Source organism: Pieris rapae, chromosome 23 (genome assembly GCF_905147795.1).
Source record: "Pieris rapae chromosome 23, ilPieRapa1.1, whole genome shotgun sequence".
Taxonomy (NCBI): Eukaryota; Metazoa; Arthropoda; class Insecta; order Lepidoptera; family Pieridae; genus Pieris; species Pieris rapae.
Window position 1 is genome coordinate 737834 of NC_059531.1, and position 225652 is coordinate 963485.

The 225652-nt window shown below is 33.4% G+C and overlaps 11 protein-coding genes and 4 long non-coding RNA genes across 20 annotated transcripts; 5 read left to right on the top strand and 10 right to left on the bottom strand.

Annotated features, from left to right (window-relative positions):
• Positions 1-2041: 2041 nt before the first annotated feature.
• Positions 2042-4060, top strand: LOC111001323 (gamma-gliadin-like). The gene is made up of 2 exons (XM_022271189.2): positions 2042-2119; positions 2854-4060. Exons 1-2 carry the CDS (start codon positions 2111-2113, stop codon positions 4018-4020), a joined length of 1176 nt encoding a protein of 391 aa, XP_022126881.2. The 5' UTR covers positions 2042-2110; the 3' UTR covers positions 4021-4060.
• Position 4061: 1 nt separating this feature from the next.
• LOC111001324 lies at positions 4062-13448 on the bottom strand. The gene is made up of 9 exons (XM_045633305.1): positions 13346-13448; positions 12107-12187; positions 11264-11427; positions 10511-10558; positions 9724-9774; positions 6491-6665; positions 5977-6162; positions 5605-5730; positions 4062-4126 (listed from the first exon to the last, which is right to left on the bottom strand). The coding sequence occupies exons 1-9, from the start codon at positions 13439-13441 to the stop codon at positions 4073-4075; spliced, it is 981 nt and encodes a 326-aa protein (XP_045489261.1). The 5' UTR covers positions 13442-13448; the 3' UTR covers positions 4062-4072.
• Positions 13449-13588: 140 nt separating this feature from the next.
• LOC111001322 lies at positions 13589-30262 on the top strand. Its single transcript, XM_045633306.1, has 11 exons — positions 13589-13610; positions 13701-13752; positions 16014-16032; positions 18882-18943; positions 21405-21588; positions 22555-22776; positions 23037-23186; positions 24038-24109; positions 24682-24807; positions 25916-26053; positions 30254-30262. Exons 1-11 carry the CDS (start codon positions 13589-13591, stop codon positions 30260-30262), a joined length of 1056 nt encoding a protein of 351 aa, XP_045489262.1.
• Positions 30263-39573: 9311 nt separating this feature from the next.
• Positions 39574-136657, top strand: LOC110993447 (serine/threonine-protein phosphatase 2A regulatory subunit B'' subunit beta). Of its 3 annotated transcripts, XM_045633531.1 has the most exons (12): positions 39574-40535; positions 110205-110402; positions 121678-121814; positions 123656-123833; positions 126290-126432; positions 127148-127248; positions 128183-128351; positions 129790-129916; positions 130588-130752; positions 131464-131546; positions 132105-132132; positions 132656-132809. In XM_045633531.1, the coding sequence occupies exons 1-12, from the start codon at positions 39669-39671 to the stop codon at positions 132665-132667; spliced, it is 2208 nt and encodes a 735-aa protein (XP_045489487.1). In that variant the 5' UTR covers positions 39574-39668; the 3' UTR covers positions 132668-132809. The 3 variants fall into 3 exon arrangements, with proteins under 3 accessions (XP_045489487.1, XP_022115414.2, XP_022115415.2); XM_022259722.2 differs by lacking the exon at positions 132105-132132 and having other exon boundaries at positions 132656-136657; XM_022259723.2 differs by lacking the exons at positions 39574-40535; positions 132105-132132 and adding an exon at positions 101296-101443 and having other exon boundaries at positions 132656-136657.
• LOC123690294 lies at positions 63756-65919 on the bottom strand. The gene is made up of 2 exons (XM_045633541.1): positions 65714-65919; positions 63756-65212 (listed from the first exon to the last, which is right to left on the bottom strand). The coding sequence occupies exons 1-2, from the start codon at positions 65765-65767 to the stop codon at positions 63875-63877; spliced, it is 1392 nt and encodes a 463-aa protein (XP_045489497.1). The 5' UTR covers positions 65768-65919; the 3' UTR covers positions 63756-63874.
• On the bottom strand, positions 66128-67833 carry LOC110993449. Its single transcript, XR_006750991.1, has 2 exons — positions 67611-67833; positions 66128-66930 (listed from the first exon to the last, which is right to left on the bottom strand). It is a non-coding gene; the product is annotated as an uncharacterized LOC110993449 (long non-coding RNA).
• On the bottom strand, positions 70051-70562 carry LOC123690299. Its single transcript, XR_006750990.1, has 2 exons — positions 70515-70562; positions 70051-70275 (listed from the first exon to the last, which is right to left on the bottom strand). It is a non-coding gene; the product is annotated as an uncharacterized LOC123690299 (long non-coding RNA).
• On the bottom strand, positions 72615-74019 carry LOC123690297. The gene is made up of 2 exons (XM_045633546.1): positions 73977-74019; positions 72615-73077 (listed from the first exon to the last, which is right to left on the bottom strand). Exons 1-2 carry the CDS (start codon positions 74010-74012, stop codon positions 72640-72642), a joined length of 474 nt encoding a protein of 157 aa, XP_045489502.1. The 5' UTR covers positions 74013-74019; the 3' UTR covers positions 72615-72639.
• Positions 83820-84577, bottom strand: LOC110993450. Its single transcript, XR_002600186.2, has 2 exons — positions 84388-84577; positions 83820-84112 (listed from the first exon to the last, which is right to left on the bottom strand). It is a non-coding gene; the product is annotated as an uncharacterized LOC110993450 (long non-coding RNA).
• On the bottom strand, positions 88912-90541 carry LOC110993448. Its single transcript, XM_022259725.2, has 2 exons — positions 90462-90541; positions 88912-89834 (listed from the first exon to the last, which is right to left on the bottom strand). The coding sequence occupies exons 1-2, from the start codon at positions 90534-90536 to the stop codon at positions 88977-88979; spliced, it is 933 nt and encodes a 310-aa protein (XP_022115417.2). The 5' UTR covers positions 90537-90541; the 3' UTR covers positions 88912-88976.
• On the bottom strand, positions 92282-92972 carry LOC111002489. Its single transcript, XR_006750989.1, has 2 exons — positions 92882-92972; positions 92282-92631 (listed from the first exon to the last, which is right to left on the bottom strand). It is a non-coding gene; the product is annotated as an uncharacterized LOC111002489 (long non-coding RNA).
• LOC123690296 (vegetative cell wall protein gp1-like) lies at positions 95003-96329 on the bottom strand. The gene is made up of 2 exons (XM_045633545.1): positions 96257-96329; positions 95003-95938 (listed from the first exon to the last, which is right to left on the bottom strand). The coding sequence occupies exons 1-2, from the start codon at positions 96305-96307 to the stop codon at positions 95036-95038; spliced, it is 954 nt and encodes a 317-aa protein (XP_045489501.1). The 5' UTR covers positions 96308-96329; the 3' UTR covers positions 95003-95035.
• A 1504-nt stretch (positions 136658-138161) lies between the features above and the next one.
• Positions 138162-140293, top strand: LOC110993453 (ribonuclease H1). The gene is made up of 2 exons (XM_022259729.2): positions 138162-139161; positions 139611-140293. The coding sequence occupies exons 1-2, from the start codon at positions 138318-138320 to the stop codon at positions 139799-139801; spliced, it is 1035 nt and encodes a 344-aa protein (XP_022115421.2). The 5' UTR covers positions 138162-138317; the 3' UTR covers positions 139802-140293.
• A 365-nt stretch (positions 140294-140658) lies between these two features.
• LOC110993451 (protein kinase C-binding protein 1) lies at positions 140659-165493 on the bottom strand. Of its 4 annotated transcripts, none has more exons than XM_045633529.1 (21): positions 165192-165493; positions 163438-164640; positions 162911-163137; positions 162659-162743; positions 160838-161018; positions 158466-158636; positions 157257-157429; positions 155536-155646; positions 154773-154885; positions 153895-153978; positions 152587-153824; positions 151938-152143; positions 150536-150655; positions 149017-149136; positions 148207-148351; positions 147102-147225; positions 145552-145669; positions 144502-144567; positions 143947-144025; positions 143015-143112; positions 140659-142249 (listed from the first exon to the last, which is right to left on the bottom strand). In XM_045633529.1, exons 2-21 carry the CDS (start codon positions 164635-164637, stop codon positions 142130-142132), a joined length of 4779 nt encoding a protein of 1592 aa, XP_045489485.1. In that variant the 5' UTR covers positions 164638-164640; positions 165192-165493; the 3' UTR covers positions 140659-142129. The 4 variants fall into 4 exon arrangements, with proteins under 4 accessions (XP_045489485.1, XP_045489486.1, XP_045489483.1 ...); XM_045633530.1 differs by lacking the exon at positions 165192-165493 and adding an exon at positions 164977-165178 and having other exon boundaries at positions 143956-144025; XM_045633527.1 differs by lacking the exon at positions 165192-165493 and adding an exon at positions 164977-165178.
• A 71-nt stretch (positions 165494-165564) lies between these two features.
• Positions 165565-174206, top strand: LOC110993454 (myotubularin-related protein 9). The gene is made up of 10 exons (XM_045633538.1): positions 165565-165897; positions 166065-166318; positions 166680-166878; positions 167195-167351; positions 168640-168753; positions 169888-170009; positions 170149-170255; positions 170796-171013; positions 171625-171807; positions 172292-174206. Exons 1-10 carry the CDS (start codon positions 165751-165753, stop codon positions 172447-172449), a joined length of 1659 nt encoding a protein of 552 aa, XP_045489494.1. The 5' UTR covers positions 165565-165750; the 3' UTR covers positions 172450-174206.
• The last annotated feature ends 51446 nt before the right edge of the window (positions 174207-225652 follow it).

Consider the following 225652-nt stretch of genomic DNA (forward strand, 5'->3'; position numbering starts at 1 on the left):
TGACCCTTGGACTGCTGATTCAACTCCATCGTTTTGACATTGAGTTACTATTTACAAAATATACAATTTACCGTATATTAATTGACCGACTGGTCATTGTTGTGTCAGTCTCTATCGCCGAAACCTATGTCAATCCGGTTTTAATTATCTGAAATATACATCTTAATCCAAATATTGATAAAAGTATCCCAATAACTAATCGACGTATTGTAATAGCCATCTGTCGATACAAGCTATCCATGGTAGATCGGATTTGTGTATGTGGATAGACCTTTTTATGAATGTGACAGTTCAAATGTGCCAATATCCTATCTTAAGATTTTAACTTACACCAGCTTTTAAAATAATTAAAAAGCTTATTGATATGTTTTAAACATAGATATGTATATTTTAATATTATTTGTACGGTTTTCTTTATTTTATTTGGTTTATATTGATTATCAAATAGTAGTGTAAAGAGCGAAGAGATCGCATTCTATCGATCGATCAACTGTCCCGGTCTGATCTCAGAATATTTACAATATGAGATTGTGGATTAATTATTGGATTCGGGCGTAATACTATAAAGATGAAAGATGTATGTTTGTAAATGGCTCAGAAAGTACTGGACGAATTTTAAACTTCTTTCACCTTTTGAATGCTTTATTATATCACTGATTAATATAGACTACTTTAATTGCAACAAAAACAATAAGGAAACTACAGTAATAGAACCAAGGTGAACAAAATCCCTTAATCTTTCATCGCATGCGCTGCGAAAACTATTGATTACTATAGAATAAAAAAATGTTCCACAATATTAAAGAACATAATATCAATATCTAAACATTTGCACTTGCACTTCATGCGCTCAAATTATCTATTTTTTTCTTCGTTAAAAGTCTAATGTTAAAGACAATTGCCTATCTAAAAGGCAATGTACGCCTAATTAGATTCTCCGCATTCCGTAACAACACGAACGTATTACAATCAGGCGCAAGAGGCTTTACTTAAATTAAGCTCCACTTAGGAAAGGTCAAGATTCTTACTCAAACCATCTTTTGACATTATCAATTGATATTTTTTTAATAATAGACAAGACAGAGAGATGTGGCCTATTTCTTGTGTATTGTTGTAAATGGTATATGGGAAATATAACTTATTATTATAGAAGGGCACGCCATTCCAGAAACCTATCCAATTAAAAAAAAGTACTAGTACTGGTTCTTACAAAGTATGTATATAAGTATTAGAATCGAGAATTATTACATAATTAATTTCTGAATCAGTTTAGTTTATTTTTTGTTCCTGTTTAGTTTTTTCTTCTTAAAAACGATAATGTTATATGTATTTTTGCACTTCTTGCCTATCTTAGGTTATAAATATTTTTCTTATCTCACCTTGTTTGCCTGGAAGAGATCGCTCGAAGGCGATAAGGCCGCTAGTTTCCCTGCTTTTCTTTTAATTATGCTCAATTTATATTGTAATGTAACAAAGTGTTAAAAAATAAATAATTAGATCCTAGAACATTCTAGTAAAATCTAAAGACGTCGCAATTTTTTTTATAAAAGTAACACATTTATTATACATATATATATATAAGAGCCCCCTAAACTAGAAATTATATACGAAGAAGCTTAATTATTTATTGTTATTACTTATCTACTATTATTTCATTAATTTATTGTTCAGAAATCTCATCTTCCATAGACTACAAAAAGTATTAAAAAAATCGATTTAAAAAAGTTTAACATTAATTTTGTTTTATTTATTTATAAATATGTAATACAACTCTGTCCTAACAGGCCTAATTCAACAAGAATAAAATGATAAAAAATACACACGAAAATCTAATAATAGAATAAATATATAATTATAGTAGTATGTCCTGCGAATATGTAATCCTATTAATATACCTAACGTTCATAAGTTGAAACATAAATCACATACAGTGCTTGCTAAAAACGCAACATTGACTCATAAAGCCTACTAAAGCAATTCTAAATGAAAAGATCAACAAAGCACACAAAACGCCCATCGTTTTTGCAATCACAGAATCTCAAAGAGATGTGGTGGTAAGTATATAATACGCCAGTTTTAGATATCTGTGCACACTGACCCAGCATCAACCATGAGAGTGGTAAGTTATGTTAACAAATATTTGATCAGAGATAAAACTTTCCAACTTGTATTTGAACAATTTTTAAGATTTAGTCAGATGAACGAACTATAAGTAGAAATTTGTTTTTTAAACACTGGTTTCTTATTCATAAAATTAAACTACTCTATTTAAAAGTAAATTTTCTGTCAAATTGTGTGAACAGATAAATAATTTAATTAAAATACTAATACGTAATCAACGTATTAGATTTTGACATGTCATAGTTCGCGCTAATACTCAACTGTCAAACATTAAGGGTCTGTTTCACAATGTCCGGATTAGTTCCAAATAAGCTATTTATTACTTATTGGTAGGATAAACAGTATTTTGCGTTTCACGACTGTCAGATAGCGCAATGCGTCATGAAACGCGAAGTATCTTATACGGAACTTTTATCTTTCGCATAATTTATGTGTTGCACAGCTATTTGGAACTTTATCCATACATTGTGAAACAGGCCCTTATTGTCTTAACCATGAAACAACAGATAATATTTTGAAATGAAACTTCTTTAGGCGCATGAAACAGTGAAACAGGCCCTTAATCTTTTAATTGATACTCACAGTTATATATTAATAGCTAACTTAAGCTATAATAATTGAAATAAGTTCATTGTTTTTTTTTATATTTCATAACAAAAAATACTTATTAATATACAATTAGAGATATTTTTTGTATATTTGTCGTGTTAAAAAACAATAATATTTTTTCAGGTAATATTATTGTCAGTGGTCGCGGCCATAGTGGCTGAAGCACCATACCAGCTTCCGCAGCCAGGGCCTCAGGCTCCAGTCTTTAATTATCCAGTACAGCAATCACAAAGGCCGAATATAATACAAAATTCACAGCAGTCAAGCGGTGGTTATCATTACCAACAACCACAACCGAGGCCAAACTATGTGCCACAACCAAGACCTCAACCTCAACCTCAACGTCTACCTCAACCTGTGTATCCTCAACCTCAACCCAATTACCCCCAACCCATAGCTCCGTTACCCCAACCTCTTCCCCAACCATCCTACGGAGTTCCCCAGCCGCAACCTACTTACCCACAACCACAGCCCAGCTATCCACAACCACAGCCCGGCTATCCTCAACCACAGCCCAGCTATCCTCAACCACAGCCGAGCTATCCTCAACCACAGCCCAGCTATCCTCAACCACAGCCTAGCTATCCTCAACCTCAACTTAGCTATCCCCAGCCACAGCCCCAACCAACTTACCCTCAGCCACAACCACAACCATCCTACAACTACCCACAACCAGCACAACCTCTCCCCCAACCTCAACAAATCCAACCACTCCCACAACCAATCCAACCACTCCCACAACCAATCCAACCACTCCCACAACCAATTCAACCACTCCCACAACCAATCCAACCTCTCCCACAGCCCATCCAACCGCTCCCCCAACCAAATTTCCCTCAACCTCAACAATCAGGATACTCCTACCAGCAACCTGCCGCTCCTTTCATCCAACAATCCAGCCAATCACTATCCAGCTACCAAGCAGATTCTAACCAATACAACAACGCCCAACTTTCCCTCGGTCAGTACAACTCTCCTCAGCAGCAGCAAACCCACAGAGATGCATTGGATGACCATGTCGTCAGTCGCGTACAGAGTATAATTAAAGACAACGAGCACTCTTCAGCGAAGGAACGTGGATATTTGTCTTTGGTGTCTGGTGTGAGTCTCGAGAATGCTCAGCCAAGTATAGAAATATCTTCCTTCGTCCAGAACTCGCAGCAAGCTGTAAGCCAGAGCTCTGGTTCGCAATCTGTGTCCACAGATTATGGATTACCGAACCAAGTCGACAATAGCATTGCATTCATACCACAAAACAAACCAGCGATTTCCTACGGAGTGCCAAATTAGTTTAAAATGAAAGACTTAATAAAAGTATTATTTTTTTTAATTGTCATTTTTATTATTGTAGTCTGTCTGGGCATGTTATCTTCATGAACAATGGGTACTGGGCGGGCTGCAATCAAATGATAATTAGTAGTTTTGTAAGAGGTTCTATTTGAATACTGACCATATATGAGTATATACAACGCATTACCCAACAGAAGTAACGACCTTTTATGTAATATTTGAGGTTATTTTCCGTTGGCATAGAAACGTGAATATAACCTTACACAGTTATTCAATAATAATTAAAATCCCCAAGACTTGTATGAGGCACATTAGAGCAGTGTTTTACATCGTGGGGCCCACGCTCCAAAGGGGGCATGTTGATTGTTAAAAGGGGGCATGTTGATTGTTAAAAGGGGGCTTTGTTATGTTTTAAAGAAAAACCGAAATTACAAATAATTATTTTAATATCTACTTACTATTTTAACAATTTCTAAGATACTTTCTAAAAAAAATCATTTAAGTTTTATAAGAATTTTAGGAAGACTAAAATGGGGCACAAAAGAGGTTGGTTTTAATGTGTACAATTGTACACATTAAAACATATATATATTATTGTAGTTTTAATTGTTGACGAAATCTTGAAATTGATATTAAATATATAATTTTAAAAATCAATCTCATACAAGCAAATCATTCATATTTTTTCGGATATAATATAAATTTGGTACTAAACTCCCGTTGCGGATCAAATGAAAACTTATAACACTTTTTTATCACTTATTTCCAATTTATATCTATATTTGAAGAACATTTCATTTTATCAAAAGAATGTAGTTAAAGTTTATATATGCTTTTTATTACTACGGACCTTAGTTTAGCACGGCTTTTATTTAAATATGTTGGAAATAAAAATATATTATTATAGGATAATCTAGCATATAAATATATGAAAATTTGTCATTTCTTTAATTTATCTCATTAAATTAGAACATTATTAGTTCCAGGTCAAACTACCATTATGGCATTATTCATATGGGCAACCAAGTACACTTATGAAGGATTAGGATCATTTAAATTTATAAACTTCAGACTAAATTACTGCGTTTGGGTGACAACTGAAACGTACTAGGAACAACAAAACGCAGAAATAGGTTCGAACGTCTAAACATTAACGCCTAGTCAAATATCGGTAATTTAAATTGAATTATTTATCGTGTTTGGCCTTTCCTGCTTCTGAACCATTACTAAGTTATAGCTATATATTTGTTGATTTTAACTGATCGAATAGAAAATCAACAACACACTGATTATAAATGTGTTTTATAAAATCGTGCGTGGTTGAATAATTTCACAATAACAATTTCAATTTTAAAATTTACTTAATTCAATAAATAATTTCACTTGTTTGTTATATATATATATATATTTGTAAAGCGCCCATTTAATCCGTTATTTGAATTAAATAAATTTTAAAATTGAAATTGTTATTTATTTATTAATTTTCGAAAAGCTCATACAATTTGTAAAGCGCGCCGCTACGAACAAGTTACTTGGCAGTACCAAGAAATCGACTATTGTTAATAAATTAAAATGGGATCATACCAATTGTATAGGATTATCACACGTCTGAGTTCCATATGTGAATGCAGAAACATTTCCCGACGTCATCAGCTGTATTGGTTTTGGCGACGCATTGCCAACTTCACTCTGACCATCATTTTTCAGTTTCTATAATGTTATGTTAATAAACAGATATATGTATACATTATTTTAGAGAGCTCTCTTGTTGAGATATTTTTTTATGTAATAGGAAGCAAACGGGCAGAAGGTGATGTTAAGTGATACTGCCCATGGACACTCACATTACCAGAAGACTCGCAAGTTTCGTTGCCGGCCTTTCAAGAAATCTCCGGCTTACATATAGTTGACAGCATACAGGAAACTCCAACTAGATTTTAATATATCTATGGATACCTCTGGATCCGGCTTTTCAAATTTGGACAATTTGCTTTGACTCGTGACTTTAGTTTTGATTGTCGGACATTGACAGCTGGCGTCAATTGTGACACTTTCGTTTACGCATTGGCAGGAAATGTTCTTCTTTGGATCGCCGCTTCTTGCTTTTAAACTTTTAGGTGTATTTTGTAATTCCTTGCCGTGCTGGCAACAAAAATGAAATTACCTTAATTTGATTATATTTTATATCTTATTGCACTGAAGTATGTCTGCAAAAAATATGTGTCTGAAAAAAAATAGGTAGAGGGTTCGAATGTTAGTCGTTCACGTCATTGTCAAGTCATAGTCGTGGTAGCGTTTAAAGATGTGGCCCTGTAGAATGCAACCCTGGAGCTTCTAGAATGCGGTCTTGTAGGAACTACCCGCAGTGTCCTTACGCCTATCACTTAACATCAGGTGAGCCTCCTGCCCGTTTGCCCTCTGTTCTATTAAAAAAAAAAACAAACAAGTCAGTATTAATAAATATTCTCACACTGGGATCAACAATGGTAGCAATGATTTTCTTCACCTCATCTCTATCATCTCTATCATCAATTGCATCGTAAGGTATTTGATACACTTCCCTTTCAAGCACAACGCTTGTGAGACTTTGCGATTTACGTTTTGCTTTCTGTGTTAGTGGGCAGTATGTACAACACGAATAACCTCTGAAATATAAAAAAAGCTTTAAATAAATGTTTATTTTTACAACTTCAATAATTTTACTCTAATCTGTAAATATCCAAATAAATTTCTACTAAGCAGCCAGCAACTCTCATTTCTGAGATCATAGTTCGATTCCCGGTCGTGCACCGAATAGACTTTCTTTCTATGTGCGTATTTAAGTAAATTAGCTTATCTTAGACCCAAAAGTCGACAACGCGTGTCAGGCGCAGGAGCCTGACTCCTACCTATTAGATTGACAAATGATCATGAAACGGATACAGAAATCTGAGGGCCAGTCCTATTCATATCCTGTTAACTTTCGACAATGGACCCACATATATATAAACTTTTAGCAGCTTTTATCTTAAATAATGATATAAAAATTTAGATCCTATGAATGTGTATATATTATGTAAATATCTTTTCTTACACTCCTTTTATATCTATCTATATAAGAATTGATCTTTAATTATATATATTATTTTCCATTTCTAACTTCCGTTCCATCCGATTTATTATTTTACCCGTTTCCCTGTTTTGACCCTGGGCCACAATACACAAACCATGCGGGCTATGAATTAAGAAAAAAAAGACTAAATGTGAAAAAGTAGCACCTTTGGCAGGACTCCGAAGCGGTTCGGGACACCGTATGTTTTGGATGCAGCAAGATTTCAAAGCTTTTATTGGATCTGAAATGAAAAAAATGTGAGCTGTCACGGGACGCCTGGCAGATGTGAAACATCGACATTATTTTGTAAAAGTAATATGCAGAAAATAGTAGATTGTGATAGGAACTAAATATGTCATAATGATAAAACAAAATATTACGATTTTTTTTCCAGATAACGATGACTATTTGTTGGATAAACATTATTTTCATTAAATATTTTTAACGTGAAATTTACTACTGCATTTAGACTGTATATCATATAGCGTGGCGATGCGTCGCCACGGCATGCGTTGCCACGCCAGAAATCGGTTTTACGTGCGGCTATAGATGTTTCACATCAAAAGTCGTCTAAATATATCGCCGCCCTTTTCCTTACTCCTGTAACCTGAAGCTTAAAATTCAATTATGAGTGACAGAACGTGGTTTAACCCGTTGGAAATTATACCACGCGACTACGGCACATGCTGACCCTCCAGAGAATCCAGAGGGATCAGTATGGTCTTTGGGACCTTTACTGCCGTGCCACAATCCTGACACTTTGGTCTTTCACGCACCAGTACCACCCGTGGCGCTTCTGACGAATACTAACTCTGGCGATAGATACCATTTTGTTTATAAGCTTCCATCAGGGCTCTCAAAAGAATCAAGTTCTGTAAACTATTTCAATTAACATAACTTATATTTAATCTTATATTTAACCGTGGGACAAGAGACCAATACCCCCTAGGATTGCCCCCTCCCAAAAAACACAATATACAGAAACAAGACAATACACACGAAAACAACGGAAAAGAAATAAATGTCAAGAAATATAAGAGAAATAGTATTTACATAGCAACGCTTAACACCAGGACTCTAAGAACAGACGAATCTTTACAAGAACTGGAATATGCCTTAGGTTTTATAAAGTGGGACATTATTGGCCTAAGCGAAGTGAGGAGACTGGGAGAAAAGATTGAACAACATGAAAACTACATATTATACCATATAGGAACCACACCAGGCCTACACGGTGTCGGTTTCCTTATTAAAAATGCTACAGTCAATACATACAGTCCTTCATTGGAATATCAGAACGAATTGCACAACTAAATATCAACTTGCCTGGGTATGCAACTGTGTCAATAATTCAAGTATATGCACCGGCAGAGCTGACACCAAAAGACATAAAGGATAATTTCTACGAAGACCTGGACAGGACTCTGGCAGATGCACACAAGGCAATCATACTGATGGGAGATTTCAATGGCCAGATTGGTAAAAGATTAACAAACGAAAATAACATACTAGGCCAATTCAGCACAGGAAAAAGAAATGATAACGGACAAAGACTAATACACCTGGCACAGGCACATAACCTTAGGATATTAAATAGTTTATATAAGAAAAACAAAAATAAAAAATGGACCTGGATTTCTCCAGACGGGAACGTGAAAAATGAGATTGATTTCATATTGTCAAATAAACCTAAATTCTTCAAGGATGGGAAAGCCTAGGGGAGGCCTATGCCAAAAGGCAAACTGCTACCGAAAATTGAAATAAATCTAATGTATATTTGTATCAGGTTAATCAGTAATAAAGGCTTTTTTTTTTTTTTTTTTTTTTTATTTATATTTAATAACGAGCACATCGTTGCTGGCCCGATTTGCTTTTCTACAAATTTGAATTTTATCTAAATTCTATGAAACTTATACTAAAGTGTCCTAGGGTGGAACGGCTGGTACATAGTTTTAGTTAGTGCAAAATCTGTCCTGTTCCATGCGTGGAAGGACATTAACGACATCACACACCGGCTCCAAGCCTTCGTCCTCGTCGTACGTACAATACATTTTACATTTCATGTGATTAAAATTGTATTGTAATAGAACACAAGAACAGAGTGTCTTCTTCCCTTTAATAGAGACTGTAAGTAGTTTTATTGGGCACTTACTTATATAATAATCCTTTTTAGTAAATTAGGTTAGACTTAAATTACTTATTAGTCTTAAGTTAGGCTAGATCGTAATGTTCCATGATGTCTTAGTGAAGACACATGTATATAGAAAAAAAAATGTGATTAAAAATTTTTCAACTAAAACTAATTGTATTTCTTAAGTGATACTACGACTGAATAAAGCTAATAATTACTTAAGAATATATGTTTTTTATCCTGATTTTTTTTATTCGGCCGGAAGTACCGCCACCGGATTGGTCGGATACTGGATAGTTACCGGATATCCGTTTCATCTCTCGTCCAAATACACACCCTTAATGTTAAAATCTGAATTTGTGTTCATGTTGACGAATTTATGGTAAAATTATTACCAATAGTCCAATCGCTACTTGAGTATAGGTTCATTTCTCTTAAGATCATTTATTATTGGGATTCTACTAAACAAAATCAAATATACCTTAAAGCATTTCCTTTGCTATTCGTCAGCTTTCTATGCCTTTTCCTAGGACTGTAAAAATATTAAATTTGATTATATAATAAAGTGTAAAATATATAGTATTTTTTCAATCAGATTAATTTGTTTTAACACTTTTATACGAGTTTAATGTGAGGGCCCGTTAATCTTGAACTGTGGTAAGTGGAAATTTCAGAAGAACAGAGTGTCTTCTTCTAAATAGAGAATGTTGTATATTCTTAGTAAACTAGGTTAGTATTAAATTATTTTCATTTATTCATCAACACTTCGTTGCAGAAATATACAATTGACAATTTAATAAAAAAAAGAAAACATAGTAAACAAAAATTTGAACGTCTCACTAGAATCAGCATTTTTTACCCCCTCAGCGTGACAATAAGGGGGGAGCCCTTATTGTCACGCTGTGTCACACGTTAGGTGACTCCCCCTAGAAATCTAGAAATATTTCGCCAGAAAAACTAAGACCCTGCTGAATATGACAAATTCTAAATAATAGTACACAAATTCTGATAATTAAAAATATTTATTTCGTTATAATAACTTTTAAATAAATTAATAAACGCCGCTACAATCGTGCCACAGAGCTAGCGCCCATGTAAAAAAATAAGGATAGGCTAACGTCACTGGCTGAATGTGGCAAGACGTGACAAGAGGGTACAACCCTCTTGTCACATCTTGCCACACTCATTCAGAACCCTCCACTCCCCTTGTATGCGAACGTATTTTATAAACGGCCCCAAATTAAACAAGCATTTAAAATATTATATACCTTTTGGATCCCCTGAATTTTTTCGCTCCGCAAGAGTCGCAGGGAAAGCTGAAATTAATACATATTATTTAAAACATTAATACATCACTACATATTATAAAACAAAGTCGCTTTCTCTGTCCCTATGTCCCTTTGTATGCTTAAATCATTGAAACTACGCAACGGATTTCGATGCGGTTTCTTTTAATATATATAGTGATTCAAGAGGAAGGTTTATATGTATAATAACATCCATTAAATAGTGGAGAAGTACTGTTATTTTTGAGGTTTCTAATGTGATGTCGTAAATAATTACATTTTTTCCGCTTACATTGCAAACGCAGGCTGAACCCTACGAGTTTTATCAAAATAATGTACTAAGTATTGTACACATTGAAAAGGTCTACAGAAAAGTCCGTGATGTCTATCTGTTATGGATAACCCACATTTTTATATACAACGTTCACAGATTTTCTGTAGTGTATTTAGTATCAGTATTGGACCCATGCGAAGCCGGGGCGGGTCGCTAGTATAATATATTAGTTAAAACAAGCGACACTGAGGCCTTTTTAGGTCTTAGGCCTCCGATTTCTGAACCTATTTCATGATCATTTGTCAATCTAATAGGCAAGTAGGTGATCAGCTTCCAAACACACATCGGCTATCTGGGTTCAAGGCAAGCCGGTTTCCAAACGATATTTTCTTTTACCGTTCGGGCGAATGTTAAAATAGATAGAAAATTTTCGAATAGATGGAAAGAGAATGTAAAAATACTTGTTAGGTTTAGTTTCAATTTCCAGGGTCGATGTCTGCTTCAACGTGTATTTTGTACCTCCATCATGGATAAATTCGTGATATTTCTGATCTAGCCACATCGCAAAACCCTTTATTTCTGGTGCATTTGTGCTCATCGAGTCTGTCCTTTTCGGGCAACGTTCCTGTAATTTGTTTATTACATTGCTCTTTTCTCGGATCCGAGTGGAGCCGGGTCATAGTAGCGGTGCCACCGACTCGGATCCGTGCGAGCGTTCCGTAAATTTTGAACCATCCCTTAGTATTCGACACCCAAAGTGCTGTATGCCAACCACTCGGATCCGATTTTTTGTATGTACAATGTACATTCATACATATTTTCAAACATACATTTTTACTCAATCAAAATTCGCCATAAAACGTTTTGGCGTAGGAATCATAATTCATATATTTTAGTTAATCTGGTATAGGCATCAGGCTTTCTAGATAAGTGATCCAGTGGGTGGGTAAAGAGGGCGCTTCGGCCCTGTGATCTTTCAGGGCTGTGAACCAAAGGAATACTCTTTCTATGAGCACAATTACATTCTCGACAAATCTCAGATAGACGGTTGATCACCAACTTGACTGATAAAATACCATCACGATTTGGGATCTGACTCCAAGACCAATAGACTAGTAGAAGCGCCATTCGGTTTTGTTTGCTTAAGATTTATTTACCAGAATATGTTATGACATTTGAGGCCTATGCGTAAGGGAGCCTGATTAGCTAGTTAGATAATTCAAATGCTAAATAATATGTACAACTTCTTCAGACGCAGAAGAACATAAAAGCTTCAAGGAGCTTTTGGGTTAACATCCATTTACCTGTGTATACCACCGGAAAGCTTTCACAAAACAATTTGGGTTACGCTTTTTCTCTCCACTTTTAGGTCTCTCACGGTACGGCTGAAATATAATTGTATTGTAAACTCAAAACGTTTTTTCATACATATGTCGCAGCCAACTAGCTAAATTAACTGCGCCGTTTAATTAGCATCTTGAATTATATATTTTTTTCCAAGAGCGTATCGTGAAATCAGTTCTGACTATGAGCAGATAAGTTGTAGGAGGAACTGAATTATATTTAGCCGTAGTTTTTGTTTCAACATTTAAACTGGCTGGCTAAGCTGCTAGTAGCTAAGGCTAAGCATTAAAAAGAGTGGCGGAGAGTTTATTGCCAGTTCTTCTCTTTCGTTCAACACCCTCGATTTGAAAATTGGCAGTAAATGTAAAATTAGAATCATTTAACATTTACTGCCAAATGTTAATTCCTTTTTAAATTATTTCCTTTTTTTGACGTTCATAAGTGCACATTATGTTATCTACATGAATAAATGATTTTTGATTTGATTTGAATTTAATTTCATCGATTCCAGTCATTTGCTTAGCTGTTTGATCTGCTGTTTGATGTGATCTTCTAAAGATGTCGAATTGTACTAAGAGGACTTTACAGAATAATGGACTAAAATGATCTAAATGTTACACATACAAATGAATATTAGTGTAATCACTGATGCCAATAAAAATCAACACACAAAATATAAAATGTTTTATTTCAATTTTTTCTGTTGGCTGTATTTTATTCAATTATATAAGAGATTAATTATAATAAGCATAATTGATCTTTCCATAAATTAATTAACATAGAAAATAATTCAATTCTATTAGTAATATGTAAAAGTCCCGACCACAATAGGAGATAACAAAGACACGAAGAAAGTGGCCAACAAACGAAGCAAGAGACAGATTAAATATTTTTTTAGACAGTCTTAAATCTTGCAGTGTTAGCTTAGTGGGTTTGACTCCCAGCTGTGCACCAATTAAAATTATTTCTATGTACGCATTTAACATAGCTGATAATATGAGGCCTGGACCTAAAAATTACCCTATTGTATCGCCACTGATGTTTTTTTTTATTCCTACAGAATGCGACCAATACATAGACAACAGTTATAAATTTTAATTGGGGACGTGAGTGTCTTATATCTTCCTTTGCTATCTTCTCCAACTGTACGCTGTGCAGACTTTAGTCAAATTTACAAAAAATTAAAGAAATATTCTCACCACATTTGTACAATATACCAATGGTTGCATCGGCCATGGAGTTATATTATTGTAGTCAAAACATTCTGAATTCTCATCACTTGACGATGAAGACATAATGTACGAAATTAAAACTATATAAATTAAAAATGTTTATTTTCACGATAGATTTATAGATGTCAAAAATAAATGATTACAAATGAGAACGTCTATGATTTATTGTCTTTGAAGAAGTTTGTTATAAAAATTTCTGTAATTCAGAATATGGTTTTTATTAATTACGCTAGTAGGTGATCAGTCTTCTGTGCCTGACACACACCGTCAACTTTTCGTGTCTGTAAAGTCAGCTGAGGACAAAAAATTACACTTCTTATAGTTTTAGATTTTCTTTTCTTAATTTATTCTTGTATAATAAAAATAAGTTCTCAATAAAAATAAAAATAATAATGTCATCTTAGATAATGTATATAAAAATTAAGAAATTATGTGCATTTTCCTTACATTTTACTTAATGAATTAATATGTTACCTATATAGGCTTGATGATTTGCTTTTTTTTAAAAAGAGTACCGAGAGTTTTTTACGCCGGCTTTTTCTCTCGGCCAACACCCTCTGTCTTTGCCGATGAGTAGGGATGCCTACAAGTTCGAATTGAATGACGTGGAATAAGTGTTACCTAGATGATCTTATGTTCCAAAATAAACGTATTTTATTTTATTTTCTTGGTAAAGACTGGACCAGAACATTCTTTTCGCGCGGCAGAACATACCAACCAAAAAAGCAATAATTTCACTTATTTTCAAAAATAAGAAAAAACATTTGGTCTAGATATGAAAGTCCACACATTTATAACAAGATAGACCATCACATAAACTATTAACTTTTTCTGATCTGTATTAATATGTATTTTTAAAAATCTGTATCTTTTATAGTTATCATATAAACAAAACAAATCTAAATAAAAATTTGACGGAAAGCCGTAATGGCCGATATGGCAGAAATTTTAAAATATTTTACCATTAAATCAGCATTTAAATAGCGTGACCTTAATCAAAACATCACAACATTTAAATTTATGAATGGGAAATAGATTATAAATTATCGATTTTCATAACTTCAAAAGTTTTAATTACGCAAACTTACAAAGTAAATCATGTTGAAACGAAATAATACTACTGATATCGGAACTGCCAGCCAAAAGTCGAAACTAGTTACGAGGCAGAAGAAAAATTATCAAAAAGAAGAAGATGGAACATGACACCCGGTGTAGATGCTGGTGATGTTACCCCGTCGAAAGAAAAAAGCAATAATAAAAAAAAATCATTTATTCATGTAGGCAACATAATGTACACTTATGCACGTCAAAAAATATTTAAATGATACGAATTTTTCATTAACTACCACTTCTCAAATCAAGGGCGTAAAAACAAACTAATTTACAATTAGTCGTACTTCTCTAATATAACGTTGTGATTACAATTATAGGAAGTTTGCCATCTAAATCTCATTCAATTCAATTCAATTTTAATTTGCTATTATAATGAACAATTTTATACAAACAAAGAAATATAAACATTTTGTTATATATATATAAGATTTATTTAATACAATTAGTTGGAATCGTCTTTATAAGAATCTTCCACATCTTTCTAAAACAAGCGACTTGAAGACTAGGCTAGCAGTTTTGGAAATCCTCCCATCACATCTAGGGCCTTTCTTCTTGCTCTTTGTCTATTCCATGATGTCACTCTTTTTGTCCATATTGAGTCCACGGTATCAAATAAATTTAAAATTAAAATTATCAAATAAATATTTATTTTATTTATAGCCTTATACCAGAAATAATATGTACATTATAGCTTTTGTTCTTTGTTGTCTATGAACTGATTCTGTGTGCCTGGCAAAGGCCTCCCCCATTCTTACATTTGGGGGGTTGTGGTCTAATTCCCCAGTGGGCCCAGCCGGGTTGGGGAATGCACAATAATTATTATTAATTAAAAAAAAATATCAAGTAAATATTAGTAATTAAAAACTTATCAAATAAATATTATTAATTTAAAAAATTATCAAATAAATAATGTCACAGGAAGTAAAGAGCACGCTACGATTTTATTGCTTTTTACATCAATCGTGGCCGCATAGATTTTTGACGAATATAATGAACATACATTATGTAATATTCTGGTATATGATTGCACATATATCTGCATATATGAATCACCGTTATACTATTGCGACATCCGGCGAAGGCGATCTGAAACGTGAGCATTCTTTTAATTTTAATTTTTTTGCCTAAAAGCTGTTGGAATAAAGTCAAAAGATAAAAATCATTTATCACTACATAGTATAAAACAAAGTCGCTTTCTCTGTCCCTATGTCCCTTTGTATGCTTAAATCTTTGAAACTACCCAACGGATTTTGATGCGCTTTTTAATAGATAGAGTGATTCAAGAGGAAGGTTTATATGTATAATAACTTATAACATCCATTTAATAGTGGAGAAGTACTGTTATTTTTGAGGTTTCTAATGTGATGTCGTAAAAAAATACATATTTTTCGCTTACATTGCAAACGCAGGCTGAACCGTACGAGTTTTATCAAAATAATGTACTAAGTATTGTACACATTGAAAAGGTCTACAGAAAAATCCGTGATAGTATATGTCTCTCTTATGGATAACCCACAATAACTTTTTTGTCATTTACTTTTTTACGACAAATAATGGCTAATTTTCGAAGTGATTTTAACCAATACAGCATTAATCCTGAACCAATTAAATACCTTGAATACATTGTTCATTTAATATAGATCTATACAGCCCATTACAGCTTATTTAGCAGCGATCGAACGCGTATATTATCGGAGCTTTCCAGCGACGGAAATAACAATACATAATAAAAACCTGCTTTTCATCGGCATTGCACCCGTGCGAAGCTGGGGACGGGTCGCTGGTTCATAATAAAGTGTTGAACCTCTCCCAGCCAGTAATGCAGGATAACGTTTTAAAGAAGAGAACAGTTCCATTGATAAATACTTTATATTTCAAATCAAATCAAAAATCATTTTTTTCATATCGGTAACATAATGTACACTTATCAACGTCAAAAAAATTAAATTAATTGTGTATTTACATTTACTGCCAGTTATCAAATCAAGGGCGTAGAACGGAAGAGAAGAACTGGCAATAAACTCTCCGCCACTCTTTTTAATCGCCAAGTTTTTTTTTACACAATGTTTGTAAGGAGCTCCAACCATTACACCATGTTCCATATGACTTCTTGAGTAATAAAGAATAATAAAATAAATTAAAAACAAAGATGTGTCCTCTATCAGCAGGAGGCATGGTGAAATAGGAGCACGCACTTACATTTGCACATTAGTGTATAACAAGTTTTATGACAATCTCTAATAGCTTCCGAAACAAAGAATGCTCGCCGAATTTTTAAAACTCTCCTCTTTCTCGCCTCGTTTGGTTGTTTTTTCTCTTAACCAATCAACGCCCGATATTTTCCCGCCTCACTTCATGAGAAAAATCCACCAAAACCTTGTCAATAGAACTATTATTTACAAAATCACATTAAATACATACATAATTTTATCTATTTTAACTTTAATTTAAGATATTAATAAAACAAATCATCTATTTATAAAATAACCTGAATTATAACTTGTGTTCATTGCAAAAACCACCGGATATTGTTGTACAAAGCATAATGAAACGGCTTGGTGTGTGATATAAATAAATAAATAAAATGTTATGCTATTTATATGTGGCGGATTTTTGTAACTTATGTAACTAATTGTAAGACTATTCTAGCAAATAAACGATTTGATTTGATAAAAAGGAGCCGACGCTTAGCTCCCTGATGTGAAGTTATTAGATATTATTATTAGATAGACACTGACAATTGCAAACAGCGCGTTGCCGGCTTTTTAAGAATTACTACGATCTTTTAACTGTTATTGGTTTTTGATGTGTCTGCTGCTCTCAATTCTGATATAATTCTTGCTTTCAGAATTTACGTGTAAACATTACGAAGGCGTCAACAAGCTGGCATTAAAAGGTTTCTTGAAAACTAAATACACAACACCTGTACAGCCTTCACGAACAACTATAACAGCGAAAAGTACCCATGAAATAGGTAGACTGCTATTGATAATATTTTATTATAAACTGTTATTTAACGCCAAAACCCAATAACCTATCTCAATCCATTTATGACCATCTGAGATAGAAATTATTGATAAAAGTCTTGAGTCTTAATGCAATTGGATTAAGACTCAAGGACTTTATATAATTTAAAAGCTATTTCATATGTTTTAAATATAGACATGTATATTTTCATATTATTTGTACGGTTTTATTTACTTTATATTGATTATCAAATATGAGTGCGAAGAGATTGCATTCAATCCGTCGCAAAAAATGGTTTAATTATTGGGATGCAGATAGGAGAACGATCAACTGTCACGGTCTGATTTCAGATTGTTTTCAATCTGAGATTGTGGCTTAATTATTGGGTTCGGGCGTAAACCAATGTGAAAAAGCTTTTATAATTTTGTTATATTAACTGTTATGATACGAGAGATTACGTTGCGTAAAATCGCCAAGGTCTCTGATTAATTGCCCAATTCTAGTGACATGTAGTAATGATGGCATGTTATTTATATTGCACAATATATTTTTAAGCTATTGCATAGATTTTATCGCGGGCTAAAAGCGCGGCGACCTAATCGAGAAATTCCGTAACGAAAATAAAAACCTAACACACGTTGTAGTGCGGCCAATACGCGTTATAGCGGGAACGCATACTGCGTCTCACATCTGTCTGGCGTAATCGGTGACGTAGCGTTAGAGTGGGACAGAACGAATATTGCGTATTCACTTCTTACACACTTATCTCTCTGACGAGATCGGTGACGTAGCGTAAGCGCGGCTGTTTCAGCCGGTACGCTTTAGAGCGAGACAGACTATATAGGCATGTTAGTCTGATTAGAGTGACAGTGGTAGATTAATATCAAAGAAATTAATATAAAAAAATAAATAAATAATTATAATTGCATAAGTTGATAAAAATGCTATGCAATATCGCGGCAGTCACCGAGTGCCACACGTTTTTATTATTACTTTTTTTTATGTACGCGTCGTTTTCGTGTATTTTGGCTATACAAAGGAGAATTTCTGTTACTTGGAGTCTCGGTCTGGGGTCGATTAAATACAGTCAAATTTTACTCCAAGAAGACGCAAGTTTGCGCGTTTTTCGCTAACAACTCTGTATGTCGGTACTGCTCTTTTTAGAAGATTCTTCTTATTAAGAAGAATCTTCGAAAAAGAGCTTCAAAAGCCTCAGCCAGCAACGGACTACTGGGTTGGCATATCGAACGACGTTCAGTTTTGCAGTTATTTTGAGAGAAAGGCTAAACGCCTTCATGAAGCTAGGTGTGCTCAGTAAGACTAGACGGTCTTAAACGAGTCTACGGGACGCCCATAAAAGGCATCATAGCCCATGGACACCCAGTATAGTTATGAGGAAGTAGTAAACTCTAACTTTGATTAGATGGGGGTTGAAACTCTCAGAGATGACCCTCTCCAGGAGGCGATTCCAAGGTGGTTCAATTGGTCTGTGGAAGATTTCCTGTCATCATAGAGATAAAATTTTGAAAAATTTATGTTTTCCATCTCTGGCTATAAATTGTTTTATTTTATGTACAATTAAATCTGTATGATTATGAAATAAATAAATAAACCTTTAAAAGTAAGAATTTAACAAACAAACGTAAGTAACATTTGTGTATGTAAATGCGATTTAGGCAAAAGAAAGTGCGAAATATGACGGTGTTATCTAATATGATAAATATGAAACCAGTTAGGCCTTTGATTTCTATTATCTGTTACTCGTGTGACGCGTGGAACTAGGACCAGTATACTGTATAGTGTTAATAAGACAAAATCCCACATGGGGTTCACAACCGCCAAATGAATTTGTTTAGTCATGTTTTTTTTATAGAACAGGGGCAAACGGGCAGGAGGCTCAACTGATGTTAAGTGTTACCGCGGCCCATGGAAACTCTCAATGCCCGAGGGCTCGCGAGTGCGTTGCCGGCCTCTTAAGAATTGGTATGCTCTTTTCTTGAAGGACCCTAAGTCGGCAGCTGGTTCCACAAAGTGGTGGTGCGCGGCAAAAACTGCCTAGAAAAACGCGCAGTTGTGGAACGGTGGACGTCGAGGTGATACGGGTGGAATTTCGTATTCTGCCTCGACGTCCGATGATGAAACTCAGCTGCAGGTATTAATCCGAACAACTCCTCTGAACACACTCCTTGGTAAATGCGGTATAAGATGCAGAGAGACCCCACATCTCTACGCAACGCCAGAGGATCAAGCTTATGTCGTTTATATACAATTTTTGAAGTGAAACCTCTTTAGGCGCATCATTTGTTTCATACAAAGATGTGAAGCGTTTTTGTCGAAGTAAAGGGAGAGAGCGATTGAGAGAGAATGAGACAGGGAGAGCGAGAAAAAATATACGCTAAGAAATAGGCAGCCCGGGTAACTGGCTGCCTATTTCTCCTCCTTTTCATTTAGTTAGATCAATTGTATTACATTTCGGTATGCAACGAAGTGTTAATAAATAAATAAAAAATATTATTGAATCTAGTGTACATTGAAATTAGCGCCCTCTATATTCCTTAAGTTTGAACATGAACATTTCAGATCCTTACCTGAAGTTTGAAGAGGATATCAATGCAGCGCTGTTTGGAAACGCTTCATTGGAAGGTAATTCAATAATATCATACTAGATGGCGCCACTGACATTTGCAGTGATGTTTTGTTTAACCTCATGAGTTTCCAGATGTATATAATGTTTTTAGAGATAACTGAGATGGAAAAGGTAGTTATTATCTTAAGTATAAACCTAAAATTAAAACTATTAAAATGTAAAAACATACACCAATATTGTAGAAACATTTTTAAAAATCTTTTTATATTTTAATTAGAAAGAAGAGTACATAATATGTTAGTGCCCAATTATGACCTTTAAAATATTGTGCTATTGAGTGATTGACGATAACAATGTTAAAAATGATAATATTTAATTGACGAGATAAGTTATTGTAATGAATGTAAAATAATGTACACCGGTTATTCACAAAAACAGCCGATTTGCACCATTTTAACTAAAGTATTTAACGTCTCTTTCCATCACATAATAAACACAATTTGCCAGAAGAGCGTGGAAGTCTTAAAGTAGCTATTAAAATTCAATTAATTTTTTAATGTTTTTAATTTTGCTTTGTTTTATCTTAATTTAATTATTTTTCAGTGTATAAGCTTCATATAATCATAGAATGTTGTATGCGCCTATAATTGGGGTAGCACTAAGCATGTGTTTGTGTGACATATATGTATCAGTGACTACTTTATTGGTGCAGCGTAGTGTACTTTAAAAATAAATAAATAAACACAACAAAATTGTACAGGGAGACTGGAAGAAAAGACGAAAATGGATCTGACAGATAAGAATGCAACAGCACAGTACATACATTTTCCGTGCGGAAAATTGTTTCGGTATGATTTTCCATTTGTAAAATATATAAGTTGACCTATCCTGTGGAAAGTCAAATTCAATATCATTTATTCCAATAAGACCAGCTAAATTGGCACTTTTGAACGATAAATAAAATATAAAGGTGATTCTAGTTGCCCCTTCCAAAAGGTAGTTTCGTGTGAAGAAGACTTATTTTTTTTTATAGAACAGGGGGCAAACGGGCAGGAGGCTCACCTGATGTTAAGTGATACCGCCGCCCACGGACACTCTAAATGCCAGAGGGCTCGCGAGTGCGTTGCCGGTCTTTTAAGAATTGGTACGCTCTTTTCTTGAAGGACCCTAAGTCGAATTGGTTCGGAAATACTTTAGTCGGCAGCTGGTTCCACAAAGTGGTGGTTGAATGGGCAAGAAACTCCACACTTAAATATCGAAACCGTAAAATAATTAATGAGTAATAAAAAAAATTGGTCCATCATTTATTTTATTTATTAAGTCCACAAATGATAATCTAAATATATATTATATTTTAAGGGCCGAGTTGGTATATAATGTGAGCGGTGTTCACCTACCAATGTCGGAATATCTGCATCGTGGTTACTGCAAGCTAGACGAAACAAAAGATTATATGCAGACAGCGGTGAATGCTTTCGCTATTATACTGAATGGAGATCTAGTTGACATTGAACGATTATCATCTGAATACGTTCTTCGTTCAGTGAGTGTTTTTTATCTATGATGATATAGAGAACGTTTTACATAGACTAAGAAACAAATTAAGTATATATATAGTAAATATCGTTGAAATGACAGCTTTATAAGTATGTGTAGTTTAATATTGCGAGTGTGGGTTAAAAAACTTAGGTTCCAACTCTACAAGAAAAGAGCGTACCAACTCCTGAAAGGCCGGCAACCTACTTCCGAGCGAGGAAATGTGAGTGTGGGCGGCGGTATGACTTAACATCAGAGCCTTCTGCGCGTTTATAATAATAATAATAATTTATTGCAAGAATATGGCACAAAATGTTAAGGCAAATTTATTTTAATTTACAAGTTTGCCTCCTCCACGACATGGAATGCTTAAGTGGTTTGGTCATAGAGAATGAGAAGCCGTGAAGAAGTACAGAAGAACATGTTCATAACCAACGAGCATTAGATGAAAGTGAATTAAATGAGAGAGGTTAAAAAGGCCTTCGCGAAAAAGGCATAGATGTATAAAAAAATATATTTATACATTCACATATACAGCTACGGCTTAAAAGAGAGAGAGAGAGCAGAGAGCTAGATTTCTTATTTAACATACTTACGGGTCATAATCTGAATAAATAGAAAGATTGGGTCTACGGGTACTAAATAGAAAACTGAGGCTTCCATCTAAACTCCTGATGTATTGCATTTGTTTCCTTGACATTTTTATTATAGAATCCGTACCATATTGTCATGACATATTTGTATGTTCGCAGAGTGAATTCACAGTAGCGATATTGTGTATATTATGTGTTTTATATTATAATAATAATAAAATTTTATTGTTTCTCAAATTTTCATATTATATATGCACTTTATTATATTTTATTAATTGATACTCGACATTATCATATTGGCATAGTCTGTAAGGATAATTTATGTATTTTTGTAATAAATAAATAAATCTTGTTTGGATTGATCACACGATGTCTTCCAGGCAAGAACAATATCCATGATGAAATTACCAAAAGAAAAATTAACGGCCATGTGGAATGTTGTCAAAGGGAGAACACAAACAGTTGATATAAGTTACGAAACGTTAGAAAGATATAGACCCCTCTTTAAATACATTAGTGGGAAGGAGATAGCACGATTGAATCTCAGTGATCCGAAAATATTGTCGTTTATTGGTACGCACGCGGAATTGGACAGGCATCAGGTAATGATAGATAAATTAAATCAATTTTCAGAAAAAGCATATCACAGAAATCAATTATTATTATTAAATGAAAAGGGGCGAAGGTGCTATTACTAAAGTGACCATATATTCTTCGACTCAAAACGGGACATTGGTTTAATTTAAGTCAAATAATTAGTCCATGAAAAAAAACACTTTTTAAATTTATTTATTTTGGAAAAGTTACACACACAAGTCACAAAAATGTATATACAATAAATTTAGACTAATTTTGTCTTCAGGTCGGTGTGATTGCCAGTAAATATATTAGCTTAAATCCGAAATGGTCTGAGCCGAGAAATTTAAATATAATGAATAATATACTATGTGGTATCCCTATGACGTTTATGAGGCAACTACCCGAGAACACGTTTCTGCAATTATCACATCAGGTATATCATTATTTTATTGACCGCTAGATAATCCTAGAAACCTGGAAAAACTAAGGAAATTCGTAACTTTTTATCAAAAAATATACTACGGTTTTGATGGTAGGTATGGGAATTCTTATATTTTTGGGTATATCATATTGAAAAAAGATTATAAAGACCCCATCTTTTTTGTATTTAAGCGGTTTTCCAGATATATAAAAATACCCAAAAATACGCGAAATCATCGGAGATCCTACAGGTTTTTAAATGTTATAAATAATATAATTTAAAAGTAAATGTAAAATTAGAAGCAATTAATGTTTATTTCTTTTTTTGACGTTCATAAGTGTACATTATGTTACCTATATGAATAAATGATTTTTGATTTGATTTGATTTGAAAGATATTATGGGATGTTCTTTATTTTTATAAATCACAACCCATTTTTATCTTTGTTAAATTGATATATTTCTTCACAAACAACGGTAATTAATTTATATTCTTATAGAAAGGCTCATAGGAAAAATACATGCTCACTCATCTTTAAAGTCTGTTCTGAGTGACGTCTGTTTTCTTCTTTTCTTAGTGTCCTGTATTTATATTGCCACATACATCAAAATCGTATAGAAAATACTACACCATATAGTATGTGCATTTTAGTGCGTATCTACGATACGCTACAATATAAAACATAAAGTGGTTGCCTGGAAGAGGTCGCTCGAAAACCGGGAGTTGCCCAGCTTTTCATTTAATTATGTTCAATTTTTTTATTGTAAACTAACGAAGTGTCAATAAATAAAGTATATTGAATTGTACAAGACCTCTACAATTTTTTTTACTCCTGATAAAATATAATAGCAATGTCGTTTTAGGTGTTTTATCATATACACGCCTGTGACCCTTTACAGCGCCGCTTCTATCTTGCTTTTATGAGTGGAACTCAGGTAAGTATGAACTTATCTATCTACTATATCTACTTAGCTATTATGATGTTATAAAAGGAACTGTTCGTTCTATATCAAAATATTTTGATATAGAATGAACAGTTCCTTTTATTACCTACTACCTATTTTGCAAGCCAAGACAGCATGGAGAGATCAGTTCCTACGTTTATTTTTTTTTTCGTATGCCCAATTAATAGTTGATACAATGAAAACATCACAAAGAAAAGTACAAGGTGTCTCAAAAGAAAGTTCATAGTGGGTGTATTTTGTTAATAAAATTACTAATTACTACTGGTATATACAATATACATAATACAAATTACATGACCTAATAATTTATCGTACTATACCAAATTTGTGTGGTAAAAGTACTTGTTATAATACAATATTATATATATTTGAACAAATTGTACATATAGTAATTCTAATATACCTACCTAATAACTAACCTTAAAATTTAATAATTAAAATATATTATTAAAAGGAGTCCCTTTAGGCAAGGTTCCGAAGATACTGGCAGCGTTCCCCCTTTGTATAGCTAAGACATTAAGATTTAAGTTTATACTTTCCAGGTGTTAGGCAAGTCATACAGCTGGAGCGCGAGTGACGTAGCTCGGCTTGGTCTTCTAATGGCAGAAGTGACTGGACCAGATTTAAGTTCTATCAATCCTAAATCTATGGCTGGACTTACTTCTAAAGTAAATAAATCAATGTAACAACCTTTTTAGGTCTAGGCCTCATTTGTGTATCTGTTTTAAGATCATTTGACAATCTCAGAACAAGGCCTCCTGGTAGTTGTGCGAACGGATGACGTAGTTTTGCTCTTTCGCGAATTTTTTTTTTTTTTTTTTTTTTTTTTTTTTTAATTATTTTAATTTAATTTGTAAACGTTTTTGACATTTATAAGCATGCCCTAAGACGCATCTAAATTGAATAAATGAATTTTGATTTGATTTGAATCTGATAGGCAAGAGGTGATCAGTCTCCTGTGCCTGACAAACACCTTGTTTGTTCACATCAACGTACTCAAGCGAACGTCGAATGCGCACTAGAAAGTACATTGGTTCGAACTTACGACCTCAGAGATTAGTCGCACGCAGAAGCCACTAGTTCAACAATTAAAATTTAATGATTTAATTTTACAATTTTTAACACCTTTTACAACTCTCAAATTGTTTTTAAAAAGCATAACACGACGTATAACATGTATCCAACTCTGCGTAAGGTGTGATCAGAAGCCATTAGCATTAACCATTGATGCAATAATTTTATATATAAATTAAATATCATATCAAATTTTGTGAAAATAGAGTTATGTTACAAGTGTAACTCAGTCCAGTCAACTGTCACCAACCTATTGATTTCAAACTTTTGCCTGTGACAATGTAACATTTATTTAGGAACTTTAACATTACTAGAGTAATTTAGTAATTATGTTTATAGTCATTATAATATTTTCTAAACATTGTAACAATTTCAAAGGAATCCATGAATATATTAATACTCTTACAATAACTATAGTAGAAAAGTTGTCCCTCATACACAAGAAAAGAAGTTCAAAGGAGCTTTTCAATTTCAGAAGTGAATAATGTGTTACATTTGTTTGTGTAAATTCATAAAGGATCTATAACAATTTCAGTATGAAATGTTTATTTAGTTATCAGTTAGGTAAGAGCTTTTGACATTGATTTTAAAGAAATTCCTTATTGCTCAACCTTAATGTGACATTTGTTATACTATTTTATTCTGTAAAATATGTTGAATATTCCCACTTTGAATTATAATTATATATGTATATGTTTAAAGGTGATGCTGACAATGTCGCCACATAATTTACAATACTTAACAGAGGCACAACTCAAGTACTTAGGGCAGAAACCTCTAAACATTTTGGCGAGAAAACTGAAAAAATATCAAGATCAAATGCAAATATACGAAAATCGTGTATCGAAATTTATATCGACGAAGTTATTTCTATTAGTATATTTAATTTTAATAAATTTTGTTTAAATGTATACGAGTTTAAGACGAGTTGACCCTATTATAGTCATATGACTACATACATATGTATAACATATTAATATACGGGATTTTTTTATGGGGACAAACGGGCAGGAGGCTCACCTGATGTTAAGTGATACCGCCGCCCATGGACACTGTACTCTGTAGCTTATCGTAGATACGCACTAAAAATGTACATACTATAATATGGTGTAGTATTTTCTATACGATTTTGATGTATGTGGCAACATAAATACAAGACACTAAGAAAAAGAAGAAAACAGACGTCACTCAGAACAGACTTTTAAGATTAAAAAAAAAAGACATTTAAGATCCTTTGCCTTCCCCATTAGGGATAAATTGAAAAAAAAGACTTTTAAGACAGGTGATGACATGTATCTTCTTCCTTGAGCATTTGTATAAGAATATAATTTGTGTAGTTTGTGAAGTTATATACCAATTTAACAAAGATAAAAATATGTTGTGATTTATAACAAGATAGAACATCCCATAACACTGTCAATGCAAAGGGCTCGCGAGAGCGATCTTTTCTCGAAGGACCCTAAGTCGACTGGGGTTAAAAATTTGGAATACTTCAGTGGGCAGCTGGTTCCATATAGCGGCCGAAACTGCCTAAAAAACGCTCAATAGAAAGATGGAAGTCCAGGTGATAAGGATGCTATTTTTTTCTGTTTTGATGTCGGATGATGAAGTCTGCAGTTATTAAATGTTGAGTAATAAATTGATCTTTTCCACCTCAAAAAGACTCTGATTTTGTTTAAGTATAGTTTTAAACTCTAAGGGCCTGTTTCACAATGTCCGGATAAGTTCCAAATAAGGTATTTGTTACTTATTGGTATGATAAATAGTATTTTTGCGTTTCACGACTGTCAGATAGCGCTATACGTCAAGAAATTCGAAGTATCTTATTTGAAACTTTTATCTTTCGAATAATTTGTGTTGCATAGCTATTTGGCACTTTATCCATACATTGTGAAACAGGCCTTTAGTATTATTTGCTGTTTTTAAATGTTAAATTTCAGTTTACTTTAGTTTTTTTTAATGTATCTTTATCTATTAATGCACTTGCATGTTTTCTGTTTTTTATACATAAATTGTTTATCTATGTAATCTGTTTTGGCTTTCTGTATTGTCTTAGTGTTTTGTATTATAATATGTATAAGCTGTTAGAATACTTATTATTAAATAAAATAAAATAAATTCGTAAATTAAACAATTGTTTATAACTTATATTCCTTTAATTTTTTTATCGATGGCAAATGGAGTGTGTAGCCTCCCAGACTATACCGTGCTTCCAGCTGAAAGAAAACAGTTCTATTATTCAGAAATAAGTCAGATTAGAATCATCATAAATCTGTTTTAAATAAAACAGTTTTAAGATTACATTCTCTGATTTATATAGATCCCTTAATAGCATAGTAAGTTTTTTTTTATAGAACAGGGGGCAAACGGCAGGAGGCTCACCTGATGTTAAGTGATACCGCCGCCCATGGACACTCTATGCTAGAGGGCTCGCGAGTGCGTTGCCGGCCTTGTTGTTATATGTACGTAAAATTCAATTATCAGGATGTAAACGAAAGTGTCTATAGCGCGTTGTCGGCCTTTTAAAAATTTGTACGCTCTTTTTTTGAAGGACCCTAAGTCGAATTGGTAACTTTTTTGTGTTATACATGGCTTTTTTTCGTGGGGAAAAACGTTCGCCTCGCGCAGTTCGGTTGAAGGGTGAAAGATTATGTGGGGTTTTAGTGGTGCGGGCCCACTAAAACCCCACAGCGCCACCAGCAATCGCCAGAGGCGGGACACAACAAACCAGTACTCAACGTTACAGTTTGCTACTACTAAATAATACCATGCAATCTCGCTGACCAGCTACCACCATTAGAAACGCTGAGCTAATTCCAGTTTACATCCGTAAAAAGAATGTTATCTACTGTTATTTCCAGTTACTTTCGGGTTTCTAATTAAATATAAAAATTAGTAGGTGATTAGAATCTGAGAGGAGAGCGGAAGTGTGACTGTTCTAGCAAATCTGATGCACAGTTGAAGATGAGGCATAGAGAGCCGAAAAGACTTGGAGCAAGTGAAACGAGACTCACTGTGAACGACCCCTGTCCTATCTAGGTTTATAGGAAAAGTCAAGTATATTAAGATGAAAATCTATGTCTGCCTTCATCACTACATAGTATAAAACAAAGTCCCTTTCTCTGTCCCTATGTCCCTTTGTATGCTTAAATCTTTGAAACTACGCAACGGATTTTAATACGGTTTTTTTAATAGATAGAGTGATTCAAGAGAAAGCTTTATATGTATAATAACATCCATTAAATAGTGGAGAAGTACTATAGTAATATCTTTGAGGTTTCTAATGTGATGTCGTAAACAATTACATTTTTTCCGCTTACATTGCAAACGCAGGCTGAACCCTACGAGTTTTATCAAAATAATGCACTAAGTCTGAACACACTGAAAAGGTATACAGAAAAGTCCGTGATGGTATATGCCTATTTCTTATGGATAACCCACATTTTTATATACAACGTTCACAGATTTTCTGTAGTGTATTTAGTATCAGCATTGCACCCGTGCGAAGCCGGGGCGGGTCGCTAGTTGCTCTATAATCCTGCAATTACCAAAACGACGAGCTACTGTGGATAAATCGTCTGAAAAAGCACTTACCAAAAGATCGCACCAATCTGTTTGAGTGTTTTTAGTTTGTGGTCCGTCAAACAATTTACTTTTATCAAACACACTTGGATTTGTTGTAATATCTTGATTTGGTAAAGGTGTAGTTGCAAGAGGTATAGAAGCTTTACGATCTTTTACAATATCCGTTTTCCTATTATTTTCTTCTGCCGTATCAGACTCCTTTATGACATTGTCATTAACTCTTTCGTTTCTGTTTTCATCAACTCTTTCGTTTCTGTTTTCATCAACCCTTTCGTTTCTGTTTTCATCAACTCTTTCGTTTCTGTTCTCATCAACTCTTTCGTTTCTTTGTTCATCAACTCTTTTGTTTCTTTGTTCATCAACTCTTTCGTTTGTTTTTTCATCTACATTTTCGTCTTCAGTTTTTGATGCAGTACGTCTGCAACTATAGCAAGTAAGTTTTATAAGTTAACTTTGCAGAGTATTTGGCTCGCTGTAGGTATCATAACAAATGTTTACAAAAATTTAATTCTAAAGGGAAATAGTTTTTTTTCTGATAGTATAGGGGGACAAACTAGCCTACGGGTCGTCCAAAAATACAAGTCATCGCAGCCCATGGATACCCATTTTAGTAGGTGTTTTGCTGGTCTGTGAGAACAGTATGCTCTTTAAACAGTTGTGGGTTGAATCTCCCAAGAATGACACCGTAAAAAAAACTAGTAAAGCAGACTATAGCAAACTTCCAGCCATCAATGTTTTATTATATCACCTTAAAACAAATAAAAATTTAGAACATAAGGATGTTAGTAAATTTTAATTACCTATCCGTCTTAATTAGTCCTTGTGTCGGTACCAAAATAAAATAATCTTTATCTTTCTCATTCGCCAAGGCAAATATTTTATCCGTTCGGTGACTGCTGCATGAACAGCGAACAACCACAACTTTTGTATAATCAGGTTCTGTTCTGGACATAACTGGATCGATGTTCTCATGAACCTTCTCTGCTTGAACATCTAACACGTCTTGTTCATTAGATTTAATGCTAAAACATTTCCTCAATTCCATATTATTAATAGAATTTGCTCGATTATTTACTTCAATATTTAGATTCAAGTTAAACGTACACTCCTTTGTTTGCTGTAGTTTTTCATTTACGGAAATCCAACTTTTCTGAGTGCCTATATCTTTCGTTTTCATAACATTATCAACACTCTCATTTTGACCTAGATTCATCAAAGTATTATTAATTGTATTGCTTTCAATTTTCATAGTTATATTATCTTTAGCATCTTTGTCGACGTCTACTATCATAGATTCCGTTTCGCTTACAGGATTCTTGTATACGTTATTATTTGTTTTAACTTTATTAACACTTTCGTTTTTCTCCATTATAACATCAAGTCCATTGTCACCAAAAACATTTGTATCCTTTGTAAGTTTTTTTGCTGATGCTGACGACTCCGTTTCTAATATAGCGTCAATGATAGGGGTTTCACTTGGTGTTAGACCCTGTTTAATAACAGATTTGTCAACAACACCCAAATTCTTCATAAAAGAACTATCTCTCTTTGTTGACGCGTCCGATAGTTTTCCTGAATTGTTTCCTCGTCTTAGAATTGCTTTTGTTGTTAGAAGCTTTCGTCTTTCAATTAGATCTTTTGATAGAGATGAACTTCTAGTTGGTGGTTGGTTTGTTGCTGTTGACGGCTTATGTTTTGTGGTTGAACTGATCTTGCTGCATTTACCTGCTTCAGTCTGAAAAAAATTTATTAAAGAGTTGGTTGAACTTCTATTAAATAACGTTTATGTATTGTTATGTACGTAAAATTCAACAGTTTACAGAATCTCGATTAGGTACAAGAAACAGGACTGAAAGGATGAGTTTATTTCAAAAAAATAGTTTTATAAGTCTTTAAAATAAAGCATGATTTCATCATATCGCAATTTGTACTGTCTATTTAAGAATATTTTACTCATAGTTGAAACCTAGTTACTCCATACATTTTAATAATTATATTAATGACTAGCGGACCCGAAAGACGTTATACTGCATGATATTTCAAGAATCTAAACCATCCAGGCCGCCACCTAAATACATACAAAAAATCATTTAAATCGGTCCAGCCGTTTAAGAGAAGTAAACGAAAGTGTCTATAGCGCGTTATCGGTCTTATTAGAATTTTCACTTTTCTTTAAGGTCTCTTTGTATAAAACACTCTGTTTCCCATAGTATTGTCTTTTATTAACATAACTTTTACACATTTAAAGAAAAACACTTTTTAACGGATTATAGTTATATAAATAATATATGTAAATAATTAATATAAATAATTATAAGTTTAAATACAATAATACATAACTATACTCCGTTAAAAAGTGTTTTTCTTTTAACTCTGTTTCCCGTCAAGACATAACAATAATTCTCATCATTTTGATATTTTTAATAAATTAAACTTACTGTTGATACAGAATCATCCCTCACTGGTTTGTTAGTTGATGTTGTAATCTCTAAGTTTCCACTAACGTGGATTTTTTCTGAAATTCGTATCATAATAAATATTATTGCCTGGCATATTGTTTGCACCCTGATTATAAACATTAATGTAACATTTGCCGCCATTAATCTATTAAAATGAGAAATTGGCTGTGCCAAGAATCAATCTAGAACTCTTTCGGAAAAATACCTTTTGTATGGCAATTAAAGTTTACAAAACATAACCAAAAGAATTAAAAGATCTACCGACTAGAGTCTTTAAAAAGCGACTTAGTGCATTACTTTTTGGAAAAAATTTACTATTCAATAAATGATTATTTTTGTGAGACATTGTTATTTATATGTAATAAAGTATGATATAAACGATACAGATAATATAAGAATTGACTTTGACTAATAATGTAAAATCTAAATTAAGATAAATTTGCGCGCCACTATGTGTGGCAGAATTAAATATGCTAACGACTTACGATTGTACCACATTAACATTTTGTACCATATTCTTGCAATAAATAAATTATTATTATTAAAAAATTGTATGTGACAAGAAAATTGTTCCAAGTGCCTCGTGCGAACACGAATTCGCCAATGTTTCCAGGTTTTAGTTAACTACAACTTATCGTTGGTGTGAGGAAATATTTAAGGAAGTAGGAGGATTTTGACTTTAGCAGTAATGACGATTTATTTTTGAAGTGAAAGGAAAGTGTCGTTCGAATTATTGTTATTTTTAACTTTTCATTTTATTTACATTTTTAAAAATTACTATACACGTTTACAAGACTGCATTACGTACACTGGCAACTTTTATTATTTTTATATTCTATTTGGTATTTATTAAATTCCTTTCTTTTCTTTTCTTTGCGACCGAGGCGCAAACTAGCATCTGTAGTCTCTGGCAGAATTACCAGCACTATGGAACAGTCTGCTCCTCAGCATAATGCTGAGCCAAGGCCAATTACAGTCACAGCACACACGCATTACACATTTGAAACTAGCCGAATGAGAAAAGAATTTTTTTTCCTTTGATTATTGTTATTTTGTGTGGTTATGTGTGTGTCACAAAGAAACATCTGTTAACATATAATAGATAATCGATAATATAAAGTATTCAATCTCAGAAATGTAATTGTTTCTTTACATCTATAATAGGGATAACTTATAAATAAATAAAATAAGACGTACCATGCATTGGATTCCTGATGCCACTGAATACCTTCCCTTGTCTTTTTTCCCAAGATCTAAAACATGATTAATATATTGATAACATCAAGTTCGAGATTGAAACTAACGGTCGAACAGACATTGAAAACAATCTGAAATCAGACCGTGACAGTCGATCGATTACCGTTCTGCATCCCAATAACCAAACCCTACGAAGACAATCCATTTTTGACGGATATAATGCAATCAGTATAAACCAAATAAAGTAAATAAAACCATACAAATAAAATTAAAATATACATGTCTATGTTTAAAACATATCAAATAGCTTTTTAATTATTTTAATAACTGGTGTAAGTTTTAATCTTAAAATATTGGCACAGTTGAACAGTCATTTTCAAAGATCTATCCACATGCACCGATCCCACCTACCATGGATAGCTTGTATCGACAGATGGCTATTACAATCCGTCGCTTAGTTATTGGTACACTTTTATCAATATTTGGATTAAGACGTCTATCTCATGGTCAAAAATAGATTGAGATAGGTTATTGGGTCTGGGCGTAACAACGACTCTTTCACATATTAAATTAGATTTAGGATTCATACCTCGAAGCCTTCAGCAGATACTTATCATATCCAGACTGTATGAAAGGGTCTGGTGGCGTGACAGCAACGTACGCGGCATCATTATGTAGTTCCAATGGTCCCTCCACTCTTCTTCCTTCTATTGTATATAGCTCTATCTTTGAATGTCTATGGAAATACATGGCAATTAAAGATATCAGTCGAGAGTTATATTCCAGCTAATAGAAGAGGTGAGCAGTGTTGGGCTAGTGGCTTCAGCGTGCGACTCTCATACCTGAGGTCGTAGGTTCGATCCCCGGCTGTGCACCACTAGACATTCTTTCTATGTGTTCATTTAATATTTGCTCGAACGGTGAAGGAATACATCGTGAGGAAACCGACATGTCTTAAATCTAAAAAGTCAACGATGTGTGTCAGGCACTGGAGGCTGATCACCTACTTGCTTATTAGATTTATTTGGTTATTTATTTAAAAATGATCATGAAACAGATTCAGAAATCTGAGGCCATGACCTAAAGAGGTTGTAGCGCCACTGGTTTTTTTTTAAATTTTTTTTAATAGGAGAGGTGATCGCCGAAACTGAAGCCTATTTTGAGGCTATAAGTTATTTTGACAAAATTCAAAGTCTAAATTCTATTGTATTACGTAGGTACTTAATGACGTCATCGGCTTTTACGAAATTAGAATTATTGTCCCTTCGATGTCGTTATAAGATTTTGAGTGTAGTAGAAAGAAAGGCATGGACAGAGTCAGTTGGATGAAGCTGGAGGCCTTTACCCGCGAAGGGGTTCCAATCAACCGTACTGGAGGCTCACCTGATGTGAAGTGATTCCGCTGCCCATAGACACTCAATGCCAGAGGGCTCACGAGTGAGTTGCCGGCCTCTTAAAAGTCGTTCGTTCGACAAATAATCTTGTGATAGATAAGGTAAGGTATCACCGCGGAACATGTAGTTCCCCGGAGTCTAGCCCTGTCGTGGTTGGTGGGTTTAGAGGTGTTGCTGGAAAGCAAATGGCACTACGACGTTATTAGCCGCTCTCGACTGGTTCTCATTAGGAGAACCATGCGAGCTGCGGGTATAGGGCACTTTCGGCCCATGTGCCCCCAGCTCCTCAACAGGTTGGTGTTTGGAGCGTTGTGATCGTGCTGACTATTTGTATTTTCCACTTCCCTTTAGCCGAGTTCCATGTGGGCTGGGTGGAGAGTCATGTTTCACATCCGTGTGTATCTCTTGTGTTGACAGAAACCAAACTGAGTTATTATACGCATTAAACCAATAAGCCACTGGATTTGATTTATCTGCGTACACACTTTCTCATACACTAAGCAAGAACAAACGTCTAACACTCAAACTGATATAACAACGATTATACTCTAACAATTATTATTATCAATGAATCGTATATTTAGTAGTATTTATTTAAATACTCACAATGAACCATACTGTGAATGTGCAAGGAAGCTTACTGTCGAATCCCAGAACTTTAAATCATCTGAACACAAGTGATACTTTCTCGGCGGTGAATATTGTTGTCCATTCGAAAAGATAAATATATCCATTGCATTCCAATCTCTAAGCTCGTCTGGCACTCTCGCTTCAACCATATTTAGAACTGTAAACGAGAATTTGTACTCCAATCCAAATTATTCGAATAAATGCGGTAAATTGAAGTTGGTATATTGTCAAAGTATCTATGGTTAAAGTCAGCTGTCACTGAATAGGAAAGACAATTGAATACAGAACATACTCCAAACATTTTTATTCTTTATTTTAAGACGTACGTTTTGGGATGATGCATTTTTTCACAAAAGAGATTTAAATTTATGTAATATCGTGCTTTCCTCAACACTGCGAGGAAATGCTGCCAGCGTTAAAGGTCACAAGGCCACAGGGGTCAATCTTTTTACATTTATTTATTTTCCATTTATTAATTTTTTTTATAACTGTAAATAAATTGAAAAAATGATTCAAATGTTTAACGAAAGGTATATATATAAGGTATAAATATTTATGAATTGAACTGTCATATTTGAACTTCTTATGATCCAAGACTTGCGCCTCAATATATTTGCAATAAGCAACATATTGGAAATATTCAATAGATTAAATTTTTTTTTATTAAACTGAAAGATGATTGTTCTGTCATTTTCTTTATATAATTATTTGTTATTTAGATAATATTTTATTATTTTGTGTGTGTTTCATTAGCAATTAATGTTATGTCTATGGCTAATCAGTATTGGCCTAGTGGCTTCAGCGTGCGACTCTCATACCTGAGGTCGTAGGTTCGATCCCGGGCTGTGCACCAATGGACTTTCTTTCTATGTGCGCATTTAACATTTGCTCGAACGGTGAAGGAAAACATCGTGAGGAAGCCGACATGTCTTAGACCCAAAAAGTCGACGAAGTGTGTCAGGGACTGGAGGCTAATCACCTACTTGCCTATTACATTTAAAAATGATCATGAAACAGATTCAGAAATCTGGGGCCAGGACCTAAAGAGGTTGTAGTGCCACTGATTTATTTGTCTATGGCTAATAGTGAAGTAGTATTTTTAAGGAATTGGAAGGGTGTGGAACCCTTGCTATTTGGCACTCCTTTTTAAGAGGTCAACGATCGCCACACCTCGAAATATCGTCGACTGCACCCCCTTGACATTCTAAATGCATACAACTCAGCATTTTAACAGTTTAACCGAGGTTTACTTCTGATATAAATGCGAATTTAATAAATTATTTACGTAACTCTCCCTTTTTAAATATTCGTATAGTGGTGCGAACACCATGTCTAATATCCTTTTTTTAAATCTTATTTACACTAATCTTATTTACACGCAATACTCGTCGAGCGAGTTTGCTTATCTTGCCGAAGCCGCGTACAATTTTGAAGAAATCTATTAGGTATGAGGGTGTGCAATTATTTAATCAATTACCATATCAAATTCGCAATATTGGTGTGTTTGACAAATTCAAAAAGGCAGTAAAGATGCATGTTAGAATAAACACAGTTGACTGAAATTAAGACGGCTTATGGCGACGTGTATCTCGCTCGTATATGCATATTAATATTAAGTTTCTCATGTAAATAATTTTTTTTTTTGTAATGAGAAATAAAGTTCTTTAAAAATTTATTTTATAAGCCATATATGCGAAAAAACAAAAAAATCACCATTCATAAATGTCCAATATCCTACAATAACTATTGCCATAAATTAAAAAAAATCCTTCAAATGAAAACATATGAATAAATAAATATTAATAATATCATTCATGTTGTAGCTTCTAAGAATGTATCATATCGTCGTTTCTAGCGAATAAATAGATGTTACAGAACATTGCCGTCGGCCTAAATAGGTAAGAGTCCTATTATGGAATAGCCTTTAATCTAAGCCGCTTAATCCCAATACGGCGTTCGCTATTTACAAACACCAAAAGAATAGTAGAAATCGAAACGCTAAAACGGAGAGAAAAGTGAAAACATGATTCACCGTTACTCTATGATATTTCATTTGTATTGAGGTGCTTTAATCATGAGATTAAGAATGAAATATGACTCCTACATAACACGTAACCAATGAATCTTTAACAACACACTACACAGACTAGCAATAGGATAAGTTTTTGATAATTTGTGCAAATGGCGTAAAAAAAAAAAGAAAAATAACGTAGCCGGCCTGCATTTTCTGCTATGGTTTCGTTAAGTTACACAAGGCGAAAAAAAATCTTCTTTCATAATTAATAATAATATTAAGAATTAATACTTATGTAAATATAAAGTTTTTAACTAGCTTAGCCCTTTGTTTTCAAAAGACTTCCTGGTCTACTACTTTACAAGTAAGAATCCTTGTTTATATTTTATACTCTACACTGTCTTATCTAATCGCTTGCGTATAAAATAGGTTACATTGTTCGTAAAGCTTAGCCGAGAATAAAGAATTACTTTCACATCTTCAGGCATTCACCTACGCATTATATATAGATTTATTTAAAATTTCGATTCAAAAATACTTTCACCATTTCAAAGCTGAATTAATAGGAGATTGTCCAGAAGTATACATTTGGCATTAAAGTACCTTGAACACCATGGCCTCTGTTGCGAAAAGAGTGTAGGTCGTTTGACGTTTCTCTCACCATGTTGCGCCCAACGAGATCATAGATCTGTCAATTTTGGAGCCAACGGGTATCGTTGAGGATAATGGAAGTCAGATGGGATGATTTTGATCCTTTGGGAGATAGGACGGGCTTTTCTATGTGATGCTTCTTCTCGTACTGGAACCTCTCAACGAAACTCTATCCACACATAGAACCCTTAACTTACCAGGTCCTTCTCTGGTAAACTTTTAATTGCCAATATCACTGATTATTATACCCATTCGGAGTAATGTCAGTCGTCGAAGTAAAGTATCTCTTCTTTTTCTATCAAATTATGTTTAGGATGAAAAGGGAAAGAAATAATTAAATGAAACAATGTAATATCGAGGGTAATAATTTATATATTTACGATTTACTATTTACTAACACAGTAGTATGAAATTTAATTAATAAAAACACACATACGTACGCAAACACACCGATATTAAGATTATATTTTTTATGATACTCATTTAGTATTAGCGGTATAAATCGCTAAGACGTCTACTAAAAAGAGGTTTAATTATACACTCGCTTGACAAAATGAGTAAAAAACATAAAGGGAATACGTGATCTATTTATGGCGGCGCACGCGCATTCTTGAAACAGATGCGACGTTGACTTCCTTTTGTAAATATAAACTAAGAATACTTATCTACTAGCCGTTGCTTCGTTTCGATACAAATATCCCAATGAAATACTCCGGTACATGAACACTTTTAAAAAGTTTGTTCTTCTTAGTGGCTAAATGGAACAGCAGGTTCATCTTCATCAACACACTCCATCAAAAGACGCAACTTCTAAGGTCTAAGGCAAGTTTTACTCAAGATGTTTTTCTTTACCGTTCGAGTGTTCAGAGTCCATTGGTGCACAGACGGGTCTCAAACCTACGACCTCAGACCAATAGAATATTAAATTTAGTAAGTTAGTTAGAAGCTGTAAATTTTTCGAAATAAATAAAGTAAAAATATTAAAAAAACTAGCCCTTTTTTCAGTGCTATTCAGGACTTACGGGTGCATTGATATAATCTGAAGAATGGATCTCCGGTTTCCAAGCAAGAACCTGTAGTAGAAGTTACATTGGACGTGAATACTCCAGCCTGTATAACAATGCCACTCACAAGAGTATAATGAATAAGATTTCTGTCGAGTTTGTCTATTTGTTAGAACTCTGACAGATGCTCTCATCAGCAGACGTCGAGAATACGAAATTCCACCCGTATTACCTCGACGTCCGTCGTTCCACAACTGAGCACAGACGGGCAGCTTTTTCCTGAAGCTGAAGTATTACCAAACCCGAATTGGTTCGGAAATTATATTCCTTCTAGAAAAAAGCGTACCTACAAGGCCGACAACGCAGTCGCGAGTCTTCTAAGAACGAGACTATCACATAACATCCTTCAGCCCGTTTGCTCCAACCAGCTCCAAAAAAAAAATAATATCTATAATTGCCTGTAAATACTTCAGTATTTACAATAATGTGTAATGTGAGAAATCTCGTGTTGAATTTTGTCCAAATTCGGCACCGATTTTTTATTATTAATTCATAACAATAAGAGATACATCACAGTATCACAAAAACAACGACCATAAAATATTGTATCTTATCTGCAAATCTCCTTCATTAAGTTTTTGGGTCAATATAATTACCGAAACATGATCTACATAATTTACTTAACATAATATTATTAAAATATGTTATTAGATTAGGTCTTCCAACCTGAAAGCTCTGTTTATATGTCAAGCTATATCTTATATCTTTAAACGAGCAATTCTTGTATATATATATAATTGGAATCTCGAAATCGGCTCCAACGATTTTCAGGAAATTTAGTATACAGAGGGTTTCGGGGGCGATAAATCGATTTAGCTAGGAATCATTTCTAGAAAAGTCATTTTTTTGTGTTTTATCAACTTAAATAAAGAATTGCTCGTTTAAAGATGTCAGTCAAATAAAAACTTAAATATGAATATAATTATTTTTATTCGATAATTATATTCATATTTCATTATTTTATTAGTATGTAATTCGTACTAAAAAACACGATTTATAAAAAAAAAATACCGAGCTAAGCTCGGTCATCCAGGTCCTGTATATTATATACGTAACATTATCTACTATCTAAATAAATTGACAGCATCACGATAAAGATTATGTATTAGAGAAAGATCGTTGTATTTCACTTGAGATGATGTAGCGTAGGCCTAATGCTGTAATTGTATCGAGTGTGTGGGAGCGGCGGGGGGCACGTCGCGCCCCTTCCCGTCAGGCGGCGGCCCGCGCCGCAGTGAGCAGTCCGCGCTCGTTGCCGCAATCGGTTTCTAGTCTTTACGCCCGGCTGCGTATTTTACGTACCGCGATCGCCTTTGTTTACTCGTCCACGCGAGATAACCAGCTGTTTGTGCCGCTCCCATATATCTCAGTGTACCAATCCATAGTGCAGTGCTCGTGCCTACAGTGAGTTCATGGATACCCCGGGATATTATTAGAACGTGTGCTAAAGGCGGCCCAACCATGGCCGCCACGGCTCGCCGCGAGATCGACACCGGCGAGGAGGACATCGCCGCGATCGCCAAACAAATATCTGACCATGCCGAAGCTATCTATCAAACGTGGAAAGCGCGCGGTCTAGCGCCCACCGAAATATTGTCATGTAGGCCCACGCCCGGCCTTAAACTGACGGAGAGTTTGCGAACAAAGCCAAAACCGGAACCGAAGCCCGAAATAAAACAGCGGCCTGAATTTCGTAGAGAACGCCCTGAAATTCGTGAGCAACGGCCGGATCTTCGGAGAGATCAGAGACCTGAACTCAGAGATATTCACTCCGGATCTGAGAGGGAAGCGATGAATCTGCCTCCCGATTTAGTTCCAGAGCGTAATGGCAGTGCTAATCCCTCAATTGGGAGACGGGACAACGCTGCTATGCGGCTGGAAGTCGCACGCGAGGAGGAACGGCTCCTTAGGGCACTCCGAACAGGTGGAGTGGTTGCAGAGCGTCCATCAGAAAGGCCTGATGTAGTGCCTCCTATATCGCTAGTAGATTACGCAAAGAGTCGGTATCAAGATCGACTAGATACAGGCGCGCGGAAGCCAGTTGCCGGCGCGAGTGGTGAACGACGGGCTTCCCTCGGCTCCCATGTGACGGAGGCGAGGTCGAAGTTCGAAGCTCGAGCGCGCCGGTCTTCCAGCGCTGGTGCAGCCGAATCTGGCTCAGCCACCGGTCAGACGCCAGTTCGACCGTTCCTTACACGAGGCTCTGTAGCAGAGAGAGTTCTTATGTTTGAGCGCTGTCCGAGTGAAGCGACATTAGAACTTGCAAAGCGAAAGTCACCAGCTGCTACTACTTGGCGAGGACCCCACGACGTCATCAATAGAGCACAGGTGAGTGTTTAATATCGTAAACCGGTTTTTACAGTTTGCGCAAAGTGAATTTGTATTCGTGTGCCGCATTGTTTGTCATGTCGTCATCGACTCGTACATGGACATTTGAATGTAAATAAATACATTGAGCATATTGTACATTATATTTATCTGAGATGAGATTATGATACTGTAGATGACATCAGCCCATAAATGTGTTTTATAATGTCAGTTTTATTAAACAAGTTTTCCGAAGAATTACCTTAAGTTTAGTGTTCGATTGACTTTGGTACGATTCAGCTCCTATTTGGTAACGATAAAACAGTACAATGAACTGATGCAATATATTCGCATCAAATACATCTGTCGTATTTAATATATTATGGTGTGCGCAGTTCTACAAATTTTTTGACACTTTGCCAGTCACTTCCTTGTTGAAATCTTGTTATAAGCCAGAGCTGTCTTCGTAGGATGGATAGAAGTATAAATACATCTCTGGACAAATAGATCAGCGGGCACCACTTTATTATTATAATTAAAACACTCATATTTAAGAATAGACTCATAAAACTTAAATAATATATATAATAACTTAAATATTTGTGAGTAATATTGAACACGACACGTATGACGTAACATTATTTGAAGTTTTAAACAGATGAGCAGAAATAATAGTTTAACGCTAGAAAGCGCGCCAATGACATTCCAATAATTACTAATCTGTGGTAGCGTCAACTATTATAGCGCCTTTATACCTCTATTCACATTGACCATGATTTATTAACTACTCGATTTAATCCCAATTTATGTGATAAAATATAACTTAATATTAAAACAGACCTGATTAAACGCATTAACTATATTTTGGACTGATAGCGCGAAATTAAGCTACCAAGGGCATGTCAGTTGTTAATGAATCATAATTTCGACCCGTGTTATTGAAATTACTCTTACGTTAAATATAGATTGCGGTTTTTCTTCGACATTCTGAGGTCACGACCCAGAATGATGTAATTTAATAATAACTTTAAAATAAGTATATGAATTAAGTTTAAAGTTGCAAAGTCGAATTTCGTTGATATGTACAAACATATTATTAAAAGTTGAAATAGTTAATATTACTTAATAAAAACATAAGTTTTGTGTTTATATCAGTAAAAAGTTTAGACTAGTAGTAACTTTTTGTTTTGTAGTGTATCATTGATAAAGTCGGTCTATCTATATCGATTTTACGTGATCATTCCTCTCTTTCTGACATACTGTATTTCCGTATAATGAAAGGAGAAGGATAGGTTTTTGTTTATGTAGATGGTGTTGTATTATATTATATATGGGCCTGTGTAGGTTTCGCATGGTTGAACATTTATTTTTTAAACATTTTAATGCCTTTTTTACTAAGGGCTAATGAAATACAGTTATTAGAGAAATATAGTAAACTGGAACACAAAATAATAATATTTACGATAACGCTCGTTTTGTACTTAAAACGATATATTTTCATTTACAAGATTCCAACATATTTAAATATTTTATGTTAAATAAATTTCTATATATTTTAATTTATAACATATGCAACTTCTTGAAAATTAATTTACATTTAAATTACTCTACATATAACAAGTAATAGTAAATGTAATTTAAAATTAATACAAAGAAAATTAAAACCAATGTAAAAACTTTGCTGGCAGAATGTTTTCTCTGTATTGCGATATTTATTTGTTGAGCGAGGAAAACACCAGTTCTAGGGTCACCGGTATCTACTAGGCGATAACTTAAATCAGTTATTAGCGTCTGTGCATTTAAACCCCACGGCCCAAGAGACTATTATATTTGACTAGCAGACTCGGCCAAGCGTTGCTGTGGCTAAGGTTTTTGTTATATTACATAGTAGTAAATTAATCAAGGGAAACCGTAGGAGAACTTATGTGAAACGTTGGTACCACGACACGGACCTAAACTAAACTACCTTTAACTCAGCGCCATCTGTTAGAATTGTATCAAATAATAAACAAATGTTAATGTTATCGTAATTTTAGTAAGGATGCCTATTTTTTTTGAAAATGAAATATAGCCTATGTCACTCAGGAATGATGTAGCTTTCCAACAGTGAAAGAATTTTTCAAATCTGCCAAGTAGTTTCGGAGCCTATTCAATTCATACAAACAAACAAAAAATCAAACCTTTCCTCTTTATAATATTAGTATAGATTAGTCGTTTATTATTTTCTGCCTGCTCTGTGGCCGCCCCAACTTTTACAAAACAAGAATTTTTTCTATAACAGGAAAAATTATTATTTAAAAATTAGCCTTTAAAGAGTTTTTCTGTAACCTTCGCAGCTTAAAAGCCAGTAGCGCTGCAACCTTACTGATCAGCCTTTTATGCCTGACATTTCGGAGATTCCTAACGATATTTTCCTTCATCGTACGAGCGAGTGCCAAGAAAGCCCATTGCTGCACAACCGGGGTCCGAGCCTACATCGTAAGAGCCGGTAAAGCCACTATCGCCCAAACCCAATAACCTATCTCAATCTATTTTTGACCATCTGAGATAGACGTCTTAATTCAAATATTGATAAGTGCGCCAATAACCAATATGCAGATAGAAGATCGATCGACTGTCACGGTCTGAACTCAGATTGTTTTATATAGATTTTATATAGATTGTTTTATTTAGATAGTGGATTATAATTATTGGGTTCGGGCGTAAGCCAACACGAGTTTAAATTTTTAAAAACCTTTAAAGATTAGGCCTTCGAAAGGCCGCCGACCCACATTTAACATAACAGTACCAATACGCGTATAGAATTATAAATAACAGGATGCGATTGAAATCGTACGAGTTGCGTTGGAATTCTAATGAAAATGTTTTTCTCTTTACTCTGTGGAGATTTCACTGTCTCGGGACACTAATTACAAAAACATAATATTACGAACGCTTTTTCGAGTGATATATTAACACCGTAAAGATTTTTTTGAATTAAGGCGCACGAAGACAACACTTATAGATAATAATAAAAAAAGTGCATGCGTACAAAGTACACATGTCAGAAGTTAAACTTCTTTGTAAATTAATTATTTAAAAAAAATTCAAAAATTCAAAATCTTTTATTCATGTAGGTAACATAATGTATACTTATGAACGTCAATTAAAGAAATATACATTAAATGCTTCTAATTCTACATTTACTGTCAGTTCTCAAGTCAAGGGCGTAGAACGGAAGAGAAGAACTGGCAATAAACTCTCCGCCACTCAACAACACCAGTAGCGTGTATTATTTCTCGATATCCCTTTCTCACTCTCTCTCAATCGGTCTCAATCGCTCCCTCCCTTTTCTTCTATAGGCTCGTTTGCCTCCATATATTAAAAAAGGAAATAATATTGTTTGTATCATTCATTCATCTCATTGTATAAGATACCGGAACAAATCAAACTTTGAATAAAGTAAATATCTTGAAGCAAAGTGGTCTGGAAAGATTGTTCACCTCACAAGTAAAAAATAGCGATCCAAATATACAATTTGGCCGTCGGCCAGGGCGGATTGATGCATCTGTAGTTTGTACTGACGTTCATCAAATCTCAGAAATTGAACTAGGTCGGTATACAGGGTCACATAGGCTTAGAGAATATATTATCTGTGACATATTCTTTTTGATATCTGATCCCCCCCCCTGCTTTATTTACTGGGTGATCAATACCCAATAAAACTACCTCGAGTAATTCTACCGGGGTCCTTCTTCCTATAGTCGTTACCAATTAACCCTTCCAAAGGCAGAAAACAAATTTATAAAAATTTGGACTCCGACCAGGAATCGAACCCGCCGCCTTTTAGCAGACAAATATTAAGACGGATAGGCTACTATGTCTATATAAAACTGCTTTTATATATTTGTATGTGCGCGTTGCTTATTTATTTATTTATTTAAGTAGTACTCCTACAGCTAACATAAATTATACATAATGACATACAAATACACTGAGAATATAGCCAAATATGGAATACATGATATATTTAACAATAAAAAGATTGAAAACAAACAAACAAACAAAAATTATTTAATACATTTGACTAATTGTGATTTAATTTATTTAACTAAGCTTAAATTAGTTGTGTTGTGTGATGATGTAAAAGTGTGGGTATGTACGTGATGGTGTGTAACTTAACTTTACTTTAAACTTACTCTGTATAAAAGCAGTGTAAGCTTCGTCACTGAGATTGGTTTGAACCCTAGCTGTCCATCTTTACCATGACTATGTGTTCAAGTATTATCTAAGCAGATTGACTGCAATTTATCCCCCCCTCTCTTTGTCAGAAAAAGTATGAAAAGCTCTCAAAAATAATAGTACATAAACATTTTTTTGTATCCGCGAAAATGCATTTCGTTTACAAGCATAGACAATGTGTGGTTAATATGTGTTAAAAAGTAAATAATTACAGTTGACGATCACCAAATAAGATCAAGAGAATCAAAGAGCCCCTCCATTTGATGATTATGTTATACTTGAACGACCCCTTAGTAGAGAGAAAATCGTGAGGAAACCGGCTCGTATTAAACCCAAAAAGCAGGCTCCAAAGGTAGATCTTCCTTGGCTATTAAAAAAACGAATGATCTTTTTTTATAGAACAGGGGGTAAACGGGCAGGAGGCTCACATGATCAAATACAGAAGTGGCCAAGACCGTGTGTTGTTACTTTTTTTTACTTATTTAATTTCTATCCTAAAATAAATAGGACGCTGTTACGAGGGAAAGGAAAGAAAATCTAAAAGGCGATTGCTCAGCCTCACAAAATGCAAATTTGTTTAATTAAAATAGCTATTTAAATACTACATGTTTGACAGCTGAAAATTATCTTCGTATCCTTTTCTTCACAAATTGAAAGTATCCGTCATTTATAAGAGTATAGTTTCCGCCGTCTGTTCCATAAAAATATAGCATATAGTGCTTCCAAACAGCAGTGGATGGAGAACAAAATACTTACTTCGCTATATTTCTCAACACATGCGTGACTAACACAATTACTTCTCATGCACTGTTTTGTTACGAAAGTGTCCCAATGTCCGCAATTATTTTAATTGTTCTGTTTCCGCATTACGCGACCTATTGACCAAGACTTCCTGGCTGATGTAAAATAGAGGTTTAACTGACTTACAAAATCCGAAACCCAAATTGGCTGATCAACTCTCAATTCAAATAGATGACTTATATGTTGAGTTAGTGCCCAATTTTGTTACTAACGTGGTGGTTGGAGTATCTATGCCTCATAGGCTTTGTACGTGCCAAGGACGTCTTGCTCACTCAGGTTTTCTTTGATAAGCTTGGCGATTGTCTAAATCGTCCAGTTACGCAGGCACTCTCTTCTACACAATAAGCATTTCATTGAATAGCATTCACGAACGCGCTATAATAATTATTTAATAACATCCCCCTAACCCAAAATTAAATAAATAACCCAGGAAATCGTACATTTTGGTCCTTCGAGCCGGAAATTTATTTATAAACCCTTGTTTATAAATAATTAATAAGGAGTTATTGTTTTTCAGCATTCATAAATAATGTAACAAGTTTTTGTAAATGTTATATTTACATGAACATATTGTTTCCAACAAGTTGTTACGCGCAGAAGCAGTCTTTTGTTTTTCACTACGAAAGTGCACACGCAACTTTCACACACAAGATCCGGCCAAGCTACATTAAGTATACGTGGTAAACTAAAACGAATCCCCTTTAATAATTAATAATTTTTTCACCATTTTTAATTCAGTGTTGGTACACTTTAAATTTAAAACACGACATGGTGCTGTAATGCTGTATATTATTTGTTGAACTTAGTTTATGTTGGATTTTAAATTTAATTCGTAACAGCTAACATAAATTATACAAAAACAATTATAGTAATGATATAGCTAAAGATTGAATACAAAAAGTTTTAATATTTACAAAAGGAAAAAAATATCGGCTGTGTTGTGTGATGGTGTAAAAGTGAGGATATGTACTTGAAGATGTGTATGTAGGGTGTGCTCATGATAAAGGTGATTATGCTATGGATATTTTTAATACTTTCAACTTACCGCGATAGCTTAAACAAGTCAAGACCTAGTGGTGCAAAACTGATTTTGCATAGTTGGTGTTGATGTGAGGAACGATTACTAGTCTGGTAGGCAGGAACAAGGAAAGGCAACTTCTAGAAGAGAAGAAACTGAACTGCAGTTCCACCAATGGACTTTCTTTGGGCGCATTTGACATTCGCTCGATCCGTGAAGGATGTGTCAATTGTGAGGAAACCCGCTTGCCGCCGCCCGCTACCCGCGGAAACATTAACAAATTATCATGAAAGACATACAGAAATCTGTCTGGGTCTCACCAGGCCAGTTACAGTTACAGTACAGCTACAGTTAGTCAGTCTCTTTGGCCGGATTTAGAGTACTTACTTGTTTTAGCTGTTTGTTGTCTCTTATAAGACAAATGACGAATCGTTTTGTTCGTGTTCAGAAGCGGAACGATAAGAAGTTGCTCCAACACAAGGTCGAACACGCGATATAGGGAAACTATTATGTCGTTTGTAAACCCTGTATTTAGAAGTAGCTTACTGCCTTGTGCCATGCCCCACCTTAGTCTAACTAAACTTCAACATTCAAAACTTTAAATTTAGGGAAGTATTTAAAGGAGCAAATTATAACGAAGCAAGGTAAGTAAAACATATAATGAAAACCTAAATTCTAATACCAAATTTTATTAATTATCGAAAAGCCCCTTAACAATCAATTTGCCCCACGTGGGGCGTGGGAATAGAATATAATAAGTAGTAGTAAGTAGCTGACAAACCCACAGGCCGAATACACACAACAACTTGTGGACATAATAAACTATCCATTTACCATTTTAAACCATTGGGGCGTGGGCCCCACGTTGGGAAACTAGTAGGTATAGAGCCATATTTATATATAGAGAATATTAGTCTATATTCAGATAAAGATTTGCTACCTCTGGGATTGCGATCACTGGGCTTACAACTTTTTTAAACTTCTATTTGAAGTAGTCAAATAATTTTTCTAAACGCTATTCGATTTTTTTAGTTTTCTGTTTGTTCCGGTTCTTTATACTTCTTACTCTCTATACTTCTTTCCCTATATTTTATTTTGGGACTGAGTAGTGGTTTTATCGTGTAACCCTCATTAATGAGGTCTTACTTATATTAAATATCCGACTCTCTCCGACTATCTATGTGCGCCTTTATCACTCCCTACTACGGTGAATCAACTGGCTTTACCAAAATGACGGCGTCTGGCAGAGGGAAATAACGAAACAGATACTCAAATCTGTGGCCCGTACCGTGGCCAGCCAGTTGTCAGTTCTCCAATTCCATCTCCACCAGGAAACCCCAATAGATCAAAGTCAAACTTAATCGTGTGCGTGTTATGTAAATGTAGTTAGTGAAAGTGAAAGGCATTTGCCGAAATGTCGTTGATCGGTTGTCTTTTATACAGACTCAGACCAATCTGGTGATCTGCGAGTCTGAAGGCTTTAAAACTCCGGTGTTGCTCATCGAAACTCCCAAGCGAACTTAGAGAACTATCTATCTATCTGTTAAAAGTAAATTAATAAAGCCTTTTATAAATGTGACGAATACTTAAATGATCCTAATCCTTGGGATGGATTTGCTCTAGTTCAAACAATTTGTATTAAAAACTTGGCGATTGAAAAGAGTGGCGGAAAGTTTCTTGCCAGTTCTTCTTACCCGCTCTAAGCCCTTGAATTGCGAACTGGTTGTAAATGTAAATGTTTTTCTTGACGTTCATAAGTGTACATGTTTACCTATATGAATAAAGATAATTTGATTTGATTTGAAGAATGGATTTTAAATAAATACAATACCGACCTTACAATCCTCCGATTCCTCACTGTTTGAGCGAATGTTAATGCTTGCAAACATGCTGGTCCTGCACCATAGGTCACTCAAAAAGCCTTGACAAAAAAAGAAACAGACACAGAAATCTGAGGCCCAGACCTAAAAAGGTTGTTGCGTCATTATTTTTTTTATATAAAATTGGTTGCTTTACTGCTAACTTGGGTTTCTTCCTTATGTATTTAGCTTTTGACTTTGAGAATGCTTCATCAAGTTGATTAGTAAATAAACAACAGCTGACAGTATTACCTAACGAGCTTCGTTTAGTGCTGAATAAATTAACTCAAATAGAGTTAATTTATTATATTATACTCCTACATCTAACAATAATTATATATAATAAACAATTACACTAAAAATATAGCCAGACATGAAATCTATATATATAAAAGAAAGTCGTGTTAGTTACACCACTTATAACTCAAGAACGAAAGAACAGATTTGAGTGAAAATTGGTATGGAGGTAGCTTAGAGCCAGGAGACGGACATAGGATACTTTTTATCCCGTTCGACAGCGTTCCCGTGGGACTTGACATGAAACGTCAGTCACTATAAAAAGTGGTATAACAAATAAGAATCAGACTTGGAATAATAAAACGCAAATGATAGCTATGTAATTGACGTATAATGACAGCTGTGTAATGACGTATATATGACAATTTGATATTTGTAAGAAATCAATATTCAAAATATTTCTATTAAATAAATACGTTTAATTATTTTTACAATTTACAATTTAATTATAATGATAGTGCTATTGCCCATTCGTATAAACAGTGAAGAGAACTATAAAACTCGGTATTGTCGTATGTATACAGTTCATCCAAAGAATGATGAATGTTTCTATTTGTTGTTGTTGTCGAATGACGCATTTAATCGAGTATTGGAACGGGAACGTGAATATGATCACCAGGAATTAGATTTAGTAGTTCAAACGAATGTACCCCTGTTGAAATACCAACAAAAGGAAGTTTATGATACTTTAATGAAGGCAAACGATGATGAAAATGGTGGTTTATATTTCCTAGATGCCCTTGGTGGAACTGGCAAGACATTCCTCATGTCATTAGTTTTAGCAACTGTTCGGGCGAGATCCAACATAGCGGTTGCAGTTGCTTCTTCTGAAATAGCAGCCACATTGTTAGAAGGATGCCGTACGGCTCATTCAGAATTAAAATTACCGTTAAATCTTCAAACTATTGGAGAACCAACGTGTAATATTGCAAAACACTCAGCAATGGCCAAAGTTTTAGCGGCATCGAAAATCATCATCTGGGACGAATGCACAATGGCGCATAAACGTGCATTGGAAGCACTTAACCGAACATTAAAAGATTTACGCAATGAATCGAGATGTTTTGGAGGAGCAATGATTTTACTGTCTGGCGATTTCCGCCAAATACTGCCAGTAATTCCAAGATCTACGGCTGTCGACGAAATAAACGCTTGCCTCAAATCGTCAAATCTATGGCGCTATGTGACGAAACTGCAGCTGACAACAAACATGAGAGTTACATTGCTTACTGATAAAAAAGAAGAAAAAGAATAAAGATGTAGATGACCTGAACTACATAATGGTATGCGTTTGGTGGTTAGAAAATTGAAGAACAATGTAATTTACGCTACGATAATGATAGGAAAATTCAAAGGTGAGGAAGTTCTTATTCCGAGGATCCCGATGATCCCAACCGATATGCCGTTTGAATTTAAAAGACTTCAATTTCCGATACGTCTTGCATTTGCCATGACCATCAACAAATCACAAGGCCAATCCTTAAAAGTTTGTGGTTTAAATCTAGAACATTCATGTTTTTCCCATGGTCAATTATACGTGGCATGTTCACGGGTCGGAAGACCATCAGCGTTGTTTGTTTTTGCGCCTGATAATAAAACAAAAAATGAAAAAATGTGTATCACAAGGTACTTAAGTGAAGAGCAACCTATGTACTAAAATACAGAAATAATAATGAATGATTAATGTAGGTATTTAATTTTTTTGTATTTTTTCCAATAAAAAAACCCAAACTGCTTATTTATTGCCATTAAGGCGGAACAAAGTTCGCCAGGTCAGCTAGTACATATAATATATTTACAAAAACGTTCTAAATTTAAATTCAAATTAACTTTATTAATATAGTATTTAAAACCACTAGACCACTATTTAAGCCTTGACTTGTTTAGGCTATCGCGGAATTTGGTTAAAAAGAGTTTTAAGAATATCCATAGAGCAAAATCATCTACGTCATCAGCAAACCACACATACACACCCACACTCTAACACCATCACAGAACTCAACCAAATTAGGCTTATTTAAATAATTTGTATCAGAATTACTTAAATGTATTAGGTAAATACGTCTTGTTTGTTTGTTCCCTTTTATAAATCTTTCGACCTTTTTTGTAGTAAAATGAATGATATATTCCATCTTTGGCTATATTTTCAGTGTATTTGTTTGTATATAATAATTTATATTAGCTGTAGGATTACGAAATAAATAAATAAATAAAGATGATATTATATACAGCAGTAAAACTGTACAGGAATTATTTGTTAGTAATGTACATATAAAGTACATATCACATGTTTGAAAAGTTCGTGGGAAAGTTACCTTAAGGTCTCAAATACGTGTTGCACTAAATTATTTCTTTTAGTACTTTCCTTATGACCGTGTGAAACTGTGTCACTGAATGGTGAAGTTAAATAAGTGCGGAAAGAGACGTTATGCGAACGATTTTACGACGTTTCATTCATTATTATTTTATTTATAGAACAGGGGGCAAATGGGCAGGAGGCTCACCTGATGTTAAGTGATACCGTCGCCCATGGGCACTCTCAATGCCAGAGGGCTCGCGAGTGCGTTGCCGGCCTTTTAAGAATTGGTACGGTCTTTTCTTGAAAGACTCTAAGTTTAATTGGTTCGGAAAACTTCAGTCGGCAGCTGGTTCCACAAAGTGCATTCACAAAATTTTAAATAATTTGGTATATTAAATTAAGAACAGTGTTGACCTAGTGGCTTCAACCCATCCCTGAGGTCGTAGGTTCAATCGCCGGCTGTGCACCAATGGTTTGGCACTTTTTTTGTCGCATTTAACATTCTCTCGAACGGTGAAGGAAAACTTAGTGAGGAAACCGGCTTGCATTAGACCCAAAAAGTCGTCATGATTATAGAAATCTGAAGCTCAGATCTAAATAAGCTCTATCGCCACTGGTTTATTTAATTTGAAACAAAAGAAACACGTCGGACCCATTTTTACAATCCGTATTTGGATTAAGATGTCTATCTTAGATGGTCAAAAATGGATTTAGATAGGTTATTGGGTTTGGGCGTAAATCGTACCCAGAGATCTCTTTCAATCCAGCTGTGTAGACATGACAAGTTCCCATCTATTCAACGTTTCATGTATCGTCATAAGACCATGACTTAAAATTGCATCTGTGGGCGATCAGGCCCAGCTGACCGTGACGCCCACGCTTCATTGTATTTATTTCCTCATCACACTCGAACGCAAGTTACGTTTTTAGATTTATCGTTTTTATATATGTAGGAGCAGGTGGAGATTGTATTACTGCTGTCTATTACCCGCTGTCTATGCCCACGACGCAAGTGAAAAGCGGGAAAATAAGACAAGGAAAAAGTTTAGTAAATAATGATAAATTGCAAAAAAGCATTATTATTATTATCAACCTTTTATCAAGGAATGCAGTCAGAATAAATATGTATATGTTACAATTAAATTGACTATTAATTGACAATACCTCAACAAAATATTAATTTTCATACAATATTGGGTCTGGCTCGGTAGGTCAAGTACTGTAAAATGTATTGCTACAATTGTTACAATTCAATCATTTAAATGTAAATAAAGCTTAGACAATAAATTAAAGAAATGTAAGGTACCTGTTACATACATATAAATAAGAATAAATTTTACATTTATTTTAATATATTTATTATATACAGTTTAATCATAAATTTTGAGGAAATTCAGTGGAAGTAAATAGGGTATGCCAGTATAATATTTGTGGAGCAAACTGTCATGATAGTTGTGTACCTTTATTTAAGAAGCTCAAAGTTGTATCTCTTCCATGTATTTATATTTTAGAAATATCCTTATTCGTGCACAGAAACATGCATATTTTTGAGTCGAAGTAAAAAATAGATATGGGGAGAAACTGGCTGTGCCAAAAATCAATCTGGAACTGTCTAGGAAAAACACCTTTTATGTGGCAATAAGGGTTTTCAATAATTTACCTAAAGAAATAAAAGATCTTCCAACTAGTCTTTAAAAATCCACTTATATTACTTTAAAAAAAATGTATTATTCAATAAATTATTTGTGTGAGACACTGAAGTTGATATAAATTTAATAATGTATGATATGCTCGATACAAACAATACAAGAATTGACCAATTCATATGACTAATAATGTAAAATTTAAAATTCCTTTTAAATTTTGGATTGTGTGGCAGAAAAAAAGAACTAACGATTGTACCACCTTACTCATTTTTGTACCATTTTCTTGAAATTATTATTATTAATAATTTTGTTAGTTACTCAATCGACACAAAAACCTCCTATCAAACACTGTTATGTATAAATTAAGATGCTCATTTAAAATTCAGTTAAACCATTAATGGTAATTACACTTGGTAATTATACCTGTTTGCATAACACCAGCTACTTTGTTAACATTAATTAAAAAAGATAAAATATATTTTGAGGTGGGTAAGAATATAGATATAATATATTATTATAATCAATAATGTGAATCTTATAGACACTTTTACTGACTTGAAACCAGGCTTTTAATAATAATACTAATTTATTTGCTATACAAATATAGAGATATATATCTTTCTACAATAGAACGTAGCATTTTCATACACAGTACATAAATAAATAATACATTAACAAATACTTTAAATTCTCTTGGTTTACCAATCCACACAGTAACAAATATATTTTATGTATGTATTTTAAAGCTTTCACTGTCTGTTTGCACGTCAATATATTCTAAATAGGATAATACATATTTGTGATTCAAGTATTGCCATAAAATATTTCCTATTCATTTATATCTTGATATTAAGATACTATATTTACTTAGCATAAGTAATGTATTTCCTATTAAACATTCAAGTCCTCTCATAATATATATTCATATTAACTAAATGCATCTTTTTAACAGAAATAATCTTTTGTCTCTTTCTGTCAAATTGAGTTTACATAAGGATGAAAAGAGGTATATTAAATTATAATTTGATTACATGTATTCTCTTTGTATTTCCATACCTGGAATAGTACACTTCTTAAAAGGCTTGATGCATAGTCAATAATTTAAGATAACAATATTTTTGATACATAAAAATGTTACTATAAATACATAGTTTAATATCCATAGTTGCTCCCCTTCACATTTTGAATTCAATTTAAGCTTTTATAGAAATGTTTTTGTATGCTTATAAGTGATGATGGCAAGCTTAAAAATAAACTAGCATTTACTTATCCTACCTATCACTAAATACCAACTTGGGACATTTTGCTATGCTACCCCAGAATGTTTGGTTTTCTGGAATCAAAACTTTTTAGATTTTTCTCTGTCATTTTCTCTATACAAACCTCAGAGTTTAAGTCACTGTAACCATATGAACATCATTAAGGCATCATCTCAGTGTGACTCTCTCAAAATTGCAATGTTTTTGCATAGTTAGGATAAGCTCACCGGATTGGTTTTAATTCATTATTTCATACACTAATAAATTACTTAAAAATTTCTTTAAAAAAAGTTCATGTCTATACGGCCGTAATTTTGATGTTAAAAAGACTTGTGGAAAAATAGCTTTACTTTGAAAAAAATAGGAATATAAAAAAATTACACTGAGGTGATACCTTACAAAATGAAAAGCTAGATTTACATTTAAAGAAGAAAAGAACTAATCTTTTTGTTTATAAACATATGTCATGTTTCCACTGCATGCAATATCATGTGATGGAATGTGCCATTAATAACATTGTTGACAATTGCATATTGTACATTCTTTGCAAAATATTTTGAATATTTACATCACAAATGCCGTTGGACATAGACTACAGAATAGTTTCAAAAAAGTTATGGTTCTGTTTGAAATTAGAATGTAACCCAAAGTGTGAGAAGAACCAATAAAGATTCCTATATTTAAACTATTGACAATAGAGCAAAGTGTTTTGTTTATAGATAGATTCACCAGTATAATACTCGAAACAGAACTAATTTAAGCGTTCGACTAACCAGGCTAATCATAGACAAATATAGAAATTGTATTTCTACAAGAAACTTCGAAGCGAAATGAGAGAATTATCACTAAATAAATCAATAAAGCTTTATATAAATTTGAGGAATATTTTTGTTCAAACAATTTGTATGACTCAAAACTTAACGATTAAAAAGAGTACCGGAGATTCGTGCCAGTTCTTCTTGCCTGCAACGCAAAAATAATTCAAATCAATTATACCAATTAGACCACCTAAAATGGCACTTTTGAAAGTTAAATAAAATAACTCTTGCGAACTGGTAGTAAATGCAAATTTAGAATTAATTTCACTTCTTTTCTGACGTTCGTAAGTGTAGGGGACTTTAAATTTATCAAAATCTGAAAAAAGTCCGTGACATAAAAATGTGACGTAATTTTTTTGTCATCTAAAGCCTATTTACCGTGCAAGGCTTTAGAATAGCGCGATCTCAAAAATTTGTTCATGGATAGGATACATGGTGAAACATCTATAGCCGCACGTAAAACCGATTTCTGGCGTGGCGACGCATGCCGTGGCGACGCGTCGCCACGCTATATGAAATACAGTCTAAATGCAGTAGTAAATTTCACATTAAAAATAAGTAATGAAAATAATGTTTATTCAACAAATAGTCATCATTATCTGGAAAAAAAAAATCGTAATATTTTATTTTATCACTATGACATATTTAGTTCCTATCACAATCTATTCTTTTCTGCATATTACTTTTACAAAATAATGTCGATATTTCACATCTGCCAGGCGTCCCGTGACTGCTCACATTTTTTCTTTCCACATGAACTGCAGGTTTCAGTTGATTTTTGATATAGACTATATATTAAGAAAGGCTATAAACATTAGGAGTTAGGTGTGTGAGTTGCATTGTGCAAGCGGCCTTGCGCCAACATCCGCCCACAAGCCTCTCACCGCATATCTTGTTAGCTGCTGATCTTTAATACGTGGGCTATAACTATTAATTTCACACACAATATCATAATTCAGCATTAAATCTCTTTATGAGGTATGAAGATGGGTCTCATACCGTTTTCTTCACCTTAACATATGTTATTATTTGTTTTGTTCCATTAGTTTTTAAACAGTAACTAGTCGTATGTAGTACTTCTTATTTATTTATTTATTCACACTTCGTTGCAATAAAAATAATAAAAAAATAAATCAGTGGCGCTAAAACCTCTTTAGGTCGTGGCCTCAGAATTCTGAATCTGTTTCATGATCTTTTTTAAATCTAATAGGTAAGTAGGTGATCAGCCTCCAGTGCCTGACAAACATCGTCGACTTTTTGGGTCTAAGACATGTGTTAAATGCGCTCATAGAAAGAAAGTCCATTGGTGCACAGCCCGGGATCGAACCTACGACCTCAAGTATAAGAGTCGCACGCTGAAGCCAATAGGCCAACACTGCTCATGTAAAAATGAAAATAAAAGGAACAAAAATAACACCATACATAAAAATTACAAGGTGTGCAACAGGCAAAGTTATCGCTTATAACTCTTCAGGCAATCCTAGTAAAAGAAAAAAAAATAAACATGGTGAGTGCAGGAAGTGAATATTCGATTCGCAGACAAACACTGTGACTCGAGAATGTTATATATTAGATTTTAAGTGTACCGTACCGCGTAGTAATACCGATTGATTTGATTTGATTTATAAATAAATAATAAATAAACAAAATGTTTCTTTGTATGATAGTAATACTCTGGAAAAGGGTAGACTAAGGTTAATGCAAAGAATACTGACTTTCCTAAATAATTGTTAATACAAAATATATAATAATTTTATATATAGAAATAATAAACTATATCAAACTGTTATTAAACCCTTAATAACTTTATTCATATAGGTAACCAAGTACACATATGAACATCGACAGAAAGTTCGCAAGTCAAGGGCGTAGAGCGGGCAAGAACTCACAAGAAACTCTCCGACACTTTTTTAATCGCCAAATTTTGTATCATACAATATTTTGAACTGAAGCAAATCAATCCAAAAGATTACGATAATTTAAAATTCAAAATTCAGTTTGGTAATTTGATATTTATCTCTCACTTCCTTATCTCTTACTCTCTCTATTATGTCGAACTTCCTTAAGTACGTAGAAAATCAAATTTCTGTTAAAAGAATTCGTGGAAATTGTTCGTACATTCTCAAAATTTTGCATTTTAAAGTAATTACATGGTAATCATAAACTACATAACAGACAATACATCATAGTTACAAATTGTGTTAAGCTGTTATGTATAAGATGTTTCTAATGTGTTTTATGTAATTAATGGCGAATATGAGTGGAGTGTATTTAGAAATTTGATTAATAAATCTACATTTAATGTGACTTTAAAATTATTTTGTAGGTAGTAGAGTTTAGGATCTATCCGGTTGCTATACTCCAAAGAAATAAATTGTTTCTTTCCTTTTTTTGTCATCGTTTCTTAAAGTAGGCCAAATGGAAAAAGGATATGGTTGAGTAGTTTATCTATCCATTTTAAAAGATCGATACACGATTTAAATAATTTCCCTCGATAGAAAAAAAACCAAACATAGCCCATTTTTGACACTTTGTATTCATTTATGACGTAAATTTATATAGAACATGATTTTCAAATTTACACGTTATATTTAATCCCTAGCCAAGTAATCCATTTAAAAAAAATAATTAATTTAATGTTTAACATAACTAATTGTTATTACGGGTACCAATACACTGACACAGCTATTCGTTCTGGGATAGGGCCTTAATAGACTATAGAGCAGTGTTGACAAAGTAGATTTACCTTGCGATTCTAATCCCCGAGGTCGTACGTTCAGTACCCTGTGCACCAATGGACTTTCTTTTTAAGTGCGCATTTTAAGCTCGAACGGTGAAGGAAAACCTCGTGAGAAAACAGCTTTGACTGAGACCCAAAAAGTCTTCATGTTCATGAAACAGTTATAGAGGTCTGAGGCTCAGACCTAAAAAAGGTTGTAGCGCCGCTGAATTAAGTATGTTGAGAATATCTTCTTTTTACAGAATAACTTTTATTTATGGTAATTCTGTAAAAAAAACATATTTAGCATTCAAATTTAATGCAATTCAAAGAACCCACCAAAACTCTTCTCTGAACAAGATTTTATTTTACTTATTTATTTATAAAAACAGGTGACCCTAAATTGTCAAGAGTGAACAATAAATGAATAAAATTTACGAAACAAAAAAATAATAAATATATTATAAAAAATACTAGAAATTAACTAACTACTATAGGCACTCACAAATAATATAATTTCTGCCAGTTCACTCAGACAATGGACAATGAGGAAGGTCGGTTAACCTATTTCGTTAACTAAATAAATACACCGAATCGTATGTATAAGATGGTGTCCAACCAGCTTTGAACATGCACGTAGATACATAAATAATACCTCTCAAAAATTCAAAATCATTTATTCATGTAGGTAACATAATGTACACTTATGAACATTAAAAAAAGAAATATAAATTAAATGCTTCTAATTTTACATTTACTGCCAGTTCTCAATGGTCGCCCTGATGGGCGTAGAAAGGAAGAGAACTCTCCGCCTCTCTTTTTAATCGTCAAGTTTTTTGTACACAACCTTTGTGAGGAGCTGCAACCATTACACCATGTTCCATATGACATCTTGAGTAATAAAGAATGATAAAAATTAAAAACAAAGATTTGTCCTCTATCAGCAGGAGGCATGGTGAAATAGGAGCACGGAGTTACATACTCGTGCGAACAACACGCAATACTTAATATGTAATAGAAACAACTGATATCACCGCATACACGAATTCAAGTACGACCAGTCACCACAAGTAGCACCCGTTCACGATAAACATTTAAAAAAATTACTTGCTACAAGACGGTTACGTAGAAATTGTAGCTACCATCATAACTATACAACCAGACATCGATCTCGTAGAATGTAATCTAAAGGAACTTTAAATTTGCCATAAAATTATTTAATTTCGTTTCATGGCAACCCTATGGGTATAATTGGATAATTGGAAAAAATGGTGCATGTTGGCATTTATTGGTGACTTACGCAATGTTTGAAGCCACAAAATGGGAGTAGGCGGGCTCTATTTAAATTTTTCTTCTCATGCTAGATCTCGCCGAAATCCAAATCTACTTCTGGGAATATGATTCAAGCGTGAATCATAAATTAATCAAAATTTCATTTATTCATACATTAATAATAATAGCCTTTTATTTAATAATATTATTATAATAGAGTTTATTGCCAGTTCTTCTCTTCCATTCTACGCCCTTGATTTGAGAACTGGCAGTAAATGTAAAATTAGTTTCATTTAAACAAATTTTTTTTTTGACGTTCATAAGTGTACATTATGTTACCTATATGAATAAATAAATTTTGACTTTTGACTTTTATTTCTTGTACTTTAAGGGCCGTTCAAGTATTACTTAAGATGATTTCCAGCAATTTATCCCCCCCTCCTCTTGTCAGCAAAAGTAAGTAAAGCTCTCAAAAATAATACTACATAAATGTATTCATTTTTTAGCAATCATTGACAATGCTTTTAAGAAAATCAAAGACCCGAAGAAGCGAAAGGAAATTAAAAAAGATGATGTAGGCTTTTGCCGTGAAGGAGCATCAGAACGATGGTACAGATTCTGTATCTTCAGTACAAAAGCAAATAAATATTGGCATAACAAAACAATGATTGGAAATGAACGATTTTCTGGAACTGCTCATGCATGGCATGACCTTGGACACGCTTCGTCCCCACAATGACGCCATACCAAGCCCAAACAGCAATTATACCGCATCTGTCATTTTCGCCCAATAGGACAAAGGACAAATGGATTTTTGTATGTTTATACACGAATCCTTTGGGCTTTGGATTAGATCTCCATATATTCCATGGTCGTCTTTTTATAGGCAGTTGGGTACTTGCTGATTTTAGGGGCTTTCGTTTTGGAACAACCGAGAATTAGCTTCAACGTAGATAAAACAAAATAATCAGGCATTCAAACATTGTTAGGTGAGGTTAGATTTCTAGAAGTCCATTGGTGCACAGCCGGAGATCGAACCTACGACATCAGAGGTTAGAGCCGCAAGCTTGCTTCACTATGACAACACTGCTGCAACTGCTGCAACCCTGCTGTGTAAACATCCATCACTAAATATAACCATCATACAATAAACGTATTGGAAATTGGCGACTTGGCGACGAGTTTGGCGCCACCTAGCGGACAGTAATGTTATTAAATACACAGATAATGAATGCTGTTTATCACACAGATAAAACATTATTGCTAAAATTTCTGTTTTTACTATGCTTTACTTTTGAGTTTGAGTCCCTGATATGTAAATGATTATTGATTAGTTATGTACATAACTTAAATGACGTTGTGGTTTATGACATTTTCCTTTGAATTATTGTTATGTAGAGGGAGGGTAAAACTTGCTGACTTTCTTGCCTGTTCTTCTCATAACAAGACCTGGTAGTTTTGCGAACGGATGGCGTAGTTTTGCTCTTTCGCGAATTTTGTAAACGTTTTTGACATTCATCGCATCGCATTCATGCATCGCAAGACGCATCTAAACTGAATAAATGAATTTTGTTTTTTTTTATTTTGATTAAATACTTAATATTTCTAACTGGCTTTACAGTTTCATCATCGGAGAGAACTGAAATATTTCCGAACCAATTCGATGACTTAAGGTTTAAAAGAGCTTAACAATTCTTAAAAAGCCGGCAACTTGCTAGCCTTCTGGCAATGTTGTCTATCACTTAACATCAGATGAGCTGCCGGTATGCCCCCTGTTATACAATAAATTTCTCTCACCCGCATCAAATATTCTGGACTTTGTCCATACAAAAATGACTACATCCAACAGTTAAAAGCCAGCAGCGATCTACTGTGAAATACACTTATCTTAAACAATGGCTAATTTAAATTGAAATAACAATCAACGGAAATAAAAAACCAAGAGAAACTCTAAATATCGAAATAATTGAAACGCAAAAACAAACCGGTCGCAATGACACTTCGCGACCTTGGGGTTACATCACTGCGCCGGCGCACAATTCGCCATCATTAGGAAAATTACTTAGATATTTAAGAATCCGATCACGTTTTTTGGGAAACATAAATGATTTTGTATTTTTTTGTATAATTAATAAATAGATAATTAAAATAAATTTAAAAAGTTTGGTCACTTTAATGCTGTATGTATCTTTACTTACATCGTAATAAGTAATTATAATAAAAAAAAATTGAAAAAAAAAAGAGTGTGTGTACTTATGTACACGCGTTAGAAGTTATACTTCTTAGGCGTGTGGAAAAAATCTAAAATGCAGAGTGATTAGCGATAAATATTAAAATTAATGAAAAAGATTTTATTTAAATAAATAAATTATTAGTAAATACTATCACCGTCGTATATGAAATTGATTTAAAACACCAAAATAATATTTATTTATTCACACTGTTTAATTGTACTGTTACGAAACACGTGTTCTAAATATAAAAATACTAGAATATAAATGAACATAGTTATCGATGTCCATGCCACATAGACCTAACTTTACGATGTCGAATTTTGGTGTTGGTGTGCGCGCATCGTAAAAATTCACTTTTATCATTTTTCTCCATCGCGCCAAAAGAAGTATAACTTCAATAGAAACATATTTGAAAAAGTTTCGTCTCAGAACTTTAATGGTGGCGTTTCTCTCTGTATAGCGATACTTATTCGTTTCATCTTTAATAAGCTGTGAAGCTAAGAGTTTCTCCAAAAGAAACAAAATCAAAATTCAACGACAGACTTGCGACTTGTGTTTTTTTTCCTTATTGTCTTGATTAATAATGTGTTGAGTAAATTGTTATTCATTTTCGTAGTAATAAATTGATTTCACGTTTATTGTGCACTTGTTCAATGTCATACGACTTGGCAATGACCTAGATTTTAAATTATTATTTTTGTATTTTATATAATTATTGCCCAGAAGATTGATTTTTTAACCTTTGTTATTCAGGTGTAATGTATCATTTTGATGGAACCCTTGGGTTAATTGGCGAACCCCGAGGGCCCAGTTTGATGGCTGAGGTGTATTGCCCAGTAGGATAGGCTTTCGCCACCACTCTGAATAGCAGGTGCTTCTCAAATCAAATCATTTATTCCAATTAGACCACCCAAAATAGCACTTTTGAACGTTAAATAAAATATAAAGATGATTCTACTTGACCCTTCCAAAAGGTGTGGAGAATAATGAACAAGAAACTCCACACTTACTCTTTTAAAATAGAATTTACAATATTTGTAAACATAAATTAAATAGTTATATGTGACAATGTACTCCTAGAATAAAATTACACATTAAAAGGAAATATAGTTTTACTTAATATATATAAATTCGACATGTAATTATATTCGTTATATCAAAGTTAAGAAGCCCTTTAAAAATTATTTATTAATAATTTTGGCTTGTGTATCCAGGGTTCAGCATGACTCTCATGAAGTCATAGGTTCGATCTGCTGAGGCAATTGACTGTCTGTGTATTTAACACTTCCTCGTGGAGGAAAACCTAGGAAACCGGCCTTAGACCCAAAAACCCTGACCCTGACCATGAGTTGATCATTGGCTATCAAACAGCTCAGACCTTAAAAAGCTGAAGCGCCGTCTTTTTTTTAAAGCAAACAAAGTAAAAAAGTTAAATTTACAAAAAACTCGACTCCTTTTGCATTTTAATTGCAATTTTGTACTTTTACTATTTTATATATGTAACTAGAACTACTAATAAAGATATACATATAAATTTAAACTCGCTGACCTGGCAAATGTCATTTTGCCATGTATATCATTTTAAAACATAAAAAACAAGTGGACTTCCTTTTACATTTAGGGGGATGAAAAATAGATGTTGTCAAATTTTAAGACATACCCAATATGCACACAAAATTTCTTGAGAATCGGTCTAGCCGTTTCGGAGGAGTTTCACTAAAAACACCGCGACACGAGAATTTTATATTATGTATATGTAAATAGATCGTTGTATCCATTTTAGTTCTTAGCAAAACCTTAGTATATATTAAATGAAACCATAGGCAGACATTGACAACAGTGTCGGGTTAATACCGACTTATAACTCTTACAAATGCCTTCAATTTCACAGTACAGTTTATTTAATTGTACTTGTTAAAGCAGTTGTAAATTCATTTCTGAGTTAGCAAGTGGTTGAACGCAATACGCGTCGGGCTAGTTACCTGAAGGGCCTGTTGTCGACCTCACAATGTATGGATAAAGTACCAAATAGCTATGCAACACATAAATTATTCGACAGATAAAAGTTCCGAATAAGATACTTCGCGTTTCATGACGAATAGCGCTATCGAACAGTCGTGAAACGCATTAATAGTGTTTATCCTACCAAATAAGTAATAAATAGCTTATTAGGAACGTATCCGGACATTGTGAAACAGACTCTAAGTCTACATGCGTATGCACTGAAAGCTTAAGAGTGTTTAATTAAAAGTAATTTAAAAACTTAACTAATTATTTCCATTTGAACTGATAACAGTAAAAAGGTTGTTCCAAAAAGTGGACCAATCTTCTTTATATATATAAATCTCCTGTCACGATGTTTGTACGCAATGGACTCCTAAACTACTTAACCGATTTTAAATTGGCACACCGTGATCAGTCTGGTCCAACTTAAGAGATAGGATAGCTTAGATCTTTAATTATAGTCGCAATTTAATTATATTTTATTTCAATTTATTTGTCTGTAATTTATATATTATATTATATATTTCTATATATATATATATATAGCAATATATAATATAATATATAAATTACAGACAAATAAATTTAAATTTAAATATTGCTACTAGTATATATATATATATATACTAGCAGCAATTAATTTGTACAAATTTGTACAATATAACAAACCTTCTTGCCTAAATATAATATGACATATAGGCCAAATGTATAACCTCTTTTAGCAGATTAAACAGCAAACTATCATAGTTTCACACGAAACTACGCCAAAATATTAATTAGACAAAAAAAATGTATGTACGAAAATAGTATATTTTAAATTCTGAATTTTATAAATAAATAAATAGCTTTCATTCATCAATAATACATAAATCACTTAAACGGTAACCACTGGAGCATACAATTTCCTTGAAAACTACTTTACAGCTATAAAATACTCTTCCAAATCATCTGGATACGATACAGACTTATACGGGTCTATTATATCTGTATTTCTCCAATTATCTATGGGAGAAATCGTGCTTAGAACATAATTGTCGGTTGGATCGTCTGTAGTATAATCTTCGTCTGAGTCATTGTTAGGCTTATCAGTTATAGTTTCATTATTCACACTTTTATCTATAACGCCAACACTATGTTCAACTATTGATCTGTTTGGATCGTTGTGAGGACCACGTGGTGATAATGAGTCTATATTTATATCGTTAAGTGGCAATAAATTTGTATTATCAGTTCCAAATGTGTTCGTTTGATTTAATTTATGGAGCTCTGGACTTTCTGTGATCGCAGTAAACATATTTATCGCGGGCTCAGTTGTATTATATGTATCCACGTTTACTGGAGTCTCATTAACTTTAATAGAATCAATCAAAGAGTGGCTATTAAAGTTGCGTGGGTTAAATAATATCTCTTCTAAATCATGGTCATTAATTAACGCTAATGTAGGCTCTGTAGAAGTCTTAGAATTTACTTTATCCTTAATCAATGATATGGCTCTTTGTGCTATGTTTGATGCAAGTTTCGTTCGCAACGCTGAAATTTCTGGCGATGGATCTGGTGTAGGCGTGGCCGTATATGAATAATCAAAGAGTGGCTCATGCGATGGCAATACGTCGTGTGATCGCTTCTTTGTAGGTAACTCTACTCCTGTATTATCTTCCCTAACACCTGGATGATTCCTGTTAGTTCTGTTTAAGTTGGATAGACGCTTTGGGATTGCCTGGTTATTCTTTGATTTTACTGTCGATTTTGTACTACTGTGTATACCTCGTCTTCTTGATTTAGTGATGTTTGAAGGTTGAAAGATCTTAGGTGGACAGTTCCAATAATTAGGCCGCCAGACATCTTTGTTGTTTAACGGATATTCTACGTCAGGGAAAGTGCCTACGTCTCGATAACTAGGTGCTGATGAAAATTCAGCTCCTTTCAAATTTCCCTGTACTGATTTGTTGAACTTTCGATTTCGTCTTTGTTTTTCCACTTTTCGTTTGGGCTGTGTTCCCTTCAATGCTGTATCTGTAAATTTATTTTCGATATCATGAAAATACAACGGAGTGTTTGGTGTTGAAGCTGATGGGTATTCTATTTCAGGGAAGTTAAATTTTTCAAATACGTCCCGTTGGTTTGTTTTTGATATCTGATGTCGTGAGGATTTCTGCTTGGTCCAAGGAGCTGGCGTTGAATTGAAAACTGGTTTAACGCCCGGTCTCGCTCTCTTTGCCATACTCTTCGGCAAGCTATTTGCATATTTGATCTGTAACATATAGATGATTGTAGAACACAATGCGTGTTAAATATATAAATATACTAGTGACCCGCCCCAGCTTCGCACGGGTGCAATGCTGATGAAAAGAAGGTTTTCATTACGTATTGTTTTTTCCGTCGCTGGAAAGCTCCGATAATATACGCGACATATAACATATACCATTACGGATTTTTCTTAGGCCTTTTCAATGTGTACAATACTTAGTACATTATTTTGATAAATCTGGTAGGGTTCAGCCTGCGTTTGCAATGTAAGCGGAAAAATGTAATTATTGACGACATCACATTAGAAACCTCAAAAATAACAGTACTTCTCGACTATTTAATGAATGTTATTATACATATAAACCTTCCTCTTGAGTCACTCTATCTATTAAAAAAACCGCATCAAAATCCGTTGCGTAATTTCAAAGATTTAAGCATACAAAGGGACATAGGGACAGAGAAAGCGACTTTGTTGTATACTATGTACTGATGACGTAAAACTTACCGCAAACACTACGATAATAATTGAGAATAAGGCGACCTTTTCCCGAACAGCCATTTTCAAGTGTAAAAAATTAGTTTTATCGCAATTATTTATAACACATATTTCATTGAGTTTCCTAGGAAATCGGCAGGTTACCTAAATACTTCGCTTATCGATGTCATATAGACCTATTACTTGTATTTATGTAATCGCCTATCAAAGGATGTATTTGGTAATAGTTCAATTGTTTTAGTAACAATAAATCTACACAATGGATGGTTACGTAAATAAGTAATTTCAATTATACAAATTTATTCAAAAAGTCTCATGTTTTATTTATTTGGAGAGCGGTTAGAAGCTGCAATACACATTATTAGTAGGATACGAAAAAACTTTGATGTTTACTGTGAATAAGATCATCAATAAAACGAAAAATAAAATATAAAAAAATATTTATTTCACTATAGTACACAATATTCATACATAGTCATAATGAAAAAAGTATAAAAAAATTTAAACATATTTAATTTGGTCCCAGTGGCCTTCAATTAACTGTGCACTTAAATCCCAAGTTCTCAGCTCCAAAGGGATCAAATGTAAATAAATAGTTACATAGATTATAACATTGGTAATATTGTAGTTTTCTCGTAATCGGTTGTGAAACTATATTCGTTATCTGTGTTTGTCTTTATCAAATTATTCAATATATCTGTCTCGTCTATAATCCATGATTTTGCTACTTCAGACGACATATCAACTAACACAGATTCATTGCTGTCTACGTGATCCATTTGCAATTCATTTATGAAATCATTTTCTTCAATAGTATCTAATATGTTCATTGTATCAATAATTTCATTAATATCTGTTTCACTGAAAGATTCTTCTATTGTAGCTGATGTATTATTTACAGAATCTTGGGTTTGAGATATATTACATATAACATATTCATAAGATATATTGACTTTTTCCTGTTTAGAAGTACCTGTAAGATCCAAATTAGATTGAACTTCTTTTCTGGTCTCAAGTCGCTTAAATGACTCCTGGACATCCTTCTCAAATGGGCTCAGAATACTGTCCTGTGCTTCGGTTAGGAAATAATATGGTTTGGCGTCTAAAATTGTCATTGGATAGGCGGTTTCGGGAAACATGTAACTTTTGTGTTCGACTGATCTTGTATAGCGAACTCCGCATTGTTTACCAGCATATGTCGCGTCTTTGCTGCCACTGGCATAGCTCTGTAAAAGCATATGTTAAAAATCTCGTTAATATTGGCCGTGTCCAAACTTTTGAACGTAACATTTCATTTGGAGTTATTAATATAATATCCCTTATGTATTTTAGAATTTTAACATTTTGTGTATACTTACATACTCTTATATGTAACTTATAGAAATAAAAGTTTTAATGGATATGCTATAATTACATAATTTAAAACATTAAAATATTGCCGTATTACGACTGAATTAATATATTGATACCATATGGTTTCCGAAAATACTACAAAACATCAATTTTAAGTCTGATGTTTGTTAAGAGTGTAAATTTTAATCTTCCTTTTTAAGTTTGTTTTTTATAAAATAGTAATGTATTCTTGATTGATCTCTCATACAAATATCGATTACATGAAGTAATTGAAACAACATTGCCTAATGGTTGCAGCGTGACTCTTTCCTGGTCATAGGTTCACTACCCGGCTGTGCATCAATAGACTTTCTTTATATGTGCACAACATTCGCTCGAACGGTGAAAGAAAACATCGTGAGTAAATCGGCTGCCTTGCTAAAACGACGAGGGTCAGGCACAGGTGGCTGATCTACTTCCCTAAGATTGACAAATGGTGAAACAGATGCAGAAGTCTGAGGCCTATACAACAAAATTTCATGACCATAAACAATTATGTAATAAATAAACTTACTTTCAAAACGATAGTGCAGATAAGCCATATCATCATGTAATTTAAATCATATCCCGATTAGTTTTAATAGAACAATAATAAGAATAGAGAACAATAGAGTGTTAACCTATTTCTATTACTTTAATAAAATTGTGATCAAAGAAATGTCATTTTATAGCGTCCATTACATATTATTGTGAAATCTTCATGCGCAATTTCTATTCATATCGGAAATTACGTTATGCGAAAGCGAACTCTTAGATGTGATATTACCTAATATATTTAATACAATATATCACGTGGGAAGCGCGTAGTCTGACAGCCGCACAGATTAAAATTGGGAATCGTGGGTCTTTGTCACAGATTAGAGAAAGTATAGCTTTTTGACATACGGTTTACTACAGCGCCACAGATTCAAAGATAGAACCGTGGGGCAATCTCACTCAGGAGTATGTCACAGACTAGAGAAAATATAGAAGTTTATTTAATAAAAAATATTTAATTAAGTAATAAAAGAAATATTTTTTTTTAAATGAATTAATTATTAATTAATTAATTGTAAGTTTAATATACGTACAATATACTAAAGCGCCACAGATTCAAACCGAGAATTGTGGGGCATGATTATGTCAAAGACTATATAACATCCCTCCATCAATCGCTACCAAACTGAAGAAGCATCAAAATTTTTATGTATTCGCCATCACTCCAGTGTGTGTGTCTACCTGTTTTTAAATTGCCATATACGATTCAACTATACTAGAAGTATATATAATACTTTCCTTTACTTTTTACGTTTCGCCTTATATATGTCACCGTAAGATTGTAAACATCGTTATATTACAATCTATCCAGTAAGATTGTAAACTATCGATAGATTGTGAACCGTATCATTATGATTGCAATTTAACGCATCATTTTTCGCTTGATTGTAATCTATCGATGGGAAGCGGTCAAATTGTGAACCGGCGTAAGACGGAATGCAACTCGCGCTCTGATTGGTTGAACGGTATGTGCCCCCGCCATCCCGGCCACACGTCATATTTGTTTGTTATTTCTATTTTTATAAATTGTGCTTAATTGTTGATTTTTTTTTAATTTTTAATTAGAATTTGTGTTTGTAGAATAAATATTTCGTTACAATTTGTTTCTAACATATGTCAGGATTTCCTATTAAATAATAAATTTATTTTATTTAAGTGACACGTCTATTTCATTTCTAAATGAAATCAGACCGACCAATCAGGAAGAACTTGCAGACAGTTGACAATTTGACGCGGGACATATTGTAATTTAACGGTTTTACTTCGGTAGATTACAATATAGCGAAAAATGATGCGTTAAATTGCAATCATAATGATACGGTTCACAATCTATCGCTAGTTTACAATCTTACTAGATAGATTGTAATATAACGATGTTTTCAATCTTACGGTGACATATATAATACTACTAAGCCTAGCATTTTAGTAACATACCAACATATGGAACAGTTTCAGCCTTTAGAGACTGTTGGCTTATAGGGTTTCCAATTTTCTTCTCAATCTCGTCCTCTGAGAAAAATGAATTGAAATTGTCTAGCCGTCTCCGTGCTTAGTGTTGTTTTGCGATTCATTTTTATTTGATGATTTGATATTTATGGTTAAGGTGTATAGATCACAGTTAATGTTGTATTTCATTGTCTCTGGATTATGTCTATACATGTTTTGATTTGAATTTTATAAAGATTAATTGATTTATATATGTATGTCTTATAAAGCATTGGTTTACTTAACTTATCTCAAGAATTAAAAATATGTTCTAATTATGGAGAGCTGTAATTAGCTCTTGTAAACTCAACGCGGTCAAAACCGCGAAGCAAAACTAGTTTAAGTATGTCTTAAGGTAAATTAGATTATTAAATAAGAGGTAAGAATGTGAAAGGCTTTCTTCTTTTTTGTCTTACTATATTTAGGTTTTCCTATACACTTCTTGTTGATTGCAATATTTAATATTTGATTATTCATAACTGAAGTCCATGAATAAATAAATAATAGTAGATAACCTACTGCGTGTTACAAACTATATTTTCTAAAATATATAAACATTATGTTAAACATAAATTATATATAAAATAATGGTTTTTCTTATTTTCATTTATAATAAAAAAAAATATAATGTAATTCACAGACTACGGACAGGACAGCATTTAAAAAACAAAGATATATCGAAATTGAATCGAATTTTGAAAATTGAATAAAGTAGTTTGTGATAGATGACATCAATGATCTAAGTTTATTGAAAGAAAAAGTAAAAAAATAAAGACATTTAAAATTAAAAAAAAACTAAAATGATATGGAATTTAAATCGATTTTTGAAAATCGAATTACTTAGTTGTAATAAGTAGTTTAGTATACTCTATAGGTGAAACCATAGAGTTTGTCTATAGTCTAAATGAATGGAAAAAATAAAATAAAGATAGTTTACATTAAATATTGTATATTTAGCGCCGGTAACCACCACACCCACATCCACCATTATTTTTCATACCAGCATATGGAAAAGGCATTGGGGGCATGGGGCCAAAGGGACCGTCATCCATCATAGCCAGCATTAGTATCGGCAGTATGACGTCTAAATCATTGCTTTTCTCGCGGTATATGATGGGGTATGACCCACAATTGCATCCCATTTGACAATTGACTGCCTGAAAGACAAAAATTCGTATTTTAATTAAAGCAATCTTTCGTCTCTTTCTCTCAAATTGTGTTTTCGAAGTGATTGAAAGAGATAGACTAACAAAGCATAAAAACAGTTTTTTGATGCATTAAATCTAATTCTTAAAAAACCATCAACGCACTTGGGACCTATATTGGCAATGGGCGAGCCTCCAGCCCCTTTGCCCCCTGTAACATAAAAGAGTAAATAAAAAGATATATAAATTACCTGTAAGGCGAGAACTACAATAAAACAGAATGCAACTTTAAAGATAGACATTTTTAATATATTAAATTTAACGAAAATAATTGTTTTTATACACAAACTATTTTGAAATTTCCCTATGTGTCAATATTAGCACGTAATTTTTTTTTTAATTTCCACGTTCTATTAAGTATATTAAATATGTATTTTTGACGTTTTAAGTATACATTGTGTTACCTAAATAAATAAATAATTTTGACTTTGAATTTTACTATTATAAAGAGTATGTATTTTCGTCAGTCAAGTCTGTCCGTCATATGTGAAAAAACAAAGTCCTTATACAGTATTTACAATATTATCAACCTAAATAATAATAAAAATAATTTAAAAATTATTAATTTAATTTAATCTGGAGAAAAGGGGCCTCTTTCTCCAGATTAAATTCTTCGCCTTTGACTGATTTTATTGAAATTAATTTTGTTTAAAAAGTCCATTAAAATTCGGAGCTACCTTTTAAGGCCTTTTTTTATACAGGGGGCAAACGGGCAGGAAGCTCACGTGATGTTAAGTCATACCGCCGCCCATGGACACTCAATGCCAGAGGGCTCGCGAGTGCGTTGCCGACCTTTTAAGTCTAAACCTCAGATTAAAGAAAATCATCAGAAAGTTGAACAAAATTTCGTTCCTAAGAATATCATAAAATATTTAAGCAAAACATAATGTACATGTCGTTATGTGTATTTTTCTCAATAGTTTGTTGTTTTAAACATCTGCATGCAGACTGCATTTGGTGTCAATGACCGGCGCAAAAGCGGGAACCGTTTTCGGGTTATATTTATGACATAGGATTAAGAGTTATTAGATTTTCAACAATTATTCAAATCAAATCAAAATTAATTTATTAAATTTAGATGCGTCTTAGGGCATGCTTATGAATGTCAAAAACGTTTACAAAATTCGCGAAAGAGCAAAACTACGCCATCCGTTCGCAAAACTACCAGGAGGCCTTGTTTTGAGAAGAACAGGCAAGAAACTCGGCAAGTTAACCCTCCCTCTACATAATAATTAAAAGGAAAATGTCATAAAATAAAATGAATAAAATGAAAATCTGTTCTGTGTTATACCACATTCACCATTACACACATATTCACAACAATTCCAAGATAACAAAATATTGAAAAGAAAATTATTATCAATGAATTTTCTCAAGGCAGTTTCTGCCTGACACCACCATTAGGTATGTGGAAACAGCTACCCAATGAAGTAATTCCGAAACAACTCGACTTAGGGTCCTTCTAGAAAAGAGCGTACCAATTCTTAAAATGCTGGCAACGCACTCTCGAACCAGCACTCGATGCCAGCATTGAGAGTGTCCATGGGCGACGGTATCTCTTAACATAATGTGACCGTCCTGCCCGTTTGCCCCCCTTGTTGTATGTTTTTTTTTAATAAATATTAACTTATAAAAACATCATTATTTATCTTATCTACTTATCTTTTTCCATTTGTGTTTGGATTTTATATTTTTTTTCAACATTTTAACAGTGGATAATTTTATGCACAATGAAGTTTCTTGTACGGTGGAGGAAAACAACTGCGCTGGCCAACGCACCCACTAAAATATGCCCTTTTTGGGCGTCGCGTAGGCCCGTTGCGCATACGCAGTATAAACAATATCTTAGACTTAGTTGCCTTTAAAACAGCAGCGTTATTCTGTAACTTTAACTGTAACTTAAAAATTAAGCACAATAGCTGTTAAGGGTTTTAACGCCGATTATTTTTTTGTGCGTTTGATTTGTGTTGGAGTCTTTATTGCTTTGTATTAGTATACTTAAGTAATATTTCTTTAAGTAGTTTTATTTAAAAAAAAACACTTTTTTAACGGATTGAAGTTATGTATTATTGTAAACTTATAATTATTTAAACATAATGTTTTTCTTTAAATGTGTAAAAGTTATGTTAATAAAAGACAATACTAGTTTTATTTTTTGTTTTATTTTATTAAGTTAACTTAAAAAAATAGTTTATTTCATACCATCTCTTTGAAATTATGGGAACACAGTTTTCTTAAAAGGATTCCCAAATCATACCTGACCTGATGATGGAAAGAAATAAAAGACTACATATAGAACATTTTTTATTTAGTAATTCATTTATCAGTTCTTATCACTAGAGTTACTTCATTATCTCTTTGTTCTGGTTCATCATCATACATCGTGTCCATGCCTTGGTTCTGCATGGGAAAGGGATAGGGCATATATGGAGGAGCATCATTACAGAATCTGTCGTAACCAGGCATCGGGTATTGGTATGGCATCGGCGGTGGAGCGGCATAGTTTTTATTTTTCATGGCGAAGATCATAAAGTACAGAAGATGGTGCCAGCTGTTGTCCTCTTTGATGATTATTGGTGGCATTGGGTAGGGCTGGTACTCGGGTACTGCGGGTGCGCGAGGAATTTCCGGTTCCGGTGATAGAAGAGGTTTGATGACAGCCGGGATGACGAACTGGCATGGCTGCACCATGGGTGTGGCTGTGATGGTGGGGGGTTTCATGTATTCGACGCGCGCCTGCGCATCTGCATAACCCTAGTAAAATAAATACAGAGTCAAGATTTTTCTCTAAATTTAACAAAAATACAAATCATGAGTCTTACTTGTGTAAGTCTCTACTCTGAATACCCTTAGAGGTCACCTGTGAGGCGTTGATGTCAAAGACGGGGAACATGTAGACTACACCGTTGACCGTCTTTGACAACATTCCATACCATGCCAACCATATAAATTATAAACCCAAGAACAAAAATAAATTAAATTAAAATGTAAATTTGGAAATCATTAGGTTTTAAAGCAAGTTGTTGAAATATAATAGGCCGGAAACGCACTCGCGAGCCCTCTAGCTTTGACAGTGTCCATTGGCGGTATATACTGTCCGTTCTATAAAAAGAATATTAGACCACAGACAATTTATGTATAATAAATAGTTGTAAAACATTATAGTTGTAAAACAATTAATAAAAAGTTGAGGAAGCGCCGTAGAATTAAAAAATAAAATTAGCGCTAAAGTACAAAAAAATTTTTCGTCAAAGGTCGGCAACGAACTTGCGAGCCATCTGGCAATGTGACTGTCAGACGGCGGTACCACTTAGCACATAAAAAACGACATATTATGTAGAAAATAAAAAAAAAAGCTCTTCAAAGCCAGCTAGTTAAAATGTTTTATAACTACTTCCATAGCGCTTCTGCTTCATGAGCTCACACCAGACATACACACCTTCAAGTATATACCCACACTACACCATCACACATCACAGCCAAATTAGGTAGCTGTCTAAGTTATATGTACTTAAATAATTTTTATTATTCGTCCCCTTTTGTAAACTTATTGAAAATATGTATTTCATATTTATGTTAAGTGTGTTTCGATTTTATATATAATTTTTGTTAGCTACGATTAAGAAATAAATAAACCTATCCAAAAAACTTACCTCCCAACAGACAAACACAGAAAACAATATCAGCATTGACCCCATTTTGTAATATTGACACATTTTCATTTGCGTCTCTTTTATAGGAACGATTTCCAAATAATACCGATGATTACGTAACAAAAATTGTTGATCAACGGCACGTATTTTTTAACAGTGACTCAAAAGTCCTTATCATGAAAGTGAAGTTAGAAATAAATCGAAAGATTTTTTTATTTTAGCAGCCTTTTCCAGGTTTGCTCCGATATTTTGTAGCTAACTCGTGTTTTTTTTTGTTCGTCGGGAAATGCGTTACGCATACCCTCCCGGTTGCCTGTGAACGGTTATGTGGGACTCTCCACTGTCCATACCCACTAAAACCCCACGGAACCACCAACAATCACCCGAGGCAGGGCTTGTCCGCATCCACGCGATCAGCCGTTAAAACTCAAATAAATAAATAAAATAAAATACGTTTATTTTGGAACATAAGATCATCTAGGTATCACTTATTCCACGTCAATCAATTTTAACCTGTAGGCATCCCTACTCATCGGCAAAGACAGATGGTGTAGGCCGAGAGAAAAAGCCGGCGTAAAAAACTCTCGGTACTCTTTTAAAAAAGCAAATCATCATACAATATTTAAAACAAATATATCAAATTAATTAGAGGTCACGGTCCTCTACGGCCATGAATGAGTCAAGGTCCAGCTAACTCATGTCAGCTAACGCCAATGTAGCTTACGCAGGTCATGATTGGGCTAAATTTCCGATATATGTCCTTGGGTTGAATTCCTTGATGACCTCTGAGGTCTCATCTTAAGGGTGTGTGGAGAGCTGAGGTGTTTTTAGTGGGTTGTGTTATGAGGCAGTGACAAAAACTTGTTTTTAAACTAATAAAAACTTTATTTAAAATTATGCTTACAAAACTAGTGTTCAAATAGGAATATGGAATGGAAGTGTCTTTCAAAGGATCGGGGCTTGATACTTAAAGGTTTTGGTCTTGTCGTTTAGGAGTAGGGATACATTAAGTGGAACAACTAATTAATCTTAATTTATCGTAAACAGATGGTTAAAAGAAATTGTAACTTGACACTTAAAAGGTTTGAGTATTGTCGTTTAAGAATAGGGACACATTACATGGAACAACTAATAAATCTTAACTTATCGTTAACAGATGTTTAAAAAGGTTTGGGTTTTGTCTTTTAAGAATAAGGATAAATTACGTCGAACAAACTAATAAATCTTAAATTATATCGTAAACAGATGGTTAAAGAAATAGTAAATAGAAATATTAATAATATAGTGGGGACCACATAACACCTCCCCCCTTAAAATAAAGGTTGCGCCTGTTGGCGTGAACTTTTTGAGGAATTTGGTTGGGTGTTTTCTTCTTCGTCGTTCGACCTGATAGAAACCGTCGTCGTCGTCGTCGTGTTGAATGCAGACATCGGGATTTCAATTTGTTGCCGTCTTCGGGATTGGTCGAAACAATTATTAAATATTTGAATGCATCCTTGTTTGTGAGAGTTTCTTCTTGGGTAAAACTTGTAAAGAGTATACATAAGATGGATTGAGCCAAATAATAAACTCGTTAGAGTGAAAGTATATGGATGTTCTTGAATTATATATTTATCTTGATTTAGTATTTTAGAGTGATATTTGATCTCGTCTTTAATTGAGAGAGTCTATAGAAATCGTTGATTTGGATAAGTACGAGTTCTGGATTATATAAATCTGGAGTCCCTTCGATGCAGGTATATTCCACGTCGACAGTAACAATGGGGACTTATGTTCTGCGATTCCGAGTCTTCAGCGATGAGTGTAACCATTGATGTATAAAATTTTCATGTAGGTTGTAGCAGAATTATTCCGTGTCCAAATATTTCGCCATGTGTGGTTTTTGCATTCTATAGCATATGTAATTTTCTTCGAAAGTATGAAAATCCATTTGTTATTTTTCAATTAATGAAATGTGTTGAAGTACGCGGAGAATGTGGATACCTCGCAATTTTAGGTGTGTCTTTAGAATTCGTCAGCAAGATGGAGACTTCACAGATAGGTCGTGCGTTAGAGTTGTAGACTGTGACCTTACTGCATACATGAAGGCTTGAAGAGTGTTCTTTACACTTGTCCACGGAGTTCCTCGTCAGGTATCGTTGACTGTTTTTGCTCATGGCAAGATACATGTGCTCAGGTAGGATTGTGGAGTAAAAGGACGATGTATTATAGGAATTGAAATTAAAGTGTATAAGGTAAATATGTTATTTATGACTAAAGGAAAATTTAATATATATAATTTTGTTCATGTAAATGTATGATGTAATTGTAGCAGAGTTTAGAATTTTATTGATGTTTTGAAAAATCACGGTTACTACTAGGTTACCTGATGTTTTAGGTGACTTGATGCTAATAATTATTTGTAAAGACTTACTAAAAATAAGACGAAGGATGAACTGCTGAATAAAATGCTTTCAACAATATTATCGATTTATTTTTCTAGAGACGTGACGATTTCTAAAATTATTGTAGTGTATTAAAACAGTCGAGATTTGTAATAGATACACTAAAATTAAAGAGTAAAGTATTATTGGAATTAATATAGGAATTAATAATTTTCATTAATTTTCGTTCATTATATTATGTTCATCGTATGAAATTTTTAAAATAGTATTGGTTTAATTATTAATTTCATTGATTAATTTAAGGTTATTGTTTTAAAATATCATTCGTAGAAATTTGTTGCTTTTCTAAGAGAAATACATTCATAATAGTATTCGGCATCTTTTACGTCTGGTGACACCACCTTAAATATGGAAATAACTACTTTATAAAATCTGATATAGAAATTATTCATAAAAATATTCAAGAATTAGGCTACGACTTCTTAAGAATTAAAATAAAACCTGTTTGTCTTATCTCTTTATAATTTTATAAATTTTGTATAATACAATGTAAAATATTTTTCCATTATGAGAAATATATGATAAAACTAAAATAAGGATTATTCATTAGTGTATAAAACGAATATATATAATTAGGATGAGTATTCTCCTCTCTCTCGTATATAAAAATGAGAAATGCCATAGCAATTTGTAAACTGAAATAGAGTTAAAATTGGTTTGTAAAATATAATAAAAATAAATCTAATAATGGTAATTATTCTAAATGATTCATGATTCGTGCAACGGTCTTAAACGATTTGCATGCACTATTTGGTTCCTTCCATTCTTTCTGATAATGTAGTTTTCATTGAATCCTATTCTGACAATAAGATAAGGACCTTCCCATTTTGAATCTAAGTTATTAGGGTTAGGCACTTTGAGCATTACATAATCGCCTACGTTATATTTAGCGATGTTTCTAATATTTTTATCATAACGTTCTTTAGCTTTTTCCTTCATAGCCTGTAAGTTACGTAAAGCAACGTCACGAGAAACTTTGAGTCGTTCATTAAGGTCGTGTAAATAATCACAGGTTGTGTATTCGTTCAATTCTTTTAGAGAGTAAAGCGATCGAGGTTTATACCCAAAAAGTAATTCGTGAGGTGTGAAGCCTAATGATTGATTGACTGCTGTATTATGACATATAACTGCGAAAGGAATTATTTGATCCCAATTGCAATTATTTCTCTTATGGTACAATCGTATATGATCTCTAAGAGTAGCATGGAAACGTTCTATAGAGCCATTACTTTGAGGGTGATAAGCTGTACTCAGTGTATGATTTGAACCTAACAATTTCATTAATTGTTTTATGATGCTATTAACGAATTCGGTTCCCTGATCTGAGTGGAATCGTTTGGGAACACCATAATGTTGACAGAAAATTAAAAGAGTCTTTGCTACGGTAATGGCTTGTTTATCTACAATAGGATAAGCTTGTACAAACCTTGTCAAATCGTCTTGTAAAGTTAAGATGTACTTATTATTATCATGCGTAACTTCCGAATAAGAAACTAGGTCAATAGAGACACGTTCAAAAGGTTCTGTGGACGATGAAGTTATTATCATTGGAGCTTTATAAGTTTTTCTTTGTATCTTACTCCGTTGGCAAATTTGACATTTGTCAATATAATTTTTAATAGTGTCCGTCATACCTTTCCAAAAATACTCTGATCTTATTTTTCGTGTTGTTTCAACTATACCACGGTGACCAGATAAAGGGTCATCATGAAAAGATTTTAAAATAGAAGGAATATCTTCGGGATTAGGAGTCTTCACTTTGTTTTCACATATAGTAATCTTACAATTATAAATGTCTGCTAAATAAGATGTAATATGTAGTTGTTCATTGCCTTTTAATTTACAAGTTGTGTCATCTTTTAAGTCAGGTACGTAAAGTGATTTCAAATCGTTATTCTGTAAACAGCTAAGAAGTGACTTAAAATAACTTTCAGAATCCCAAGGGTCGAAATATAAGGGTCGAGAATAGTTAAAGTAGATGTTTTGTTTTTTGTTTGAAATCAATAAGTCAGTTTCGTAGAGTGATTTAGACTTTTTTAAAAGTGGTTCCACTTGAGAACACATTGAAATAGCTTCGTTGAAAAGGTTGTTTTTATCGGAAATGTCACAAGAAATAGGAATAAATATGTCTTTATGTCGTTCGTCTAACAGCTTATCTGGTGAAATATGTAGATTTTGAGTGTCGAAACTATAATCTGAAGTTTCTGTAAAGTGTTGATAGGTTAATTGTAAATAGTCGTCGTGAGAATCGATTTCGTTCTTATCAGTACTTTTGTCACAAGTTAAGTCGATAGTATTTGTGTTAAGAATTGGGGGCCTAGAGAGTGCGTCGGCATTGGTATTATTTTTACCAGCTTTATAAATAACTTCGTATTCGTATTCTTCGAGCTTGAGACGCCAGCGAACGAGACGACTACCTGGGTCTTTTATAGAGAAAAGCCATGTTAATGGTTTATGATCGGTAACGATCTTGAATTTTCTACCAAATAAATAGGGACGAAAATGCTTAACAGCCCAAACTATGGCTAATAATTCGCGTTCAATTGTGGAATAATTTGATTCTGCTTTGTTGAGAGTACGTGACGCATACGCAATAGGTAAATCCTTACCTATTTGCCCTTGCGATAAAACAGCGCCAATCGCATGAAGGGAGGCGTCTGTTGTTAAATTAAATTCTTTTGTAAAATCGGGGTATTGTAAAATAGGAGGATTGGTAAGGAGACGTTTGCATTCTTTAAACGCTAATTGTTGAGTTTCACCCCAAACAAAAGGAACATCTTTCTTAAGGAGACTAGTTAAAGGTTTTGTTAAACTACTAAAATTAGAAATGAAGCGGCGATAATAGCCGGTTAGGCCAAGGAAAGACTTGATGTCTTTGCATGATTTAGGAACTGGAAAATTATCGACTGCGTGAACTTTATCGGGATTAGGTTTTACACCTTCGCTAGAAATTATATGACCTAAATAGGCTACTTCTTTCCTAAGGAATTCGCACTTATCTGGTTGGACTTTTAAACCACTTTTCCTAAGTCGATTGAAGACTTCGGATAACTTTTGTTCGTGTTCTTGTAAACTAGAAGCAAAGACTATCACGTCGTCGAGGTAGATAAAGCAACGTTCACCCTGTAGTCCATAGAGTACGCTATCCATAGCACGTTGAAAAGTGGCTGGAGCATTCTTTAATCCAAATGGCATCCTTAAAAATTCATAATGTCCATACGGCGTATTAAAGGCAGTCTTAGGAATATCGTTTGACTCGAGTTCAACTTGGTGAAATCCAGAAGCGAGGTCTAAAGTAGTGAAATAAACAGAATGTCCTAACTTGTCCAGTATATCTGTTATGTTAGGTAAAGGATAACTATCACCTATGGTTATATCGTTCAGTTTACGATAGTCGATTACGACACGCCATTTTTGTTTGCCAGAGGCGTCTACCTTTTTAGGGACTACCCAAATAGGACTACTCCATGGTGAAGTACTCGGACGTATTATATTTTCGTTTAACATTTTATCGACCTGGACTTTCACCTCTTGTTGGTGTATATGTGGAAACCTATATGTTTTTGTACTAATTGGAATATTTGATGTCGTAGGAATTGTATGCTTAGTATGGTTTGTAAATGTCAGTTTGTCACCTTCTGTATAAAATATGTCAGCATATTCAATTATGAGTTTATGTAGGGAGTTCGATTCTTCTTTGTTTAAATGGTCGCCTCTAATGAGGGACCAAACTTTGCTCTGACGATCTGTTTGGGAAATAAGATTAAAATTATTTATCTCATTTTGAGTTTGCTTATTAGAATGTTTGTCCGATTCGAAAATAGCAACAGAAATAGAAGGGGTACTAATTATCTTATCTTGTTGGTCTAAATTTATGCAAGTTATAAGAAAAGAGTTGTTTGTAACGGTCACTAATGAGCGTGGAATAATAATGCCATTATCTAATGTTTGTTTTTCAACGATTGCTTCGCCCGAATTAATGGAATTTGTCATACACCTTATTACTGTTTCCGATCGTTTGTTAATAATTTGTTTTTCGAGAGGTACAGTATCGTTCTGTGATTTTAAATATTGAGGTTTTTCATGAAAATAAAATAAGTCATAACTTTTGACACCTATTTTTAAGATTTTTGATTGTACTTCAATTTTACAGTCATATTCAGTCATAAAGTCATTACCTAAAATACCGTCAGCTTTTATGTTAAGGTTTGCGATATGAAATTTATGTCTAGGTAAATCGTCAAGGGAAATATTTGCTGTTCCTAAGGTCAGCATCTGAGATTGAGAACTGGAAATACCCTGAATAGAGACTATATTTAATTCGTTAACGCAAGCGGAACCTATTTTATCTTTACGTATAACAGATATACCAGCACCGGTATCAATTAAAAGGGTCACAGGTTTATTATCAATGTGGAATGTAGCATGTAACAGATTTTCAGGGGGTACATCATTTAAAGCGGAAATAGAAAATGATTGAATATTCTTATTGTTAGATTTCGACTTACGTTTATTTTTCTTATAATGGTACTTTGAATTCGATTTAGTAGTAGTTTGAGATACAGCGGGCTTATAAGATTCAGCGTTATTTTGAGATACAGTGGGGTTAGAAGATGTGATGAGATGCTTAGATTCAGAGGGTTTTGGAGATACATCGTTCTTATTAGATATAGTAGATTCAGTGAGATTCAAAGATACAGTGGGCTTATAAGAAATAGTAGAGTTTGTATTGAGACCTAAGGTTTGGGACTGGCTACCCTGTTTGTAGGTCTGTATAAAGCTAGCTTCAAAGTCAGTCTGTGTGCAAGCTTCTTTGCATTGCCTCCGATAGGCTGGTTTATTATGCAAGGTTGCAGGCACAGTGCTTTGTAACACTCGACTTGAATTTTGAATTTGTGGCGGCATTGAATCGTTTAATAAGCTGGGTTCATTGAGTAAGAGCTGGAAGCGATTTCCAACGAGTCGCTCATTTCGTTGGTCGCTTGTAAGTTTAAATGACGGATTGGTGCAGGGAGAGCGCGCTGTTTATTTTTTTCGTTGTATGCCCTCTTGCGACATTCGTTTATTGAGTGCCCGATATTTTTACAATACGCACATGTTATTGGAGAAAATCTAGAGTTAGGAGGCTTAAATGGAATATCTGGGTTTCGAATACCTAGGTAATTACTTTGATATGCCCTACTACTTATTGCTGGCCTAGGGGTTGGAACTGGCCTAAATAAAGATTGCCTAGCTTTATTCATAGCCCTAATTTGGTCTTCCTGCATTGCGAAACGACCGGCTTCTCTCAAAGTATTGAAACCTTTTGTTCTGAGCATTATACCCATGTCTGTAGAGAGACCGTTGAGAAATATACTTAAGGCGGTTTCCTCGGTAGTCGCTACACGTCCGTCTAATGTCGAATCACAAATTTCTGAATGTAGTTTCTCTAAGATTTTGCAACGACAAAGATCTACCCTATGATAAAATTGCGTTAAGGACTCATCGGGTCTCTGAAAAATGGATTGCAGTTCTAAATTTAAATGTTGAATTGTCTTAGTATTCGCGAATCTTTCAATAAGAAATATCTTTAGTTCATCCCACGTTTCATACGTTTTACACCGAACTTCTGAGGCCGCGACGCCTTTAATATTATTTAGAGCACAAATTAACAAAGTCTCCCTTTCGGACGGAGATGACAATTTAAACACAGTATCACAGGACCGAATGTAACCGTATATTTCGTCATGATTGTTTGTGTCGAATAAAGGAATTAGATTTATAAGTGTCGTAATATTGACTGGTGATGCCTTCATTATGTTTTTGGTATTTACTGACACGATGATGATTAAAAATGTAGAATGCGTGTGTAGTTGTTAGTAGATATGAATAGTGTAATTAAAATATATATAAAATATGGTAATATAGGATAGGATATATAACACACAAAATATAGAAAAGTAGGAAAAAGAATGAGCCACAAGTAAAATGCCACTTACCACAGTAACACGAACCACAAGAGCATAGTATCGGCGAAAACTATTAAAAGCCTAAGGCTACCGTACTAGGCGATGCTTGTCCTTTGTACGTTTTTTTTCGTCTTGCTACACAAGTAGATCCTACCGACTGCGCCAAATTTGTTATGAGGCAGTGACAAAAACTTGTTTTTAAACTAATAAAAACTTTATTTAAAATTATGCTTACAAAACTAGTGTTCAAATAGGAATATGGAATGGAAGTGTCTTTCAAAGGATCGGGGCTTGATACTTAAAGGTTTTGGTCTTGTCGTTTAGGAGTAGGGATACATTAAGTGGAACAACTAATTAATCTTAATTTATCGTAAACAGATGGTTAAAAGAAATTGTAACTTGACACTTAAAAGGTTTGAGTATTGTCGTTTAAGAATAGGGACACATTACATGGAACAACTAATAAATCTTAACTTATCGTTAACAGATGTTTAAAAAGGTTTGGGTTTTGTCTTTTAAGAATAAGGATAAATTACGTCGAACAAACTAATAAATCTTAAATTATATCGTAAACAGATGGTTAAAGAAATAGTAAATAGAAATATTAATAATATAGTGGGGACCACATAACAGTTGGGTATCCCAACCCCATGAATACCAGAGAGCTTCAAATTCCAGCCCCTACAGACACCACGTCAAGCTCCATCCATCACGGGTTTGCGTAGGCGCATTTACAACTAATTAAACAACAAAGGCTATCTAATAGGGAATAGTTATAAATAAGATTTTTACTTGATACAAATCATTCTCTTCTATAATAGTTAAAAATACTTATTATTTTGTTTAGATTATGTATTAACCCCAATGGGGTATGGGGCCAAACGTCTTGAACATTAAATAGGTAGTCTTTGTCGCATTTGTAACAGTTTTTATGTTTACAATATCACAAGTGAATAAAGAACTCCTTGTACAATGTGTGTGCTATGGAGACTTGACTACCATTATTTATTTCATTTTCTTGTTACAGGTAAGAAGATCACATCTGCACTTCCGTAAAGGTTTGGGGTATTATGAATTTGTTTTTTCTTTTGATGCCTCTCAACTGAACGTTGGCCGTCAGTCTCGTGAAGCGTCAGTCTTCCAGTCCTGACACGTCACATCCACTCACTAACACCTAACGTCCTGTCCTATACACGCTTAACCTCGAAATATGATTAAGCATGATAGCTATTACTGCGATTAAAGTATTGAAAATGTACCATCAGAACCAGCACGTGGATGATGAATTCGGGTTAGGTAGGAATTGACCTGGACGAAATCCTGCTACTTCTGAAGGAACAAGTTAAAAGTACTCATAACATGAGCATGGTGATTATCATAAAAGAGCATGAGGTATGGACCGTAAATCCGTGATCCCTTGGAAGGCGAGAATATTTAAATAAATAAAAAACAATTGTTAAAAATCTTTATTCAACAACAAAACAGACATCTATATTATTGACTCTTACGACATTATCACAGGACTGTTAATTGGTATAGGTATAGGAAACGGCATAGGTATGGGTCCATCATCACAATTACAACCACACCCTTGACCACCACCATCCATGAGGAGGAGGAGGACCAGGGGTAGGATGCTCTTTAAACTGTCGTCCGATTTCACCACTATGGGTGGGTACCCGTTGCCATAGTAACCAGGAACAGGTGCATTTTCGTACCATCCTGGGTAGGACAATACTGATACCTGTAACAGACCAGCAGGTTAATCACCTGAATATTAAACCTTGTATATAAATATGGAAAAAAACTTCTGGAAGGTTCAAATGTCATGATGGGTTGATTAGCGCAATCTTAAATATCTTAAACGCAAATGATATATCGATTTTCTACTATTCCTAAGTGCGATAGCCGTTTCCTTGGCTCCTATTGCCTTACATTTAATGTACTTAAAACAGATTTAATTAGTTAATTATATATAACGGGGAAATTTCTTTATAAATGTATAATAGAAAATCTTACGTTGAAACTCATCAGCAAAAGCAGGGTACAGCAAATCCACGACATCTTTGACGAGCCCGTTCGCACAACGCCTTTTTTATTATAAATTTTATCAATACCTTATCATATTTAGTAATTAATTTCATAATTTCCGCCTACTTCGACGCAATGTGTATTGCGTGCAATCTGCCTATTATTTCGTAATTGTCAATGCGAAATTATAAAGTCTGAATATTTCGCATAAATAGTAGCAAACTTTTAATAACGACGAACGTTTAAGCGAGTCGGTTACAAGCAAGTTGTTCCAAGTCCCAATACCAGAATCTGAGTTTCATCATCTGTCCTCAAGACAGAATACAAAATACGATCGGTATCATCTCGACATCAGTTCCATCATCACAACTGAGCGTGTCTTAATGTAGTTTCTCGGCAGTTTTAGTTAATTTCGGCCACTTAAGAAGTACTTTTTAGTATTTAAATGTTGCCATTTGAGGATGGATGTAATGGTATGTAAAATGGATCATTGTATTGAAGAACTAAACCAACCAAAGCCTAGTGATTCCGCCTTCCATTCCTCCTTTTTTGGGCCATGCTGCCAGGCCAGGCCTTTCTAAAATATATGATTTTTAAGAAAGTGGTTAAAGAAAAACAGTAAATGGGCAATTCAAATTCTAAATAACAATAGAATGGCCTATGTACATATGTATTTGGAACACATAGGAAATGTTTAAAGAAATCTATCAACTGTGTGGGTGGGTGTTTGTTTAAATATTGAATCAGAACAAAACCAATTCTAAAGATTAATTTTTATATAATGAAAACAAACATGTCGATTTTATTTAACATTGAATCTGAAACGAAACTTAATCATTGTTTACACATTGTTTCCCATCCACACTCGACGAAGGTCGCGACTCGTTGCCTCGCCCAGTCACCTCGACGCTTTTTGAGGGTTGGGACGAGAGCATCAGCCACACTCTTGCTAATTTCGGTGTTCCACTGTAGGGATTTGCGCATTTTCTTATCACGTTTCAGTGTGGTAAGTCGTTTATTTGCAAAGAAACTGGTACATTTCTGTTGATTATTTATTTAAAAAAAGCACTTCTTTTATTTAAATATAGGTATGCAAATTTCTATCATAATGTCAGATTCAATAAGAATATTATTATAATTTCATAATAATGAGTTAAGTTATAATTGTTGTTGTCTATATACTCTCCCATACTCCTACGCCAAAGTGTGAGTCTCTTAGTTACAATTAATATCAGGAAATAATTCCTGTCCTTTTGTCCCCTGTAATATTAAAAAACGCAACGCACTCATAAAGGCACTGTTTTAAAAATGTATTGCTTTTATAGAATTTTGTCAATTAATAACAAACAATTAAAGACTTTTAAAGGACACAAGAAAGAAAAAAATTAAATCCTAATTATATATATATATATATATATATATTTGGGATAAAAACGCAAGCAACTATATTTAGTTGCTAGACTCGCTAATATTAGTGACAAGGGCCTCGATGTCGCGCCTCGCGTGAGTCTGGAGCCGGCTTAAAAGTCACGTCTGTATCTTATCGTTTTCTTGTTTCAATAGATAATGTAATTTCTGAGAAATTTATATGTATAGTTCAATATAGTATGTAATCTGATATAACCGGTGACCCTAGCCTAGGATTTTTAGTATTTATTTGCTGCAGTTAGCTTAATTGGGTGTTCAATAAAATACCTAGCCTCTCTAAACAGCGCCGTTTAACTAGCTAGATACTAAATGTTGAGTTCATTAAATTAATTATTCTTTGTGAATAACATTGCGAAATTATTTCGTGAGAACGTTTCTGAGAAACTTAACAATAACATTTTGATTGCGATAACCCAAGCGTTTAAACTTAAGGCTTGAACAGTGCTCAAATCGGTCAACTAGCCCTAGTTTAAATTAAATTGTTGGAAGAACTGTCGCTCATATGCATTTGAAAAAAATATATATTGTGGGTTGAAGCCTACTGTATCGATTGATAAAATCAAAAAAGATAAAAGCAATACCAATTTCCCAAAAAAAAATTTACCATCGAACCGTAGATTAGACATAAATTACAAATTCGCTTCAAAACGGTTTATGCGATTTATTTTAATCTTACACGTATTATTAGATATAGCATATATTATTATTTTGATAAAAAAAAAATTGTATTAATTCGTTTCCTGGGCATGGAAAGTAATAAAAGGTAAATAAACTCAAGCGCAATGGGCTTCCCTCCGCAATTTCACACCCGCGAGCCCTGCATGCGGCTTGTCTTCAGTCCACCTCAACGCTTTGCGACGGGAGGACTACGCTTGTGTGTCGAAGCCAATAATAATTAAATATTTGCGTATTTTAGTTTTTACCCGCGGATTTTTTTAGAAATGCCAAAATATAAAAAGAAATATCAAGTGAGGCGAGGACATGAACTTCGGAAATTATTGTATGTTATAAGTATATGTATATAAGTACCTACCCAAACAAAACTCAAATTTAGAGTTGTCAAGTTTCAAGTGCAACTTGTACAACCAAGTAAAATATGTTGCTGAACCTGATACCTGATGGAATCTGAAAGTGGGTACTGGATCTCGAGGATGGTAAGCATTAGACATACCGTCATTGAGCTCGTTGTAATCAGCTCAGCGAGACGATACTAGAAATGTGACTAAATGAACCTGATGATGGACTCCGAAGGTGGGTACTGGGTCTCGAGGATGGTAAGCAGTAAACATCGGAGTCCATTATCAGGTTCATATAACACATTTTTAGTATCGTCTCGCTAAGCTGATTACAACGAGCTCAATGACGGTATGTCTGCTGCTTACCATCCTCGAGACCCAGTACCCACCTTCGGAGTCCATCATCAGGTTCATTTAGTCACATTTCTAGTATCGTCTCGCTGAGCTGATTACAACGAGCTCAATGACGGTATGTCTAATGCTTACCATCCTCGAGATCCAGTACCCACCTTCGGAGTCCATTATCAGGTTCATATAGTCACATTTCTCGTATCGTCTCGCTGAGCTGATTACAACGAGCTCAATGACGGTATGTCTACTGCTAACCATCCTCGAGATCCAGTACCCACCTTCGGAGTCCATTATCAGGTTCATATAGTCACATTTCTCGTATCGTCTCGCTGAGCTGATTACAACGAGCTCAATGACGGTATGTCTACTGCTTACCATCCTCGAGACCCAGTACCCACCTTCGGAGTCCATCATCAGGTTCATATAGTCACATTTCTTGTATCGTCTCGCTGAGCTGATTACAACGAGCTCAATGACGGTATGTCTACTGCTTACCATCCTCGAGACCGAGTACCCACCTTCGGAGTCCATCATCAGGTTCATATACTCACATTTCTTGTATCGTCTCGCTGAGCTGATTACAACGAGCTCAATGACGGTATGTCTGCTGCTTACCATCCTCGAGATCCACTACTCACCTTCGGAGTCCATCATCAGGTTCATATAGTCACATTTCTTGTATCGTCTCGCTGAGCTGATTACAACGAGCTCAATGACGGTATGTCTACTGCTTACCATCCTCGAGACCGAGTACCCACCTTCGGAGTCCATCATCAGGTTCATATAGTCACATTTCTTGTATCGTCTCGCTGAGCTGATTACAACGAGCTCAATGACGGTATGTCTACTGCTTACCATCCTCGAGACCGAGTACCCACCTTCGGAGTCCATCATCAGGTTCATATACTCACATTTCTTGTATCGTCTCGCTGAGCTGATTACAACGAGCTCAATGACGGTATGTCTGCTGCTTACCATCCTCGAGATCCAGTACCAACCATCAGAGTCCATCGTCAGCTGATGATGATGACTCGGTTTCGGTATTTTAGCAATACTGACATTAAAAAGTTTTAACCTCAGAACGAATTAAACATGTAAAAAAATCATGTATGTACTAGTTAAATAATTGGCAGCCACCATTTTTTCTAGACCAATATTTATTTATAATTTTTTATATTTAGCTAATAATTGGTTTCGTATTCACGTAGTTTTGTTAGACTATTCACTATTTTGTTAGACTAGATGGCGTTAGTAAATTATTGTTTGTAGTAGAGGTCAAATCCTCAAAGTCATCGGCGTATGTTAGAGTCTTAAAATACGTTGATTTGTTGAACGGGCTGATATCAGATTGTTTTCAATCCGAGATTGTGGATCAATTATTGGGTTCGGGCGTAGATGGACTGTTCATGTATTTTGTAAACTCTATTTTTTTGTAATATAGAATATGCAAGGTCTCAAAATTATATATATAAAACGGCGCCGTATACCAGAAGTCCAAATAAATGGAAGTCACCAATACATACAGTGTTTACATATGTATTATATACACAAGTGTTTTAAACAATGTAATAACTGCGTCATATTCTTAACTAAAATATCTTAAATGATATTTTTAAAAATTTAAACCATTTTTATCGGTGTTAACTTTATTTACATAACAATCCGACATTAATATTACACTGATCGACATTTAGTTGCCACAATTATATACAAAAAATGATCAAATAAATAATATTTAATGTTGCAAAACAATAATTTATTAATTAAAACAGTTAAATTAAATTACTCTCCCTCGTGTTCTTCACGAGATTCTAATGATTCACCAACTTCTGCACTATCGGGGATGACATTCTTCAATTTCCCAGCCTTCTTTGGTTCTCTGACATGTCTAACAGTTTCTATCTCTTCTGACAATTCTATCTCCGGTCCATCATCACTGAGAGGATATTTCCTGCAATATCCACTAGTGCTTTTGGAACATTTACAGTCACACGATCTGCAATTACAGTTACTTTTCTCCTTTAATAAATTAAGAATGATTGGTAGAAGTGTTTTAAGACTGGATGACTGTGATCCTTGGTCGGCTATAACTGTATTGACTGGATAACTTGGGTAAGGTGGTATCATTGGGACGTACTGAGGGTATGAGACAGCACCGTTTTGAAAACCATCATACCCGTAGATTGGTCTCACGGAAGATGGTGGGAATTGTGGTGTTTCCATGACAATGGCTGACGCCATGTAATTCTGGATTGGTGGATTGTAATGTTGAATTGGTTGAGCGGCAGGTCGTTGTTGAACAGGAAATTGGGGCTGTTGATACAACGGTGTGGGTCTAGAGACTTGCTGGCTATAATTTGGAACCGCTTGCTGAGGTATATCCATAGATCCAGGAGCGTGATTACACGTTACTGGATAAGCTGGTGTGTTCTGATTAACAGTTTGTGGCAGAGGCTGTAATTGCGTCATGGGTTGCATAGATTCGAAGTTCTCCTGCTGATTTTGCGAGTTCAGCAACTGTTGAAGTTTCGGTTTTCCATCATTATTTGGATATATGGACTTATTCGTCTGCAGGCCAGATACGCCATTCTGTTTCTTGAAGTTGTGGTGATTGAAAAAGTTTTGTTGTCCATAGCAGATCTGTAAAAAGAAATATATAATTTTTAAATAGTTTCCCACGACGCTACTAATTGGAATGCGGAGCTGTGTTGGCTGCTGCAGTGCGATTCTTAACCCTGAGGTCATAGGTTCGATCCCCAGCTATGCACCAATGGTCTTTCCATGTAATATATATAATAGTAATGTAAACAATTCCATCGCATGTGTCAAAGAAGGTCGATCACCTATTTGATTATTGGACAAATGATCATAATATAGAGAAATCTGAGTCCTAGACCTAAATAAAAGTTAGCGCCATCGATTGATATTTTAATTTCATTCATATGGTTGTTTGAAACTTTTGTTACGCATTTAAATTTTAGTTTTAATGTTAATGTTACAGGTTTCAAATCAAATCAAATCAAAATATTTTTATTCATATAGTAAACACTTGTGAACGTAAAAAAAAATTATTGTAAATTTACATTTACTACCAGTTTGCAAGTCAATTATTTCCAGTAGACAGATGGACAGATAAAGAAAAAGGCTAATACATTACATAATTGTAAAATTTTAATAATACTATTTAAATATTAAATGTGCACTGTGAGTATATATTAAATGTTAGGATTTATTATATATACTTAAAAAATGTGTTAAATTACTTACATATGTGTGTAGATATATAAGAAACGACGTTAAAAATATGGCTGATGCCATGGTTAAGATAAATGAAGTGCGCATGCTATGATCAGTACTAACTGTTATATATTATGTATGCGTTATTATGTAATTGATCAGATATCTTATATTGCATTTTCATTTATTATCACGTTCCTGATTGCTATCAGTACATTTATCTAATAAATATTACATAATCAATAAGCTTGCTAGAGAAATATTGTGAAGAAACTAACATGGCTTTATACTTTTAATCTTAATAAATATAAATATCCTGTCACGCTGTTTGTCCGCGATGGACTCCTAAACTACTTAACCGATTTCAAATTAAATTGGCACATCGAGAGCAGTCTGGTCTAACTTAAGACAAAGGATAGCTTAGATCTTTAATTATTGTCGCAATTTTATTTTATTGCAAATTATTTGTTTATTATTTGATACAATTCTAAAAGATGGCGCTGTGTTAAAAGTACCAACCTTTCACATAAGTTCTCCTACCGTTTCCCTTGAATAGTTTACTACTATGTAATATAAAAAAAACCTTAGCCACAGCAACGCTTGGCCGAGTCTGCTAGTTATTTATATATATAATTATGTTATATGTCACTGAACTCCTCTTAAACAGCTAGACCGATTTGAATGAACTTTTTTTGTGTTTCGTTAAGTAAAATAAGTGCAAAGAGAGATATGTCTTAAAGATATAGGGTTTTATTAGTCATACAACTAAGTCTTAACCCAGAAATCAATGTGTGTCAGGCACAGAAAGCGTACATAAAATGTTATGTGTTATTTATTTAAGATATCTTTGAACAGCTGCATATCGCTACGGATTTATTTTTTAAATAAATATATTTTATGCCACTAAGAGAAAATGGTGAAAGTGCTTCGGGTAAAGTTTTGACTCTACGTTTCTGAATCAAGGGGATCATTTAAACCAAAGGGAATAGTTATTTTTCTGGAAAATAATTTCGTAGTTAATCATAGACAATGCGTGGGTAATATGTGTAACAAAGTAACTCATTACTCTTGACGTAATCACCAAATAAGAAAATCTAAGAAATCCCCCCATACAGTCCTGAGGTAATACTTGAACTCCTAACTCGTATTGTTATACTCTCGGGAGGTAACTCCGACGATTATGATTATCGCCACGCTTATAAAAGTGAGTAAACGAAATGTACTTGAATCTTCTTTCTATACAAAATAATAACCAGCTGCCCACTCAAGTATTTCCGAACCAACTTAGGGTTCTTCAAAAGATCGCACTGATTCTTAAAAGGCATTTGATTCCATGGGCGCGCTATCAACTAACATCAGATAAACCTTCTGCCCATTTGCCCCTTGCTCTATTAAAACAAAAATTAAGCGTGAGTAAGCAAAATGTACTTGTACAGACAGAAACACAAATCTATGTTCTATATAATATATTATATCAAGATCTAAGTGTTTAAAGGTTCGTAATTATAGAATTTGTTTATTTAACGATGTAATTTTGTTTTGATTTATGAGATGTTTAAGTAAATACAATATGATTTAAATTATAATAAGATAGTCATCATTTACAAAAATTAATACTTTCCGTCTCTTCACCACAGCATAAATACAGTTTTATAATAAACGTCAAAATTTTTCACAGACTACATACATCAATTACAGAATACAAATTTTAAAGAACGCACTGTATTCATGGTTACAAGTGCTTTTAAGGTAGGATTCGAAGAGTCTAGACTCTAAAGGACTTGCAGGGTCTCTGTTCATCATACCGAAATACAATTTGACAGAAAGAGACGAAAGAATACTTCAGTTCATACAGTTTTACTTATGTATTTCTTTCTTTTATAAGGTCTTTAAATTAATTGGTGATTTCTTCAGACTCTTCAACTATTACAGGATTATATTTGAGATCAACGCTTTTGGAATCTTCTTGGGAAGTTTCCTCATAGCTCCCTGTTTTGTCTTCTCCATCCCTCGACCTGAAGATGATGGGCGAGCTTGTAAATGGTACAGGATATGGTATAGGTATCGTCTTCCTCTGTTTGTTACAATTGTTCATGTTCAAATTCCTTTGTCTGGCTAGTAGTAGGGCAGTTAATACGAGACCGAGGTCATCATCAGTGTGTGCTGGCATCACGCCAGGATGGAATTGACATGGTACTTCCTGAAAGCGAAATGGGCTAATATTCTTAAATTGTCAAGCTTCTTTTACCTTTTTTCAATCTTAAAAAGCAAACAGTTTTTGGGTCTTGGATTTGACCTTTGATTTGTTAGACTAATAGATCGAGAATCGACACTTGAAGCCAAAATGAGGCTGGAATTAATGATATAGGTAATATATGTGTCACGAAAACAACTGAAACCTTAATCCCTAATGCTAGCCTTTTTAGGCTTAAACTTCTCTTCGATTTTACCTGAAAGAGTGTCAGGCTATAGACCAAAAGGCAATACCAGACGAAAATTCCCATAACTTGCGAATATTTGGCAATTAATATTGTACTATGAATGTCGATTCGTGTGTCTAGGTTTTATTGTTACTCAGTTGCGTCAAATAGATCAATTTATCTGTGACATCATCACGCACGTGACTTTAACTATTGTTGACGATACTTCTCACTAGATGGCGCTGCGTTTTGATGACAGGCGGTATCTCGATGTATTCAACTAATAGATGATGGATGGATGGTAGTAGGCACCCATCTCTATGATTGCTATACTTATCTGCAGCCAGGTGAGAAAAGATAAATAAATGTAGCTTATTTCCCTCACATATTTTGTATCACAGTGAGGTAAATAATATAAAATATTGACGGTTTTAACTTACTACATGTAACTAATATGAGAAATTTGAAAATAAATTAGTAATATACTATTAATTGCAGCAGGCTTATGATGGCAGAGGTTGTTTTTATAAGTTCATGATATTGAAATCAGCTTTTAAAAAAATTTTTCATCTAAATAACAGATGAGGGTATATTTTTCTAATCCCGGATCTTAGACTATAAGAGTGATTTGAATTCGGCGATCGGCTTGATCCTTTGGCGTTGCAAAGAGATGTGGGATCTCTCTGCATCTTCTACCGCATTTACCATGGAGAGTTTAGAGATACTTTTTGGCGTGCACCAGCATCATGTGGAACCAGCTGCCCACTGAAGTATTTCCAAGCAATCCGACTTAGGGTCCTTCTAGAACAAAGTGTAGGAAATCATAAAGGACAATGCACCCGAGCCTGGCAATGCACCTAAACCTGGCAATGTGGCGGTGTCACATATTAGTCTCCAATTACATAATATATATATATATGTATATGCCTTGTATTATTATGTCTGTCTGTTATTAAATATCGCGGCGTGGTTATCATAGTAAATGTTATTATAGTTTGTATTACAATTTATTTTGTTTTGTTTTGTTATTATGTTTTAATTATAATGGTTCCATCTGAAGCGGAATATATAGTTTTATATATCTTAATTTCATAGCAAAGAGTTTAACATGCGTTCGTTTAAGTCCAAATTCATGATTAATTTTAATATTAATAATAATTTTCACAAAAAAAACACCGACAACGCCCTCCTGCCCGTTTGCACCCTATTCTCAGCTGCAGGTATTAATCCGAACAAATCCTCTGAACACCCTCCATGGTAAATGCGGTAGAAGATGCAGAGTGACCCCACATCTCTACGCAACGCCAAAAGAACAAGCCGCTCGGAGAGAGATTGGTCGTCGACGATTCGAACCTAAGTTGTTATACATTTTAGATTAAAGATATTTATAAATATAACGTAGATATAGTACCTATTATGTATGGTGTGGTAAACTTGAATAAATAAATAAATATGTTAACGTTAAAATACAATTTCACATATTTTATGGGCATTTCTACATTTTTTGTTCTTATATATCGTATTGTCACGCGACTGACTTATAATAATAAATATTAATAAATGTTGTCATAAATTAATGATTTATTACTAGCTATTTTAAGTTTATAAGTCTAATGTCAGTGTGTTCAACATTGTTAAGTTTTCGAATCGCGCACTTTAATAATGTGGTGTATATAATTAATACACCAATGCAGTAAAGATATGGCCTGATGATGATGTTTCTTTGAAATAAAAAATACCAAAAACTTTTAATATTAATATTATAGTAAATATAATTTAATCTGGTTGGATTTCTTCGGCGCAATTCCCATGCCTGAAGGTGGGATCCCCGGCTGAGTCATCGACGAAAACATCGTGAGGAAACTGGCGTGCTTTAGACCCAAAAAGTCGGAATGTGTCAGGTGAAGGAGGCCTACTTGCCTATTAGATTGACAAATGAAAACAGATACAGAAATCTAGGACTTGAATCTAAAAAGGTTATAGCGCCACTGATTTTTTTTTGCTTGTTAGGCAGATTGTTTAAATTTCTATATTAAATATAATCACGTAGTACAATCAAAATCTATCACACATGTATTTGACTATAAAATTTCAATATATTTGTAGATAAAGCTCGCTAAATACGGACAGAAATGAAACAAAACATTTTTGTATATAATTTAATAAAAATTAATAAATATATACCTATCGCTCTTTGTCGTCATCATTGCTGGATTTATTAGATCTAGAATTTGTGACAACAGGACTGTTTACAGGAAATGGAATAGGATAAGGTATCGGTACCACATTCTTGGAACAGGGACAGCAGCAGTTGCACCCACAATTATCTCTGTCGTTGGCTATCAAGGCAACCAACATTATCGGCAATATGGAGTTTAAAGAGTCTCCTCTGTCGATAATGATGGGAGGGTGGTATGGATAGGGACTTGGCAAAGCCTCTGGTGCACGAGGAGACGCAGAAACCACAGTAATTTGAGGTGGATTTTGAGATGGTAAATTGATTTGCAGGTTCATGGGTGGAGAATCATAATCAATTGGAAACTGAGCTGGCATTTCTTCTTTCCTCTCGTTTGCTATAAATGCTGGTGGAGTGATTTGCAGATTTGCAGGCATGGGCGGTTCTTGGAGCCAATCGGATCTGTTCGCTTTCCAGGTCGCGGGTATTGCTTGAATACCGGCGCTTGGTGGAACTTGGTATGGACTTTCTACAGTCTGAGATGCTGGCACCACAGGGGATGGTGTCAGTCTAGGCGTGAATGTCGTCTGTAGTGGTATATTATAAAATGGGTAAGGCGTTGCTCTTAATGGTGTTACAATAGGTTGATTACTCGGTGCTACGGGTTTCCTAACTGGTGGCTCTTCAGATCTCTGATTTGGTGACAATTGGATCAAATTCAACGTTTTCGGCGTATCCTTGGATTCAGGTAGTGATGGTTGGATAACTGGTAGCAATTCGGGTAGTACTCCATTTGCAGCAGCAACTGTTAGGAGCGTATTCATCAATTGAGACCTTGATGAACCAGAGTTAGGATCCAGATTATCAACTTGATATCTTTGCGCCGCGCAGTTCTGACTTTGAACTGCACCCTGAAAAAAAACATAAGTAATAAAGACAGGTGTTACATGTATAAATGTATAACATAATAGGCGGCCTTATCGCTAACAAGAGATGTCTTCCAGACAACCCTAGTAAGGGAAAATAACAAAAAAAAAGAAATATGATGGATATATGTGATGATAACCAAATCTTATAAAACCAAACTCAATCTAAAATAATAGATAAAAATATTAATAAGATAAACTTATAAGTTAATTCATGTCGCAAAAGAAAAGACTTATATATAAAAGAGCAGATACTATAATATGTATATTTAATATATAAATCATAGTAGAACAAATACTTACCCAAACCAATAAACTGAGATACAATATTGTCCAATTAAATGAACAGCCCATTTTGAACAGTCATAATTAATTCCATTCACTTATATATAAGAAATATATGAAAATATTTATCTTTAATATACCATTGCGATACTGATTTTATCGAAATTAGGAAAGTTTTGTGTAATATTAACAAATCGATTGCTTCAAGATAATCACAATTATCCCTTGGGTTGACCTGTCTAAATAAAAACTGACACTGGTGGTAAAATTATTTAGATCTGGGCATCAGATTTTTATATGTATATATATCATTTTTTATTTCTAATAGTCAAGTAAATAGTGTCTTCTGTACTTGACACACGCCGTCGAGTTTTCGATCTATCGCGAGCCGGTTTCCTCACGATGTTTTCCATCGTGTTCACACAGTTCGTGCGAATGTTAATCTACACTAATATTATAAAGAGGAAAACTTTGTTTGTTTGTTTGATTGTAATGAATAGGCTCATAAAGTAATGGACCGATTTTAAAAATTCTTTCACCATTCGAAAGCTACATTATCCACGAGTAAGATAGGCTATATTTCATTTTGAACAAAAATAGGGTTCCGTAATAGGGTTTTTCGGACACAAGGTGTAAAAAATCAACCAAAAAAGTTATTTTATATTATTTTGCGTACCCTGCCTATTAAAGATAGAACCGTAAAATGTTCTAAGTAATTGTAGATCTCATAAATATCTACAAAAAACGACACACTATGATATACATGGCAAAACGACGTTTTCCAGTACAGCTAGTATAATATAATAAAATAAAAATGTGTTTATTCATTATAAGTACAAATGAATAAGTGTAAGATTTGGGAACCCTTTTAAGTAAAAAATACCACCCATACTCTTCCATAACAATATTTCATTTTTCAACTGTTAACACGCGAGTGCATGAGTGATTGTGTGCGTGCAAATGAGTGAGTGAGTGAGTCAGTGAATGAAATGCTCACATACAAAGAAAGTCCATTGTGCAAAGCCTCTAAACATCTCTTTCATATCCAGAATGAGAGTAGCATGCTAAAGCCAACAATGCTCTATCTAAATGAAACATATCTGGTCTTCAAGTTCAAATAAAGTGGTCATCTAAGAACTCTTGTTATTCAAATTCAAAAACATTTACTCTTGTAGGTAACATAATGTACACTTATAAACGTCAAAAAAGAAATATACATTGAATGCTTCTAATTTTACATTTACTGCCAGTTCTCAAATCAAGGGCGTAGAACGGAAGAAAAGAACTGGCAATAAACTCGTATTGTGTACATGTAAATTGGGTAAATGTAAATTATTCATAATTTAATTCATAAGTGTACATAACGTGAACAAAGATATTATGACTATGACTATGAACGATGATAAGAGCCTAAAATTCACAAAAGTGTATTGTAATAATCCTGTAAAAAAATTAATATTCTCTTGACGTTTAGGTTTAAAATTTAAATCCACAAATCAGGTGTGATGATAACGGTTCCAAAAAAAAACGAATTGGTTAAATAATGATATTTTAAGTAATTAAGTTTGTTATGGAAGAGCTGGGAACCCTAACACAGGTATATTTACAAAAGGCTTCCCAAATCTTACACTATGATAAAGACTTTTTTTTTACTTTACTCATAAAAATCCTACATATTATTTACATGTTATGTATTTTATATTTTGTCTTGTAATCCTATGTATTTTGTATCTTGTATCCTATGTACGACATAAAATACCAAACGATAATTATAATATATTAAAAAATTATATACTGACTTATACTACTATTTTGTTATATCTGAGATATAATTCTTTAAATCATCGATTCTTTAGCCACCGCTTGTCGGAGTCTTTTGAAAAATAAAAAATACAAACTACATATAGGTAAAAAAATATGTACGTATTATAATTTTACTGTTTTATTTAACTGTTTGGCTATTTCGTGACACATAAAAATGGTTGAGAAACAATAATTTAGATTTTTGATTCTTCATCTACGTGTGACGTTTCATTTATTTTCTTTGTTAGTTTGGGTCATTCGAATTTTAATTAGAAGATTATTTTGTCATAGATCATTACTGATTGCAAAAAAATATTAAAAAAGTGATTGTTTTTAAGTTAAAAAAACTCTAAATGTTGTTGATTAAAATACGTACTTCACATTTGAGTTTCAATTAGCATTATTAAAAGAAATCATGGAAGTCTCAATATCTGAATCGCACTCAAAACGAGTTCTGTACAATATTTAATGTTTCCATATTGAGAATTATTAATATGCTTTCATTAAACCAAAGATTTATGAGCAAGCCTTGACGAAAAAGGTTTTATTACCCCAAATTACAATACGTATGTAGGTACTTAAAAATTTTATGTATCTACCAGACCTACAAAATATATAAAAACGGCTAACTGAATGGAAGTACAGGTATTACAGATGACAGGAGGTTTTTTTATACAATGCCACAATCCCACCTGATTCTGAGAGATATGGCCTATTGGAGGGTACGTCCAAAATATGCTTATTTAGGCGCGATCCAAAATGATGCTTTTCGCGGTCCGATCTCGCTCCGGTCTCGGTTCGACCAAGCCTTATTGTTCAACTATCAGTCTGTCTCAATCCATGGTCGACATAATAGATCCTATAAATTTTACTCACCAAAAAATTACATTTAACAATCCACTATTTAAAATGATTAATAGGTTATGTACAAATTAGAAAAATGGTAAATGTCTTAAACCCAAAAAGTCGACTATGTGTGTTAGACACCGGAGACTGATCATCTACTTGCCTATTAGAATTAAATATGATAATGAAACAAATTCAGAAATCTGAGGCCATGACCTAAAAGAGGTTGAGCCACTGATTTACTTATTTAACATAAATTAATTACAACAATTAAACGAAAAATTATATACATCATATTATATAGTGCCAAAATACCAAAAAAGTAAAGTGCCAAAATACGTAATACCTAATTTGGCTCTGCTATATATGATGGTGTGAAAGTGTTCGAAAATGAGGGTGTGTGGAATGTGCTCATGATGCAGGTATGGATATTCTTTTTGAGATTCCGCGATTGCTTAAACAAGTCAAGGCTTAGTGGTCGTTGTATGATGTGAGGAATGTAAAATAAAACAACATTTTTTCACACAGGAAGCAAATAGTCTGTTCCATTTATGGAGACTTGACTGCATCAAAGAAGCCGCTGATAGAGTGGTCGTTGTAAGATAAAGTTTGGAATTTATTATTATTGGTCCACAGTAACTGATAGTTGAAGTCACTAGATCAATTGATGTTTGATAGTGACACGCTAATTCTTAGAAGACGAAAATTCTTGTTGAATTTCTTTTTGACAATTAAAGCGTACCAATTCTTAAAAGGCCACAAAACAATGTAGTAGATATATAGTATTATAATACTTATAATTGTGTATATAAATATAGATAGTTGTTTACTTGTTATTTCTCCTCGATATATTATAAATTTTTAATTTGATGCCCGCGGCTTTTGTAAATCATCAAAAATTCTGTCATAAAATTCGCGTGTCACACGGTTTGTAACCAAACCCCGTTTGAAAACGCTTGACCGGTTTTTTTTACAGGGGGCAAATGGACAGGAGGATCACCTGATGTTAAGTGATACCGCCGCCCATGGAAACTCAATACCATAGAGCTAGCGAGTGCGTTGCCGGCCTTTTCAATATATCGTATAACTCGTAATTTGATGCCCCTAACTTTTATATAATTTTCTTTATATAATTTAATTTTTAATGACGTTATGACTTGGCGTTAAAAAACACTCTTCTACCACCCTTTAACACCGATATTAGTAATAATCTTTATGTACGTCTGCAGCTAATATTACTAAAAATAAATATTACAAAAAGAAACAAAGAAATACCTAGTCTTTTATACGCCGTGTTTTTGCTTTGAGTGGAGAACAAGAGCTCGTCAGACGTGAAGTTTTTATTCAACTCACGCATAAATATACATTTTTATATGTTCATTTAAGCCGGAACCTCGAAACGGCTCCATTCTTGGATAATGCTTAATTATAAAGTTCTCATCACAATTATTTTATGTAATTTACTGTAGACTTACTAGCTGCCTCCACGATCTTCGTTTTTCGCCTTAGTGATTTTACGTATCCTACCTTTTTAGTGCATACCAACATTTTGCTATGCTACCACGGAGACTGTTAGGTTTTCCGGAATGGAAAGCTTTTAGGTTTTTCTCTATATAAACCTCAGAGTTCAAATGATAAGTTCTAACAAACAAATAAAAATAAAGTGTTGATTGAGGTGGGTAGATAAAAGTTAGGGGTTTGTAATTTTTGTATGCTGTATCATAAAAAATTAAAAAATCAAATAAAATTTTTTGGTGTGGTTACCCCTTATCACTTAGGCGTTTTAAAGATAAATAGTAGCCGATTCTCAGACTAAAAAAATTTCATAAGTATCGGTCGAGCCGTATCGGAGGAGTATGGGAACGAACATTGTGACACGAGTATTTATAGAGATAACATTCATTATTATAATAGAGCAGCGTGCTACTCTTATCCCAGAGATCGTAGGTTCGATCCCCGGTACATTGAATAAACTTTCTTTAAATGTGCGCATTTAACATTCTCTCAAATTCTCTCTCTTCAAATTTTTTGTTTTTAATTTAATACAATTATTAATTACAAGACGTTACCAGTTGCACCTCCTTACAAACGTAGTATAAACCAAAAACTTGTCGATTAAAAAGTGTGGCGGAGATTGCCAGTTCTTCTCTTCCCTTCTCCGCCCTTGATTTGAGAACTGGCAGTAAATGTAAAATTAGAATTCAATGTATATTTCTTTTTTGACAGTGTACATTTAATAAGTGATTTTTTGACTTTTGACTTTGTGACTCCACTATGCATTGTTTTAAGACACTTCCCTCAATGATTTAAGACGAATTTCATAAGTTACAGAGTACCGACACAGTATAAATATTACGCTGGGTTATTGCCCTTACAGGTGTTAAGCTGTTATCAGTGGTACACGTCTTATCTATTATTGTGAAAACGACATTCATAATTAGGCAATGTGTGTACGTGTTAATCGTGTGGTGACGTGTTCTATTGCATTTCTTTAGAGATGAATATTATTGGAGGATATTGGCCAATTTAATGGAATATGTTGAGGACAATACTGAGGTAAGTCACAGAATGAGTGAACATTTACGAGCAGTTTTTAAATGACGTGAATACAGAACTGATAAGTTCTGTGTGAGGCATTTTTTTTTGTCAATTAAAGTGTCGTACTCCACTGCTTGGCCAGGGCCAGTAACTGCTACTACACACACATTACACACATTCTTTTTTTCTTTCCATAATTTTATGATATTTTTTAATTATTATTATTATATGAGTGTTTATGTGTGTGTGTAATAAATGTTCAGCTATGTTATATTATTGTGTGTACCATAGGTACTTATACAGTATGTATGAAAATAAAAGTTTCTGACAAACCAGTCATTTGCGAAATAGAAACAAAACATAAAGATTATTATCTTTCAATGGTGTCAAAGAGATTATAGTTAAGCTAAAAAGGAAAATAAAACGTCATTGCAGTGCCATAAAGAATAGAGCTTGGCGGAAATGAAAAGTGTAATTTATTGGAAAATACTGCAAATGTATTGTTAATATTTGCTTTTGTACTCAGAGTCGTTTGATACTTGAGCAGAAATCTATTTCAAATTTAATACGAAACAAAATCTTTATAATCCCTTTTCTTAAACCTTTTTTTTATTTTATAATTCTACTGTACGTGTCACTGAACTCCTATTAAACTGCTGGACCGATTTGAATGAATTTTTTTGAATGCGTTTGGTCCTGGATAGGTTAGATTCAAAATGAACTAGGCAGATAGCGCTGCGGTCGGTATCTAGGTCATTTAACTATACACCAAATGTAGAACATAGAAGAAGATTTCTTCTCCTATCTCCTATATAGTGTGTACTGAATCGGAGGTTTTTGAGCGTAACATGCCATTGAGGTCCCAGTAGAATGCGAGATTGACCCAGGAGCCTCTGTAACGCGGCTTTGTAGAAACTACTCGAGCTGGTTCTAGTGGGTATCGTTCACCTAGTCTCTAAATAGAGAGAGAGAGAGATTCTAGTGTGGGTTTCGATTCCTACATACCAACTTTTGCAGGCAAATGTCCACCAAACATACAAAAGAGATCACCCATCACACACGTCTTTTTGGGTATAATACCAGTTCCCTCACGATGTTTTCCTTCATTCGAACATGTGTTAAACGTATTAAAAGCCAGTAGGCTACTGATAATTTAATATGCAAAGTACTTCATAAATTTAAGGGTTATAGGATATTATAAAGCAAAGTAAATATGATTTATCGATGCGGGCATTTTGAATAAAGATTGATGGAGCATTATTAAACAGAAACCCTTTTAAATTAATTAGCTAGCAAAAAGGTTTTATATTTATTGGCTATTAGCTTGTCCGGCCTCGCACGGCTAGAAATTTAATATTTCTGAGTAATATTATTAAATTTTACATTTAGAATTTTTGACCTTGGTTTCGAGTCTTATTGTTACAAAAACGCTAAAATTTTAGTTTCGCTTTGGTTTTGATCGAAATTATCGATTTCGACTTTTGGATTTAATAGGACAAAACAGAATATATGGAAAAATAATATCCGGAAAATTTCAATTCAGCTTACCGATTTTCGTAAATTGATTAATATAAAGTTATTTCTAGAGAAATATTTGTATTACTAAATTTCACATAATTCACATACATATTAATAAATACAATTAAAACTAACATATTTGCACCATCTTATTAATTGTGAATCACATCTCAGACGTTACGCAGACAGCTGCATTTAAAATGGCGGCCGATCAATGGTTGCCATGGCAACGCGTCGGGCTCGCTTCGTCTGAACACCTGAAATTGTACCAAAACAAATAAGAGAAAACTTGATACGTTGTCATGTTGTAATTTATATTGAAAAGCAATATCTTTACAATTGTGTTTTAAATATGAAAGCAAGAATAATAAAGTCATGTTAGTTTTAAAATTCTTAGTTAATTTACAAATTTTAATTTAATTAAAGAGTTTTATAAAATTGGCTTTGATTGATTTTGTATGAATATATAAATGATATTACAAAATAATATACACAAAAGAATTTGTTGAAAAGTCCAAATAATACTGAATTTTACATACATTAAAAATTCAAAATAATTTATATATAATATAGGTAAGTAACACCGTGTACACATATGAACGTCAAAAAAGAAATATATATATATATATAAAATGCTTATAATTTTACATTTACTGCCAGTTCTCAAATCAAGGGCGTAAAACGGAAGAGAAGAACTGGTAATCTTCGCCACTCTTTTTAATCGCCAAGTTGTTGTTTCACACAACGTTTGTAAGGAGCTGCACACAATGATCCACATGCCATCTTATGCAATAAATAATAATAAAATTAATTAAAAACAAAAGTTTGTCTTCTATCATACACGAAATGTTAAACGGTTTAGTTTTTTTTTGTTTATTCTGTATTTTTTTTAGTTTGTAATTTTTAAGCAATATTTAAAAATATATATTAAATAAAATGACACCGTTTCTAGCTATTAGTGTTTGGCGATATTTAATTAATTTAGTGTCAATGTAATGTGCGAGAAAGAGTAGGATATTGAAACTGGCATAAAGTTATAACTGTTGCCTTAAAATTAAAAAATAGAGATTATTTTAGAAAATTAATTAATATATTTTGTAGGACCTGTAAATAAAAGACTCGTTTCTTGTTATAATTTTGTGTTTACGCTGTCATGAACTGTGAGAGTAGTATAGAGTAATTTAAAAATAATAGTAAAAAAAAATAATATTAAATAAATTGTGTGTTAAATAAAAGACATCCTCGGCTTCATACATACATTTGTAATATTTTTATTATATAGACTAGAAATGAAATCAATTCAATACTAATAAATATAAGTAGATTTTGTATATAATCTAAAAACCGTTCCCAATATCAAATTTAATCCGACTCGCCTATGTCTGAATGAATTGGCAGACCCTATTTCGGATTCATGATTTCGGTCCGATAAATATTGGAATTATATAAACTCTATTTAAATTCAAATTATTATTTTATTACGTGTACTCATTCGAATTGATTTTCGTGGGATATCACTCCGGCAACGCACTCGCGAGCTCTTTGACATTGAAAAGTCTATGGGTGGCGGTGTCCCTTGCATCAGGTGAGTTTCCTGACTGTTTGTCCCCTGTTCTATAGGAAAAAGAAATCCATTTATCGACGCTATATAGGGCTGCTATTCTACCTAAAGAATGATCAGTCTAATTCTTAAAAGCCCTAGAGCGCTTTGGCATTGCCCATAGGGGGCATATCACTTAATATTAGATGAGCCTGCTCATTTACCCCGTTCTATAAAAAATCGCATGGAAAGCAGTGAAGCAAACTTTTTAAGTTTCTTTTAGTTATCTGTTTAATTAGTATTACTACTATATTAAGAATATTGTAAACACTATTTCTATGTTATTAAAATACTATATACCGTATTTTATATAAAATACGATATGTGTATGTGTAAATATACTATATATACACATATACATATCGTATAATCTCTAAACGCGTTATCAATCATTGCCGCTTCCCGATTTGGTGTGGCGCAAAACATACGCTATCTATTTTTAGTCCACCGCAATGTTCGCTCTATCGTGAAGATTTCGATGTGTGTTTCTTATAAAATTGTCTATATATTTTTATTTGTTTACGCGAGTTAAATTTAACAACTTTTTTATTATGAATAGAAATTCAGCAAGGCAACGTAAAGATGACACATAACTATTTAATATAGCGCCATCTGTTGACGTGTTTTGGTACTATAAATTGGAAAACCTGCATTGTTATAGTGCGTCTTAATAAGGGATTTTATTTAATAATAAATAATATTTAAAAATGGATACATTTCTAAAGTTCTCTGTGCAACTTTAATGCTGTTTTGTTTCTTGCTTTATGCGATACTTATTTGAGCAGTTTATTATGTTTCTCATACTCTGGGGCGGCGCGGTCTAAAGCCCGTCCCATACTCCAAGGGATGAAAGATATCCTATCTAGCCACTTGCCAAGTGGCTAGATAGGATGTCTTTCATAATAATAATAATTTTATTTTCTCCCATATAACATTAACAACAATAAATAAGATGACAGTTGAGGAGGTATTGGGAGACTGGTTTCCAAGCTAGGTAAGAACCTGTGATATGGATAACCAGGCTTCCATTCCACAGCAGTCATATTGAGTGATAACAAAAAAAAATTAAGAAAGAAAAACAAAACAAAGCAGTCAACTACTTATACCATTTAACTATTTTTGCATAATAAGAATATTTTCTGTATCATAGGACAGGTTAACAAGATATTGTAATGTATATAATGTGATTTTTGAAATGTTTGAGATAATTTTATTTTTGGAAAGTGGTTAAGAATAAAAGGGCGTAGGAGAAATGCGTTGGTCGAAGAGAGTGTAGTTAGAAGAGAGAGTGAGATATTGGTTTGCGTTTTGTTTTATGTGTATTAGAAATACATACATAATAAGGGTCTGTTTCACAATGTCCGGATGAGTTCCAAATAAGCTATTTATTACTTATTGGTGGGATAAACACTATTTTTGCGTTTCACGACTGTCAGATAGCGCTATTCGTCATGAAACGTGAAGTTTTTTATTCGGAACATTTATCTTTTGAATAATTTATGTGTTGCATAGCTATTTGGTACTTTATCCATACATTGTGAAACAGAAATTCTTATGGTACAGATTATTTTACTATTTTATGTTAAGGATGTCATAGATTTGATTTATAAATGATTGTATTATTTCGGTTACCGCCTGGTACTTTTTGATTGGAAATTAATTAGCCGAGTGGAAAACTTTTAACATACAAACTGCGTTTTAAGCGGAAAACTTTAAAGGATTTTCACTAAAGTTTTATTTCGAACTGAAAAGTCACTTGCGGTTTTCTTACTTTTAAGAAAATGTGTCAAGATTTTCTTAAAAGCACTGCCAAACGGCGAGTGCGTTGCTGGCCGTTTAGGATTCGGTACGCTCTTTTCTTGAAGAACCTAAAGTAATAAAATTACTAATAAATAAATAAAAAACATTTGTGTCATATTACATATATTGCATTGGACATATTTGTCCACATCATAAATGAGTAGAAATCATATTTTGTCTTTCATTGTGTTGACATTTTCTCAGTCCTAAAACTTATCTTACCCTTATTTGTTTATGTGTTATATTAAATCTATTTATCTTTTTAGTTTTTCTTTTGATATAGCTTAAGTTCTAATGTAATTGATGTGTATGTGTAAGTGTGTTAAATTTGTGATGTCATATTTCCTTGTATTTTTTAGGCATACACATTGTTTTAGAATGTTTATATAAATTTAAGAAAAAATATAGTAAGTATAGTCTTCCTAGATATATTTATTTTTTAATATTTTCCGTAGGTTGAGATTTTCTCGTCCAAAATCTTAATAACACCTTTAAAGTCGGTTAAAAATAATATAGTATTTACACACACCGTAATTTTACACGTATTATTTAGTTCCATCACACAATAGAATAATATTATAATATTCTTAATCTTTATAGTATATTTTTCTTTTTCTTTTTATTCTTAACCTTTATATATATTTTCTTTTGCGAACTGGGGAACTGTGGAATTGACTACCGGCGGAGGTCTTCTCTGGAGGAGGCTGCGACGACTGCCTTTTTAGGCAAGCCGGCAGGCTCCTTTTCCTCCCTATTATATTTTTTTTAAATCCGGTGGACAATCGCAAATACATTCTGCTTGTCTGGTACATATATATGTTTTCGTAATCCTACTCCTCATATACCTAAGTAATATAACAAAAATCAAAAGCAATTATTATTAAATACGTTTTACTAATATATGATTCGGTGTGATGGTGTGTATGTGGGGTGTGCTCATAATGATGATGATCATAATTGAGGGCTAAATAAATTTATTTTAGAAATTATACTAAGATCAAAGTCTTTACGCGAATCACGCTAAATTTCGGTCCCAATCCATTTTACGTCACCATTGCTTGAAGTAGGGAGAATGGAAAAAATATATGGTGGAATTGAGTAGTTTATGTATCCATTTTGAAAGATCGACACGATTCAAATAACTTCGCTTGATTGAAAAAAAATTCAAACAAATTTTTGACACTTTGAATTCATTTAATGACAAAAATTTATACAGAACATGATTTTAAAACTTACGTCTAAGTTAATTAATCCATTTCAGAGATAAAATTACATTAATTTAATGTTTTACATAACTAATAGCCCTCTAGCATCGAGAGTGTCCATGGGCGGCGGTATCACTTAATATCAGGTGAGCCTCCTGCCCGTTTGCACCCTGTTCTATAAAAAAAATGTGAGCCGTCACAGCACGCCTGGCAGATGTGAAACATCGACATTATTTTGGAAAAGTATTAGCAGAAAAGAACAGATTGTGATAGGAACTAAATAATGATACAATAAAATATTACGATTTTTTTCCAGATAACGATGACTAATTATTGAATGAAAAAAAAATATTTTCACTAAATATTTTTAATAAGAAATTTACTACTGCATATAGACTGTATATAGGTATATAATATGTAACTACTTTTGCATGCATTTGTCCCCCTCCTAAACAAGACTGCTATGGTTACAATTAATACAAACCACAGCGGTTTTATAATGTAACATATTGTGATATATTATTATATTATTTTGTAATAATAATACCATCAAATAGCGCGGCGACGCGTCGCCACGGCATGCGTCGCCACGGCAGAAATCGGTTTTACGTGCGGCTATAGATGTTTCACATCAAAATAAAACTTAATTGTTATCACGGACCGGCGCGTTTCAGTGCTCTAGCTTCTACACCCCCCTCAAACACCTAAAATTCGTGCAAGTATAGTCTTAATATCGTATTATTTGAAAACATTATATATGACCTTGTATTCGTGATACATGAGTCTTGACAATTAACTCGGCTGCTCCCAATTCTCGAATCCACGCCCACGCATTTATTTATATCTAAATATACGTACGCATATATTTCGTTAACTGAAAGCTCTTTAAAATTGAAGAGTGGCTAAATACTTAGTTTTTAATTATGTGTAAGAGCCGAGAAGGAAATTTGATATTTTCCATCTTTTTGTAGAGTCCTGGTCGTTCGTGCAGTGGACCGGAAAAAGATAGACATTTGTGCCCTATATGGCTATGACGTCAAGCGTAAATTTTGCCAATGTCCACAGACTGATTTGCACTCTGATTAACTACATTAATTTTTATCATTTCTTGTTTTATTTTATTTTTTCATTTTTTTATTAAATTTGTATAGTATTCTATTTGAAAGGCTTATATTCAGATAATCCCATTATTTTTTTTATTAAATTATAATTTATCTAACAGCTTATACTTATACATATTATAATACAAAATACTAAGACAATACAGAAAGCCAAAACAGATTACATAGAGAAACAATTTATGTATAAAAACAGAAAACAAGCAAACGCATTAAAAGACAAAGATACATTTAAAAAAAACAAAAGAATAAAATTAAAAAACTGAAATTTGACATTTAAAACCAACACATAATACTAAGAATTGAAACTACTACTTAAAAAAATCAGAGTTTTCCCGCTTCGCCAAGTACTTATTTTTACTACAACATAAATACTTACATTACCAAACGTCTTGCTAGTGTGTTGCCGGCCCTTTAAGCATTTGTATTTTTTACATGTAAAAACTCAAAGTTTTTGTGATCAAAAAAAATTGTTTAAAAACTAAACTATTTTTAAATGATTAATTAACAAGCAATGATTAATAGATCATAAAGTTACCTGTCATCAATCATTTATGAACAAATGTCAAACTATTTATAATACTCATCTCATTATATTGTCTGTGATACAGTCTAGGGCATTTTAAAAAACATTTATAATGAATTAATTACACAATATGGTTTAAAACATCGATAATTATGAATTGATCATGCACGCTTGCGGCACGCTTGCAGTGAAGCGAATGTTAAATGCAGGCATAAAAAGTCCATTGGTGCACTGCCAGGTATCGAACCTACGACCTCAGAGATGTGAGACGCAAAGCCACAAGCCCAAAATGGTCACAAAACGCGAATCAATACTTAAAAGGGCCGGCAACGCACTGTGAGTGTTCATGGGTTTTGTAGTTACGTATGAAAGACATCTTAGCGATATATGTATATGAATCCCACCCAAACTCCTACATAAAATACTCATAGAAACTTTTAAAAACTTTGTCACTATGCAATTGAAAGCTCCATAACTGACCCGTATAACCCACTAACAAGGGCGTCCGTCGAATTAAACCGGATTAAATATAAATATTTATAAAAGAACATTATAAAATAAATACATTTAAAATACCATATACTTATTCGAGATATCCAAATTCTAGAAATTCTTCCACTTGTCACCTTCGCAATTTCCATTATTTCCATGCTATTTCTCTTATAGACATAGACATATTATTTATTACAAACAAAACACACACACATAAATACACAACACAGCAGTAATCAAAGAGAAAAAAATTAAATAAAAGATATAAAGAGAGGTAAATTATTTTTTTCCCTTTCCCCTTCGGTCCGTCTCAAGCATATATTGCGTGTGTGCTGTGGCTGTAAATGGCCCTGGCTCAGCATTATGCTGAGGAGCAGAGTGTTCCACAGCGCTGGTCATTCTGCCAGAGACCACATCAGCTAGTTTGCGCCTCAATCGCAAAAAAAAATCAGCCCACTTTAATTTTATAAATATTATGTAAACATAAATAGTGTTATTAAATCATAAAAACATTTCACAGAACTATGCAGCATCGACACCTCCAAAGCCTTCATCAGCGCCGCCCCACACGACACTACAGAGATCGGTCAGGGCGGCCGGCCCCTCCAGGGTTATACCACGGTTCTACTTCCCCAAGGGCCGGCCGCCGCCCGCCCATCAGCAGGACCACGCGCTACACAAAGTTCAGTCTGCCTTCGCTACATTTCCAAATAGTCAGGTAAGCTTATTATATATATACATATAGATCTTAATACATTTTAAGGGTAGATTCTACCTAAAATCAAACCATTTGCCAAACTGTTGGATGAAACAGATGTTACACAAAATAGAAAGGCCGCAACATTTGCCAATATTTCGCATGGATTATGTCAAAGGTTATAAAGTCTAAACTGTTAAAAAAAATATTTATAATTCGACGTCGTGTAAATTATAATAAAAGGATTAACTTAATAAAAAATAAAGAATACTATATGTATTGTATATAAATTGTGATTGCAAAGAATTATTATTAAATGTTAAATTGTGAACGCATTGCGCTTAATCTGATGAAGCCACATGGCGCACTGTCAAGCAAAAAATAATAATGAAAACTCTATGGTGGTATAAATTTCGTTGAATTAATTTTCCTTTACAAAAGCGATTAAGAATTTTGATATAATATTCTGTATAGGAATTTTTTTTTGAAAAATTACGGTTTTCCGTAATAATAGTTAATATAATATAATTTACAATTAATTAAACCAGTCTTAATAATTTTAAGTCTGTGGCCGTTCCACAGAATATAATTACAAAATCGTATTGATCCGCGTTTCCCGTTTTTCATATACTATTCCTAAACTAATCTGTAATAAATAACTTTTAACCTTTATTCTATTATTTTAATTGAATTGCTCTTAAACTGAATTTTAAGCTCGTTGTTTGCGAATGACAGTTGAATTAATATATTCAGCTTACAGTCGACTGGGTTTAGCAAAACTATTGTACAACTGTGCTCACGTTTCTACCAGTATTAATTCAATTATATAAATAGTGAAATTAGTGTTGCCCAAAATCGGTCTTGGTCTTGCAGTCTTGGTCTTGTTCTTGCATTTTTGCAAGACCAATACCAATACCAAGACCGCCTTATCGTAGCAAGACCAATACCAAGACCGAAGCCTGCAAGACTTGAGCAAGACAATACTTAAGCCTGCAATACTCTTGCGTCTTGCAGTTAAGACAAACTGAGATTTGGGCGTTATCAAATTTCTTTAACAGATTTTCAACTATATCCAAAGAGATTTAAGGTTCAATGTTGATTGGGAAAATGTGACGTTCTGCGAATAAACTATTGGTCGGTCGGTGATATACATATTTGATAATTTACCGACAAAGACGCCGCGGTTTGCAACAAGTGTATCACAGCATTTGACACTGTTTGAGCGCCGCATTCGCCGACAAAGAGTACGGACAGAGGCACACAAAATTGTTACCTATTTTGATAGGGTTGGTACAGGAGGATAAAATTAAATGACCGTAAAGATGTCTAGCAGTAGGTAGGTATAAATTGAATGCTCTAAGTTTCTTGTACAAATACATTCTCACACTGGCTGTCGGGCGACATGATAATTAATAACTAAGTAGGTATTGCATCTATTGAATTGCGAATATTTTGATTTCGAAATAATCATTGTTAATATCGGTAAATGATAGACAGTGAGTGATATATAGTATATCAGGGTAAGGTCGGATTATTTTTTTGATAGTTGGCAATGGTCTCGAATTTATTTATTTATTCTCTTCCTAAAAAAAAATACTAAAATTGTGTTCTAGTAAATTTATTACTATAATGTTAAGTTATCAATACATATTTTCGTTTCTACTCTAAGATAAATAGTTGTCAAGATATATTGTTCGAAAAAATAGACATGAAATTTTAATTGCATGTTAAAGATCGGATTATTCTAGGGTAAGTTCGGACTACTGTGTAACATTGATTCTATTGCATATATTAATATGGTTGCCAAGCCCGGTTAAAGATCGGATTACTATTGCTAGTCGTCTGGAGCACCCGTAACTTTTTTTCACCACAAAACACATGTCTTGCTCAATGCAGCGATTGACGCGGACTGAAGAGTGGCGGGAAGACAAGATGGCGAATCATATAATGTTGCCAGAAATAAGAAATATCTGGCATTTTAGTAGTAATATGAAGTATCCGACCTTACCCTGATACACCTACCTAGGTACTAAAGTGTGAGCAGCAACATTGAAAATTGTATATGCCATGTCAGTGCTTTCGTTTTATTAACTTAAGTTTATTTTAAAAAAGCTTTCAAGTAAGATTTAGAGTTTACTATTCAATTACACACAATAAATTATTGAAAAACAAAAAATTATGAAAAATATATTAAGACTGAGTACTTAGGGAATTAGTAGAAAAAATATTCTATCGTGGATACCTAGTTATTAAAAAAGTGATAAACGTTGTGTTTACTTAATTTTATTTTTCTGTGCTAATGCCAACATTGACAATCCTACCAAAATAGGTAAAAATTTAGTCCTAGACTTTATGTTGTCGCGTCGCTTTCATGTCAAAGGTCGCCGCCACTGCCTATGGTTCCAAAGAATATAATAGGTTTTTGGGTGCTCAAAACGGACGTAGATTATGTTTTCCTCGCAAGGAAGATTGTAGTCGTAAGGATATTATAAAAAATTTATAATAATATACCTAGTTTATATTATTATTAATACCTATTATACCTTTTTGAAGGACATTGCACTGCAAATTTGGAAGTGGGTGATTTAAACATTAACTTGAAACGTGGAAACCTCCAAATATGAGCGACGTCATATTGCTTTACGCATTTGGTTTTAAAATCACACATTTCCAAAAATCGAGATTTGCAGTGTCGGTTTATCAACTTCTATCATATCTACTCTAGTAGCTAGTAACCTCCATAAAAACAGCAGGCAACATATAGTTCCAATAAAAAAGGAACATAATAAACAATATTATTTGCATAATTATCTACACTTTATTTTTGCGTAGGCACAAAACCTATATGATTTTGATTCTGATACTTCTGTTTTTTAATCTTTCAAAGATTTATTCTATCTATCAAAGAATGCCGCATTTTTCTTTGTCGGTCTTCGGCTTGTGTGCTTATAAATATGAGTTTTTATTTCAATTTCAGTCATTTCCAATTGAGTTTCGCTTCGAGTCTATCTTATTTATTATTCTCGCCCATTTACTAGCTAGATACTATAAATTCTTATTGCTTTCGGAGTGAATGTTTACAATTTGACATGAGTGACGAATAAATAGCAATAGGCTAATAGGTATTTACAAGTCTTGCGAGACTTGCGAGACTCTTGCTGCAAGATCAAGACCAAGACCAAGACTGAGAGCGCAATACCAATACCAAGAACAAGACCAGGTATATTGACGCAAGACCAATACCAAGACTGGTCTAAGTCTCGTCTTGGTCTTGCTTTGGGCAACACTAAGTGAAATACAGCACATAATACCTAAAATTATGTCGAATTATAAGAAACCTTCAAGTATTTCCCCCGTTAATCTGGAGGCATGGCCAACTCGACTTTGGGGTTTTTCTTTTTACTTTTGACAACAGAGCAAAGTGTTTTGTTTATAGATAGATTCACCAGTGACAATGCTCGAAACAGAACTAATTTAAGCGTACAACTTGCTAGGCTAATCATACACAAATATAGAAATTGTATCCGTTTCTACAACAAACCCCCAAGCGAAATTAGATTATTATCACTTAATAAATTCACTCCTTAACGTAAATTAATCAATAAAGTTTTTTATAAATTTGATGGACATTTTAATTACTCTAATTATTGGGTTCGATTCGCTACAGTTCAAACAATTTGAACGATTATACTTAGCGATTAAAAAGAGTGGCGGAGAGTTTCATGCCAGCTCTTCTTGTCTGCTCTACATGGGCGTAGAGCAGACAAGAAGATGCTTGCGAACTGGTATTAAAGGTAAATTTAGAATTTACTTAACTTCTTTAATGACGTTCATAGAATACTTGCTTACCTATAAGAATAAAGTTTTTTATTTTTAATTGAGACTTAATTAAAAAATCGATTCAAAGAGACGGAAAGACGATCACCAGTTCTTCTCATTCTGATCATGGATTCTCATATGTGACTGGCAGTAATTTTGATATATTAGTAATATTTGGATTTTAAACCTCATGTTACATCGAATATTCATAGTTCTAGGTTCTCGAAACTACCTAGATTACATTTTAAATATTTAGTGAATTTAAATGTTCTATACAGGTTGCATGCTCTTAACCTGGTAGAACCTCTTTTGTCAAGTTTCATCCAATTTATTACTTTATGAGCGCAAAAAGCCTGTTTCGGCTCCCCGGACGTTATTTTTGATATCAATGGTTTGGAAAACGTAAATAAATTAGGCTTTTTTTAAATTTGACGTTTAAATAAATGATTCTGAATCCTTGTGATTGATTTGTTCCCGTTAAAATAATTTGTATGACTCAAAACTTGCAAGTTTAATGTACATGAACTAATAAACTCAGCCAGGATTAATTTAAACGTAGTCTCTGCCTACGCTTTGGAAAAGCTTTTGGAAAAGCCGTCAATATATGAATATAAAATACAAAAAGATACATTTCATGTTTGTCAGCCAATAATAAAATATTCATGAGGGTTTGGGCGTTTATACGAACGTCTAGACATTTCTATTATTCACAAATTCGATTATATTATTCAAAGATGTATTTATATCTCGACCATTCGTCCCAAGAACGGTGACAAAGAAGTGTGTGACAATAGATGGCGCTAGTTAACTTCATTTGGTCTAATCGTTATTTATATTACAAGTATTTCGCTCGGTGATGCCAGCTTACAGCCTTGGCTTAGTGGCTTCAGTATTCGAAGATGTTTCCAGCGACGGAAATAACAATACATAATAAAAACCTGATTTTCATCAGCATTGCACCCGTACGAAGCTGGGGCGGGTCACTAGTTTTATGTATTTTACATACAAGTATATACTTTGGTACATGTCAAAAACCTTCACAACCACGGCAAAACAGGCCGCGTCTGATTTTATGAAAACTCAAAAATACCAAAAGGATTTGTATAGTTATCACCAAAAGATGGTGAACTAAATACAAATTATCTCTCTCTTTGTATGAAACGAATTTAAAATTGCAATTCATTATTATATCAACCAAATTTAGTTGGGTCGTTAGCTTTGGTTAAACTAATCAATCATAAGCCGGTTCAGTTATTCACAATAGAACGAAATTCATGGCTTAATTTTCATTTATTTTAGCATCATTTTAATTCATTTATTACGATAAAACACAAAGCGGCATTTATTTAAAGTGTTTTCTTACGAAACTAAATTAATAAATAAAATTAATCTTCTCATGAGTTACTTGTCAACTGTCACCTGTCACCTTTTTGCGCGTATATGATCCTACACATGCTTTTCTTGCCCGGCGGCCGACGCCATTTTGAAATGCCAGACTGACATTGTCAGTTAGCTCTCAAATACAACTATCTACCATCATCTTATAAATACCCAAATTAAATGTAATTATTTTTAAGCTGTATTATTAATTAGAATGGCAAAGTTTTAATTATCGAACGGTTCTGATGATAGATAGCCTTTTACGCCTAATATACTACAGGTTAAACATATTATTAACAGTAATTATTAATTAATTACTCACTACAATCTTCCTACTAATCGTAATATTGTGTTACTCCTAATGAGGTTTAAGTTTCTTTTTACCTTTTACTGTTTTCTCTGAAAGAGTTAATTTCGGTAGCGGTTGTTTGTCTAAATAAATGAAATTTTCTTTAATCGTTTTAAACATATATTGTCAATATATGTCCCACCGGTTGTCCTGCCGTCGAAGCAGGATTCTTCTTCACCACGACAATGGTTCAACGTACTCCGCACAATGGACTACTGAATATTTGCCTATGGCAGGTGTCGAGCTAATGGGCCATACGACATACCGTACTAACCTGGCACCCTGCTACTTTCATTTATTCCCAAACCCTGAAGATGCGGTGAAAGCGTACGAAAATACCATGGATACCCCTAAGGAAGAATGGGCCCACTACTTTTCTCAGTGGATCCATCGGATGCGACGATGTGTAGAGAGGAACGGATTACTTCGAAAAACAATAAAAGTATTGGCAACTTTTTACATAAAGCCGTTTTTCATTTTCTAAACATTTTTAGTGTAACCTAGGTGTACACATTACAACGTGTAAGATTTGGGAACACTTCAAAGTAAAAAACCTGTGTCTGGCAACGCTGCCGAAAACTCCCTTTTAGAAGGTAGAAAAATACTCACATCGACTTCCCCAATAGACATAACGAGTTGGAGGCTGAACTACCATTGGTATAACTTACATGTGGTAGCACCAGTGGTTTTAAAGAGATTAGGCAAACTATTTGTATTTAATTGACATGATAAATCTCTACTGCAATGCGATGTTCTCGCACGATTGATGCAATGCTGTGCAAATTATGACAGACTGCATTTTATTTGCATTTTGCAAAACTGCGATATTGCACGATCTGTTTTTAGATGTTTTTCGTCTTTACTGAGACATAAAATACGATCTAGACTAACTTAATACTAATAAGTAATTTAAAACTAACTTCTTTAGTGGCTATTAAGAGGAAGACTCTCTGTTCTTGTGTACTATTTTTGAAGTGAAACTTCATTAGAGAGCAATCAAGTGTTACGCACTCGCGAGCCCTCTGGCATTGAGTGTCCATGGGCAACGGTATCACTTAACATCAGGTGAGCCTCCTGGCCGTTTACCCCGTTCTGTAAAAAAAAAATACAGGGCGGAACGATAGCCCTTGATGGGGACTGCAGCGCGCGGGGAGACGCGGTGCACTCGCTTCGCTGGCCGATTTGCTAAGTTGGTAGCTCCAATGGACTTTGGAAGTCCATTGGTGCAGTCTAAATGTCCAAATGGAAAGAAAACGTGAGGAAACCGAGATTCTTTGACCCTTGACTTAGGGTCCTTGAAGACCCTACAAATTCTAAAAAGGCAACTTTTGACATTGAGAGCGTCCATGGTAACAGGTGTACCTGAACCCATTTGACTCCCTGTTCTTCTGATAACCTGGCCTATAATGAGTCCCAGACCTAAAAAGCAGTTGCACTTTTCCCTTTATGAAACGACTAAAGTGTTCATTCAAGCCTAAATGTGAAAAAGATATTCTATCAATAATAGCCGAATTCTTGGCACAGATATATTAATTTCAAAGTTTACGATTCCAACTATCTTAATATATTTTGGCAGAGGTCGACACATTTGCTTTGCATGCAATACTTTTAATACTAAAACTATTTAACAGACTTTAATCAAACTACCTCTTTTATTTAACACACTTTAACTTTATTACTCCACACAATAATAAAACTACTTAAAGAAAACACTTTTTACCGGATTGAAGCTATGTATTTAATAATCTTATTATTATTTTAAATTATTTAACACAATTTTAAATATTTCCAACGTTTCGACTGCTTTACAGCGTGCGTGGTTATAGTGACTGAAGACAAAGAGTGTTGAATGTCAAAAAAGTATTACAGCTGGATTGGATTGCAAATATTTGTTTATTATTTGATACAATTCTAACATAACCTTTCACATAAGTTCTCCTTCCGTTTACCTTGAATAGTTTACTACTATGTAATAAAAAAAAATATACTAAAATGGAGCAGATACTTTCTCGGTTACCAAGTAATGACACGCTTTTGTCTAACGTGTTCCCATTTTACATTTCTGATATTGGGATAACCAAGATTTCCAAGCGTGACCCATATGTACAAAAAGTAATTTTTGTATTTGACAAAAACACTAACACATTTTCATTTGAAGGCAGCCAAATACCAAACAATACAAGCGGATTTAATAATCTGTATTTCAATTGACATTTATACATTTATTTTAGTTTAATTTAAAATCTGCACTGCGTACAGTATTATAACTGGTGTATCATTTTCAAATTAAATTTGAAACTGGTGTATCGTTATCAAATTAAAATATGCCTAATGATAACAATTTCACAGTTTTACGCTAAATTTAATATTATGAAATAATCTAGTTTTTTTCATATGGGGGTATAAGAATCTACGGAACGCCGTTTTTAGTAGGTGCGTTGCCGGCCTTTGAAGGAGGAGTACAGATTATATTTAAAAAGAAACTCCTTTTTGTTCCATACAATACGCCAACTTCATAATTAAAGATCTTATATTAGTCTAATGTCGAAACTACCCAAATCCCGATATAACTATACTACATATACTATATATATATATATATATATATATATATATATATATATATATATATACTATAATACTTCACTCAAGCTCCACGTGACAAAAGGGCGGACTATAAATACTCATTACAAAAATGTCGTATGAGATGTATCTTCACCCATCACTTAAGTCCTTTTTGAGATATAAATAGGCTGGTTAGGGCGTGACCTACTTTCGCAGGTCAATAACCCCGGAAGGGGCTCGGCCCTTGGGGTGATTGGAGATATACAATCATAATAACTAGGCATACATAGATTATATCGCACCCACAAAACTTTACCTTATCAGACTTTTTATATTGTCAGGTTTCGCCAATTAAAACAAAAGAGTATTTACGAGACTATCAGTCAGTCTCGTGAAGCGAGTTTCGAACCAAATGCAACAGAAAAACAATTAAAAACCGTAATCAACAAAGAAAAATTAATAAATAATAATAGCCTTTATTCAGATACATTTTATATGTCCATTAAAACAAATTTCCATTTTAATCCTCTTCTAGTGTATCTGTGGGCCTTTTTGGCAAAGGCCTACAAATCCCGCCATTCCTCTCTGCAATGTGCGACTCTATGCCATGTACCGCCTGCTGTTTCTTTAATGTGGTCTATCCACATTCTGAGTTGTCTCCCTCTTTTGCGTTTGCTGTACCTTGGGCACCAGTTAAGCAGTTTTTTACTCCAAATGCAACAGAAACACAAATAATAATAATACTGTAATCAACAAAGAAAAATATATAAAAAAATATACATACATAGATATACATCAGTGGCGCTACAACTTCTTTAGGCCTTGGCCTCAGATTTTTGAATCTGTTTCATTATCATTTTTTTTTAAATCGGCAAGTAGGTGATCAGCCTGCAGTGCCTGACACACGTCGTCGACTTTTTGAGTCTAAGACATGTCAGTTTCCTCACGATGTTTTCCTTCACCGTTCGAGCAAATGTTAAATACACACATAGAAAGAAAGTCCATTGGTGCACAGCCGGGGATCGAACCTGCGACCTCGGGTATGAGAGTCGCACGCTAAAGCCACTAGGCCAACACTGCTCTTGTATATAAAAAATATGGAGACATAAAAAGGACAAAGGTACATTTTAAGTATGTAATGTCTGTATTGTGGTTGTAATTGGCTAAGCACTACCAACAACTCATCTTAAATACAAGTACTCCTTTCGTTACGGGTATCTTCCTCCTTCTAACACGCCGTTTAGCCTTGATTTTACCCATTATAATTGAAGGAGGTAGCTTTCATGGGGCAACAAGTGGCCCAGGTTATTTTGTGTGGCCCAACTTTTCGTTGTTTGATGTTCTATTCGAAAATTATTTACATTCCATGAAAAAATTAAATAGAAAGATTCTATACTACGATAACTTATAACCATTAGTAAAATATAGCAACACTGTTTACGCTCCGTCAATGACACATGTCAGCACGCCCTATATACATAATGGCGGAAGTCGACAGCCCACCCAAGAGACTACCTTCTACTTTCACTTAACTCTAGCCCCTATTCCCTACAGATAAGGTTCTGTTTTGTAATCGAATACAAAACGGTCCAATGCCCATATGAATGTTGCAAACTGCATTCAAATTACAATGTTAATTTTCTAAGTATCACATTATACGTGAAGGTATTAGATTTGTTCCCTGTGGTACACATGAAAGTTGTACGTGTGAAAATGGAATCGAAAAAAATTCATTTTGATGCAATGGAATTTACATCATTGGCTTAGTGCTTTGGTATGGGAAGCTAATTAGCTTCGTCTCATCTCCCGGACATAATAGACGACTCCAATTCAAGTCTTCCAAAGGTACAAGCTCATATTAAAGATGTATGTTTACGTCTGTTAGGCAGTACCGGTGACCCTAGAGCTGGTACTTTCATGGCTCAACGTATTAGTATCGTAATACAGCGAGGTATATGGTGGCAGTATTAACCTCGCTGTATTACGAGAGAGACCAAAGAGAGCAGAGACCAAACTTTTTAAATGTGTAAAAGTTATGTTAATAAACGACTTGTGATCACGCCTTATGAAGTGTTAGAGCTGCTTTTGAGACCCACGATGTAAATACACTTTACTCATTCACTCACTCACTCACTCACTCATTCACTCTCTCACACATTCACACTTACTCATGCACACACTCAGGTGTAAAATAAAAGGAATAAAAATAAAAAGGAAACGAATTGGTTAAATAATGATATTTTAAGCAAATAAGTTTGTTATGGAAGAGCTGGGAACCCTAACACAGGTATATTCACTTAAAAGGGTTCCCAAATCTTACACTATGAAAAGAAAGATGTACCTACTTAAAATGAATAAAGACTTTCTTTATTTTATTATAAAAGACAATACTATTTTTTTCAATTTATCAATTTTTAATAATTGTTAATATGTCTGTAAATATTGTAAATACTGTATATTTGTATGTTAGAACTAAAACCTGATCCTAGAATCAATTTATGTATAATCACAGTAAATTTAAACGTAACAGCCAAAGCAAAATTTATAATTAAACAACTTAATATTAAAATCATAACGTAATATTCCCAAATTAGGTCACTTCGTGTGAAAACACTTACTCGCGTCGGTAATTTACAACGCTTTCAGACGCTTTACTTTTAAAAGAAAATATATGTGTTATATTATTCAAAGCTGAATATTTCGTTTGTATGTTCGTGTATGAAAAGACAGATTCTATACTATGATATCACTTATAACCATTATTTTTAGACAATTTGTCAAGTTGTCAATATAATTTTTTGACTTGGATCTTCATAACGTGAATAGAAATAAACTAATGATATTTAATACGTTTCATTTCTTAGACAAGACCATTCATATAGGATTGAAAAAGTTTGGTAATGATATTGTACATTTAACCCTGCCAGCATTTTCTCTCTGTATTTCGATACTTATTCGTTTTTTTTTTAGAACAGGGGGCAAACGGGCAGGAGGCTCACCTGATGCTAAGTGATACCGCCGCCCATGGACAATTTCAATGCCAGAGAGCTCGCGAGTGCGTTGCCGGTTGTGTCGTTTGCCTAAGAGTCTTTACTCCAATAGAAAACACAGTTGGAAATATATTTTATAATTTTAATTAATTTTTAAATCTTTACATATTATAATTAAATAATATTTTAATAGGTCCCTCGGGAGAGTTTCAAACACATAGTAAAAGCCTGCGAGTGCCCACTTTACTGGAAGATGCCTTTGTTCCTTGCAACGCAGCAGAACCTCCACGCTCCGGTGGATGGCCACAAATTCATAGACTTTTGGAGAGAGTGAGTATTATTATATATTTTATGTACTGGTATACACTTTTACTTTTAAAAAGCTAAAAAAAAATATATTAGGAAGTGCTTGCGTAACTTTTGTTACTTTTTTCTGAAGGCAGTTTTAGCCGCGCACCACCTCTGTGTGGAACCAGCTGCCTATTTTTTTTTATATAGAACAGGGGGCAAACGGGCAGGAGGCTCACCTGATGTTAAGTGATACCGCCGCCCATGGACACTCTCAATGCCAGAGGGCTCGAGACTGCGTTGCCGGCCTTTTAAATTAATTTAATTGAAGTATTTCCAAACCAATGTCATTTCGTGTACTTCAAGAAAAGAGCGTATGAATGCTTATAAGGCCGGCAACCCACTCGCGAGTCCATTGACTTTCGCGGTATTACTTAACATCAGATAAGCCTGCTGCCTTCTATTACATAAAAAACATCAAAGTCTCAATTTAAGGCTAAGTTTGACATAATATGTCAAATGTCATTATGGCACTGTATGATATCCTTTATTCTTTGGTTGGAATCTTAAACATTTTAAAATATATAATCTCAGTTTATTTAAGGTCTATAAATGAGCTTAAAATATAAACCTTCATTTAAATAAAGCTCAATCTAATAAGCTAAAAGCCTTTTAAAGAAAGTAGGCTGTATCTTGAAAAATCATTCAAATTAAGTCTTATTTTTCGCTTAAGATTTTTCTTTCTCTTGCTATTTTAATATTTTCTTATAACGTACAAAAAGGTACACTTTTAAACTTGATTTAATTTTCTTTTTATTAATTTTTAATTGTGGATAATGATATCTTTAGTTTAGCGATTAAATCCCGATAACAATCTCTGGTCGATTATGTTTACGAAGAAAAACATCGATAGGGACGCCGGCATATGTCTTCCCTAAAATGGTTTCTAAATTGCTTATAATTTACTTTGATTATAATTACAAACGCCGAAATGACTGCATTTAATGGTTTATCATAAAAAAAAAACAGTTTTAATGATAACAGATGCTGTCTGTAAAAATTGATTTAAATTTTCAAAGATTAAATTACCGAAATCTGAAGATTCTTTGACACGTTACCACAGATTATACTATCTAAATTAACAGATATCGAATCTATAAAAATTGTTTATCTATGAAATCTGTTTTGGCTTTCTGTATTGTCTAATGTCTTAGTGTTTTGTATTATAATATGTATAAGTATAAGCTGTTAGATTACTTATAATTAAATAAATAAATAAATAAAAATAAATATTTTTGTCACCCTTTCAGGTCTAAGCCTCAGATTTCTGTATCTGTTTCATGATCATTTGTTCAATCTAATAGACGAATTTTTGGCCTAAGGCAAGCCGGTTTACTCACAATGTTTTCTTTCATCATTCGAACGAATATTAAATGCGCACATAGAAAGTCCATTGGTGCACAGCCGGGGCTCGAACCTACGACCTCAGAGATAAGAGTCGCTCACTAAAGCCACTAACTAACATATATATCTGTTGATTTACTTTCTGTACTGCGCCGGGAAATAAATTATATTTTCTCCCCCTTTTTAATGTTTTTGCAAATAAATTTAATTCAATAAAACCGTTACGCAATCTCCAATAAAATCTATATGTCTAATAAAAATAAAACATATTAGTATGTTTTATATGTAATATTATTGTTACAAGATTATCTCTAACGCTAACACTCACTTTCACACCATCACACAGCATATAATCATTTTTATAGAATTTTCTTTTCGTTAATGTTTGACCCGTTTTGTTGTATGTGTATTCTTTGGCTATATATTAAATACAATTGTTATATATTATATTAGCTGTAAATAAAACCTTTTTCTTCCAGAATGAGTACAACCTGCCACGATCAAGCTTCAAGATTCGTGTACATTTTAACGAGAGGCAAAAGCAATACTCTCTCGCCAGAAGACTTCGTTCCTTTGGTCCAGGATGTTGTGGATACACATCCTGGCCTCTCCTTCTTGAAGGAAGCCACGGAGTTCCACTCGAGATATGTTCATACTGTAAGTAATTCTAATAAGACTTCCAAATCATCCACAGATCGTTTCACATGGCATTATCTTTTGCGAACTGTGGAATCGACTCCCGGGTTCTCTCCTGAGAGATATGACCTCCAACTATTCAAAAAAATCTCGAGCGTACACCTCCCTTGCAATGCACCCTCTAAAAAATGGGTGTCTATGCGATGACTGCCCTGTTTGAGCGTCCCCCAGGCTTGTTTGCCCCCCTATAAAAAAAACAGAAACATCAAAAGATCATCATCATCGGCTTACACTGTCTTCTTTGACATATAGGTGGAATAATTCATACCTATATCTTATATTCCATAATAAACATATTTTATTTATTTATTTCATTAATAAGTAGAATATATTAGTCAGTACTAGAGTAAGCTCCGACATTTTTGAATCTTCGACGATGATTTTCCCAGGGGCTAGATACCCTTGTGTTGTGGTGTTTCTCTGCATTTATGATGGAGACCAGACAGTTGTATGGATACAACAACTTGTAGCTGAGTTTCATCATTTGTCTCTCTGAATATAACAACTATAAAATTCCACCCGAATCAACTCGGCGTCTATCACGTAACTGAGGGGTTTTTAAAGCAGTTTTTTCATTTTATTAATAAGCCTTCACTTGTATTAAGATACTATAAGGATTTCAAAACAAAAATGATAATTTCGGAAGATCGGTCAAAGAATAGATCTTAAAAAACTACTAGGATGGCGCCAAAGATAATAGAAATCAGAATATGATAGTTAATATTTATTACACAGGGATCAAACTTTTTAAATTTGTAATTATTTATATAATTATCTAAGTTAAGAAAATTGTAAATACTTTATATCTGATTGTTATGTATAAGTCTTATTACGATTTTATCTTTTATATAAATAGAAAATTAGCAGGCACAGAACAGATTACAAGTAGGTGACACATTGTTGCATAGTATAAAAGATTTCAACAATGCATTATGCCTCTGTCGGGAAAATGTAAAATTTCCAGTTTCTGCATATTTAAAACACGTTTTAATTTGTTAGCTTCACGCTTTGGTATTAATTTATAAGAAGAGTTTATTATATTAACAATTGAATTCTTAAATTTGGCTGTCAGGGTAGAATTTAAAAAGTAAAGTTTAGTAGTATTTTTATAGAACAGGCGGCAAATGTGTCAACTGATGTTATGTGATAACGCCCATGGACAATAATTTGTATTGTCTTACTAAGGTTTCCTTGTCTTAAATTTTTTTAATTGCTATGTTCCATTTAAAACTGTGCTCTAAACCTCAAAAGCTTTTTCATCCTTCGTTTGAAACCATTAATAAACTATACAGCATACAGCCAAGATTGGATATTTAAACAGAGATACTGAAACTCAAACTCAAAATATATTTATGCGTAAACAAGTAGACTTATGAACGTCAAAAAGATTTTATTCGCTAAGTTTTGATACACGCAAATTGTTTGAACTGGAGCAAATCTGCCCCAAGGATTAGAATCGTTTAAGTATTCTTCAAATTTATAAAAAGGTTTAGGGCCTGTTTCACAATGTATGAATAAAGTGCCAAATAGCTATGCAACACATAAATTATCCGAAACATAAAAGTTCAAAATAAGATACTTTACATTTCAAGACGTATAGCGCTATCTGACAGTCGTGAAACGCAAAAATACTATTTATCCTACTAATAAGTATTAAATAGCTTATTTGGAACTTATCCGGACATTGTGAAACAGGCCCTTATTGATTAATTTACTTTTAACGAGGGATTTAAATTTTGAAATCGTCACGTTCATACCGTCACTTACGCCATCACTCACGCATTTAGTAGTTAAATAGCCTTAATTATGGCAATTGTATTTTTCTATATATACAACAAAGTGTTAATAAATAAAAATATATCCTATCCTGCTCAAATGTGACGTGTGTAACTCTTGTATTTCCTTTTCTTTTGTATTGAATCGCCATTCATGAATAATCTTAATATGATGAGTAGGTATATTATTATTTACATTATAATATTTTATTTATTTATTTAGAAGATTCACAGCACAATACAGAAATAGATGTACTTATATATATATATATATATAACATTGTGGGCCAATTACAAATCTTCACAAATAGTTCTTTTTTTTACCTATTCATCATATTTCTTTTTTAGTGTTTCCCTTACTGGGTTGCCTGGGAGAGATCGCATGTTAGCGATAATGCCGCCTGTTGCATCCCCTATAACTTTTATGTATTATTTGTGTTTTTTTCAATTTATCAAAGTATGAACAAATAAAATTAATATTTGAACCTTTTTGTATATATTTTATATTCCATCTCTGGCTATATATTTAGTATTGTTTTAACTGTTGTGTATGCGTTATTATTATAGATAATGTATGTTAGCTGTATCAGGTAATAAATCTGTGACACACAAATATATTAAAAACTTTTTTTTTAACTCCAGGTGATCGCCAGGATATTCTATTGCGTGAACCGATCGTGGTCTGGCAGGATATCGATCCCAGAACTCAGAAGGTCCAACTTCCTACAAGTCATTCAGCTTCTAGAGGATGAAGAAGACATCAACCAAGTTACACAATATTTTAGGTATTTTTTGGAGAATTAGTTTTAATATCCAAACGAAAAGTTATTGCTCCAGTGGAATGTTACAACTTTGTGTCAACAGATGGCGTTCATATCATTAGACCAGTGCTTCTCAACTATTGTTGTGACATGCCCCATCTTAAACCCTAAACCCCATGCCTTTCTAAAATTCTTATGCCCCAAATGTGATATTTAAAAAAAATTATTTAAACTTAAATACTTAATGGGTTTGAGAATGAAGTTAGTAAATTTTTATATTTTCAGAACAATATAATTGCCTCCCTTTGGGGCATAGGCCCCAGGGGAAACACTGGTTTAGAATTTATGAATGTCAAATTGTTTTTTGCCAACGTAAACACGATTTTTTACGTTTATAAAGAACTTCATAAAATTACTGTTCTTTATTGTGTGTAAAAAACACCTAGTAATAATAGTGCCGGTTACACACTCGCGAGCCCTCTGGCATTAAGTTTGCAAGCGCATCACTTAACATTAGATGAGCCTGACCTGTCTGTTAGCAGATATTAAAAATAAATTTAATTTCTTTAACTCTGATTTCTGAACTGTGTAAAACTGCCTTCACAAAAATCTGATTTACCACGATATTGTTGGATATTTGAGTATACATGTGCTCAACGGAAAGAACATATTAAAATCTGTTAAGTAATTTTTTTAGTAGAGTTCGCTAGCTAATTGTGTTCCTATTTATACATTCCAGCTACGAGCACTTCTACGTCATCTACTGCAAGTTCTGGGAGCTGGACAAAGATCACGACCTCTTCATCGACAAACACGACCTCGCCAGGCACAACGACCATGGTAAAGACTTCTAAAGTTAAACGTAAATTAATATATCTTAAATATAAAATTCTCGTGTCGCGGTGTTGTGGTTAAACTTCTCCGAAACGGCTTGACCGATTCTCATGAAATTTTGTGTGCATATTGAGTGTATGTCTGAGAATCGAACAACATATATTTTTTTTCATCCCCCTAAATGTTAGAGTAATTCACGCCTATTTTTTTTTTTTAATTTTAGATTACACTTTAGTTTTTGATAAAACATTAAATAATACTTACAACCCTAAATTTTTAACCCTCTACGATCTACCTTAATTTTTATTTGTTAATTAAAAACTTATGACTTGAACTCTGAGGTTTATATAGAGAAAAATCACAGGAAAACCGAACAATCTCTGCATAGCAAAATGATCCATGTAGGTATGTACTAAAAATGTAGGCTGATTAAATCACATCAAGGAGAAACGAAGTTCGCGGCGGCAGCTATTTTATTAATTACACGATTATATAAATTATTGATTTACTCCACTCTAAAGATTTTGTATTACTCAAAACTGATGATTATAAAATTGGACCAGATCTAAACAAAATAAATCTGTGGCACTAAAACCTCTTTAGGTCTTGGCCTTAGATTTCTGAGTCTGTTTCATGATCAATTTTTAAATCTAATAGGCAAGTAGGTGATCAGTCTCCAGTGCCTGACACACGTCGTCGACTTTTTGGGTCTAAGACATGTCGGTTTCCTTACGATGTTTTCCTTCACTGTTCAAGCAAATGTTAAATGCGTACATAGAAAGTCCATTGGTGCACAGCCGGGAATCGAACCTACGACCTCAGGTATGAGAGTCGCATGCTGGAGTTACTAAGCCAACACTGCTTAATTCGTCTTTGATTTCTAAACAAACCTCAAAGTTGAGAGGATCTTCGCCAAATAATCTTCATCATAATATTCCAGCTCTCTCCAGTCGCATGATAGAGCGTGTCCTCTCTGGGTGTGTCACGCGTGGCAACCAGAACCGCCTGACGCCCCGCGGCGAGCCACGGATGTCCTACACCGAGTTCGTGTGGTTCCTACTCGCTGAAGAGGACAAGAGCCATCCTACAGCCATCGAGTATTGGTTCAGGTGAGTTTAAATCCTTTTTAAACGTCAAAATGAAGGTTTTCATTCGACCAATAGGATCGTCATTTTTAGAGCAGTGTTAGCCTGGCTTCGGCGTGCGAATCTCATCCCTGAGGTAGGCTCGATCTCCGGCTGCCCCAATGGACTTTCTATATGCGCATTTAACATTCGCTTGAACGGTGAAGGGAACATCTTGAGTCGGTTTGCCTTAGAACCAAAGTCGACATGTGTCAGGCACAGGAGGCTAATCACCTACTTTCATATAAATGAAACAGATTCAGAAATTTGAGGTGCAGGCCTAAAGAGGGTGTCGCCTCAATGATTAATTAGTAGGATCATCTTTCCGCTTTTAATATTAATAAACTAATTAAAATATAGTCTTTCCACCAACTTTGATTCCATCCTTTATTCTTGGGTTGTGGGGTTTAGTTGCCAGTTAACTAAACTACTATTTAGGTTCAATCAACCACAGAAAGAAAGAAAGCCAGCATTAAAGGCACACAGGAACCGACCTCATTAAATTTAATTTTCTATTTATATGTTTTGAATCTACATATAAATTTCATGACATCTTATTTAATAAAATAATGTTTAGTACATCTACTATCTAGATGAATTGACAATATCACGATAAAGATTATGTATTAGAGAAAGATCTTTCACTTGTACAAAAACAATACAGCATCATAAAAATCTAAACTAAGCATTTACTTTTGAAATAAATGAGAGGTGGCATCCTCGTGCAAGCTATTAATTTACTAACCTTGTTTATTCGTATATTCGTTATCATTGATAAGGGTAATTATGAAATAATTTACTTTAATGAGTTTCACCAGGCCTTCTGATGATGGAGGACAAATCTTTGTTTTTTTTAACTACTTAAAGATGTCATATGGAACATGGTGTAATAGTTGCAGCTTCTTGAAACGCGTAAAACAAAAACTTGGCGATTAAAAAGAGTGGCGGAGAGTTTATTGTCAGCTCTCTTCCGTCTACGCCCTTGATTTGAAAACTGGCTGGTAAATGTAAAATTAGTAAGATTTCATATATATTTAAGACGTTTATAAGTGTACACTTTGTTAGCTATATGAATAAATGATTTTGAGATACATAATAAAATTGTAGATTAATGTGTTTACAATTCGGACCTACATACTACAATAATAATCAAAATATAGTTTATAATTAATAAATAGAAAATTAAGGGCCTGCTTCACAATGTATGAATAAAGTGCCAAATAGCTATGCAACACATAAATTATTCGAATGATAAAAGTTCCGAATAAGATACTTGGCATTTCATGACAAATAGCGCTATCTGACAGTCGTGAAACGCAAAAATACTGTTTATCCTACAAATAAGTAACAAATAGCTTATTTGGAACTTATCCGGACATTGTGAAATAGGCCCTTAAACTAAATACAATGTGGTAATCCCCAGATGTATGGACCTTGACGGTGATGGCTTCATCTCTATGTATGAGCTGGAGTACTTCTACGAGGAGCAGATGCAGAGGATGGAGGCGATAGGAATCGAAACTCTTCCCTACAATGATTGTTTATGTCAGGTAAAGGAATTATTTATTAGCCATGTCTGTAATTAATAAATAAATAAATAAATAAATTATACTGTAGATGTTTGATCCCATTGACCACAAATTTCTAAATTAAAAATTATTAATTACTGAGGTCGTAGGTTCGATTCCCGGCCGCGCACCAATGGATTTATTTCTATGTGCGTATTTAACCTTCGCTCGAACGGAAACGCATCGTGAAGAAACCGGCTTGTATTAGCCCCAAACAGTCGTAGACGTACGATGGCTGATCACTTACTTGCCTATTAGATTAACAAATGATTATGAAACAAAGAAAGAGCCTGAGCCCTTAGAAATCTGAAGCCCAGACCTAAAGTGGTTGTAGTACCACTGGTTTCTTTTTTTTATTATTAATTACAATGATTGAAAAAAAAAACAGCGTAGGCTTCCTTAACTCTGGAGTTCTTTCGAATCATGGCCCACAATTATTCCAATGGAAATGTCCACATGTGTCAGGCACAAAAGGCTGATCACCTACTTTCCTATTAAGAATCAAATACCAAAATCTTAGACCTACTGATAACTAATCTTAGAGGCCTACTGATTTATACTGATTTAAATTGCAGTATAAAACTTTGTATATGTAACTTTTAAAGCAATAGTTATAACTTTACAGTTTCAAGTAAAAATATGTAACGTTTCAGATGTTGGATATGGTCCATCCAGCTCAGCAGGGCAAGATCACGTTGACCGACTTAAAGAAATGTAAGCTCACTCCGATCTTCTTCGACACATTCTTTAACCTGGAGAAGTACTTGGACCACGAGCAACGGGACCCTTTCGCTACTCAACGGGATTCTGATTCAGAGGTTTGCCATAGTTGTTATTTAAAATTAAAATATTTAATGTACCAATAATAGAGGAATACTTTGATTTATTTTAAAATCTTATATTAAATATTAATAAGGGAAAAGAAAAGCCGTCATTAAAAATTTAATAAAATAAAACTATTATACTACCAAAGGCGTTATCTAGTATATGATTATGAACGTGTAGTACAAAATAGATTCAGATTATAAAACTAACAAGTGCTAAAATTTCACGAATATAAATAATATGAATGTGATTTGATTTTTTTAAGATGCGTAATTTGATAGACATTGACAACAAAGAAATAACGTAACTGTTATGATTAATATTCTGACATTATGATTATAAATTTGACATTTGCATGAAAATTTTTATCTTTGCAAATAAACGATTAACTTTATTATTTTATATATGTATAATCAGTATATAGACTTTTTATTAAGTCATTTTTTAACGGAAAAAAAATTTAAAAACTTGTTAATTATCTATGGACGTATCCGTATCAATTTTGTGTTCGGTTCCACTTAATTAGGTTCAGAACTAACAAATATTTTAAGGTTATAGATTACTTTTTGAATTTTTTTCATTAATTTTTATTATTTAGAAAATTATAAATGCTGTATATTTTATTGTTACGACTACTTATAATTCATTATCCTCATTTATTTGCATGATGCAACAACAAATAATAATAGCAAATTATATTACAGATGTCCGAATGGGATCGCTTCGCAGCTGAAGAGTACGAATTGCTCGTAGCAGAAGAGGGAGGCAGTGATGCCCAGGACCAAATGTATGCATTTTTGAATCTATAATTAGGTCCTTGAGATAAAAACCTTTTTCTGTCTAAAACAGCGATTTTGTTTAATATACTCAATACAAAATACAAAACATGGATTAGGCTAAAATGATCACGTGATAATCGTGATTAAATGGCTTATTTTAATATAATAATGTAGTATTTACTGCACACATATCGCGTTTGCGTACTAATGTATAGTCCGAAATGCCTTACGCCACACGATTATTTCCTAATCGTTAACTATTCGAATTAACGTAACGTTTCTAAGTTAGTTTTTCGTTCACGAACAGAAGTTGGTTTTTATGTCAGGACTCTTTATATATAATTTGACCTTTAGCAATCCTTTCTATATATAATACAATATAAAATAGGTTACTTCAAGATAATTCAAGAAGTTGTAATTTTTTCGAAGATTATATATATTATTAGATTTTATATTTAGCCTAAAATTCCCTATATATTTGTATTTTCGTATATTTTTGGTTGCCCACTTTGTTTATTTATATTTATTTTATGTTCTTCGGACCTATACGACATTTCTTTCATCAGGGAGGGAGATAGAAGTGGCTATGATAGGGTAAGATTGTGTTTATGAAGTGCAGTGTATTGTGACATATTGACGCCTTGAAATGTATGATATCATCCATAAAGGAATGCTTAATAAGACATACACACCCATTCATACCAAGTACATGAAACATCAAGCAATTTTAATAATTCATTCTATTTCCTGTCACATCCTGTATCCATTTAACTTTTATCACAAACTTACAGCTACTTCTGATTGAAAAGCTAATTGTAAAGAAATCAATCGAAATCTCAATCCTAACTCCTTCTCAACGTAATCTGTAATTTAATAATTTAGGTATTCCTATATCGATGATCATTATATGGCTTCCTCAACCTTTTTAAGAATTGCACTGCAATAACTGCAGCACTGAGACTTGCTTGAAATATTGTCTGCCTTACTGATGAAATATCCTTGTATATACCAGTTACGCTTTTGTTTGTAACGGCAGGCATGAAGCACTAACCGATGGACTTGCAGTTTGCATTTAGTCATTAAATAACCAATGTCTAACTAAACCCGTCAATTTCAGCTCGTACGATGAAACTGATGACGACTGTCTGTCGCCGAATATTGACGACGTTCGCACTGAAGTTATAGATGATTCAAGCGTGGAAGACTCGACCCTCAGCGACAGCATCTCCAACCCTCGGGGGAAGGAGGCCGTGCGACCCTCGGGCTACGTCAACCTAAGCACAATTTATGCCCTGGGCGCTCCGGACCGATGGGCCAAGACGAACGTCCCGGAAAGAAAGACAGAAAAACCCATCCCACCAGAAAAACCGGTCAGTTTAATGATGATGAACGGGAAGATGGACAGGTTCAACAACTTAAACAATAGTTTTCTCTACTCCCAAATGTTAAATCCGAGAGCGAAAGACCCGCCTTCTTACACCGCGGCCACCGGTGGCTCGGACAAAGAGGCGAAGAATATCGCGTCCCCGAAGAAATCGCCCACGAGCCCGGTCAACGGAGTCAGCAAGATCTCAGACAACTACGAACGAGCCGTCGCAGAGAGACTGAGTCCTCAACGGGAGATCTGCAGACTGAACCGAAGCGTATTCAGCAAAGTGAACACCGGCATCGTGGCCAGCAAAGTGAAGAAAACCGGTTCGCGGAACGACGAAGAAGACGAAGATTACGCGCGGGACAGTGACGAGTGCTCAATATAGAGTGAACCAAAGACTTGTACGTTAGAGAATTTAGCGTATCCCGAGGTACGTGCCTTGTTCGTTGGATATTAGGACGTAGATTTAGACATAGAACGGTGTGTTTTAACATCGCGTTGTTAGGTCAAGTATTATTCTGTATTCAATTTAGTACGCATACGAATTCATAAACGAACGTAGACAGTGTTAATTTTAGTAGAAAATTGTTTAATTTACGGTCCCTCTTTGTATAAGATAGAAGTCGTTAAACTTCCTTTAAAAGGCTAAAAACAGAGCTTAGTAGCTAAACGATTGCTGCAAAAACTATTTTGTCCAGAAGGTATATGAAGATTAGCAGCAGTATTTTGAAAATGTTTATATTAGATTAATTGGAAACTAATGCAGATCTCTTCCGATGTCGCGCTAACTCATATCAAAGGTGTTGTCATATGTCAACTGTCACTGTGTGTAAACGTTAGCGTGACATTGAAAGACCATCTCAACTTGACTGTTTTGTTAAACTTCTTCTTTCGTCAAGCTCTATCACACAATAGTCAATTGCCAGTGCCAAGTGTTATCTGTCAAATTTAAGTTTGCGTGACTTTGAGAGACACATATCTCTACTTGACTGTCTACGTTAGTATAAGAAAATAAAAATCTCTGCTTTAAAAACGTCGGCCTCCACAATCCGTCTCAAATCATTCATATCACAGCTCCATCCATAGCGGCATAGATTCCCATCAATCGCTTTAAGCATACTAAAATATTAATAAACACGCACAGATGTGACTTAGAATAGCATAGGTAAATATTTTTATATCAATTCCAAAGGACAAATGAAAATCTCGTAGAAAAATTTCTTCAAAATAATGAATAATATTAATTAATCTGAGTTAAATTGGTTAACCAATGATTTACTTTTCAGAATGGTTATCTTAACTTTTAAAGATAGTATAACCATACTTGTTTTACTTACAAGTTTACTGTTTTACCTTAATGATAAATGTAAGCAAAGGGGCTTAAATATGCTAGGCATTTTTTGAAAGGATAATAGGAGAATATTTCAAATGTTTTATTATACACTGGTAATGGGATAAAACTAAAAAAAAATACATAGGGTTATTTAGTTTTTGGAGTCACTTGATACATGGTTTTAATAAAAACGAAACAAGTATGTCGCAAATAAGAACCTCATATTTTAAATTCTTAAAAAATAATATAAATGTAGTTTTAAGAAGCACAGCTTTCCAAAAGTTTATGAAATTCTGAATTCCTTAGCAATCCGGATATAGATCTTATTCAATTTAGTGACTTATATTATCAAACTCAAGCATTTATAATAAAAAAAACTTCTTTTTTTAAATAAAAACAAAATGTGGTTTCGGCTGTATTGTTAAAACTATTTTTAAGATTTTTACACCCACAAATGTTAATGTTACTTTACATACTAGATCGCGCTGTGTGAATTTCAAAATGCATTATACAATGAAACCGAAGCCGTGTGTTATAAACATTTTCAGTGCTTTGAAAGTTGCCCCATATTTAAATCTCTTTAAAATTATAGTTTGTACATTGCTTTGAACATAACAAGCAGCTGTATATATGCTTAAACATCGCTAGTTTTATATTTTTATCTAGTCTACAGGGTGCTTAACTGTTTGATTGAATATTAACCATATATTAATTTGTATTGGGATCAAAAGCAATGAAGGAACGAGTTGCATTTGACTCATTTTATTTAGTTTTATTTGAAGTAACAAGACGTTACTATCTTTTTATTTTTATTTTTTTAGCATGTATAGATATTATTAATTTACAACTGTTACGGCCTTTTTATAAAAGATAGACTAAAGAGTACCGTGATTACCACTCCTTTTACATGGTGTCAAAAAATTAAGGCAAGTTCTAAAATACATTAAATCATAATCGTAATTGACAGATTTTAATTTTAATGTAAAGTACTATTGTCAATGGTCAATGGTATATGTCAAATGACAATAGTAATTGACAATTTGGAATAAGCATATTGTGTTTATGTATATATATATATATATATATATATATATTTCTTATTTACTGCTATGGCCAAAGAAATATATGTATCGAACATTGTCATTAAGTTCTTGTATTAGCATTTTTAGTGAGTTTAGATTTCACTAGCCGATAAAATTGTCACAAGTTTACGTTTAGTCTTGGCAGTATGTCAAATTTTGACAACTTATTTTCATAGATTGCGTGATAGACAAGTTTGCGCGGGATGATAGAATAGTGAATGAACAAAATGATTTTGCCCACACGCAGATATGACGCGCTCTCAGGTTGTAATTATATATTTGTTTTACCTGTAACTTAAAGTTGCAGTGACGATCTTTACCAATTATTAACCAAAAAAACTTTTGTTCACATTTTAACAAATTTTATAAATATGTTGGTTACTGAAGTTGACTTAGAATGTAAGTTGTGTTGTAGTTTGTATGTTTGTTTTTGTACGTTGTGCGAAACTACGCATTTACTAATAAATTTGTGTGTGAATTGTAGTTATGTGGGAAAGTGTTTATAATTGTTACTAGGACAACCTAGGCCTATATTTGGTACTAGGACAACCCTTATCTTCCATTTTAATAACCCCAATTATTTAGTGCCATTATATCACTTTTGTAAAACAAATGTATCTTTAAAATTCTCACTAATTAATGAAGCGTAAGAATCACTTAATATGTATTTTCACAATCCCTTAGCAGAAATACACAAAACCGAAACAACCCAGGCATTTCCAACACTCTCTGTCTATTTTATAGCCTGAATATTTATTCCGTTAAGTCTACATGGAGTTTCAATTACCAAAACAATTCAATTTACATATTTTTTATGCTAAGGGTGAAGGAAATTATTGTATTTTGACTTACAGTTAATACATTCATGTTTATCAAATGTTAGAAATTACAAAATAACTGTTATGTTTGTATTTTGAAAATAAGCAATAATTGAGGATTAAAATTAATTCTAGGAATGGAAATGGGCTTGTTTTTCTTTATTAATTTCCTATTAGTGATAACTGAAGAAATAATGTATATTAATTACCATTTTTTAAAGTATTGTTAACCGATTTGTATGGATTGTCAGTAGTTAAGTCTATGATAATTTATTTAGTGTTGTTTTTCTAGACATAAAGAAATTTATATTCCTATGTCATATTTTAAGTGCAATTTTAGGTCTTGTCAAAAATTTCATTGCAATTACATGTGAATAAATTTGTTTGAATTTTTTGAAAACGCTAGAAGTGATTTAGTATGTTAACATAAATAATAGGCACTATGGAATGACAGAACTTATATTAATATAGTCAAATAAGAATAATAAAACATAACAGTTACAGTAATGAATTATGTAAGGTGTTTTATTTTAGAACTAAGTAAGAACCTTTTAATTGCATAACAAACTATTAGACTTGCTAATGTTAAGAATCACCAGACATTTATTTATTTATTTTGGCCAAAGGGGTCGCGATTCTTCTATCATAGTATTGTCTAGGTACTTGGCACAGATTATAAAAACTATTTAAACTGTTATCACTTAAATAACATTAGCCAACAAGTTGAAATATTGAAAGATACCAAAATGACAATAATAATATGCATTAGTACATACCAGCAATCAATGTTGCCAGAATTATAACAGTTTACTGAATTAAACTTAATTCTCCTTGGATTAGAATAATTACAAATATTTAAAATACTGTATTAAGAACTCAAGGTATTTCTTAAACAAAAAAACAGATAATGAAACCATGGCAAAACAAAAGCTCTGACGTCTATTGAAATCCGAAAACATTGCGTGCAAACAATGCAAGAAGTCAAATCCTAAATCCATTTCAAATATCGTACCAAAAACTGAAATACAGATTTTTCTTTGTAAAATCAGATCGATACAACTGTTCCCTTCCATGCTTGCTATCTATCAATTAAATGGAGACTTCCCATTTATCCTGACTTTTTCACTAGGACTTGATACAAAACCAATTATCGACAGGCGTAACCTGCTATAACGCCAAACCGTTGATAGAGTATAGAACTAGATAAGCTTCAAAAATAACAATAATAACTAAAGAGAGAAGACATTAACGTGAATTACTTCAGTGCGAGCGAAACAGAGTATCAGTTTTTCTGTCTCTATTTGCGTATCGGGTTTTATTTGTTTACCACCGAGCCCTTGGTGGTAAACAAGTTTTCACCGCTTACTGATAAATCTGTGACACCCAAGTCAAACCCATATATAACTTTATCATTATAAGAGGTGTATTTAAAGTGTAAGTCATGGTGAATTGATGCATAATTGGCTGTAAAAGCTATAGTGAACGAAAAGAACCAAACATAACCTTTCATCAGTAAGTAGCTTATTTTGTCACGATAGTAAGTAGTAACTTTGTTCGTGTTTGTGTATTTTGGTCAATAATAAGTAATCTTCCATGAATTAATACTTCGACACAACAAAACTTCGAAAACAAACGACAATTCCAAACATATTTTTCAGTGCAAACCGACTAAATTGCGAATCATGTTACCATCGTCATATAGTTGCCACACTTCGTGTCCTTTGTAAATAGTTGGATTATAATATTCGCTATCTCACACGCTGTACGCTGATGCCTGGTCTATACCATAGTCCGACTACGCGCCAAACGAAATATTATGATAATGGTCATGGCACATAGCGCTGTTTGTCATTCCCGATTTAAGACGTTTATTAATTTCTAAAACATGGAAACAATGAAAAAAATTATATTAATATACAATTACAAACTAAAAATATATCTAATAACTAACCTTAAAATTTAATTATTAAAAAATATTATTAAAAAATGTCAAATAATGATTCTGACATTAACCGAGTTTGGTAAACAACGGTTTCGAATCTTTGTACTTTTAAATATCATTCCCTAAATATTTAAATAAGACAGGGAGGTAGGTAGGAAACTGGGAACTAGGATTACTCTATGATTGCTTTATTCAAGTGTAAATTTTAAACAACAATTTATTGGCTTTTTAAATGCTATGGAGGGTTGTAAATCTTCAACGACATTTTTTACGATGTGAGTTGTGGACTAAAAATAATTTGTATTTTATAAAAATGCCTTTCTACGCTGTTGCCAAAGGCCGGACCTCCGGCATATTTATGGAATGGAGTGATTGTGAAGCACAAGTTAAGGGCTTTCCTGGTGCAAGATATAAAAAGTTCAATACAGTTGTCGAAGCTCAAGACTTCATTACAACGAACAAAGGAGTTAGTGGACCGGTAAAGGATATCCCTCCTAAAAAACCAAAATCTCGTTCATCTCTGCCTAGTAAAAACGATAATAATCTAAAAAGAAATTATTCAACTTCTTCTAAAGCTGACGATACTGTTCCAAGAAAGAAACCGAAAGAAAAAGCGAAATCAGATGGTTTCAGTTCTGATGACGATTATGACTTGAACACAATAGTTATAAAACAGTTAGATGATATAGAGGAAAGACTTAAAGGAGTAACAAATCGTGTTGATAAAATCTTTCAAAAGAATACTAAAAAGGTGGGAAAGAAGACTAAGTTAATTCAACCACAGGACCTTGAATCAGATTTTAAAGTGGATGATGACGGGTTTGTGCAAGTTTATACAGATGGAGCATGTTCATCAAATGGCCGCTCAGGTGCTCGAGCTGGTATCGGTGTGTACTGGGGTGATGGCCATAGTCTAAATTTAAGTGAGCCAGTATCTGGACGAGCTACTAACAACTGTGGTGAAATTCAAGCAGCTACAAAAGCTATTAAACAGGCAATTGATCATGGGGTGGACAAGTTAGCCATTTATACAGACTCCAAGTTTCTTATCAATTCTGTTACAAAATGGATGCCAGGTTTGTTAACTTATAATATAAATAAATATAATTACTATAAAATTTACTATAAGCTTATAATATAAATAAATATTACTATAATAAAACACTAAAATAGAAAACAATAACAGCAATATAATAAATATAATACAATAACACTAACTCTCAGTAAGCGGAGAGAGTTAAACTTAGCTTTATGTATAAGATTACACAAAGCTACAGTAGAGAATGAATTTCTCTAATCAATGTTAAATTACAAGTTATAATTAAGTTAAACAATCCTAAAAATCCTGAAAAAATAATCAAAAAGTTGAAGTTGTTAATTGATAAATTACATATTATTTATTGTATTACATATTATTTTATATTAGAATTTTCAACACTGTAATAAACACATTACAAAGTAATGCGACTAATACTGGCAAAGTACATCTAGGCTTATATTTGACAATTAACAAAAACTTTTTCAGGTTGGAAAAGAAAAGGATGGAAACTACAATCAGGAGAACCTGTGAAGAATGAAATGGACTTTAAGGATCTTGATAGTGTTCAGAATAAGATTAATATTAAGTGGAATTATGTAGAAGCCCATAAAGGTATCCATGGCAACGAGATGGCCGATCAACTTGCTAAAGCTGGTGCCTCTCGCTATGGAATCTAAAAACAAATTAATATTTCCTATGTAGATTTTGTTTAATATTAAACCAATTTTGTAGTGTGAAATGAATATTACTTTTGATTTTTACATAGCCTTTATATTTGTTAAAGTCTAGGTCAACTTATACATATTTCAATTTCTTTAATTTAGTTTGCCTAGAATTTATCTGTTAAGTGGTGCTTTTAAAAAATGAGTATTGCCTCTATTACTATTAATGGCTGTGTTTGGAAAGGTATGGTTTTTTCCATGTCATATCCACTTCCTAAAGATAATAATCATTTGTTGTAGTATTTTCAGATTTCTTCATGTCTTGTAACTTTATTATCAAAACTCTACTACTTTCTGACTTATTTATCTATGTATTGGTTCCATAAAGGCTAGAATTGTTATTTATTTATTTATAATCACATTATTTGATAATTGCCCATTATTAGTTTGAGAATTACGAAATGTTTAAAGCTGTAAGAATGTTTTTAATAAATATTATTTTCTGTATTTACTCTTTATTACCCAATGAGAAATGTTACTCAACTTCTGAACTTCTTCTTGAAGCCTGCAACTCATCCCAGAAATGAGAATCACGGCCTGCGGTCTTTTATTGGACACAAGATGCCGAAAAGTGTCCAGTGGAAAAAAGGAGGGCTAAACTTACATAGGAATTTAAATAAATTTACTGCCAGCATTGGCTTTGGAGCAACCTCCAAAAAAATGACCTCTAAAACCATGCAGCTGCAAAGTGTATTAATAATTGATTATTTTTTTCGAAATTCGATATTTTATGCAAAATGTCACAACTCACATCTTTAAGTCTAAACTGATATGAAGGCCAGGTGTGGGAATGGGGAAATAAAAGTACCATCTCAATATCTTACATTTATTGTAAACATTTCGACGTTGATTAACTTGTACTAGTATATTGCCATACAATTAGCAGTTCACAATTTTCATGAAATTAATATCTAAATTTAACTATATTTACAAGATAATATAACTAAAATTTAGATTTTGTAAATATTAAAATTATATTAAAAATAGTTATTCAACCACAATAGGAAATAACCTAAAAATAGCAGTCTTAAACATATAACTACAATTTGAGATTTAATGAACTTCTAGAACCATAACCCGGGGCGCATCTTCACCATAGACTATAGTGTCTTGAAAAGACTATACCAATCCAATTATTAATATCAATGGCTTTTGGATCCGCCCTCGAGCTATCTTCAAAACTTTTAATAGAATCAGCCTTCTTCAGAACTTCATAAGCCGGCCTTACAATAATAGTTGGTGTTCGCACACATTCAAACCTCAAAGCTGGTCGAACACCAATATCCTTAATATAATATAACCTAATTATTCAATTATGTATTGCATAATAATTACATTATATACATGAATGTCACATGACTTAGCTATAGATGTCACATATCAAAACTCAAACATTTTCTAACTGACAAATTAAGCTTGCCCACTACTTTAAAACCATTAATATATATACCATCCTGTAAATTTTGTATTAAAAAACCAAAAGGTATTATATTAATAACTAAAACCATATTTAACAGTCATTTGTAAAAATTTGCCATAAATTATTTTATAAGCTTATACATTACTGTAAACATATGTTTAAACATATTTGTTCTATTATAAATCCCAATTTAAAACTACGAATGGTAATTGTTACCAGTCGTTTATATTTTATAAAATAATAAAATATATTGAATAACCCTGGCAAGAGTTCATGACCTTTAGAGGTCAACGACCTGACATTTTAGGGGTCAATGACCTGATTTTTTTTTATATTGTTAAAAATAGTTTCCGTATCCATTCTTTATGAAAACTTAAGTTTTATGAAGATCCAGAAAGCATCATAAATAAATCGACAATTCTAACCAAACTTGTCACATTTCATCAACGCCTGAACACAATTTGGTAGAAAGAAACGAAAGTTTACGTTTAAACTGATTTTTATTGAGTTTATAATATTAAAATCATAGCTTCAAAATTGCTAATTTAAATAAATACAAGACCCAGACTCTAAGGGGTTGATAACCCCATGAGAATCTTTGTATTGCCGTATTTGTCACCATGTTTAAAACAAATAATTCAAAGTAGCTAAATTTTATCACCACAATTTATTTAGGACATACTTTTAACCGATTATAAAAAAATGTTCTACCTTCATTTGTAAAATTTTTTGTGATACCCACATTATACATACATGCGTGTTCGTAATAGCTACGAATCGTAAAAAAATCTACCATTCAACTGCCTTAAATTAATATAAAAAGCGGCTTCCTTCTCTAATCTAGGGCTTAAAAACTATATGACCTATGACGTATGCACATACTGTATCGTCGGCCGTCTCGGTGTGGAAACGGTGCTGCCCCCACCCACGATCAAATATCCGCCGGAAGTTGTCACTTTTTTCGCTTCCTCATTGCTGTGTAACTAAAAAAAAAAAAATAATGAGTTAATTAATATCCCGACCGTACAATGATATACTTTCAGTTAAGTACCTACTTGCTTTTAGAAATTATTTACATAATAAAAACCAATGGTTACGTCAAAAAACATCACTAAAAAAATATTTTCTATGTAAACCGGTTGCATCACCATATATACTATAACAGCAAAGATACGTAATTTCTATAGTCTATGACTGTTTATAATCTGTGCTGATGATTATTGCAAAATTGAACGTTTTTGTTATTTAAAATTATTATTTACAACTAATTAAATTCTATTATAATAAATTAACTATACTTCCTAGGAATTTCTGTTTTTAATACATATTGTGTCTTTACGAATACATCATAAACATTATGGTTAGCTTACCTTAAAGACTTATAAGTAATTTAAGTCTACCCTACTTTGTGAGCAGATTTAATGCAATTTATCCCCCCTCCACTCTAGCAAAGCTCTCAAAAATAATAGTTCATAGACATATTAATTTTTGTAGGAATCCTCAGAAAAAAGTATTTCGTTTTTAAGCATAGACAATGCGTGGGTTAACATGTGTAAAAATTAAAATGATTACATAAATCAAACACCCTCCCTCCTCCCACTCTCCATAAGGATACACACATACATAAAATATTGTCCAATAACACTAACACTATCTATGCAGTGGAAGACACTATTCGTGTTACTAGTGTACTTTCCACTATTAAGCAGTAATACTAATTTAAATCTGAAGTACTTAATAATGATTACCTGTTTATTAATAATGACAGGCGGCGTCTGGGCGTTGGGCTTGTATGTTCCGACGCATTTGACAGTTTGATTTCCACTGCTATCTTCTACCATACTCACTGTAAATTCAATAGTTCAAATATTTAAAAAAACCTCAATGCATGTCGAGAAATGTGTGGATATCTCAGAAACTACTAAACTAAATTTGATGAAATTTGAATTGAAACCTTGATGGTTTTTATAATTTAACCCTTTACAGTACCAAACCCCCTATATTTACAATATTCTTTGCAATTTTCAAAAACTTTGTACTTAAATAAAATCGTATAAAAAAATCATTTTTATAAATCCTCATTAATAAACATGTCACTGTCGTATGTCATACAGATTGACAAAGTCAAATCAGTTTTATTACTATCGACCCTAGCAATATTGGCACACCTCTAATAGCTACGCTCAAACCCAATAACCTATCTCAATCCCTTTTTGACCATATGAGATAGACATCTTAATCCAAATATTGATATTGGTGCCAATAACCAATCGACGGATTGTAATAGCCATCTGTCGATACAAGCTATCCATGGTAGGTAGGATCGTTGTATGAGGATAGACCTTTGTATGAAAATGACCAATATACACCAGTTTTTAAAATAATTAAAAAGCTATTTGATATGTTTTAAACAGACATGTATATTTTAATATTATTTAGTTTATATTGATTATCAAATATGAGTGTAAAGAGCGAAGAGGTCGCCAAAAATTGTCTTCGTAGGGTTTGGTTATTGGGATGCAGATGACCTCAAATGTATGACTGTCATGGTCTGAGAATCCACAATCTCAGATTGTTTTCTATCTGAGTTTGTGGATACATTGGGTTCAGCCGACAGTTACATTACTCCGACACACAAAAATTAATTTAATTATATATTATAATACAAATGACAACTGACTTGGTGTACCTATAAGCGAAGTCTTCGGCATCTCCTTGTTGTACACTCGGGTTGGTTTCGATGGGTTCTTGTTCGGTGTCTGGAAATTATGCGATTCAAGTATTTAATATATACAGTAGAATTCCAATTATCCGAATTAATGGGGACCCATTCGGATAATCAAATATTCGGATAATCGGATTTTTTTTTAAATTGCCATTGGAGAGAATAAAAGCTACGTTTTGATATTGCACTATTTTTTTATTGAATTAAATGAAAGAAACATGAAATTTTCACATGTTTTAAATATAAATAAAATGTACTTATGTACAAGTTTAGAATTAAAAATCATTGTTTTTTAAACATCTCCGTCAATGTAAGCTGTTTTGCGGTCTTCAACCGTTTTCGGGCAATTTTTTGTGATCCGGATAATCGGCGATTAGGATAGTCGGAGTTCGGATAATTGGAGTTCTACTGTAAGAGGTTATATTCAATTCAAATTACTAAAAAAATATATAAAAATGAGTAACGATAATATGGTTTGAATCAGAGAAACATTTTCAAATATATATTTACCAAACGCTCCGGTGCTGGCTGCAATCTCGCGTGGATGTCTTTCGAGTTGTCTGTTCCATTACTATCCTGGAAAAGCAAAATTATATTCGCAAAAATAATTGTAAATTAATTATTACTAAAGTTAAGATTATGTACCAGTATTTGATCACTCCATGTATTTGTATACATAAACTGTATACATGCTAATGATAATAAAATTAAAAAATCGTTTACTGCAAGACGTTATGCGATAAAATTGTCATATCTTATCTTATATCTTTAAACAAGCAATTCTTGTATATATATATATTTATATTTTTTTGTATATATATATATTTATTTATATTCTTTTTTTATACGCTATTGGTTGATGTATTTGTTTAGTAGTTACATATTAGAACTTTAGTACCTGGATGAATATTTTTTTTATTTTTATAAATTGTGTTTTTTGGAAATTATATTTAAATACGTATTACATACTTATAAAATGATGAAATATGAATATAATTATCGAATAAAGATTATATTCATATCATATTTAAGTTTTTTTTCACTGACATCTTTAGACGAGCAATTCTATGTTTAAATTGATAAAACACGAATAGAATGACATTTTCTAGAAATTATTCCTAGCTAGATCGATTTATCGCCCCAGAAACCTGCTGTATACTAAATTTCATGAAAATCGTTGGAGCCGATCCCGAGATTCCAATTATATATATATATACAAGAATTGCTCGTTTAAAGATATAAGATATGTAACTACTAAACAATTAATACATCAACCAATAGCGTGTATTTTCCTCGATCTCCCTTTCTCACTCTCTCTCAATCAATCTCAATCGCTCTCTTCCTTTTCTTCAACAAAAACGCTGCACATCTTAGTGACGTTTCATCTTTTTAAGAGCCTTTAAGCTTTTTAAGCCCTTTTAAGAATACTCTATTTTCTTAATTTTATATCTCTATCTCTATTTTTAATTTGTCTAAATTTGATTTCACTTCCAAACTTTCCATCTTCTGTACCTTCTACCAACGCCTTCTTCTCCACGAAGGAGTGGAGATCATATTTACCTGCGCCTGAGTGCAAAGGGCGGCGTGCGTGGTCCAATGCGCTCGTTGGCAGGGATAGTCGCAGTACGAGGTGTTCCAGCAGCAGTAGAACTGGGCCTCTTGGCTGCAGTTGGCGCACCTGGAAATGTCAATGAGGTATCATTCATTAATCGATTAGATATTTAATTAAATGTCTAGAGATTCAATTAACTCTCTGATTTAACTACTTTATGTTATATCTATTAATCGATTAGATATTTAATTAAATGTCTAGAGATTCAATTAACTCTCTGATTTAACTACTTTATGTTATATCTATTAATCGATTAGATATTTAATTAACTGTCTAGAGATTTAATTAACTCTCTGATTTAACTACTTTATGTTATATCTATTAATCGATTAGATATTTAATTAACTGTCTAGAGATTTAATTAACTCTCTGATTTAACTACTTTATGTTATATCTATTAATCGATTAGATATTTAATTAACTGTCTAGAGATTCAATTAACTCTCTGATTTAACTACTTTATGTTATATCTATTAATCGATTAGATATTTAATTAACTGTCTAGAGATTCAATTAACTCTCTGATTTAACTACTTTATGTTATATCTATTAATCGATTAGATATTTAATTAACTGTCTAGAGATTCAATTAACTCTCTGATTTAACTACTTTATGTTATATCTATTAATCGATTAGATATTTAATTAACTGTCTAGAGATTCAATTAACTCTCTGATTTAACTACTTTATGTTATATCTATTAATCGATTAGATATTTAATTAACTGTCTAGAGATTCAATTAACTCTCTGATTTAACTACTTTATGTTATATCTATTAATCGATTAGATATTTAATTAACTGTCTAGAGATTCAATTAACTCTCTGATTTAACTACTTTATGTTATATCTAAGAGCAGTGTTGGCCTAGTGGCTTCAGCGTGCGACTCTCATGTCGTAGAGGTCCTGAGGTCGTAGGTTCGATCCCGGGCTGTGCACCAATGGAATTTCTTTCTATGTGCGCATTTAACATTAGCTCGAACGGTGAAGGAAAACATCGTGAGGAAACCGACATGTCTTAGACCCAAAAAGTCGTTGACGTGTGTCAGACACTGGAGGCTGATCACCTACTTGCCTATTAGATTTAAAAATTATCATGAAACAGATTCAAAAATCTGAGGCCAAGACCTAAAGAGGTTGTAGTGCCACTGATTTTTTTTATTATATGTTATATCTGAGAGGCATATACGAAGGCAAAGCTGTCGAATTTTGGATTCACTACTCAAAAGGAACATATTAAAAATGGACCCCAAAAAAAATCTTCCGACTATTTTCACAAAACCGAAAAAAAATGATAATTTGCTTCTTACATGTAATTTTGCCAATCAGCAGGGCGTGGCACGCTTGCTGTACCGGCATATTAATAAAAAACATTCTAGTTTTCCAAAACGGTTATTGGTCATAAAACTTGGTCAAAAAACCCACAATTTTAATAGTTACTGTAACATTTTCTTAAGGGCAAAACAAACCCCATTTGGGGTTTGGGACATAAACTAACCATTGCTTCGACTTGGCGGCTTTAACCGCAGCCTCCATATTGAGGTGCATGGTCCGTCTCTCCTCGTTAACCGCACGATTCTTGTCCCGTTCAAACGACGTACGCATCTCCACCATTGCTAATTCTGGAAGATAAAATCTTATATAAAAAATTCTTCTGTCACGGTGTTAGTAACCGAACTCCTCCGAAACGGCTCGACCGATTCTCATGAAATTTTGTGTAGGTCTGAGAATCGAACAACATCTATTTTTCATCCCCCTAAATGTTAAGGGTGGTCCACCCCTAAATTCTCACCCCTCTACAATCATCCCTTATGTTTTTTTTGTTAATTATAAACTGTAATTTTTTGGCACAAGAAAATGGCAAAACAACGTTAGCCGGGTCAGCTAGTACTCCTATAAGTATAATTTCCTGCTATATGACACTTCTATATATAAAAGAGCGTACAAATTCTTAAAAGGCCGGCAATGCACTCGCGAGCCCGCTGGCATCGAGTGACCATGGGCGACGGTATCACTTAACATCAGGTGAGCCTCCTGCCCGTTTGCCCCCTGTTCTATAAAAAAAAAAGTTTTTTTTTGTTTTAATTTTTTTATAATACAGAATACAAAAATAGATACCACGCGAGTTTCACCCCTTTACGATCAACCCCTATTTTTTATATAGAGAAAAATTCACAGGACAACCCAAAAGGTTTTCATTCTGGAAAATCGTACATTACCTGGGGTAGCATAGCAAAATGTTTCATGTTGGTATGTACTAAAGGTAGGCTACTTAAAATCAAATTAAGGAGCAACGAAAGTCGCGGGAGCAGCTAGTATACATATATAATCCCTATATCAAACAATACTACAATATTTAAAACAAATATAGCAAATTAATTAGAAGTCTAACACTATTCCCAGGCCATTTATCAACTCGATAATCACTAACTTTATAGTAAGCTTTTTTACACAGCTTTTTTCCTTAATAAATTTCTTAAATTTACTAAAAGGCAGAGATAAAAGAACCTCTGGGATTTAAATAAAAAAAATCCCTTTTCCCAAAAAAAACAAAAAAAAACAAAAAAAACTTTCATCTATTCTAAAATCACCAAAAACGTTACCATGGTTATGCTTTAGCTCATCCAGCTCCTGCCTGTGCTTCCACTGCAGCTGCTCGAGCTGCAGCTTCAGTGACGTCACGTGGGCAGCCGGCTCGTTCACCTTCTCCAGGGTCTCCTCCATCAAGGTGCGGAAGAAGTCCTTCAGCTGAAACGTCCATTGCCGATTTTAATATTTCTATTTAAACCAATTTTTTTCGTAAATATCAGAAAATATATTATTATATTCGATGTTAGCTGAATCGTTATTATATACTGTAAACTCTATATAACGACACTCCATCGTTATAGAGAGGTGTTGTTAAATGCAGTGAAAAATGAATTAGAAAAAGATAAAGTATATTTTAGGCTAGTCTTAGTAGTTATGTACACAAAAAGAATATTATTTTGAACACTATTGCGTATAGTATGTTATTTATTCCTGACGTATTTTGCTGCACCAGTATTTTTTTCTTATTTTATTCATATCTTGTGATATTGATGCATATTGGTGATAAAGGTAATAATGCTCCAATAATTTAGCTGCCTCCAGGACTAGGAAAATAAAACGACAAAAAAAAGTTGACAGCTGCGCAGTTTCTATTAATTTAAACAACTTAAAAGGTACTATTTATTATTTAATTGTTGTCTTTATTGAGAGTGTGTGTGATGCTGTGTCATTGTATGGTAGACAAGCTATACCAACCAAACTCCATTGATTTCGACGCTTTATAGAGTTTGTCGTTAAATCGAGTGACGTTACATGGAGTTTACACTGTATTTTTTTTTTTTGAAGAAATAAAAATAAAGAAAAAAAATATTAAAGAGCAGAACCTTAGAAGCATTTTGGTTGAGCTTCGCAGTGAGAGGTCCAACCGTGGACGGCGCCGGCACCGGCCTGGTGTTGCTCGCGTCGAAGGGATTCAACATCGGCTTGTGCTGCAGCCGTGGCAGCTGAAAATCACATCCCTCCAATTTTGTACTACACCAAAAAAAATCTATCTATGTATCTATCTAATCTATCGTCCATCGCGTTCCATATTAAATAAAATATTTGTGCATGGGATTCGAATCCACGACCTCAATGGTGAAATTTGAAGCTATGATGACAATACTTGTTAATTCTAAAGAAACAATGTTATAAATGGAGTGTAAAAATTGTGGTTCAAAATTAAATTATACTCTTAAATATATGAACATGACTAAGTTTTCTGGTAGTATATATACATATATATTGGACGCTATCGGAAACGGAGAATTAAATTATTATATTTATATTATGAAAAAAAATATTCTTAATTAATATAATAATTTATAATAAAATACAAATTATATTAATAAAAATTAATTCTTAAAAGGCCGGCAACGCACTCGCGAGCCCTCTAGCATTGAGTGTACATGGGCGGCGGTATCACTTTGAGGTGAGCCTTCTGCCCGTTTGCCGCCTATTTTATAAAAAAAAAATGAAAAGGCATATTGGCTTCAAGAGCATGCTATCTTAGGGAATGATGCATCAGGAAGTTTAAAAAAAAAATATAATTATGAAGAAATAAAATAAGTTTTTCACAATTCTTTTTTATTTCTACTTTTGCTAATCATTGATATATTACAATTAAGATTCATTATTTAATTTGATTTAATTTGTATTTATTATTGAGAAAAAGCTTGCCAACACTCGGCACACTGATACATCGGTGAAATAAACACAAAATACTACTATGTGACGATAATATATAATATACTTATAGGCAAACATGGCATACACGAAGGAATCATACAAATATTTAAAAATAAACAAAACAGAAAATTGCTAATAATACTAATATTATAAAGAGGAAAGGTTTGATTTTTTGTTTGTTTGTATGAATTGAATAGGCTCCGAAACTACTTGGCAGATTTGAAAAATTCTTTCACTGTTGGAAAGCTACATCATTCCTGAGTGACATAGGCTATATTTCATTTTCAAAAAAAAATAGGCATCCTTACTAAAATTACGATAACATTAACATTTGTTTATTATTTGATACAATTCTAACAGATGGCGCTGAGTTAAAGGTAGTTTAGTTTAGGTCCGTGTCGTGGTACCAACGTTTCACATAAGTTCTCCTACGGTTTCCCTTGATTAATTTTCTACTATGTAATATAACAAAAACCTTAGCCACAACAACGCTTGGCCGAGTCTGCTATATATAATATACTTATAGGCAAACATGGCATACACGAAGGAATCATACAAATATTTAAAAATAAACAAAACAGAAAATTGCTAATAAAAAATAATAAAAAAAAAAATAAAACCACACACCCCCCCCCCTCCTCCAAATTAGTTACCTAATAATCAAACACCCTTTACCTGTGCGTCGTCTTTCCTTTGTGGGTTGAGTTGGGCCATAGAGCTGACGCTGACGGGAGTTGGAACGGCCACCAATGTCCCAGGACGATCGATTCCGTTCACCGAAGGACCATTCGAGCTCTGGAATTATTAATTTTTAGTTTTAATATTATTTAAAATAAACAACGCATTTGTTAGAACTATGTTAGAGAGTTATACGTCTGTTTGGGCTCCGCAAGTCAAGACTGTATCATGATGAAGAGCAGACGGAATAACCTTTCAATAAAAAAGCTAAATCTAAATATTTACTAGATCAAGTGTTAATTTCAATATCACGAACAATATATTGAATTAAGTTTAATGTCTTTATTTTATTCTTTAGCTGGCATGACTGGCTATTAATTCCAGGTTTAGTAATCTTTGTTCCTTTTTAACTGTTTGTGATGAAAAGGGACTTTTATCACTCGCTGGTAAACCACTTTAAAGTAGAGCACCGCACTTAATAAAATGGATAAATTCACTAACAAATAAAATCTATCTATAGACTCAAATATTCACTCGTATTGAAATTGAAAAATATAATCTCTGACTGAGCTGTCAAAATTCTGCGGAATTAAACATCAGAGTATAAGTGTGTTTATGTCGCAGTGAAGTAGTTAAATCAGAGAGTTAATTTAACCTCTAGACAGTTAATTAAATATTGATATTCAATCAAATAGCTAAAGTTCCCTTAGACAAGTGAATGAATGACACGTTTTACGAATTTCCTTTACGTTCCTTTAGGAAAAAAGACTAACCTTACCATTAACAATAAAACAAAACATGGAATTTCCAAGCTTTCTCATTCTTCACGATGATATCAAAATAATCATGTACGAAGTCCACAACATGTTTACAATTTCACCAAAGATCACAATTGAAATAAACATTCTGAAAGTAATCTGTTGTGGTGGCCGCCATATTGTTTTACATTATTAATCAGCACGCTGGCTTTCACTCAGACAAATAGTTAAATCAAAATGCTACGACTTGATTGAACATCTTTAATTAACTGCCTAGAGATTCAATTAACTCTCTAATTTAACTACATTTTATTATATTACAATTCAAGATTTGGGAACCCGTTGACCTAAACTAACCTATGCCTAGCAAAAAAAAAACCTATGCCTGGCAAAAAAAAAACCTATGCCTAGCAAAAAAAAAAAACCTATGCCTGGCAAAAAAAAAACCTATGCCTGGCAAAAAAAAACCTATGCCTAGCAAAAAAAAAACCTATGCCTGGCAAAAAAAAAACCTATGCCTGGCAAAAAAAAACCTATGCCTGGCAAAAAAAAACCTATGCCTGGCAAAAAAAAAACTTTGCCTGGCAAAAAAAACCTATGCCTGGCAAAAAAACCCTTTTAAATAGTTCAAAAATACTCACATCAACTCCTCCAACAGACATGACGGGTTGGAGGCTGAACGCCCATTGGCCATTGACCGAGGTGATGAGCGGGACCGTATGCACATTAGGGGTCTGGGCCATGCTGGCCATGTTGGACACCACGCCCATGCTGATGGAGGTGGGCGTGGTCTGAGACACCGTCGCCGTGGTCGTAGGAGTTTGAGCGCTCGTTGTCGTCGGGGTAGCTGGAATTTGAGAGATTTGGCTTTATCACCTGTTGGAATCGGATATCGTAACAAATGTTCGGAATTAAAAAAAAAAGATAAATTTTTACGATGAACGCGCACACCGTCACAAAAAACCGACACCTGAAGTTAGACATAGTCAAAATTTTAGTTTTTTCTATTGTTAGTGTCGTTTTCTGTATTGTTAGTGTTGTTTTCTCTATTGTAAGTGTAGTGTCGTCGTAACATTTTTGAAAATATTGTTACGCCAAAGAATTCTATATGTTTTATCTATTTACTGATATACAAATCACTTATATATCAAATTAAAAAAAATCGTTAATAAATAATAGACCGTGTCGGATTCCAGAGGGTGCCGAATTACCGGGGAGCTACTATATTACTAAACCGTTTTTGATGAATTTCCAACAGTTCCCAACAAATACTCCAAAATTTGGACTCACCAACACTAGCAGACACCTGAACTCCATTCGCGACAGGCCTGTTGTTTCTCACCGGTGCCTGACCACTCGCCGGCTGAATCGGTATATACACCATCGAGTTCTTGCTGTTCAGCTCCGAACCCTCCGGCTTCTTCGCCTGCGGAAACGTCTTCTTCGCCTTCACACGAATTTCCTGCTTCCTCCTATTAATCGGCGTGACGACCAACTTATTAATACGCACTTCGCGTAATTTCGTCGCCGGATTCACCGGCTGCAGCCGGAACGAGTTCATCACCTCCAACTTCTCCATCTGCCGATCGGTGTCAAAATCCATCGGCTCCGGTTTGATCTCGACATCCGGGGCGTTCTCCGTCTGCATCCGGGCGAAGGCCCTGACTCCAACCCGGCCGACGGGCGGATCCGATTCTCGGGGCTTCGGAGATGCGTCGCTGTCCTTTCGATTGGGACTCTCCACGTTCGTGAGAACGCTCGCGTTGGAGTTGGCGTCCACCGAGACTTCGATCAGATTTGGCTGCGGCCGCTTTTCGGAAAGACTTCGAACCGAGGTGATGGTGGGCATTCCCGTCTTTGAGACCTCCCTGGCCAGTACAGCCAGGGTGGTGTCATCATCGAAGTGCAGCCTCTCCTTCGAGGGCTTGAACTTCTCCAGACTCTTGTTCAAATTCTTGTTGATCATGTTTTTGCTGATGAGAATCTCCACGTCTGTGCTTTTTGTCACTTTCTTGACTTTGGGCCTCGCCGATTTATCTTTATCGGCGCTCACGTTGTTGATGATGAGAGATTTCCCTCTCGACAGTCTTTTCTCCTTCTTCTCTTCTGTTTTCTCCGCACTCTTTTCGATTGCTCTTCTCGGTTTTTCCGTTTTGTCCTTCGCTTTGACTATGGGCTTCGGAGTTTTGGGTGAGTTGACCGAAACGACTATTTCCTTAGTGGTACTATTGGGCACTTCTTTATTTTCGTCTTTCTGTTTGACTTTTTCTTTCTTTTTCTCTTCTACCTTCTCCACTTTATTTTCCTCCTCCTTTGCTTTGTCTTCGATGACTTTTTTTTGTTTGTCCGTCTGTTTTTCCGATTGTTTTTCAGGCTGTTTGGGTGTGGTCGTCTCTTTTTCAATGCGCCTACGTTTCTCTTTAGTACTGTCAGTTACTATGACATAATCCTCTGTTTCGGATCGACGCCGTTTTCTCGAAACTTTTTTTTCTTTATCTTTATTTTCATCGAGATCCATAGGTTTTTCTCTGTAAATATAATTAGCAAAATTAGTAAATTATATACAATAAATGACTAAAATATGAAATAAATACTTACACATCAACCGTATCTAGTTTATTCTCTTCCGTTGATTCAGAGACTTTGGATGTATCTTGCATTTCTTCATTATCACTTGCCTCACTGAAAATCAAAAACATTTAAATGTCAGTTTTTTTTAATTATAAACGCAGTATATAAAAAATTATTTAAGTATCTAAAATCTAACCAAGCTAGCTAATAATACAATAAAATAATGTAATAGTAAATATTATCTAGTAGTCAATATGATATATATAGTAGCAAATATTATATAAATAGTATATTAATAACAGTAAAAAATAGTTATAGGTAAATAATATAGAAAATAAATAAAAATAAGAAGGTATTAATTTTAATTAGATAAGTAAGCGCTTGGAGATGGGCCAATGTAAAAAGTTATATTTGTAGGAAATAAAAGGCTTTTTTTATTTTATTTATATAAAAAAATAATTACTGAATTAATTGCAATGCAATGTTCACCTAGTGGTTTAATACCTAAAGTCGTACGTATGAACCCTATATACGCATTTAACACTCGTTCGTAGGTGTACAAGTATAATGAAATGCATTTATGTACTATTACTTTTTCAGTACTTACTAGTAAAAAATAACTTTTTTACCGAAAATCCATAACTTTGCTACAAAACATTGTCGATTGCATTATTTTATTAGAAAAAAAACCACAAAACAAACATTTTGACAGTTGACAGTTGACAAAGACACTCGTACGTGAAATACCTTGTAGAGTCTAGAAACAGTTATAGAAATCTGAGGCCCACACCTAAAACCTTGTCATTCCAATGTTTGTACAGTTATAAGTCAGTCAAGAAAACATAAATCTGTTTATGTTATGACATCTTTCATACCATAGACAATGATCAGAAAAATAAACTCACCCATCGACAACAGAGCTTTTAGAGTTCGATCGTCTCTTTTCCTTAATTTTCGGAGACGCAGTTCCAGACTTATCCTTGATTTGAAAACGCAATTCTCCTTCGAAACTCGGGATCTGTAAAACAGAGTTATAAATAGTTAAATAGAGTAACTTTGCTTGTCTTTACAAACTTAAACTTTATCTATAATTGTTTCAAATATATTTTTTAATTAAAACTTCATAGCATGTACAGGAATATAATACAATTGACATAATTAAATAAAAAAGCAGGCCAACTGGCGGAGAACATCTTAATATTATAAACTAGCGACCCGCCCCGGCTTCGCACGGGTGCAATGCTGATACTAAATACACTACAGAAAATCGGTGAACGTTGTATATACAAATATGTGGGTTATCCATAAGAGATAGACATATACCATCAGGAACTTTTCTGTATACCTTTTCAGTGTGTATAATACTTAGTGCATTATTTTCATAAAACTCGTAGGGTTCAGCCTGCGTTTGCAATGTAAGCGAAAAAAATGTAATTATTTACGACATCACATTAGAAACCTCAAAAATAACAGTACTTCTCCACTATTTAATGGATGTTATTATACATATAAACCTTCCTCTTGCATCACTCTATCTATTAAAAAAACCGCATCAAATTTGCGTAGTTTCAAAGATTTAAGCATACAAAGGGACATAGGGACAGAGAAAGCGACTTTGTTTTATACTACATAGTGATATCTTTATTTTTCATTATAACAAATACTTACCATCATTTTAAACTGTTCATTAATCTTGTTCGGCTCGAAGGGCGTCTTAAATGGCGGATAAACAAACTTGCCATATTTGCGAGAAATATTCCGAATATATTGTTCAGCTTCCTGTAATCATAAACCATTTTTATTAATATGATAACAGTTGTTGACTGTGCGACCTTTGAAAGGGCCTGGTGCGATCTGGAGCCCTATGAGGGTATCCGGTGTTTGACCACAGATCAGAAAAATACTGCGGCAAGATTATCAGACATGCATGAGTTAAGGCACCGCAACAGACTTTCGATTTAAAAAATAATTTATTTAAATGAACACAGTGACAGAACTTAATTAAGAACTAAAAAAAAAATATGTTTATTTTGGAATATAAGATTATCTAGGTATCACTTATTCCACGTCATTAAATTTGATTCCATCCCTACTCATCGGAAAAGAAGACAGGGGGTGTAAGAGAGAAAAAGCCGGCGTAAAAACTCTCCGTACTCTTTTTTTTGAAAAAAAGCAAATCTTCAAACAATATTTTAAAAAAATATAGCAAATTAATTAGAAGTAGCCTGCCCAGCACTAGTCCCAGGCGCTTTTATCAACAAGATAATCACTACTTTATAGTAAGCCTTTTTACACAGCTTTTCTTTAATACATTTCTTAAATTTATTAAAAGGCAAAGATAAAAGAGCCTCTGGGATTTTATTAAAGAAGACTATCCCTTTTCCCAAAAAAGAATTACTAACTTTACATAGTCTAGTACGGGGAAAATAATAATAATATAATAATAATAATAAATTGTTCTAACTATATAATCACATATGTATAGTTAGTTTTTTTTTTTTTATAGAACAGGGGGCAAACGGGCAGGAGGCTCACCTGATGTTAAGTGATACCGCGGCCCATGGAAACTCTCAATGCCCGAGGGCTCGCGAGTGCGTTGCCGGCTTACAGTTCATAAACTTACTATATATATATATAGAATATGCATACACAAAATATATATTTATACATTCAAAATTACTAAGTATTCACTGTTGCTGACACACAATCTACATTTGGTTTAGTAAAAAAGCTAATATAAGTAGGGTTGGTACTAAAAACTCATGCGCTGACCCCAACTGGCCCATAAAAATATTTATTTATTTACACATTGTTTCAAATACAAATAACACAATACATAAAAATTACAAGGGATCTCTTCCAGGCAAGGTGTTTGATTATGTTTATAGGACCTGGATGACCTGATGATGGTATTTTTTTTTATAAATCGTGTTTTTTAGAAATTTCATTTAAGTACGAATTACATACTAATAAAATTATGAAATATGAATATAATTATCGAATAAAAATAATTATATTCATATTTAAGTTTTTATTTGAGTGACATCTTTAAACGAGCAATTCTATGTTAAAGTTGATAAAACACAAATAAAATGACATTTTCTAGAAATTATTCCTAGCTAGATCGATTTATCGCCCCCGAAACCCTCTGTATACTAAATTTCATGAAAATCGTTGGAGCCGATTCCGAGATTCCAATTATATATATATATATACAAGAATTGCTCGTTTAAAGATATAAGATTATTTATTTTTAGTTAATTTGCATAAAAAACACATCAGATTAAAATCAAAACTTGAACTTCCTAAAAACACATATAGAAAGATTTTTTGTTATTATTTCAGAATCAATAACACAAATATTGTGTGTATTGTGTAACTACACACACCTGCATACTGTCCACAATCTGCTTCTTGGACCTGACATTGTTTGGGTCCTTCTCGGAGTACAGGAAGCAGTCCTTGGCAGGCACCCAGGCTCGGTCATGGGCTCCGAAGAACCTCACATCCACCACACCTGAACCGTTCACTGACATCCCTTTAGCAGGCCAGTAGGGGAAACCTGGAATCACATATATATATACTTAGAACTTCATAAACTAGAAAGAACGTACTAAAAAATAGCATCTATCTATCGCAAACTTATACTTATGTACCAAGTACTTTTAGGCCTAACCCAATAACCTATCTCAATCCATTTGTGACTATCAGAGATAGACGTCTTAATCCAAATATTGATAAAAGTAAGATAACTAATCCACGGATTGTAATAGCCATCTGTCGATACAAGCTATCCATGGCAGGTCGGATCAGTATATGTGGATAGACCTTTGTATGAAAATGACAGTTCAACTGTGCCAAAATCCTATCTTAAGATTTTAACTTACACCAGCTTTTAAATAATTAAAAAATTTTATGTTTTAAACACAAACTTGTTCATTTTAATATTATTTGTACGGTTTTATTTATTTTCTATTGATTATCAAATATTAGTGTAAAGAACAAAGAGATTGCATTGAATCCGTCGCCAATAATGGATTGTTTTCGTAGGGTTTAGTTATTGGGATGCAGATAGGAAATCGATTGACTCTGTCACGGTATTATCTCAGATTATTCAATCCGAGACTGTGGATTTATTATTGGGTTCGGGCGAGATGGAGACATCCCGTATTTATTTATATATTCACTATATATGTGATCATATATATATATATATATGTGATCATATATATATATAGAATATGATGATTACTAATAGATTAAGGTTCTATATTTTAATATAAATTTATTTTGTTTTTATATAACTTCTGCACTTCTTGCACCCATCATTTTTTTTTATTTATTTCTATTCTTACTAGGCTTGCCTGGAAGAGATCACTTGTTAGCGATAAGGCCGCCCGTTGCATCCCTTGTAATTTATATATACTGTGTTATTTGTATTTCTTTAGCAACGAAAATAAAAAATAAATAAATATGCATACACAACACATATACATCTGAAATTTAAAACATAAATTCAAAATACACACATCAGTCCTTTAAGCAAAACTACGATTTCAAAAGCCGGCAACGCACTCGCGAGTCCAACCAGTGCATACCTTTAAGCTTGGCCCACAGCAGAATGTGCGGCTTGGAGCAGACGTCGGTGAACCAGGTGGGCCTCCGGTTATGGGCGGCTGCATAGCACTCGGGGCAGGCCTCGATCTCGCCCATCTCGCTGCGGCACAGCCTCACCAACGCACGAGCCGCCAGTGTCAGCTTCGATTGCACTGGAAAATATTAAAGTCAGAAAAGAAACGTCTATAAAACGCCGAATGAAAGAGATAAGAATATTAAAAAAAAACAAAAAAAAAACCACTTTTTTTACCGGATTAAAACTATTGTTATAATTATATTATTTGTATGACATATGTCTATAAAACGCCGAATGAAAGAGATAAGAATATTAAAAAAAAAAACAAAAAAAAAACACTTTTTTTACCGGATTAAAACTATTGTTATAATTATATTATTTGTATGACATATGTCTATAAAACGCCGAATGAAAGAGATAAGAATATTAAAAAAAAAAACAAAAAAACAAACAATTTTTTTAACGGAGTAAAACTATTATTATAAAGTTATAATTATATTATTTGTATGACATATGTCTATAAAACGCCGAATGAAAGAGAAAAGAATATTTAAAAAAAAAACACTTTTTTTACCGGAGTAAAACTATTATTATAAAGTTATAATTATATTATTTGTATGACATATGTCTATAAAACGCCGAATGAAAGAGATAAGAATATTTAAAAAAAAATACTTTTTTTACCGGAGTAAAACTATTATTATAAAGTTATAATTATATTATTAGTATGACATATGTCTATAAAACGCCGAATGAAAGAGATAAGAATATAAAAAAAAAACAAAAAAAAAACACTTTTTTACCGGATTAAAACTATTATTATACAGTTATAATTATATTATTAGTATGACATATTTCTATAAAACGCCGAATGAAAGAGATAAGAATATTAAAAAAAAAAACACTTTTTTTACCGGATTAAAACTATTATTATAAAGTTATAATTATATTATTAGTATGACATATGTCTATAAAACGCCGAATGAAAGAGACAAGAATATTTAAAAAAAAAAAAAACAAAAAAAAACACTTTTTTACCGGATTAAAACTATTATTATAAAGTTATAATTATATTATTTGTATGACATATGTCTATAAAACGCCGAATGAAAGAGATAAGAATATTTAAAAAAAAAACACTTTTTTTACCGGAGTAAAACTATTATTATAAAGTTATAATTATATTATTTGTATGACATATGTCTATAAAACGCCGAATGAAAGAGATAAGAATATTAAAAAAAAAAACTTTTTTTACCGGATTAAAACTATTATTATAAAGTTATAATTATATTATTAGTATGACATAATATGTCTATAAAATGCCGAATGAAAGAGATAAGAATATTAAAAAAAAATGTGAGTCGTCACGGGACGCCTGGCAGATGTGAAACATCGACATTATTTTGGAAAAGTAATATGCAGAAAAGAACAGACTGTGATAGGAAATAATTATGTTATAATGATAAAATAAAATATTACGATTTCTTTTTCAAATAACGATGACTATTTGTTGAATAAACATTATATTCATTAAATATTTTTAATGTGAAATTTACTAGGTACTGCATTTAGACTGTATATCATATAGTGTGGCGACGCGTCGCCACGGCATGCGTCGCCACGCCAGAAATCGGTTTTACGTGCGGCTATAAATGTTTCACATCAAAACACTTTTTTACCGGATTAAAACTATTATTATAAAGTTATAATTAAATTATTAGTATATATTAGTGATATTAGCGATTTCAACGCACGCTTAGCCGGAGCTCGATATATTTAAATTCAAAATCATTTATTCATGTTGGTAACATAATGTACAATTATGAACGTCAAAAAAAGAAAAGAAATATAAAATGATTCTAATTTTACATTAACTGCCAGTTCTCAAATCAAGGGCGTAGAACGTAAGAGAAGAACTGGCAATAAACTCTCCGCCACTCTTTTTAATCGCCAAGTTTTTTTTACACAATGTGAGGAGCTGTAACCATTACACCATGTTCCATATGACATCTTGAGTAATAAAGAATAATAAAATAAATTAAAAACAAAGATTTGTCCTCTATCAGCAGGAGGCATGGTGAAATAGGAGCACGCACTTACATACTCGTGAGAACAACACGCAAATACGTAGTATAAACAACTAATACCACCGCATACACGAATTCAAGTACGACCAGTCACCACAAGTAGCACCCGTTCACGAGTATGACGCATGGCCACCCATCGGACCCCTCGCCGTATTTTAGGGAGAGAGACAACCCGACGCATGGACGCCGCCACAATTAGCATTCAAAATTTCATGAAGATCAATTCAGTGAGAGATTGAGTACTCACATGTGTTGAATATAATACTGTTGTGTAGAATCCATTGCGCGTCCGTCAAAAAGGCTTCGGGACTCCCGTAAAGTCCGTTCACAATGTTCCGCTGCATTTGCGATAAGTCCATCGGGTGTACTACACACTTGTCGTAGTCCGGGAACAGGGCTCTATCCACTGGCTGCATGAACGGCTCCACCTGGAATCATTTAAGCAATAAAATATTATTAAATAAAAAAAATATATTCTAGACGATTCCACTGCGATTTATCACCTCTCCCCCCACCTCTTGTCAGCAAAAATGTCATAAGCATTTTTTTTGGCTCTAACACGGTTTGTGCATTAGCCAGCGTCAAATATGGGACTTTTATAATTAGTTGTTTTAATTATTTACAGTTTATGCAAAATAAAAAACCAATGAAATCGCGATATAAAATAAATAATTGAAAGTGCATTAAATTTACAAAAAATCAGAATAATTAACAAAATTATACTTTAATGTTATTATTTACGATAAACATACTTATAATACTATATACAAGGGGATTTAAATCTCGAAGAAGTAAATAAATATTGGTAGGGAGGGGAACATACAGAGAAACTAAAGAAAAGCATTATTAATATTTTGTAGGAATTTTCAAAATGCATTTCGTTTTTCAAGCATGGTCTATGCGTGGGTCATATATGTAAAGAAAGTAAATTACTGATGACGTAATCACGAAATGAGAAAATCAAAGACGATAATACGATATTAGTAAGAATGTTTTACCAAAATATTAGTTTTGATTTTACACGATTTTTATATTAAATATTTAGTAACTTATTTTATATCTACAAATCAGTGATAAAATAAACTATACATAATATGTATATGTAACTAATTTCAAGAATTTGCTTAATATAATTTACTATTTGTTGAAAAAAATAATTGTACATTAATTTTAGTTAGACTGTTAATTTTGGCTAATACAATGTATTAATTAATAATATCTACATATAAAGTAAATAAATCGGAATCTCATTCGTACTAACATATGCTGAATCATTTTAAAAAAGAAATAAATGCATATGGGCGAAATTGTATAAATACATTCCAGATGACCTGTTATTAGTCCAAGCGAGATAGCAATAGACGCGTCCATATCGATAACACGTGCGAAAGGGATAGACGCACAAGGTCATCGCCAAACCGACAACACAGTAACGCGGCGGCCATTTTGTTACACAATTGGTGCGCAGCAAATTATTGACAATGATAATTTAGAACACACTTTTGATAAAATGTTTTCTTTGAATTTTCAGTTTATTTATTATAAAGCAATCACAATATACTTGATATGTATACGTCAAAAAATATTTCGCAAAGCTAGTTATAAAGTATATTTGAATTATTTCTATTTTTTTCTAAATATATTTGCATTTTATCTTTACACTGCTTTGTTACGCTATGGCTTCAAACTATTTAATCGCCTTCCAAGAAGTTACAGATCACTGCCGGCTTTTAAGGTGAATATTTAAAAGCAAGGTGCCTTTATTGGATGGGACAGTATTTAAACCAAAAATTTTGACCTCTATTATAAAACTTATTATTATTTTGACATTAGGACAATAAATCTGACATTTGCATGGCTATTTTTATCTGAATGTACCACTCTCTTTGCAAGTAAACAATTAGTTATAATTACAAAAATATATAATGCACTAATTTTACTAAGTTAATTAATTTTTTTTTATTAATTTGACAGGATGATTTACTACTACTACTACTGGGATAAAATTAGTAAACAAAGAAATTCTCATAATAAACTTTTGAAAAGTAAATAAAAACCAAAAAATTACCCCATTAAGCTCCATCATACGTGTAAGAGCATGTTGTAAAAGTTCCCCCAAATGGCTCACGGAGACATGCTTCAATGATATTGATCTGAAATCAAATATATCTAAATAAAATAGACTTACTTACTCCGCTGGCACAAAACTTTTAATACAATATTAGCAATGACTTTTTAGAATTAAAAAGTGATTATCTTTTCTCTCTAATAATGTTTTATACACAGAAATCTTGAATCTATTTCGAAATTCAAATCTTACCTAGTATCAGAGCTCTCAGCGTACAATATTGCCAAACATTCAGGACACACCCAACTCCTTTCCATATCAATCTTTTTCCGTTCACTACTTGATAGACACTTGTAGTGGTAAACCCGTGGGCAAACCGTACATTGCATTGGGGGCCTTGTCTTCTCATTTGTGCCCAGTTCTATGGCCCAGTGACAACGCCAGCAGTATGGGTCTGTTCGTAGCTTCTTATCACTTTTCTATAGAAGATTTATTTATTTAAAATGTTTTTTTTACAATTTTTTTTAAAGACATCTCTTCTAGGCAATTAATCAAAATTGTACTAAGGCATATACTTGGATATTAAAACTTTATATATAGTTACTATGTGCATTAGGAAAAACAATGGGGCGAAATATAGAAATTAAAAATAGAGTATACACATAACTAATCATTCTTAGTGTAAAGGATTATTGGCATCAATCATTGCACTATAAATTATTATTTTAGCCAGTAGTAAAGTTAAATAGTAAAATTTAATATAAATAAATATAACTTACAATAAGTGGACCTTCTGGAACTTTTCTCTTTTTAGGAGAAGGTGATTTTTCACTAAACTCTTTCTTAGCCTCATCTTTCAGGTCATCATCAGAATCATGGTTTCTGCCAACTACAGAGTTTAGAAATTGCTTAACCTTATTCACAAATTCTGGGTTCTGTGACCGCATTGATCTTTTGACAGCTTTTTCTGACTTTTCACTATGGTTACTTTTCATTGATGCATTACTATTACGTCGTGGGGTGACTTTTTCAGTTTCCACAGAGGTGTTTAACTCCAACGGTGTTCTAGACTTCCGTGTTTTACTAGTAAGTTGAGTACATTCACTTATTATCTTCGACTCTTTTGCAGACTTAATGAGAGACTTGAGTTCTCGACTTATACTTTTATTATGCTCTTTTTCACTTACATCAGAGTTAGCATCAAGCTGAGAATCATTAGATTTATCACAGTTGTCTATGGGAGGTTTAAAAGACACAGGTTCTTTTTGATTTTCATTTGGGGCAACTTGGAACCCAGAAGAATTAGTTAATTCTTCTGTGTTTATAGTTTCTGTGGTTATAGTTGTATCCTCAGAAGAGGTAGCAATAGGTGGTTCTTGTACAGTCTGTGCTTCATTCCCAAGTTCCTTGTCTGATGATTCATTTAAGTCTATAACTTTTTCCAGCTCCTTGCATGGAGACAATGCTTTAGAAGAGGAATCAACAATTTGGTCTGACACCTTTATTGGTGTAGTCTTAGGACTTTGGCGTTTCTCATCTTTTGGAGAAGTAATAACAATTTTTATATTTTCTTTCCTTGGTGTAATTTTAGTTGGAGTAACAACTTCAATACTATCAATTTCTTTTTGGGGAGATATAGTTATGGGTGACTTAACAGTAATTTTAGGAGATGTAATTTCTTTCCTTGGTGTCACTGGCTCTTTTTGAGTGGAGTTTATTTTGAGAGGTGATTCCTTACTAATTGCGGATTCTTCTGCCACTGAATGTTCTACTGACACCTTAGTGGCATCAGTCTCCTGACCTTCAGCAGATGAATGAGGTGGAGTTGTGTTTCCATCTTCTTCTGGTGTTTCAATCTTTTCAATAGTAACAACCATCTGCACATTACCATTTGAGCCTGAAATTTCCTGTATCTCAGGCACATCAGCAGTAGTTGAAGACACATCTGTGTCTCTATTGGCATCTGTGTTATCCTCCATGTTCTGAATAAAGAAAAGAAGAACAGATACAATATTTATGAAGATATGAAAATTAAAAGCAAAACAGATGATGCGTTAATTGTCATTATAGAAGTAAATTAGTATATTATTATAGCGAAGGCGCTAAACCGAGTACTTTAAAGTAGATATTGGTACACTTTTGGTTATGACAAAAAAAACGGCTTTTCACCGTTTTCTGGAAAGTCAATGTCAAGACATTATTATTTATTAGATAAATAATTATTGAAACAGCTGGTTATTGCCCAAGTATAATCATTCAGGTAGCCTACCTACTTTCAACACAAACACAAATAGATATAGGTAACGTAAGAATCTCACGTTTTATTATCCTTGCAATACAACCCCGCCACTACTATAAGATTATTAATTACGGTGTTTATAGGTTCCTTCGATCCATTTATTATTTAGTTATGAACAGTTTCCCACATTCAATTCAATAAAACAATTGAAACTTGAAAGACTTTACACATTGCGTTATGCCTTCTCAAACTGTCGTATGTTGTACTTTTCTACAGTTGTTTCTGCTTAGGTACCTGTAGATGGAGCTAAGGGGCAGCCAAACAGCACACGAAACGAAATATAACTATCTCTTTCAGATCGTTTAGAAAAGTATAAGGTTGTCTCTTTGATTGCACATACTGTTAAATGTAAATTTCACCGATAAGTTTATCTCTTTTTAATACAGCTCTTCTCCTCTGATGACAACATTATGACAAATCGAAATCGAACCAGAGCAATGGTGTATTAATTCAAAACGAGTTATCTTTTAAGGCAACGGTGCGACTATTTATAATGTTATTTAAATTCACAATGTTTGCTTCAAAATATTTGAATTGGCAAATCTATGTACAAACTGACAGTTCACAGCTGACACTTGTGATTTGACAATGAATTGGGGCGGGCGGAGGGTGGCTGAGACGCTTGACGAATCATCAATCAAGAAACACGCCAAAGTAATCCTTGTGTGTCACTTCTTTAAAGTTTAATAAAGAACTAACTAAAGTGGAAATTGGAACCACAAGGCTTTAAACGCTGTTGAAAAATAATAAATGTGTTGATGTATAGAAAAACAAATTAATTTAAAGCTTTTCGATGGAATTTATAGAGCTTATCCTTATTAATAAGCTTGATGGAGTTATATTAAAATATCCACATCATGATAACGTTGATGGAACAGTGTGCATAACAGGACACCATCTGATTTTAAGTTCAAGAAAAGAAGGCGTTCGAGAGCTATGGGTAAACTTAATAGTTATACTGATTAAGCTTTTCTTTTCCTTAGAACAACACTATTTATAAAAGCTTATTTACAAATACTAACAATTTTTTTTCAAGGACCTCTTAAAGAGTAAACTAAATAATTGTAGGGAATTATTCACTAAAATAAATATGTTTGTATTTTTCAGCTACTTCACAAAAACGTAGATAGCATAGAGAAAAAAGAAAATAAAGTAAGTGGAGGTGTTGTACAAGGAGGATCACTATTTTTAAAATGTAAAGATCTTAGGATATTTCAGTTAGATATTAGCAACTCGATGGAACTTAATCTGGTTGCTCAAACCTTGGAGAATTTATCTAGTATACAGGACCCTAGTCTTTTTTATCCATTTTTTTATCGTCACATGCATCCTGTTATGGAAAATGGATACACTTTATATAGGTAAAATACTTTTATTTTATAAGGGTCACATATGTGTGCAAAGTGAGAGCTTCAATGATGTAAGAAGGCATTTAAATCTCATTGAATAGCTTCTAGTCTTTGTATAAAATAGAATTCATGATAACATCAAAGTTATATCATAACTGCAAATAAGCTTTAGTGCTTAAAGAATAACATAAATTTGTTAAGTTTATATAAGCTTTGATACTTTTTTTATTATCATCATTTTTTTATGACTTTTTATGTCAGTGTTAATTGATAATAATAATGGATTGCCATAATTAAAAAAAAATCCTTTCTCTATTCTTTATTAGGCTTCATGAGCTGTACATGCTATATTTTTAAAACATTATATTTTCAGCATTGAAGAAGAGTTCACAAAAGTATTAGCAACAGAAGAATGGCGTATTTCTCGTGTAAATCAACATTATACGGTTTCACCTAGTTATGCACAAGCTGTGGTTGTACCAAAGGTTATTGATGATGAGACATTGTTGGCTGCAGCAAGCTTCAGGCAAGGTGGACGGTTTCCAGTTCTCTCCTACAGACATAATAATGGGGTTTGTTGATTTAATACATATAACTCTTAAGAGACTAGACATTGTATTGAAATTCAAAAATCATTTATTCATATAGATCACATAATGTGCACTTATGAACGTCAAAAAAAATTCATTAAATGCTTCTAATTTTACATTTACTGCCAGTACTCAAATCAAGGGCATAGAATGGAAGAAAAGAACTGGCAATAAACTCTCTGCCACTCTTTTTATATCCCCAAATGCTTTGCAGCCCTTTTAGAAATTGGTATGCTCTTTCCTTGTAGAAATCTTTTGCTATTTTACTACTATAAATAATGCAATAATAAAATCACAGGCAGTGTTATTAAGAGCCGGTCAACCTCTGTACGGACCAAAGCACAGGAGATGCAAACCGGATGAACAGCTTTTGAATTCTGTTGTCAATGTCGGCATGAAGGGGATTATCTATGACTTAAGGAGCTCTAACTTAATATCCCAACAACAAAATAAAGGTATTTTATAATTTTTTATCATTTATTTTATGAGTTTTATTCCTGGTAATGAAAATATATATTCCTAGTGTTAATTTTAATATACTCCTTGAGTGGTGAAGGACGACTAGGACCTGCCGGATCGACAGAGTGGAGTAGGCCTTCTGCACCTGAAAGCCAGCAATTGGCAGGAGAGCTGGAAGTTTAGTTAAGATCCAGCGGAGTTAGTTAATGCTAATACTAGGAATATATAAACTTATTTATGAAGACTATTCAGTATGTGCTATATGTATGCTACAACAACGGAACAGTTGTATGAAAAGTTTTCTTTCTTTCTTCTCAGCATAATGCTGAGCCAGTTACAACAGAACACACACATTACACACTTAAAATGTGCCTTGTTCATTAAAAGAATTGTTAATTTGTGTGTTTCTGTGTGTATTTTGTGAGTAATAACTGTTATGTCTATATGCTAAATTTAAAAATTTGGTAAATACAAGTACTTGCTTTTAAGTTTTAAAATATTTCTGTGTCTGTCTACTGTTTTCATGTAAAGAAACATAACAAATCTATGTCTGCTTGATTAGCATTGCCCATTAATGTAACTGTGCACACAGTACACCTAAAACGAACAAATTAATAGCAAAGAAATTTAAACCAAAAAGAAAGAAAAGGTACCAAAAGTGTTGACAATTAATTCCTTTTTCTCCAAAAAAGAAATTATCAGTTTGATATACAAATGTAGTATTTATATTTGAGTAACGATCTCAATGCGTGTGCTAAAATGTGTGTATGTTTGTCCACAAATTTCACGGAAATCTAGTCTTCAGATATACCTGATATATATCAGGTATATCTGATTTCAATACGAATGTTTTTCAATTTATCTGCCCGTCTGCAGTGTTAAACACTCACTCTTATGGTGAAGGAAACCGGGTGTAGTCCACAAAGTCCACATATGTCACAGAAGTCTGATCACCTGCTTGCCTATTAAGGAATATCTGAAATACAGGAATACAGAAATCTGAGGGCAAGATAAAAATAAATGAATAAATAAAATACGTTTATTTTGGAACATAAGATCATCATGATATCACTTATTCCACGTCATAAAATTTGAATCCATCCCTACTCATCGGAAAAGAAGACAGAGGGTGTTGGTTGAGAAAAAGCCGGCATAAAAAACTCTCCGTACTCTTTTTAAAAAAGCAAATCATCAAACAATTCAACAATATTTAAAACAAATATTGCAAATTAATTGTGCTAGACCTAAAGACAGTGTTTATTTTTAATTTATATTAAATTGAAGGTGGTGGAACAGAGAGTGCAGCAAATTACTCCCAATGGAGAATTTATAATCGGTCAATGGACGATGTGGATAACCAACAACAATTGTTGGAAAGTTTTTCTAAATTAATTGAAGGTGAGAAATTTACTTATTAATATTAAAGACAAGTAATAATTTAAAATTACTAATAAAAAAATTATAATTACAATTTTTAAAGAAAATTTTTTATAAAAACTCATTATTATTAAAGAAGGAGAAATAATGACTTAAAATTAGTCAATAATATTCATGGAAAAAAGTCATTACTTACGTAACTTACAAATTAATAAATGATATTTAAATTAATTACTATTTTTTTTTAAGAAAATAGTAATTACCAAAAATAACTAATTAATATTGAAGAAGTAAAATAATTACTAAGTATTTGAACATAAAATTAATTATTAAAAATTAAATTAATATTAAATATTATCTACATTCTACATGCAGGCTATAGTCATCATCAATTTGACTAATCTGTGACCACTTTGTGTCTCGTTACTTACGTTATCTATATTTTTAATTAAGTATGTATAAAGGTTGAGTGTAATGGTTACTACACAGTTAAAGACTACCTAGAAGATAAAAATGCTTGGCAATATTTCTAATTATATTGTTATAATTTGTTTTGTTCTCTTGGAAGTGTTGTGAATATGTGTGTAATGGTGAATGTGGTATAACACAGAATAGATTTCTATTTTCTTTTTGTATTATTTAACTCTAATGACGTTGTAGTTTATGACATTTTCCTTTGAATTATTGTTACGTAGAGGGAGGGTAATACTTGCTGAGTTTCTTGCCCGTTCTTCTCAGAACAAGGCCTACTGGTAGTCTTGCAAACGGATGGCGTAGTTTTGCTCTTTCGTGAATTTTGTAACGTTTTTGACATTTATGAGCATGCCCTAAGACTCATCTAAATTGAATAAACGATTTTTTTATTTTTTTTAAGCTATTGCATAGAATTTATCGCGGGCTCTGAGCGCGGCGACTGAATCAAGAAATTTCGTAACGAAAAAAACCTAACACGATAATTGCATAAGTTGATTGAAAATGCTATGCAATAGCTTTACCGCGACAGTCCCCGAGTGCCACACGTTTTTTATTTTATTTTATAAGTTATTTCAATCCATACTTTCAAATAGCCAGGACTATTAGCGGCCTTAACAAGTAATCCTTGTGTAATCCCTGATAAATGACAGACTGGTACAGTGAATATTGTGTATGTTCCAGCCTGTATGGATAAGGAGATATCCTGTGACAAATGGATGTCCCGTTTGGAATCGTCCGGTTGGGCGGAATCGGTGCGGAATTCTTTGCACACCGCCTGTATAATCGCACAACACATACACCATGTATGTATTAAGTTTAATGTTGAATACTGGAATACATGCCCTTATATTTTTTTTAAATGCCGTTAAATGATACCACTGAGGCTCGAATGCGTTGCCGACCTTTTAAAACCTTTTGATGGAATATTTAATGTGTTTACAGAAAGGTGAACCAGTGTTAATACACGGAACGCGAGGTGAAGATGCAACATTACTTGTGTGTTCATTGGTTCAAATAATTTTAAACCCAGATTGTAGGACCTTAAGAGGGTAAGGGTGTTTGTTTTTATACTAAGTCTATGAAATTGTCTATGAGTACTATAAGCTAACAATTATCTATATATACTATAAGCTAACAATTATCTATGAGTACCAAAAGCTAACAATTGTTTATTGATACCATATGCTGACCATTGTCTGTGAATAACATAAGCTAACAATTGTCTATGAGTACCATAAGCTAACAATTATCTATGGATACTAATAACGCTATATTGTCAATGGCAGTCATAATGTCAACTGTCAAAGATCTTTTTTTTATTAGTTTTCGCGGCTAAAAACAAAAAGAAAGTTTAAACATTGAGCGCGAATTTATGACATGGTTTTACGTTTTAAATTTCTTGCGCATTCGACCTAAGTCTATCTGTCTCTTTTCATCACAGCGTGAATACAATTTGATAGAAAGGGAGCAACAGATTTGGTTAAAGGACTAAAGTCTGTCTGTCTCTTTTCATCACAGCGAGAATACGATATGATAGAACGAGACGAACGTATTTTGTTAAAGGTTCAATATATCGAAATAATTTTCAGCTTGCAAGCGCTAATAGAACGGGAATGGCTCCAAGCCGGTCACCCATTCGGGTCTCGTTTACGTTGTGGCCCCTACTCCAGCCAACCCAGGGCTGCGCCAACGTTTCCACTCTTCCTGGACTGTGTCAGGCAGTTCCTGGAGCAGTTTCCCTGCAGTTTCGAATACCGGCAATCCTTTCTCATCGCATTATTTGAGCACTCTTACGCAAGTCAATTTGGTGAGTATTTTTAACTTTTTATTGTGTTCTTTTTCTACTGGTCTACTGGAAGAAACTATATATAATCTGATATTATGTTCGTAAAATGTGTAAATCTTCTATATATTAATCTAATATATAAAATTCTTGTGTCACGGGGTTAGTAACCAAACTCCTCCGAAACGGCTCGACCGATTCTCATGAAATTTTGTGTGCGTATTGGGTAGGTCTAAATGTTAAGGGTGGTCCACCCCTAATTTTTTATTTATTTTTTAGACAAAATTTTTCATGGTATTTTTTTATATTTTAGTATGCAACTTATATATTTACTATGGCTAATGAAGGTTAATAATATTCTTGTAGAAATTATCTAAATATCGTACAAATACAGCATTAATAGTTGTATAAATAAAAATTACTATAGCTAATTTCAGGGTGTCGGTTTTTTGTGACGGTTTGCGCGCGTATAATAAAAATTAACACTCCTCTTACCGCGCCAATAGAAGTATATTCAAAAATGTTAACTAAACAAATATTTAAATGTTTAATAATAATTGTTAAGCTAAAAAAATAATAAAAAAAAAAAACAAAAAAAAATGAGGCATTTTTTTTATTATTTTTTTTTATTTCAGGTACATTCCTCTGTGATAGCGACCAAGAGCGATCAACACGCGGCGTCTACAGACAGACGACCAGCCTGTGGTCATTTGTGAATCAGCCTGATGAGCTCTGTGCCTATATCAACCCGTTGTACGACCCTACGCCGAATGTCATATGGCCATCCGTTGCGCCCATGAGCTACGTTATATGGGAAGGTAAGAAATATCCACCATGTGGGACCCGATGACCACTGAAGTATTTCCGAACGAATGCGACTTAGGGTCCTTCAAAGATTGAACTAATTATTTAAAGCCCAGCAACACACTTGCGATCCTTCTTGAGTGTCCATGGGCTGCTCATGGCCGTATCACATCGGATGAGCTTCCTGTCTTCTGTTACACAAAAAAATCTAGGGTCCTTCAAGGACAAACGTACCTATTCTTAAAAGTCCGGCAACGCACTTGCGAGCCTTCTAGCAATGTGAGTGTCTATGGGCGGCGCTATAACTTAACAAGTTGGATGACCCTTTGACCCGTTTGCGTCCTGTTCAAATAAACGGTCGAAATCGGTTCAACTAATAACTGACAGATTGACATTGACAGTTACCTGTAGGGAGTCTATGGTATTCAGTGGTGTTGCCACTCTAATAAAATTCTTTAGTATTTTTAGTAGAAAGTAAAATTTAAAAAATTTCTTCAGAACTGTACCTCCGTTGGCTGGTCCCCCAACGGACGGAAGAACGCGAAGAACAATACAAGGTTATTCGGACCAGGGAACAACATTTGCGGTCACAGGCCCAACAACTCCGCAGAGAGTTGATGGACTTGGCTCATAGGTATTACAATTTAGATAATTAATTTATCATATCTTTAAGTAATATTTTTTAAATGGTACTATTACTTTGTAAAAATGTAGTTATTATGGAGCAGTGTTGCCCTATGCTCTAATTTTTAATTCCGTAGAATTCTGACATGTCATAATTGTTACTAAATTATAATCCATCAGAAAAGGGACATATAACCTAATAAAAATGATAAATATTTCAATATCACAAACAATATATTAAATTAATTTTAATTTCTTTATTTTATACTTTAGCTGGCATGACTGTATTAATTCCAGGTTTACTAATCTTTGTTCCTTTTTAACTGTTTGTGATGAAAAGGGACTTTCAGCACTCGCTGGTAAACCACTTTAAAGTGGAGCACCGCACTTAATAAAATGGATAAATTCACTAACAAATAAAATCTATGTATAGAGTCAGATGTTCACTCGTATTGAAATTGAAAAATGTAATCTCTGACATGTCAATAAATGATAGCTGTCAGAATTCTGCGGGATCAAACATCAGAGTATATGTGTATGTCACAGTAAAGTAGTTAAATCAGAGAGTTAATTTAATCTCTAGACAGTTAATTAAATATTGATATTCAATCAAATCGCTAAAGTTCCGTCAGATAAGTGAGTGAACTTGTATTGAAATCAAAAAATTTGCCCGGCCAAAAAGTTTTGTAATCTCTGACATGTCAAAAAATGATAGCTGTCAGAATTCAACGGCATTAAAAATCATAGTATAGTGGTCTGGCTACAGCATAGTTCATACACAGCCGATGATCAAGCCTACGAGGCCAACACTGCTCCAAATAATAATATTTGATAAAACATTTAATGACTGTGAAACTCTCTTGTTCATCATGACTTAATTAGAATTAAATATAATTGTCAAGTCATGAATAGTCTATGGGTAATGACAGAAAAGTTCGATTTCCGGCGGATATTTGTTTCTTTATGTCTTTTATTTTTATTTCTTTATGTTTCTAATGTCATAAGTACACATGTCAACTCTGAAAAGGATACGTATCATCTCGAGCTGTTCAGTATGTCTCATCCCCGCGCTTACAGTTCATCCCCGCGTTTATGTCTCATCCCCGCGCTTACAGTCCCCGAATTTACGGCTCGTCCCCACGCTAACGGCTCATCGTCCCCGCGATTTCGGCTCGTCCCCACGCTAACGGCTGGTCGTCCCCACGCTTACAGTTCATCCCCGCGTTTATGTCTCATTCCCGCGTTTATGTCTCATCCCCGCGCTTACAGCCCTTCGTCCCCGAATTTACAGTTCGTCCCCGCGCTTATAGCTCGTCGTCCCCGCGTTTACGACTCGTCCTCGCGCTTACAGCTCTCCTTACCCGAACTCACATCTCTTTGTCCACCCTTGCCCCTGGGTCCTCCCGCGACATTTCTGCAAAGTCGAGCCGTAAGCGGGGCGTTGCCTATCCGTAGCAGAGTTAACGTACAAGAGATGCTTATACGCTTTGGTTACGTACATACATTAGGTTGACGATCACTTTCAGAGTTGATGTCTTTGGCCTTTACTCATTACATCATCGATAATTGTGTAAAAATTTTACTTGTTTGTATTTTAATGGACGCAAAAATGTCTGCTCTATCAGCGTCAATTTATGTAAAGAAAATTGTCTAATATATTTATATACTTAAATTGCAAATAAAAGATATTTAGTTTAAGATTGTATACAGAGGCTTTAAGTGAGGCCTATGTTTATTTAAGTGAGTAATTTAGGTAGAATTATTGTCAATTATATATTTGCATTTATTATGTTTTATTTAAAAATCCTTTTTTATATAATAAAAGGCTGGCCTTTGAGAAATCTAGTTTAAATTGACTTAAGGGGTTGTTAATTTAACCCGTAACTCCCGAACCCAATAACTAATCAACAATCGGAGGTCAGACCGTGACAGTGGATCGATCTCCTATCTGAATCCCAATAACCAAACCCTACGAAGAAAATCCATTTTTAGCGACGGATAGAATGCAATCTCTTCGCTCTTTACACTCATATTTGATAATAAATACAAACCAAATAAAGTAAATAAAACCGTAAAAATAACTTTAAAACGTACATGTCTTTGTTTAAAACATATCAAATAGCTTTTTTATTGTTTAAAAACTGGTGTAAGTTCAAATCTTAGGATAGGATATTATTATATACATAATATAATAGATGATATGTGAATATAAACCATTCACCCAAACGCATTCAATAAAAATCATTGAAATCGGTCCAGCCGTTTAAGAGATCAGTGACACACGTACTGTAGAATTATACAGCTATTCTATTTTTTAAGTTAGGCCAAACTGCACACGATAAAAATTTGAAATTGATTAAGTTTAGGAGTCCATAGCGGACATACAAGTGTGTATATAAATGTGACGAATACTTAAATGATCCTAATCCTTGGGATTGATTTGCTCCAGTTCAAACAATTTGTATTAAAAACTTGGCGATTGAAAAGAGTGGCGGAAAGTTTCTTGCCAGTTCTTCTTACCCGCTCTACGCCCTTAACTTTTTGTTGTAAATAAATAAATTACAATTAATTTAATTTGTTTTTTTTTGACGTTTATAAATGTACATGTTTACCTATATGAATAAAGATTTTTTTTGAGTATATATTAATACAAAGTGTCATAAAATAAGTGTCGCAATATATCTAGCTACTTCAAATAATTGATTTTAAGTAAAAAAAGGTATCTCAGCCAAGAAATTGTAATGATGTGGTCGACACAGCTCAGTCATTCACCTCTCCTATTGTGTTTTTATGTCGAGGGGCCGTACTCCAAAATGTCTCATTGAAAAAACTTTGTCCTCATTATACTGAGTAAATAGAAGCGAGATTGGAGAGAAAATACAATTCTAAAATCCGTAGCTCAACTTTTTCGACTTAGGGTCCTTCAAGAAAAGAGCGTACCAATTCTTAAAAGGCCGGCAACGCACTCGCGAGCCCTCTGGCATTGAGTGTCCATGGGCGGCGGTGTCACTTAATATCAGGTGAGCCTCCTGCCCGTTTGCCCCCTGTTCTATATAAAAAAAAACAAACTACAACTACTATCTTTAAAAAAAAAGTAAAATTATTATGGAAACATGTACGTCGCCGGTACATTGTAAACATTTTTTTAGAAACAGTGGTGGAATCAGGAATGCCTCAATGTCTGACATGTACGACGGTGATTTAGATTTTTATGCAGGAGACAGACCCGGCATCCTATTTACCTGTGAACCTAAATTGTCTAATACACAAGTAATTAGCAAAACCTTTACTAGCAATAATTAGCAAAAACTTTACTAAACTTTTACAATCGATTTAAGTTTTCTATTTATCATTTCTTATTATTATGTAGGTTACGAATATTGTCAATACACAATATTTGTATCATATTTAAGAATTTAAAAATATATCAATTGTAAATAATTTATTCATGTGTACATAATATACACTTATGAACGTCAAAAAATAAATATACAAACATTGAATGCTTCTAATTCTTCTATGGTTTATGCATACTAGGCATTCACTTCTTTATTCCAGAAAGTAATAATTGTTTATCAGATTGTGCGCTCATGTTTAGAGTTAAAAATATTCACAGATCTTAGATAGAGATAAATCCTTCATGTAGTCTATTTTATGTGATCTTTTTGGACTTCCGAATCTGTGGTAAGATTATAAAAGTTTATATTTCTCTCTTCTCACGGTACCTCATGTCTGAGCGTCGTGACAAGAAAACATCTGGAACTCGAAATCTGTTTCCACCAGTTTCAGCGCCTCTCTTATGTTAATAGTTTCGAGGACGATGAATCTTTCACTTCATCGTTCCATCTGGTTGGTGATCGTGATTTTCCTTCTGTTACCAGCAGTTTCTCCAAGTTCTCATATAATTCGTTGTTGGCATATGGTATTATGATAGACAGGTTAGTCCATATGCGGAGTTGGCTTAGAATCGAAATATTCGTGCGTTTCGCAGACTGTATTCGCCTGTATTTATTGAGCCTCGTAGAATTTTCTTAAATTCTACGAGGCTCAAGTTGCTCAAAACGGTAAAATCAAATTAGTAGTATTATTTTTATTGATTTTTAATTTTAAGCACCTGCAATTAGCCTCTTGGATTTTACCAGATTTTATGACATAATTTTGAGGCATTTCGGGAATGGAAAACCTATGATTTCTTATCCCTCCGTAACTGACAAACTTTCTGATGTAAACTTTTTGCTTGATTAAATTGAAATAAGACAAAACCTTTGATAAATATAAGGTTTTAATAAGCTAAAATTAACAGTAAAATTTGCTTTGGCTACATTAGATACATTGACAAAGTCACTAACAAAACATATTGACAATGTCATCATTTTCAAACTGCGGCAAGTCTTGCGCCGTTACCAAGAGACCCGAAATTAGGAGGATGACGAGGTACACTTAGTAAACTGACATAAAAAAATAATTGTACTGTTTTATTGTTCCGCCAATTTTTAGCATTCGACCAGTCAAGGCCAGCCTGTAGGCTTAATATTATGTATGTTATCTGTAAAAGTAATAATAAAAAAGGTTAGTAGATGTCCACTACAACCTCATAAACTAAACGCTAAAATTCTTTTTTTGAAGTTCACAGAATGCAAATACAACAGAACTTCTGTTGTCTATTTGTCGGTTATGAAAAAAAATAGAAAATGTAGAAACTTATCTAATCTGTGCACCGGTGTCTTCGCTAATAACCTACCAAAGAGGTTTAAATGACAAAAACGTCTAACTATCTGACGGTCTTAAAATATACTTATCCAGTTTGAAATCCTTTTGTAAGATAAATAAATGTATTCAAGTACCTTACGGTACAAGATCAAAGGTCAAAGGTATCTAGTCGATCTAAACCATTGTTCGCTTTCTCTGAACGCGCGCCGACCGCACGTTGCAGCCTTATTACTGAACATTAATCGTAACTAAACTAGATTCCTTAAAATTATATTACGCGATCGGAGATGTCTAAGATGTTTATAAATGTACATGTTTACCTATATGAATAAAGATTTTTTTTTGAGTATATATTAAGACATATACAAAGTGTCATAAAATAAGTGTCGCAATATATCTAGCTACTTCAAATAATTGATTTTAAGTAAAAAAAGATATCTAAGCCAAGAAATTGTAATGATGTGGTCGACACAGCTCAGTCATTCACCTCTTCTATTGTGTTTTTGTGCCGAGGGGCCGTACTCCAAAATGTCTCATTGAAAAAACTTTGTCCTCATTATACTGAGTAAATAGAAGCGAGATTGGAGAGAAAATACAATTCTAAAACCCGTAGCTCAACTTTTTCGACTTAGGGTCCTTCAAGAAAAGAGCGTACCAATTCTTAAAAGGCCGGCAACGCACTCGCGAGCCCTCTGGCATTGAGTGTCCATGGGCGGCGGTGTCACTTAATATCAGGTGCGCCTCCTGCCCGTTTGCCCCCCGTTCTATATAAAAAAAAACAAACTACAACTACTATCTTTAAAAAAAAAGTAAAATTATGGAAACATGTACGTCGCCGGTACATTAAAAACATTTATTTAGAAACAGTGGTGGAATCAGGAATGCCTCAATGTCTGACATGTACGACGGTGATTTAGATTTTTATGCAGGAGACAGACCCGGCATCCTATTTACCTGTGAACCTAAATTGTCTAATACACAAGTAATTAGCAAAACCTTTGCCCCAATATGCAATTATATATTTAAATGTCCCATATCATGCGAAATAGCTTCTTAATTTTAAACCGAAAGAACAGCAGATTTTTTGTATTTTTTATTCGTTTAATACCCTTCTTAAATGTAACATAATGAGTTTCCTGGATTAATAAGTATGCGGTTATAACACTTGAAACCGAAAGTTAACAAATCTATGATTTAATATTTATAGTTATAAAACTATAAATTACTATATAAGAGCATACGGAAATAATATTAGACGAGCGCAATCTTTAAATGTATTTATAAAGCTTCATTTTGATCATTTTCTTTCTGCCTCGTAATTAGCTCTGCTTATATATATTAATTTTTATAGGTTAACCTTTTTATTGGCTTTTAAATTTTTGTCTATAATTATTTTTATTTATCATTATTGCTATTTTTTCTTTGATCTTGTTTTATAATATTCAATTAGTTATAAGTAGTAACGTTTGTTTTAAGTTTTTTTTGTTCTTTTGTTAATTATTTTTTATATTTTGTACTCTACCCTCTGTTGGTGTTTCTTTATCGCTGTTTCTCATTAGGGTTGCCTGGAAGAAATCGCTTGTAAGCGATAAGGCCGCCCTTTGCCTTATATCTTTTGTAACTGTTGTTTTTTTTATGTGTGTTAAAAAAAAAGATAAAGGATAAATAAATGAACGAAAAATCCAAAAATTCTTTCCTTCTTTGATATGGTTCTCTTTGGAGTAAACTTGGATCGGATTCAAGTGCACAGGTAATAAGTATAAGATTGAAGCTGGCTGGTAGCCCAAAGCTTTCTTCAACCAATAAAACAATGCAGCGAGGAAACGCCAGTTAAAATACACGGGGACCAAACTTTTACAATCGATTTTAGTTTTTATTATGATATAGGTTACGAATATTGTCAATACTCAATATTTGTATCATATTTAAGAATTAAAAATAATTTATTCATGTAGGTAACATAATGTACACTTATGAACGTCAAAAAATAATTATACATACATTGAATGCTTCTAATTTTACATTTACTGCCAGTTCTCAAATCAAGGGGGTAGAACGGAAGAGAAGAACTGGCAATAAACTCTCCGCCACTCTTTTTAATCGCTAAGTTTTTTTTCTCTTAACTCTCTTTTTCACAACGAAAAAAATAGTATAAGAACTATGGTTTATGCATACTAGGCATTCACTTCTTTATTCCAGAAAGTAATAATTGTTTATCAGATTGTGCGCTCATGTTTAGAGTTAAAAATATTCACAGATCTTAGATAGAGATAAATCCTTCATGTAGTCTATTTTATGTGATCTTTTTGGACTTCCGAATCTGTGGTAAGATTATAAAAGTTTATATTTCCCTCTTCTCACGGTACCTCATGTCTCAGCGTCGTGACAAGAAAACATCTGGAACTCGAAATCTGTTTCCACCAGTTTCAGTGCCTCTCTTATAGTAATAGTTTCGAGGACAATGAATCCTTCACTTCATCGTTCCATCTGGTTGGTGAGCGTGATTTTCCTTCTGTTACCAGCAGTTTCTCCAAGTTCTCATATAATTCGTTGTTGGCATATGGTATTATGATAGACAGGTGAATCCATATGCGGAGTTGGCTCAGAATCGAAATATTCGTGCGTTTCGCAGACTGTATTCGCCTGTATTTATTTTCCTTAATTCTACGAGGCCTAAGTTGTTCAAAACGGTAAAATCAAATAAGTAGTATTAGTATTTTTTATTGATTTTTAATTTTAAGCACCTGCAATTAGCCTCTTGGATTTTACCAGATTTTATGACGTAATTTGGAGGCATTTCGGGAATGGAAAACCTATGATTTCTTATCCCTCCGTAACTCACAAACTTTCTGATGTAAACTTCTTGCTTGATTAAATTGAAATAAGACAAAACCTTTGATAAATATAAGGTTTTAATAAGCTAAAATTAATTTTTTTTTTTAATTTTTTTTTAAAATTTGCTTTGGCTACATTAGATACATTGACAAAGTCACTAACAAAACATATTGACAATGTCATCATTTTCAAACTGCGGCAAGTCTTGCGCCGTTACCAAGAGACCCGAAATTAGGAGGATGACGTGGTACACTTAGTAAACTGACATAAAAAAAATAATTGTACGGTTTTATTGTTCCGCCAATTTTAAGCATTCGACCAGTCAAGGCCAGCCTGTAGGCTCCAGTGGCTTAATATTAAGTATGTTATCTGTAAAAGTAATAATAAAATAGGTTTAGTAGATATCCACTACAACCTCATAAACTAAACGCTAAAATTCTTTTTTTGAAGTTCACAGAATGCAAATACAACAGAACTTCTGTTGTCTATTTGTCGGTTATGAAAAAAATAGAAAATGTAGAATTTTATCTAATCTGTGCACCGGTGTCTTCGCTAATAACCTACCAAAGAGGTTTAAATGACAAAAACGTCTAACTATCTGACGGTCTTAAAATATACTTATCCAGTTTGAAATCCTTTTGTAAGATAAATAAATGTATTCAAGTACCTTACGGTACAAGATCAAAGGTCAAAGGTATCTAGTCGATCTAAACCATTGTTCGCTTTCTCTGAACGCGCGCCGACCGCACGTTGCAGCCTTATTACTGAACATTAATCGTAACTAAACTAGTTTCGTTTAAATTATATCAGGGTGCGATCGGAGATGTCTAACCGGTATTACGTTCTTACACAAATTGGTAAATGATCAATTGCAGAACAGTTACTCAGAGAATTAACATTGTCGTCTCGTATTAAAGTCCCAAGGTTTAATCAGCAGAATTTTCCAAATACCGTATGCACAAACCAACCTAGGAACTCAAGCTTCTCTCATTCGAATTCTCCGCGGATTTAACAGACCACTTCGTGTGGCTGAAGTGGTATTTAGTCTGTCAACACACACACACACACACACACCCACAGCCCATTTCACAGCTTGACATAATATTCGGTAGTAGGGTAATAGATTTCAAAAAGGCATTGTTATCCTATCTGATACCTAATCCGCTTTTACTAATACTTTTAATTATGCTCTAAAAATCACCAATATTAAAAGGAGGACAGTCAACTTATGAATATATCATGTTACCGAAAGCATATGTCATTTATAACATGAGAAGCTAGTAATCGATTTAACTCAAAATAACTATTCCTATAAGCAAAAAAAATTCATACAATATATTTATTTACACTTTGTTACCATTATATCATACATATAAAAAAACACAAAAAGCAGATTACATAAGTTATGCAACGGGCGGCGTTATCGCTAACAAAGCAATTTCTTCCTGGCAACCCTTATATAAACCAATTTAAAAAACACACACAGAGGGATACAAGAAGTGCATAATTAATTAAACTAAAAACTCAAAATAACATGTTACTATAACTAAAATAAAATGTAGTACGAGGGGACTCTGTATTGTATCGAAGAAGTCGCAAGGGTCCGCTTTAAAAAATAATCGACAGATTAAAAATCGTTTTATATGCAGAAAGTCAGCTTTCAACTGGAAAGGCAAAAGCTTGTACCAAACAGACCTGTGAACGAAGCATGATTTTCAAGGCGAAGGAAGCTGCAATGAAGGAGGAAATTAGCTGCACTGGATCGATCAGGCTCGACCCCGCGTGGGGTGCTTAGGACATTAAGTCAAGTCTGGCAATTTTTTAATAATACAATAAATACTTTGTTTGTTTGTTCCCTTTTGTAAATCTTTTTGTTATATATTGTATCATGTATTCCATCTGTGGCTATGTTCTTGGTGTATTTGTTTGCTATTATATGTATTTTGTGTTAGCTGTAGGAGTACAAAATAAATGAATAAATAAATAAACCTTTCATGAATTCTATATAACACACCATAAAACCGATGTAGGGAGCCTACTGTTATTTATTTCTTCTTATTTTGGATGGGTTGACGCCACTTCCGCACCGGGTGCCACCCATGGTAGCTACGCCACTGCATATTATATGGAACAGTTTTCTATGCTTTAGACAATATACTTTTTTATTTATATACATAAGCAATGAAGCCAAAATCTTATTTTTTAAGACACTACATGAATGAATTTATCATTTCCTTTTGAACTTACAATTTGATAAATGATTTTAACAGTATGGCTTTAAACTGGTTTTTTATATGTAGCATGGCATTTATTCCTAAATTATACAAAATACAGATAATTCCTAGATAGGAAAACTACGCCAATGGCTAGCGGCAATGATTTTAGATAAGCACTGGGCATATAATTAACCTGTTCTCGTCTTGGATTTATTAATTTACAAGAGTATTATCATCGGACAGTAAGGGTCTGTTTCACAATGTCCGGATAAGTTCCAAATAAGCTATTTATTACTTATTGGTATGATAAATAGTATTTTTGTGTTTCACGACTGTCAGATAGCGCTATACGTCATGAAATTCGAAGTATCTTATTTGGAACTTTTATCTTTCGAATAATTTATGTGTTGCATAGCCATTTGTTACTTTACATAATGAAACAGACCCTCAGTATTTTTTTACCCTGAAGATTATTGCATCTGAGACGGATATATTTAGTTACACACTGCCCGAATTGACGGGAATTGCCATAGAACATCTAAAGGAGAAAACCTCCTTTAAATGTTCTGTGGGAATTGCATTATTTATAATTAGTAAAAATATATAGGTTTGTTCGTTTGTTTTTTTTAATATTCTAAATATTTTTTTACAATTTTCTTACCCTTTCCATTTTATTTTATTAATTAAAAAAAGCTAAAGATATACAATATTTTTATGTAGTTAGTGCATTGAGGTTGTTACCACGAGAATATAAGTGCGTACTCCTATTTCACCAGCCTCCTGCTGATGGAGAACAAATTTTTATCGTTTATTTTTATTATTAATTAACTATTATTTACTTAAAAAGCAATGTGAAACATGGTGTTACGGTTGCAGCTCCTTACAAACGTGTAAAACAAAAACAAGGTTAAAAATAGTGGCGGAGAGTTTATTGCCAGTTCTTCTCTTCCGTTCTACGCACTCGATTTGAGTCCTGGCAGTAAATGTTAAATTGGAAGCATTTAGCAATTAATATGTATTTCTTCATTGACGTTAATAAGTGTTAACCTATGTTTTTGTTTCGAGTCTGTTGTGTCTACCTGCATTTTTGTTACTGTATTTGTTTTTGAATTTTTGTATAGGTACCTTCTGTGCGTTCTAGTAATAATTATTTAGTCTCTTGTAATGTTTTTTTTTCTCAGTAAGCGAATTTTTTTTAAATTCCTATGAGAAATAAAGTTATTCTAACCGTATATTGTGTTACCTATATCACTTAACATCAGGTGAGCCTCCTGCCCGTTTGCCGCCTGTTCTATAAAAAAAAATTAAATAAATGAATTTTGAATTTGATTTTGAGGTTTTATTTGTAACGTACCTAATGATAATGTAAACACAAAAATGACATGACATCGTTCGTCAATCAGTGATCGATAAATGATATTTGTCAATAATTTAGTAAAATGTATATTCCGATACAGAAATAGATTAATTTTAATCTTGTAATAATCTCTATTATTTATATCAGAAAAATACCCAGATCCGATACAATTACTTTTTGTCTATATTCGTCAAGTAATACCATAGACTAGAAAATGGTTGTAACAATGTTTTCTATTTATCTGTGTCAGGAACCGTTACTGCACCGCCCATACCTTCCGGCTTTTGTGTTCTGTATTAATTAAACTGATGTAAACTGATTTAAAACCTGTTGATGACTTTATTAAATCGTAGATTGTTTTCCAAGGGAACTGGTATTAAAGCGAAAGCTTTTGTGGATAGAAACTACTAAAAGATGACACATTTTTTATGATATAGCAACTTAATGCAATATATATAGAATAAAGTTTATTTGTACACTTCAATATTTATAAACGTAATATCGGATCGTTAATTTATTGTATTAGACTGTCTGTGATTTCTTTAATAAGAAGGAATCAAATAATTTAATTCTGTTAAAATTAACCAAATTGTTTATAGTTAACCTTAAAAAGCCGGCCCCCACCTCTCTGGCATTGAGAGTGTCCATGGGCGTCTGTATCACTTAACATCTGGTCAACCTCCTGTCTGTTTGACCCCTGCTCAGTAAAAAAACATAAATTTACATTTACACCGTAAGTTTAATCTTTTTGTTTAACTGCTTAGCGAAGCTTATATAAAATTTATCGACACGTTTTATATTTATTATTCCGGGAATCGAACCGAAACACGATATCCTATTCGGGTGGTCGCGGGGTGCAATTTCGTAAAACAAAAAACTCTAAGCAATTTAATAAGCTTTCATTATAGATAATTATTACTGCTATTTAAACATCGATTACAATTATCTTAAACGTCGCGTTAAGTGATGTATATAATAAAACTTATAAAAAATAGACACCAAAATACTATATTAATAAATAAATTGAAAAAATCCTGTAAGTAATTTCCAAACTCAAACTCAGAATATCTTACTCATAGGTAAACAAGTACACTTGTACACGTCAAAAAAAAACAAATTAAATTAATTGTAAATTTACATTTACTACCAGTTCGCAAGTCAAGGGCGTAGAGCGGGTAAGAAGAACTGGCAAGAAACTACTGTTAAATAATTAAAGTAAACTTGTATGTTTTACAAGCAAAATATAAAGTATTTATTTATTAATGTAAATACATACATTATCCTTACAATAAAATATTAAACACATAATATACACAATATCTCTCCTGTGAATTCAGTCTTCTTCTCATAGTGCCATCTTAAAAAGGTTCGCGATCATCATGGCTAGTTTAATTTTGGATGACGCGTTTCTGCACAATGACTTGGTTCTTTGACCAAAACATTGTCTCAAGATTTTCAACCAAGACGTTCGTCTGCGGCCAGGTCAACTTCAACCTGCCACTTTACCTTGTATGATTAGCTGAAAGAGCTAGTATTTTTCGAACTTGAGTGTTTTAGACACGTTTCCTTCTCTTAACTGTCATAGGCATTTCATTATTCTTCTGCATTTTTCTAGCTCGGTAGTATTTCGTATGCGGTCTTTCCAAGATATTTTAAGTATACGTCGATGTGAGTCAGACTATATAGGCGATTAAGTATAAGTCTGGTACAGTGGTAGAGTGGTTTGTGGCATTCCCCGACAGTCACACGTTTTTTTGATATTATTATTACATTATGTAACCACGCGACTTCTTCAATACAAAGAGTCCCCTCGTATACTGTGATATTGCGGGCTTCTCGATCGTAAGGAATGCATGGATCTGATCTGTGTATACTATACACAATAACATATTTTCGTTCTCATTGTTCTCTGCAAAAATAAAATAGACACCGTTATTAAAACATCAATTTACTGTCACTAGATGGCGCTGTATGACTTTAAAACGCGTACGAGGTCGTTGCCCGAACATGGCACGCCGTCAAAAGAAGTTATATTATTGCTTCATGTCATTAAGCGTTTCTTCTATTTGTCAGGCAAAAAGTGATTCCATAATAATTACAATAGTTTTTATGGATACCGGTTACACACTTTCCTAGTCGTATTGGTAGCCAAGATTATCCAGAGCTTCGGTAGTGGGGTGATCAGTTTTAGAAAAGCATTGTTAAGTGCCTATCTGATACCTGTAATCCGAATTGTTAAGCAAACTACTAGTTAGGTTATTGTAAAATATTTAATTACTAGCGGACCCGACAGACTTAGTCCTGCATGATATTTCAAGCGATTAGGATATAAAACCAAATATGAAAGTACCGATTGCAGCGCCATCTGCCATAACAATAAACCATCCAGGGCCTTACCCGAACGTCATCATTTAAATCGGTCCAGTCGTTTAAGAGGAGGTTTAGTGACAAACACACGTACATTAGATATATAATAATTTCAAACTGCTTTCTAAAATCCCTGCCATTATAGACTAGAAACAAATATCCCTTTTACACGCCTGTGAATATTTTATATATAATATAGTTCACATAAATATATTATATAAGCTATCTTTTAAGTCAGATCAAACTGCACACAGTGAGCAAATTTGATTAAAATAGGTGTAGTAGTTTAGGAGTCCATAGCGGACAAACAACGTGACGTGTAATTTAAATATACATATTAAGATTTAACTGTAACATTAAATGTCATATATTTTAGAATATTTTCATTTATGTAGTCGACGACTTTTACAAACCCACCTAAAATACATTCTTTTTCCTCCACAAAGTCTTCATTACTAAAGGTTATTATTATAAGTATTGCTACAACCTTTTTTAGGTCCAGGACTCAAAATTCTGTATGTGTTTCATGATCATTTGTCAATCTTATAGGCATTTATTTAGGTAGCCTCCTGTGCCTGAAGACTTTTTGGGGCAACGTGTATTTAGGGCAAGCCGGCAAGCTTCACGATGTTTTACAGTAAGCGAATATTAAATGTGCACATAGACAGAAAGTCCATTGGTGCACAGCCGGGTATCGAACCTACGACCTCAGGAATAAAAGCTGAAGCCACCAGGCGAAAATTGCTGCATCGATTCATATACGGCGTCTAATAGCCAACAGTGCGAGGAGTTCATAAGACCGCGTCTATATAATTCGTCATGTTCTGTGGTCATGTTATGCTCGGCTGCCGTCGCCAGTGAACGCACGGTTAATTTGACATTTCCCGCCTGACATTTGACGCACGGAGCGCGGGAAAAGTTTTGTCTAGAAATTTATTCACACGAAATATCGAAATAAATACAGACACATTACTGTGATAATGTAGCATTGTGGTGAACGAATTTTGTGAATTGACTCCAGAAGTTACAAAAATACTGACAATTCCTGTTTATTACATATATAGTATGTGTTATATGTTTAGCGGGTGGAAAATAATAAACGGCTAAAATATATTCTTCTAACGTTGATTTTGCTCCGTTTGGAGTAGCCTTGGGCTGTAAAGGTTCAAATGCACAGATAATAATTAAAGATTTAAGTTGGCATCTGGTAGTACCGGTGACTACAGAGTTGGTGCTTTCTTCTACAATTATCACAAGACAGCGAGGACTACACTGTCATAGGGACTAAACTTTTTAAATTTGTTTCATTATTACTATGTCGGTTAAGAATAAAGTAAATAGTGTATATTTTGTGTGTTGGAAATAAATACATATTTTGTTTATATTATTATTATTAAGCCCTTATTGCTGTCACTAGGGCATCGAAACTCGGTTCAATTCTGAAAACCCGGGTTTTCGGGTCTAAGAGTAATCAAAACCCGGGTAGACCGGTTTTTTCGAGCATTTCGATCTTTTGGCCTCAATCAATTGTAAGCATTCATGAACCCGTGAATGCGTATGAGACCTAGATTTCGAAAACTGCTATCCCTTGCAAAATTTGGTGAAAGTAAAGTGATCCCTATATATCTTCTATTTTTCATAGATGTCCATTCATCGAATGATATCGAAAACTTCTTTTCATCTGACAATATAATTTTTATCTCGTTTATTATTTCTAGCTTCCTTTTATCAAAGTCTTTCAGAATTGTGTGGCGAACGGTATCAGCAGTAGTTGGTAATTTGTTGCCGGTCTTTTCAGAAAGGTACTTTAAATCTTGTTATTTTGAGAACGTTCTAAGAGAAATTCCATCAACTGCAGCCATATGAGACACCATAACCTGCATACTTGGGTTGGCATCAGTCTCAAATGGCGCCGGTATTCATCACCCGCGCAACGATACACCCTCCCCTCTCAACTGCTCCACAGTTCACCCCTCTCATGTCCTGAGATGGACGCGCATTTAACTTGCATGTCTTGTTTATGGGTAGGAACGTAGCAAGGAAGCTACTTTTTGTGTCATAAATAATAATTTATTAAAGCGAATTTTTATTCAATTTACTTATTATTGCATTCAAAGTGCTTTAAACTTAATAAACTACAAAAACAAAAGTATAAAAAAAAACCCGAAAAACCCGAAAACCCGAGTTTTAAAAATTGAAACCCGGTTTTTTTTGTAATCCTCAGAACCGGGAAAACCCGGGTTTTTACGGCCCGGGTAAACCCGGGCTCGATGCCCTAGCTGTCACCCAGTATAATATACTAACACTTATTTTAGTTACATAAAAAAACTTAATTCTAATACATAAATAAAACTTAATGTAATACATCACTTGACCCGTTTTGGGTCAATTTCCTCATTTCATTTTTCCATGCCAACCACGCGATGGAAAAAGGAAAAAAAGGTATATTTTTATAGGTGTGTAAATAAGTAAGATCAGGTATGTGTATAGGCAGGTATAGATAATAACTTCTATTAAAATTAATTTTCCGATCGAAATATTTCTCTTTTGTTGAACATTCAAAACAAATGATTAGGAACAAATTGATTCGCGCTACTTGAAAGTTCAATGACCTCAAGTAATTGATTTTACTCACCTCGAGTAGTTCCTATAAAGTCGCGTAATAGAAGCTCCGGGATCGCTCTCGCAGCCTATCGGGACCTCAATGGCATGTTACGTTCGAAAAAACTCTCGTGCAGTATACACTGTATGGTAGGAGATGAGATTCTCTATTTTTTCCACGTCCTTTAAATCTAGAATTCAACCTAGAGTGCTCCCTCTCTCGTTTCTGCTGTCTCTTGTCGCATGACTTATTAGTTATTAAATCTAGACATTTCAAAAATGCAAATCTCATCTAAAGATTGCATAGTTTAACTCATTATTAAATTTAGTTCGTTAATGTTAAACTTCGAAAACTTTTAACTTTAGTTTTTATCTGTTTTTTATAAGTTTAAAAAAAAACGTGTTTAGTTATAAGTTTGTTACATTCCAGGAAATTAATGTACACTGGACATGAAGCACTTTTAATTGTTGTTGAACATTGAATAAAGAATTTTTGTAATTGAATTTATTGTCGTATGACTATCACTCAGAAAAATACCACTGAATTCCATACCTCGTCGCTGCCGACCATGTTTTGGATAACACTAGGCAGAGTAACGAAAAAGGAAGAAAACCCATCACAGATAGTATTAGGAGAAAAACTTAGATTTTCCCTATAATAACGGGTCTAAAATATAGAGTGCTTTCTATTTTATCAGATAAAATTCGAGTGAAAGCGAAATTACAAAAATACAAATAGGTAATAATTCTAATTTAAACATAATATTTCCAACTACCTTAAATAACATCTAAAACAATGTTATTGGAACCCCCATGTAGGGTAAAGGCCTACTCTTGTTCACTCCATGCTTTTTTTTTATAGAACCGGGGGCAAACGGGCAGGAGGCTCACCTGATGTTAAGTGATACCGCCGCCCATGGACACTCTCAATGCCAGAGGGCTCGCGAGTACGTTGCCGACCTTTTAAGAATTGGTACGCTCTTTTCTTGTTCTTTCTTGTTCCCGCAGTTCCTTCCCATGTTGTGGTTTCTAATGTCCATCTGTCGTCGTTTTATCTCGCTAGGTGTCTTACCCATCGCCATTTTGTGTACGAGCATGATAAAGTACGTCTATGATTTATTTTATTTATTTAAGTATTCCTACAGCTAATCACTAAACAATATCCAAACAATTACATTACACACAAAAGCGGAACGGAATACACATTGAAACAGAAACATAAAGCACAGTTTTACAAAGCACAGTTGTAAGATTGATTGATTGGTAGATTGATGATTTGGTTATATAAAAATATAAATACTTAAGATTATATATTAAGTAGGCGGAAAATAACAAACATCGCCAATATAAGAGTCTTTCCTCCAACGACCATTTTGTTCAAGCTAAAACAACTATAACCGGCCGGTTTGATTCTTGCAACAATTCTAACTTAGTATTAGATAAATACATAGATTTTCACCCCCGTACCCATATATATGTGTTGGATAACATTTGAGAATTAAATAGTATTCGCGTGAGACTAGAACGATGAGGGTACTTGGCCTAATTGCATAGTTTAAGGGTTGATAAGAATACAGTTAACAGAAGCTGACACGTGCTGAGATGCGGGCGCACGCGCACGATAAATAGGCTGAAATCACGTCATTCGGTTATTATTTGTCTTGTATTTTTTTTCTATTAGGAATCGCGTGGGATAACAATATGCCAATGAAGGATTGATGTCTCTAGCACAATGGACATGTCTATATGTTCGCAGAGTTCACAGTAGCGATGTTGTGTATATTATATTTAATGTTATTTAATTATATTAATATACAATTACAAACTAAAAATATAACTAATAACTAACCTTAAAATTTAATTATTAAAAAATATTATTAAAAGGAGTCCCTTTAGGCAAGGTTCCGAAGATCCTGGCAGCATTCCCCCTTTGAATAGTTAGACTAATTCTTTGTCCGAGGTAGCTGCCAGCTCTTCGTTCTCCTGAGATGTCGACTAACCTTTTTGATAATTCCCTAAAAAGCTTTAATGCGCTAGGACCCCACGGACCAAGGGTCTCGACACCGAATGGGACAAAATCATGTTCAGAGCCTAGACCCCTGTATTTGCAGACTTTAGCTTTTTAATGTTATTTAAATCAATCTCAAAATATCTTTATTAGGTATATATAGGTAAACAAGTACAATTATGAACGTTAATCAAAAATTAAATTAATTGTAATTTTACATTTACTACCAGTTCGCAAGTTAAGGGCGTGAAGAAGAAGAACTGGCAAGAAACTTTCCGCCTAATGTTTACCTATATGAATAACGATATTTTTATTTGTTTAGTAAACTGTCGGATTTTCTTTACAGATGCTGCAGAGCTCAGCCTGTTTTAAATATCTTATTGGCTTAGTATAATCTATGTATTTTATTTAGAATATATATATATATGTATATATATTAGCTAGGATATAATGGCGTACATTGCCCAAAGTGAGCAGGTCGTGTTTCTCTTCTCTAGCTCTCATGTTCCAGACATTTTGGAGACAATACGCGCCACCAGGAATCTTTGATTCTTTAAAGGTGGGACTGGTTTTAGGATGGGATGCTACTTGTGTACCTCAGCCCCGTATCAACTCTGTCAGACTAGCTGACTCAGCCGCATAACGGACGGAATTAAAATTTTAATCTTTCTTCCATCTTTGGTTTTGTTCCCTTGGAGACACTCTTGGGTTATGGGGTCCGAGTGTACAGACGCTTATTAAATAATTAAGCTGGTGGTACCAGCACCCAAGATCTGGTTTATGTTTGCAATACATCGAGGAAATGCCAGTATTAAAGGTACTGGGAAGAAACTTTTTAAGTTTGTTGTAAGTTTCTATTTTACATTTTTTTATTATATTAAGAATTTTGTAAACACTGAATATTTGTGAAATAAATTGATGGTAAAAAATACATATTATTGTAATAAATCTTTGTGTTTTATTTTTTATAAGTACATAAACAGGATTACACGTGCCTTTGTTTGTGGAAATTCTTGTCTACATAAGTATTCTAGGCCTGCGGAAACTAATCATAAACAACAATTATATTGTAAAATATAAATGGATTTTATTTATTTATAGTTTGATTGAAGGACTGCGTCCTAAAACCCGTATTCTAGATCTTAAATCTAGTTTCATGACAGTGCTTAAGAAAAAATTGATAATCATAGATGCTCAGATGTAACTAGCTTCCGCCCGCATACATTTTGTGTATTGTAGAATATTTTTTGCGACTTCTTTATACTCATGAATACATTAAACTATTATACGCCTAAATCTTCTCGGGGTTTACATTATCTTTTTATGAAAACCGAATAAAAATGACACAGATGTATCTTTTTTTATCATGAAAGGAATGTTATAAGTTTGATCCTAAAACACTTAATATAGTCATTGTTATTATGTTAATTATATGCCAAGTTGTCAAGATGACTAATGACGAATACCTTGACAATTGACAGACGCTGTCGTGTGTTAATACCGAAAATATGAATTATTTTGATTACAGGCCATCGTCACATAGATAATACAGTGTTGTAAATTAATACTAGTAACACTGAGCTGGTGCAGATAACCAGCAAGAACAACTCACAAGGATTTAGATGTCTGGAAGCCTCTAGAGAACATGGAGAGACATACTGTTCCAAAATAAAATCGGCATTTTTTTTCTCGAGTTTAACATAATTTAATGTGAAATCTAGGACGACTTTTTAATAATTACTTAAATCAGGCGTTACTTTGTGTTTATTTTAAGCTAATATACATTACATATATATATTTGTATAAATATATATATAATACTCGCAATGTGGTTACATAGTTGTAAGTGCTTATCAGGGCTATTAGACATTTTGACATTTTACTTATTGATTGATTTTTTAAATTTCTGTTAGCATTTATTATTAAATATACAAGTAACCCATAAATATCTAAAAGTTCTTTCGTGTATTTGATCTAAAAATACCTTAAAAGAGACTGAAGGTAGTGTAATTTAATCCTTTTTATACCTTATCTCAAAAACTAATAAGCCTATTTTGATGAATTCGTTAACATGGAATATACCTGATTTTATTTCTTCTTTATTGGAAGCCACTCTTTTATGGAGCCTTGGATTGAGCAAGCTGGGGGCTGTAAAAGGAGCAGAAACCCTCTTTGTAGTCACTTACGTTTAATACTTAATATTTTTAACGACATACTAAGTTAGAAATGTGTGATTGTTTTCCCGGCTGAATGACTGGCGTATGAAATGATATGAAGATCAATGTTTTTATCTCGATTTGATCCTATATTCAAATGCCAAACACTCAGATTTTAAAACCAAAATATAGCGCATTTCGTTAAATTTTTAAACGAAAGACGGTATTTCTAACTGGACAACAGATGGCGCCAACTCATTACAAACAACGAACGCGTCAATTCCTCTTTTGTTTTACAGTCTAATCTCTAGCTGACATGGACTGTTTTAGTATTGCAACATATTGCAGTGAATTAAACACATTAAAGTGTATTCCAAAGAGGATACAGTATCAAAGGCATAAAAGTTGAACCATTTAAATGACCTTGGCCGTGAGTTACTGTTCAATCAGTTAAGAAGGTTGTATAACAACTTTTGAACCCATAAAGAAACCATTCGCGCATGACCCGTAACAGAGAACATTCTTACTATTTTGCCTCAATGAAGCCGTTGGAACAGGGATCAAGTTTCGATGGCATTAGTCAATTATAACGTGCAAAGTATTTTATACCATATGCAGTTCTGATAAGCTCTGTTTTATTTTAGCAGTTCGCCCGGCCCTGAGACCGGTTCTGTAGTATCGTAGGGAACTTATGAACATTTTTTATCGAAAATTGTGTTAAGTTCATTGACTAATGCCGAGTGACACGCGATACAATTCAACACACAGAATTTATGAGTTTGATAACGAAATGTGATTTGGAAAAGTTTTTGTAAATTCAATATTTAGTTCGCGTTAGTTCGATTTCGTCTTCAATAGACAATTCTATTTTTTTATATAGAACAGGGCTGATGTTTGGCCGTAATCTGATGTACAGATGCGGATTATTGCAGGGCAGGCCTCTTCGATGGTTCCTACCTAGACGCCGCTTGGAAGAGCCTACGTTGCTTAGTTTCACAAACTCAAACTCAAAACTACTCTATTCATAATCATAAACTGATTCTAAATTTACATTTACTACGAGTTCTCAAACGAAGCGGGCTGAAAAACTGTCAAGAAGGATGCGATAGTCTTTTTAATCTCCAAGTTTTGTGCATTCAATTGTTTAATGCAAATAAAACCCACGGATTAGGATTACATAATCACCAATTTTATAAAAAGCTTTATTTATACACGTTTAACGAGAGTTTGTAATTTATTCAGTGATAATTATGTAATTTCACTTGGGAGTGGTTTATCTTCTGAGCCTTGTTGATCGTACGTTTACATTAGTTCTGTTTCGAGTATTATACCGTTGAAACTCACCATTGGTATTAAAACCGTTTTATACTTTTGAGTAAATACACAAAGCTTCAAGAATATATTGACCAGTGTCATAAATATTTAATTTCTTAAAGATACTTCTCAGGAACAAGGAGTTGGAGATATCAACATCAGTGAAACTGTTCTCCTATCCTATCGTATTTAGATGGAGACGGTATGAACTAATGCAGTCTATTGGAGAGCATGATGGAGATGTCTATTTGGTCGCTGCCTAAAATCGATGTTCCTATAGGGAAGATTGAGTCCACAAACAAGAAGCTTGGAGTTCCCTTTCGGTGTTTCGTGTATTGGAGTGGGCTATTCTTTTTTTATTTATTTTTTATAGAACAGGGGGCAAACGGGCAGAAGGCTCACCTGATGTTAAGTGATACCGCCGCCCATGGACACTCTCAATGCCAGATGGCTTGCGAGTACGTTGCCGGCCTTTTAAGAATTGGTACGTTTTTTTCTTGAATGACCCTAAGTCGAATTGGTTCGGAAATACTTCAGTGGGCAGCTGGTTCCACAAAGTGGTGGTGCGCGGCAAAAACTTTAGGTTCTTTAAAAAAAATAGTAGTCTAGTAAGTATTTATTCTGTCTATTCACTATTTTTTCCATTAAGGAGTTCAGATGTTATACCTCTCCTTGCCAACGCCACACTTGAGGCTAATACGTCAATATCGCAAGTTAAACTGTTAAACTTATTTGTAATAGTTGTGTATTTAGTATATAACATATTTCGTTAAAATACCGGCAATGCACCGTCAACTGTCGTTATTATGAGTTGTATAAAAAAATGTGAAGGCCAAATCTACAATGTCAGATTCCTTTCACTTACAATAATCGTTAGAAGAAACATTCTTATAAGAAATACAAGCTGACCTGGAAAGCGTCGTTTTGCCATGTATATATGTAATAAAAAATAGGGGTTGATCGTGGAGGGTTGAGAATTTACGGTTGTATGTATTTTTTAATGCTGTTGATAAAAAATAAAAAAATTATCTAAAAATTAAAAAATATATATTTACGGGCGGACTACCCTTAACATTTAGGGGGATGTATAATAGATGCTGTCCGATTCTCAGACATACCCAATATGCACACAAAATTTCATAAGAATCGGTTAAGCCGTTTCGGAGGAGTTCAACCACAAACACCGCAACACGAGAATTTTATATATAAGATATAGTGTCTGTACGAATTGGATTATTAAATATGTATATGATATTAACAGATAATCCAATCCGAACATCTATGTATCTTGGTTCTATCGAGTTTATTGTCTACCTACATTTTTGTTGCTGTATTGTTTTGTAATTCTCTATACGTACCTACATCTGTGCGCTCTAATAATTATTAATCTTAGTTTATATTGTTTCTCAGTAAGTGAATAATGTATGAAATTCTTATGAGAAATAAAGTTATTCCTAAGCATAATAAGTTATGTAACATATAACTTAAATTTAATTCTACCTTCATTTAGTTCAATAAACAATAAAAATCAATACTAATGGCAAACAACTTAACCAATTTCTTAATGACACTTAAAGAATGTAGCGTGATACAGGTTCGGCCTAGATTAAACGCTGCTGCTAATAGAAGTATGTTATGTATAAGGTTTAAAAAAATAATGATAAGTTAAAATCTTATATCTTAGTTCATGCAAAGGTACACAGATCCGACCTACCATGGATAGCTTGTTTCGACGATGGCTATAACTATCCGTCGATTCGTTATTGGCACACTTTTATAAATATTTGGATTAAGATGTCTATCTTAGATAGTCATAAAGGGATTGAGATAGGTTATTGGGTTTGGGCGTTAGACATTCCAAAGGAAACTGAAGCTCCTCTAATTTGATAGGAGTGCTCACAGGTGCTGCACCTGGCACAGGACCACACACTCCCACACACATACACACACTCTAACATACACCTAGCTAACTTTTAACTAGTTGACTGCTTTGTTTTGTTTTTCTTTCCTTATTTAAAACGTTAAATTTGTTTGCTTATCCATATGTATGTACTTTTTGTTTTCACTTAATAGGACTGCTGTGGAATGAAAACCTGGTTATCCATATCACAGGTTCTTACCTAGCTTGGAAACCAGTCTTCCAATACCTTCTCAACTGTAATATTATTTATTGTTCTACATGTTATATGGGACAAGAATAAATTATTATTATTAAAAAACACACGATTTACCAGAATGACGGCCAACCTTCAGTATGAGAGCCACCAAAAGATAAAGGGTTATATAGCAGCTCAGAGATGAACTGATGAACCAGTTAAGAGATGAACTGCCGTGGTCCAGTCGCTTTCTTCTAGTCACTGACTCTATTGTAATTTCCTTAAACGAAACAGTATAACGCTTAGTCATGCTTGCTCATCCAACGAAAAGCAATCAAAAACACCGGAACTGATCATTTTTAACTAATCTACGTATATTTTTTTGTACAAAAGCAATAATCTTAATCGATTTTTATAAAATCTTTGGTCTGGAAGACACGACAAAACGCCAGGTTAACGTTTTCTGCTAGGTCGGCCTTGCTACACATTATAATAAGTAATACATACATTATAATAATAATAATAAGCCTTTATTTTTCCACATCCTATTTACATAGATTAAATAAAATAGATATAAATACAATTTTAACTGAGATGCTCCCTGTCCGGGAGAAGGTCTTCTCCAACTTTTTCCACCCTAATTTATTTTGTGCCACCGTCATCCAATTTCTTCCAGTTACCCTCTCGATCCCCTCAGACCATCGCTCTATTAGTCTTCCTTTGTTTCTTGTTCCTTTTGGACCAGTCCATATGTACATTACCTATATTAATAAATGATATTTGAATTTAATAAAAAAAGTTACGATAAATTTATCAATAAAAAAAAAGTAGTATATAGTTGTAAAATATATCAATATTTTCGTCAAGCAAATAAAAAATTTGAATATATTGACTTGACTGCCCACTTCAGTATTTCCGAACCAATTCGACTTAGGGTACTTCAAGAAAAGAGCGTACCAATTCTTATAAGACCTGGCCGTTTGCGCCCTGTTCTATTAAAAAAAAGTGTTTTGCAAGCCGTCGGGTAATATGAGTGTCTATGGGAGGTATGACTTAATACCAGATGAGCCTTTAGCCCGTAATTATAAAAGAGTGGAGTTACTGATTAAATTTTTATTAAATAAATAATTTGCATACTAAATGTCACCACCGTTACCCGGAACTTTCCCACGTAATTTCTATATTCAAGTAGCATGTCGAGTTATTTATGCAGTGTTTATTACAATTCAACAATTATATTGTCATTTACAAGTAGTTTGAACAGTAATGTGAACCTCCTAGGAGTTGCGTTCCAATACAATATATATATACATATTTAATAATATAAAAAGAAACAAAATAAAATCTAAACAAAAATATAAATAATAATATGTATAAACAAAAATATAAAAGCTTGTCCAAATCTTACTTGTGTAAAAAATATTTTAAATAAATCAGTGGCGCTACAACCTCTTTAGGTCTTGGCCTCAGATTTCTGAATCTGTATCGTATTCATTTTTTAAATCTAATTAGCAAGTAGGTGATCAGCCTCCAATGCCTGACACAGGTCGTCGACTTTTTTAGGTCTAAGACATGTCGGTTTCCTCACGATGTTTTCCTTCACCGTTCGAGCAAATGTTAAATGCGCACGTAGAAATAAAATCCATTGGTGCACCGCAGGGTATCGAACCTACGACCTCAGGTATGAGAGTCGCACGCTGAAGCCACTAGGCCAACACTGCTTTTACTTGAGGTTAATTGAGTAACAATAAATAAATAAAAGTAGTTGCTTAGAAAATATTAATAATAATTTATTTATTGCAATAATATGGTACAAAATGTTAAGGTGGTACAATCGTAAGTCGTTCGCATTTTCTGCCACACACAGTGGCGCGCAAATTTATCTTAATTTACATTTTACATTATTAGTCAAGAGTCAATTCTTATATTATCTGTATCGTACATAATCGTACTTTATTAAATTTGTATCAATTACAAAATACGCAAATAATCATTTATTGAATAGTAGATACATTTTTCCAAAAGTAATGCACTGTCGCTTTCTAAAGACTAGTCGGAAGATCTTTAAATTCTTTTGGTAATTTATTGTAAACTTTAATTGCCAATGTGTTTTTCCGAAACAGTTTAGATTGATTCTTGGCACAGCCAATTTCTCCCCATGTCTACTCCTTACTTCGACCTCTACATGATCGAAAAGAAGATTTATAAATAAATTTAAAGACAGCTCGTCTGATATTACTTGGTAAGGATTCCATAGCACAGTCAACAGTGAAGGAGGAGTGATAGAATTAAGTTTTATGATTTGGAGTTTCGAGAATTAGATTGTCTATGGAAAATCAAAATTACCGCCAAAGTTTATTCTGTATAACACTAACTACGGTCAAGAGCGAACCAAAGAGAATTCAAAAGGCACAACGCACACAGGCTGATCGTCTACTTGCCTACCAAGAAGCGAATAAGTGAAAAAACCTAACTGTAATTACAATTTGAATAACGATACTTTAAATTTCTAAAGTTGTAATAGTTATCGACCGGGCCCGCAGTTATGCCCCACAATTCGACCCCACTAATTATAACCGTGACGACCATTACTTTCCCAGCGTGAGTCATTTTTTTATTGATATGTAAAACAATATTTTGTCCTTTACCATTCGTGGTTTATGGCATTTATAATTCCAACACACAAATAAACAGTATTTACAATTTTCTTTACCTATATACTTATTAAAAATTTATTGATAATTAAAACAAAAAAAATAGTTGCAGGTATGTTAGTATATTTTAAAAATAATAATTCTAATTATTATTATAAAGCCTTTATTGATTTAATTACTTATACTAGTATATACAATGGGAAGTACTAATAAATGAACACTAAAAAAGTTAAAATAAATTTCAATTATATATGTACTCGTAGTTTCCACTCTTCTCTGTTTCCAGCTTTACGTAGCGATAACACACATAGAGCCAGCTACTGTTCACACATCATCTTCCCATCATTTTATTTTTCTTCTTCGTTTTCTTCTGTCATAGCTTGGAAACCATTCCGTCAACTACACATCCAGGATTCGCCATATTACTATTTAACTTGAACACAATATATTCAAAAACATTGTAATTTCCACATTCTTCAAAATAATTAACAAAGTAGTTACAAACACCGTTACATAAATTATAGAACGACTTGTTAACATTATTTATGTTTCTAACAAAAAATATGTTTCTATATTTTTGCTTAAAAACTCTCACACTTTACATAATTTATTATATACATTTATATTCAGTGCAACTTTAATATTCTGTAGAAACAAAAATTATTTTAAATTGTAGTTTCACTTCGCAACGCGAGTTATGTAAGTTAAACATTTTTAGTTACTAAATAAAAACAAACAATAATTGGCACTTCGACCTTTTCATGTCTGGGCCTCAGAATTCTGTATCTGTGTCATGATTATTAATAAAAAATGCGTTATATATAAATAATGTTGAAATTATAAAAATTGAATCCTAGTTTAATAATTCATATTTTTGGTACATCTCTAGTTTATGCTGGCAACTCTGACACATCACTGTTTGTAATAGTCTATGATAAAAATTTTCTCAAGAGAAACTACTTTGACCAAACCAAATTCGTTATTTTTCATTTAAATCGTCAAAATCAATATACTCTTGAAGACAGTAGGTAAACTGTAAAACGTGAGTTTTTCGTATTTAAATATAATTATAATAATAATTTAAATATATATATATATATATATATATATGACAAAATTTTTTTTAGTTAAATTTTTTCTTAGTCCAACATCGCATCCCTCCCCCATCATCATTTATTTATTTATTTATAGCCTTATATCAGAATCAATATATACAATTATACATTATAGCTATTGTTTTTGTTGAACTACGGTAACTGTTTCTGTGTGCCCACGGGCAAAGACCTCCCCCTTATTTTTATATGGGGGGTTGTGGTCTAATTCCTCACGGGGACCAGCCGGGTTGGGAATGCTTCTTTTGTTTGATTTTGTTTATTTGTTGATTTTGTTTATCGGTTCTATTTATTTATCGGTTTTATCCCCTTATATTACATTACTTTTTAAGACTTGTTTTTAACCATTAAAAGTTGACAGTTAGCTTCAATCAAAGAGTTTTATTAATTTTAACATCCCTCTAACAACCGCCACCTAACAACTCGCGGCACTATGATTTTTGAATCAACTGTAAAAACTATTCCAGATTAAAAATTATTCCTTTTATAAACAATAAAGAAGGTTGAATATCTATTCGCCGGATGCAGATCTACGATCTATGGCCGTAAGAAAACAAGCCGGTTTTCGCTTCGCGAGCAACATAATAATTTCTCATCATCAAAATTATTACCGCAAGAAGCCTTGGGCCGTATTTACAATGGCGTCATAAATAAAACTCATTTATTTGTTGTAAACTGAGTGTTTGTGATAAAGACACACAAGAACAAACCAAAAATACGGTAAATATATAGTATATAAAACAAAAGTATAGAAATATAAAAATATAAATTGTTTATGACTCATAGAGGGGGCAGATTGAGCTATTGCTCTATCACCAATAAGAGATGATTAGGCGCCGGTATTCAGCAACACTTTAGGTACAATGCAAATTTAAAATCATGAAAAAATAAATGTATTCTGGTACTAAGGAAAGTAATAGGTAATTCAATAACACAGGAAAAGTACTTAAAAATAGTCACTAATATTCATTATCACAACTTCAATTAGAGCGATAGATTACAGAGCCACATTCGACAATCAAAGGCAACGCGCCAAAATTTAACTTAGTCTTAATCTTTCTGCAATCTTTAAAATTAGCTTTGTACATTATTACTATTGCAACTCTTTCTTAATTAATCTATAATAGAGATATCTTTTATAACATTAATAGCCTTAGTGGGTTTGTTATTTTAGTGTACAATACAGTATAAACAAACTAAAATGGCACGAGAACAGTATGACTTCTAAAGATATAAAATATAGATTATAAATAGAATACGTAAATATGGAGGTTAAATTCAGTACAAATTATAGACACTTTGTTTTGCAATTCGCTTTTTATTATCTGTGACTAAATCTGTAATTTATGCTTATATTTGCTCCATTATTGAGCAATAAATAATTTACCAAACAATATTTAGATCATGTCTACCTATATGGAAATGCCAAAGGATATTAAAACCTAGCATTAAAATGGTGGAAAGGTAACAAGTTTTATAGATAACATTTGAACATAGATAAGATTTGAATAAGCACAGATAAACATTATCAAATCTGACATATGTCTTTGATATACCCAAATAATAATAAAACTGGAAAGCCTGCACGTCAGCTTCGGGTCTGAAACAGTTACTTAAAATTACATTACATATTTCCATGTTTTTCTTTGGCTTTGAGAAAAAATCTATTTTTGATTGCCCACTATATAAAGTAATTACTATGGGAATGACATTTGCTCACGCTTTGTCACATACAAATTCGTTTGGCGTTAATGGAACGTGTGTGAAAAAGGAATTGTCATAAACCCCTGGCGTACTTGTCTAAACAAACTCAGCAAGATATACGCTAGACTAAACATTGATTCGCCTCTTGCCTATTAGTTAAATAAAGCAAAATCAACGGATTCGAACTGATTTCGGCTTCATCATCAGACGCCAAGGCAGAATACGAAATTCCACCTCGACGTTCCATAACTGAGGGTTATAACGCAGTTTTTGGATCCAGCTGCAGACTGAAGAACGAACAATTAAGTTTAGGGTCCTCCAAGAAAAAAGCGTACCAATTTAAAAGGCCTGCAACGCACTCGCGAGTGTGGCGCTGAGTGTCAGTAGGAGAAGATATCACTTAACATTAAGTGATAAAAAAGTTAAAAAAGATATATTTCAATAAATTTATAAGCCATTATAAACTAGACGTAATAAATGTCATTATAGCCTCATGCGGTTGAGTGTCATTTGAGTGGTTCCTACAAGCTACCGTAGACTACAAACTTTTATTTGAGGGCGTACAGATTAAATATATTGTCCTTAGATGTTGTTAAAGTAAATGGTATAATCTATTTTCTACATGTTTTTTAATGAATTGTCTTTGGTCTTTTACGGTGTTCGTTCGAAATATTGTTTAGTATTTGGATTATATTTTGCTTAAGATCTTGATTTTGTAAACTGTTACAATTTTCCTACATCTCACTAAAATCTGTTTTAAACTACCTCACTTGGATCCCAAATTATCATACACCGACACCTAAATTCGACATCGTTAAGTTAGGTGTAGGTGGCATGGAAATCGATAAGTATGTTCAAATTGTAAGTTCTAGTATTTTTATATTTAGAACACGTGTTTCGTAACAGTACACTTAAACAGTGTGAATAAATAAATATTATTTTGGTGTTTTTAAATCAATTTCATATACGACGATGATATTATTTACTAATTATTTATTTATTTAGATAAAATATTTATATGTTTAATTTTAATATTTATCGTTAATCACTACTGCATTTTAGTTAATTTTTTTCCATACGCCAAAGATGTATAACTTCTAACGCGTTTACATAAGTACACACACCCTTTTTATGTGTTAACATTCGCCCGAAACATCGTGAGTAAACAGCCTTAAACCGAAAAGTCGAAGTCATGAGTCAGGCACATATGGCATTTTAGATTGAATAATGATCATGAAACGGATACAGAAATCTGAGGCCCAGACCTAAAAAGGTTGTAGTGGTACTGGATTTTTTAAGTTTATTTTAGTAGTTCCATCTTAAATAACAAATGAATTCCACTCAAGGGACATGAGCACCGAGCCGTGATAGTAATTCGTCAAGCTGTTGGCTTCAAACTAGAGAGGGGGGAGGGGTAGGCAGTACGAGCTACGTGTAAGATGGGAATCGTAGTAAATCGGACGAATCCTGAACACAGGTGCGGCCTATATCATACGAATTGTAATTGCTGTTTATATGTGTTGACGCCTATTTTTGTATTTATTATTGTTTGATATAAAAATAATAAAAAACACAAAATAGCACTGAGTAGTTTAGTACCTTTTGTACATATTTTAAATACCTTATAAACTAAATACTAAAAAAATAAAATTAATACAAAAAACGAAATCTATCTTAATTTCGTGGAGCCCACAATCACATCCCAGGTTGGCTAAATACTTTTTAAAGGGTCCCTTGTGCGGAGGCTGTTTCAGCGCAGAGAGATAGAGTCTCAGAATGTAGCTCTGGCTTCCCAACGAATAGAAAATAGAAATCCTCGGAGCAGTAAGGTCGCTTCTCGAAACCTGCAAAATGCCCAGAGAGATTTGAACTTTTGTATGGAGCTGGCTTTACTAGCCAGGATTTTGTGCAATACGGACCAAATAAGCGTCTAAGACTGAAATTTGAGAATACTACTTGTGCTGGCTGTCATGGTTCCAGGGAAATTATCGTATGAGTTTTTGTATCTACACTTTATTTGTGTCAATGTAAAAACCTTTTTTGACATCACATTTTATTCAGAAGAGACGTTTCTGTTAATAAATTAAGATTCTCCCCTCCATAACTTGTAGTATACTGTTAACCTGTTGTTATGTAATTATATATCTGTGTGTGTTGTCTTTTTTTGTGAAGTCACTTTTGTTTTGGGTAACTCTGCTTGGATGAAATTCAATCCATCAAATCTATCCTCACCGTGTTAAGACTTAGAACGGGACATTGGAGGAATTGATTTACACAGAAGTCGCCATTATAAATAAAGTGAACGAACAAGAAGTAATTCTACACATTTTAAAGCTTTTTCAATTGTTAGGACAGTTGTGACGTGTTATTTCAACCATTCAACAAAAAATAAAATCGTTTTAAATGACGTTGAATTCGTGTTAGCGAGGTTGCGAGTGAAGGGGCGTTGACCCCATCTTGCCGAGGCCCTCAATCAAGTTTTTCCCTGACCACGATTAAGCAACCCTTTTGTAATCTTTCTAGAAATTATTCTCTTCAAACTTTGGAATGCTATTGATGCGTTAATGTTAGACATTTTTAATGTCTCGTATTTTAAATTTAATAATTAGGCCCCTAAATCCGTGTTTTAGATTGAAATGAAAATTGTTTTATTTATTTTGTATAGAGAACATTAACAAGACGTCGAAAGACACGAAGAAAACTAAATCTTTTGAGTTTCCTTCACCTATAGTGAATCGAATTGCAATCTTTGACATGCGAACATAGTGTCTAAACATTATATTATTCTACGCCCTTAATTTGAGAACTGGCAGTAAATGTAAAATTAGAATCATTTGTAACCTATATGAATAAATTATTTTTGACTTTGACTTTATAGAAAACTAATACTGTTAATGAAGATTGTCTTTTTACTAGTATTGTAGAAAATTAAGTCAACATAATATGTAATACTTATTAGCTATATCAGCATTGAATAGGCTAGATTGTAGTTCATGTAAGGTGCACTCTCTTTTGTTGATATTATTGTAGGAAAAATATGGGATGGAATTATTTCCAGTAATTATATATACATATTTAGTAGAATGTTATTTCAAGGTAGTCATTTTATGTAACGCGCGAATAAGTGTTCGGATTTAAATAATTTATTGAATTGTGTTATCAACTTTACATTAGCATTTATTCAACAGCTAATTCGATAGAAAAAGTTTTCATAACAAATTAACAGATCTTGTAAATTGTCAGAATTAAACTGAAAGCCGGTTATTAAAAAAACTTTAGGTTTACTACAAGCTCCCAAACCCCATATATTTTATCCCAAACATACAATATAAAAAACATACCACATATCTTACAATTGATAACTTCCAAGATCTATTTTTTAAATCATAATACTTTTTTTATGGTATTCTTCATATCACGCAGAGCATTCATACACATAAGTATTTATTACATTTCCTTAACAATTCCCATAGTTGTGGTTATTATTTCATGGCGTCATAAACAATAAAATCATTGTAGCATGGCCTCGCTTTGATACAATTCTAGGCTTTGTTGCGTCACTTGCTATTTAGCAGAAAAATTAGCTATGTACATATTATATAACAAGTTATGTAGATGTAATTATGGTATATAATATTATATTTGAATTGCGTACATCAAAAGTCGTAGTTTGCGCAGAGTATTATAAAAATAACGCTATTATTCAAAGGTCTATTGGACGTTTTATACCAAGGAGTTTTTATTATTTTGGAGATGCGCGCATATACTCTATATTTGAATGTTTCTGATGAAATTCTGTGGCATAGTTCGACTTTGGCGCCATTTTAACGTTTAATATGCCTTAAAGGCGAATCAATTCATTATAAGTTTGTGATTTCTTATATACATTAGATATATTATTAGTATGATACTGTGAAATAGGAGGATATAAGAGTATGTCAACACAAAATTAGTGCACTTTGACTTATTAATTATACTTTAAACGACCATTGCACACTTTACCCAGGGAATCGTGTCTCTTGCAATCACAGCGTATAAACAATTGGACAAAAAGAGACGGAAGATATTGACTTAGTCTTACTGAAAGGTACAAAAGCGTCGTATCTAAACCATATAAAGCTAGCTTCGTTCCCATGGCATCCCAGGAACTGCTAATGATGTTGTGGGAATAGCAGCATTGCTTCCGCGTGTTAACGCTTCTGTAACTTCGATTTGTGAGCTTGGCTTAGCTTTAAACCGTGCTTTTATTTTACAAATAAACATTTAACAGACCCTCAATCAAGTTTTTCTTTCTATATTTGTAGAAATTATTATCATGAAAAGCAGTGTTGGCCTAGTGGCTTCAGCGTGCGACTCTTTTACCTGAGGTCGTAGGTTCGAACACCGGCTGTGCACCAATGGACTTTTCTATGTGCGCATTTAACATTTGCTCGAACGGTGAAGGAAAACATCGTGAGGAAACGTGAGGTCTTAGACCCAAAAAAGTCGACGACGTATGTCAGGTACTGGAGGCTGATCACCTACTTGCCTATTAGATTTAAAAAATGATCATGAAACAGATTCAGAAATCTGAGGCCAAGACCTAAAAAGGTCGTACGCTACTGGCTTTATATTTGTAAGCATTCATTAGAAAGTTGTTTTGGATTGAAACACTAATCTATACTAATATTATAAAGATTTGTATGGAAATATGTTTGTAACGAATAGTCACAAACTCAAAAAGTACTGGACCGAATTTAAAAATTCTTTCACCATATGAATGCTACATTATCACTTATTAATATTTTAAATGCAAAAAAATAAGGATCCATACTAAAAACTACCAAGTGTTGTACCAAAAATGCCTATAAAATATCTTTCATCGCATGCGCTGCGAAAACTTTTGATGATGGAACAAAAAAATGTTCTACAATATTAAAGAATATAATATCTACAAATTAAAAAAAATATCCACTCGTGCAAAGTCGGAATGTCCCGCTAGTTTAAATCTATAGAGGGAAAATTATATTGATTAGTCAAGACACGAAATGCAAATCACAAATTATTCATAACACTAGTGGCTAGCTGTGATTTATAGTCTGTCCAATTGTCACCTTAACATATGTATATTACCATAGCAACCGTTTTGCCACTTATATGTATAGCTATTAACGTCTTCTTTTTCATATAGTGCCATCTCCTGACGAAGGTTGACTATTGAGCCTCCTGCCCGTTTGCCCCCTGTTCTATAAAAAAAAATATATTATCGTGGCTACAGATACCGGCAAACATCTTGAACAAATATCCTTGTCTACGCAGAAGCAATCTTTAGGTATAACTGAGAGGAGGGGGGGGGGAGAGTGACGTATCTATCGCGTGATTGGTAAATCAGTTGACGTTTGTATCCCGCGCTGCGATACGATGCGTAAATTTTCTCCTACTCCCTTGTTTAATGCTCAAGATGTTTTTACCGGTATCTGTAGTTTAATTTTGGATGCAGTGCTTCTAAGCAATGACTTGGTGCTTTCGCTAAACCAATGTCTATGGTTTTTCAACCAATGTGCGTCTGTGGCTAGCCACTTTTCCTATATGTATACATATATATATTTGTATATAGGAAAAGTGGCTATATATATATATATATATATATGTAGTTGAAGGAGGTCGTTTTATTTATTTTTTTAATTATAAGTAATATTACAGCTTTTATACATATAACAAAACAAAACACTAAGACAATAGAGACAGTTAAAACAGATTACATAGATAAACATAATATATTAAACAGAAAAAAGTTGTAATTACATTAAAACACAAAAATACATTTAAAAAACTAAAGAAAACTGAAATTTAACTGAAATAACAATTAATACTTAATATTACTACTTTAACAAAACCGGAGTCTTCCCGCCTTTTCGACTACTTCCTCACATATTACTTGGTGAGGTGGAAAATATCCTGATAATTGGTGTTTTGTTTTTGTTATATTCATTTATTCATTTAAGTTGGTACATCTTTCTTTTCATAGTGTAAGATTTGGGAACCCTTTTAAGTAAATATACCTGTGTTAGGGTTCCCAGCTCTTCCATAACAAAGTTAATTACTTAAAATAATCTAACCAATTCATTTCCTTTTTAATTTTTTAATTTTTAAACCGTTATCATCACACCTGATTGTGTGCATGAGTAAGTGTGTGAGAGAGTGAATGAGTGAGTGAGTAAGTGAGTGAATGGGTAACGTGTATTTAAATCGTGGGTCTCAAAAGCAGCTCTAGCACTGCATAAGGCGTGATCATAAGCCAGTCTTTTATTCGGGTTTTTAGGTTGTAGGCGGTGAGAGGGTAGATGTTAAGCAGCCTATTTAACTTATTATATATATAGGCTTCTTGCATATTGCGTCTAGCGAAGTCGGTCCTTACGGTCTGACCGACTACAACATCCCTATTTCTTTTTAAGACCAGCCTATTCTCAAACGGGAGCGCTCTATGGGTTTTTAAAATTAGATTCAGGACAAACAGCTTCCTAACGGAATATAGATAAAACCCGAAACGAGATGGACGTTCGGATGAGGCACATGTAGTTTGTTGTTGGTATTTGTTTTTTATAGAGGGCACACGAGCCTTCCAGTCATGGCAGCCCATGGACTTTTAAGGTGCAGTATACTGTTACTTTAAGCAATTGGTCAAGGAAAGAGACCAAATCTTAAAAGGCCGGCAACACAATTGCGAGCCTCCTCGGAAGAATAGCCTACAAAGCCTTTGTTTTTAAATTGTCGCGGGTAAAAAACTAAATTCCCGTATTATATGCTGAAAAAAAATCTGGCAACCCTACTTATTGAAGAGTTCGTAAATCTTTGAAACATTGTTATTTGACATAATCGGAAACGAGTATATTATATCACAGTTCAAACTCAAACTCAAAAATATCTTTATTCATATAGCTAAACATGTACACTTATGAATGTCAAAAAAAACAATTTAAGTAATTGTAAATTTACATTTACAACCAGTTCGCAAGTCAAGGGCGTAGAGCGGGTAAGAAGAACTGGCAAGAAACTTTCCGCCACTCTTTTCAATCGCCGAGTTTTTAATACAAATTGTTTGAACTGGAGCAAATCAATCCCAAGGATTATTACTAACAACAACTTAACTAATTTTAGTTTACATAACTCACACCTTTTAAATAATATATAAAATGTATTTCAAACCATTAAAAAGTCGGACGGGTATCCTAATGGCGGGTTCAATGACCGCGAGACCTTGCCCTTCGGAATCACTCTACTCTGAGTCGCGTTTTAAAGATTTATTACCTTATATAACTTTGCTACCGTGCAGATGAGGGTTCCGTTCATCTGGAGCGGAAGAATGTATTACATAATTGGTCCGAGTATGGAAAATATGACGATGATATAGAAATATGCTGCAATGGTAGCCTAGTGACTCCAGCATGCGACTCTCATCTTTGAGGTCATAGCTTCAATCCGCAGCGCATTTAACATTCGCTTTAACGGTGAAAGAAAACTCCGTGAGGAAGTTGCATTGCTGGAAAACAGAGGAGGCTTGCCATAGACCAGAGTTCCCCAAACTTTTTTGTGTCGTAGACCCCTTGCCATGTTTTTCCGTCTTGGGTAGACCCCCTACTTACCTGATATTGATTTCCGGTAAATTTCTAAATGTAGTTACGTTTAGTGTTGAAACTTAAAGTAAAAACACATGTTAATTTATTAATTTAATTTAATTTTTTTTTTACGAGTTCAAAATGTATTGCGACCACAAAGCGAATACCAACATCCTGCAACTTCCACAATTTTATAAACATATATAATATTTTTTTTCATAGGTACTTTTATAAATAATGTATATGTTTTGATTTTATAAGATAGTATGATGTAAGTAAATAGATACTATCAGTGTATGTGTTGAAATCCACAATCGTGGATCCATTTTCATTTCATGGACCCCCAAATTTAGTTTTTCGCTGACCTAGACCGCTTGCAGGTTATCATAGACCGGGGTTGATATAGACCACTTTGGGAATCACTGCCTTAGACCTACAAAGCAATGAATCAGGCGCAGGAGGCTGATCATCTACTTGCCTATTTGATTGACATATCATGAGACAGATATAGAAATGTGAGCCTCAGACCAAAGAGATTGTATTGCCAGTGATTTTTTAGGTGTGAATATCATTCTTTAAAACGTAATTAACCTCTCTGAGTACACTTGAATCACGAATTCAAAGAATAATTCAGATATTAATCTAAACCGTAAAGTTATTAAAGTTCCAAAGTGTGTGGAATGTGTACGCGACCATAATAATGATTAATGAGTTTCTAGCCTGGGAATATTGTCTAAAATATACTTATTAATAATTCAGTCATATATTCCTTGAAACAACAAAAACACATACTAACATATATTTTTACAAAATATTCACACACTAACATAAATATTTCTTTCAAGGGCCTCTAAAGTCTAAACCCAATAACCTATCTCAATCCATATTTGACCATCTGAGATAGACTTCTTAATCCAAATATGGATAAAATATGTATGCCAATAACCAATAGTCGGATTGTAATAGCAATCTGTCGATACAAGTTATCCATGGTAGGTCGGATCGGTGTATGTGGATAGACTATATAGATAGAGAGATAACTGTGCCAATATTCTTTCTTAAGATTTTTACTTACACCAGTTACAATAATTAAAAAGTTATTTGATTCGTTCTAAGCATTAAAAAATATTTCCCTAGGAGTAAAAGATATATGTCTTCAACTTGTGCGCATATATAAAGCCTACTGGGGTACAACAGGCGTTTGAACGCACGACTCATTCATACGTTTTTATTTCATGATTTGACTGGCAAATCTGCATATTAGCGTTTGAATTTCTCAGAAACAATTTTTAAAATGAAATATTTCTCGCAGGCGAGGCAATATAATACGCCAATTACATAAACGATATAGCGTTTAGGCTAATTATATGCAAAATTTCTATTCTTGAAGACTAAAATTTTTTTTTACTTTCGTGGTCATCATAAAATTTAAAAGCCGGGCTCTTGTCTGAGAATTATTCGCCACTCGGGCGGTAAGTGTCTTCAACTCCTGGTACGTCAGGACCTCAGCTATTTCCTTAATCTGATCTATGTGAGCCAATCTTGGTCTTCCTCATCCTCTCCTGCCTTCTATCTTCCACTCCAAGATGGTCCTAAAGAATTTGTCGTGTTAGTGTCCCATCATCTTCCCTCTTCGGTTTTCAATGATAATCAGCACCTCTTCATTGGTCTTCTTTTCGGACCAGCTTATCTTTAACATTCTCATACAGCACCACAACTCAAAAGCTTCAAGTTTTTGTCTTTCTTGCATGGTAGAAGGCACTAATATTATTCAGCATATAAATCCATATTAAAGAGGAATGAAGGCTGATCTTATATTAAGACGCCACTCACAGAGACTCTAGTGCGTTGCCGGTCTATAAGGAATCGATATGCTTTTTATTCTGCAGCTGATTTAATGTATAATTATATCTATATTTGGTTATTTAAAAAAGTGCGTGCGTACAAAGCACACATGTTAGAATTGAAATTTCTTTATAAATTAATTATTACTCAAGTAAAAGCCCCTATAGATGATCATGTACCAGTATATAATGGATCATTTTATTTCTATATCTATATTTACACTGTAAACGTCCTAATAATAATATAAATTTAAAGAAATCTGCGTTTACTGCCTAAAACGTTATGCGACGAAATTGCCATCTAAAGTTCTAATATGTAACTACTAAACGAATACATCAACCATTTTTTCCCGATCTTCCTTTCAAACTCTCTCTCAATCAGTCTCAATCACTCTCTTCCTTTCTTCGCCAACGCTGCACATCATCGTAATGTTTCATTCGTAAAAATTACTCTCATGCGCCTAAAGAAGTTTCACTTCAAAACATTATCTGTTATTTTATGGTTACGACAATAAGGGCCTGTTTCACAATGTATGGATAAAGTATCAAATAGCCATGCAACACATAAATTATTCGTAAAAGTTCCGAATAAGTTACTTCGCGTTTAATGACGAATAACGCTATGACAGTCGTGAAACGCAAAAATACTGTTTATCCTACCAATAAGTAATAAATAGCATATTTGGAATTTTTCCGGACCCTGTGAAACTGACCCTAATAATTTTAATGTAAAACTAATTACCTCACATATCTATTCTATAATTTGTAACGAGATAATGTAATCTCAAGACAGGGTTGCGGTTTTAAAGAATGCTGTCGGGTGCCTCAACCCTCCTCCCATTTCACATTTCTCAGAAGGATAATCTCCGCCTAGCAACTGTAATTTTATGAACAATATTTTTTATTTTTTAGAAATTTATTATATATAACATGGGTCTGATATCTTTTTGTTTTAATAGAATCAATAATTCATTAAAATTATTTCAGATACACTTAAACACATTTATTTAATATATTTATTTTATTTCTGAAAGCACTCCTTCTATAACAGGTGACCCTAATTGACACGAGTGTACAATAAGTAATATACTTTACAATCGAAACACAAAAGAAGAAATTACATAATAAAAAATTTAAGAAATTTACTAACTATAGGCACAGATAATATAACTTTTGCCATTTCACTCAACGGACAATGAAAAAGGTCCGTTAACCTATGTATTTCGTTAACTAAATACACCGAATCATATGTGCTCTTTACAGAAGGTTAGTCCTAGCTGTTAGACACATGAAGTAACGACAGTGGATGTCGCTTTTTGACGTACCCATCAGGCACATTGAAGCTAAGGTACTGAAGTACTGCGGAATTACTGTCCTTGACCTGTAACAACTTTATTAAGTGCATCATAAGTATATTTCTCAGTCTTTATATGAATCTCTGTGCCCATTTTTGGCACACAGTTTAAAATCTCCTCCAAATTCCCGCCATTCCTGTCTGCACTGTGTCACTCTCTGTCATGTACCATCTGCTGTTTCTTTCTTTTAAGTCGTCTTTCTTTTTTTTTGTAATAATTTGCTATACTTTTCTGTTTCTCTCGCCATTTCCACTTTATTTATTTCAATAGAAATAATTAATTTTAGTTATTACATTTTAAGGTTAGTTATTGTTTAAATTATAACCGTTATTTGATTAATAGAAATTAATTAATTTATTTATAGTTCAAGAATAAGTTTCTACTTATACATATCTATATGATAAACGTATATATTTCACCATGCCTCCTGCTGATAGAGGACAAATGTTTGTTTTTAATTTATTATTCTTTATTACTCAAGATGTCACATGGAACATGGTGTAATGGTTGCAGCTCCTTACAAACATTGTGTAAAAAAACTTGGCTATTAAAATGAGTGGCGGAGAGTTTATTGCCAGTTCTTCTCTTCCGTTCTACGCCCTTGATTTGAGAACTGGCAGTAAATGTTAATTCACAATTAATTTAATTTTTTGACGTTCATAAGTGTACTTGTTTACCTATATGAATAAAGTAATATGAATAAAACAAAATTTGTTTGTTTGTATGTATGTATTTGTATTTTCGTAGAATGAATAAACTTAAAATATCATTTCTATTCTAACATCTCCTACCTTATTGGTTATGTACTCTTCGTTATAAGTGTATAATTTTCATCATTATCATACATCGATCCATCAATCTTGATCCTTTAAAAATGTAATTAGCTAAATATTTAAAAGTTTTATTTACTGCAGTAATGTCGTAAAAGCATAAATGTTTTACGCCATATGATGAAACGGTAGCTATTATAATGTACCGGAAACATATGAAGTTACAATGACAAAGAAGTAGATATAATTATCTAATTGCTCAACAACACGCAACTCGCTGAGACATTTTGTAACAAATGTAGGACCGGAAAAAATTGGTTGTAACTAATAATAATAAATAATCTTTATTTCTTCTCTCACATATACAACGTTATCATGATTAATGATAACATTTGGAAGTGAGAGATCGGTCTCTGTAACAGGAGACCTGAGTGACAAATTACGTACAATCAAATCATTGTCATAAAATACAATAGAAGGAAAAAGTAAGTGCTAAAAGAAAATTTGGAATATGTTTTTGTGTGTGTGTATGTGTGTGCGTGTGTGTGTATGAGAGCGAGTAGGTGCGTTACAGAGTAACAGTTATTAAATTTTCTGTTTCATCACTAAAACTAATAAAAGAAATTTTGAACAAGTATTCGCTGAACCAGAATTTGATTTAAAATTTATTAAATAATATAGCTTTAAAATAAGTAAAATTATGTTGGTACTAGTAGCTTTTCGATAATCGTGTCGTTTTGTAAATTCTGGTAATAGAATCTCCAATCACATATGTAACCAATGATCACTAAAATGAATCAAATTGTTTTTTCTGTTCGTAAAAGATTTTTTAATAGATACTTATGAAACTTACAAACATTACCACTGGTGCGCGTTTAAAACTGTTCTATTGGTTAGTTCATTTTTACTGAAAAAAAAAATAAGATAGATGCCATACATTATGCCCTAAAACAGAAGTGGAAATGGGCATATAGCAAGATACACACATAAAATTGGGCTTTAAAGACAACTATTTGGATGACCAAGGGGAAGGAGAAGAGTACTCCCCAAAAAAGGTGCAGAGGAAATAGAAACGGTAGCAGGAAGCCAATGGAGAAAGAAAATCAAGTCTTTACTAGTTTCGATCGATGATACTAAAGGTAGCTAGGATTATAACTGTATATTATAATATTTTTTTTTGATTGGATATTAAACGGGTTTTAAAATTGTCAAAAAGTCTAATTTTCATATAATAAGTTAAAAATATACTTGTAGTTATTTAATTTTTGTTTTGTTTTATAGAACAGGGGGCAAACGGGCAGGAGCCTCATCTGATGTTAAGTGATACCGCCGCCCATGGACACTCTCGATGCTAGAGGGCTCGCGAGTGCGTTGCCGGCCTTAATATACCTAATAACTAACCTTAAAATTTAATAATTAAAATTTATTATGAAAAGGAGTCCCTTTCTTAGTATAATTACATTTTCCTGCTAATTTAAGATCTATTATCATTTAATAAGAGAGCATACTCCTCTGTGAAAAACTATCTTATGTACATCTTTCTTAGGAAATAATAACTGTATTATTATGGTGATACTCTGTGCAATAAAAACCTGTACTCTATCCTCGATTATTTCATAATGTCACTGAATTATAAAATATTACCTGTGTGACGGGATGAGATAAACAAACGTGGAAATTAACAATACTATCACATTTAAATGTCGTAGCCCAAACGTAGAATTCATTAATTTATAAAATTGCAGGCCAGAATCTGTAATCCACGGGCATCTAAGTTAGTAAGTGCGTTGACGGCCTTTTCTTTTAATGTGTCGCAAAAATGCATAAACAATGTATGCGCAGTTATTTTTATCCTTCCCAGTTCTATCGCTGCACACATAAATGTATTTATTTCGTTTCGTTTACAAAGATTATATATAATACAAAAAACAGTACATAACCGTGATTTTTTTAATTGATCAGCTCACTACCGAACATGTCAATCTCTGCATAAGTAGTATCTTTTTTTCCTTAGTTAATGTACATATATTTTAATTAAATAAAAAACTAACTAACCATAAAATATAATAACTAAAATATATGATAAAAGGAGTCCCTTTAGGCAAGTTTCAGAAGATGCTGGCAGTGGCATGCCTAGAGAAGAATTCGAATGAGAGTTGCATGTTGTTTTTTTCCAGAAGAAATCTGAAAAATTCTGCTGTTTTTAAACAATTGGATATAAAATATAGAATATTGACAAGTTCATCGTCGGAGCTGTAGCATGACCGACGACAGGAACCTGTACTATTTCCGCAGCAATTAGCAAGTGTTTATGCGTTGCAATCACACTCCATGACATGTCATACCTCACGAGCGACGGCTTCGAGGGTCGATGGACAAAGTTCACAGCTAATTTGCATTCATATTAGCATTTTTAAACCATTTGAAACATTCTAACATAAATAATATTGTATACATAAAATTATAGAAATATTTGTTTATATTGACATAGATTTTTGTAACCAGACAAAAGGCTACTGATAAATAATGAAATAAAAGATTATAAGAACCATTTTTCTTATAAGTCACAGCCGGGTTTTAAATTTTGGGGATGAGAGTGGCAGACTGAAGCCGGCCAATACCGTTCTTGTTAGATTAGGTGGTATTTGTTCGCCGTCACCAAAAATCTGTATATATTTTTTACGAATCTAGAAATGACAAACTTACCTTATCAACTATTTTCTCACAAAGAAAACTTAAACGCGTCGATGAATTGTGCTATAAAAATTCCTACAGAAGTGACAGTGTTATTACGAAATAAAACAACAAATCGCACAATTCTAAGGCAATTTATCACTTTTATGCAAGTCGTATAGGAATGTCTTTCTTTATTTTATAGTTCCTTATTATTATATTAATATTAATTTAGAACAGGCCTCTGTGAAATAGGACACAGATTTGAAACTTTCCGTAATTTACTGATTTTTTAAAGAAGCAAATGGATTTCGGCAAGTCTAACAATTTAATAGTAATGATGATGTTTTGTATAATTCCTGTGGTGGACATAATGTGATGACAAATGATACGTTGTTATTCTTAATTTATTTAGAATAGAATCATGTGATTCTTTATTATATATTCCAGAAGTAATCAAAAGTAATAAACAAAAAAAAACTCATTATAATAATTTTGGAACCAATTTTCATATAAAATTCATCAGTTAACCAGACAGGTATCTTCAATTGAAAATGGATTATATTTCTTCACAGATGTTCTGGTGAAGGTGGGGGAATGGCGGTGCAGAATAGGGGGGGAAACGCCGTGGACGCCAACAGGCTGAAACGATGCCATTTCATTGAAACAACAATAGGTTGATTTATGTACTGGTGAGAATGTAAGGAAGGCGTTTGAGGTAGAACTGATTGTATTGGAAATTTACCTTTATATATGTATATATAATAAATAAAAAACTATTCGTTAAATAAAGCACGCTATGTACCTACATTCTAATATATAAAATTCTTGTGTCACAATGTTCGTTTCCATACACCTCCGAAACTGCTCGACCGATTCTTAAAAATTTTTAATTAACTTTTTCAAAACTGTTTTACTTAACCTTTTTCGTGGGCGACATATAAGGTTGTGAAACGATGAACTACAGTATCACTGGAAAACAGACAAAAAACAGCAATGTTAGCACAATATTAAGACTGTCACGATAAATCAGTGTGCCTCGTACGAAGTCGAATTACCTGCGTAATTCTCCAATGTTTAGGGTTTTGTCGAACTATGACAACCATTGTCAAGACATTGATCTTTTCTACCACAAAAAGAGAGATGTGAAGAAGTACTTGGAGAAGCGGGAAGACTCCGATTTTTTTAAGTAGTAGTTTTCTTTTTTAAGTAGTAGATATTAATAAATTCTTAGTATTATTTGTTGCTTTTTTTAATTTTGCAGTTTTTAATTTTATTCTTTTGTTTTTCTTTTAAATGTAACTTTGTCTTTTAATGCTTGTTTCCTGTTTTTTTATTTAATCTGTGTAATCTGTTTTGGCTTTGTGTCTTGTATTTGTATTTCGTATAATAATATGTATTAAGTAGCTGTTAGATTACTTATAATTAAATAAATCGGTAATATATAAAACTATTTTTTTTAGGTTTATAATTACCTATCAATCTCCTCCTAAAATTTTAACCGATCAATCTCCTTCGTGCCTTCTCCATCTACACGACACTGGCGAAGTACCTTGTGCCCAGTTGGCACAAATTAAAGCCAAAAAAAAAAATATGAGCCGTCACGGGACGCCTGGTAGATGTGAAACATCGACATTATTTTGTAAAAGTAATATGCAGAAAAGAACAGACTGTGATAGGAACCAGATAAATATGTCATAATGATAAAATAAAATATTACGATTTTTATTCCAGATAACGATGACTATTTGTTGAATAAACATTATTTTCATTAAATATTTTTAATGTGAAATTTACTACTGCATTTAGAATTAATATCATATAACGTGGTGACGCGTCGCCGCGGCATGCGTCGCCACGCCAGGAATCGGTTTTACGTGCGGCTCTAGATGTTTCAGATCAAAAAAATCGGTAATAAGCCCGCGGGGAAATGAATGAAACAGCATTTTGAACGGCGATACGCATCGTGCCTCGCTATTTGTTCCCCTGGCACTGTTACGCAACTATTAAATTGTCGTGTCATTACTCCGGCATTACCCCATCTATGTATTTCATGGCTGCCAGCTATCAAAATTACTATTGCGGAATGTTAGTGAGATTTGTAATAATTTATACCGAACCGCGAAGAAGATATTGTCTGGTTTCTTCACGTTTATATAAATTATTATTTTAGTCTTGTATAAGTTAATTTAAGTTCGGAACTTGTTTATACAGGCTTTAATAAAATTCATGTTAGACATTGTAACTTTGTTTTGAATAAAACTAGAATCCTGAATTCAGTAGCTAATTTATTTATTTATAAGGGTTCACCACATCATACATGCTACATCTACATATGTTACAAAGTATATTTTCTTAAATTTATGATAATTATATTAAATATTAACAACAATAATTTATTTCGAGAATATGGTTCAAAAATGTTATAGTGGTACCAAGGATGGTACAACATTATGAGTCATGTACTCACATTTAATTCTTATATATACATATTATATCAAACTTTATCAAATTAATATTAATTATAATGTTTCACATAATAATCATTTATTGAATACTAGATTAGACTAGATCCTTTGGCGTTGCGTAGAGATGTGGGGTCACTCTGCATTTTCTAACGCATTTACCATGGAGAGTGTTTAGAGGAGTTGTTCGGAGTTCGAATTGGTTCGGAAATGCTTCAGTGGGTAGCTGGTTCTACATAGTGGTGGTGGTAAAAACTGCCTAAACAAACGCTCAGAAGTTAAAATGTATGGCCTATGCGTAATTCCTACCCTATTCATTGCCGATGAGTAGGGATGCCTACAGATTCAAACTTAATGACATGGAATAAGAGATTCCTGTAGGTATCTTATATTTCATAATAAACAATTTTTTTTTTATAAAATAATATTACTTTTAATATTGACACGTCTCTGTGGGACACACGATGAAATTGTTTCTTGTGTATAAAAATATAAATTCTTACCGCCATTAGCAATTAGATAACGGCAGGAAAGAGAAAATTTATACTTAACCAACAATCATAGATCGTAGAACTATATAACAGGATATCTCAGAGGAAATCCTGGCAGAGATTAAAGATTATGTATACTAAGAATTTATTACAGTTTATTAACCTACTATGACTGTGTTTAAAATGTCTGTACGCTTTTGCAAATTTCTTCCTGTATTCTATGGTAATATAAGAGTATTTCCTCCAATTTGTTGCCTTTGGAGACTATTGGGCCCAAGGATTTAAGTGCACAGGCGCCTGACACCTGGGTTAGATAGTACCGGTGACCATGCTGGTGCTCAACGAATAAATATCGGAATATTAAGTATATAAATATATATACTATGTTAAGCAGTGTTGGCCTAGTGGCTTCAGCGTGCGACTCTCTTACCTGAGGTCGTAGGTTCGATCCCCTGCTGTGCACCGATGGACTTTCTATGTGCGCATTTAACATTTGCTCGAACGGTGACCAAACCGGCTTGCCTTACACCTAAAAAGTCGACATGTGTCAGGCACAAGTGGATCAACTACTTGCCTTTTAGATTTACAAATGATCATGAAACAGTTAAAGAAATCTGAGGCGTAGACCTAAAAAAGGTTGTAGTGCCATTAATTTTATTTATTTGTATGTAGGTTAAGAAAAATTTAAGAACTGTTAATTTATGCTTTCGAATTAAATCATCAAAAGAAATATAATAAAAAGCGACCTTCCGGAAGAAATATTCCTCATATTTTCTTCGCCTTCAATCATAAAGCCAAACTGAAACTATCCTTGCTGTTCATGAGATCATTATTCAAGTTCAAATAATTAATAAAAATCTACTGGATCCCTCTGGCAGTGAGTGTCCAAGAGTGGTATTAGTTACCTTCTGCCAGTTTTCCAGAATGTTTCTTCGAAGTAACAGCGTCACGGATTATATGGATTATAGCGTTTATTTGGATTATAATTATGAAGTAGAAAACATATGAAACGAGGTATCTAGTTCATATTAATAGATCCTTTATTCAAAACAAATAACATAATACATAAAAATATACCTAATAACTAACCGTAAAATTTAATAATTGAAAAATATTCTTAAAAGGAGTCCCTTTAGGCAAGGTTAGAAAGATACTGACAGCGTTTCCCCTTTGAATAGCTAGACTAATTCTTTGTGTAGCTGCCAGCTCTTCGTTCTCCTGTGACGTCGACTAACCATTTTGATAATTCCCTAAAAAGCCTTAACGCGCTAGGACCCCACGGCCCAAGGGTCAAGATTATTAATTGTACATATACGTATGTACGTTAAACACTCGCCTTACCAATTCAAATTGACGGCAATGCTGATGTATAAATAATGATCGACACATTTCCATGAAACGCATTACAAATAAACATTGAAAGTTTTACGGAGAACTTTGTTTCGAAATGTTTTTACGACACTTCTTTAATTGCTACAAACTCATCTTTATTGTTATTAAAATTTAATTAAAACATTAATTGTTAAAGCAATAGATTAATACTACATATTTTTATATTACAAAATTTATTTCCATCACAAAGTTTTTGAAATTCTCTCTTAAAGCTGATTAAAATGTACAAAGAGTTCAAACGTTTTAATTTACTATTTATTTTGAATTATTTGTCTACAAATTTTGTAAATTATATAGGGAAAATGTTTCTTCGCTTTTTTTATGGGGCTTCTAAACTTGCCATGTTTTGCTGCAATTGATGGCTGCACTATGGGCAACTAATTGCCCGGCGATCACAAAAATAAATGATTATTCGTGTGAGACATTGTAATTGATACAAATTTAATTAAGTATGATATACACGATACAGATAATATAAGAATTGACTCTGACTAATAATGTTAAATGTAAACTAAGGTAAATTTCTAATAATAATAATTATCTGCCACTGTGTGTGGCAGAATATGCGAACGACTTACGACTGTACCACTTTAACATTTAGTTACATATTCTTGCAAACTAAAAATATATCTAATAACTAACCTTAAAATTTAATTATTAAAAAATATTATTAAAAGGAGTCCCTTTAGGCAAGGTTCCGAAGATCCTGGCAGCGTTCCCCCTTTGTATAGCTAGACTAATTCTTTGTGCGAGGTAGCTGCCAGCTCTTCGTTCTCCTGAGATGTCGACTAACCTTTTTGATATTTCCCTAAAAAGCTTTAATGCGCTAGGACCCCACGGACCAAGAGTCTCGACACCGAATGGGACAAAATCATATTCAGAGCCTAGACCCCTGTATTTGCAGACTTTAGCTTTTTCAGCCGCATCACAATAATGTGTAAAGTAATATATTATATTATAAGTTATTATATTACTATAAAAGTGTATCTCATATTGTAATATACATATTTCTTGCAATAAATAAATTAATATTATTTAAAAAAAAGAAAAAAAAAATACAACTGCTGGCCGAACATTCTATGGCTGGACCATGTGAGTAAAGAAAAAAAATGTATTAAATTACCTAAGGTAGGCAAGAAATGCAAAAATATGTGATTTATTTTACTAACTCCACTATAATTTGCGTGACACAAAGAGATTTGAAACTGGGTTATCTAGATTAGCGGCAATCGACAATCTAGTGCCGTGGGATTGATCCTGAAGGACGTTTGAATTAATTACAACAGAACAATTTCAATCAGCTCAATCGACTGCATATGACATAATGCCGTTAGTAAACAGCTGACAATATACCTAACGTTCTTATTAATTAACAGCTAAGATATTATGACCTCGAAACTTTATTGAATCTCTGGCATTGAATTGGCATTTATTATTTTTAAAGTACCCTCGTTTTTATTTTAAATCAATTGTTTTTGAATAAGGCTTGTTGATACTTTGTAAATTTAAAGACGAGCTAATCTTCCCTGTTACAGGTCTCTGAGTTACTAGGGAGAGACTGAATCCTAATATAGGTACATATTGCTAAACCAATCGAGAATTTTGAATTTTTGTATTGGATTTTATACTCCCAAACAAAATCTATTTAAAACTGTCTATTGTAATCGTAATGCAGAAAAAGTCGCATGTTTTTAGATAAAAATAATTAATATAAAAATGATTGTCTTGACGTAGGCGCAAATATAACTAATTCTTTCAACATACAAGTATTTAAGCGTGCGTGAATTATGCAAGTTATCTGGTCTCTATATTATATAAAAAATAAAATCTGTGGAAAATCTAAAAAAAAAGTTTGTTAAAATTTTTAGTTCTAAAAAATATCAAGCTCGGTGGAGTCAGCAAGACATCAATTTTTACACGTTTAATCGGCGGATAGATACCCTCTATTTGCTGTCGTTAATTTCTCCTAATGTGACAAGATACACAAAATTGTTCCATCTGCCTTGTACCGACTCGAATTACCTGCTTAAATCGACAATGTGGTTTTATCTATGACACCAATTATCATCATATTAATATTTTCCACTTCACCAAAAAAGATGTGAGTAAGTAGGTACTTGAAGAGGCGGAAGACTTTGATTTTGTTAAAGTAGTAATAAAAATTTCAATTTTAAGTATTATTTATTTTTTCAAATGTTAAATGTGTATCTTTGTCTATACTAATATTATAAAGAGGAAAGGTTTGATTTTTTGTTTGTTTGTTTGTATGAATTGAATAGGCTCCGAAACTACTTGGCAGATTTGAAAAATTCTTTCACTGTTGGAAAGCTACATCATTCCTGAGTGACATAGGCTATATTTCATTTTCAAAAAAATAGGCATCCTTACTAAAATTACGATAACATTAACATTTGTTTATTATTTGATACAATTCTAACAGATGGCGCTGAGTTAAAGGTAGTAGTTTGGCAAGACGACGTTTGCCAGGTCAGCTAGTATATTATAATGTACTTCTTTTCTGTTTCATAGGTATACATTGTTTATCAATTTTAATCTCTTGTCTTTCTGTATTGTCTTACGCCGGAACCCAATAATAATTTATTCACAATCTCAGATAGAAAAACAATCTGAGATTGGATTGAATTATTGGGTTTGGGCCTTAGTGTTTTATTTTCAAAACTGTAAAATAATGATTAAATAAGTACACAAACATTTCTTATCAACACATCTAATATAAAAACTTTATTAATTAATTTTAAAAATACTCTATAAAAACCTGTACGAATCTAATTTTCTCGAAGGCGGACTGCAATCTACAATCATTCCAAAGACAATTCCACAGAGCTACGTGACTGCTCGTAATGAGGGGTAATGATCGTGGAACTGTCATTATTTCGATTGCGGTGTTAGCTCATAGAATCTTGTAATTCAAATTCGCTTGAGGGTAAGATTTTTATTACTGGCAATACGAGATTTGCTACTGCTAAAATGCGCAGAGGCGAGAGAGAGATCGAGATGAGAACTTGGAGACACTGATCGTGGTAAATGGTAATAGACGGCATATCAGGTGGCCGTTCACCAACGTCCTTAGGGTCCTTCTAGAAAAGAGCGTACTAATTCTTAAAAAGCCGGCAACGCACTCGCGAGCCCTCTAGCATCGAGTGTCCATGGGCGACGGTATCTTAACATCAGGTGAGCCTCCTGCCCGTTTGCCCCCTGTTCTATAAAAAAAAACCAGATGGAACTATCAAGTAAAAGACTCATCTTCCTCAAAACTATTCACATAAGAGAGGAGCGAGACAGCAAGAGGAGTAGTAGGGATTCACGGGTTCTGCCTCACTCGCTGCCTCAGTCAACCTAACCCCCCGTGCCGGGTTCTGCCTCACTCGCTGCCTCAGTCAACCTAACCCCCCGTGCCGGGGACTGCCTCACTCGCTGCCTCAGTCAACCTAACCCCCCGTGTGTTTCTGGCTCAGCGGCAGTCCCCGCCCAAAAAAAAAAAAAAAAAAAAAAAAAAAAAAAAGTTTGGTCTCTTTCCCCACTAAACAGACCGTGCTGAGTCGATAGCACTCACTCCCGAAGCGATATTTCTCTCTGTTTCGAAGTTAGGTTTTGCTATACGTTGCAAATTAATCGATTTACTAATCACCTCATAATAAGAATGTAACGTCTCGTCCAAATCCTCATTTACTAATCACCGAGTCAGTTTCGTATCCATAATTAGCAAATTACCATGCGCATTTACCTGCAAATGCACCAAAACAGATGGGAAAAGGATTTACTGAACATTAAAAATATGATTTCCGTGTTTTATGTGTTTATTTGCATTATGTTACAATACAACTTTACTAGTGTCATGTCATTTCTTGGTGAGTCATACGAAAAATTTCTGAGGTAATCTTCCAAGCTGAAACCCCAGAACTTGTAGTACAAATATACTACACAATACTCCCCACAAAAGGCAGAATAGATGTCCTGAACGCTAGCTGTATTATAGCTCCATACCCGACAATTTCTTCTTAAAAAATCCGCTATTACTCTAATAGGTTTACGTCCAAATGAATCAAAATATTCTCCAACTTTTTCGTGGTTGATATGAATAGCTACCCAATGAGATCCTGGTTGTGAGTCAGGGTCGAGATTGCATATAATAAATGTGGGTAAGTGTACGTGCATTGGTAGGCGATTCGAGTGGTACACGCTATACTGGATGCTGGGATGTATTTTATGGAGACTCATTTGCAGGTTTAATGTATTCATTTTTACTCCAACGCGTTTGACCTTCTACTCTTTGTATTTAACAAAAACGGAAAGGACCCTTGAGAATCACGTTGTGCTTACTTAGCAATTTAATACTGTCTTCGAAAACTATCGGAAGTTTATCAGAGCGAATTCGCAAAAGCGACATTAAATCCATAACTGTTAAGATACTTGTATATTTAGAAATAAATAGATCCGCTTACGTTCAATATTTATTCATGATTTGACAAACTTACAATATTTAAAAAATTACACAAACACGGATAAAATCATTACATTACTTATTGTACATACGTTATATGACTGTTGTATTATTAACAAGTTTGGTATAAAAAAATAAAAACATTTTGATTACAATATACTATGATAAGAAATAACAATTATTTTAGTATTCAGAGAAACTTATTTTATATCAAAACATGACTTAAAATGAGTAGACATACTTTTATGATTGCATTAATTATGACAGATTCACATAATACTTTCTCTTTTCATAAAATACAAAAGTAGAAAAGTTGCAACGGAATGTAACAAAAATGAGATTCTGTAGTTGAAATATTATTATATTATCCCATACATTTTCAGATAATGCATCAGTCATACATAATAAAAACTTACAAAATGTGATGTATCCTAACTTTAGTGACAAAAATAGCATTTTTTCTTTTAAACATTATGTTTGGCGGTTAAATAGAAGCAACATTTACTAATAAAATGTATTAAAATAGACAGAAATTATAATAACATAGGGCAGGAGAAAGTAAATTAGATATTTAATTATAAACTATAAATTCTTGTTAAACAGTAAAAATATTAACAGGTTTAATGAAGATCTAAAACAATAACAATACTTGTCTTTTTAGTAATAAAAAATCAAAATTGTTATACAATTATAAGAAGAAACTAAAAAAAATTAAATACTATTACCTATTTTAACACCAACAATAAGATTTAAAATTTACATGTTGTCATTAATAAATATTTATCCTAACTATAATTTTTTCAGAACTTTACAATTACTTTTTTTTACAATTTAAAGCTAGTCATTTGTCAGGTTATAATTTTTATGATACATTGAATTCCTAATTACCCTAAGACCATAACTTTGATTACACTACTTATTTATTAATATTATGATACATTTATATATGATACAATTATAAATCTTAAATAATCCATAATACTAGTATTGGAATCTGTAATTAATTATTAACCATAAATATATTTATGTTGTGTTGTATAGATCTCTCAAAATCCTAT

Excerpts from the sequence above, each read along its gene's own strand:
- LOC110993448 (XM_022259725.2), bottom strand. The coding sequence starts at position 90,536 with ATGCGCACTTCATTTATCTTAACCATGGCATCAGCCATATTTTTAACG. Across the intron at positions 89,835-90,461 it reads TTATATATCTACACACATAT|ATCTGCTATGGACAACAAAA; the intron begins GTAAGTAATTTA and ends TTCTTTTTACAG.
- LOC110993451 (XM_045633529.1), bottom strand. The coding sequence starts at position 164,637 with ATGGAGGATAACACAGATGCCAATAGAGACACAGATGTGTCTTCAACT. Across the intron at positions 162,744-162,910 it reads GCTGAGAGCTCTGATACTAG|ATCAATATCATTGAAGCATG; the intron begins GTAAGATTTGAA and ends ATTTGATTTCAG. Across the intron at positions 154,886-155,535 it reads ATGAACAGTTTAAAATGATG|ATCCCGAGTTTCGAAGGAGA; the intron begins GTAAGTATTTGT and ends TCTGTTTTACAG.
- LOC123690296 (XM_045633545.1), bottom strand. The coding sequence starts at position 96,307 with ATGGGCTGTTCATTTAATTGGACAATATTGTATCTCAGTTTATTGGTT. Across the intron at positions 95,939-96,256 it reads ATCTCAGTTTATTGGTTTGG|GGTGCAGTTCAAAGTCAGAA; the intron begins GTAAGTATTTGT and ends GTTTTTTTTCAG.
- LOC123690297 (XM_045633546.1), bottom strand. The coding sequence starts at position 74,012 with ATGCTGATATTGTTTTCTGTGTTTGTCTGTTGGGAG. Across the intron at positions 73,078-73,976 it reads CTGTGTTTGTCTGTTGGGAG|GGTTATGCAGATGCGCAGGC; the intron begins GTAAGTTTTTTG and ends TTATTTTACTAG.
- LOC111001324 (XM_045633305.1), bottom strand. The coding sequence starts at position 13,441 with ATGTCTTCATCGTCAAGTGATGAGAATTCAGAATGTTTTGACTACAAT. Across the intron at positions 9,775-10,510 it reads AAATTCAGGGGATCCAAAAG|TCCTAGGAAAAGGCATAGAA; the intron begins GTATATAATATT and ends ATATTTTTACAG. Across the intron at positions 6,163-6,490 it reads CTACCATTGTTGATCCCAGT|CACGGCAAGGAATTACAAAA; the intron begins GTGAGAATATTT and ends TTTTGTTGCCAG.
- LOC111001322 (XM_045633306.1), top strand. The coding sequence starts at position 13,589 with ATGGTTTTTATTAATTACGCTA. Across the intron at positions 13,611-13,700 it reads GGTTTTTATTAATTACGCTA|TTTTAGATTTTCTTTTCTTA; the intron begins GTAGGTGATCAG and ends CACTTCTTATAG. Across the intron at positions 23,187-24,037 it reads TTCTGCAATTATCACATCAG|GTGTTTTATCATATACACGC; the intron begins GTATATCATTAT and ends ATGTCGTTTTAG.
- LOC123690294 (XM_045633541.1), bottom strand. The coding sequence starts at position 65,767 with ATGGCTGTTCGGGAAAAGGTCGCCTTATTCTCAATTATTATCGTAGTG. Across the intron at positions 65,213-65,713 it reads TTATTATCGTAGTGTTTGCG|ATCAAATATGCAAATAGCTT; the intron begins GTAAGTTTTACG and ends TATATGTTACAG.
- LOC110993447 (XM_022259722.2), top strand. The coding sequence starts at position 39,669 with ATGGCCGCCACGGCTCGCCGCGAGATCGACACCGGCGAGGAGGACATC. Across the intron at positions 40,536-110,204 it reads ACGTCATCAATAGAGCACAG|AACTATGCAGCATCGACACC; the intron begins GTGAGTGTTTAA and ends AACATTTCACAG. Across the intron at positions 123,834-126,289 it reads ACTCGAGATATGTTCATACT|GTGATCGCCAGGATATTCTA; the intron begins GTAAGTAATTCT and ends TTTTAACTCCAG.
- LOC110993454 (XM_045633538.1), top strand. The coding sequence starts at position 165,751 with ATGGAATTTATAGAGCTTATCCTTATTAATAAGCTTGATGGAGTTATA. Across the intron at positions 171,014-171,624 it reads CTCTTACGCAAGTCAATTTG|GTACATTCCTCTGTGATAGC; the intron begins GTGAGTATTTTT and ends TTTTTATTTCAG. Across the intron at positions 171,808-172,291 it reads GAGCTACGTTATATGGGAAG|AACTGTACCTCCGTTGGCTG; the intron begins GTAAGAAATATC and ends AAATTTCTTCAG.
- LOC110993453 (XM_022259729.2), top strand. The coding sequence starts at position 138,318 with ATGCTATGGAGGGTTGTAAATCTTCAACGACATTTTTTACGATGTGAG. Across the intron at positions 139,162-139,610 it reads TGTTACAAAATGGATGCCAG|GTTGGAAAAGAAAAGGATGG; the intron begins GTTTGTTAACTT and ends AAACTTTTTCAG.